This window comes from Vanacampus margaritifer, chromosome 8 (assembly GCF_051991255.1).
Source record: "Vanacampus margaritifer isolate UIUO_Vmar chromosome 8, RoL_Vmar_1.0, whole genome shotgun sequence".
Lineage (NCBI taxonomy): Eukaryota > Metazoa > Chordata > Actinopteri > Syngnathiformes > Syngnathidae > Vanacampus > Vanacampus margaritifer.
The window spans coordinates 19,376,404-19,664,761 of record NC_135439.1 but is presented as its reverse complement, the minus strand read 5'-3'; the positions used below and the strand labels follow the sequence as shown (position 1 = coordinate 19,664,761).

General features: G+C 39.6%; 6 protein-coding genes across 12 annotated transcripts in view; 3 read left to right on the top strand and 3 right to left on the bottom strand.

Annotated features, from left to right (window-relative positions):
• The window catches only part of suclg2 (succinate-CoA ligase GDP-forming subunit beta), an 81,220-nt gene extending 41,908 nt beyond the window's left edge, over positions 1-39,312 (top strand). For both annotated transcript variants that reach the window (XM_077574166.1, XM_077574167.1), the window contains 2 exons: positions 27,034-27,154; positions 37,909-39,312. In XM_077574166.1, coding sequence (XP_077430292.1) covers positions 27,034-27,154; positions 37,909-38,021 — 234 coding nt within the window. In that variant the 3' untranslated portion in view covers positions 38,022-39,312. The remainder of the gene's footprint in view (positions 1-27,033; positions 27,155-37,908) is intronic.
• A 37,567-nt stretch (positions 39,313-76,879) lies between these two features.
• LOC144056464 (monocarboxylate transporter 2-like) lies at positions 76,880-90,054 on the bottom strand. Its single transcript, XM_077573310.1, has 5 exons — positions 89,935-90,054; positions 88,434-88,654; positions 86,304-86,447; positions 84,208-85,023; positions 76,880-78,686 (listed from the first exon to the last, which is right to left on the bottom strand). The coding sequence occupies exons 2-5, from the start codon at positions 88,648-88,650 to the stop codon at positions 78,433-78,435; spliced, it is 1,431 nt and encodes a 476-aa protein (XP_077429436.1). The 5' UTR covers positions 88,651-88,654; positions 89,935-90,054; the 3' UTR covers positions 76,880-78,432.
• A 2,253-nt stretch (positions 90,055-92,307) lies between these two features.
• On the bottom strand, positions 92,308-99,699 carry kbtbd8 (kelch repeat and BTB (POZ) domain containing 8). Its single transcript, XM_077574478.1, has 5 exons — positions 99,617-99,699; positions 97,037-97,244; positions 96,013-96,319; positions 94,875-95,694; positions 92,308-93,235 (listed from the first exon to the last, which is right to left on the bottom strand). Exons 1-5 carry the CDS (start codon positions 99,630-99,632, stop codon positions 92,772-92,774), a joined length of 1,815 nt encoding a protein of 604 aa, XP_077430604.1. The 5' UTR covers positions 99,633-99,699; the 3' UTR covers positions 92,308-92,771.
• Positions 99,700-160,163: 60,464 nt separating this feature from the next.
• Positions 160,164-202,396, top strand: lrig1 (leucine-rich repeats and immunoglobulin-like domains 1). The gene is made up of 18 exons (XM_077573898.1): positions 160,164-161,094; positions 173,735-173,806; positions 174,766-174,840; positions 179,166-179,303; positions 179,533-179,676; positions 181,653-181,796; positions 182,181-182,324; positions 184,726-184,869; positions 186,500-186,580; positions 187,814-187,885; positions 189,343-189,414; positions 189,498-189,661; positions 191,544-191,900; positions 193,089-193,370; positions 196,881-197,318; positions 197,421-197,555; positions 199,952-200,194; positions 200,445-202,396. The coding sequence occupies exons 1-18, from the start codon at positions 160,892-160,894 to the stop codon at positions 200,645-200,647; spliced, it is 3,111 nt and encodes a 1,036-aa protein (XP_077430024.1). The 5' UTR covers positions 160,164-160,891; the 3' UTR covers positions 200,648-202,396.
• A 1,453-nt stretch (positions 202,397-203,849) lies between these two features.
• On the bottom strand, positions 203,850-255,480 carry slc25a26 (solute carrier family 25 member 26). Of its 2 annotated transcripts, XM_077574385.1 has the most exons (10): positions 255,324-255,480; positions 253,427-253,583; positions 251,828-251,946; positions 245,885-245,989; positions 244,988-245,035; positions 225,896-225,940; positions 220,483-220,552; positions 213,920-213,984; positions 210,692-210,765; positions 203,850-205,904 (listed from the first exon to the last, which is right to left on the bottom strand). In XM_077574385.1, exons 1-10 carry the CDS (start codon positions 255,354-255,356, stop codon positions 205,805-205,807), a joined length of 816 nt encoding a protein of 271 aa, XP_077430511.1. In that variant the 5' UTR covers positions 255,357-255,480; the 3' UTR covers positions 203,850-205,804. The 2 variants fall into 2 exon arrangements, with proteins under 2 accessions (XP_077430511.1, XP_077430512.1); XM_077574386.1 differs by lacking the exon at positions 255,324-255,480 and having other exon boundaries at positions 251,828-251,972; positions 253,427-253,573.
• An 11,891-nt stretch (positions 255,481-267,371) lies between these two features.
• Positions 267,372-287,818, top strand: LOC144056095 (uncharacterized). Of its 5 annotated transcripts, none has more exons than XM_077572512.1 (16): positions 267,372-267,509; positions 269,882-269,997; positions 270,248-271,262; positions 272,653-273,043; positions 273,336-273,695; positions 275,333-275,555; positions 277,744-278,287; positions 278,378-278,537; positions 278,627-278,743; positions 278,836-278,991; positions 279,236-279,392; positions 281,615-282,083; positions 282,341-282,488; positions 282,568-282,657; positions 282,736-282,931; positions 283,286-287,818. In XM_077572512.1, the coding sequence occupies exons 2-16, from the start codon at positions 269,916-269,918 to the stop codon at positions 287,362-287,364; spliced, it is 8,187 nt and encodes a 2,728-aa protein (XP_077428638.1). In that variant the 5' UTR covers positions 267,372-267,509; positions 269,882-269,915; the 3' UTR covers positions 287,365-287,818. The 5 variants fall into 5 exon arrangements, with proteins under 5 accessions (XP_077428638.1, XP_077428639.1, XP_077428636.1 ...); XM_077572513.1 differs by having other exon boundaries at positions 273,333-273,695; positions 278,836-278,943; XM_077572510.1 differs by having other exon boundaries at positions 273,333-273,695.
• Positions 287,819-288,358: the final 540 nt, after the last annotated feature.

Below are 288,358 nucleotides of genomic sequence, written 5' to 3'. Positions count from 1 at the left end.
TTAATCGCTTCCTCTGTTTCACACACGTCTTACCTCTTTTCAATCTCCCCCATTCTCCCCACTGTGTCACTGGCTTTGATGTCTCAAACTCATTGTGTTGAGAGGAATGGAAGTGACATAAGTGCACTGCTGGCACTGAATAGCAGGCATTGGGCCTGAGATGACAAAGGCCCTTTTCTGTCTCTGCACACTTCTATCTGCCATTAGCGCATTTATTGCCTTAACCATTATTTCTTCCTGAAAGAAAATGGAGGCAGAAATGCTGAGACAATTGCCTTGCTGTATAGGAAGGCAACCTGGGAAAACATGTTTAGAAGTATTGTGAGGAGAAAATATCATTTTGTGTGTGTGTGTTTTGCCAAGTAATCCTGTAACAGGTTTCTGTATCTTGGGTCAGCAACAGACCATTCAGCTTTGTGTTTGGGCCTCTAGTATGTTTAAAGCAGACAGATTTGTTTTCCAAACAACGATATATTGCACAACTCTCCCCATGGCCGCATATAGGAGGAATGTTTGTGGACAAAATTTCTGAATGCATAGAGGTTTACTTCACGTCACCTGTAGGCAAGATGCTGGTGAAGGCAGAAAATACCAAATAAGCCTTTTATTGCCTTGTGCCGTTGCAGTAAAGAAAGTGACAGATGGCTGTTTTGTCCAACTCAAGATCCATTTTGTTCTCAGGGCTGAAGGCTGTTTTCTGAAATGTTATAGGCTTGAGTAAATAATGACATTTCTCAAGAACAGCAAACATAGTCAGATCCTGAGATGTGGTTTAAAATTCCAACACGGAAAAGGGAACTTAACTAGGGATAGGGAGATTATCGGGTTGACTGATTGTCTGCGCCAATATTTGACATTTTGACAAATATTTGTATCGGCCTTAAAAAAATAATCTGATGACTGATAAAAGATCAATTTAAAGCTGTGTTATTCTCAGGGAACTAGTTCAGTTAACTTTATAAGAGATGCTGTTGACTAAATTTATTTACTGTAGAACAATATAGGGAGCTGTAGTATTTACTTACGTTATTATTTTTGTAAGGCATACTGGTGACTGTGGGAGCTCCCTGAACTTATTTTTTTTAAATTTAAAACAAAGATGTCTGTTGTCTAAAATAATTAAAATAATAATAAAGAAAAATCAATATTTTGAAAATCTCAAAAGTTGTTCAATAAACATTCATTCAGACATTTCAATGAAGTATAGAGTTGGAATTTGTATTCTTTCATTTTTTATTTTCTTATCTTTTTATTTTGACACCCCAAAAATATTTTCCCTTTTTCTGAAAATTAATATTATCTCAAAATAACGGTTATTTTCCTCCATGACTACTAATAATTGGTATTGGTCTGTATTTAAACCAAAACCAAGATGTGAAAATATAAAATGTGCAAGGATTGATAGATCTTCTTCATCAATTGATGTTAAATAGAATCAATGAAGCATTTAAGTATTAAGTTTTTATCCTGGAAAAAGATGTTTAAACATCACTTACGGGGGCTGCCATTTTTAAGTGTTTTTAACTACCGCAAGAGTGTGAATTTGCGAGTATGTGACTTGTTGGTGCACAAAAATGTGGAGTTTGGTATCTCAAGCAAGATGTTATTTTAAAGCTGTGAGAAATCCAGCTCACAGCGAAGATATGTAGCTTGTTGTTAAATATTTACTGAATCTGTATAGTTTTCTTAATAAACTGTGCAATTTCTGCAGAAATAGCATGGGAAGGCTGAAAGCTGAATGAAGGATAACTTATGTGAAAATTACAAAGTAATTAACTAGTAATTACTACTACTAGTATTAGTAATAGTAGTAGTAGTATTAACTAGTAATTGCTAGTAATAGTAGTAGTAGTAGTAGTAGTATTAACTAGTAAGTTACTAGGAATGCTACTAGTACTATTACTAGTAATTACTAGTATTAGTACTAGTAGTAGTACTGGTAACTACTAATTACTAGTAATAGTAGTGAATGTTACATTGAACATTAAATTGAATGCATTAAATATAACCTGTGTTAAACGAATGATAATGAAAGATAAATTGTGTGAAAATTACAAATGATCAATTGTAGATGAATTATAAATGAAAAAACAAAAGTTGTATTGAGCCAGTCTAAGGTTGGATTTGAACGGTCGCCTCCTGTTTACTGCTCACTGCTCCGCTTTAGTAGCCTACCCATTGAGCTACAGAGGACTTGCTGTCATCATTGAAGTGTTGTGAAATGTCATTGAGGGATGTCTTGCCGAACGCCAGAGTGAATGTGTCAATAAACATTAAATGGAATGCATTAAATATTTGTGTTAAACAAATGATAATGAAAGCTAAATTCTGTGAAAAATACAAATGTGTAATTGTAGATTAATTATAAATGAAAAGAGAAAAGTTTAAATGCAACCAGTCTAAGGTGGGATTTGAAACCTCACCTACTATTTACAGATCACAGGTCCACTTTAGTAGCCTACCCATTGAGCTACAGAGGATTTGCAGTTGTCACTGAAGTCATCAAAAGTATTGGATGTAAAATAATTTGACGAGTACTGAATATTGCATTTGTACTAAAGAGTTGTCCATCCAGGGGTTTGAATCCAGGTCCTCTGTATGGCAGGCAAATAGTGTAACCACTGACCTAACATGTCTGGTTCAAAGTCATGTCTTTTAATTTTTATATAAATATATATATATATACATTTTTATCAAAAAGTGACATCTGATGCTTAAAGCAATTGTGACACTTGTGTTTTAACCATTTCAGTGAAATTTTAATGCATTTCCTGATAAGATATCAGTTGGTTAGCATGTAATCACTTAGCATAATTGCCATGGATACATTTGCAAAGTACAGTCGGAGGTGGGATTTGAACCCCCGACCTCCTGGTTACTGAACAAAGCACTTAACCTAGTGCGCCACTGCGCAATGGTATGAAGTTGTATGTATGAAAGTGGGTGTGGAAAGTGGGACTTTGGAAAAAGTCCCATTGAAAGTGTATGGGGGAAAAGTTTAATATGTAATGATCTCTTAAATCACTAATTATGCTGTCGTTGATTACAATTATATATTATGTTGCTAGCTCATGATGGCCAGCCACTCACTGCTCACACGGCTGGTCAACTTTTTTTCATAGGCCTTAGAGCCATGGGTGATGCACTAAATAAAACGATAAGCAATTTTATATTTGGAAATAAAACTGGACACACTTACCATGGTCGCTGAGAACGTTTCCACTTCCCTACCTAAGCATCAAAGCTGTCCATTTTTTTTTAACAAAACTGGCTTGCTCAACTGTATCAAACCTAACTACTTTGACTCGTTATTGTCTTAAAAAAAACATCCAGACTCAATCGTGAGGTGAGATCATGCCTATGGTTCCTCGCAAAGTGAGGGAAGCGGCGGCATTTTCAAAAAGACTGTGGAGCGTTCAAGAGCTATAATAGATTTGTTCTCAAGCTATTCTCAACACTTTAAATTGGTTAATCATGTGTAAAAATAGCAGACGGCGTGGGAACAGACCAGTAGTATAGCACTTGCAAAATCTGTCACTCTCTGCAATTTGTCAGCCAACAGTTCAATGGAGCACTGAGATAGCAGGAAACTCTCCACTGGCTTTTTGTCGTCACTTCCCGTCTTCGTGTCTGCGGCTGATAATAATTTCGCCCAACATGGCGCCCCCACTTAAGTTGATTAATGATGCTGTTTAATGAAATATTAATCACAGTACTCTTTTTAGACTGTCTGTTCAGAATAATTATTTGCTCTGACGTTCACTGTCTTTCCACTTGTGTAGGATCATTAGGCATGTCTACCTAGCATTCCAGCTTCTATTCAATGACTGTCATTTTTTTTGCTCATCATACATCAGTACCTTTTCATCATCTCATATGCGATCCTTTTGGCTTTTTCCAGTGTTGGAGTGACTCTCTTGAACTTGAGCTCATATGTCTTATCTCGCCCCTCACATGGAGCGTAGTATGATTGCTGTCTTTCAAACCGATTTTCTCTCCAAGAGTGTTTTTTTTTTTTAGCATTTACATGGTAAATCATACTAGAGATTTAGAGATTATGCCTTACTGCGTCTTCCACCAACTATTTACCTTAATTTTCATTTCGCTCCATTGCTCCTTGTTCTTTCTTGGCCTCTCTGTGTTATTGTTTTTTTTTTCTTTTTTCATCGTAGCCTTTATTTACGTACCTGCTAGCTAAATCCTGCCTCAGCTTTCAACCTTAAGTAATAGCTGCACATAGAACCAGGTGAATTATGCTACGGTCAGACCAAACAGAAATTTAACTATTGTTGGAATGTGATGACATGTACTGTAAAGTCATTGCAGTTCACGATAGCTGACTATGAATCAGTGCCGGGTGGCACGATTGACATGTTTGAGGTGACGCGAGTGGAGGCTAGCACATTCGCTCCAGTCGGTAAATTTGAGGACACACATTGCGTCGCCTCAGCCTATCGCCGTCAAATGTACTTACTTTATAACATTACAAGGAAAAGCTTGCAATGGAAACCACGTACCTCAATCACACATGGAGCGTGAATGCTTATCTTGTCTGTCAGACCCCACACATATTATACAATGGGAACACGGCAACTTTTAATCACAAGCAGGCTTTTTTAGAAGTAGAAATCACCACTGCGCCTGAAGCGGAGGGCCTGTGGGAGATGCCTGGTCCCCTGTGTTGTAAACACAAGAAATGCCAGCCAACAAGAATCGAAGAAAAGAGGATAAAACAACATACCACAATAATTGAGTTCATTCCCTGGGTGCAGAATATTAGACAAGAACCAAATATGGGGCTGGCCATGGAGGGGGCATGTATTAAGTCTGGCCAACGATCTACCATAGTGACAGTGTGTGGGTTTGTGTGCGTAAAGGAGAATGAGCTGTCTTTGTGATTCATTTATTTTCTTATTTTCCACCTATTGCGACAAAGTCATTGCATTGGTTAGCCATTACAAGCGAGAAGTTCTACTTCATCCAATGTTTTTCTGCAGATTTGCTTACAGTGCATTAAAATGCTCCTCTTGTGACTGGTCAGGATTCTTTTTGTATTATGGGAAACATTTGGTACATTTGAATTCACATATATATGCAAAGTGTATGTTGCAGGCTAAAGCTAGATGGCCTTGTATTAAGGAGGCTATAATTCTTCACTACTGTATATGGCTACATATCAACACACACTCAATACATTGTATTACTGTATGTATCACAAACAAGGTAATAATTCAAATGCAGTTGTTTAGCCATAGTAAAGCAAACATAGCATGTTGGGTGGACATCAACTGCCCCCATTGTCAAGAAACAGTGCATAAGAAGGGCAAATCAGAGTAATAACTATTTAAAATCAAGTAAATTATAATCATCATTTTAAGTGACAATAGATGTATGCCAAATGTATTATTGGTTCAGACAGCGAGCGATTCCCAGAGCCAATGACCGTGTCTGAGGCTGATACATAAAAAGATATACAGTATGGTAAAAATACATGAATTGAATTGTACGGGTAGAGGTACATTATCCCTGCTTTGGTGCAGACAACGTGGGTTCAGTTTCCACTCAGCGATGGTGTAAATGCAAGCGAGGCCATGGACATTTATTTGCGCACCTTAGGAAGTAACTCACAACATGTGTTCTCTATCTTGCTGTGTTTTGCACAAGGGCTTCGGTCGATCTGTCACTATTTCACCCTGTTGCTTTAGCGTAGTTGTGGTTGCAGCTCTACAGTATTTCACTCCATTCTCTGTACTGGGTGGGCCATTTATGTGCCATAAATATAAATATAGCAGAGCTGTTTTCGCCATTGTTGTTTAATAGCATGTCTTGCTTAGTCGCACAAGTGACATCAAAGCAGTTTCCTTTTGTCTTTTCTGTAAATCTTTGTATAATGGTGTTGCATGATGATGTGTGATTCTTTTTTTCTAAAAAAAACAACAAACAAAAATGCTTGTAAATTTCGAGAAATGATCTGCACTAGCTGCCAATCACACTTTGGTAGTGTCAGGCCGGCTGTCGGGTGGTGACATCGCTGCTTGTAGCCCAAGCCGTAGCTAGTCATTTGTGAGTTATGTAATTTATGACACTTTGAGCTGCTTTTGTAACCAGTTAAAATAATCTGACATCTTAATTTAGCCTATTAATATTTACTGCACAATTTGTACAAACAACATATGGAACCCATCAACTGAAATAATTTGGAAAAAAATCCTTTCAAGCATTCATAGACCATGCAAGAAGCAATTAATAGGTTGTATGGTCCTTTGAAACCCACATTCTTTTGTGCTGGACCACTACTCTGTCAACAAGATTATACTACTTTAGTGTACTGTTTTACGCCTCGATCTATGAGGGACAGATACAGAGCGCTGCTGCAAGTGGCAAAAATCTGCTACTAAAACAACCCCCACCCCCAACACACACACACACACACACACACACACACACACACCCCACAAAAAAAGAGTTAAAATTTCCACAACAAACATGTTTTCAATCACTATATAAAATAAAGCCATTCTATTTGCCAATTTCTTGAACCCCCTTTTCAGAAAATACAGATAAATAATATGGTACACTTTGCTTCATATTCTGGAAGGATGGAGAAAAGTATTAACTCTTTGACTGCCAAAAATGTTAAATAACGTTTAGTAAAATCCTACGGAGGAGCGCCAAAGACGTTAAAAGACGTTCACCAAGTTTTTTTTTTTTGGGTGGGGGGAACGGGTGGAGGAAAGCCTTGGCCAGCTGTGCTGAAAATCAAGCAGATCTAGTTAGTATAATGCGTATTTTTGGCCCCTAGATGGCAGCGATGACTCTCTTTGGACAAGATTGGGTAGGCGTCAGTAGAAGACGTGAGGCGGAGCTAGAGTGTTGATGGGACAATGGCTGAGGAAGCCATAATGGCGACCGGTTGCAAGCAGCTCACGCTTGAGCATTTTTTTCAAAGACGAAAAGCATCGACCAATGCTAAAGAGCACATTGATAACGACGATGATGATGATGGTGACTCCGAGGTTGACGCCGAAGTTGGAAGCGTTGACGCGGCGGCTATGATCACGTCATAAAGCCTCACCGGCTAGCGATGCTAACGCCGGAAAACGCGGAGCACAACCGAGCACGCTCAGGCGGACGTTCAATCGGACGACGAGTCCAATGCATATTCATCGGAGGAGTGGGTACAGTCTGAACACAGAGAAGACACTGGTTCTGGACTACGATGCCACCATGAATGGAGTGGATACGATGGATCAGAACATCTCTTACCACCCGGTATAGGAACAGAAGGACATGAGGAAGCCAGACGTAACACCACCGTAACGTCACCGTATCATGATCTGAGAGTAGACTTGATGGCAACATGGCCAAACACACACTGCAGTATATACTTGCTATTCCCCGGAAAAAAAAGCCAGCAAGAAAGTGTAGCGTCTGCACGCTAAGGGGCCATTGCAGTGAAACTAATCTGTTGTGCAAATCCTGCTGCGTCGCCTTGCACGCAGGGGAGTGTTACAAAAAGAAAAACTGTATTTGAAACATCCACACAATTGTAAATAGTACCACGGTTGCACACATTTGTAAATAGTTTGCCAAATTGTTTTGTCAAATTGTTACACTGTTGAATGTAAATAAACGTATTTTGCTATCAAAAAAACACTTTTTCATTGTTGGTGGTAGTGTTTTACAGAAGTAAAGCACTGTTTAGGTGTTTGTGGCATCATTCATGGAAAAAAAGGTGTCAAATTCACTAGAGTGCATGAAATAATATCGTTTCACAAAAAGCTTGATTTCTCAGGGTTTTTTCAAAACAGAGCATTTGGGTGAAACTAACCATTTTCTATTGATGATTACTGAAAAACGGAATAAGGTAGAAACAAACTTTTGTTTCTGATGAAAGATGAGAGTCCAATCTTTCATTTGGTAGTATGTGTGTTTCCATAGTCCAAACACAAAACTTTCTGTGGACCTTGAAAGATCAGTCAAAATGCTTAAATCGGCTGGCACCCACGGCATCCCTTTTCTGAAAACGTCTGGCAGTCAAAGAGTTAATAGGGTTGCCACACATTCAGGCCCACATTTGTCTTTTGAAGGTTAATTTGAAGAAGTGAGGGGATTGCCTAGAAATGCACAAGGGAACTGAAGACTTGTCAGACTGATTTGCCCCTCAGAGAACCTTTGACTTTTCTGTCTCCGCCATAGCGTAAGGGTTAGTATAGTGCCTTTATGTTTCAAAACAGTTCTATCCGTTTCTATGCATCATTAGACAGCTGTATTACATACTCTTCAGTATGTATGAAGACAATGGGCTGCTAATACATTGTCTGCATCCTGTCACCTTGTGCAATTTGTCCCTGTGGATTCTCACACACCAACAGACAGGTCCCAACGGCATGTCTGATTGAGTGTTCCCCTGTCCGGCGTTCCTTATTTGTGGGAAATCGATACAGAATCCGGAATTGGAGCGGCAGCTAATTGAGCTCTGCACACTATTCTCTTATTGCTGCCAGGAGTGTTTTGTCATTGCAGCATCTGCTTCACAGTGCTCGGACAAGGGGCGCCACTCCGTTATCTAATTGGGCCTTCAGATCCACTGGGGGAGAGAGATGCTTGTGACTGAGTAACATTATGTAGTCGAGCAGCCAGAATGGCATTGGAAGTTGTGATTGATTTCCTATCAAATGGGGAAAAAAATAGTGTACTGCACAGTTTTAAGTACTTGATGGTTTGATTGCAAATATCATTTTGGATTTGATGTTACTTCTTAGGTTGTCAGTTGCTGCAATGAAGCAAGTTCTTGCATCTATTTGCATCCATTTTACATCCCACTGCTAACTATGAGATGCCAAGGGAACAAATTAAAATTCACTGCAGTCAATGTCTTTGCAATATCGCAAGATACTTACTTACCTCCAGATATTTTATGTATTCCGATAAAAGCCATGATTCTCTGTTCTGTTTTTTATAAAATTATTTTTATGGATGAACTTGTCTTCATAGAACAGGCGTATAAAGGGTCGGGGTTAGGCAGGGTTAGTTTTTTTTTTCTATTACATTATTATTGAAGTTATAGGTGTCAAAATTAATTGATTAATCTAATATATATAAATAAACGAATCAATTATCAAACTAATACTGTTTTACTAATCGTGTAATCATTTAGAGCAATTGTTTAACTTAAAATCATCATCATTTCAGCCTCTCAAAAGTAATCATTCTCTGATGTCTGTAATACTTCATGAAAGCAGAATTCTCATCTTTTTAAAAAAAATCTAAATCAATCATCTGCTTTACTTCTTTCTTTGGGGGGATGGCCAAATCAATATCTGAAACCATTTCAGAATGGTTGGTTAATACAACATGAATCCATCAGTTATATTGCTTAAATGATGTAGTTTTTTTTCTTGTTTTTTTCCCCACTCAACCATACCAGATAAACATTTTGTAAACAAGTACCGGTAATCGCAAAAAAAAGATGTATTTTTTTAAATAAACTTTTATGCAGACTAAAACATTAAATGTTTATTCGATTAATCGTTGGAATAATTGATAGAATAATTGATTCTAAAAGTATTTGATCGTGACAGCCCTATGTAAAGTACATATCGCTGGTGTCCTTAAATTGAGCGATAATTTGTAAAACACCCACGCGTGTGGACTAACCAACTGCAGCGTACGGCATGCCATTGACAAAACCATTAATTGTGAATGTAGTGAGGGGCCTGTTTGTAATTGACGCTTCACACTGACCAAGTGCAGTGTGAAAAGACCTTAAAGAGGTCAGAGGAAAGACTGTTTTAGAGAAACCAGATCTTGTGTATCATTTCACAGAGTTGCCAGTTTGTCACCAGAAACCAGATGTTGTGTATCATTTCACAGAGATGCCAGTTTGTCACATAAATCCCATCTCTGTTTCAACATTTCAACGGCAGTTTTATGTTTCGTGTGTAACCAAAACTATAAAACTGCTCTTCTGCACCCCATAGATGAGCTCTTCAATAATATGGCTTACGGGTATTGGACGACACATCGAGGAGGGTTTTAATTACACTTATTCCCACAGTAATTTCTGGACTATAAGGCGCTCCTGACTATAAGCCGTGCTAGCTAAATTCGGGGAATACTCGAGTTTGTTACACATATAAGCCGCACCTGACTGTAAGCCGCAGGTGTTCTAATGTTACCGCACCGGTGGTTCCCGCTACTTTCTTTTCCGTAATAAGGGCGCAAATTGTCTCACTCTCGTTCTGCCGCTCCTATTGTATTTGGGCTCACTTGGTTTGTTTAGCTCTGCCTGATGCTCTTGCGCTTTCTTTATAGTGCGCCCCCTTGTGATCTGATGGATAAGCCGCACCTTTGTATTAGCCGCAGGGTTAAATGCAAATGAAAAAAGTAGCGGCTTACAGTCCAGAATTTACTGTATCTAGAACTGAAAAACAATCCAGGAGTAGTGTGGCTCTTAGATCTCCCTCATTTCACGCCCCCCTGGCGCTTATGTGTTCACATGCAATGAGATTGTGAAGCCACTCAAATACCACCTTGATGAGATCATCCATGAGCCATCTACTAACACAGTTGACACTACTATATCCTTGTTTGTCTTCCTGAGCTATTATGTTATATTTTGAAGCCATTTGTTGAGGTTAGGTCTGCCTCAAGTTAATTACCATGAGAGCAATTAAATGGTGCTGCAAATTAATTAGCAGAGTAAAATATGAGCACCCTGTAAATTAACACAATGAAGTCTTAATTAAAAAAAACATATGCCTTTTTGGTTTGAGGTGGTTGAAGGGCACCTTGTTAACACAGTGTGAGTCATTCAATTCACAGAACACAGTCTTTAGAGTAAGAGAGTAATTTTCCAACAACCCATATTTCAGTAAGGCAAACAGTTGATGATTATATGCAACTTCACTTATGTTGCAGCCTTGTTCCAAAATGGAATAAATTCATCTTTTTCCTCAAAATTATGCATGCAACACGTATTAATAACAATGTGAAACATGTTTTTTGCTAGCTAATGTAAAAAAATTAACTAAGAACACACATTTACGTCTGTAAGCTATGTATACTGTATATAAGTATGCTTTTGCACATTACTTTGTTAATGCACCTTTAACACTAATTGATTACAACCTGAAGTCTTTTTTAATATACCGCCACAAGCATGGCACACATCTTTCAGATTTTCTGCTAATAATAAAGACAATAAAAATAATAGTACATTAAACTTTTAGTAAGCGTTGGAGCTTGTACCAGCATGCCAGACATGTTTTATGATGTTATTATACAGTATGACAGTACCAGATAAATTGAAGGTGATAGTCTGGCCTTCAATATTTGTATTTGTTAATGTTAAGTTGACTTAAAATGGAACCACAACCTACGTACTATGCAAAGTGTTTGGGGATGGCAAAAAACAAAATAGCAAGGATGCCTGCACATTTTGGTAAGAACTTTTTGGACTCTTCTTTCAAATGTTCTGTATAAATAGCACATGCTTTGATGTTTACAAAAAAACACATAATGAAAGTCAATTGAGAAATGAGCAAGTTCTAATTTATTTTCAATGTGCACTGCATGCATTGCCTTCGATGGGAGCATGAACTTGTCTTTAAATGCATGCTCATCACGGTCGTGCTACCTTGAAATGCAAGTTGTGCCTTGCAGGTTTTTGCATCATATTCTTATTTAGTATTTTGGGTAAATGCTCAAAAACGTTCTTGGTCCGTTTCTGACGGATAACCATGTTTATTCTGTTGATATCAGGGCTTACCCGTATTACTGCTATTGTGTATGTGTTAAAGGGCAAAAAGGCAGTTACAGAATCGAAGGTTCTGGAAAAATAAAGGATGATTTTGATCATTACATTAATTGCGGATTTTGATCATCAATGTAATTGTGAGTTGTCGACTAATCTTGGCAACAATATTGTTAACCAAAAAGGATTGTTCATTGTTTATGTACTTAATGCAGATGATAACTGCCAACTACTGTATATGCTTGGTGTACTTAAAATGAGTTTCCATGTCCCATTGACCTCACTTTCCCTCTGTCCATGTTGTAGGTGTTTGTTGCTTTGTAAGACATGACAGCCAAAGTAGAGCAAGAGATTATTGTCAGTGTAATTGAATTTTCCAGGCCTGATTCAATACTACTCTCATCTGTGATTCTCCTATGTCTATATTATCTAGCATAATGGCGAGATGATGAGCCTCACTTGCAACATTGGCCGCCTGATATCTGCAAAGAAATGTACCACTGCCTTTTTGTTTTTATGTTCTGGGTCTTAGATAGAAGGTAATATGAACTGCACAGACGCAACACTCAAGTTAATATAGCTCAGTAGCTCACTGCAGATTCTCAGGCCTGTATTGTATTATGATGTCTATGGAGAGCATCATGTTGCTAAACAGTTCCTTCATCCATACATTATTGTCCCTGCAGTCTGATAAGCGACAGCCAGAAGAAAGAATCAGTATCAGCCGGCGCGATCCTTGTTCGCTGTCTGGACTGATGTGACAATCTGATGCTAGAGCAATCTGCCATGTTCAGAAAGCAGGAGAGACAATGCAGAATGCCTTAGTTAAGTAGTTATCGCAGACAGTATCTACTCCTGCCAGATGAGGCTGCAGATAGTCAAGAGATTTGTACTGGATAAACCGAACATTGTCACATAGTTATGCACTGTAGTTTTTTTTTTTCTGACACCATTTTTGCACAATTTAAAATTAAAGGATTGTCAGAGGTGGGTGCGACAATGAATTATGAGTGTCCGTCATTTGGCAATCGTCAACATTAGGGACGCCCTTCTGTCATCTACATCTACAGTCTACAATATTTTAAGACAAACCAAACAGTAATCGTTAATCCGTCAACGTTATTTTAAGCACGCTTCTGTCGCGCTAAATAAAAAAAAATTAAAGTTTGTCCATCTATCCATTACCTACCGCTTAATCTGGGGTCGGGTCACGGGGGCAGCAGTTTTAGCAGGGAAGCCCAGACTTCCCTCTCCTCGGCCACTTTAGCCAGCTCCTCCGGCGGGATCCCAAGGCGTTCCCAGGCCAGCCAAGAGACATAGTCTCCCCAGCGTATCCTGGGTTTTCCCCGGGGCCTCTCGCCGGTGGGACATTCCCGGAACACTTCTCCAGGAGGCATCCGAAACAGATGCCCGAACCACCTCAACTGGTTCCTCTCAATGCGGAGGAGCAGCGGCTCGACTCTGAGTCCCTTCTCACCCTAATGTAAAGTAATGTAAAGCTTGTCAACCACTATTTTCCGCTTGACGTTGTTTGTTATGTTACTATTCTTTTCCTCACTAATGTCGCCACATATAGTATGTGCACACAGTCGTAACTACCGGGAATACTGCACGGCCAACGTACTCAATACTTTCTCTTTTTTAGGACCCCCTTAGCTGATCAATAACCTGTCTGACATCAAATGGTGTCCTGAAGGACTCCTTAGCTATCTAACAATGTGCCTGAATTAAAATAAACAAACTGAGCACTAAACTACTGCTTGCAAAAACGTAGCACTAAAGAGGAATTTACAAAAAGAGGAAAACATCATCACGGTTTGTAGACACCCGAGCGGCCAGCTATCAATATTGGGACAGAGCCAGATGAGAGAAGACTTGGAAAATGGTGTGCAAAGAAGTGTACATACCTGGTAAATATGCATTTATTTGTTTAGTGCAGCAGAAAAAGAGTGGGTCGGTGACTGCGGTGCGTCAGAAAAGTGGGCATCCATCAATGCTCCCGTCATTCGTCGAAACGGGCATCCGTAATTGACAGTCTGTGAAGGTCCATTGGTACTGACCCGGACGAAAACCCACTTCTGGGTCAATTCTTGGTTCGTTTTTTTTTTGTTTTTTGTTTTCTCTTTATTTTTTCAAGGTTTCTTATCATGCCTTATCGGCAAAAAAATGGATTGTATTGACGGAATGCCAACCTCTGAGGGTTATAGCCAAAACAGAAGTTGTAGGTTTAAATTACTAAACAACTCCATTGTGTCCATAGTGTGGGAGGGAGGCTGGCAGGTTGTTTTTGTACTTCCGATAGTATAGACAAAAATGGTTGTAGGAACTAGATTTTAAAATATAATCATATGTTCAGAAATACATTGTTTAGTTGTGTACAGAACATCTACTAATGCATTTAATCAAAACTACTTGCATATTAAGCAGCTCATTTTAATATCCAAAGTCCCCGTTAAGTGGCAAGATACCATCTGTGATCATCTTTCAGTGTGTAACCACAACAGCACTTTCCTGTTCTTTTCTCCCACACTTTCTTTCGTTGATTTGGGTTTCTGTGTTATTATGCAGTTTACTGTATCAGTTGAAGTATCAGAAATGGCAAACTTGTCAAGAATACAGATAAGGGTACCACTTACACAGAGCAAATATGTCTGGAATGGAACAATTCAGAATCAGAATCCTCTTTATTGGCCAAGTATGTAAAAACACAACAAATTGTAAGAGCTAAAATAGTAGTTACACTAGTCTAGTATTGCAATAACAAACAACTGTGACAAAGACATGAAACACAAGTACAATTCGGATATACATGACAGTAACAAAAAAGAGAGAAGATTATGCTCGAAATCCATTATAATCATCTTGTAATCAGGCCTCTTGGAAACGTAGATGAAAATCTGATGCATATCGGATATTTGTCAATGTGACAGCATCGTACACGTACAGATCGGATACACCTTGTTAATGCGAACGAGACAACATCGACATACTGTAGATCGCTGATCTATACACGGTCACATCTGCTCAGTCAATGCCAATAAACACTTTTAAAAGCACAAGCTGTAAATATTGCATAAACTACTACAGTGAAGATGTAGACCATTAACTATTGTCTAAGTATGTTTTAATAGAGCTGTGTTGAACATTAAACAACATAAATGCCAAAGGCAGCAAGTGGAATAATGTGGAGGTTGCCCTCATTTTAAATCAATGGCCCAGGTCAACTAAACGGTATTTAATATAATGATTTATTTATTCATTATTGTTTAGTTTTTGCTTGTCGGTCTTGTCTAGTATGTCACTTGTACAAGTACACGTAAACAAACAGCCAAAAAAGATCAGATATGGGAATTAAACTTGAACAAGGCACTTGGACGTACAGTGTAAATCCTGCCTAAGTGAGAGCTGACTAGAAAGATAAGGACAGAGATTAAAGATAGCCGCTATGTTCACAAGTCAGGAAAACTGGAGGAAAAGAGAGCTCAGTGTTGCGAGTCTGGGGTTCTCACAGTGATTACATTGTCCATCAGGGCACAGGATGGCCTGCATCAGCCCACAGGATTGATGGTTGACAGAATAATTAGAAAACTGTCTCAACCTGTAATCACTGGAGCTCATCTTGCAGGAGAAGACTTCCATTTGCTGTCACTGACACACATGCATAGTTGCACACTCACATACAAACAGCAAATCCAAGCCATCTGTTGTTGACTGGTATATGGGGCAGTGGCTTGATAGAGTGTTAAGATGGGAGTGTCTCTCTCTATTTCTAAGGAACTTAAAAAGACCATGAGCAGAGGTGAGTGGAGGGGAGGCAAGTGTGCCACCCTTTCATGGCTTACTGAAATCAGCAATGGGCAACACAGAGGAGCTTGGGGTTTATGGCCTGTGAAACTTATTTAATGGAAGTTTTACCACTTTGGCAGGCAGAATATAAAGGATGTGACTGATGTGCTCTGCATATGTTCCTAGTGTACATGCATTCAAGAGAAGTGAGGTAATTTTGAAAGCATTGCAATATGGAATACAAGTAAGGGCCACCTCGCCGCACACCAAGCGAGGCCGCCGGACATGACGGAACTGTAGCGCGCTGTGCGTGGTTCAATTAGTCAACCATGATCGAGTAATTTTGGTGCAATTTAAAATTCAGTCGCAGTTTAATTATTATTACTTGTGATGATTCATGTACACCCCTTATACAACCCAGTTACAGCAGTCGCATTCTTTTGTCCACATACATTAACTTCCACACTCAAGAACAATCAGGTGCTTGTATACTGCAACAAGGAAGTAGAAAGAGCGCTGTAGCAACCAGGCTAAGAAACGTGCCTGCGTATAGCCGACCCAAAACTAAATTTTAAGCACAACGGCTCACTCATTATTTTATATACTGACAATATCCAGACAGTTTTAATACCACAATATCATGACTACAGTGACATCTCATTATTATAGTTAGGGGTCTAACTAAAAAACAGTTCAGAAGGAATCTGTGTTTGTTATGATTAAAAAGATGTGAGGACATCGAATAGACAAATCTAATCATTCCACCTTTAAAATATATCAACACGTATCAAATTGTCTTGCATTGGAAAGATACATTTTTGAAAGAAATTTCCACATGTACGGTTGCCTACTGCTTATATTGTAAAATTACAAGAAACTCATTACATCAGACCCTCTCAAACTCAGCCATACCAAATCAAACTGAATAGTAATTCCATTGAATCAAATCAAATTGTTCCATTTTTAATGTTGCCAACAATCAGGTTAATTTAATTGTGGCTGCTAAAATCATGATCACGATTAAAAAATTATAATAATAAAGTATTTTTGCAGCCCTTGCTGCACCCCTCAACTAAGTCAAACTATGTGCACAAAATAAAATCAAAGTCATTAAAGACTTCGGCAATTACTCCCTGTTTTTTTGTTTAAGTCTTATTATTATTATTGTTGTTTTGGGGCGTCATTTTGCTGTTTTCTTTTGATGCCACAGAGTGTCAGTGATGGCAGTGATGAATGGTATCCGCTGAACTGGAAAATGAACTTTTGCGATCTACAAAAGCCGTGCACATGACACACACATGGGAAAAAACAAGTGGAAGAAGGGAATGTGCACTGCAAACAAAGTATGTTGTGTGTACTGTAAATGGGAATAGACTCCTGTCATAGACATGCACACTAATTCTGATTCCTTCCAAGTCAAGATTGTCACCGTGTCTTCCTTAGTTAAGCACAAATGCATAATTCATTGTTTTACTATACTGTGGTTAGCATATTTTTACATTTGTAAGACTGTGAAGAATATTAAAAAGCATGATGCATGAAGAACCTTTCCTTACTTCTGGGTCCCATACGCTCAATAGGTAGGAATGGAATGATCCATATCTCACTCACGAAGGTAATGTTATAGTTGGTGACGTGGCATGTGAAATGGATTTCTAGTCTGCCCTAGTCTAAGGATGAAAAATTTGCACAAGACACCAGGAGAAATGAAATTGCTGTTCTAAAATCTGGATAAAAACTTCAAGCTACACCTACAGTTCAAAGGTCACATTATTTTCCCATCTCGTATGCCATTTGTGACATGAACTAAGCTCCTCAATGAGACCTCCATCGATCTGAGATCTACTCAATGTCTTTCTCTCCCCTCCTGAGGCTTTTATTGGTCTCGCTGATCCTGCTAATACCTGAGCAAAACCTTAATGGGTAATTGAGATGCTGTTCTGTTCTTTCGAGCTCCATCAAATGTCTGCAGGGCAAAATGTCAGATTTGGAGCCATTTGTTACACTACTCCCATTAAAGACATCTAAAAATTCTCCTCATATACAAATGAGGGAAACCTATTCCTCAGTGTGTCAGGACTTAACGACATGGGGAATTTAACCCAACAGTATTGTGTAATTAAACAAGTGTGCCCAATATATCTACATACACATTTTTATTTTTGGGGGAAAGAAAGGAATTGTGCCTGTTTGCCTATACTAGATGTGACAATTTTGCCACCCAGAATTCACAGATTGAAAACAAGCAATAATATACAGGCTGGCAAGCATAATTTTAAGCAGGTCTATTCATCCAATTTTCAAACTACAAAACAAACTTCAAACATATTTTAATAACTGCTGTGGTTTAGTTATGATCAGGCGATGGATGACCAATGTTGTGTGTACGTCAAACGTACTTTTTGGAATACGGCCAAAAGGTTTAACCTTGGTTTCAAGATTTAGCAAAAGCACTTGAAATCTTTCAACGCATGTGTGAAAAATGTGTTATTGTCCGATGAACAAAAGGTCGAACTGTTCTGAATTGTCTTTCCAGGAAAATGGGTCGGGTGAGATACGTTGTATGTATTTTTAGTTTCACCATCTAGTATTATTTATTTGCTCTGCTTTCTGCACTGTATGTGAGTGATGACAAAATGTGGCATTAACACTAGGCTATTATCAGCAGCTTGAAAAGCTAGCACCTGAGACTTGTGTATCCTGTGAGACATGTTGTTCAGTTTGAGGTGAAAATGATGTTTGTTTTACATAGTACCTGTGAACAATCCTTGAAGTGAGGAATTAGTCACAATCCATCCATCCACTTTCCGAACCGCTTATGTCTTCTGTTAAGTATTCGTCAAATGTCATTTGTTCAATTTGATTAGACCTTACTGAATGCATGAGGTGACTATGTACTTGTCCGTTCGTCACAGTTAGTAAAACGGGTGGATAGCCTGCAAATCGATATGCAAATGCTGTGGGAGTGTCAAAAGAAAAAAGTTGGGGCAATAATTTGCCTTGCAAAGTACACCCATCTGCCCTTTCAGTGGCTCATTGGTTCCCGAGATCATGGTACAATCTGAACTGGAATTATTTGGTTAATTGACCTTCTGTGTGCATACATTACAATAAATTAATTTGGGTCAGGCATGCAACATTAGGAACAAAGCGGAGAATATTGGCTCCCTAAGTATGTGTGCCATTTTGTTATTACTATGCATCGCTTCAGTGTAGTATATGCTCAGGGTGAGGTACACAAAACCTCACTATTTGCTCTCTAAAGCAATTTTCTCACCTACCTTACCTACCACCTATCAGTTGTTCCAATCTCCATAAGTGACCTTGGTATTTCAGTGAAGGTGTCCATATTGCATGTGTCTACACCAGGCCCATGTGGCCCCTCACATGTCTCACGGCTGCCTGATGGACAACCATTAACCCGCAGTGAAGGGGTTGACGAATATTTATGTCTGCCTGTCAGCAGTGACATGACACCCTCTGGAGATGAATAATATGTCTGTCCTACCCCGACTCCCAATTGTTCTGTCCAGTCTGCCGCAAAGTAGTGTATATGTGTGCTCAATATGTGCATGTGTGTTTAGGCCAGGGACATCTTCATAGCCTGAGGTGAGCAGCAGCACTACATCCCTCACTGACATGGCAAACCTCCCGCTGCCTGCAAGAGTCTGTCGCTCCTCAGTTATGTTTGCCGCCTCTCAATTACTTTATGTCTGTAAGCAACACTAACAGTTGCAAGTCCATTATGTGCTCGCTCACAAATGTTATGACAATTGTGAATTATTATTGGTTAATAAATTGATGTCAAGACTGGTTGGGTGAATTTTTTATTGAGGCCACTTAAATAAGACAGCGGTGAAGTCAGCACTAATGTTAGATCCAAAGGAGAGCTTTTTTTTTTTTTTTTTTTAACAGATCATGTTTTAAACATTGTTTAATGTCAACCTCTGTTGGGTGAGCGATTGATGAAATTAAGTAGCCACCAGTTTGCCATTAATTTGTGATCAATCAGAATTTCTTTGTGAGCAGTGATGATTTTGTCGCAGAAAACTTTTCGGCATATTTTTCATCACATTTTTTTTCAGACAAAAATGAAACGAAAGCTAAAATACGAAGCATTCATTGAGACGATGATAAAAACTAAATTGACTGATAAATTTGTCAATGACTGAAACGAAAACAACACAGTGACGTAAATTCACAAAATCCAATCAGAAGGAGTGAAACGCAGATGGGAGAAAAGAACCACTCAGTAACTGTTCACTGCACTTTATTTATTGTTCAAATATGTTTTTATTTAATGTGCAGCTGTAAGATTAATCTCAGGCAAATAGCACTTTTTTACAAGTCTTAAAACGGCATATTATTGTCAGTTTAGCATGTTTCATTGAAACAAAGTTTAATAAAGACAGAGTTGAGTTAAATTTGTCTTACGTGTTAAACTAGTTAAGAATGGGTGTGTTAAAATTTTCTGCATAAAAGTTTAAATGGATGCTGAAGAAAAACATTGACTAAAATTGCTCTTTATTTTTGTAGACTAAAATTGGGTTAAAACTGAAATACAAACAGATTACTAAATTATGACTAAAACTTTAATTCATTTTACTCAAAATGCTATAACTAAAATTAAATAAAAAATTCTTGTTGAAATTAACACTCTTTGTGAGATAGTTCAAGTATGTCTACTTGTCATGTCATGATACAAAGAAAGATAGACTTATACAAAGATGCGTCATAGTAAAGTATATCCTAATGATTAGAACATATTATGCAGTGAGTTGGCTACAGTTAAGAAGAACATCCTGATTGTGTATTTTAAATATAAAAACAAAATATATTTTCAGTTTATTGTACAGACCTGTTGTCTTCTCACCAGGGACTACAGATGAAAATTAGCTTCTAACTTTTTCTGGTCTGTGCAGCACATTTGTTGTGCAATGTCCCTGTTAAATAAATAAAAAATAGTTCTTGCAAGTGCATTGGAGCATACATCATCATGGGCACAGCACATAGTGTAAATTGACTCAACTGACCAAACCTGAAGAGGTTCAAATCACATCAATACTGTGTCTGCAAAATGCACACCTCAATAAACCGATCACAACACGACATGCGTGAGAAGTAATACCCCTCCATACCATCAGTGGAGGTAGTCACTATTCTTCATTGTTAGGAAAGCACTTTACGGGGGCGTGATATAAAAATGTATACAAGGCGACTTTCCATCGCTGAAACCATTTAGAGGCCTTTAGATTATCTAACTTGTTGATGTTGTGAGGGCCTTTGATTGGGTTTGTGTAAAGAAATCTCATGTAGGAGACAGTAAAATAATTGAGCTTGCTGACACTATGGCAATAGCAAACTATTGCTTAACCTTAGCATCCCCAAAAGTGCAACCTATCTCTGCTGGGCCTTTTTCAAGGCGAGTAGCAGTCACCAGTTGCATTAGCTTTCCTACCGTCACGTAAAATTTAAGCCGCCGCTGTCTGTCAAGAGGTATCTTTGCTAGTGACATGGCCAATCTTTGACATAATGCTCAGTCTGTCTCTCCAGACCCGAGAAGAGCCTGTCATGCTTCAGCAAGCCGGATAATTATTTCCCTCTTATCCCTCCTTGCCAGGGCCGGTCTTAGTCTTCAATAGGAGTCAGGGACTGCACCACTTCCCATCACCTCTTTCCATCTTCTTTCTTCTCCATCTATCTTCTTCCATTGGTTTCAGTACGCTTCACTCCAAAAAGACACCAAGACACTCTTTTCATTCAGCCTCTGTTTGTTTGTTTAGTCTCTTTTTCTATATCAACCCTATGGAGAGATTTGCACGGGCATAATAGCTTTTCAGTTTTGTAGCAGTTCATGTTCAAAAGGTAAATGCTCCATAAAGAATGTGTGGAAGGAGCTTCTTTATTACATAGCCTGTATTGCTCGTTTTAATCTCCTTCACTTATGCAAAGGCATGAACATTTACACTTGATTTCATTCAAGCAATCTCATCACATTTTCCAATGCCTAAAGTCAGAAACCTGCATCAGGGCATGCTATTTATAGCACAGGCTTTGCATGTCCTACAATTGTGTGTTTAACTTTATTATAGAGATCTGGACATGTATGCAATTTATTTTAGTTATAAGGTACGGTATATTGGGCCAAACCTGTCTCGTTAAACCGCAACTACTAAATCGCTGGCATCAAGCTGAACCCTTGTACCTCCAAAATAGTCACTTTTCAGGAGACCCCACAAAACATTATGTTTGTTCAACCATAAACAATGAATCATCAAAGGGAGCAAGCCATTTTCAAGACTTCTAATTGGTCAATTATTTGGTAAAATAACACCCGCATGTGTGGGGTGACAAAGGGTATAGATTTTTGAAAAACGTTTACTAAATTGTGATTTATAAGGTTTCACCTTTCCAGTATGACAATGAGCCTAAGAATATACTGTATTATAATCTAAAACAATATGTCAAATTAAATTCAATCTTATATAGCAAATGATTGGCAATAGTGAGTGGTATTAGAGGGGATGCATGTTGGAGCGGGTCGTTCTTTCTGTGTTCCTTTTGTGCTGCTGCTTAACAAATGATGAGCTGCCATCACAGATGTTTACAACAATTTGTCTTATTTTAAGATTAGTGACAAAGCTGTTGAGATGCACATGCAGCTTCATTTACATTTGAATTCTAACTGTATGCTAGGTGTAGAAATGATCGCTTTTCTTTTTGTGTCTGCTACACGTGTCTTGTGGCCGGTATCACATTCTCAATAGTTTGCCTATCATTTCAGTATAGTGTGATGAGATTACACCCTTGCAGAAATTCAAGCATGCTAAAACTCAGTGGATTAAATGTATATTCTGTACAGCAGTAATCATTTAATAATGATAAAAATCATAGCCTTGTCATCCATTAACGTCTTGTTGCATTTGTTGCAGAATTTGTTAATGGCCTTTATAACAACATTTGTTCTAGCAAAGTTGGCATTTTCTTTCCATCCTTTCGCCCTTCCTCAGTAAACCCGGGTCTGCATCCGTGAAGTAAATTACTATTTGATAAAATTGTGGGTAAAATTTGCCTTGATCTTTAAAACTCACTAAGCGAATTTACTCCATAATGGACTGTAACACTCTAATCGCTGCTCAGTAACAACGGCAGTCCTGTTATTCCAAGAAGTGTGATTACAGACATCAGGCCTGCCTTAGTTTGGAAGTTGCGCATATTAATTAACCTGTGGTTGCAGGGCATAGAGTGGTGATCGAAAACAAATAAACAAGGCCTGCCAGAGCACGTGGTAACAGTACAGGCTGTCTGCTAAAGATAAGACTGAACAATGGCCCCCTAATAGGCCACTGAGGGACACATACCCATCTCAAGCCTGGTCTTTTTCTAACCCTATCTCCTTTCTGGTAACAAAGGAAACACGATGCTCTCCCTTTTCGTCCCTTCCTGAGGAGAGATTAAGAGTGCTTAACCAGGGATATGGGCATGAAAATGTGTATCTGACTGATAATTCAGCAACGCTTGCACAACTCTTGAAAGAAGCCTAGCAGAATGAGAAGGAACACAATGCTTCTCTTCCGCCCTTGGGTTGTATCTTGAGAGGGAGAAGTACACACACTTTCCCCCTCTATTAGTCTATGGATGTAATTTGTTGACTTTCACCAAAAAAGTATTCATGTTTCATTTGTAAAGGTCATACAGATGATCACAGATTATTAATACAAATACATTGCTTGACCTCGTACAAATTGTCTTTTTCCCATATTGGCTTGAATTGATATTATGTAGGAATGGAAGAGTAACGATGCCTGGCCTTATTTCAAGGTATCATTACTTGCAGTGGCGACTGATACCAGTATTGTTCAACCGGTTGTGACTGTTTTTCGATCAGGAACTAGGAATTAGAAAAATAGAAAATGTATTTTAATTTCACGTTGTTGTTTTTTAGTTTTTTTTTTTGGAAAAATGTATTGGCTATATAGGTCTTTCTTTAAAATTATCTGTCATTGTTTTTTGGGGGGAAACTTTATGTATCAAAAGTACTAATGGTCTCGGTGACTACTCAATAGATTTGTACTCAAGCTGGTATCGGTCTGACAAAAAGTAGTATTGAACATCCCTAACATTGTCTTTCTGGTGAGTTTGTTTAACTTGTAGTAACCCTTTTTATCCAGTTTGACTTAAATGTGCCTTGGCAGTTTTCAGAATGCCGACAGCAATGATCATATCTAGTAAAATTTGAATAATTTCACATGGCACCCAGGTAGGTAGCAAGCAATGTTCTCATGCTATATAACATTGCCTGAAAAAATGCACAAAGATTGCCTAAAAAGAGCGAGTTGGCACATTATATGTGATTCTTCACGTGCTGAGCTTTGATGACAAAAATCCTCCCCACTGCCAAATATGCTCACCAGTTTCTGTGACAAGAAGTAAAGTATTGCTCCTGAGTTTGATGTTTGATACAGATTGGCACTATTTCATATCTTAAGGTAAGAATTTTGAGAACTGGCATAGAGCAGGGCAAAACTTCTGATTGGAGTGGCTGTCACATTGTGAAGATTAGCCTTAAATTCCTATCAACGCTTGTCAGTTTCCACTGTGGCATTGTAACCCGGAAAGCCTTAGGCTTTTTCTGCAATACTTAAGTGGCCACTGGCGCACGATTTTCAATAGAAAATGTGTCAGTTATTTATTTATTTTACTTTCCAACATTCTACACCAAAAACCTTGCGCTCGTCACACACCAGTCACTTCCAATGACATTCAAATTATCATTCTTTCTTTGGGACTCTCTTACTAGTTTACTTTAAATGGTTCATTTACTATTCATTAAGAGAAAATTATCTCCCACAGACTGTGCTTGTGTACCACACGTAATAAGAAAACACAAACTTTGCAAAAAGTCTTTGGCACATACACATTGTTATAAACAGCACTTACCACTGTGCCAAGCAACATAAATCTTTTCTTATGTATCATTTATATACATGGATGTCAATAGGAGACACATGAATGGAAGAAATATTGTTCTTCCCAAACGAGACAGGGTTGAAAAATGGGTTGCAAACACCAAGAGAGCAGAATCTTGCCTAGTGAGGTAATCAAAAAGGCTTCTGAATCTATGCTGCCCCCTAGTGGGAGCCAGTTAGTTTATTGGGGTAGTATAATACATCTGGTATTAGTATTTTTTTTAAACTGGTGCTCATCATGGGATTGTGCATTACATACAGACTGTTATTTTCAAACACTGGCTGTGTAAAATGTAATTGTAATGGCAGCAGTATTGACCTTACACCCCTGCTATAAATTGTTTGCTCAGTACGGTTATGAAGTGCACATATGCAGACATACTTATAAATATGTTCACACACAGCTAACGGATTGTCAAAGGAACTGAAAATTAACCCTCATCATGTCACACATAATTATTGCATGAACTGTCCTTTTTCATCACTGTCTTCCACCAATTAAGTGTACGTTAACAGCAGACATCAAGCAAGTTTTTTTGTTTTTTGTTTGCACTTCCCATAGTGTTCCTGTGAAAGAGTGTAGCAAGCAAGACTTTTACATAAATCTGATGGTGATGAACAACATAAGAATAGAATAAAAAGGTACCCGGTATAGTTTGTATTTGTATGTTATTGTTCTTTTACATTTTCTATTCTTTAAATCATATATTATACTAAAATACATTCTGAACATATAGGCTCACATTTAATTTGACGATATGTTGTATGTTATATTGAAGCAGGCTTCCACAGCTCTATGGTCCATGTGCACAATATGTGCAGACATGACATGTTGCAGTATTCTCCCTACAAAGTAAAAACACATTAAATTATTTTTGAACCACCAGAATATTTTTTTTCTTTTTAGCCGTGTATATAGACACTTGCCTTTATTTCTTCCTTTTCTATTGCTGACATATTGATTGGTGCCATGTTGGCATCTGTCATATATTATGCAATATGCCTTATTGGCTTCCTTATTGTGTCTGTACCAGGCGAACTTGTCCAGCCACTTTGACTCTAAACCACTTGGCTGATGTTTTGAGGAACACATCATTTTTTTCTGATGTTACTAATGTTGGCTTTGCGTCAATATAACATTACTCCATCTAAGCTGAATGCCCTCCCTTCACCATGTCCTGCTCTGAACCCTTACATTATCTGATCCACTCCATTTTAGGAGGCTTACTTTCATACATAACACACACAAAAAACATATCTCATAGTTAGTGATATAATATTTACCTGTTTGAAATATTTACCTGTTTGAAAATCCACAAAATCGTCTGACACATTTGCAGTTGGAAAGGTCGTCATGAGGTTGTTGTTTGCCCATTTTCTCGACATGCTGCCGTCTCTCTCTCTCTCTCTCTCTCTCTCTCTCTCTCTCTCTCTCTCTCTCTCTCTCTCTCTGTGTAGAGCTCTGTCCTGATCCATGCTGTTTACAAGGAGATTCATTTGGACAGCATGTAAAGGACAATGCCTTGACTGTCACTCTATTAGCTATCCCAAGTCCTTGATCTTCTCTCCAGTAAACATCATTACCACACACTGAAAGCATACACATCGCATCAGGCAAACGCGTGCACACACACACACACACACACACACACACACACACACACGTATGAGAGACACTTACAAGCTATTCGTCCAAATCGGCACGAGCAGATTAGCAGTGATTATAAACAAGCATAGAGGATTAATCCTGTGTGTTCTGTCTACTTTTCTAGTCAGCTAGCCAGGTTAATTATCAAGTAGGAGATCGTTTGTGTAATCGCACACTTAGACACACAAACACAGGTGCTAAGCTTCCTTTCTTTGTTTGTTCAATATATCTCTTTTTGCTGGTTTTATTTTCCAAGCAAATGAACTCTACTGTTTTCTTGTCAAGACAGCGACATCAGAGGTTGGATGCCACATTGCAAAATGCATTTGTGTCCTCTTGATAGCTGTTGAGGAAATGTCGACACCAAGGTTACAATTGAAGTTGTACATTTCCGTCTTTGTTTAACTAGCATAGCTAGTAAAAGTACTCACACGTAGTGAAGGGATACTTGACTCATTTTCAGCAGTAAGAAGTTAATATTTTGTTTAGGGCTAGAAAACTTCTACTGTAGTTTGGATTTGAAAATGCAGTATATGTTTTGTGATGCTAGTGCTGAAACCAGCTCAGTGGTCTAGTGGTAGAGTGTCCGTCCTGATTCTGGGAGGTTGTGGGTTCAGAAGAAAATTGTGATGATGTATCCTGCACTGGTTTTACAGTAAAAAATAAAAATAGAACGCAAGATGGGTTTTATTATAAAAAATACTCAGGTGTTCACTGGCATGGTGACTTTAAACATAACACGTTGGGACGTACAATATTCAAGAAATGTGTACCTTTTTGTGAACCTTGTTTATATATATAATATTTTGTTCTAGCTAATTCTAGAAAGTATAGCGTACAAAGCCTCTGAGTTTTCATCTTTTACATCTCAGGTTGAGGCCATCCTCGTCAACATCTTTGGAGGGATCGTCAACTGTGCTATTATTGCCAACGGTATCACCAAGGCCTGTCGAGAGCTGGAACTCAAGGTGCCCCTGGTGGTCAGGCTTGAAGGTAGGAAAATGCTAACCTGGCAATAGCCAGATAGATAATGTGAATCACTCAAAGGAGTTCTCCACAATATCAATCTGGGACTGCTCCAATATGATCTGCTCGGTGAAGGGGACGTCGGGACGTTCAGTACAATACTTTGAGCTGATTGGGCGATGCGGCAACTTGTGCACGCCTACCAAACTTTTATTTTGACCAATCACGGCAAAGGATGAAAGTGTGGTATTTGTAGGTTTAAAAAAAATTACGAACATCTTTGCCAGCTAAAAATGCACAAAGCGCCTCTTGCTGTTCTTTTTTCAAATAGGTAGCAATAAGAGAATTAATTGCAGCATCCATGCCTTCGTCCACCGGTGTTGCCATGTTTGGTTTGTTTATTTCCCCTGGACTCTGCGCTTCTTATTTTCATCACAGTGGCATGTCCCACCTCCCAAACACAATATTGCTTTGTGATTGGTCTGAACCAGCAAGTGTTTCAAAGCAGTGGGTCCATAACCACCTCAATTGTATTGGAAGGCCCTTATTAAGTTTTTCAGATAATGATAACCTTGAAGTCACTCATGTTTCTAGGATCTTTCTCACACCCATTGGATGGCTTGATGGTCTTATTGTCGCTGTGATTTTCTACCAAGGAACACTTGTTAAATGACCTGTGTTTACATTATGTCCCCAGCAGTCACGGAAGCCCTGTTAGCGTGAAACATAATGTGCCATAGAATTTTCCCCACATACACACTGCACAATGCACTGGCATTCACTCCGGACCGTCTCCAAGTTTTCTTACACCCTATTACTGTACGTACAGAATGTGATCAGGTTTTCTTGTGTTTTACTGTGACCAACTAAGTTTCGCATTCCACACCATGCCTACTGTGGCATTTTTTGGGACAGTAAAAAAAAACACATTCCTGACACATTCATTCATTCAGTCCACGGTGCCTGAAACAGTGCTACTGTGACCGGCGAGAACATTCTGTAAAATGAGGCATAACACACCTTTGTATCTGTGTTTCTAGTAAAAAAATAATAATAAAAAGAAAGTCATTGCTATCAACAAGAGCATAAAACTAAAACTAAAACTTAAAGAGCACCCATTTTTCACCTTGATTTTACCTTTGAAACCTTTTGTTATTGCTGCTCTATGAGATTATTCATCTTCATTGCATCCCAGTGTCCCTATACGAACAGCAGCACATTTCTCAGATGTGTCACATTCTGCTGCACCAGTCATTAGGGGTGGCCAGAATAAGAGTAGAGACACCACTGATAAGATCACCTTTCAACCTGTGTATGCTAATGTAACCTGTACAGCTGTGTGCACGTGGAGAATGTGAGACAAATAGTGACTCTCAGAAGCTCACCAAACGTGTATAGCATCACTTCCCACTGTACGTCCTCACACTGTTTGTAGGTCAGGGCATGTAAACTGATTCTAGGAGCCGTCTGTGCATTAAGGTACTGAGGTGGGGTATTCACATGGCTGCTCAACAAAGAAATGAGAAGAGGACTAATGTGAACAATCACCATCTAAAAAATATGAACACCTTCCTCTGAGAAATCATGGAGGTGTTATAGTGTTGTGCTTCTATCCATAGTGGGCCTGTAACAAGGCCAGTTGTGTTGTGTAAAACTCAAATTAATTTGAGGATTTGTGGGTTGTGGGCCATAAGAGGGGAAGTACCCATCAAATATACATGTAATGCATACAGTATATAAGTAAAATTTTGGGAGCTAATTTATTTACAAAAACTGAAACCAAAAACAGTAGAGGTCGGACTTGCCCCCAAAATCCCCGTTCCCTAATCGTGGGTGCGTTGGAAAATGAGGTTCGAGTGTGCACTCCTGCACTCCGACCATTCGGAAACGCGTTGAAATGTGCCGTTCAGTTATTCAGAGTGCCCCAAAAAAAGGAGTGCCGGAGGCCAAAGTGTTAGACAATACAAGGAAAGGAAGCAGTTCAAACATGAGCTGCTGATTGCTTTATAACAGGCTACGTTAGGAAATTAATTGAAGGGTAACGGCTCTCTGCTTCTCCAAACACACAAACTCTTAGTGGTGTTAAGATGTCAGTGAATTTTGAACACACTCAATGTTGAAGGTACAAAACAAGTTTCTGGCTGTATGAACTTCAACTTCTAACTACTGGAAAGTTTTCCGTTCTAATTTAAAATGGCTTACCTTAATTAGTATCCCACTTTGCATTGTGGCTAAAGGTAGAATACCGGTCGGTTATTTCACCATTTACTGCCGTAAACGGTAATCCTTGCAGCGGATGCAGCATTCTAGCGGCGGGAACAGAGCTACGTTGCAAAATAGTTGCCATTACTCCAGTTCTTCTTCATCTTCGGGTTCTTTGTCTTCTACTTCCATTTCTTTTTCTACTTTCTTTTGCCAGTTGGCATTATTTTGTGGTGCATTACCACCACCTGCTTTAGTACGCTGCGGTAAATCATTGACTTCATCTTCTTCTGCTGCTGCTGCTGCTTCAAAGCTTCAGCTTCTTCTTCTTCAGGTTCTTCAGCTCCTTCGTCATCGTCTTCAGCTTCTTCTTATTATGCTTCTTCTACTGCTGCTTCTTTTGATGATTGTACTTTTTCAGTTTCTTCTTCAGCTTTTGCTTCTTCTTCTTCAGCTTCTTCTTCTTAAGCATCAGCTTCTTCAACTTATTCTGTTTCTTCTGCTGCTGTTCTTCTGCATCTTCTACTTCAGCTTCTTCAGTTTTTTCTTCTTCAGCTTCTTCTTCAGCTTATTCTTCTACTTCTTGAGTTCATTCTTCTTTTTCTACTTCTTCTGCTCACCGTTCACTCAGGGGATGGGTCGAATGCGGAGAACAAATGTTGCCCCACTTAGGTGGGTGTGAATCAGTAGTACTTTAACTTTTATCTTTATCTTTTTCTTCTTCGTCGTCTTCTTCTTCTTACTCTCAATATTAATATAGTCACACCTGAGTATAAATCGTAGGGCCAGCCAAACTATGCGGGGGTTGGGGGCTGACTCATTGTCCGAAAAATACAGTCAGCACTTCTACAAATAGTATTTTAGTGGGTAGCATAAATGGAAGATATTTAAGATTTTTTTTTTTACATTTCTATTGTACACTTCAAAAGAGAAAAACAGACACTTGTATTCAATTTTCTTCACTTTCTGTAAAGTGATAGCACATTTGATTAATGATTATTCCTGTTTTGACTATTTTTTGTGTTCCAAATGCATTTTCGTTATAAAGAAAAGTTTTGTTAAACTTAATTCACCTTTTTTTAAACACTCTACTATGATTCTGAATCCGAACACAATCGCGATGGTGTTAACATCTACAGTAGAAAACGCACTAAGTAGACCATTAAACACACACCTCTCAAGCCCTATTATCAAAGATGGCTCCCCTCACCTCAGAAGGTCACTGCCAACCATGTTGTTTTTGGGCCTGGGCCTTATTCACACTTAAGCTTTGGGTTATTACATCTTGGGTTTCAGTCTTGTGGAGAAGATTGGTTAGGAATCAATCAGCTGAGCTTGCTAGACTGGCTGCAAGGCAGTGGGCACAGCCCACAGAATGGATAAACTGGCACACTTTTAAATGAGAATTTGCTTTTAAATGGCTTGGCATGATTGTATTGGCCCAAGTGTTGTACATTTTCATTTGTGAAGAAGAAGAAGGGGCATGTGGTTATGATGCAGGCAAAGTTGAAGGAGGGAATTAAACGAGTTGCATGAGGCCATTTTGTAGGATGGAAGCATCGAATTAAACATCCTTTCATCACTTACTGCAGGAGAGGTCCGAGAATTTACATGTGCACACACTCATGCTTAAATGAATAGAACTCCGTGCCCTCTTTGGTTACACTTTGAAGAAAACCTAAAAACTTAAAATAGCCCTTAGGGCTCAGTAACAAAGGTAAAGGCTTGGCTTAGCTGCGGTCCTGGCCTATTAATTTCCCCCTTTGTCCCATAACCGCCTGTCAAACAAGAAAATTGCTTTCTCCTTGGAAAGTGATTTGGCTTTATTTGTCTTTTTTAAAGTTAGGGGTCCTTTTTTTCTATAAGTTTAAATCAATTCCGTCATATCTGCACCATTATTTGGTGCAGTACACGCACCTCCCTCGACTCACATGCAATGCAAAACAATTTAGGAAAAAATGCTTTAACATAAGGAATCACTGCCTTCTTCTGTTTAAGCTGCTATCAATTACTTGTCATTCTAATGTGCTTAACAGTGTTTATGTTATCAACAAATGTCCAAACAATATTAGCGACATAAAAACTGCTTACTGACTGGCAGCACATCAAAAGAAAAACTATGTGTGCTTCTCACAAGTACCGAGAGTGCATTTTGATGAGCACATTTGATGTTTGACTCACGGGATGGTGATAGGAGGAGCACATTTCAAACATTTTTGGATGCAAAGAGCAAACTCATGCTGCTTGCTACTGATAATTATGAGGATTAACACAAGTATGATGACATCGGGTGATGAAAGTGTTTGGAGAAGTAGATCTCAGTAATAGTATAGCAATATAGTCAGCTAATATTTTGACATGTCAAAACCAAGCAACACTTACCGTAAGTGAGAACCTCTAAAATTGAACGTGTGTTGAATACAATTCGAGATTCAACCATAGTTTTCAGGGAAATGTTTGCTTTTTGCAGCGCTTATTCCTCATACCTAAGTTTAGATTATCAATGTAATTCTGCACATTTTGCTTGTTCTTTTGGTGGCTAATTAATGCCACTTATTCAAAAGGAAGGACTTAATTCACCAAGGGGTGTTCAAAGAAGAGAAATATAAACAGTGATTTGTGTGAAAAGAGCAGATTAATTTGCAAAGTAGTCAGACTCATCAGCATCTGCAACATGAATCAGCTTCAGCATTGAACAGTCGTTAACTTATGTTTAACTTTTCACATAGTGTTAAATGGTACTTAAAACAGTATCAATGGTTTTATGATGGCAATAATTGGACATATTATTGTCCTCAACTCATTTGCTCCCAAAAACGTATAAAACGTTCTATTTTAAATATTGCCATTGTCCCAAAAACATTTATACGTTTTTTTATACATATGTATGTTTGTTTTAAATGCTAGAGCATACAGAAAGCTTTGATGCAACCTCTGACCTGAAGAGGTCGCTTGACGCAATGGTAGTTATTACAAAAAATGGCCAGCAGGTGGTAGCAGAGTATAAGAGATCAAGATATTTCCCCTAGTGTTTTCAACAGGTTTGTGAATAATGATGAAATTTTGCTATATTCTAATGCTAATTGCTGCAAAATGTAAACATTTATAAATATGTTGTTTTTCCCTGATGAAAGAAGAGACTCTAAAGGCTACATTCACACTTTGGGAGGCTCACACTTAATGCTCAATTCTGATTTTTGGGGTGAAATTCAATTTTCTTTTTAATTAGCATTCACATTACCTATTAATTGCAACCTCAGTGTGTCTGTTGTGTGGACTTGCGTCCACAAAGTGGCCTGCGTGCGCAGAAGAAGATACGTCATTCACAGCGCTGTGTTTGCGGAAGTAAATCCGTATGGTCCAGCATGTCAGGGCCACGGACTTTCATAAATTCGTCGTTGGGGCTCACATTTTTACCATCTCATATCTACAGAGGAGTGATGCAGGAGGAGGTAGAAATAATATTTTGTGAAAATGAGGCGAGCCTGTTCAAGCGCCTCATCTCAAGGAGACCTCTCCTGTTTTTTTTCTCCCTAACAATGACGTTACGTCATTGCTGCGCGTAATAAATGAGCCGTCTGTGTGGCTAAATTACTAATATCACCACCACAAATGTCATCTTTATACTTCATGTTTCAAGTGGGATTAAATTAAAGTCAAATATAAATTCACAACTGTTACTCGAAACAACTTTGCCGATTCACGTACGTCTCCCGTGCAGACTTCGCTGATTCGTCGAGCATAAATCAAGCTGAATGCCCCGCCCGCACAGAGTACATATTGGACTTTTGATGATGTCGAGGTCGGATATATGCGAACTGGCCGTTCAAACTGCGGTCGTGTTGCAAAAATTTGGATACGTATCCGATCTAGGACCACATATGAAAGTGACCCAGGTCGGATTTGAAAAAAACGGAATTGAGCCATTCAGACTGACATAAAAAAGTCAATACAGGTCGCATTTGGGCAAAAAAAATCTGATCTGGGTCGTATTTGCCTGCAATGTGAACGTAGCCTAATCTTTCTTTTGGTAGGTTCCATGTTTTTATAGCAATAGAACACAATATTCTGTGGACCTTGCAAAATCAGTCAAAATCCAGTAAAAGAGCCGGAGCAAAGGGGGTTGCTTCAGTGAAAATGGCTGGGAGTGAATAAGTTAATTTCACGAGACCATTCATTTTAAAATATAAACAAATGAAGATCAGCAAGCATCAAGGACTGTGTTCAACCTTAATGGGTCCATGCAAGTGTTTTTACTTGTAGTGACAGAATAATGAAATATCAGTAGTCATAATTAAAATATCATGAACTTACTGTCTCTGTTTAAGTCGTATATTTTGTACAAAACAATTAGTTGTCCAGTCTTGGCATATCAATACTTGGTTAGTTTTTTAGCATAAGGTTACTTTTTTTTCACAAGGCCTTTTCAGTACACTGAAAGTAAATCGCAAAGAGGACAAAACCTTGATTTAAATGGCAATCTAGTGATTGCTGCTTGCCATTCATGTTTAACGTTTTCTGAGAACTAAATGCTGCACTTTTTTTCTGTTCAAATTAAACACACATGAATACAACAAATTAATCATTAGTGCAATAACAAATCATCATCGCCTGCAATAAACTTAATCTTGTATAACAGTGGATGATATTGAGACAGTTAAAAAATAAAATAAAATACAACCCACCTGCAGACAATATAACCCTGACTACAATCCCACTCACCAATTAAAAATGAACATTTATTTTTTCTTAAATGCACATTTTAAATGCTATATTTGCATGAAATTTCTTCAAATATGCAGTAAACAGTGAATAACGAATGATCAAATGGGATTATATTACAAATCAGAAATAAATAAAAAGGAATATTAGGCTGCTCTAAAAAGCAGAAAAACAGACGACAATTTAGTTTTCAATTAACCTAACATGCAAGTTATTGGAATGTGGGTGAAAGGTCAGAGCCTGGAGACAAACCCCCAACCTCAAAACTCTAGCCACTCAAACATTGATTGTATAAACCGCAACATGCATGAGAATTTCGTATTCGCTCTCCATTGCATCATGAAACTACATTGTTTCCTCCTCATCAGTTCTAAGCCTTTGTAATTTCACCTCCTTACAGCAGAATACGGCACACAATTAAGAGCTTCCGCGTCAACAAAACTCTTCTGCACCATCTTTGGCACAGCCCCAAACCTTATTACCCCATTGAAAAATGGCGGCCTGTAATGGCCTCACACATTAAAGTGACATTCTCACAATAGTCTAGTAAGCTTGCTAATTACAGAGGAGACGCAACAGAAAACTGTTGTGAAGTGGCAATCCATCACAAGGCCAACTGCTCTGTCTTGTATTGTCGTGGCTCAAACGCTGGCTTTGTATAGACTTGAGATTCTTGAAGAAAAAAAAAAAAGCTGTATCATTGTATAATACTCATACAATGAGAAAAGAAGGGTATAGTAAGTCATTCATATATGTGTTCTGTAGTTGAGTCTATGAATGTGGGGGCCCCATCCAAGATGATAGTCGGTCTCCAGCAGCACCTAGTGGCTGCAGGTGAACACACACCCGTCTATTTTAGTCACGTAATACACACACACTCACACACACACAGAAGGGTTTCATCCAGTTCAGTTCCGTCCTTGCCTTTGCCTTTGCTGCTGTCAGCTCACTCTCAAACACACGTTTACAAAATAGCGGGTGTGTTCTGTTGTCACACAGATGTGGCTGTAACTAAACAATGCCGTACACACTTCATCAATATTTATTGGATAGAGAAATAGCAGTGCTGTGTTGATTTATTTTATCTCACTACTGTATGTACTTGTAGTAGACATTGGTCTATAATAAAATACAGTATGTAATGAATTATAGATTTATGTTTATTATTTATTGATATATGACTCACTTGTTTGTCTCGTGTTGTTTTTTAGAGTACAAAGTTGGTTTTAATGACCGACACGATTTGTGCCATCTGTGCAAAGTCAATCCCATTCATGTTAGCGACAATCTCCCTCAGTAAGAGTGACTACATATGCTGTTTCCTTATGTGGATGCAAAAAAAATTACCGTCTTCCTGTTTGTTTCCAAGGACTCTTCCTGCTTTTGTACTAATTAATTACAGTGCAGAATTGATTGTTTGCAGTGCACATTGTTTGGAATGACTTCTTATCCGGCTGGACAAAAGAGATGAAATATTAGGCGTTAAGTGGCACTGGTAATGTAATTCCTGACAAAAGCCCTATTGATCAGGCTGGCGGGGTCTCGCAAGCATTCTCACACACATGCGCACACACACACACACACACACACAGCTTTGGTTACATCATGTGAAACCTGTCACCTTACACATAGAAAGGAAGTTCAAATAAAATCTTTGCAAAGAGTTTTCCTGTTGTTCTAGATTAAAATAATCTCTTCCACTGTTCGACCAGCATGACAATTAAATATGCAGGCAATATTTTTGTGTCTTTTTTTTTATGTTCTTAGTTGTCATACTTACATACCATGAAATAATGTTTAAATAATAAAACACCCTTTACTTTAACGAAACTACAACGTCATGACAAACATCTGTTTGATGTTTTAACTTTATCTTATTCATCATCAAGTTAACCAATGTACACAACGAAACACTGCCTTAAATGTTGTAAATATGACTCACAAACACGTGTTCATTTTTCTCTTCTCACATTCTAACAACTTGTTAAATCTGGTCCATTTTTAGAATTTGTGTGGCAACAGGTCACCAATAGAGCTGTCAAAATTAACCGAGTAATTGATTCAATTTAATCGACAACTATTTTAATAATCGAGTAATTATTTGGAGCCTTTTTTTTTTTTTTTTAAATTGTCCAAATTCTCTGATTTCAGCATATCAACAGTAATTGTTCACTGATTTCTCTAGTCCTTCATGAAAGAAGACTCGATTATCGTCTGTGTTTAATCCAAATAAAACATTTGCAAACATATTTTTTACTTTGGAAAAGTGACCAAATGGGTAACATAGTGTACAACATCAATCCATCCCCATCCCCTTTTTTTTTATCACTATATGAACACAAAGTACGAAATAACACCAATCTCTGGTTAATAAACCGTAATCAGGGGGGAAAATGTTCTTTTTAAATACGCTTAAATGCAAAATTAAAAAAATCTGATTAATCGATTGAATAATCTATAGATTAATCGAGTCTAAAAATTTTCAATAGTGACAGCACTTGTCACCACATTCCCCCCAATTTTTCCGCAAATCCTTCAAGTCCTTATTTTTAAGTGATTCATTTTGATGGTAAATGATTAATAGACGTTTTTGTTCCTCTTAACTCATTTGCATTTTAAATGTTTTAAGTGTCCCAAAGATGTAAACTGCAAAGAACGGTTGAAGAGTGAATGAGTTAAGTGTTTGGATTATTTCATTAAATGCGTTATGTATTGATCTCAGGATTTTTTGCTTAGAGTATGTATTTAATTTGTACTATTTTTGTTCACTTGTAAAAATGAAATTCTTAAAGGCCTACAACATAATTCCAACAATGAATGTGTATTAATAGTTGAGTGAAGCACTATGATCAGATGACAAAACAACATATATTTTTTGTCATTGTGCTACATGAACGTCTCGGCTTAGCAGCATCAGTGCTGTTTTTTCTCGATTTAACCTTTGTGCAGTTTGGCCTCTATCATATTCGCTGATGCTCTGCGGGCTCCCTCGCCGGCTCGCCGTGTCCTTCCGTCCGCAGCGGCACCCCCTGCCAGTGTTGTGACAGCCTTGTCAGCTTTGCGTTTGCTTTCATAGAGAGCGGCGCTCAGAGGCAGCCGGTCGAGAGTCACTGGCTCATGCGTGTGGCTGGCTTTGTGTGTACGTGTGTGTCTTTCCCTGCTCGGGCGCTGCTCCACGACGGTCCCGGGCCACCATGTCAGGCAGCATCTGCTACCCTCTGCTCATGTTGCAGCCAGCGGAGCACACGCATACAAACAGCTGCAGTGTTTACAGACAAAGCAACTGAACTTGACCCATCTGTTGTTTGTTTGTTTGTGTGGGTTCCTCCGTTGTGTTCATTTGTTGACGGATGATCCGGTGCTACCTCGGGAAGCCATTTTTCTGTACGGTGAACGAGGAGACACATTCCAGAGACGCCTGCGATAAGGGGAAATCCGTGATGTAGTTAGGCTATATACCTTTCGATCGCTCCAAAAAATAATTGGTACCAATTGATAGTAGGCTTGCGAAGCGTGGTCTCTCTGAGGCACCGTAGTGCGCGGCGCGCTAGCAACAGTGTTGTTTGAGCAAGCATCATAAAGTCCATTTTTTATTTGAAATTGCACTTTGAAACTTTGCATTTTAAGCTCAACCAATCAGCAGGATAAACATAGCTGAGCCAGTCAGAGGACGGAAAATGCTGATGTCACTAAGCTAGACCTTGTTTGGTCAATTTGACATCTGATTGGTTGAGACACAAACAGTGACTTTACAATGTGTGTATCACATTCTGAAGGCTTGATAAATAAAAAATGTGAGTACGTATCAATCTAGTGGGGATTCATGTTTCTTTATGTTTCCCCCCTGTGCCTTTTAGGGACTAACGTGCACGAGGCCAAGAGGATCCTGAGCGAGAGCGGCCTGCCCATCACGGCTGCAGACAATCTGGACGACGCTGCCAAGAAAGCGGTGGCCGCCATCAAGAAGTAGAAACGTCCAATTTATCTTCCTCAGCAAACTCCAGGTGGCCTTACTTTCTGTTCCAGTCACTGAGCTGACCTCAGGCCAAGAGCTCCTTAGATGTGTTTTTTTTTTTTATAAACCTCAACTGTCCGCTGGTTTATGAGCTACTGAACCATAGAGCCAATCCTTTTCTTCTGCCTTGTTGCCAATGTTTTCTGTTGGCACGTTTTTTCTGTTCTCTACATTGACAATTCTTCACTTGCCATTTGACATCAGTGATATCAGCACGCAGTAAAGATATCAAAGCGCAGATTCGACAGAGCCCCGACACTTAACATTCCGTTTTCAAACACATATTGTGCTGCTCTGCTTTGTCATGCTGCAACACTTTTACGGGCATTTGATCAGATGCGTCGTTTTTATGAAAATGCATTGTCAAGCCGCATTGGAAGAAAATAGGAAACACCTTATCGGTCGTTGAGGTTAAAGGGAGCCAATAACACTGTGATAATTGAATGCTGCTTTACTTCAGCTAATCAGCTTATTTTTGTCTCCATCAATGCATCCATCCGATCCGCCTTATGTGTCTCACATGAAGTATACAAAACGAAAGTGCTGTGAATTTTCTACATCTTGTATTACTTGAGAATGTGATCCTCACGTAGTGATTTGAGAACATTGTAAATCCGTGTCATGTGGTTTCATGTATAGCCTTTATTTGGGTGTGTCGTCAGATCTTTTATATAAATATATACACAATGTATTATATATATATACTTTTTACTACCGTATAAATGGGTGTGAAAAGAGGCCAAGGTGAAATGTATGAATAGAATTTAAATATATGATTAGTGCCTAATTTCATTCAGTAAAATTCTTACTGCTGTCATTTGGGAGCTATATAACACAATCACAAAACCATTTTTACATCAATTTTTGGTCTGTTTGTGTCGTGCAGTCACAATAAAAATCAACATTGTTCAGACACAATGCTCAATGCTTCCCTTTTGGCTGTGTTGCTGTGTTTATGTGCAACACACATCACAGCAAAAATAACTATTTCATTTCACGATGATATGAGAGCCGAAAGAAAATACAATAATACCTTAACTCATTTACTGCCATTGACGGCTATAGACGTAAAAAATTCATTTAAACTATTTCTATCAGTTTAATATTTGTTTCCACTTTTGTTAACAAGAGTATGAAAACCTAGATTTTTTTTATTTTACGTTTGAAACAAATATACCATTTGTGATTAATCGTGCGTTAACTAATGAAGTCATGTGATTAATTACAATTAAAAATGTTAATCGCCTGTCGCCCCTAATTTTTAATAATTTTTTTTTTTAATGAATTTATGGCAATGAATAAGTTAATATGATTGTCATCCTTTTCAATGTCAGCTACATGTTGTACACAAAACCTCCCATGATTAAACATTAAGACAAAAAAAGTTTAGAGCAGTCATGTCACAATTCAATTAGCAAAAAATTGTAAGAATTTTGCAGCCGTGTTTAGTTAGCAATTCCTGTTATATTGGGGTTATTGACGGATGAGTTTGTCCGAGGATGCCCGTTTTATGAATTGCCATGTGGTGCGACCAAAAAGAAATAACCAATTTGAGACTTTTATTTTGAAATATGTTTAAAGACTGGAGTTTTTATCTTCCACAAGACAGCAGCTTGGTTTGTACAGACTCACAACTATATCCAAAAGTTACCCTTTTACCCACTGATATATAGTACTAGTCATATTTGCACATCATGTGGTATGACCTTTCATTATAATTTGACTTGTGTGGTGAGCTATCTTATTTCGTTAAGATTAATTGCTAACTTCATAACTTTCAATTTAATTTGAAAATATTACAGTATGTGGTGTGACCAACTATCATCTGTTGCGAGCATTGTAGAAAGCTTCCCATGATAGATGTATGTCCTAAATTATAGATGCCTTAAATCGTGCATTCTGTAATAGTAAAATTGTTGATAATAGTAAATAGTTATAAAGACTAAATATTTTATATGTTTTGAAATCCTTATCCGTCAATGACGAATATGCTTTTCTGCTTTGTGCAAATCATTTGGCATTTCTATATTTTCAAGAAAGGAAATATTATCTTCCACTTGAGTGACACACACAAGCTCCTGTAAAGTCCCACTTGTAATTTTCTGATACAACTCCCCGAGCAGACTTGAGCGCAGTGACTGTCCTTGGTGGACTTGATAGAGGGTTGACTGAGACTTCCTCCTGACAGAAGCGCTGACTGTGTGATGGATTATCTGTCAGTTTAATCTGAGAGGAAACACAGACAAAACGGGTTTGTTTGCCTGCCTGCCGTCTGCGTGAAAAACACGATAAGTTGTTTTTGTGCACAAAACAGCGGAGAAACAACAGACTCTCAAACTGAACTTTTGACAATTGTAAAAAATCACACAAGAAAACTCTACTGGTACTGGTTCTAGCAGTCTTCATTTGTTTTCTATACATATACAGTAAATGTGATACATTGACCTTTAACCTTCAAATCAAACAAAATCCAAGTCGAGAAACTACTTTGTAAGTCACATCAACACTTTATGGATGTGTGGGGAAGTGAAAGTACTTCTGTACCAAGAGTCTTAACTTATTTATCATGTTTTCTTTTCGTCAGCCGTGTCGAAGAGTCATCTGAAGAAGTCGGAGGTGTGTGGGGCTCATTGAGCTTCCCTCATGCCTGCCAGCCAAGCCGTAGAAATGGACTGAAGGGTTCAATAATTGCCTTATTTCATGCTCTTGGCTGCGTGTGTCAGAAACCTCTCCGCTGATGGATTGGACAGAGGAATTTAAGGCTTGTTAAAGCAGCCTTCTCGGGCCCTGATATTGTTTAATTCAGTGTCAGGCTGGAGGTCACAATGAAATGTGCACACTGATTTACTGGGCAAAATTAGTGCCGCTCCATCATATAAATATAGATGAGGGTAAAGAAGATTTGGAGGTCAGCCTAAAGACTTCTGTCAAGCAGGCGTTTAAGTGCACTAAATACAGTAGCTTTGTAGGTGGGGTTGCTTTCCATGGCCCTTGGAGCAAGAGGTGCTCAACTAATGAAGCTGTTTATTATGCCGGGGCACTTTTATTTCTTTTAGTGGCTCACTTTGTCTTTGCGATTTGTGAAAATGCGGACATTTATGTGCTTAAGAACTGAAAACAGTAAGTTGCTGTATTGGGCGGCATTATGTATGATTTTTAGAGGTGTGAACATTAATGCGTTCATTTTGAGTTACTTTAACGCCACAAATTTTTTTAAAGCACGATTAATGACGGCTTCTTACTTGGAATTAAAACCGGGGAAATTTTACTCACATCGCAGCAGACACGTCTACGTCATTATTTAGCAGTAACACATTTAATAATAATGCATATATCTGTGGATACTTGGGTCAAGTTGTATTTTACAATTTTAGTTATTTCATGCTAAAGATTAGATAGCTCTTAATATGAAAAGAAAAATGCACTGAGCTGTCACCAACGTCTTACAAATGCAACTATGCCATCTAGTGGCAGAAAAATTACCAACACAAATCTTTTTTCTTTTTTTTTTTACAGTACAGTGTTCACTCACTATAATGTGGTTCACTATTTGCGGTTTTGCATTCTTTTACAGTAATGTACCTATTTTATAAAATGTATTCAAATTTATGAAGGTTTGAACCTTGAGAATGTTTGAACGAGAGAAATGTAAGAAAATGTAAATGCCTCGATGAGAAAAGTGTATAAACTGTGTGGTGGTGGGTTTTACAGACTTAAAACATTTATAATAAATGTAAAACATTCACAAATTTGAGGGGAAAATTAGGGAACACTGCACAGCACATCTTAATTTGAACTACATTTATTGAATTATTATGAAACTATTGTATCAATAACTGATACAATGATGCAGCCATATTTCTATTTACTACTGTAGTTTAATGTTGTTTGCCACTTTTATGTTATTTTTGATTAATTGGCTGATTTATCAGTGATTAGTATTTTTTTCTGCCAAAAATCGGCGTCAGTATTTTCCTTTTTCTACCCTGCTGTTGAGTGAGCATATTCTGTGTGTGTGGTTGTTTTTCTGTTTTCATGGATGGGAAAGTCGCACAGTGCAGAAGGATAAAAACGGTCAAAATAAGGAATGTGCATGTCGTGCTGGCCTTGGCTCACAAATGAACAGAAAAATCAATGTCCTTCTATCCAAAACTGTTGTCGGCAGACGTCTGTAACTGGAGGAGTTGGAATCGATTTGAATTACTTTGACCGGCTGGAGAATTTAAGTGAGGCGCAGACAGGTTTAAAAAGGTAATCATCTTCATCGCATTCATTTTTGCCGTGACAATCTTCTTGTTTTCACCTTGTGTCCCAGCCTGTCATGGTCTGGCAGTATATTCACAGTCAATATTCATTTTTAGTATTGAACACTTGCATTTTTCAGCCAGAAATCTGAGAATTATCTTTTACTTGTTCTTATCTTTCCACTTAGCTTTTCTGAGTCACTGCAGCAAGCAATGTTTCCAACTCAAAACCTTTCTTTGCAAAAGTTGATTTAGTTTTTTAGGTTGTTGTGGTGTTGCTTAAAATGTTAATTGGTTTCGGTAGACTGAAATGGATTTCACTTTGTCTCATCTTTCTTTTCTTTGATCCTTCCTCTGGTCTCCTGACAACTTCATGACTGGCGAGAAGTATCCGGTTCAGGTGAAAGGGTCTGGGATTAAAACAAGTTTCAGGTGAATTAAAGAGCACAAACTCACACATACACACGCATGCAAAAAGAAAAAAAAATGTTAATTGAAGAGTCTAAATCCGTGGTTCAGGCTGATAGTGATCCAGGCCCGGACAGAAGCACATTGCGGAGAAAGTCCGTCCTGGATATCGCAGTACTTAAAAGCTCATTTAATGTGACCTGTGAAAGGCAAACGCCACTGATTAAAACAATGGCCCAGATGACAGAATCCGTTTTGATAATTATGCTCCCAAGTTGTCCTTGTGGAACTCATTGCAGGTGTTTGCTGTCACATAACACTTAACTCGAAGAACAAAAGCGCAGGTGTGATGAGCGGAGACGTTTTTTTTTTAAATGTTTTGTTTGTTACGTTGATGTGATGGTGCGTGCGAACTGTTGAATCCTCCGAGCCGTGTTTGTGTGTACACGGCGAAGGTGCCTTTGACGCTTAACAACGGTAACATTGCCTCGACCATCTCATATTCAAGTGGAATAAATTAAAGCAGCTTGTGCGTGCGTGTCGGGTGCAATTGCAGTCAATGAGTCGGCCGGCGGCACGAGCCCATCGGAAAAGTGGCCTGTCGCCTGTGATTTTGCCAGTGACAAGCGCAATACAGTATTGCGCTCTATTTCACACACAAGACACAGTAATACACAATACAACAATATACCTACACGCCATAAGATTAAGTACACAAGAACAGTAAAGAATCCTCATCACCAATCACGTGTCTGCAAATCTATATTCCTGTGCCCGGAAAGAAGTGACAAGAATCATTTCAGCTTCATCTGTAGTGGGGCGCGTTTCCTGGAAAGTCGAGCGGTGGCAATTTGTATCGCTGAAAGCAACAAGATGACTAATTGGGTGAACTTTGCCACATGTTCCTTGACCTCCTGCGGTGTGTTTAACTGCGCCACACACTCATTAAGCAAGGCCAGTCGTCCTCCAACAAAAACGTGTTCTTCCTCCTCTGCTATTTACTCTTGTGATTACAATGATGTGTTCTCATATTCCGATTCCTTCTTTTTACTTTTTGCCACTTAAGGTTGCACAATCGTCCTACTTTTGTACTCCAAAATAGGAAGAGGCAAGTACCTATGCAGAAAATCTGACCGAGTAAGTCCTCCACAGCAATAGTTGGCGCTATACTCTAGCAAATTGACACATCGGTGAATCTGTGTCAGAAAGGTTTTGTCATTATGATAAATGATTTTTTTGTTTTTGGTGAAGGGCGGGGGGTTGCTGCGTTAGGCTTCAGGGCCCGGGGGGTTGTGCCCTGGTGCTGCCTGGAGTCGACGGCTCCTCTAATTGGTGGAGGTTCTCATGTATGCCAGATCCACCACACCAGTATCTACTGAAATTCAAACAGAATTAGTTTCGCCCACTGGTCGCTGAATCAGTGGAGGTTGGCATTTGTGGATCTCACTCTGCTTCATCTATCCTTCCTTCCTTTAGTCTCTCCTCTGGTCTCTTGATGTCTCCTTAATCCTTTTGGAATTCATGGATTTGAAACTGTTGTTGGAGGTTGGTGTTTGGTTGGTGGTGGATCTCACTTTGCTTAATCTTTCCTTTCCTTGATCCTTCATCTGCTCTCCTGACAACTTGACGACTGACGGGACTCTGAAGTATCGGGTTAAGGTGAAGGGTCTTGGATTTATAAAGGTGCTATGTAAAATATTTGGAGAAAAAATACTAATTGAAAATTATTTAAAATATATACCGTAATCAACACCTTTATAGATAGATCCCTGTACTTCATATTGCACAGAATAAATACATTCAGAATATTACATTCAACTCCAAATGAGTTTAAATAAATCGACATGATCAGCCTAAAACATTGCAAAGTGCTGCTAATCTAGCCATATTTTGAAATGAATAGTTCTGTGACCTTGTCAATTTTACATCTTCTTATCTGGTAGAATATTTGTTGCAGCTTTTGCATAGGTGGTGCCTGATACCTGGTAAGGTAACTGATGTGTAGAATATTCATTTGAAAATAAGCTGTTACAATATATTTATTGCTCTGTGCCATTTCCACTGTTGAAAAGCAGATGCTTGATATTTCTGTCCGTGTGTGTAAGTGGGAGACGATGTATAATGTTTACAGGGCACACGCTCCTCCGATGAACACATTACGCACATCCAAAAGATATTTCAAACACTTCCTCTTGAGAAATTCTCCATTACATGGGTCAATAGAGGGCAATGGGAGAAGAATAAATACGTGCACGTTCTCCTTTGCCGCCACACGCACACACACGAGCTGACACTTGCTGTCAGCCCATCTGATTGCCTGTTAGCGACTTTCACCCACCACGACAAATGCCCTTTTTCGCCAACAGGCATTTTCCCCACCATGTCAGATGCGGGGATATTAATGAATGCACAATGACAGTACTTAGGGAAGCAGGCCGCCTTTCTGCCTCCGCAAATTTTCCCGCAGGTCACTTTTGTATGACAGCAAAGAAAGGGAGGTAGCAAAACAAACAGGTGTAGGTCCGAAACTCATCTCCTCTCCAAGATTAAAAACTCATCTTTCAAAGCGCCGCCGCGTTATTGAGGCTGATACTCGGGGCCCTCGCATGCAAATGGAGGTGGGACGAGACGGCGGAGGGCCACATTGGAGACTGGAGGATGACGCTGTGTGGCTGTGTGTCCAATTACCTCTGTGAGGATTACTGAGAGAAAAGGGCAAAAGGCTGCATTTGCATCCAAAACACTCCTTGGGACTTTTTGCGATGAAAAGGTCACGCACGCATGTACGCACTCTTGTTTGCTCACTGATAACTTTCAAGTAATTCACATTGTAAATTGTATTTGAACGACATAACGAGGATACATTTTGCTGTCCTTTAAATAGACTTGGATTCATTGTTATCTATGCACATAACATTACGTGGATGGTGGAGGAATGACAGGTTTGCTCTGCACCAATGCGGTTTAATGCGCCTCCTTGAAAAGGAAATGTACTCTTGCATCCGCATTTGATGTCGCAAAATAAAACGAGGTGAAAGCGGGATGAATTCGCACCTCATTAAAGCGCCGCTTCTGATGCCTTTTTAATGAAATGCGCCCCAGTAGAGCAAAGCCAGACGGCATAAAATGAGAGCGATTTTTATCTGCTGTTTTTCCTCATTAACCTTAAATTATGCAAACCAGTAGAGTTCACATTGGAGATTGCGCGGAGCTTTGGCTCACTGCTCCTTTCACCAGCCCTCCCTTTCTCCTTCCATCATCACGCTAAGTACCAACCGTTCGGCTTGTATGGCTCGCCTGTACAACAATGTACACACTCTTTAAGTGTGTTGCCACTGTGTAAATAGATTACCCTCATTTCTGACCGAGTGGGCTAATTGTTTCTTTGTTATGGCCAAAATTACTGAGTCGTATCTCTTATCTATTGGGTGGGGTCAGACACGACTCCAGCATATTTTTTCTCTCTAAAGGGGTGCTGGGAAAATAATGTATAAATATATTTTCGTAGAGATGTTTGATAGAACTTTTTTCAGACCAATACCGAGACCACTATAATTGTGATACATAATCTTTAAAAAAAACCTTGGCGCTGCCGTGGCCTGGGGGGCGCTGAGGTGTTGCGCTTGCTCTGTCCTGGCAGGGATCGACGGCTCCCCTCTTTGGTGGAGATTTTCATGCATGCCAGATCCACCACACCAGCATCTATCGAAACTCAGACACAATCTGCTTCTTCCTCTGGTCGTTGAATCGGTGGAGGCTGGTGTCTGTGGATCTCACTCTCGTCTGTCCTTCCTTCCTTTCCTCAGTCTCTCCTTTGGTCTCTTGAGGTCTCCCTGATTTGTTCGAATTTGGATGTTTCTGGGGTTGGTGAAGGACTCTGGTTGGTGGCCGGTGGGTGGTGTCTGGTCGGTGCTGGATTTCACTTTCCTTTCTTTTCTTTGGTCCTTCCTCGAGTCTCCTGAAGGCCTCACGGCTCTGGCTGGGTTCTGAAGTGTTCGGTTTAGGTGAACGGTATGGGATTTTTAATAGGTTTTAGGTGAACTAATGAATACGCACGCACATACACATACTCACCCACATACAAAATAAAAAATTATAAAAAATATATATATTAAAAAAATAATAATAATAAATTAATAAAATAAAAAAACAAAAACAAATATTCCAATATAGCATTTTCCTTTAAATTGTACCAAATTAATGGCAATTTTCTTTTAAAATAAGGCAAATAATTCACATTTAGTTGTGCATTCTTCTTGCATGTGCCTTTAAGAGGTGAGGTCGAGTGGCACTTTACAAACAGTTTACCCAAATTGGGTCAAAACGGTGCCCTGCAATTGGCTGGCAACCAGTTCGGGGTGTACCCGGCCTACTGCCCAAAGCCAACTGGGATAGGCTCCGCACCCCCACCCCCCACCCCTGGAGCAATAAGAAAAGGTGTTGACCACAATTTCTAATACAACAATTAGCAAGAAAATATTGCTGAATCATCAGTAGCCTGCTATTATTGTTTACATTATTGATTATATGATTATTGTTCAACTTATTTGTTAACACACACAAGTGACACTGTAGCATGTGGCAATTTGTTTTGATAACTTTTTTACATTTTCTTTTTAATCTGACCAGACTCACTTTGTGACAGTTTTCTTGCTTTAACGAAATACCAATTTGTTGTGTGAGCACTTGGCATAGCAGTTTTAAACTGAATTACCTGTTCTCGCCGCCATCAATCTTTTTCTTACTTGTCAAATAGCAAAGCAGCGGGAGATACATTCAAAGTATCTTTCAACCTTCATAAATCAAATTGTCAGGCATCATTTCTCAAGCGTCTTCTGCCTGCAAGATTGTTTGTTCCTGTATATTCTACTTGGTGTGTAATTGGACAACATATGTCACTTGTCTTTTGCTGCTAAGAGAATCAAATGATAGACATCAGACAAAATAACCGCAAGTGTAGTTCGGTGTAAAGTCCCTGTATCATAATTCAGATTCATGGGCATTTATTTTCACAAAATAATGTGCATTTTTATTTATTTATTTTTAACTCACACTCTCCACTTGTATGGTATGTTGTATCCCTTTAGGCTTTTGGTAGCCCGTAAGGACAGGCAGGTTGACCAATTTATTAATACCTCAAATATGAATCCCTCCACTACTTTTTTTCAAATACTTTGCTATGTTTCAGTATAGCACACGCAGGCAGTTCATTTCACCTGACTGTGGAACAAGATCTGATGATTATTATATTCTGTGATCAAGTTATGAAGTACTTTCTAATTACGTAAAGACTTATGCTCCATTAGGTACCTAATTTCCCCCACTGAACTGCAGTAGATGGACGTGACAGTAACGCAAACTAGTGTTCAGTACCTCAGCAAATTACAACCAGAATACAGCATCATGCATTCATTGTTACTGTTAAACCTTATGATAATGGTTCCCTTATCAAGTGCCTACAAATTCATTGTTTACTTATTTGATTGTTAATCCACTTTTAAAATGTCTATCAGCAGATAAGTCAAGTAAGTGAAATTTCAAGTTTGTGACTCAGTGAGGCTAAATTTTGCTCCACTACTTCACTTACCTTTTGATTTGCTACTATTACAGTAAATGTCATAGCAGTAACTTGTAAATGTTGATTTATACACTTTGCAATGATTTTCGTTGCAGCTCATGGTGACCAAGACAAGTATTGAGCTAGCCAAATAAAAAAAACACTACTGTAAATAGTTTTGACTGGGCAATTTAACAATATGTTCCCAAAAAATTTAATTCAATTATGTTCAGAAGGGAAAAATCCAGGTCCAGAAAATAAAAACCCTGCCTCAAATTGGCTTTAGCCCCTTGTGCTAGCTGGCTAGCTCCCTAGCTAGCTCCCCAAGTGCTTGGTTACCAGCTAGGGAGCTAGCCAGCTAGCATAAGGGGCTAAAGCCAATCTGTGGCAAGGTTTTTACCCTGACCTGGATTTGCCACCTCTAAATATGTTTGAATGTACAGTATTTGTAAAGTCATTCGAATGTATTGGTGAAGTCTTCAAACGTATTGGTAAAATGCAGGCTAAATGCTAACAACATTACACTTAGCCATAACCATAGCCCAGTCAAAATTGTTACTCCACTACTCCGCAGTTACATGCTTCCGTTGTTTACAAGCACAGTTTGATATTTTATTATGTCACTAATAACACATTATACAAGGGTACCATTATTATAAAAAGAGACCGGTGTGGGTAATTAGGGATCGTTTCATATTTATAAAAAAAAAAAAAAAAGGGGGGGGGGGGGAAGGCAGGTTTCCAATAGGCTTCATACCAAGAAACCCACAATGGTGTCTTTTACAATCTTATGTTTTATTTGTTATCCTCCATTTTATGAAGCTACACAATTATTTGTGGTTCATCTTAAAATGTAACTACCACAAATAAAACATTTACTATCTGTCAGCACAGCAAAGTAGATCAACAAAAGAACTGTGCATTAGTATTTTGTGTTTTATGGAGTTGTATACTACCTGCTTGCTGAATACATTAATTAGATGATGGCATCGGCTCTAAATGTCACACTTCCTCATGTTTCTGCGATGTTTTAAGTGAATGATGGATATTCAATTACGTCTTCCGCAAAGTACTGCCTCATATTATTTGTGTGTGCATGTGTGTGTGCTTGTGCATTTACACTTGATACCAAATAGGCGCCAAATGATTTGGACACATTTTAAAAGCCTAATGGGAACTCTCGCCCCTAATTAAGAGCCATGAATAATTCAAGTGGCGGCACGCTAATTAGCATTCCATCATTCCTCTGCGACCATGACGAGGCACACATTGGCTTGTTACGGCCTGTATATGTAGAAGATGAGTGCATGTACAGTAAATGTATGCACACTTGAATACAAATTTCAATACAATGTTTAGTTTGAAAATGGGACTTTGGAGCCATTTATTTATTAATTTTACTTCAATTTGAGAGAAGCAATGTTTTTGGGGGGGTTTCCCCACACATTCCTCAAAGCTCCTTGTAATATGGATTGTATTGCATGATTTACTGTAATAGCGTAACGGCCCCACAGTTATTGCCTCCCTTTCATCGGGACTCTTTAATGTTAGTGAAAGAAATAAATTGTTAAGATGGAAATTAATTGTGGATAAATTACAAGAGCTCCTTTCCGCGCTGGCTCATAATTACGCTAACATAACATTTATTATTATACTTAGAATGTGTTTAGCACTGAGTGGAAGTAGCTCATTTTCTTTAACGTTTTCACTTTGGAAGCCATATAACCAGCTTAATTGCAGCTACTTGTTTAAATGACACATATTAATGGGGACGCATAATATGTGAAAATGGCTTCAGCAACTGTTTCTTCCCAGTGGCAACGTATTTATCTTTAATGACACACACACACACACACACACGCGGCTAAGGGAGAAGAAAGCCCCCCGTGGGTCTTGGTGTGTGTGAGTGGATGTAGCCCCGGGGAGACAGGCTGAGGTTTGGTGGCGTCTTTGTGCCGGGGTTAACCTTGGCTGCGGGCTAAACACACAGGGAATGTTCTGAGGGGACCTTCAGCCATCAGCTGCAGCTTTTCATATACTGCTCCACTCCTGTGGGAGCGCTGCCACAAACACAACTATTGATCCATTGTCATACACTCGCACACTCCTCCCTTCAGCTTTTCTCTCCTACTGACTTCAGTGTGTGTGTCAGGTTAAAAAATATCCTCTAAAGTGGTCACAAATCACGTGATGGGGTCTGTGGAGGATCAATGTGTTATTGGTGTCCTGAGTATCCAGTGGACTTTGGCTTTTGCATTATATTTCTCTTGATTCTATGTGCGTCTATTCATAGATGGATATGTCATCAAGACGTTGCGTTCAAATATTTTTGCATATATATGTATGACAGTAACTCATCCTAACTGACTTCATTGGATGAGTAGCTTGCTGTACATGATAGACATCACACTGTTAAAAGGAATTATTTGATTTGGAATCATCCTGGCTGTTCCAGATACTGTCAAGATTAAGATTTAGATTGAGAATAATGGGGTGGGGGGAAATCCAGATTTATTTTGGTAACAAGCTTGTGTCCAAGGAAAATCAAAAAAAAAATGGCGTGTGCGCTCTTATCTGTTCTAAATATACAATAAAATCTTTTTTTAGTTAAACTAATAGAAATATATACTAATTCTAATAGAAAGCTGTATATTTTAGTCATTGATACATTAATTTCAGAATTCATAAAATGTATTTGAAATTAAAAAGATGTACGTACTGTAAAAAAAGAGGTGTGATATTGATTTGTGTTGGTCATTTTTCTGCCACTAGATGGCATAATTGCATTTGTAAGACGGTGAAAGCTCAGTGCATTATTCTTTTCATATTAAAAGCTATCACATCTTTAGCATGAAGTAACTTTTGAAATTCTGCGCATTTTAAATTGTAAAATACAACTTGACCCCAGTCTACACAAATATATGCATTATTATTATTGTTATAAAATGTATTACTGCTAAATTTTGACATGGGCCTGTCTGCTGCGTTTCGACTGGAATTCCCCCAGTATTGGCTTTCCAAGTAAGGGGCGGTCATTAATCGCCTGTTAAAAAAAATAAAAATTGTGCCGATAAAGGAACTAAAAAAATTAACGCACAAATTTTGACACCCCTCTTTTTTATTATTATTATTATTGAAAATGTATGCCGTAGTGTCACAGAGTATCATCTTGGACCTCCAGGCCTCAATCTTGTCTTTGTTCCTCACAAGCCTGGAGACACCAGAGTAACCCATTTGTGCTTATGCAGGTCATAAAGCTAATATGTACAGATGTTTACCTAAAGTGAGATAAAAAAAAAATAAAATAACTTTTTTTTTTTCTTGTGCCTATTGGCTTCTTTGACGCCTGGGCAACCCGTAAAAGCTTTCTGGAATCTGAGCTATATAATTGGCCTGTGTCTAACCCCAAGCCTGAAATAGTGCAGTGAGTTAAGACTCCAATTGAACCAATGGTCAACTCTTAACTTTCAGTTAAGTTAAATAAAGAATCCTACTAAAATGTTGAAGGGTCACAGTTAATCTGATGTTGATACTGGCATATTTTTGAGGGTGTGAGATTAACTTGAAAACTCTTAATAAAAAACACGCAAGTGTGAATAGTTCTTCATTTGTACACATGCGATTGGTTGATGACCGTCATGATCTGTGTTTTGACTTTTTATTTTCTACTTTAAATTGTTTCAGTTCTGTTTCATGTTATGTTGTGTTTTCTTGCTGGTTTTGGTGGTGGTTTGTGTTCTGATCATGCTTGTTAGGGTTTTTTGGGTTTCCATCTGTGCTCGTTAACCTGGTCCATTGTGTCGACCAATCAGCTCCCTCAGCCACTAGTAACTTGTCCAGGTGTTCCTTGTTCTCTGTCGGTTTGCCTGTGTTTAATTAGCTGATTTGATTCCGTCCTTGTTGGTTCCAATCATTGTTTGTCGCCTCCGCTCCTGTCACTTGTTCATCTTGAGTTTTATCTTAGTGTTTGTTGTTTTGATTTAGTTTATATATATATATATATATATATATATATATATATATATATATATATATATATATATATATTTTTTTTTTTTTTTTTTTTAATGATTTTCTTTTTTTCCTGTGGCATCATTTGAATCTTTTAATGTAACCTGACCTGAAGTATTGAAGTATTCATTGCTCGGCTTCATTCGGCCACCCGTTCAAGGTACGTTCGGCTTTGCTTGGGTGTTCAAACTCCGAGAGCGAGGTCAAACTCCGATGCATATTATTTTTTGCTTGAAGCCTGATTTGTACGAGTTCCGAGACGTTTAAACTATGAGGTTCCACTGTATATTTTGTGTTTCAGATACACTACACTGGAGGTGGTGCTGCATACATGAGAAAGGAAGGATGTAAAGGCCACTCTTAAAAAATAAAAAATGAAAAAATCATTTTATAAACACATGAAAATCAATCAAACAAGCAATTATAAATTGTTTTTATTTTCTAGGTATTATGAAAAACTACTATACATAATGTCTTTCTGTTGAATGCGATAAAGCAAATTGTTTTGGATTTTTTAAGATTTTGCGGTGGCCAACGGCCCTGTATGCCACAAAGTTGGACTGATTCACTATTTGGGTGAATTTGGCCCAACTTTCTGGGTTGTTAAGTACAAAGCAGTACAATTTTTGGGGGGGTTGCACAAAATGACCCAATTTGGGGTTGTTTTATACAACATGACCCAATTTGGGGGGCAAATTTAGTTCAAATTGACCTAGCTAGTGGATTAAACCCAGATTAGTTTTATTTATTTTTTTACCAAGAAAAGAAGAATCATAGGTTACAAATTACAAATCATATGTATGGAAGCCCACTATATAGTTAAATAGTTAAGAAATATGTAGTGTGAAAAAGGGTCTAACAGAAGGCAGGGCAGCGGAATTGTGAAAGACTGCAATGAATCTTCTCCACATCCTCTGTCGGCTGAATAAATAGCAGGTCATTTCCACATCATAAATACCATCCGTACTTGCAGTGCCGGAGCTCCAAGGTGGTCCCAAACCCTTGGGATTTAAAAGGGGGGTGGTCCCAAACCGTTGGGATTTAAAAGGGGGGTAGTCTGACTGCAGGTAAGGCTCTCTTTCCCTGCAGCCCCACGAGAGGGAAGGAAGGGCATCTTAATCCCTGAAGTGAGGCTCATATCTGTCCCGGTCCCGTTGAGGCGGATGCGCACAAGATGCCAGCTTGGACAAAAAGGGGCATTCATCATTTTCAGACTGATGAGTGTGGACGTGTCACTGAGACATGAGGCAGACTTTTGGGGGGGGGCTGAACGAGCGACAGGGACGGTACAGCTCTTCACGCAAGGAGGGATGTAGTCCTGTGAGGTCCGACTGTCAGAATGGAAGTAAAAATAGAAGAGGATACGATACAGTTACACGTTGTCTGTATCTTTTATCCTGTCTGAGTGGGGGCCTCTCAGGCTCGCCGAGTCGGTGACATTGGGCGCCTGACGCGTGGAGGTCTTGAGCTCATTTTTCTCAATGTCAGCCCCTGTCCCCTCTGATGGATCCCGGGGCTGGAGGGCGAGGAGGATCGGGCCCAGTGATTGATGACTGCAGCAATACTTCTTATCTTTGCTGTGATTTCTCCCAAATGGCCTTACATGACAGCACTTCCGCTGTCAGGTGGACATCTGAGTTTGGAGAAAAGCTCTTTGTGCCAAAACGGTGACAAATTAAAAACAAATCGAAAAAATTTTTGTATTTGTTTTTTTTTTATATATATACATACATATATATATATATATATATATATATATATATATATATATATATATATATATATAAGTCTTTCTTTAAAATTATCTGTCATTGGTTTATTTTGGGAAATACTAGTGGTATTGGTACTTGGTATCGGTATCAGTGATTACTCAAGAGTTGACTACTCGTATTGGTCTGAAAAAACATTATCGAACATTCTTAGCCAAAATGAAATAAAAACTATAATGGAAAATCCCCCAAAAAATTTAAAAACTGCCACACAGACAAGAAATAACAACAAGATGAGTGTTTTTCCACATTAAGACCAATTGTGTAGTGCTCCTTTTGAGTGGGGCTTCTCTCAGCATCCTTTTGGTGAGAAAAACGATAAGCCTCCATTGGCGGTGAGTTTAAAGGCCCTGCATCATCTTTTGAAAATGATACACACCTTGATGCACCTGCGGGCGGGTGGGACATCAACTCCTCAATTAACACCTTGTCCAAATCTCCACATGTTCAATTTCCTCTCTCAGCAGAGGCGTGAAATCTAAACTCCTCCATTGGTTTTCTTTCTTGGGCTTCATGCTGCTGAGGCGCTTTAACAATAGCGGGCTGTTTACAGTGTAACGCTCTTCTCGCCAAAACTCAGGCAGGTGCGAAGGCATAACAGTAAATTAACAATGAAATTAGGATTGTCGCACTGTGGCTCTCCGATGAGTCATCAAGTTTGCTCCGCCACGCTTCTCAGCACCAGTCGTGACCATCTGGACCCACAAAAAGCTCCCTCAATGCGTTGCGCTCTTTGCAGACTTGTCTCGCCCTCTCTGCGTCTGGTGGTCCCTTGCCAGGTGAGCAAAGCTGCACCTGCCCGTCCACCTGGGAGGAGGAGTAAGCGTCTTCTTGCTTGGGGAAGGGTGTGACTTGGCTGCACATGTCCATGCTGATTGATGACTGAATGGAATTTTGCATGCAAAACTGCCCATTGATTTGACTCCTGAAGACCTATCATGTCATGTCATGACCTCGTCTTATACATCACAATCACAAAATAAACAACAAAGTGTGTGGTAAATATAGTAAATAAAAAAAATACATAATAATAATAAATCAAAAAAATGTTTAAAAAAGTAAACAATAAATAATATATTAAAAAAATTAATCTAGTGTTTTTCCTCCCAAGGGCAGTCAATACAAAAAAAATAATATAAAAATGATTGCAAAACATACAAAATTCAATGTCAGTCAGCATGTATTTAAAGGCAATTTATAGAAGTGTACTTCATACACAATGTGCTTCGCATAATTGAAAGTACATCTAAAAACATTTACAAACAGAGATTTGAAGTAAGGAAATAAAAACTAGCTTTGTAAAATTACTCAAACAATGTACGCTAAAAGAACAACATTTTGGAAAACTTTTTTTTTTTAAAGGCTTTAAAAGACCTTAATAGGAATGGGAAAAGAGCATACATAGTTTTTTGAAAAGCATTTACACATGGTGCTGACTTCACTTCTGTTGGCAGCTTATGCCATTTGCATGCAGCATAACTCTTATGTGCTGCTTCACCATATTTGCTTTGAGAAGAAACAAAACTGTCTAAATCTCGGCTTGGTGTTAAGGGGCAAGGCAAAAAAGTTTTTGTGTAATGCAAAAAAAATGCACAAAATCGGGTAACATTCAATTTGATCAAATTGACTGGGAAAAAAATGTATATCTTCAAATAAATTTCATTTACAATTTTAAATGAAACGTTAAAATTTAAATAATTGTCTTGAAACTTTTTCACATAAAAAAAATTGTGATGTCTTATTGTTTTATTTAAGTTCACTAGTGCAACGAACAAGTCGTATGAAAAAATAACAATAAAAAGAAATTAAAAAACACAAAAATAATGTGTATCGTGGCGAGTGCTAAGAAGGTTGGCCCCACTGCCGTTGATTCTCAATTTTAATACTTAAGCTACGCAATGATTTTTCTGTCATACAGTTAGGTCCATAAATATTTGGACATTGACATAATTTTCTTCATCTTTTCTTCATCTTTTTGGCTCTAAATTTCACCACAATAGATTTCAACAACTTTTTAACGGTCGAGCTTTATGTTTTTAGGGTATTTACTTCCAAATTGGTGAAGAGTGAAGGAAGGAACATTTTGGATACTGTATGTTCCTCACACTTTTTTTTAAAAAAAAGGACCAAAAGCAATTAACAATCATGAATCAGACTTTCACTTTATAACTTTTGGTTGAAAATCCCTTGCAATCAATTACAGCCTGAAGTATGGAACACATAGACACCATTTTCCCTTCAGTTTTGTCGACAGCAAAAGAAATGCATGCTCAATTGTATTCTGATCAAGTGATTCACTCTGCTACTGCATAACATTCTTCTTATTTGCCTTTAAAAACAATAACTCTGGTTTCTTTTTCGCAGTATGCGTCGGTTCATTGTCCATCTGCACTGTGAAGCGCCTGCAGCGTTTGGCTGAATACGAGCAGATGCCAGATTGCCCGAAATACTACAGGATTTATCCTACTGCTTTTATCTGCATTACTTTTTTGGTGTGTGTATTTAAATGTGTCCTCTATATATTCTGTGTATTTCTAGAGTGGTGGTTGTTATTTGCATGAGCGAGCATTCCATGGGACTTGACTCTGAGGATCAATTTGATTGTGTCTGTTTTTTTCTATTATGCAAATTTCTCAAAATCCAAACGTGCAGTCTGACCAAATTGAGACAGATAGGACAGGGGGGGGGGTGTGGGGGTGGGGGCTGCTGGCCATTCAATTAGTCTACCATGGCAGTTTTCACGGTATCTTGCACATCAGAGCCCAATCAAATATTCTATTACTGTACATTATTCTCCGATTTCTGCCGCCATCAGCCTCGGGACCCAGGGGTCGTGCTAGCGCTGTCGGTCGAGGAAATGTTTCCTCTGCAGCCATCTGTGGTGATGGGAGGACATATTGGAAATCAAAGCGGCAACAGGAGGAGGGTGCAGAGGGCAGCTCCCTCGGCTCCGGACAGGCTCCTCTTTGACCACCAATCGCTACGCGGGAGAAGAGGGCAGGCGGGTCATGATTAAGAACACTGCCTGGCTCCAAACTGCTACTACGGACATTCTGCTGAGTGCTGAAACCGCCACTCCCACAATGCAATTGTCCCCCCAAAATCAACAAAATACAGTAAATGACAAAGTGGCAATCACATGGTTTGCTCATAGTCGTCATCCAAATTTTACGTCACTCCCACCCCGCCCAGTCATTGATTATCATCGACGTCAAAATTCTCCGTCAGCCAGACCCTGCTGTGGACAAATATTTTCAGGCCTTGGAGGGATACGCAAGGCAAATGCATCAAGGCTCCAATTTGGCTAAGAACGGCCCTGGCAATGTTTGATAGTTAACGACAAAAAATAATAATTTTATTATGGCGTTTTTGTTAAAAAATGAGAAAAAAATAAACTAACTGAAACTACATCGTATGTTTATAAAACTAAGATGCATTTAATTCTGTTTTATTGCTGTACGTCTGTCCAAAAGAAGGACATTTGAGAATTTTATTTATTAAACAATAATTATTGTAACTATTTTTTAAATATCTTGCACTCGACAAATACTCAACATTAAAAATAAGAAACTAATAATAAAACTAATACAAACTGAACTAAAATTGAAAAAAATTTAATGATTAAAACTAACTGAATTTAAAGAACAAAAGTCAAAATTAAAGAAAAAATAAATCATAACTACGATAACCCTGCTCTGTAGTTTAGGAAATACTATTACAACTTGGCTCTTCAATGACTACCATAAAGTTTGTTACTCTTAAAATGTGGTCACAATCAACACATAGTTAATACCATATACAGCAAAGAACACAATATAAAAACTCCAAAAGGGGTCTTTTTTTTTTTTAAGGAGAGCTCAGTATTGTTCATTCGATTTGACATCATCATTGTTCTACTTTTTTTTAAAAAATAAATAAATAAAAAAAATGTTTTCTTTTTTTCTTTTTTTTCCAAAAGGGATCTTAACCCCGATCGGATCCAGATTAGGTTTTGGATCCATTAAACAGCCACAGTAATCAATGACTGTAAGTAACACAAGAACAAAAATGAGTTAAAACCAGATAACAAACTAAATAAGGACACAGAGTGTTACCGTAAAAACACTTGAACCTCTTTATGAGAATTTGAGCTAATAAATCTGCTCCTCTCTCTACTTGAGCTGCTGACTACTGAAAAAAATCTTTCCCAAAAAAAAATCCTTCAGGGGACGTTTCCCAAGGCCTCCCGCTCATATCTGTGTAATACAGATGGTCTGTGCTGTGGTGCCAACATAGATACGCAGCTGCTGAGATTATGGATGAATAAAATCAAAAGTGCTATAATAAGAAATGTGGCATTATATAACGTTATTTTTTGCTTTTAAGATCTTACAAGAAAACGCAGCTCAAAAAAATGATGCGTTGGCTTTAAATAATTCTGTTCTTTTTAGCAGCTTCCACACAATTGTTTTATGTTAATTAAACAAAAAATATGAGCCGTTTTAAATTGTATTCGTTTACTTAAGACTTCTGCCTCACAGTTTCGATGTTAAAAGTTGAAATCGGGTCGTCTTGTGTTGCGTACTTGTGTGGGTTTTCTCGGGTTTTCTTCCGCCCACATTCCCAAATCGGTCAGGTTGGCTTTGTTCGAGAAATAAAGTCATTACATTCATGAAATGTTGTCGGAATAGAAACCCACAAGGGTTGTGAGGTCACCTGAGCCCGGAGTTCAAAGCAAACATGGTGCATCAGCATTTCGCTGTTATGCTGCAAGCAAATGGAATATGAATCCAAAATCATGTTCTTGCTCCGTATATTCTTTTACCAATCCTTTTAAACATTTTTTTCTTTTTCTACTTTGTTTTTACATGTCATGATGTTGATCATGTCGACATTTGGATGACATAATAAACATTTCATGCACTTAGCACTAAGGAGTGTGAAATGTATCAGCTTTTCTCACCTCTAGACTGAAATCTGGTCACATGACCTGCCTCATTGCTTAATCAACTTGCCAGTCTCAACAAATAAGTGACAATGTTACTTCTTCTTCTTCTTTGGTTTGTCTGCTGTTGATGGACTTGAAATAAAATGAAAGTGGCAGAATAGCCAGACATTAAATTGCCCATTACATTAATATCCATGAACACACACACATACACACATACATATCCCAGCTGGAAAGCCAGGGTGACACACCTTGCACCGTGGCAGGACAGCAGGGGCCCTGTAGTGAGGGAGGGGTCAGTAGGACGGCAGAGGTTAGTGAGCGGAAGGGCGTGTGTGTGTGTGTGTGTGCGTGTGTGTGTGTGTGTGTGTGGAGGGGATGTAGTGTGAATCTACTGTGACCATTAATAGAGGCCAGGCCTGAAGATCATGCCAAGGGCACCCTGGACAGCTATAGCCAGCCAGCATTTCCGTGTGTGTGTGTATTTAGCACACGGACCATTTAACTATACTGTATGTATCCATTTTGTGTGTGCGCGCGCGTGTGACTCACCTGCGACCGACTGTATTTGCTCGGAGGCAGCTCTTTGTCTTTGTGCTGACAGTATGAATATGATGGACTGCTTTGCTCCTCCACTTTGTCTCCACTGAGACCGGCAGCTTTTACAGCGATAAGTTGCAGTGCAATGGCAGATTCTTTTCAAAAATGCTCTAGATAAAGATAAATGTAAGAAAACAGGGTCAGTCGAACTCACATAACTCTGAAAGAGAACTCAGACAGAAATTATTACGTATCTATCAGTTCTATCAGGTCAACTTAAAAAATAAATTAAAAAATGACAATATTATGTTATATGTGATCTCACTAGTCTAAACATGACATTTTGATTAATGTTACATTTGTGGAATATGAGTTAACTCATTCACTGCCATTGACGCCTTTAAACGTCAAAAATTCATTTGAGCTATTTCTATTAGTTTTACATTTTTTTCCCACTTTTGTTAACAAGAGTATGAAAACCTAGACATTTTTTTAATAATCTTTTTTTTTTTTTAAAGATTATTAAAATTTAGTGGCGTCAGGCGATTAAAATTAATAGCATGACTTCAATAGTATATATCACAAATTTTATATCTGTTCTAAATGTACAAATGTACAAAAAAATCTAGGTTTTCATACTCTTGTTAACAAAAGTGGAAAAAAACACGTTAAACTAATAAAAATAGTTCAAATGAATTTTTTACGTCTATAGCCGTCAATGGCAGAGAATGAGTTAAGCAGCAAAATCCAACCATTTTCATCCATCTCAGGTGGTGCTGTCAACTTCAGATGACATCACAGCTGCTCAGGGCTCGGGCAAAGACCAATCAAAGCTCACCTGTTTTCTGAAGCTGAGCTGTGATTGGTTGTTACTTGAGTCTTTTTCACTTGTCAGCAAGTGGCAAAATGGCCGCCTTCTGATATTGATAAAAACTGCTGGATATTCCACTGACGCAACATTTACCAGATTATGATATTTAGACTAGCATAGAACATATTGTCAATAATTTTTTGGGGCGGTTGACTTCCCCTTTAAAGTACCATTCACTGTATTTTTAACAATGCCTTATGGAAGACATATGCGGGGGTTTTGACATTATGTATTTTGTACCTTAAAACAGTTCTAATGTGTCTTAATAACATTTGTGACGTGCTTTATTCAGAATGCCCCGAGGATCAGGAATTATAACACACCAGTAGGTCTGGACTGCTGGCAGGCCAGTCTAGGACTTGCACACTTTTACGAGGAAACTACGCTGCTGGGACACGTGCAGAATGTGTCTTGGAATTGTCTTGCTGAAATAATCAGCGACATCCCAGAAATAGTCTTTGCTTGGATGGCAGCATATGTTGCTCCAAAAGCCTGTTTGTAACTTTCAGCATTCTTGGTGCCTTCACAGATGTGCAATTAAGCTACCCGAGTCATGGGCACTGTCGCACCCCTAAACCATCACAGATGCTGGATTTTGGACTTTGTGCTAATAACAATCTAGAGGTCCAGTGGTTCCTCTCGAGCCCATTGGATACGACATCTACGATTTCCTAAAATGTTTCAAATGTGGACTCGTCAGACCATGATATCTTGGACAATAAATGATTAAATTCCTTGCAATTGTATGTTAAGAAACTGTTGGACTATTTGTTTATGAACAACTTTTTTAAGCTGTTCACCTGAGGAATGTTTGAAACAGGTGGGGGGGGGGGTTAGCCTCACTGCTGTGTGTGTTTTCAGTTCCTGGTGGTAAGTCTGTTTTTTGTTCAACTGAACAGGCCCAGATTTCACACAGAATACATTTAGTGAGTAATATTAGACGAGATCATCAATATTTCAGTATACAGTCCGATATTCCTGTTGACATTTTTGTTTAATGATATGCCATGAGAGTTTCCTCGTGTAAAATATGTGCCCCGGCGCGATAAAGGGTGGGAAAGACCATGCTAGGTATTGTAGCACAAATCCGCAATTGATCTATGCGGCATCAGCAAGATGAAAGCAGGCAGCCGGCTGCCGTGCTTGTCCTCCTCCCTTCATAATATCATCTTTCTCAGGCTGTTTATGCTATGATGTCGACGAGTGTGGACTGAAATATGGAGTTTGGCTCGAGTCCCAGGAGGGCACATGCTGTCGGAGTGATTTGCAAAGCATATAAGCAGCCTGTATCTTGTTGGGCTCCATAGACAAGGAACATATGTGCTTGTCAAGGCTCTTGTAATCGAACACACGGGCTGCAGGATGAACGGAGCTTCTGCTCACAGTTTATGCACGCAGCCTATAATCAGCAGATTGGTATTTAGCCTACATTTTCTGTTTTTGTAATTAAATGTATTAATTTGGGTGCAGTGATAATTTTGTCATAATTTTCGTCACAAAAACATTTTTTCAGACAAAAATGAAAGGAAAACTAAAATAGAAGCCATTCATTGAGATGATAACGATAACTAAAACTGACTGACAATTTCATTGATGCCTAAAACAAAAATGAAAACAACACAGTGATGAAAGTTCACACAATCCAATCAGAAGGAATGAACGCAGGTGGGAGAAAAGAACCACTCAGAAACTGTTCACTCCACTTTATTTAATGTTCCAACATGTTTACATTCATTGTGCAGCTGTAAGATGAATCTTAAATTATTTTTTATTTAGGTGAAAACTAAGTTATATTATTGCCAGCTCAACATGTTTCATTGAAACAATTAATAAAGACACCGTTGTACTATTAAACGTGTCTTGCGTGTTAAACTACAGTTACAAATTGGTGTGTTATAATTTTCTATATAAAGGTTGAAATGTATGCTGAAAAAAAAAATTGACTAAACTGTCAATTTAGTCAACTAAAATTGCTCTTTATTTTCGTCTATTTTATGACTAAAACTTTAATTAATTAATTAATTAACTAAAACTAAATCAAAATTTCTTGTCAAAATTAACCCTAATTGAGTGCCGTGTAGGAGGGTTTGGAATGGCTTAATAGAGGTGTTAATATTGACCGCCCTCTCCCAAAAATAAAATAAATTCTAAAAAAAATAATAATTTGGGCTTGGAACGTATCACCAGCAAAAAGTAAGGGAACACTGTGCATTGTGTAATTCATAGCTAACGTGCGCCTCTTACCTGGACCAAATGGTAACTATAGGGGTGTTAAAAAAAAAGAAGTGTGCACCGGAAAAAAAATTTGATTTAAAAGATGTGATTGCATTGAATCAAACCGAATCGAATCGTTCTACTTTGAACCATAGCCATCGATACGTATTAAATCGTCTTTTATTGGAGAGATACCCTGGAAGGGAATTGCAAGTTCATTCAGAAGTACGCCTCTGTGAAGAAAAGAAAAAAAAGTAGTTACATCATACCCTCTCGAACTGAGCCGTACCATAACAAATCGAATCCTGAATCGAACCGAATCAAGTCGTTCCACTTCTTGAGCGTTTCACCCCCCTTATGTATCAAAAACTGTATTGAATCATCTTTTGCAGAGAGATGCACATCCCTGGTAACTAGTTCATATTATTACAGTAGTAGTGATTTATTTTGTAAAAATATAACTATTTTTTTAAATAAATAAATAGCATATCCAAAAATCCTGTTTTATTCATCTTTGGATAATGTGTCTATGTTACTATGTATAAAATAGTCCATGACATTCAAACATTTCTGTCTTTCCTACTAAATTGACAGCCCAGTCAAGCGGTCCTCTTGTGAAGATATAATATAAAGTCACAGTGTGCAACATGAATGATCTTACATGAAGTGGAGGGAATCTTCGAAATGGGATTGCCAGATCTGAGCTTTAAGCAACGGGAGCGGTCGCATCACAGTGGAAGACGCTGGCTTTGACTTCCTGCAAATTCTCTCATCAGCGCACGGCATCGATTTCATTAGTACCGCCTCCTCCTGGATCAATGACTCCCCGCTGTCGTGAGTGCTGCTAAACACGCTGGATTTCACCGCGCACACCTCATCATCGACATGCTTTTAATCCGCTATTTGTCTCAATCATGGATGGATTGGACTCTGAATATGAGACAAGTGGAAGCACTGGCGACGGTTCCACTTCTGATCCACACTAAAAACACAATTGCTTGGCTGGTCCAAGGTTTACTCTGCCTCTCATCTGCAGTCAAATGGGATTGATTGGATGGATGGATGCCCCATAGACACCTTTCATAGAGTTGGGGATTGAAGTAAATAATTGATTAGATAGGTAAAAACACAAAGAAAGGAAAAAGTTCTGTCTACCTGTAAGATGTCTGGATATGACATTTGGCACCTACTGGCTGCAGGGATCATTTTCTGACCTTGATTTGCCCTTCATCTCCAAACGCAGCAACCTAATCACATCTTTTCTTATCCTCCCTTCTTTATCTGTCGACTTCCTGTCACTGTCCCGCTCACCTTCTGGCACTGCTGGCATGAGCGCTGAACCACCCCCTCCCCTCCAACTCCTACAAATTCATTAATACGATTTACATAAAGCCAACGTTCTCTCTCGCGCCAAGGAGGCCGCTCTAAAATAAGCAGCGTTGGTGACAGAGCCAATGCGTTATGTGTGGCAGAGAGCCGGGGGGGGCTGGCGGGGCTGCCGGGTGGGGAGCGCCGAGGGTCCCCGGGGGCCCGCTGGCCTGAAAATGACACGGAGTGAGGGAAGAGCCCCCGTGGCCCAGAATCACTCATCTCATCTGCCGGGGAAGGGGAGGAAGGACAAAGACGCGATGGCCCACCGCAGGGCACAAACACAACCTCACTAGAATAGAACATTTAGTGGGTGATTTTTAAATACTGTATAGCTTTAGAGGGATTATGCTGGGCTGATATAGGTTTAGTGCCGTTTCAGGACCTTGAGGCTGCTTGATCCCTTTAGGGGTGCGGTGCCTTTATTCTTAGCTATCGCTACTGTCCAATGACAAGCACTTTAAGCCATTTTAACTTATTCACTGCCATTGACGCCTATAGACGTCAAATATTCATTTTAACTATTTATATTAGTTTAATATTTTTTTTCCACTTTTGTTAACAAGAGTATGTAATCCTAGACATTTTTTAAATAATCCTTTTTTTTTTAAACCACAAGATTACTAAAAATTAGGGGCGTCAGGCGATTAAAAAATTGTATTGTAATTAATCGCATGACTCACGATTAATCACAAATTTTATATCTGTTCTAAATGTACAAAAAAAAATTCTAGGTTTCCATACTCTTGTTAACAAAAGTGGAAAAAAATTAAATAAATAAATAAACTAATATGAATAAAATTTTGGACGTTTATAGCCATCAGTGGCAGTGAATGAAACTATGATCGGATGCTGAATGGTGTTGAAAATACTCCTAAAACTGTTTACTTTTATGCTGACATTACATTTTATTTTGCTTGTTAAACCGCATGCTGGCCTTAGAACTGACAATATACAATAGTTGTGATTTCTCTGAGCCTCGTCTTGTTGAAGAAATAAGTTTGCTAAATTAGCCATAAGTCATTTAATTGTGCTTGTCTGTGTGAAAATATTCATGTTATTTCGACTTGATACATATTACACTGTCAAGTTTTAGGGAACCTACAAATATTTTTTTTCTTACTATACATTCTCTATTCAAGACCAAAAAGACTGCTGAGAAAAATGATTGGCTTTTCCAGCGTTAAAGTTCAAAACTAAGGCTGATCGAGCCTTTTCAGTTTTAAGGCTTCTAGACTCTCAAAAAGCCTCACAAACAATATTAGAAATGTGCAGTCTTTAACATCTTTTAAGTGGTTTTTAAAAACTCATTTTTTTTAACTTGCTTTTACAGATTTTCCATTCCATTCATTTTATTGTATTATATTTTCATGTCCAATTTCCTTATGACTGTTCGATTGCTGTTATGTGTATGTATTTTTTTTATAAACAAAACCAAAATTTGTGCTATATTGCTTGAAAGGTGCTATATAAATAAATGTATTGTTATTGTTATTCTTCTTCTTCTTCTTCTTATTATTATTATTATTATTAATATTATTATTATTATTATTGGGAGTACATCTATCCAGAAAGTTTCTATAACACTTGTCCTCAGTTGGGTCAAGGTGTATAGTCTATATACTCTTTATTAAATAAATGTAAACGTTAATGGGGGGGGGGGGGGGGTTAACCAATCGTGTCAAAGCTTTAAATCAAACATAGTGATCTAAATGAAAAGATCTAAAATTTTCACATTTATAAGAGACATTTTTCAATTGAAATTTAGTTTTGTTCATCTGTGAATAGTGCTTCAGTTGGGTTTTAATAGAATGCCAAGAAAAATAGTAGGGATGGGCGAGTACCTACTGTACCAGGCCTTAGAATCGGTCCGATTCCAAGGCCTTATTTCAAGGTATTGGTTCTCGCAGCTGATCTCGCAGTATCATTTTACAAGCACAGATATTAGAAAAATTGAAAATTGGCATTAATTTCATGCAGTTTTAAGGAAAAATACTATAAATGAGTATGAGGCTATGAGCAACTGAACATGTAAAAAAGCTGAGCATTGCTTAATGACAAAAATATATATATATCTATGAATCGTCACCAAAATTCACATGTTCATCTTGACTCATGTCCACTTCAAACCTCTGAAAATATTAATATAATTTCCACATTGTGTTGGATTTAATGGGCATTAATCATTTCTCTCACCATATACTTGTGCTCATAAATTTACATGCTCTAGGGGTGGGGGGGGGGTGGGATTTATGTATACAAAAGTGCTAGAGGTATTGATATTTGGTGATGGTATCGGTGACTACTCAAGAGTTCAGTACTATTACTGGTGGTGGTCAAAAAAAAATGGTATTGAATATTCTGAAAAATTACAAAGTGAAGCTGATAAATTGATGGGAATCAGATGGGAATCCTGCTATTAAATATATATATATATATATATATATATATATATATATATATATACTGTATATATATATATATATATATATATATGAATATTTAATAGCAGGATTCCCATCTGATTCCCATCTAGTGCAAATAAATCCCAATAATTATGATTTGTTTCCCAAGGAACGTTAGATCATTCTAATAATATTCTAAATATAGATGTAAAACTGTAATTGGCCTGATATGGTTGTCATCAAACATCAACAATATGTACAATATATTTTTTATTGTTGTTTCAGCATTTAAAAGATTAGCAATCAGAACGACAGAATGTCAAATTGCACACTAACTAATTATTGATTTTATTCCATCAGATCAAATTATTTTATCTTGCTGTATTTTGTACGTACACTATATAGGCACAAAGCATTGTAACCTGGCCTCTGCATATACAGGTGAACATTTACAGCCATAGAACATTTCACTTTTCTAGGAAGATTTTCTGTTGGTATGTTTTTCTAGAAATCACCATTAAAAGCCTTGCGATGTGGGCCAATAAGTACACGAAAAATACAATCCAGTGTCAGACTGGACAAGGAAGGTATAAAAAGAGTCAAGAGGCCCTCTGGATGGACAAAGTCAAATATTTATATATTATCATTTTTTGATGTTGAAGTTTGTGTCGTTTGTTACCGCCGGCCATTTGCCGAGCCGTGATATCACCCGCATCATGCGTACACTCCCAGCTTCAGAAATGCCAAAATGTCAACATTTAAACACCCTGTGAACGTTTAAGCAAAGTGTGACCAAACATGTCCACAGTGGGAGAATTAGCTTGAAACATGCATGTAACGCCGCCCTCCCAATGCTTCGTCCTAATTACCGCCATGCAAATCAGATTGGCCGTTTATGCCAGGAATTTCATAACCTTACAGCAAGCAGTATTAATGATTCCTGTAAGATTGGTGTTGTAGCCTATTTAATATGCAAAAGGCATCCGGGCCATTACCAGCCTTGTGTTTCAGCTTCAGCGGTAATCAAATCTAAACGTTGACAACAACGCATTCCCTAATCAATATGGCATGGGAAGGATGCTTTGATGGTGGAATTTTAAATTAATCTGTCCCCCCTCGTGTGTGTCTTAATCTGTGTCAATATCTTGTTAGTATCCCTCCCAAGCAACTCTATTAATTTTTTTTCTAATATGCTCATTGGCTCTCCTTTTTCAAAGCCCATCTTTTGTGTTGCACTTGTGGGATCAACAGTCATTATTAAAGGCCGCCCATTTCAAATTGTTGGCTTTATATTCTGTTTTTGTAATTATTACATACATGCTGCCAAATTTGTGTCGGGCATACAGGAAGTTGTGTTAATAGTTTTAGTGAGGATATACATAGAAAACTATGCAGGCAGGTCAAGGCAGCTCGGGGGTCCTAGTCAGACTTTCGTGTGGCACGGACTTTTTTCACGGTACTTTAAGCCCTTCCACACTTAACTATAGGTATGATTTGATCTTACCTTTGACACAGTTGCAATGTAGTTTCTTATAATATGAGTTATTTTTCTAACCCGGGAGTAAAATGCCTGGTTCAATCAAATCCCGCCTCTCCCTGTGGCAAGCTAGCAATAACTCTTTCATACCCATTTAGAACAGTTAAGGTCGGCCAAAACCACAACAACACACTAACGCTGCATAGTTTATGAAAAGTCTCTTGTTGCCTTCACGGCCCTTCCAGACCACGGGTAACCACTGAACCTGCGAACCACACGCAAGGATTGTGGGGCCTCATGTCCTCGAAACAGAGTCAAGTTTTTATACAACAAAATACATCTGACATATGACAATGAAGCTAACATTAGCTAAATCACCATTTAGCTAGCAGTTTGTATGACTTAAATCTTCTGCCTCTCACTTTGACAGTGTTTTTAGGGAAGCATTTTTATATGGCTGACAAAAGTTACTTTGCATGATATAGGCCCTATAATGTTTTAAAACAACAACTCCTAGTCAAAAAATGTCCTCAGTAGGATACGTGCACGTGACCCATTAAAGACAACAACATTTCCCTCTAAAGTGTCTTCATTCATTAGATTAAGTGGAGTCGAATCCAATTACAGCACAAGGTTGTTGAGTGAGTAAGTATGCACTACTTGAAGAGAGAATGTTGATGTTGCGTTACAAAGGAAGTCGGACTGCAACACCTCAAGTGTGATCCAAAGAGGCTGAAGAGTGAGAAAGAAGGACGTGAAGTGAGAGACAGCGGTGGGATGATCGACAGCGTTAAAAAAATAAAATAAAAAATTCACTTCATCAGTGGAGCAACACTGACCTCTTCTGGCGTTTCTGCGTCATTCTCCTGCTGGCGAGAGAAGTTCAACTCACTGCCAGTGGCTTTCAAATGGCTTTCTTAAATCACTGGCCATGTGAGTGAGGGGTAATATCAATCAAACACGCTGAGGACTAAAAATAATGAGAAAAAAGAAACACAAAGCGCCGTGCCAATTACTGGCTCTGGTTCTACATTGCTCCTGTAAAAATGTAATCAATCACTTGCTCCTACTTAGACCACCCGCAATGTAGTGTACAGTTTAACACCCCACTGCCGAGGCCACTGAGTAAGGTCAGCAAAGAAGAGGTCACACTGTTCTTAATGAAGTCGCTTCTGAGCACAATTTGGAAATGCAGAGAGAGATGACAGCAGGATTTTACTCATCCATATCCATAAAGACATTTGTCTTTCATTTCAGGACCCCCCTGGAGGAACTCCATTCTCCTCGAAAACCTTTCAGACAGGCACTGGGGATGCCACCCCACGCTAAGAAGTGTGCCCCAGGGATCCGAGCAGGCCGAGCCGAGCTTATTAATGCCTGCCGGCGGGCAGCAAACGCCTCAACAGCTAGTGCCAAAAAAGTGTGGGCATGTGTATGAGAATCATACATGCATGACAATTGCTGCAGGATGCAGTCAAATTGTGAATGTTTGCTTGCAAACATAAGCAAGTTAATGACTTGAAATGACAAAATGGTGACTCAAGCCTCTCAATTAGGGACCACAATACACAGAGGACTTGACTCTATTTGAGGTTGCCTGAATTCATTAAAAAAAATAACACCGTGCAGGTTTCCAAATGTTATGGAAGAATATTCAAATCATAATTAAAATTTGGCTCACAGCTGCTGTAATAATAAACAGCAGGAGGCCAAATGGACGTTGATGCTAATGAATCTTTAACAAGATGCGAGGCCAACGTTAGATTTTACACAGATCTGATTGGCGGGATCAGTATATATTTTGCATTTTATGCAAAATTGACGATTGGTTGTCATGTCATAATTTGCCAAACGATCAATGAGAAATTGATCGGATATGCAAAATTAGACATTACAGCAAACACAATCTCGTTCACTTCAGGGAAGTTCTGTGCTGCCATTTCTGGGGATACATTTGAATTTGTCTTTTCTCCCAAATTTTTTAAAAATCTTTTTGTTCAGGTGTGTCCAGGTATCTCACCCCCCATTTTTTGTGTTTTGAATGTTTATCAGTACTTTGAGGATAATTTTTATGGCTTAAGTGTTTTTTTCCCCCAATGCATTTCAGTGGATGATGTCATTTACAGTTTATCGTTGCTGCTATGTGGAAAAACTGTATGTTCATTTTTTTCCTCCATTTTTTTGGGGTTTTTTGGGATGTCTGCATTCAGTTTCACCCCAAAAACATAAAAAAGAAAAAAAAGAAAAAAAAGGACATAAGTGTTTTTCACATAGCAGCAACAATATGCACATTTTGGCTATTCATGGGCCAGGCCCAATCGTCAGCTGTACAGTAAATAAGCAAGTTCCTCAGATAGATTGATCCATCTCTCCTTAGATTTATGATTGTTTTTCTTTTAACCGGTTGATCGGCTCCAAAATCCTGATCATGTAAAGCCTAAACTACAACATTTGAAGTCAAGATGACTCCCTTCAGCAACATGGACTGAAACAATTGTTTTGACTCCGGATTGAATTTACCTAGAGGAGATGCCATGCGGATGATCCTCCCATGCCTTTGAACAATGCATTCTCTTGTTCAGTGTTTGTTGGCATAGATAAAACTTACTTCTTAATTCTTTGTTTTTTTTAACTAACCCCCTTGTTGTAGTGTGTCTTTGCATGGATAATGTGGCAGCGTGCATCACATATGACCACCAAGGGTAGCCTAAAAGGCAACAATGATTCGCAGTTTAATGTCGGTGACCCACAGTTTGTAACCGCAATCAAAAATGATGACAAATCCTAACAGGTACCCGAGACTATTCCATGTGCGTGTTTGTGTGTGTTGATGTCTCACAGTCATGCTCTGCTGTGGCTAAATGATGTCCTGGCATGCATGATGTTGCAGTGCAGTCATTCCTAGTTGCTGGCGTGAGTTAATGGCCTTGGCGCCCCATACACACGGTTAAGTGATACACCCAGCTGGCTTAATGGTGCCCGCAGACCGGATCCAACAGATGCCACTCACTTTTGTTGGCCAAAGTCACCCACCAATCAGCTGTCTAAGCACCTCCAAATCTCAACAAGCCAGCAAGGAGAGGAATGAACGCTCCTCTGGGTCAGACCGGCACCACAGTGGCCACCTTTTGCTGCTCTTCCCAAGTCAATCATCTTCCTACCCTGCCCTCGAACTGGGAAACACTGGTGTGGGTCTGTGAACATGGGCATGTGTGTGTGTGTGTGGTGCAGGCTGATGCACTCAATGACATATTGAGGTAATAAAAAGCCCCATCCGTAGGGACGGTTGTGGTCCATCTAATTAAACACCTCCGATGCGACCTTATTGCAGGCATTGCCATAGAGTTAGCTGCACGTGCCCTGCAACAACTTCTGCTTCTTTTTTTTTTTGCCTGCCAGAATCACAGAAACTAGAGAAAGGGGGAGAATATGGAAAGAGAGAAATTGCAAGGTCATTGTTTCAGATACCCAATTATATTGTTGTGTACAGAGAATAATTTACTTGCATGCAACAAGGAAGATTAAAATGCAGCACACAGTGTCGGTGATCTACAACAGTTACTATGACAATCAGAGAACAAAATAGTCTTGATGGGCTCATTTGAAAAGGAGGAGGTTGTTCTGGGTCGTTTCTCAATGTCACACTTAGCAAATGATCAATTCTCATTAAATGACGCTACAATTTCATATATATATATGTATATATATATATAGGGGTGTCGGGCTGACTTTAATAGTTTACTTATGATTAATCATAAAAATCTCATATCTGTTCTAAATGTACAATAAAATATTTTTTCCCAAGTTATCATACTCTCGTTAACATAAAGTGACAAAAATATTCAACTAATAGAAACATGGCTGCATCTTTTAGTCATTGATACAGTAATTTCATAATTCATAAAATGTAGTTAAAATAAAAAAGATGTACTGTACTGTAAAAAAACGAGTGTGATATTGATTTGTGTTGAGGTAATTTTTCTGCCACAAGATGGCATAATTGCATTTGTAAGACATTGGTTAAAACTCTTTTCAAATTAAGAGCGATCTAATCTTTAACATGAAGTAACTTGTGAAATTCTGCACATTTTTAAAATCATACAATACAATGTGACCCTGCAGTCTCCACAAATATATGCATTATTATTCAATTTATTAGTGCCCAGTACAGGTTTTCCAAGTAAGGGGCGCTCATTAATCGCACTTTTGTGGCATTAGAGGAACTATAAATTAACTCAAAATTGTCCGTTCTGTTGTGAGGGTCAGTAGGACACGCGAGTCAGCACCTGTCCCTCTCATCTGTCTCATCCTCCATATGCTGGCCATTAAAATGAGGCACATGGACAGCAGTCTGGCACACCTAAGTCACCCTCGCCACATCTGTTGACAAAACCTTAAAGAGGGCGAGTATGACACGGGCAAGATAGTCAATGGGGAGAAGAAAGAGAAGGAGCAGCTTCATTTACTTACACTGAAAGCTCACTTGTCTCATTTCCACGGAAACCACTCACTCACATCCAGTCCTTGAAAATGTTAATTTTGGTAGTGCAATAAAATATGGACAAGAAGCTGATTTAGGATGATTTGCTTTATATAGTGCGAGTGGCGATTGTATGTACATTTGTGATGAATGGGATCGAAACCTTTTTTTTAAGGGTGACATTTATTTCTGATATTTATCATTGTGGAATGCTCATATCACTGAGATGAAGACGAGACAAATATGCACTGACGGCATGCAAATTTAACGTGGGTGTGATTGCGCTGAATGAGTCTTTGACTGGAGTGTGACATCCGTATTTTCTCTACGGACGTCAGAAGTCTTTCCGTTCAAAAACATCGCTCATGTCAAATTGTAATTGTATTTAAGGTGCAGACATGAAATGTTGGAAAGTCATCACTTTTGATCTAGCAAGATGTAACGTCAGTCATGATTATGATAGCTGTCTAAAACTTGTTTCTAGTAAAGAAAACTGCCCACTTTTACCAACTGTATCTGCTCATGCAGGGGCTTGTCTTTCCATGACAGCCCATCTGGCTCCTTCTCCTTACTGAGCTTCTGTTACCTGAAGTGTACCTGTGGTGGTCAGGAGGCAAAATATATATAGTTTATCAAGAAAAACTGCATCCAAATGTGTTTTTTGTTATACAGGTTTTATTAATGCAAGTTTATAATAGCTCACGGAATTTATTTGTCGAGACGCCATGACAGCTAATGAGCGCAGCCATACTTGACTGCAAGAAGCGGAGCCGTGACGTAGCAGCATGGAAAGTTGTTTTGGCCAAACCGTCTTCCCAATTCAATTTTTTGGCCACATTCTGACAAATCTGTCAATCTCTCAATTTTCCAGAATTAACACTGATGAAAGCTCCATCAACCCGTCACTAACAACGCCCGTTTTGCTGACTCTGTGTCAGATAAGGCCGGTGCTGCAGCCCATAATAACTAGTTAGCCGCCGCATGCAAAGGTGGAAGCCTGTGTGTGAGTGAGTCAGGTTATATCGTTTTCGTTAGATGAATAAATAAATACATACATAAATAACCGAGTCTGGATGACAGATTTACATCCATAGGCGAGTTATCTGACATATTATTCAATAGCAACAGGTGGGTGCAAGGGACGTCACATCCGTCCTAACAGAAACCTCAGTGGAAGATGGCCACAGTATGGCCTGCTCTCACCTGTGTTCTGCAATAAACTAAATATTAACTAAAAAATATTCCAAAATACTGCTTTCGACAGCATATTTTTTAGATGTTCAAATAATAATTTGCGTGCAGGAGTATATAAATACAGTTTTAAATCTATATCAGATTTTCAAAAAACAAACAACAAAAACACAAAATTTATCTTATTCATGTTTGCTCTCTGGTTTGGCAAGAGAGCAGAGAGTGAAAAAAATGGTGGAGAAAAATAAAGGGATTACAAAAAGAAAAATGACAAAGGAGAGGACTCATACAGTGCAGCGAATGAACAGGCCCGAGGCGTCAAACCCACTGAGCCAGTGTCTCACCTTACTTCAGGACTCTTGGAGAGGAAGTAAATGATGAGAGGGGGCATAATATTGTACTGGCCCGATGGGAGCGTGGAGGCCTGCGGTGGCCCAGATTGCTGCAGAAATCTGACCTCAGCACGGCGGGAGTGAGACTCAGTGAATTACCATGTCAGCTGCCCGATGCCCCGTCATGCCAGACCCCACGCATACACATAATAAACACACTCCATCACCTCGCTCGGCCCACTCACACTGCCCAAAGATAGCATATTAATTATAGATGTATGTTAAATTACTTTCATTACCTCCACTGCTCAGTGGTTGGGACAGTGACAGCGATGATGGATGGACAAGGATTTGCTATGCCTCCCCCAAGTAGGAAACGTTCTCAATTACTTTCCCAAAACCTTTTGTTCTTTATTGTGTGTCTCATGTTAACTGTAGCAACACTCACACCATTTGATGAGCAAAAGATCAGCATGTACAAAATTGGTACTATTCGTGGAAGTTAGTCACAAAAACTGCACTCACACACTGTCATGCAAGACTTCAACATTAATAGGTGTGCTTTTTCTTTGGCTTGTGTCCTTTTTCAACGCAAAACCTTAACGCCTATGTGGTTAGTTACTAGCATTCCGAAGATATATGGCTCATTGATGGATAAGTTTGTCCGATGATGCCCATTTTCTGAATGATCATCTGGTGCAACCAAAAAGAAGAAGAAGAAAAAACGATTTGGGACTTTGATTTTGAAATACATTTAAAGTCAGAAGTTTGTATCATCCACAAGATAGTCAAGAACCAATGGGAGCAGCTAATCTGGTTTGTACTGTCTAACAACTATGTAAAATGTTTACCCTTTTAGCAACTGGTGGTCATACTTGGACATCATGTGGTATGACCTGATCTTCCCCCTACAAATCTTTCATTATAATTTCACTTGTGTGGCTAGCTAGCTTGTTTTGCTTAGATGGCTAATTGTTAGCCTCATAACTTTGATTTAAATTAACAATATGTCTTGCAAACAACCATTATCTGGTGTGACCATATATATTTCCTAAATTGTAGAGAACAGTGTGTGTAGTTTTTTATTTTTTTACATATTTGCCCAATAACGCTGATTTTGAACCCCCAAAATGAAAAACACCCACATAATGCTTGTATCACACATGTAGGCCTATAACATAGAGTAATGATCGTGCACTCTAAAAACAGTTGGGTCAAAAATAACCCAATTATGAGTCAAAAAATGGACAGATCCTCTACTTGGGTCAATTTGACCCAGCTTTGGGTCAAAAATTGGGTGACCCAATTTTCTGGGGTAATTTATACAAAAAAATTAAATAAGTTAATTTTGTATAAATAAACTGAGGAAGTTTGATCAGATCCTCTTCTTGTGTCGATTTGACCCAACTTTGGGTCCAAAATTGGGTCATTTTGTGTAGAACAACCCATAAAGTTTGGTCAGATCCTCTTTATGGGTCAATTTGGCCGAACTTTTTGGGTTGATTTGTACCATACCCCAAAAAAAAGGGATATTTTATACAACAACCCATAAAGTTGGGAGATCCTCTAATTGGGTTAATTTGACCCAACTTTGGGTTCAAAATTTGGGTCATTTTGTATAAAACAACCCATAGAATTGAGTCAATTTGACCCATAAAATGATTGGTCCATTTTTGATCCATAATTGCGTTAGATTTGTACTTGAAAGTTTACATATTATGTAAACTGATGGGTGCACTGTATGGCAATAGTCATAAAATACTGTGGCAATTGTTTTTGATATTCTCAGAGGTTGAAGTTGACATGTGTAGAGACGTACAACATGTACATTTTGGTGACGATTCATAGATTTTTTTGTGTGTCATTAAGCGACGTTAAGCTTTTGTACATTTACAGTTGTGCTCATTAGTTGACATACCACAAGCACTGTACTTTGGAGTGCGTCCAAAGTGAATTGTCAATTCCTGATGGAAAAAAAAAAGATTGGTCAATTGGGCAAAAATATATTTTGATGAAACCAATGTGACAATACACATACACGCTTCGAGTATTTTTGTGTGTTATCACTCGGTGTGCTCCACAAGCAAACAAAAACATCAAATCTTGACTTCAGCCCCAAAGGCCATGTGTCACCGTGTGCCTGTAAGTTTGATCTCATCCCATCGAGGGGAAGCATTACATCGGCCGGTGCGTCTCGTGCTTGCTCAACACTCGAGGCCTATCTAATCTCTGTTGCTCTCCGAATCCCATTCAATTTCTTCTCCTGATAGATGCCAGTGCACTTTGAGCCCTGCGGGAGCACATTCCTTCTCTCGCTGCTTGTCTCAGACTAGCCGCTCGTGTAAGACCGCTCCAGATTCATCAGGTCAGCCAGCAATTGTAAACAAGCCAGATTTGATTCTTGGAGATGCAAAGGTCAGGAGAAAGGCAGATGATCAACATCTCGATGTGGTCTCACATCTCGCAACACTGTTTGGCTTCAACAGGCTTGAGGCTTATTTTAAAGGGGAAGTCAATTCAAAAAATGATTTGCCGCCACGAGCTTAAACACAGCATTCTGATTAATATTCCCTTGAGAGGTGTCATGTAACAAAGTAAAAATATTTTGTTACCTTACTTAAGTAGAAATTCTGGGTATCTCGTAGTGGCGTAACTCCTTACATTTTTACACAAATACTGTACTTGTCCTGTGTAGACTTTATGCCCACTGTACATAATAGTAGTGGATAACGCTGTACTTTAGTGGGCCGCTAATATGCTGATGTGTGTGAGGCTCAACACAGCTTGGTGCACCAGCCCAAAACATCCAGGCCTTGCTTCATTAGCTGCTCATGCCCTTAAGCTGCTGACATTTTCAAACTTGTTCCCAAGCCTCATAATTATGAAAAATTGGGCAAAGTCACTTGCACTGCAAAACTGCCGTTGATTTGAAGGCATTTTCATATACTTTACCCTTTGAAGATATGAACGTGGCTTCGTCTAGCGCAATTATATAATGATGAATGATAAGGAAAAAAAACAAGGTCCGATATTTTTAGATGTTTCTTCAAGAAAATCGCTTACATGAACAAACCGTTTCAGAGGCAATCATTTGATACAGTATTTGAAACACTCAATGTCTGTAAAGACTCATTTTAATGTTGCCGCTTTGCAACATGCATTTAGTCAAATCCTTTTGGACGTACTGAAGGAATAATTCAGTCTGGTTGTGAACAGAAACAAAAACGACAGTTACAACGTAGTGATTGAATGGCTTGATAATACAGAAGAATGCATTTGGCCAAAGAAAAGTCATCTACAACAAACATAATCGCAAATGACATGACTACACAATACGCCACATCTCCTGCCAGGTTTAGGTAACCTCAGACAATTGTTGATCATTCATTGTGAGCCGCTCACACTTTTGTGCCACCAAAGCAGGACTAACACTATAAGACAGTTGTTCATGAATTAGTAAATATTTCAAATACTCGTCACTTTCTTGTCAAGTAAATGGAACTCAACCTGTAATAAATACATAGACATTTCTTATTAAAGGGTATGTCAACCTTAAACATTTCTTGACAATAATATGTTATACGTGAACTCACGAGTCAAAACATCACATTCTGATTAATACCACATTTGTGGAATATGAGTTATGTCCCAAAATCCAGCCGTTTTTATCCATCTCAGGGGACTTCCCCTTTAATGTACAGTATACGAAATTATGATCCAGTGTTGTTAAAAGCATTAAAACTAATAATCCAACATTCATTCATCAAAAAGACACGCTTCTAACAAAATAGCTTACTTAGCAAATACCGGCTAAGTTGTGCCAGTTGTTAGGAAGATTCTACACCAAAGGTTTTACATGTGTGTTGCTCAGGACCGTTAAAAACACATCATCAAGAGTGTGTGTGTTTTTTGGATTAGACTTGTGTGTTGTACCGATCACAACGTCCAGCAGTTACATTATATGACGAAGCACAGTACTTTTTAGCAGTATAAAGGAGGGCCACACATACAGTAGGTGAAAGGTAAAAACAAAAAAAGTTTGACCTATGAGCTGTTTCAAGTTATTCAACCGAAGCAGTGCATTGGTCCACAGACATTTTTTTTTCTAGGCTTACTGAGCATAGCACTGTAATAATGAGGTACAGCATTACATTTAAACAGAAAGTCGCAATTTACATCCCTGCTGTCTTTTACCTGTATTGGTACTTTAAAAAAACAAAACATTATTATTATGACTCTATTGGCGTTCATTGAAAATTCATTTTAAAAAAAATCAGGGAATGTAAACATAATAATGACAACATTATGGCTGCCTACCAATTGCACAAACAGTGCAGTGGTATCGGCAAACTTGTGTTACAAGTGTAAACATTTGACTTCAATGATGCTTCACAGAAGCACAAGCATGGCCAGGTACCTGCAGCTAATTAAAACAAGAGGTAAGATTCATAACATTTTCACTTGTCTGACTCAATGGCCAAATGGCTCAGTAGTTGTGACGCGCACATCCTCGTGTGCATCAGAGAGATGCAGACCAGAGAAATAAAAATGAATTGGAATTAATTGTATCCTTCAACACATCGTTGGCTCACTCCCATCTTTGCTCTCTTTTGTGCCAAAACTGCGATTGAGTGTATTTAGCATCTCAGCCTGGTCCTGCCCTACTACTTGTATGTTATTCGGGTTTGGTTGTGTACCCCTCTCTTTTTCCAGCATGTGATAGTTGTAAATGTTCATGATGAAAAGGAAAATCCCACCAGTGACAATCACGGCACCACACAGGAAGAAGAGGTACTTGTAGTCACCAAATTTATCCACCAGCGACCCTGTAAGGAGATAAGAAGGTGAGTTTTGAAATCATCATAACACACATTTTGAACAAACACACAAGCAGCACAACGCTAGATCTACCTGTATGAATTGATCAAAGTATGTGGCTGTACATATGCGTGTGTGTTTTTGAGAGAAAGAGAGAGAGAGACAGACAGAGAGAGAGACAGACAGGGGCCACATAGGAAAAAACCCGTGGCAAACCCTGTCTGAGAAGGCAATTTTGTCAGCTGCCAGCAAAACGAATCAGAAAAGAGGCCCTAACAGCCACTCAGATCAAGGCCAAGTCTACAGGAAAAAGGACAAATGTGCTTTGGATTAGATTGAAGCCTCCAGATGTCCACAACTCCCTCACCTTCACACACGGCTCGATCGGCAGGTGTTTATCGTACTCACTTTCAGTGTGGATGGTGGTCGATCACACTTTCCATGTCACCACATTGCAATCTTTCACTATCTCTAATAAATTATCGGTCGAAGACTTTTATCATTTAACTCATTTGCTCCCAAAAACATATAAATATCTTCCATTTTAAATATTACCATGCTTCCAGAGACGGATTTCTACATTTATGTTTTTTATGCTACAGCATACAGAAGGCTTTGATTCGGCCTCTGAACTGAAGAGAACGCATGAGGCAATGGTAGTGATTACAAAAACAGCCAGCAGGTGCAACAGAGTATAAGAAATCAACCAGGGCCATGATGCCATGAGCTGTTTCCCCCACCGTTTTAAACAGATTTGTGAAAAATGATGAAACTTATCTATATTCTAATGCTAATTGCTGCAAAACGGAAACAGATACAAATATACTTTTTTCCCTGATGAAAGGGAGCGAAGGGGGTTGCTTCAGTGAAAATGGCTGGGAGTGAATGAGTTAATTACAAAGTATATTGTGCGAGGGCATGTTTATGCTGCAAAAACTGTATACCTCTCAACCACAAACCTGTACAAAACCAGAAAAAAAAAAAGAATATATATTAGGGGTGTCCTAAAAATAAATTTAAACTTTTATTTTACAAAGATGCATTTTGTACATTATATTTTTCTATAAATAGAATAGTCATTATACAGTGTACAACGGGATTGGGGTAAGCTTCTTTTCAGTGCCATAAGTAGAAAAAAATATATAAAATTAAAAATAAGGAATTAGGTATTGCACAGGCCAGTAAATGGATTTAAAAGGGGAGTATCTTTCCAGGATAATAAATATGGGAATATACAGATACAGATATTGCACGAGGTAGAAAAGATTGACTATGTACAAGATATTGCACAGGCCAGTAAATACATTTGAAAGTATTTAACAAGTAACTCTACATTTGGAGCACCTTCAACCACCCGAAGGGAGGTTGTGCCATGTGATTGATAACTGTCATATGGTGGATGTACGCAAATGACCACCCTCATTAAAACGGGCTTTGTTTGGCAAAGCATTAATGGGGTCCATCTGGCATAGTCACCTTTTGTAATATACTCCAGTTTAAATATGGCATAGGTACACTGACTTACAAGAGACTGAATGGAGCATCATTAAACAGCTAAAGTTAATTAAACAGAATTACCTCACTTATACCTAATTGGATTGACCCAAAGATTTGGGGGAACTGTAACAAGAAGAATAGTTAGGGTAGCTGTAATGATTGTGCCCTCTGGAGGAGAAAAAAAGATCTGCAGCGAGGCACTTATTTACCCTTTTAAATGAACAGAACAGGGTCGCACCAGACAAACCCGGGGCCTGTAAATTTCCACCTCATTAAAACTCGCGTTGCCAGCAGAGTAGGTTTGTCAGCGGGCTGGCGTGTGCAGCTGATTAAGTTATGCAGCGTCAGTGCTTCTTCAAAGCCTTTTGTTTTGAATACCTCGCACAGAAATCTCTCATCAGTGGAGCCGACACCAACCAGTGCACTATGAGGGCATCAATTCATTATTAAGAGCTGTCAAAGGGAACAAAATGGCCTTATTTACATCAGTGACGTTGCAGTAACAACTCCTGGGTTACCATGCAAATATCCCCAATGGGTTGCGAGCAGGACAGTTGAAATTATGCATTTGTTTACTAATGGAACAAATAGTTGGCAGCTGAACTGTCCCAAATAAGAAGTCCATTGTATTGTTTGATTTACAAACCTAATTCCCAAAAAGTTGGGACACTATACAACTTGTGAATAAAAACTGAATGCAATTTTGTGGAAGTGCCAAATTTCAATATTTTGTTCAGGATAGAATATAGAGAACAGGCCAAAAGTTTAAACTGAGAAATGTATCATTTTAAGGGAAAACTATGTTGATTTTAAATTCCATGGTGTCAACAAATCTCAAAAAAGTTGGGACAAGGCCATTTTCATCATTGTGAGGCATCCCCTCTTCTTACAACAATCTGCAAATGTCTGGGGATCGAGGAGACAAATTTCTCAAGTTTAGAAATAGGAATGCTGTCCCATTCTTGTCTATCTGTTCAACTGTCTTGGGTTTTCTTTGTCGCACCTTCCCCTTTATGATGCGCCAAATGTGCTCTATAAGTGAAAGAAGTGGACTGCAGGCTGGCCATTTCAATACCCTGATCCTTTTCCTACGCAGCCATGATGTTGTAATTGATGCTGCATGTGGTTTGGCATTATCGTGTTGAGAAATGCAAGATCTTCTCTGAAAGTGATGATGCCTGGATGGGAGCATATGTTGTTCTCCAATCTGAATATACGTTTCTGCGTTGACGATGCCTTTCCAGATGTGGAAGCTGCCCATGCCACACGCACTCATGCGACCCTATACCATCACAGATGCAGGCTTATAAATTGAGTGCTGATAACAACTTGGGTTGTCCTTGTCCTCTTTAGTCAGTATGATAAAGCGCCCCAGTTTTCCACAAAGAATTTCTAATCGTGTTTCGTCTGACCACAAAACAGGTTTCCACTTTGCAACACACATTTAAAATAACTCCTGGCCCAGAGAAACGCCTGTGCTTCTTGGTCTGCTTTAGAAATGGCTTCTTCTTTGGACTGTCGAGTTTCATCTGGCAACGGCGGCTGGCACGGTGGATTGTGTTCACCCACAATGTTTTCTGGAAGTATTGCTGAGCCCTTTCTGTGATTTCTGTGGTAAGCATTCCTGTTTGTGGTGCAGTGCCGATTAAGGGCCCGAAGATCTTGGGCATCCAGTAGGATTTGTCGGCCTTGACCCTTACACAACAGAGATTGTTCCAGATTCTCTGAGTCTTTAGGTGATGTTATGCACTGTAGATGATGATTACTTCAACCTTTTTGCAATTTTTCGCTGGTAAACACCTTTCTGATATTTCTCCACTATCTTTCTGCGCAACATTGGAAGAATTGGTGATTTTCTACCCATCTTCGCTTCTGAGAGACACTGCCACTCCGAGAAGCTCTTGTTATACTCCAATCAAGTTGCCAATGGACCTCATTAGTGGTAACTGCTCTTCCAGCTGTTTTTTTTATTTTTATAAGTGCAACTGACTTTTCCAGCCTCTTGTTGCTACCTGTCCCAACTTTTTGAGATTTGTTGGCACCATGAAATTTACAATCACATATTTTTCCCTTAAAATTATATACATTTTCTCAGTTTAAACTTTTGACCTGTCATCTATGTTCTATTCTGAACAAAATATTGAAATTTGTCACTTCTACATAATTGCACTCAGTTTTTATTTACAATTTGTATAGTGTCCCAACTTTATGGGAATTGGGTTTGTAGTTTAAATTTGTAATTATGTCATTTAAATTTGTAATTATGTGTTTTTTCTCCAGAAAAAAAAGAAAAGAAAAATATTATGTCGAGGAGACATGTTATATATACATTCTGTAAGTCGGCCACTCAAGTTATTTCTTAACAGGATTGGAAAATATAGATTTTTTTTCCCATTCAACTTAGCTACTAAGAGAGGGGCGGCTTGTTAGCATAAACTCGCTAAGAGTCGCTATAACATACATATATCAGTCACTGCCAAGTTAATTTCCCTTGAATAACATAAATCCGAGCATAATACGGCCCAGCTCGTGGCAAATGCTGGAACAGGCGTCAAATTCCACACTGTCAGTGTGATTAATGTGTGTGTGTTTTAACATCCTTAATTAGCGATCGAACATGATGATGTTGGTGACAAGAGTTTGTGGTGGCAATTTAAACAAACTGGGCTCAAACTATCCAATTTGCAGTCGGAAAGACGAGTCAAGTCAGCTGCCATGATACCATGCGCTGCCACGAACAACTTCAAAATAAAAGCTTACCAAGGCACTGGTGTCTGTGGATTTCTGTATTTGGGAAGATTTTATTTTTATTCTTAAGTTGGCCTCATAATCAATGCACATGCAAGCTATTTTATTTTTTATTTATTTATTTTAAATCAAGGTATTACATAAATTTGTAACATCTGACATTAAATTGTAAATTGTTAGAATGAGTTACTTTTTCTTTTCTTTTTCACATATAGGTATTGTTAAACGTCTATAAAATGTTCATTATATGTGTAATGTTTATGAATCTATGTATACAGTACTGCGGGACAATTTTAGATTTTTTTAAATTTAAAATTACAGTATTCCACAGCACGTATGTTTTGAGAGATCACAGAGAGTGATACAACTAATAATAAAATTACAATTAGTTTTCTTTCTTTTTTTTTACTACAACTAATTGATCATTGTTCATCTATTTATGTTTTTGACGTATTCACCACATGACAGAAAGTATTTAATGGTACTTTTGTATTCAGCAGTTGCCATTCATATAGCACAATGAATAAGTCATGCCTTCTAAGGAGGAGATCAGCTTCGTGGTCAACTTAACAGACCCAGATTTCATACCAAGTATCGTATATTTGTCAGTAGAATGAGATGAGGTCATCATTGTTTTAGTACAGTTTAATACTGTATATGTTTTGTGATTTTTTTCTCTCTCTAATGGTTTGTCATGAGATTTAGAAGTGTAAAATGCAGTATGTGCCTTGATTCAATAAAGGTTGGGAAACACTGCAGGTTTATAAAACTGAGCCGTCTGAGGTTCTCAGGTCATCCAATTCCATGTTTGTTTGTTTGTTTGTTTGGGTTGTCGCATCACTCTCAAAGCACACATGAAACTGTGCCATCATGTGAGAGATATAAACAGTATTGTGTAACTTGAACCATGTAATTTATGTCAATCTTAACAGCAAGAGCCATGCGTATGTGCTTTGTTTTTTCTACACACCCGTATACAGAGGTGGCAACTCCAGGTCCAGAAAGTAAAAACCCTGCCACCGTTTGGCTTTAGCCCCATTTGTCAGCTAGCTAGCTCCCTAGCTAGCTAGCACAAGGGGCTAAAGCCAAACTTAGAGGTGGCAACTCCAGGTCCAAAAAGTAAAAACCCTGCCACCATTTGGCTTTAGCCCCAGTTGTTAGCTAGCCAAACGGTGGCAGGGTATTAACTTTCTGGACCTAGATTTGCCACCTCTGCCCGTTTACAAACACATACACCTGGCAATGTCAATAATTCTATCATGACTGTAAGCAGTATATCGTTACCTGCAATTGGTGGTCCCAGCAGCATGGGGACGCACTCAATGATGGTGACCAGTCCAACAGCACTCGGGAAGCGTTGATTTCCCATCAGATCCATCAGGCACTCAAAGATGAGGGCAAAAACCATGCCAAAGCCCACACCAAAAAATACAGCATAGACCACTAAGAAGGTGTAGTTTTGGATCAGTGGGCATAGTAAATGGCAGGTGCCGTTGAACACCATGGCAAAGCTGAAGAAGTACTGGACTCTCGGTCGGATCCACTTGCTGTTGGCAATCAGGCCGGTGCCAGGGCGAACAAACATGTCCACAAAACCCATAATGGAGAGCAGATACGCTGCTGAGTATTCGTCAACGCCGTGACTAACGGCGTAAGCTGAAAGGAACACAATGGGTGCGTAGGCACCAAAAATGAACATTATGTTCCCAACGAGGTAAATAAGAAAACCTCGATCTTTGAAAAAAGACCAATCTAAGATTTTCTTGACACGACTGCCAACGCTTTGCTTCAATTGCTTCACGTCACCATTATTTGTCTTCTCCTCCAAATGTTTCTGTGGTGCAGGAATTGAAGATTTACATGAAGCAATAGGTCTCATCAAGGCCCCAGCAACACAACAGTTGAGCATCAGAGCCCCAAGGATGAGAAGACTTCCTCTCCAGCCAAACTTGTCCAGTAGATATTGATTAAAAGGGGCCAAGAAGCACAAAAAAACGGGACTTCCTGCCATTGCTAGACCATTGGCTAAAGGACGCTTGGCCAGAAAATACTTGCTGATGATGGTAAGAGATGCATTCAGGTTGAAGGCGAGTCCACAGCCTGTGTGGAGACAAAGGGGGGAAATTCAACATTCTTCACCTGGAATCCAAAACATCATTCAAAACATTGTCATTGCTGCAACACCTAAGAAAGAATGTTTATAAATGTACTGGGTAAGTATGTAGAAACTACATTGATTCCGTAGGAAATTCAAGATTATTCTTAACCCCTTCAGACTCATAGATGGTTGCAGTGAACAATTGGACATGACATATTCGCGTGTCTAAGCCAATAAAACGCAAAATTTGGATGATGTCAACACTTCTGGTTCATGATTGGATCTTAACTAACCAATCACAATCGCAAGTTGATTTGCATGATCTTCATGTTAAAAATGTTACATATAAGCTTGGTAAATTTACAACACGTTACAGCCAAATTATCCTGGCGTCCACAATAACAACGAAAAACATTAGATACCCCACCACCCCCCACCCCCAAAAAAATTAATGTTGTTGTTAAGCGAGTAAAGAATTAAAATCAGCACACACAAAAAAATTGCCCAGCAGAAAAAAATGCGAGATTGAAGGGGCTTAAGAGAAAGTCAAAGTCAACTCAAAAATATTGTTTAAATAATATGTTATTTTGTCTAAACATGGCATTCTGATTAATATTGCATTTGTGGAGTATGAATTAAGCAGCAAAACTTCTCAGGGGACGGTCAATTTTGCCACTTGCTGTGGAGTGAAAATGACATCACAGTTGCTCAGGGCTCAGGTAACAACCAATTACGGCTCAGCTTCAGAGCTCTGAGCAACTGTGATGTCATTTTCAGTCTAACATATTATTGTAAACACAGTACACAGAGTTCCGCATATAGTTAAAAGTGCCCCATTGTGTTCGTGTATGAGTAGAGGACGCATGTGCCCACTGGTATTAAACGCGGGACCAATTGCTTACACAGTTGTCCTTGGCAGGCTAATGAGCCACTAAAGGTGGTGGGAAGCCCCATGTGACAATCTTGGTCTGAGGTTGATTAGCAGAACAGTGGGCCGCTATATGCCATGCTCTCCAGGACCTACGTGTAATTTTTTTGGGTGCTTATTTACCATTCTGGTCCTGCTCCACTTTGAGCACATAACTTCCCCCTTGGTAGCTGCAACGGGCACTCTGAAAACGCTCATAAACAAAAAGCTACCCAGTCAGAGGAAAATGATTAGGGAATGAGGTGAAACGATGTCAAGTATTTCAACAAACTTGAGAATGGCCATCATGAAAGTCCCTAATATGAATGAATATGAAAAAATAAATACAATTTAAAAAGGACCAGAATACTGCACCTGCAATGACGCCGATGAATAAGTAGAGGTAAATGATGGAGTTCCCAAAGGAAGCAGCTACCATGGAGGCCGCACACATCAGGCCCCCAAGTATGACTATTGGGCGGCTTCCATAGCGATTGACCAACGCACTGCTCACTGGTCCTGTGAAATTATGAGAAGACAAAATTCCACTCAATGTCAACATGATCAGCTTATTGATTAATGTAGCGCACTAGGTTAACAACAGAATATTTAACCATTAGAACAAATGGAATAGAAATTCGTCTTTGTTGTACAGTGCAGAATGATACAACAAAATGAGGTTGCTAGCTACTACAGGTTTGTTTCAAAAATAAAAAGAACACCCTCCAAATTTAGGAACTGTTTAAATTTGTGGAGAAATTGCATATGTCCTTCAAGATTCATTTCAGTGCAAAACCTCGCAATCAGTACAAAATTACTCTAAGGCTTAAAGGCTCAACTTCAAGATGTGAATTCCTATTGCCACTTGTATGAGAATATCACCATGCAGGTTTTGACGACTCCTGGAATAGATTCATTAATTTCCATTATGAATTCCTCTGTGAAAAAAAGTTTGTCAAATACAAACAAATTGGAGGCGGACCTGTGGATTTTAACTGCTAAATGTATGCGTTGTCAAACCAGAAAAACTGGAAAAATGCCATTTCCACAGTCACATTATAACTTCACCTATCATTTGACTCCCTGAGTCAGAGTTTTTCGGAAAAGGCTGTCAAGTTTCTCCCATGAGGGCGTTGATGAGAGACCGCAGTTTGCGGGACCTTCCGCTGATATATTTGCGCTGTCGCTTTCCGCCATTTGGTGACATTGTGAAGCCTTGCCAAGGACAATATGATGAAGCCCATTGCCTGAGCCTCAGATGAGGCAAATATTTCACCAGGTTGGCCTCTTTGAGTTGAGGTCGGGTGAGGCAGAGACCTTTTCATTGGCTCACCTTGAACAAAGCGCCATGAATTCATGAAAAAACAGCGGAGTGCACTTCAATTTTGACTTTAATTTTGCCATGTAATGAACTCCTATCAACACAAGGGGAGTATGAAAACAAAAAGTACTACTTTGCAAGTTTTTGCAGTTTGCCCATTTCACAACATCTTCTACATGCAAATGCATTGTTGTTTCAGTTGATTGTCAAAGAAAAATAGGGCCAAGAATAGTGAATGTGGATAGGTTCTGCGCTATACAATATTTAATTTGTATTATACTTATTTTTAAAACATATTTTCAGAGTTTCAGTAAAAAAAAAGCAGTAAAGAAAAAAAACAATGGATGGATGGATAAGAGAGTCTCATTATTTTAAAGCAAATGGATGCAGTCAGTCATGTGAAGTCACTTATTGTATCAATTTGCTATGTCCCGAGGAGTTCATTGTGGATAATTTTCACGTGACGAGTATGGCTAGTGGCCAGTTAAGGAAAGCAAAATAAATTATTTTACTCATTCACTTTATTTTTTTGCTTCAGATAGGATTTAATTTCCCTTTCAGGGCTAAAGGACTATTTTTACTTTTAGTGATTGACTCGTGCTTGTGGCAGTTTTGAGACACTAAGCAACAAATTGTTATGTTAAAAAATGAGAGGCATGAATTATGTGATGTGACTCATTACACTGTGCCTTTGTCATAAAAGTTAAAACTTGTTACTTACTCAGCATGTTTAACCTAGTGCAGTATGACTCTTAGCACAATGATAAAATGATAGCAATAGTTTTACTATGGCAACGGTTTTGACCGTGAAATAGATTTCTAGCTCTATTGTGAATTTTTTTTGCCAATGAAGGTCACTGAGCATCCTCAAATGGATCGTGTTACTGTGACATTAGAGTGTCCACTGTAAAGTAAACATCTTTTGGTTGACACTGAACAGCTCAGTGTCAGTCATTTCAGTGGACGCTTCGCTTTAGCACTCTCTTGTTCAAAAGGATCACCAAAACAAACTGTATGAGATCATTAAAATCTGTTCAGCATAAATGATGTGTATGTATAAATAATGATATCGGTAGGGAAAACCACAAGCATCAGAAGAGTACAGTTGAACCACAGTGTGGATTATATAATGCAATGGTTTGGTCATTCCTCTGGGAAAGCAAAGTCTGACAGGGTCAACTCACCTCCAGCATACATGGCTGCTAACATGATAGATGAGATCCATGCTATATCACTAGAGCTGGCTTCCAAGTCTGACTGGATATCCTTGAAGAAAATGGAGAGAGCTTTGGGCGTAGCGTAGGCAAAGCCGATGGAAATATGAGCCCCAATCACGACCATCCAACCCCAGCCACCGTCTGGCGGTTTGAAGCCCTGCTCATTGGTTGGTGCAGGGGACATGTTCCTAATGAGAGTGGGAAAGCGCATGTTGTTCATTTCTAAATGTATGACAACTATTATTGTTTACAGTTTGTAGACTGTTGTAGAACTTTGGCATACTAACAAGACAGCTACCTGTTACTACTGTGCTGATGCCAAACAGTTCACAAGTTGATAAATGTGTGGTACTAGGACTACTAGAGAGTAGAGACGCAAAAATACAAGTTAACATCTAGTGTTTCACTCGTACGGGCTGTGCAGACTCGTTGACTGACTCAGTTGATCTATCGACTTCACTACTTTGAAATGATGTTTAGAGCGTCACGCATCGACTAGTCGCAGAGGTGGGCAATCTCGGTCCTCGAGGGCCGGAGTCCTGCAGGTTTTGGAAGTTTCTCGCTTCCAACACAAGCTGATTCCAATCAACAGGATCGTTATCAGGTTTATGCAGAGCTTCCTGATGAGCTGATCATATATCAGCTGTGTTGGAGAAGGGCAACATGCAAAACCTGCAGGACTTCGGCCCTCGATGCCCACCTCTGGACTAGTGACTGATTACTACTGGTAGTTACTGTATGTGTATTTTGCTGCTATAATGGACCCAAGACGAGGACATGGCTAAGTTATGCAAACATTACCTGGCTGATGTTCCAGCAGCAATATCGCTAAGGAGAGGATTATATTATATTTATATTATATTATATATTATATTATATTTTTTATTTCCGTAGGATCATGGTCTTCGGGTCTACATGTTCAGTACATGAGCGAGATAAAGTTTTGCAAACGTTTTCTCCTCCTGTGACTTTTTTTTTATAACTTATTGTAGAACTGAAAAAAGACATCAGCGACTAGTCGACGTTGAATATCATCTTAGGTGACTTTTCATATGCCATATATAAATGGCTCTTATGTTCCACACCATTTACGTGTGAACATAACCCACTTTGTGTACAGAAGTATCTTTGACATAATTAGTCAGCATGTGACAGTGAAGTGACCAATCAATGGGAACTGTTACGTATCGTATTAATAGCATGCAGGGGAACGATCTTGTCAGACTGAGCCTAGTTTAAACCGTACCAATTGTATAATGTATTAGTACTGTCTGTAGCTTTTTAAAAGTGTTTCCCAAAGCCGAATTGATAATCAATGATTATCGCATCATCTCAGGAGAGTAAATATTTAACACTTAGTCTTATCGTAGTGGTAGAAAGCAAGGTAAAGAGAAATTTGCACTTTTAGACTGTTTTAGACAGCATTTTCGAGTAAAGAAAAAAAGACGTCGGTTCGTGAGAAGCTTACCTTATGTTAAGAGCCTTCACGACAGCCAAACCGAGTTAGCCAAACTTTCTTTATGCGGTTCTGCTCTGCTGGTCACGTGTCGCCCGGCGTGTAGTAGGCAGGCTTCGAGCTACCACGTGCTCCGCCTTTTTTTTTCAACCTCGGTGGATGACTACAGAACTGACTACTGTACACTGTAGTGTACACACACACGACGTAAACACATGTTAAGAGACGTGAGGTGCTTTTGCAGTCCAGAGTACAAAATTAATAGACTTCTCTTCACTTTTAATTGTTTTATTTTCAAGTTATGTGCAACGCGAATTTCACAGTTGAGCTCAACCACCACTATAAACCATAACCCCAAGAGACAAACCAGCAAAGTGGAGTGGAGAAAAGAAAAGTAAGAGGAATATAGTAAAGTAGCACCCGAATGCACACACACAGGTGATGAGATGAGCTTTGTATTGCAGCCCAGAGCCATGAACTCCAACATACAATAGCATTCTTAGCTTGTTGTACTGTATAACTCATGACTGGTGTTTAAAATGTAGTTTATTGACCTGTGACGCTTATATTTGGTGAGACTGTACTGTACTACAGTGTGGGGGAGATCAATTCAAACGTCTTACTCGTGCAGGCAATCTCAGAGCAGGATTAATCTACCATAACTAAATAGCAAATAACATAAACAGGGAAAAGCCACTGAAGACAACAAAAAACATCTACTTTTCAAGTTATAAAAGAAACTGAAGTTTAAAAACTGTGCAAGTACGGCAAACCTATAGTACAGTATATTACACATAACAAAAACAATTAAAAATACAGTACTGTTTCAGTAGAAATCCTGAGAGTTCCCCATTGCTCGCTTACCAACTGTAAATTGCATGAATGAAGCTTTAACATCAACTCTGAACTGAGCCGCAAAAGTCAGCGCCTCTGGTATTAATTACATGGTGTTGTCCAATTTATATATGAATGCTTATTTGCATGTAATTTTATTTAGGATGATTGTAATAATGTAAGCTTGAAGCTCTTTCAGAATATGGGCCACACTTGTGTAGTAGTGCAAAGATGACACAGAAACCAGCATGACAAAATTGACAGTAATGTACTGAACATGTCACACGGGCTGAGAAACGCCACTTAATTATCACTTCTGTAAAAGATTGTCAAAAAACAAAGACAAACTAAAGCAGCACCAACTGTCAGTCCACTGGTGGTGGCATGTAAAAGACAAGTTCATGGCCTTTTTCAGAATGAGTCTGCATTTCAGGTCTGTTGAAGTGAGAGCGATTCAGTGCAATGCTGAGTTAAGACTTTTCAGATATTGTTCATCAGGAGGGAACCCTTTGAGTCTGACGCCTTTCCTTGTGGCCACAGGCACGTCGGCATCTCGAGTGATCTGCACTAAATTACACGTCACTTCAAGCCTGCACCCATACTCCAGTGGACGTAATGTGATTTCAATACCAGACAAGCACACAAAAATAATCAACGCACTTTCAATTAAGTCATATAAAGACATGTAGCCTAATCACAGTTCCAAGAATTATTGCTACAACAAAACTCTTTCCAACATCCAGATCAGTTATTACAAGACCTCAAATGCATGTTAGCATTTTTGGGGAAGGCTGTTTTAACCTTTTAAAACTGGTTTGAATGACACTCCAGATTAACCCATACAGAGCTCAATGCTGTTGCTTCAATAACACAAAATGTCCAGAAATGTCCTTCTAGTTCTCCTCCTATTGGAATAGCTCTGAAGTCTCTGAGGTAAGTCTGGTAGTTGGTCTGAACTCCCCACTTAGTGTTGACACAAAGTTCACTCTTGTCATTTCTCCAATGTGGAGAGGGAATATTTCAACATTACACATCACAAGTTGTCTTCATGTGTGACATAAAATGGACACCAACTGAAAATGGGCGGGAGGCGCGAGCCCCCCGTGCAACTGGAATCAAACAACAAAACGTGAAAATTGCTCAGAAGTCACACAGTGCAATGTTTGACACACTGACGCTTGTGGAGGATAGAGCAGGGGGGACACAAATATCATACAAGTTTCAAAAACTACTACAAATCACAACTACACTTCAAAATAAGTCATCTATAAAAGGAGCGTCAGAGATTTGACTTGGAGGGAGGTGAGGGGGACGCACACAAACCTCAGAGCCAGCAAACTAATAATGAGCAATGCTATTCATATTACCCGTATGAATATATAGTTTATATATATATGTATATATATATACATATATACATATATATATATATATATATATATATACATATATATATACATATATATATATACATATATATATACATATATATATATACATATATATATACATATATATATATATACATATATATATATATATATATATATATATATATATATATATATATATATATATATATATATATATATATATATATATATATACATATATGTATATATAGATTTTTTACTTAATGCGGAGATGTAGCATTCATATCTCCAGAGTGCACACCATGTATTCATGCTTTTGTAGAACCTAACTTATGTTTCGAAAACAAGTAACAGCATGGCTCAACAATTAGCAAAACAAGTTGAATAATTGCACTTATGATTCATTGTACGGTTTCCTAGAGCAAGCATCAGTGTGGGTAGTGGGTGGGGGGGAAAAAATACTGCAATCTTTTAAAAGCACCCCGGTCTTGATCTTGTCAAACCAAAAAGTTCAACGGCTTTAAGACGTATCAAAAATTGTCTTTGTGGTGCAAACCCGAGGTAACACCAGGCACAAGGCAGGCAGGACCACACCACTCCTTCTGCCTCACAGATTCGGTTCATACAACAAGCCAAGCTGCATCAGAGGACCCTCTGGAGACACTGTGGATAGAGTTTGGCCACCACGCATTCAAAATGGCGACCCAAATCCCAGAGGCGGTCGGGCGTCTCGTAGACTTTGGTCCATGCGTCAGCCTCGTCGTCATACTGGTAAAGGGAGTTCTTGCGGCTGGTGCGAAACACGTGCTCTTCCACCATGACCTGCGTGGCCCGTACAAACAGGTGCAGTTTGCCTTGCAGCAACATGGCCTTGATGTACGGGCTTGTGGCTTGGTCAAAGGGCAGATCCTTCTTACGGCTCCAGCTGTTCCTTTCTATGTCGTAGACTTCCACGGTGAATGTGCGCTGGTGATTCTTGCAGATGCCGGCGATGTAGTAAATGCAGTTCTTATAGAGGGCGGCCAGACCTTGGCTCCGAGGGACGCTCATCGGGGAAAGATGACTCCAGTAGTCCTTGCGAGGGTCAAAGCAGAAGAAATATTCACCTGTGGACAAGCAAAGGCAATTTTGAGTCTTTAGTTGTTTTGGTGGTCCCCGATTGTTAACCCACATTTGTTCAGTCCCACCTTATGACAACGTGTAATTTGTAAGATGTTTCATGTTCTGTTCATGTCTTATCATTAGCAAAAAAATATCTACAGTATACTTATTCTTTAACGCTTCAAATTCTTGTTTGCACTTCAAAAAATGAAATGTTATCGTCAGTACCACCTAGTGTTCTTTTGTTGTTCATATTATAATCACTCTACAGCCATAAGCGAGATATTCAAATTCTGAAATTAAAATGTAATTATTCTGTAGGGTCAGCAGAGGGGATCTGTACTTCATAAATTCAAATTTGCATTATTCATCTGCTCCATAAGAGTGCAGTAAGCCACTAAACACGTCTTTCAGAAACTAAGATTACATGAAATTGCTACCTTTGTCCAGAAAAAATGAGAAAGTAGAAAACGTACCCCAAAAAAAAAAGATATTTCAAGCCAATACTCATTTGCAGTAAAAGAGCCACTTTGGTGAAATGCTACTAAGCATGTTTATTAAAACAACTTTTCAAATGGTCAACACTTTGAGGGTTTTTCTTTTAATTTTAAATATAAAGAATAGACAGCTTTGTTTAAAAATGAAAAAAATTGCAGGGCGCTTCCCGGGTCATCACTATGTGTTGAAGTAAATTAAAAACTAAGCAAGTAACTAACGTCCTTTTTTTTTTTTTACTGCAAATAATAAAAATAAAAAAATTAAATAAAAAGTGCAGAGTTCCCAGTGTCAGCATCATCTTTTATAAAGTGGACATTTAAATAAATACATAAATAAAAAGCTCCCTGTATCTGACTGAGTGACAAATGCATGCGAAATTGCGACGGTAGTGAATTTAGGGTTTTCGTCAGGGTTCGCAGACAGTGAAAAATTGTCTGAACATGTTCAAAATTTCTTTGCAACAAGTAAAAACTCAACTTCTTACAAACCCTAATGAAAACCCGAAATTCGCTATGCTCGCAAGCATTCACCGCTCAGTGAGATGCCAGATTTTTTGCCCTTCAGATTTGTAAAAAGACAGATGCAAATATTTGTAAAAATGCCAAATATTGGCGCCGATAATCGGTCTATCCCTGACATTTGACAAGCTGAATAAGGAAGTTACTAATCAGACAAAATCTCCACCCTTACAGTTTCCTAACATTTGCATTGATACAGCTATAAAGGTTAAGAAAAACAGAAGTAGTAGTAGTAGTAGTGAGGTGGCCAGCACAGAGTCGAAGGCTAATGGTTTTGATTTGCTTCCCTTACATTAGCTGTTTGTGACTCTTCTTTACAGCAATGTTATATAAATAAAATGTACTTAATAATTTCTAATACCCATAATCCATTAAGAAATGCATGACAATTGTCAGAATGTAATTACTTTGAAACTTTTTTTTATGTATTAAACTTCACTTGCATATCAATTCTAGAAAAAAATGTAGCAATAAGAAGTGTAAAGTTACATTTTCCCCACCCTCTCTTACATCGGAAGTGTGTTATTTAAAAGCAAGTCCAGGCAAGAGCAAATGTAAAATGTGACCAATGCTGCATTTTGAGTGTTGTGTACACAAAAAGGCCTTCCACTAAAACGGATTAACATACCTTGGAGGACATAAATTCGATCTCTGTACTCCACAGCGCTATGGAACTCCATGGCCATTGGCATTGGACTCACAGCCGACCAGCAGTTGTCCCTGGCATCATAGCACTCCACAGACTTTAATGCATTTCGACCATCGCCTTCATACACTCTGCCACCCAATGCATAGAGCTTCCCACAGCAGTGTACCAGCCGACAGCCGATTCTGGCTCGCAAAAGAGGTGCATGTGGTAGCCATCGATTTCCCGCATGTTCGTACTGCCAGAAGTCGCTTTCTGCACGATGGTCTATGGACACCTCACTGTTGCTTGGTCGGTAGCCCCCCGCGATGTAGATGTCATTTTCTGAGGACACCAGGATACCAACCTCTCGGAGATCGTTGGGTGGTTTGCACAGCTTGAACACTCTCCCTGTGGCTGTGTCTAGGCAAGGTACCGTCTGCTTCTTCCCTGAGTGTTTGTGAGCGGCATCGAAGCAGATGACCATCTCGGAAGCGGTCATTCCCAGGCGCTGGGGGCAACCATTGGTGCCAGTGAGGCGGGCTTTGGCCTCGACGGGGTCTTTAGACAGGGACAGGGCGCAAGCAAAGGGTGCAGGTATGCGACTGATGAAGGTATCATCCAGCAAAGGCAGACGAATGCACTGGGAAAACACCTCCGCCAGATGGGCCTCGCGGCCACTCAGATCGTGCTCCAGCCAGCGGATTATGCTCTCATAGACATGCTCTTCTTTCTCCACATTGAGGTCATCATTGTTCAAAATGCTGACCAGCTGCTCCTCGGTCATCTGGAGAAACTCTTGCTCTCTTGATACACACAGGAACTACCACAAACAAACAAAAAGAACACATTTCAAAGCAGTTAACACTTGTCAGTTTCTAAATTTGTGATGGCGGACATGGTGGAACGGGATGGTGCAGGAACAACAAAAGAGATTACCTTTAAGTTTTATTACAAGTGTATAAAATAAAATGACACCATAGTCATGTTAAAAAATTAACATAGATACAGACGATGAGCAAACATTTTTCAAGCTACGACAAAAATGCATACAGTGAGAGCCAAATGCAGCATTGGCATAGGGAATAAATAGCAGCACTACATCTATAATTCAGAGGCCAATCAGCGAGGTTAAACTGACCTTTTTGCGGATGTAGTCTTGTGAACGTTCCTTCAGCTCCTGGTGCCCGTAGGCATCTGCAAACATGAAAACCCCTATACAGTTCTGGGGGTCCAGCCTGCTGATCATAAACTGGGCACACTGGTCCTGCAGGGCAGGTATCTGGAAAATGCTGGCGGCGGTGAACAGGGCCTGGACATTGGACTCGGAGAGCGTGACCCTGGACGTGTAGGCATAGTCTAAGACAAGGTGCATAGATTCCGATTCCACCCCAACAATTCGGACTTCCCGTTGGCTGCTCTCTGTAAGGCCACTCGTGAACATGGACCTAGTAAGCATGCGATGGGCAAGAGAGAAAAATCATCAATTTTCATATGCAAAGAGAACACCTAAATTCAAGCGCAACCTCGACTTTTATTGCTGCATGCGTTACACTGGTCTGCATCAAAAGAAAATTAAGATTGTGGATACAAAGTAGCCGACATTTTAGCACAGTTTCGGACATAGAATTGAAACAGGATGATTTTTGCAAGACTTTGGAATCCTATGTTGATCTGCAACAGCAAATACCTGATTGCTATTTTGATTAAATAAAGCTGAAAAAAATGTTCAGGTTAGTGGCCGCATTTTTAACCAAGAATGCTTGACCACTACTAATATGTCTTAAACTAGCAACTTAAGCTAGGATGCATTTAACAGATTGTACACTGAGGCTACAACCCATAGATGATAAATTTACCTTTAGCTGGTCCTCAAAAGCTCCTGATAAATGTTCAACTGTTTCAAATCCACTGGCTGAGGAGAGAAGCAATTAAAAATATATATCCTTGCCGCAAAGTGAGGTGAAATCGCCTCTTAGAGCGGTCTAACAGAAAAAAGGATGTTATATGAAACCTTTGGAGGTTCAGGTATTGTTTTTGGAACCTAGCTTAAGTTAGTAGTGTGCCGTGTTCCATTTAAGTTGCAGGGCTGAGCCAGTGCGCTACCTAGTAGCCTACTTGGTTGTTAATTTTTTTATGCAGACCAGTGTTATCGATTACCTTACCTAAAATAGGGGCTAATTGCGGCAAGAACATTCCGGTGACATGAGAAGGTCTTGCCATGGTCCACTTCTACGACAATGTCTGTGAGCTGAGCTTCATCATACAAAGCTTTGAGCTGCTGAAGGATATTGCAGGCATGTATGGCATCTACCCCATTGTAGTTGGTGCTTGGAGGTGTCCCATTCTGAACTTGTAACAGCTTCCCCACCTCTAAACACAGAAGAAGAAACGTGAAAGATCAGCAGAACATCTTGTTGGAAATAAAATTTTAAATGATTCAATAGGTCAAATATGAACTTCCAAAGCCAAGGATTGACAAAAGTTTATTTCAACTCACAAGATCGGGACCCAAACATCCTCATCATGTAAATCCTAGTTATAAACCTCGGTTTTAAACGATGGAAATATTAACATAAAGAGTACAGCAACACATATAGTCAACTAAAACCCTCACAGGCATACATTCTTTATGAAAAACAACAAATGACTAAGAGTCAGTTGTGAAACTCTTCTTCGTGTGTCTGCCTGTCTGTGATATAGAGCCATCTGGTGGCCAACGTACGCACACCAGAGAAAATGTCATGTTGGGCTAGTATAAATCAATGATTTCTTCAAATGACGAAAAACAAAGTTTTATTTTGTATACATATCTTTATATGTATACATATGGTTGTCTTGGAGAACATTTTGCATTACTATTGCAATGCAATTACATATTTGTCATTCACTCTTAGTTTGTCCAAACATACTTGTAGATTTCATAGCCAAAAGTAATAACTCCTGCACCCCCCTACATGACATGACAATGTCGTCTGTTCAATTTTCGAGGGCATCCTTCTCTATAGCGAGTTTTTTGATAGGTGACTTGTCCAAATATGACAGTGATTCATTTTCTGTGTGCACTCACATACTAACATTAAAATTAAATATATCAATATCATAGAAAATCAACACCAATCAAGTCAGCATGCCTCGAATCAAACCAAGTCACGAGTTGTTAACTCCTAATTTATGTGTCGTGAAGTCACAAGTGATCAACTAAGTCTTATGATAGTGGCATTTTTAAACAAACAAATGTACATTATTTCCTCAGGGATTGGGAAGAATTACTTTGAAATTAACATGATGGAAGAGACTACACTCAACTTTAATCCATTATAGAGATTAACGTGTGTAACATATTTACTAATGCTCATTATCAAACTTCTGGGTCATGTAAGCCCAACCAATTAAGTATTAACTTAAATACAGTCCTTCCACCCATTTTCTATTGTGTAGTTTTGATCATATCCTAAATTTGAAAAGTGAAAAATATTGCATATTTTATTGTTAGATTAAAAACAAAACAGATAAAATGTAACTTTGTTTTTTGTTTGCCAATTGAAAATGGGGGGAAAGGAAAGGATACATGGATCAACTTTGGAAGTCCCATAAAACAAATCACTTAGAACACTAACACATTCAAGTAAGCAATGTTAGAGTCTGCCTTATTGATTAAAACAGTGACTGCAGAATTACAGGAACTTTAATATATATATATCCTGAAAAACAATCTCCGCGTGTTTTGTAAAAGTAACCTTGATCTATGTAGGTTCTTATAGAAAACACATTTTTAAATTCATAAGGAAAAAAATATTTTTGTATATATGTTTTTTTGTGAAACGTTTCCAGATTGAAGACCACTAATTCGATGTATCAGCCAATAAACTATGGTTGGAGAGTTTTCCCTGCGGTTAGTCCCTCTGTAAACAAATTTGTTTCTTGTCACACGTGTAAAGGCACGTTGTCAAAATCCAAAGGGAAACCACTCTTATGATCTTTATGGAGGGGAATAAAACTTTCACAACAAACACCTCGTGTTGAGCAACGCTAGCTACTTGACAGGACAAAGAAAGAGTTGAAATGAGGGGATTGCAAAACACACCGCCGCAGACCGTAGCTAGCTCGCTAACTGAATTCACCGATGCCCTCAGCCGGTAGGAAGGAGGCTACCTAGGCTCAACTACAACTTTTCACATTGCCAACACACGTCACGTTGCAGGTGGTCTCAACCGCAAAGCTGTTGATTAAAAGGCATGCAAACGTTACCTGCTAAACTTTTAGCAGACGGCTACTCACGAAGCTAATGTTTAGCAAGCCATCCCCTTAAGCACTACAAGATCAAATTCGGTGATAAAAAAAAACTTAAGGGGCTTTTAGCCCTAACCTAACTTTGTCTTCTACATAACAACATACGAAATGGTGTATCTGTCATTAGTAGTGATAAACCACACGACGGCCTAAACTTGCAAACCTTTGTCTGTGGTCACGAACAAGTGTTTACACAATCAGCTGTAGGTAGCAAGCTAACCGGCCGAAAGTTAGCCTCTGCTAACGTTAGCCGCAAAGCCAAGCTAGCGACAGCCAAACACTTTTGAGCAGTCATTTAGAGCTCGGCTTCCTTCAACAAGCACACAACATGTCACGTATAGCTACAATGTCAATGACAATGTGGCATACAAACATAAAACCACACAATCCATCACTTCAACCGTGTTATTTACGTCTAGTTAGTACACAAAACGATGAAGATTTTTGCTAACCTGCACTGGCAGCCATTCTCTCCAGTCTGTCTCAGGGCAGACCGAAAAAACGTCAGAGTGCAGAGTGGAGCCACGGAAACAAGAAGGAGCCAATCAGAGGACGAAGCACCAATCTAACAGCCAATCATAATCTTTCTATCTAAAATAGGGCAAAAAAGTTTATTGGCTTAATGAGAACATGATATACATTCGCCGGTGACAGTAAATTATTTATTATAAATCAAGAAGGTCAGTGCAACAGGGATTTAATTTGAAATTAATGAAACTAGTAACAAACAAAAGTCATTTCATTCACTGTATTGGAAATTATGTATAAAAAAAAAAACTTAAAAATGTACAGTCATTGTGCATTCACTAAATTGTATAAGATGCTAAAAATGAAGTGCATTTACTGCATTGTAATATTGTTAAATAATCCACCCTATCCATCTTCTTTGTCTCTTATTCCTATTCCGGTCGCACCCTATGCCACCCCGCTGACTTTGGGCGAGGTACAGTCTTGACTGGTTTGTTTGATTTCGGGGTTGTCTTGAGATGGCGGTTTGACAAAAAATGTGTCATGACTATTTCCTTTGGGAGGCATGTTCATCAAAAAAAGCAACAAGCTTAGAGATTTCCGTGCTGTGCCATGTCCATAAGATTTGTTTCTATTTCAACGGCAATCATTTAAATTGGCTTGTGTGTAGGATTTGTTTATTTTTGCGCAGATTATTTGATAACACTGACAGTTTGAAACAATTGATCTCATTTTCAATTTACTTCAACGGCCAAGGAAATTACAAATACTGATAGTACAGGCCTAAACAGTAAATAATATTCCAAAATATACATACAGCCTCTAAATCTATATCTGTATCTATAGATGAACAAGACAAATAGTATATAGTTTAGATGATGATGAGTAAAGTTGTGTCATTGATCTCTGTTTTCTGTTTCAGTGATGTAACATTCGCTCTGGGGCACAGACATTCTTACCCAAAATGACTTGAATATTTGCAGTAGATCCTCTGCAATACAAGATAGGACCAAAGTGGGGTGTGACATTCCAACGCCCTAACTCCAGGACGTCAACTGTCCACAAGTTGTTTCCTTTAAATGTCTATGCACTGTGTCACTGAATATATATGTTTTTAGTATGTACTGTCTCTCTATGCATGGAGCACTTCCACATTCTGTTCTGAATTCCTAGTTCATTTGCTGTCTGCTGTAAATGCTATTTATTTATTTCAAATTTAAAAATAAAGTATCTTAAAAGTATGGGAGTGGTTGGATAGAGGACAGATTAGGAACATGGAAAACCAGACAAACGAATGGAAATTTGGTAATTGTTGGTTGACAGGGCAGTTCTCAGTTATCTTGACATGACACTAGCTTCACCGGTAACACCCTTTTGGTTACACCTCTTTGACAACACCCCTTCTTCTTCTTTGTCGTCGTTGTCACAGATTCCTTCATTATCACAAACACAATATCTTAATTATGAAATTATTTAAATAACGTAGATTATTAATTTACTAACATTTAACAAATGAGAGTGTCAATGATAATCACAGTTGAAGTATATTGTATTTTTATACTATTATCATATTAATGCAAGATGAATTTTCCTTAATCTGATCATCATAAATTTGGTTGTAATAGGACAACTACAATATTTCAGGTGAGAAGAGTGTGAACCTGCAGATAGCACCCTACACAAGTGTCCTTATCTGTGCTGTGCAGACTGAAAATGCAATAACGTCAAATGACAAAGAGAGAGACAAATAAAACTACAACTGCAATGTAAGCAAGCAATTTCACATTTTCCCCCTCCCTGATTTCTTCTCATTCCGCCACAGTGTAGCCTGTGAAATTGGGACCAACCTCTGCTGAATGAGACAGAGGGGCATCCTTTGCTCGCATTTATTTGATGATAGATCTGCTTTCTGTCGCTCGGTGATACATCGAAACTGATCACCTGATACATTCTACCTGTCTGGCACAGAATTTTCTGGTCACAGCAATATGAGCAAGAGATTTATTGTTACAGTGTGCAATCCCAATGTACTGTTCAGTCTGCAATAGTACAGGAATGGCGAACGCAAGTGGAATTAAGATGAGGTGTCTCTTGAGAACATACACCCACTGAGCAAGTAATAATGGGCATACGTAGAAAAGACGTCACATTTGGGTGCAGATTGCAATATCAGATTACGTAATTTCGCCAACGTCATTTCAACGTAGATTAGTGACATACAGTATATATGTATATACCACATGCAGGATACTAACTAATTTCCACATGTGCGTCGAAACGTAAACTTTCCAGTCCAAAAAAATAACAATGAAATACAAAATCGAATTTTTTTGTATTAACTAAAAAATATATAAATAAAAACACACAAATAATGCAGCGTATGTGATACTTTTTGTGCTCATTACAAAGTACAAACATGGTGCGTATGGGACGTCATATCAACGTCCATATTAAGGCCATGGTTAGACGTCACATGTCAACCTATTTTGGCGGTCATATGGACGTAGAAATACGGTCCACGACCGGCCGACACGATACGGACATGATGTGGCGGTCCATTGGACATCGGACATTTAATGGGTATGAGTTGGTGAGTCTGTTTTTGCTTACACCAGGTTTGAGAGAGAAAACAGCTGCTCTGTTTTCCCCAAGGAAAATCTGCCATCATTCAGTTGGACCAAAAGTTATTGTGTCTATTTTGAAAAAAAAAAAGCCTTTGTACCCAATTTAATTGTATTGTTTCATGTTTGATAAACAAAAGGGACAACATTCCTAATGTTTGTTTTACAAAACTTTTGTCCCACTTTACCTGGACCCTCTTTTACAGTCTGAGAGTGAGACAATGGCAGAGGTTAAATGGGTTGTCCCATCTTAGCAATGATGCAACGTATTGCAGAACCGAAGAAGACAAGACACCAAGATGAGATGCATGAAGAAGAGGAAGAAGGTGGTTTAATTGGAGTTTAAATGTGTGTTTTTGTCAGAGATGGAGGTAATGGGCTATTATATACCTCAAGGGACTTGGACAAGTATTCCTGCAGATGTTATAAAAAGCCATTGGTTTCCCCATCCCGCCACTCGCAAGGGGACAAATATGAGCATTACAGGAGGCTGCTTGTAATTACAGACTTGGAGGCCATCCCAATGTTTTATCCTAATCTTTAGCTCCGATGTTCTCTCTCCATGGCCTTGCCTAAGGAGCTCATGAGCAGATTGTATGAGTCCTCCCCACAGGAAACGTAATTTCCACACATTTCAGCATGGGAATTCAAAAGTGGCTAGCCTGAGCAACACACCTGTACTTGCGGATGGTTTCTGGTTTTGGATTGGAAGAAGAAATGGGAGCAGAAGAAGAACTAGAAAAAATAAGAACTGTAGTCATGACAACTATTGCGTGACGTAACGCTGCTGCCGCTGCTAGCATGAGACATCTGTCACAACAAGGATTTACTATATAAAGCACTGAAACGCGCATTGACTGTCCAGGATTCTACTTTTGACCACAATGTGATGTGGAATTCTAGTTAAGGGAAGACATTTTAAACTAAAAAGGAAGACATTTCCATAGTTAGAGATGGATGTTGCATCCAACCAAAATCGTTAGCTGCTGTCAACAGGAACATTAGGATCTGATGTCTGAGAGTGTGTGCTTTTGAGGAGCCAAAACGCAGTGCATTAATTTCCAAACACACCCTGTTTTAAAGCAATAGCACTATAGCAGCTTGTGTTTGAACTGTTTCCTTACCTGATTGACTGAGCTCTAGCACTCCATTTTTGGGCCACTCAACCGAACGGCGCATTTGAGCAACACTCCTAGTTATCGAACATTGTGTGAGTGAAGCCATGCGTGCTAGGAGTGTATTTCCGAACACACCCATGATGAGGGAACGAGTCCAAGCTCTACTGTTCTTTATCTTGTTTTTGGTTAAAAAAATATATAAATAAAAAATAAAATAAAATAAAAAACATTTCCCTCAAAATTGTGACTTATCCTTTTTTTTTGTTCTTCATAATGTTGTTTTTTAAACTGGTACGTCTTATACTCCGGAGCAATGTGTAGTCCAAAAAATACGGTAGTCCTTATGATCAGTTAGTCAACCATGTCTTGACACCACATGTTATATGTGACCTCACTAGTCTAAACATGACATTCTAATTAATATTACATTTGTGAAATGTGAGTTATGCAGCAAAATCCAGCCGTTTTTATCCATCTCAGGGGGCGGCCATTTTGCCACTTACTCTTGACTGAAGATGACATCACAATTGCTCAGGGCTCAGGCAAAATGGCCGCCTTCTGATATTGATAAAAACGGCTGTATTTTTCTGCTTAACTCGAATTTCACTCAAGCAATATTAACCAAAATACTGTATTAGTATTAGTGGGGCTGCATAGAACATATTATTGTCAATATTTTTGGTGGTTGGGTTGACTTCCCCTTTAAAATTGGTAGTAAGGAAACTGTTAACATAACTATTCGGGAGAAATGCTAGAAGTTTTATGTTTCTCCTGCCCTTCAAATTACAAAATCAAACAAACAAACAAGCAAGGTTGTACACCACCCGCTGTGTGCATTACTCATTTGCTCCCCATGTCCAGCTGATGGATTTTGTTGAATAAAATCTGCCCTTTTTTTAGGCTCCCACTAATTACTTAAGAGAGACAAAAATGTGCACGTACAGAGTTTTTCAATATCAAATCAACCTTCCGGATGTTTGCGCGCATGGATGAGCTTCTCGCTGCAGCAGGGTGATCCAAGGAGATCGGGGGTATGAGCTGGGGAGGGGTCACAGCAGGAAGGTATTGGTTGCTAATGGTAAAACTGGATTAGAAGACTCCCCTGTTGTGTGCTAGCATGCAGCCATGTATGAATCCTCTCCGCCTGTCATCACTATTGAGGCAGTGGCGCAGGGAGGAGATCTATCAGCAAATCTGAGTGCATGCAGAGAATTCTGGGGTCTCACCAAAAAGCACTGGGGTGGACTTCTTTTCCCCCCTCCTAGCCACTTTCCTTTTACATTATGTCATGCCCCAGGAGAGTATGCTCCATCTTGCCGATGCAATGTAACACACAGAGGCAATCATGCAGCCTCTTTGGCCTCGAGGGCTGCCTGCTAGGAGGAGCAAATGCAACTTTAGCACTTAATCAGCTCAGTCATACAGTCGATGCCACACCAGTCTACGGGTAGGACTTCTCACAAAATGAAACAAGATATTTCACGGTATATATGCAGTCGTGTGCACATGTGCTCGGTTGAGGCCTTTTGCTCCATTTCTGCCCCATTTCATACCTTTCTGATTGAAGCCCATTAAATACGCTGCCTGTGCTTGCACGGCTATTCATCGCAGACAGGGAAAGAAAGATCCCAGTTGGACGCAGTGCTGCCCGCTGCCACCTGCTGAAACGATCGGATTCATGAATCCTATCTCCTTGCTGAGGAGTGTGCCACAATCAGAGGCATTGTCTTGCAAACAGCGCTCAGAGGGAGATCATCCTGGATTTTGTGGATGCTTATTGATATTGTGTAGAAGACATTAATGTTTCATGTTACACAGGCAAAGAGTTCGTGGTTGATAGAAAGCAGATACAATACAGGCTTAATGTGTGCCCAAGGTAAGATGAATAAGGGAGAAAAAACTGCGTGTGTGTGTGTGCATTATCAGGAGATCGATTGGCTGCGTGCATAGCCTCAGGGGAAGACATAGGAAGAGGACAAACAAGACCGTTCCCAATGGACCTGTCAGAATCAGCCTCAGGGAGGCCAAACTGCTTGGACGAGAGTAAAACTCTTTTCGACTGCAAGTGCCCTCACTTTACTGTGCTCGGACTCGACAAGCACATGTATTATTCATGGGTCCCACTGGGTGATTAATGGGTGGCCTCATTGGAAAAGTGTTGGAATATTCACTAGTGCTTATCTCTCTTAATCCGATGACCGCTGGCCAAGTCACTCAATAAGTGGGCAGGCTATAATAGCGCTCCTCAAACCGTAGGAGCAAGGTTGTTCAACCAATTTACAATCAATAAGGTACTTGATTTGATATTGGTGGTGAGAGATGATGGCCTTTGAAATCACATTATTATCCCAAGTATTAAAATCAGTTTTTGTTTGGACACATTCAGAATTGAGTTTGGCAATGTGCATGTGTATGACGTGTAGTAGTGTACATGCTTTCATCAAGTTTTCACTGGTGTTCGGGTTTTTTCCCTACTCTGGGCCAAGATTATAATAATAAATTATAATTCAGTTAGTTTTAATTCGTTTTCAGAGCAGTTTTTTTTTTGTTTAGCTTTGGTTAGTTTTAGTTTTGGGATTTTTTATGTTTTTTTATATATATATATATAAATAGAGTAGTGGTCCACTGTAAGAAAAAAAAATAGGACACAAAATATTGTGTGATAAAGTAAACTATAATTTTCAAACAATTGACCTTCCTTCTTCCGTAGCTGATGTACAGCAATATATATATATATATATATATATATATATATATATATATATATATATATATATATATATATATATATATATATATATATATATATATATATATATATATATATACACAGTATATATATATATATTTATATATATTTATATAAATATATATATATATTAAATTCCAAGCTAGTTTTATTAACAGTATTTGACCATGAGTCAATTTCCCAACCATTCTTTCAATTTTATTTGAAGAGGTTGAATCCTGTACAACCACATGACCAGCCTTCAGTTTACCCTGCACAGAAACTGGATGTCTGCCACAAAGCTTTCTGGAATACTAATGAGTACAGTTAGTGAGTCAAAGTTACTGACCTGAGGTGTCAAGGTGGAGCACAGAGCAAGAAATGGGGGCTTGGGGCGAGTGGTGGGGTTAATGCAAGCAGACAGTGGGAGAATAAGGCTAGAAAATTTTTGCTGACTAGTTTCACAAATGCCAGGGTAACCTTTTTTGTATCAGTGCAAATGGTATTTGGCAAGAGTGACAATATGGTGGCAGAAAGTCGGTCTAAACTGAATTTGATCGGTGCACAGGCAGATAGATTCTGCGCTCTGTGGTGAATGTCAGATGTATTTCATTTAAAAGTATGCGAACAGCGGGCACATACTCTATGAATCTCATTAAATTATATTTTTTAAATCCTCCCACAGCTATGTTATCACAGAAATGATCGGGGGTGGAGAGACGGTCTCCAAATGCTTCCGCCATGTCAAGACTCTGGTGTGTGACTAGCGCAGTGCATTAGAAGTGGAAGTCAAATCAAAAAATTGTCTTTGCAATATGTTTTATGGGCACCTACTAGTTAAACACGGTATTCTGATTAATATTGTGTTTGTGGAACATGAATTAAACAGAGAAATCTACCTGTTTTTAATATATCTCAAGGGCGGCTTTTTTGTCTCGTGCATGCTGGCAACTGAAAATGACATCACAGTGCCAAAGGGCTCAACTTGCAAATATCACATGAACAGATGAGCCTTGGTGGCCGTTACCTTACATCTTAGGCTGTACAAGCAAAAATGTCTGCCTACTGAGATGAATTAAAAAAAAAAGTGGATTTTTTTCCCCCTTCCTATTTCACATTCTAATCATCAGAATACTGTGTTTAGACTAGGGGTGCATAAAACACTTTTTTTTTTACTTGACTTGCCCTTTAAAGTAAATGCTACTTCGACTGGGCATGATTGAAATTGGCTGTGACCACTCCCACAGCGGCGCAGCCTCTTCCTCTTGCTGAAAATTTTAAATATCTATTTATTTCTGTCTATGGTGTTGCGTGTGAAAGAACTAAATAGAGTGTCCTGAAGTCCACATCTCCCAGCCTGTTATCGCCACCCTCGCTCATCTTCTCCTCTACACGACACTTGTCTCCTATCTTCTTGTTTCATTTTGATCCTGATTATGTGTCATGTGTGCCCAACTCTCATTTTCTCTGCCCATCGTCTCAAAGGCTCCCAACTTTTCCAACAACAGTACATTTTAATTCTCACCCTCCACACCATCTCCCCCTGTCTGACAGCAAGTGGCAAGGCCAAGATTGAAAACATACGCACACTCTCTCTCACACACACAAAGAATCATCTTACTTCTATGCTGGTCATGCCCATGTGTGTAGAAGTGGTTAAGCTTGTCAGGCAATTAATGTAGCTCCTTGTGGCGATGAGGAGCCTCTCTATTATAAACAAAGCCTATTCATGAGCTGGGAGATAACCCCTGTGCCTTCATTTGTATCAGGGGAAGAATAATTACCCCCGTGCAACTCATTTATCTCTGCAACTACTGTGTGGTCGTGTGCTCTATCTGTTAAGGAGCTAGCACTGCAATAGTTGCCATTCGCTAATACACGTTTCATTTCACTGCAAGCGCATAGATTGCAGTGAGAATTCCTCCATTTCCAAGAATATATTGTTGAGAGATGCAATATGGAAATTTATTTTGTTCATGTAGCAGGCATAATCATACATTAGCAGTGCTAATACGCTAATACACCCTAGATGTTTTGGATGTGTTCTCTCATTCAAATCTATCTGTAATAGGATATTAGTTAACAAGTCACGTGTTTAAATAGAACAAGTCAGTGGTAACGCAGTAGCAGCAGAGCTTCTTGGGAAGAGCAGCATTGCCATCTACCATCTGGAAAAAGAAATGCATGCATCCACAGGGGGAAACATATAAATCTCTAAAACAATGGAAAAACTGAGGGTAAATAAAAGATTAAAAATATGTTTCTGTGTGTTAGCTACTTAATGGAAAGTGATAAACAGAAGCGCATTAAGGTATCCTAAATCCAGGTGGGATTCTTGTGACTATTTGTCACACTCCCAAGATAATTGTTATGGCAATTACTTGTCACACACGCTAACATATTAGTGGGGTTTGTGTCACATTTCTGGACACACCCCAACTTTTCCCTGAATCGTCCATATTCTTGTTGGTTAGTGATATTCCGCTACAAATTGTTTGCTTAATTTGTTCAAATTGATGCTTCATTTTTAACCTCCACTCTTCTCCTCCTATATTTGAGGAAAATATGAGGTTACAGAACAAAAGGCAGAATATATGCCCACTGTGTGTTTTGAAAGGATACATACATTGTACAGTTTATGTTCACTATAATCCTTTTTCCAAGTCCCAAGCTGTTGATTTTCCTTTTTTTTCTAGTCCTGACTCGTTCTCCTGCTCTCACTTCCCTCCCTCCATCCTTTACTCTTCAGGGCTAACAGCCCTTGACAGCTGAAGATGAAATAGAAATTTTGATATCAAACACCTACAGAAAGGAGGTTTGACCTTTGATCAATGCGCCGTTTGATGTCGTGACATGAAATTTGCATTACAGGAGCCCGAGCGGCGGAAGCTACCACAATGGACTAATGTCAGAAGGCTGTCAGGGAGCTGCGAAGGTCAAGGATCTATTAGAAAGGAACAAGCCCTCCAATCCCACACAAGAGCCCGCTACAGCATTTGATGTCCAGTACACAGGAATAAAATAGAAATTTGATCTCCACTTACAAAGCAGTCACACTAGAGCAATTGTTCAATATTAGTCAATGTATGGCGGTGGATGGTGGAAGACAGGAGTGTTAGCACAGTATACATTAGGTCTAATATTGAACGGTTAACAGAAAGGAATTCACTCTAATGCTGTTGTTTGTACTGCAAATGTTTTTATTGCACTTAATAGAAGCACACTAAGGCCAAATTACTACTTAAATACAATCGAACCTCTATGGTCAAACATGAACGGTTCACAGAGACAGTCTTTGGCAAGCTAGTTGGAACAAGTAGTGAGCTAATCTACTAGTTACGGTATTCTACACTAAATGAAACTTCACTACATTGAAGATACTCACCAGAGAGACCCTTACGAAAAAGTAGTATACTTTAAGTACATATTATAGAATATACTTAAGTATTGACCTTTTGCAAGTGTGGTCACAGCCCTCATGGGAACGCGTAAAAACAGCAGGCAACAGAAGGTAAGGGGCTGTTTTCAAACTAGCGATCTCCAACTAAAGTAAATATCGCGCTCTATGAGTCCCGACGAAATGTGCAACTTCGAATACAGGCGAACTTAGGTTGAAGTAGTAGATTCCATGGCTCTATGGGCAATTATAACTTTTAATTTGTAAGATAGCAGTCGCTAAGTCACTAAGTCGCTCCGGGTCACGTCCTCTTCCATTCAACAATCATTTCCTTCCGCCGTCCGTCATAGGGCAGTCACGTGGTCACGTGACGTCGGTGCAAATGGTCAATACCTACTTTTATTTTTTGAGTGTACTTATTCTTGTATACTATAAGTAAACTCCTTGGGACTAAATTAGTCCTTTTTAGTACACTTAAAGGTATACTTAACTTAAGTATATTATAAAGTACATTAATATTTATACTTAAGTATACTTTGTAGTATACTTATGTCCACAGTTTAGTTTACAGTAAAAAGTGCAGTGGTGAATTAACAGGGATCAAAACGGCAAACTCTAATACCAAATGTAGCAACCTAACCGCTAGGCTATCTAACCACATGGTGGTATGGGTTTTATAAATAAATTTAACCTATAATTTCGGTCCGTTACTCAAACAACGAGTGACTTCTAAGTGAATACTACAGTATGTAAACTTTTAGTATATGTTTCAGTATACTTACAAGTACACTTAACATTTACTTGGTACTTAAATATACTTCTTTTTGGTAAGGGGATGTAACATGCAAAGCTACAATGAAATGTAATGAAGTAGCTAAACTACTTCAACACTACTTCAGTTGGGTTGGAACTTTTTTCAAATGAAAATCAAATAATTAGGACATTTGGATACTTCCCCTTCTTTCCTGGAACTGCGGCTTAGCCACTCTTTTTCTCTGGCAGTAAAAAAGGAAATCTAAACTCACCACCAGGTATGCTAACTTCCTCGCACACTATTCTCCAAGCCTTCTCTCTTCTGGCTCTCTCCCAATACGGATAGCTCGCTCTATCTGTATTTTGTCCATTGATCTGTAGACAGATGGATCAGTGGGTCGCTGAAGCTGTTTAATTATTCACACCGACACATCATTTTTCATACGACCAAAATAAACCAGTCACTCTGAGTGTCCATCTCTCATTCGGTCATCAGCTTGCAGCCTCATTACCTCCACAGAGTAGGAGAGGTGGGTTGGGGGAGAACAAATTGACAAAATGGGGGTGTGCATATTGGAATGCAAATGATCTCTATTAACCATTGTGATGTGCATAAAATTATTTGAAATCATTTCAGCCAATATCATCATGTATTCAGTTCAAACATGTAAGACAGGCTCAACAGACAAGACAGTGGCTCTCGAGGACCAGGGTTCCCTACCCCTGGACTAAGCACTGTTGGAAGCGGTTTTTCATCCATCACTAACCGGTAATGTCAAGCGTAATGGTCACTAACCGGGTCAAGTACCGACGGACCTCTCACTCCGTCACACTGCAAAAGGACAGAAAATTTAAGAAAAAAGTGAAGTAGTAAAGTAGTAAAATAAGAAAAGTATTACTTCAACTAACCAAATTATTTGCCAACAGAACAAGAACATTCTCATTGAAACCATAACAAAGTGTATCTAAACATTTGACTTGTGGGTCTACTCATATTTTGTTCACATTTTTCTGATTGCAGACAATAAAGATTCAAAACCGAGATGTCATTTTCTCTCACATTTCTGATTCAAGGCATATTAATGTATTCCAAACAATCTCCTGGGATGGAGAGTGGGGAAAAAAGAAAATATGTATCATATTACCTCACTCGCCATATTTTCTGACAACTTAACGAGGCAAGGCTTAACAGGTCAGACGGTTTTAAGACTTTGCTGCCCTGATCGATAATTTTGTTCCCTGTAATTATCTCACCATTGCACTCATTAATTACACTTTCAAGGCTCATTTCTTGGCCACAGATGTCCATTCTGTGGGAGCGTCCAGCGGGTGAGAAGGTGGAGGGGGCTGATTAATACTCTGTCTCTCTGTCTAAAGTTGGCCACCATTCACAGAGGCTAAAATGCAAGAGTTTTGTCATATGAGACTACACCAAGCGAAATGAGCTGTTTGGTGGCCAAATCGATAAATTCCTCTGATGAGACAAGTTTGCGGAATGTGGAATAATTCACCAGAATGCAGGAGATCATGAACTCTACACAGGACTCAAAACCAAAATTTCAGAACTTTGAGGGAGATGTGCTCACCACATGTCTACCATATTTCATTATTTACAGTGGTAGGTCGTGATTATTAGGTGCAGATCTGCAACAAATGAAATATCCTGAAACAACCTAAAAGGCAATGGAAGAAGGTACACGACAAAGAAAGTGTAGTCTGATGCCATCTGCTGCCTAGAAAAGAATGGCAGACCATATAGTATTTGTTAAAGCTCTTCTCTGAGTAATTGAGGCAAACATTGCTGCATTTTGTAAACAACTCATGAGAGAAAATGAAGAAGGTGATATCAAACTATCACATGACAAATACGTCATTGTGGAAGGCTTAGAGATGCAGCTGCAATCTGTGATACAAACACAAAGGTTAAGGCCAGGGAGACTGCTGATAAAAGGATTAGAGCTAATAAATTTAATTTAGGCAGATCATTTTCTGATTTTGTAGTGCTTGTTTTCATTATTATCCTTGTCGATGAATGCAGGTGTACATATTATAACATTAGTAAATTGTAAGTAATCTAAAATATGTGCCTGCTTGATCATTACAAAAAAAAAGGGCCTGCTTGAGATGTTCATTGTAATTTAAAAATATATATATTGTTATTAATTTGTGTGTGTGCGTGTGTGTGTTCGGATGGGGAGGAACAGGGTGATAAGCTTCTGCATTCCTCAAGTATTTATATCACTTTTCAACAGCATTCTGTGGATTGTCTTGCTGAAGTACCATTTCTCTCCACAGGGGGGCAAACACTAACCATTATTTGCATACACGGTAAACTCGCTTGGAAGTACCGAACGATTTAATGTCAAATAAAAAAATATATATTAATAATAATAATAATAATAATAATAATAATAATAATAATAATAATAATAATAATAATAATAATAATAAAAATAATAATAATAATAATAAAAGGCTACAATAGACACTGTAGTATGAGGATTATGTGAAAGTGTAGTATACAAAATGTACGTTTAGGACGAGCAGTTTGAATATAATGCAGGCAAAAAAATAAATACTGTGATATCTGAGTGCAGCATTGTGAGTTCCACTAAAGAATTCATTGAATAACAATTGTGGTAGATTTATTTGTATGGCTTGAGTAAATTAATATTGTGGTCAGCTGAGGCTTTAACTCATTTTCCCTCTCAAAAGCTTTTGCCTTGGAAATTAATTTTCCAGCCCAATAGACAAACTTGGACGTTTCATCCCCCTTTCAGCCCTTTTTTCTTGCTTGAGGCAGGAAGCAAACACAGGAGGTTTTGTCCTTCACTGTGGTGCCCCCCCCCCCCACCCTTCCCTCCACTTCTCCCAGCAAGTCAACTTGATGTTGGGAGATGAGACGGGAAACAGGTGTCACCCATGACCTTCAGTGTTCAAACGCCGCAGGCCTCACAGTGTGGGGTGCTCCAAAGAGGGTTGGCGGGCTGACCCCTCGCAAGCTACATTACCAGGGTTTTCTCTGCTCACCTTATCGCCATAGCAACATTGACAAATATTAAATAACCTCACACTCCCATTTTTGTCACTAGAGATTATTTCTGTCACAGCTGATTGTGTGTTTCACAGCAGTACAGCGCAAGTTAGACTGCATTTCTCTTGAGGTCACACCTCCACCTTACATAATGACCCCAGGGACAAAGAAAGCAACACATAGTAATACTCTCTAAATCCCAGCCGGTGGCTTATGTGAAGCCGGAGACATTATGGAAGTCGGCTGCCGAGAGGGATAAACGTGTCGGCGTCCTCAGAATGTCTCTCAGCACCTCTGATGTCCTCATAAGAAAAAGATTAATTCCACAGATTATCAAGGTTGAATAGGCTAAAGTACTTACTGTTAGTGATCGGAAGAAGTTGATGCCTTGTTCAAACGTGTTCAACGGGTGGTCAAATCGAGTTGAAGGACATGATGCACCTTTGAAAGATTAGGTGGAACAGAGAACACTCTGCCAAAGTCAAACAACCAAATGCCAAGGTTAGAGTTACCTGACCTTCCGTGCAGCATGAGACATACCGGAGTGTATCTTGCATATCAGATTGGATTTTGCAAAGTTTGTCAGTTTTATGTAAAAAACAAACACAAAAGTATCACTTTAAATGTCAATATATATAGGTCCATTATTGTATAATTGTATTTTAATTCAGGGATGCGCAACTGAATGCGGCCCATTACCACACTCTGAGTGGCCCATTATTAATAATATATATATTTTTTTTAAGTTTCAGAAAAAGTCCTTTTTTTCTTCTTCTTTTTTCAAACCCAATGACCTGGGAAATTCATATCTGGGGAAAAAAAAATGAAATTATGTTGAAAGAAAAGAAAACGATCTGCATATTGTCACTGTCCTGTGAAAAACACTTATGTCCATTGAAAAAAAAAAGTTGTAGATGTCTGCATTCAGTTTCATCCCATAAACGTAAAAAAAAAAAAGAAGAAATATTTAAAAATTTAGAATTTAAAAAATAAAAATAATTAATTAATTAATTAATTAATACAAAAATAAATAACAAAAAGGACATAAGTGACGGCGACGATCTATGCAAATCTGCGGGTTCCGAACCTCGAGTATGCAGCGGTCGATTGTAGGTTTAAGTTGTAATATCACCAAATACCACTGACATGTCTTGATTGCACTTACACTGGGTCTTATACTGCCTTAATTATACTACAACGTGAATCGGCCTAATATATATATATATATATATATATATATATATATATATATATATATATATATATATATATTTCCCGCGGATTTGGAATGACCTGCAGGACAAACAAATTGCACATTATTAGAATTTTGAATGTGTTGATTTTTGTGGGGGAAAAATTGCACAAAAATTTATTGTCCAGCAGTTTTGTGCCATCCTTGAATGGTAATCTTTAACTCTTTGTTGTTGGGTTAAAATAGTAGATCTTTTCTACATACATTTAAAAATGTATTATCAAATATGAAATATATTAAGAGCATGTATTTTGTCCATATTTAAAATAGCATTTTTGTCATGAATCTGGTCGTATATGGTCCTATGCGGGGGCCCCAGTAGCACTGCAACCTCACAAGCCAGACTGATAATTGTGATTCACTCAGGGGAGTTCTTCACATTATCAATCTGGAACTTCACTCGGCAGATGTGTTCGGGAAAGGCGGGGCATGCTGTACAATACTTCGAGCTGATTGGACGATTCGGCATCTTGTGCAGGTTTCTTTTGACCAATCACGTCAATTCAATTGAGTAATTCTGTGAGAACAGAATTCATTGCAGCACCACTGCCTGGTTTCATTCCGCCCTAAACAACACCTGATTGGTGCGACCTAAGAAAGGTTGGTTGCCAACGTATCAGTGGGAGCAGTACAAGATGTATTCTCGTAGTATTTGTGAACAACTACCGCGAGAATTCAGCTTGCTGGCAAGGTTAGCAGCACTGATGAAAAATTGTTGCACACTCTAGAATTTATTTTAATTTCTTCCGCAACTGTTTTTTATTTGCTATGTTTTAATATAGTGGGCCTTAAAATTCCTGTATGCCTTATTTATATAATATTGTTTTGGCCATAAAACTAACTCTAACTTTGTTTAGTGTTACAATTAAATTTGATATTTATTACTTCCCTAAAACAAAAGAAGACGTTCAAGAAAATTTGGTGACTCAGCCCTAATACTTCTAAAGGTAGTTAGTGATAACTGTGTTAGTGATTCCAAGTTATCCATTGTAAACAAGTGTAGGTCACAGCTCTGTAGTTTTAACTCTGCACATACTTTGCCCATACATCTCTTCAAGCATTTGTCTGGAAGTGTGCCTGTTTATGGACTAATGGTTATTTGGGTTGTGTGTCCACGGCATGACACTGAGAACCAACTGTTTGACACAGGGAGGCCACAAAGACAGATGGTAACCAAATGCCTTTTATTGGTTGCCGTTACCACATGTGCGTCCCCATCACATCAGCTATCAATGTGCAAAGTCTCTCTCATTCTCTTTCGTGATCAGCTCTTGACCATTAACTTATCAGATCTAAATTGATGCTGTGATTCTTTCCAAGTGATGCATGACTTTTGTCATCTCTGTCAATACTGTATGCCCACACATATACTCTCTACTGTATGTGTGCATGTATATACAGTCCAGCATTTCCGTGCATACATGCTGCGTGCACATACTGAAGATGGTTGCATGTGTGCGACCAAGTGTCATATTGCCTTACTATAAGCTGATACAGAGCCTGGAGCTACAAGTCACACCTGGTGTGTGAGAGCAGTTCACCAGCTGCTCATGATTGAGTGTCAGATACACACGCACACACACACACACACACGCACGTGCTCGCACGCACGCTCACAACTGTATGTTTGTTCAGTTCATTCCTGACACATTTGCATGCACACTTAGGAGTTGTGCATTCACATTTGCCTGAGGGTGCCACGCGCAGCCTACAGTGCAGGAATGCATATTTGCAACACGGACAGAGGCACTGAATGTAGACAACTTGAGGAAATAAAGGACAAGAAGAGCCATTAATACATTAGGCGAACGTTTAAAGAACGTTCAACCAACCCTGCCGAGAAATCAACATTCGCTAGCATTGCAAATGTTCGCTAGGGATGTAACAAGAACAGCAATATTGTGATATTGCGATATTAAAACCGTCATTTCATCATATTAAAAGTAGCACATCTATTTTGGCTCTTTTATATTTTAAATCCTAGCTAATGGTCAGATGAAGGGGAATGTAATATGCTTGTGAATCAAGTCAATATGTGGAGGAACTCAATGTGTGCATGCATGCCTTAGCAAGTAAGTGCCTCAATATTAAGTGTTGGATATTTTATGTTGTTTATGTGCATTGCTGTTATGTATAAAAGCACAGTATTGTGTTTGTTTTTTTTGTAAGAGCTCTTTTTTCTTTTACAATATTGTGAGCTTTTTTAATATCGCCATCCTCTCCACAATATCGTGATAAGTATCGTACCGTGAGGTTCATATCGTGATAATATTGTATTGCGCCATTTGGATATTGTTACATCCCTAATGTTCGCCCCGAAATGGGATACAGGCTTAAGCAACATATCTAACAACATGGTGAACTGCATTTTACATATCACAACTCGCACTTGCACACCTTGCACACATACCAACTCGCTGCCTAGCTTTTTAGCCATACGTAGATATGAAATTACAACTATAGCTACCGGTAATTATTATTGTAAGACAATACATTTCTACCGACATTAGCCACCAAATGACCAAGTCAACTCGAATGGGTTAATGTATCCAGTTTGTGCCAAATGGTAAATGGACTGCAATTATATAGCACGATATTTTATCTCGATACTATGTTTAACAAGGCCATTCAGTCAAACGTATCAGAATGTAGCCTACATTGGCGAATTAACACAAGGAAAGGTCCACCTTTCTTTTTAGTTTAAAATAAGTTACTTTAACTTCCAAAATGCCACAACATACTCTGGCCAATGGCAGAACAAAGGATGTTTTTGCCTCTTTGGTCCAGTTTTAAATCCATCTACGTTGCTAGTGCTACTAGCCTCATCCTAGCTAGGCTAAGCTAGCTCATCTCTCCCTGACATCCCAAGTTTTCGTTTGTTGCTATCACGGCATTAGTCCGCCAAATATTCCCGTTCCTAGGACAGCGCGCGATGGATTTGATGTATTTTCCTGATTGTCTCAACCAAAACGTACTGAACTGAGACCACTATGGAGAATTGAGTCACCAGCAAGAGTGACCAGCAAATTCTCCCAACACTGGCTAATCTAATCATTTGTATTACAGTAAAGACAGGCAAGAGGTGAAGCTTAATGGATGCTAGAAGACTAACACTCAACAGATTAATTTGCCTTCAAACATGACAGCAGGCTTTCTCATTTCATATAAATGTAAGTAATAATGAGATTAAGACACTGTATACCAGGGGTCATCTTAGGTAGCCCCCCAAGGACCACATGAGTTGCCCGTATGCTTTTTCTAAAAATAGCTCATTGTGATTTTCACATAAATATCTTAATAATCACATATAAAATGTGATTTGTGAAAGACGTCTGTATCAAACTGGTAGCCCTTTACATTATCAGTACCCAAGAAGTAGCTCTCAGTTTCAAAAAGGCTGGTGACCACTGCTGTATACTATCAAGATGTTGTAGCAAATTACTGTAACATTATTAATCTTTCCAGATGTTGCAACAACCTTGACATGTGAAATGTCCTCCACACTCTTACATAGTGACAAGTTTTTGGTAGGAGGGTGAGGTAAAGGCAAGGAAACCATCAGGCCTCCCTTCGGAGATGCACAAGACCCCATTATCCACCATCCTCCTTGTCTGGGTGGGGGCTCATAATTGGACCTTTGTGCTGTGTGTGAATTCTTCGCCTGCACACTTTCCCAGAGTGCGTCCAGCTAGCAAACAGATGGGGTTTGTATGCAGAAAACGCACGCAGGCACATACAAACAAGTGCGTCCACGGGACATGTCACACACAACCTCCAGAAAAATTGCAGCACAATAACAAGAGAAGGACTTTCAAAGGGCCTTGCACTCATGAATGTGTTGGTCCAAAACTCACAGACTCTTGTGGTCAATTTGAATTGTGGGAAAAACATGACGCGAAAAGGAGAGAACAACATTTGTTGTTTGGTTTTCTTCCAGCATTATTCAGATTATTCCTTAACATTGTGGCGAGTTGCATGGCAGGGAGGAAAGAACCGCATCTCCAAGGCAACCACAGGGCCTACAATTGTCTGATAGTCCTTTAGAGCTTGCAGCTGCAATGGCACTCGTCTGAAAGAGCCCTGTTTTGGCCATTGGCAATAATAGTGAAAAGTAGGGGCAAGAGGAGTGAGGAGCGGGCCTCCCTTTTCAAGCTTTTAAAAATAACAAAAGCATTTCTCCCCTTTTTGTCGTCTTCTCATCTCTGTTAAATTGGCAATCTTCCTGTGTCATTCACTCCTGTGTTTCTCATCTCTTTCTTTCACTTGCTCTCTCTAACTTGGTATGTTTGGGACATGTTAACAGACGAGTAAAACTCACCTGCTTATTTGCTTCATAATACATGTCTTGTCTATTTTTTTTTTTTTAACTTTTCAGCTTTGTAAGCCATATAAAACCAAAGACACATTGAGAAAGAGGCATGTATTTTCTCATTTTGCTATTTGAGTCACAATAACAATGTTCTCCCTGACCCAGAATACAAATAGAAAAGTCTCATTCATCATTCTAGCATCTTATCTCATTCTCTACAAACCAGGAAGTAGCCTGCTTCTAAATAACATACAGACAACAAAACAATTCAGAATGAATGCCATTCATTCCTATCTAATACCCCCACAACTTTAAAGTAAGACCGATTGCGCAATCAAACTTGAAACTTTCAAGCTCTACAACAAACACATTTCCCTCACTAAAAAGGATATGCCTCCTTTTTAGGCAGTACAAACTGGAGTGGAACAGGGCACTTTTGTAATTCAAAGCATACAAGTATGATGGGCTCTGGAAGGGGTTCCTTCCAAATCAATAGTCATGCTTTTTGGATGGAATGTAGCTGGAACATCTGCTGCCTGAGGTTGGACTAACAGGTGCCACAGAGCACCAAAGTGGCGTGAGAAAACGAAATCTTCCGGGGGCATGGCAGAGCCAGCTGCTCTTTGGCCATCTACGTGGGGGTGGTGGGTCGGTTGCACATTATTAAACCACCCAACAACAAAAAAATGCATCAGAATTTTAAGCCTTTTTTCTCTTAGCAGTTCACTTCAGCCCTGCAGAGTTGAGTTTTTGAAACCCTGATCTGGTTCGGGTTTCCACTGCGCAGTTGATAGCAAAGAGCATGATCATACAAATATTACCCAAACTCAACAAAGAAAACAAGGACTACAATGGACAACATCCCTCATTTTATGCTCTATCTTCTCGGCATGTGTATGTTTCTGACAAGAAGAAGAGAAAAGTGTGCTTTGTTTACCTCCGATTTTGTTCCTTTTTATCACACAGAAGTGACAATTCTATCAAGTAATTGACAAACACAAACAAACACAAAGCCTCAAAAAGCGATGTGGGATTAAATTTGAGCCATATTCCGTTATTTAAACCTTCAAATGGCTGAAGGAGGTGCGAAAGGAGGTGTATGGGGTTCCAAACCTCCTTATACGGGCTGTTCCGTCCTTGTACAACCGTTTATGGACAGAACTTCTGTAGGTGCAGCCGTGGCCTTAAGGGTGTCGGGTTTTGTGACATCAATTAATCTCTGCTTTTTGCTCATCAAACTGCAATTGTCAAACTCTAATTGGAGCAATTCCCAGTCAAGTGTGAAGCGGTTAAGATGAGAATCAGCACCTCTAAATCTGAGGCAATGGTCCTCAGTGAAAAAAAGGTGGAGTGCTATTTGCAGATTGGGGATGAGATCCTACCCCAAGTGGAGGAGTTCAAACATCATGGGTTGTAGAGCTCATCCGCCTCTAGTTAGGATGTCTGCTGGAGGCCTCTCTGGTGAAGGCACGTGCTACCTGAAGGAAGCCCAGTGGACGACCCTGGACACGCTGGAGGGACTACATTAGGTTTGGCCTGGGAATGCCTCCGGATCTTTCCCATAAGAGCTGGATGAAGTGGCTGGTAAAAGGGAAGTCTGAACTTCCTTGCTAAAGCTGATGCCCCCCAAAAAAACAAACCTTTTTGTTGTTGTTGAGAGAGAGAGCTCAGTATTGTTTATTCGGTAATGTCATCATCATTGCTCTCTCTCTTTTCTTTTTCTTTTTCTTTTTTTCTTTTTTTGTATGGGCGTGAGTATATGCGTGAGTATGTGCACGTGCGGGTGTGTGTGTGCATATGTGCGTGTGTGTGAGTGTGTACTCATTAATTCACCTAAAACCTATTAAATATCCCATACCGTTGACCTACACCGAATACTTCAGAATCCAGCTAGAGTTATAAAGTTGTCAGGAGACCTGAGGAAGGATCAAAGAAAAGAAAGGAAAGTGAAATCCACCGGGTTACCAATCAGAATCTTTCACCAACCCCAGAAACATCTAAATTCCAACAAATTAGGGAGACCTCAAGAGAGCAAAGGAAAGACTGAGGAAAGGAAGGAAGGATAGATGAAGCAGAGTGAGATCCACAGACATCAGCCTCCACCGATTCAACGCCCAGAGGAAGAAGCAGATTGTGTTTGAATTTCGGTAGATGCTAGTGTGGTGGATCTGGCATGCATGAAAACCTCCACCAAAGAGGGGAGACGTCGACCCCGGCCAGGACAGAGCAAGGCACAGGCCCCGGGCCCACAGGGGCCACCGGCCGGAGAGCAAACCCAGGAGCCAGGAGCGCCCCCCCCCCCCCCCACCCCAAGCCCAGCCCAGCAGAACAGGGCATGGCAGGCCCGCCTGGAACCCCATCGGCCCACAGCCCCCACTTCTCCCACAAGCCCCCGACCCCCACCCACCACCAACCGCAACCCAGCCCCAGCCGCCCCCAACTAACTAACTTTTTGAAGATTACAGATATTTTTCAAGGGGAACAAGTAATCAAAATTACACTTGACCCAGAATTGTTTGTTTCCAATCGGACTGTATTGACTGTCTGTTTAATTCTGCTGGTCCTGTCTATACGCAACTGCATGTTGAGAGTGCAACAGCTAGCGAACCTTATCATTTCAAGCCCTCGCCACAGAAACCAGCCCTAAGAAATTAACGAATTTCCACACTTCACTTAAAGTGGGAAGATTATCAAATCAAGAGACTGTGAGGTGTCTCTGAAATTAGACAGATTACAAAAATATAAAGTTCATATCAAGTTCTTAATAGCTGGATTTTCACATAATACTTCAGCAAGCTTGATTTTGATCAAGTTTAGATGTTTAAAAGGTGGTGTGATGTTTCACAGAGAGGGAATTGTAAAGTCCAGTTGTTGGCTTTGACAGCTTTAGGTAACAGCTGGTCTGTGCTCATGAATGAATATGAGTGAGTGAGTGAGTGAGTGAGTGAGTGAGTGAGTGAGTGAGTGAGTGAGTGAGTGAGTGAGTGAGAGTATGGCTGATGCATACTTGTGTCCTACTATGTCATACTAAGTCCTACCTGTCATACTAAGTGTCCAAATCCCCTTTATTTTATTTCTACCAACCTGCTACATTCAAAAGTTGTGGAGATCTCTGTCCATCAATCATCTTTCCCAAGACACAGTACAACACATTTGTCTTGTGTCTCAGAGATTGCAATAATGAGACACCACATTGACAGTTTTTTCCTCCATGTTGAGCTAAAATTACTTACTGTTGTCACTCTGAAATCACTCCGCCACATCACTCCCACTGGATGTGCGAAGATATTGTCACATTGCTAATTGAAGATGAGCTGTGTTAAGTGCAGTGTGAAAGGGCCTTTAAGAAGCACATTGTGAAAATTGCTGCATTCTCCCTTCTACCAACATGCCAAAAAGGTTTTCTTATTACAGTACTTCACATTTGATCGGTTATCCAGTCACAACAATTAGCAAGGCTAATCAAAAATCAGACTCTATCCCTGCTGACCTTTTCCCTTTTCTGGTTATTCTGGCCCCCACAACAAGAAGAAATAATCAGTGAATTGAAAGGAGATTGTTAAAGCCTCTCCCAGAGTTGGGATATTATGTTACTGGCACATTTGGTTGTGAGTGGCCCATCTATGGAGAGAAAAAAGTGTTCTCTTTTATTGTGCGCTGCCAAGACAGATGACTTCTCACATTGAAAGTATCATGACCTGATGCCAGCACACTATCAGTACAGGCTGGCGACCTAAATACGCCTGTGGGAGGTCAATCAGTGTTATCGTGTTTTCTGTCAACTCCTAGGTTAAAGAAGCAGTGAAAGCCTAAAATTTGATGATGCTATGTCCACCCAGATTATATTGCATTTAAAACTGATAGATATCAGCAAGATGACTAAGGGGTGCTTTTCAGTATGGCTCCGAGTGTCACATCAATTGTTGACTTTGTAGCTTTATTTGTGTGCTGTAATCACCAAATCACTTGGAGTGAATGTTGACCATATAGTGTTACTGAATGTAGGCAGTGTTCACTTTGAAGAGGAGACCACTGTGTATCCTCCCTATTACCTTACCTCATCTATCACAGCACATAATCTGGACCTCTCCCGGGTGCTCACTTGCTGATAGCCAAAGGTTAAGACCATCAGCAACCTTAAATGGGGTCCTTAACAGCCAGGAGTCTATAGGGAGAAAAGACACAGTTGAGGAAGGAGAGACATTGGCACAATGCAATCAGTCCATTTCAGACCCCTGAGAAAACAGACTCCCTCTCTCCCATTGAATCTGTCCTAGTTGTAGACAATAATGCTACAGACTTCCCATATAGACACCTGGAGACACTGAGACCTTACTCATTCACACAATGTTTTGCTTTCTTTTAAGCTTACATTTCCTTACATAAAAAAAACTGATATGTTTAAGGGAGACCACCCTACTAGTTAGGCTGCATGAGTAGTTTGCATATGGGTGGGTGAAAGCCAGAAGACAGCTGGGGGGGAAAAAATGCCACACCTGTTTCTCACAGTCCCGCCATCAACCTTTGAGTAACAACCAGCGTGAGTTTTTTTTTCTGTAGTGGTCCTTGGTCCTGAAGGGCGTGGACAGTGGTATTGTCACCCATTTAGAGGATGACAAGGACACGTGGCTCACCCTTTGGAATGCTTGTAGGGCTGAGTGTGAATGATGGCACTGGGTTGGGTTGGGGTGGCAGGTGCTTTGACGGATGTGCTGCAGAGTGCCAAAGGAAAGAGTGAGGCAAGATGCCGTCAGTGTGTGGCAGTCACAAGAATGAAATTGATCAGTGCTAAATCTGATGCTATTAATGCATACTAGTTGTTTTTTCTAGGCATAGGCAAAAAAATAAATATAGATGAATTGATATCAAATCAATTTTCCTTTTCATAGCCCGATATGTGTTCATAAATCCATAAATCAATTATTTGAGGAAATTATATTTTAAGTGTTTTTTTTTATCTTGCTGTTTTCTTAAAATTTACTGTTTACGATATTTTAAAGTATTTTATTACATTTACGAAAGATATGACTTACTTTAAGAACATTCACAACATTTTTAAATTTATAGTTATAATTATTTAATTATGAAAACAATATTTTCGTCTCATCCTTGCTGATGTCATAGTTTGTGTAACACATGCTACTTTAAAAAAAAAAAAAAAAAACTAAATCATTTGACCAGTTACTCCCTTCGCATAATTTAAGTTTGCAATTTGATGTTTGTTATGTTTTTATCATGTCCTTATACTATAAAATATATATATTTAAGAAGAATTGTTGTTTCATAAATATATGTATGTCAATTGATAATGGATTGAATCGAATCATATTGAACTCTTGTGAATTGAATTTGAATCGATTCAGGGAATTTGTATCAATAGCCAGACCTATTATCGATGCCGCTACCAGCCTTATTTTAAGGTATCGGTACTTGCGACGGTGGCCAACACCAGAATTGGCCACCCTCTTGTGGCAGTTTTATGATCAGGAACAAGAAATTAGAATAACAGAAAATTGCCATTAATTACAGGCCATTTTAAATGCTATATTGGGACATATAAAGGTCTTTCTTTAAATTGATCTGTTACTTTTTTCTATATTATGTGGCAAAAGCACTAGTGGTATCAGTACTTGGTATTGTATTGGTGACTACTCTAGAGTTGTGTACTCGTGTTTGTATTGGTCTATCTCTATTTGTTTCCATCTTACAAGACAATAAAATCTCAATCAATCAAGCTCTAAACCATCGGTGGCTTTGTCTCTCTCGAGTGTTTTTATATTGTTTTCACCACCTTAGGTTAAAAAAGTAACAAAACAATTTTGACAAAGTAAGTAATGTAGTGAGTAAAAACAAGACGTCATCAGAAAAATAATTAAGTACAGATAACTTCAGAATTAACTCACAGTTACAAAATATTTGTACTTAATTACTTCCCACCACTGAATGTGAGGGACGTCCAAGCAAAGACACAAAAACTGTCAAACTGTCTTTCGAGTGGCTGGTGACCAGTCCAGGGTGGACCCCATCTCTCACCCAATGTCAGTTGGGATAGGATTGCACTCTTCAACAACGTCAAAGTGCTGTCACTACTGCAGCAACTATCATAAATATGACTGAGGTAGAATTTCACTTATTGCATATCATTTAATGGCCCACCCAATCACTAGGATAGGAACCCTGTAGGTATTGCTGTTACACAGGAGAAACAAGATATTTTCTTGATTGATAACATTGGGTTGGGTCCATGTCCTGCACTCTGTAGCTTACATTTACTTAAACCTCCAACATTGCTTTGTGACTGCAAACGTACGTGTTATGTAAACGTTTTATCAAAACGTACTAAGTGTATCCGGGTCTTGTCAGCGTTTATTCGCAAAACCTGTTTCCTTAGCCAAAATGTGCATTTTCCTTTTTTCCATACGCTTCAAAATCCGCCCCCTCAAAGCGTAAAAACTATTTTGCAAATTTTGGGCCTTTTTTCAGATTTCTAGCGTTTCCATTCAGTTTTATTTTTGCATTTCTTGAAAATTCGAATAAAAATGGGTGGATGGAAACCCCACTAGTGTCGGTCTTGTCAAGTTTGATCACATCCACCTGTGCTTTTTGACTCTGTCCCTTGTATCATCCAATCAGCTTCCTCAGCCACGTGTGTCTTGTCCAGGTGTCCCTCGTCCCGTCAGTTGGCGTCTATTCATGTTGCATTCGAGGAAAGTGGGAAGTCGGACTTTGCCGACATGGAACACCCCTTTGAACTTGTAGCTACAAGTAAATGGAAAAAGGACTCCCGACTTCATGACCAGCTTCAATCTGATGTCACTCGACAATGGCAAGCCCCGTGGAGTAATAATACATTATTTACAAGATTTTAAACAGATATTTATTTATATTCATGTATTGTTACTTTCATGTAGTTGTTTTAAATAGGTTCACATAACTCAATGTGATTTGGACTGACTGTGTTAACCAGAACAACAAAAAATTCATCAGAAGCAGCCATCTTTGTTTATATTTGCCTCGAACGGTTTAAGGTCAGAAATGGGAGAATCCAAGTGGGATACTGTGTATCCGACTTCCCACCGTCTTTGAATGCAGCATCAGTTCCCTGCTTTCGTTCTGTCTTTGTCATTTGTGTAAACAACCAATCACAGCTGATCTTAAGAAAACAGTTGAGTTGTGATTGATTGTTACCTTAGCCCTGGCCTATAAAAAAAAAAAAAGAAACACTGGCAAAATTACATTCACTAACACCTTTGCACAGATTTATATGGTGCGACGTGCCGGATTTATACCAGTCACGAAGGCGGAGCCCCACAACTCTACTCTGGTCGCACAGCGTGTTCCAAAACTAGAGCTGAGGTGAAGCAAGCACGACACAAGCAGTAAACATGAGCTGGGGAATGTCTGATAGAAGTTCAGAGGTTAGGAAGAAGCATGCCTTGGCAGGGACAGAGGGACATAGCCACCTGGTCATCTGGGTTAATTATAAATGAGGCGAGCCACAAGGGGGGAAGATGAGCTGGACAGCTGCCTCTTCAGACCCACATGTTAAAACACACACACGCACACACGCACGCACACGCACACACACACCAGACTACAAACCATGTGCATTGTCCACTCCACTGAGCACCGGATCCCAGGGGCCCAACATGGCTGAAAAGTCCTTCAAAGCAGCCAGGTGGAACTAGGGAAAAGTTCAACAGAACAGATGCAAAACTCCTTTAAAATATTTTTCTTAGAACTTCCAACAGAAACAGAATATAATGTTTCTTCCTTGGGTTAGTCTGCCGTAATTCTTCAGGAATTTTTTCTGTCGATGAGGAAAAAAGCTTTGGTAAAAATGTGCACAGGACATACAGTACGTAACAAATTCCATTTCTTACTAGTCCCAACACATTGCAGTGATTATTTTGCAATGCACGTAGGACAGTGTTTCTGAACCTGGGTTCGATTGAACCCCCGGGGGTTAGGTGAGTCAATCTCAGGGGTTCGGCAAAGGTCAAGACACACACCGACTGATGCGCCCCGCTTCACCATTATTGGCTGCAGGTGATCACACTGTGGGCTACTGCAGGAATTTTCGAAGTCGTCTTTTGACTGTTGTGATTATACATCATTTGACTTCTTTATTATCGTGATTCCTTTATAGCCTAACTATGTCAAGCAAAAAAAGAAAATGGTCGGATGAATATGTGCAAAATTAATTCACATGAACAACGGAATATATTGGTGTTCCACAGGGTTCAATTCTGGGGACTCTGCTGTTTTTGTTGTATCTACTGCCACTGGGTTCCATCTTGAAAACAGCGGTGGTTGTTTTAAAGTGCTCTATAAATATATATATTGAGTTGAGTGACGGGAGTCAGCATCCTAACTGCATGATATGCCAAGTTGAACAATTCTAGTCCAGCACATCTAGCAAAACAAAAGAAACACTTCCTTAAGTTGCATAGAGATGGACAAGAACACAAAACTTTTTGCATTCAAGGTAAAGAAATCCAGATTCGTTGAAAAAGCTGCTCTTCCTGTTCATGTTGTTCACCAGTAAACCCTATACCAATGTCTTGAATTTGAAATTAATTAATCAAAATCACATTTGGGTTTTGTGAATGCATATAGGAAACTGGTGGGGTTCAGTACCTCCAACAAGATTAAGAACCATTGATGTAGCGGAAGGACCGTTAACATTAATTAACAGTTTGTGTTCACTGCAGTACAGTCAAAATTAAATGTACAAATGTTCACAATTGGTTGTCCTTAACTCAAACAGCAATTTGTCATCACCTCCTTAGCAATGCCCTTGGGACTCTGACCTGAAAGATAGCGCTCTGTCTAATTGTGACATAAGCGTTTTTCCATGCACATGCAGAAATCTGAAACCCCACAGGTGGAACTGACAGAAAACCCCCCTCACCCTTCCACACACATATTATATCATGATATGATGACATACCGCACAGAAATTGTAGTCAAATTGGCCCTAGCACATCCATAGAGAGTAAAAAGCAAAGCGACAGGAGTTTACAAATGGTAAATGGAGGTAAATGTCATGTTAAGCAACATGTTGAATTAAATTAAATTAGATTCCCAGAAAGTGAGATGGCAAGAAATTTGATCAACTTGATCTGATACCACCAACTCTATGCCTCCCTCACTGGTTTTGGAATGCGACATTGCACTGTTACACGCGTATCAGTCATAATCAGCACTCCCATTTAGACTTGATAATATTTCACTGGCTGAGTGGTGATGGGTGTAAAATGATGATGCAGGCTGATTATTTTGTGCTGATCCTGTCTAAAACTCAGCAGACTGTAGAATCACAGCAGCAAGCGACGTAAAATACTTCTCAGGTTTCCCTTCCAGATACAAGAGATCAGAACAGAACACATTTGACCTTTTGCAGAAGCATAATCCAGAAGACAATGCTGACAAAAGGAAAACAGTTTCATGAAAGAACGTCCTTGTAGGTACTATAAGTGTCCTGTCACTGGAAAAGACATTGTAGAAAAGACGATATTTAATACTGCTAGAGATTATTTTCGATTAGAAGAGCAATAAAGTTCTATATATTGTAGTCAAGGTTTCAAAAACTGTAGGATCAACAGAAAATCTTCCCGAGGGACGAGGGGTGTGCATCTCTGTAAAGTCACGTGAGGTATGGAATTTGGTAACAAATGCAGACACGACACGGGAGTTGGGAAACTAGTTGAGTCTTTATATACAAAAATACAAAGTAACAACAGTAAGCAGGGCTGGATTCAGATGGCCTCGAAGAAAATACTTGACCAAAAAACCTTGACTAAGAAATCTTGAGCTGGCTACATGCAGAGAAAAACTCAGTTTAAACGCCACGACCTACTGACGAAAGCATCACCCAGTATCGCTCACTAGGGTAATGCACAATTGTTTATGACAGAATAAATGCCTCTAGGATAAAATTAGAGACTAAGATAGTAACTGCATCGCAACTGACCACACTATTATCATAAGGAGAAAAGTAACTGCATAAAACCTGGCAAACTACAAGTGGCTAATAGGGCTAAACACCATCATCACATTATCATCACAAGGGACATAATAACTGCATAAGCATAATGCACTAACATCGTAACACAGTGACCCCATGACCCATCCCAAAACACAGTCACCTATGACCCTGTGAGTCTGACAACCCAAAACACAATCATTATATTTTCACATTTCCTCATTATATTCTCACATTTCCACAAAAGACACTTTTATATGGTTTTCAATACATGATGTGCGAAACGAATCAAAGACGGTTCGATTTGAAAGTGGAACATTTTGATTCAGTTTGATCCAGTGGGATTATGATTTAATTCGATATGGTAAAGCTCAGTTCGAGAGGGTATGACACAATGACTTTTTTTTTTTTCATTTCAAGGCCTACATATATCAATCCGACGTCGGGAGTCGTACAGCGTTGGGCTGACGGCATGCGCCGTCTGATCAGTGTATAAATTACTGCCGTAAAGTCGGATCGACTGTGATTGGCTGTTAGCTAGCGATTCAGTGTACAGGGCAAGAAAAGGAAGTAACGAACCCGAATAAACAGTACCATTTTTTCACTCATTTTGCACATCATCACCCTGCTGTACCCTCCGCATTTAAACGTACGTCTGTCTGGACAGAAGATCGGGAAGATGACTTTGTCTCTTTGATTAAAGAGGGACCGGCATTGTATATTACCGTTAGAGGGTATGCCAACAAAGGTATGAAAGCCAAACTATGGCATGACATGGGGACGCGACTGGATATAGCAGGTAGGATTTACTTTCTACTTGAGAAGTATAGCAACTGTTTGTAATTAGTAAATATAATTACTTTTTCACATTTGTTTACGCATTGTTTTTCGTATTTATATCCCGCCCCCGTAAAGGGGTTTCCGGTTGCCTTAGGAATTGACTACCGCCGCCAATGTTATGGAGGGGAATTATTTCTCGTGCATGCGCTAAAGGTACGAAATAGTCAAGGTCCGTGCGGTGTGTATTTACGTCATTTTTCTTCGCGACGTGCTGACGTCTGGGGCGACGCCACAGGGGATAGGCGTCGGTCACGTTTGACCGACGTCGGATTGGTGTATCTAGTTCCTTTTTTTTTCATTTGAATGAACCTGTCAATTTTCCATTTACTTCTCTCCAATAAAAGACGAATCAATACATATGTCAATATATTTCAAAATGGAACGATGATTCAAATTATTTTTTGTTACACCCTGCTTGGCATACATGTAGATGTTTGTTTCCTAAAATTATTAATATATTTTTTTTGCTCCTAATTTTGTATCAATTAGAATTCAACAATGACATTTTTTAAAGAACAAGAAAATGAAGCAAAAGGATACACACCTAAATATCCAGACTTTGCCCAACTCCAAGGCTTTATGACGGCAGCAATTTTGAATATCCGTACCAAGTTGTGTGTGTTTTTGGCACTGGTTTTCATTTTATGTTTTACACAAGTTAGTTTGATTGTCAACGATCAGCTTTCGTGGGAGTTCTATCCACAAAAAAGAGCACACTACACTCTGACACTTGTCATATCCCTTACATTTCATTTCTAAACACACAATGACAGCTGCGAAAGAGCTGTCGTGAATCAGCCAGACAGCCATTTCCTCTCACAGGTATATCTGCCTTTGAGATATAGCAATGTCTCCACCTGTCACTCAAGGAAGTCATTAGCCCTCCCTCAAGCACAAGACATTTGATTAGGAGAGTGTAGCATTTAAGCTCACAGAGAAAATTAAATGCTCTGCAGTTTCCCTGTCTTATTGTGGTTGTCACCCGCTGTCAGCAGCACACAGAAGCTGCCTTCACGTACAAGATGGATGCCAAATGTAAAAAGGAGGTCTTGAGAAATCTAGAAAAAAAAAATAATCGATCGAGCAAATTTATATATATATATATATATATATATATATATATATATATATATATATATATATATATATATATATATATATATATATATATGTGGCGGCACGGTGGCTGACTGGTTAGCGAGATCGAGTCCGGGCTTCGGCCTTCCTGGGTGGAGTTTGCATGTTCTCCCCGTGCCTGTGTGGGTTTTCTCCGGGTACTACGGTTTCCTCCCACATTCCAAAGACATGCATGGCAGGTTAATTGAACACTCTAAAATTGTCCCTAGGTGTGATTGTGACTGAGGTTGTTCGTCTCTGTGTGCCCTGTGATTGTTTGGCAACCAGTTCAGGGTGTACCCCGCCTACTGCCCGAAGCTGGGATAGGCTGCAGCACCCCGCGACCCTAGTGAGGAATAAGCGGTAAAAGATGATGGATGGCCCCTCCGTGAGTCATCACCTTATCGTGGTGGAGGGGTTTGCGTGTCCCAATGAGCCTGGGAGCTATGTTGTCCGGGGCTTCATGCCCCTGGTAGGGCCACCCAAGGCAAACAGGTCCTAGGTGAGGGACCAGACAAAGCATGGCTCAAACGACCCCAATGACGAACACAAACCTTGGATTTTCGTTTCCCTTGCCCGGACGCGGGTCACCGGGGCCCCCCTCTGGAGCTAGGCCTGGAGGTGGGGCTCGAAGGCGAGCGTCTGGTGGCCGGGCCTATACCCATGGGGACCGGCCGGGTACAGCCCGAAAAGGCAACGTGGGTCCCCCTTCCCATGGGCTCACCACCGGTGGAAGGGGCCAAAGGGGTCGGGTGCGCAGTGAGTTGGGTGGCAGCCAAAGGCGGGGGCCTTGGCGGTCTGACCCCCGGCTACTGAAGCTAGCTCTGGGGACATGGAATGTCACCTCTCTGACAGGGAAGGAGCTCGAGCTGGTGTGCGAGGCTGAGAAGTTCCGACTAGATGTAGTCGGACTCACCTCCACACACGGCTTGGGTTCTGGTACCAATCCTCTCGAGAGGGGCTGGACCCTCTTCCACTCTGGAGTTGCCCACGGTGAGAGGCGCAGAGCAGGTGTGGGCATACTCATTGCCCCCCAGCTAGCCGCCTGTACGTTGGGGTTTACCCCGGTGAATGAGAGGGTAGCCTCCCTCCGTATTCGGGTGGGGGGACGGGTCATGACTGTTGTTTGTGCTTATGCACCGAACAGCAGCTCAGAGTACCCACCCTTTCTGGAGTCCTTGGAGGGTGTGCTGGAGAGCGCACCCCCTGGAGACTCCCTCGTTCTACTGGGGGACTTCAACGCTCACGAGGGTAATGACAGTGAGACCTGGAGGGGCGTGATTGGGAGGAATGGCCCCCCCGATCGAAACCCAAGTGGTGTTTTGTTATTAGACTTCTGTGCTCGCCACGAACTGTCCATAACAAACACCATGTTCAAGCAATAGAGTGTCCATATGTGCACCTGGCACCAGGACACCCTAGGCCGTAGTTCGATGATCGACTTTGTAGTCGTGTCATCGGACTTGCGGCCGTATGTGTTGGACACTCGGGTTAAGAGAGGGGCGGAGCTGTCAACTGATCACCACCTGGTGGTGTGTTGGCTCCGATGGCGGGGTAAGATGCCGGTCCGACCAGGCAGGCCCAAACGTACTGTGAGGGTCTGCTGGGAACGTCTGGCAAAATCCCCTGTCAGAAAGAGTTTCAACGCCCATCTCCGGCAGAGCTTCTCCATTGTCCCGGGGGAGGCGGGGGACATTGAGTCCGAGTGGACCATGTTCCGCGCTTCAATTGTTGAGGCGGCCGATCGGAGCTGTGGCCGTAAGGTGGTTGGTGCCTGTCGTGGCGGCAATCCTCGAACCCGCTGGTGGACACCAGCGGTAAGGGATGCCGTCAAGCTGAAGAAGGAGTCCTATCGGGCCTTTTTGGCCTGTGGGACTCCGGAGGCTGCTGACGGCTACCGAGGAAATTCTGGTCCACCATCCGGCGTCTCAGGAGAGGAAAGCAGTGCACCGTTAACACTGTGTATAGTGGAGACGGAGTGCTGTTGACCTCGACTCGGGACGTCGTGAACCGGTGGGGAGAGTACTTCGAAGACCTCCTCAATTCCACCAACACGCCTTCCTTTGAGGAAGCAGGGTCTGGGGACTCTGAGGTGGGCTCCCCTATCTCTGGGGTCGAAGTCGCCGAGGTGGTTGGAAAGCTTCTCGGTGGCAGGGCCTCGGGGGTGGATGAGATCCGCCCGGAGTTCCTGAAGGCTCTGGATGTTGTGGGGCTGTCGTGGTTGATACATCTCTGCAGCATCGCGTGGACATCGGGGACGGTGCCTCTGGATTGGCAGACCGGGGTGGTGGTTCCCCTTTTTAAGAAGGGGGACCGGAGGGTGTGTTCCAACTTTAGAGGGATCACACTCCTCAGCCTCCCAGGTAAGGTCTATTCAGGGGTGCTGGAGAGGAGGGTCCGTCGGCAGGTCGAATCTCGGATCCAGGAAGAGCAGTGTGGTTTTCGTCCCGGCCGTGGAACAGTGGACCATCTCTACACCCTCAGCAGGATCCTCGAGGGTGCGTGGGAATTCGCCCAACCAGTCCACATGTGCTTTGTGGACTTGGAGAAGGCGCTTGACCGTGTACCTCGGGGAGTTCTGTGGGGGGTGCTTCGGGAGTATGGGTTACCGAGCCCCCTGATACGGGCCATTCGGTCCCTGTACGACCGAGTCTGGTCCGCATTGCCGGCAGTAAGTCGAATTTGTTTCCGGTGAGGGTTGGACTCCGCCAAGGTTGCCCTTTGTCACCGATTCTGTTCATAACTTTTATGGACAGAATTTCTAGGCGTAGCCGAGGCGTTGAGGGGGTCCGGTTTGGTGGCCTCAGCATTGCATCTCTGCTTTTTGCAGATGATGTGGTGCTGTTGGCTTCTTCAAGCCGTGACCTCCAGCTCTCACTGGAGCGGTTCGCAGCCGAGTGTGAAGCGGTTGGGATGAGGATCAGCACCTCCAAATCCGAGACCATGGTCCTCAGTCGGAAAAGGGTGGAGTGCCCTCTCCGGGTCGGGGAGGAGGTCCTGCCCCAAGTGGAGGAGTTCAAGTATCTTGGGGTCTTGTTCAAGAGTGAGGGTAGGTTAGTGCGGGAGATCGACAGGCGGATCGGTGCAGCGTCTGCAGTGATGCGGATGCTGTATCGGTCCGTTGTGGTGAAGAAGGAGCTGAGCTGAAAGGCAAAGCTCTCGATTTACCGGTCGATCTACGTTCCTACCCTCGCCTATGGTCACGAGCTGTGGGTCGTGACCGAAAGAACAAGATCCCGGATACAAGCGGCCGAAATGAGTTTCCTCCGCAGGGTAGCCGGGCTCTCCCTTAGAGATAGGGTGAGAAGCTCGGTCATCCGAGAGGGACTCAGCGTCGAGTCGCTGCTCCTCCACGTTGAGAGGAACCAGTTGAGGTGGCTCGGGCATCTGGTTCGGATGCCTCCTGGACGCCTCCCTGGGGAGGTGTTCCGGGCATGTCCTACCGGCAGGAGGCCCCGGGGACGACCCAGGACACGCTGGAGAGACTATGTCTCTCGGCTGTCCTGGGAACGCCTTGGGGTCCCGTCGGATGAGCTGGCTGAAGTGGCTGGGGAGAGGGAAGTCTGGGCTTCCCTGCTAAAGCTGCTGCCCCCGCGACCCGACCCCGGATAAGCGGAAGAAGACGGACGGACGGACGGAGATGATGGATGGATGGATGGATATGTGTGTGTGTGTGTATATATATATATATATATATATATATATATTCATATATATACGTATATAAAGCATATAAATGGTTTTAGTTGTGCAGCATACAAAGTACTGCAAGGTGAACTCGTGTCGAATGAATGCCCTTTGACTCAGTTTATGCCCAAACCTTTGAATAGCCTCCATCTTTGCAGCGCTCTTGCATAACTGACCCTGAACTTTAAAGACCCTGAGTACCAGTTTTGTTCTACTCACAGTACATAGTATTTAATCATTCTATCATCAAACACCACAAAGATTTACTGCATTTCTGTGTGAGACAAAGCCAACTGCTCTAAACTTGCCGTTTACAGCAGGTGGCTTCAGGCCCGTGTTGCCATCAGCATCCAGCCAAAGATAAATAAAGAAAAAGTGCCAATCAGCTGCAAGTTGAGACCAGCTGTTGCTAGCAGCAATGGAGCAGAAACCAGGGTGGGTGACAACTACAAGTCCAGAGCAACGACATGGCCGGAGGTGAAGTGGCAGCCGTGGGAGTGTTGAAGGAAGCACAGGGGATGAAATGGATCAGCACAATGTTGGATGCGGGATCACATGGTGTTTGGCCAAGGCCTGAGGAAGTATCATATGTGACATATTCATATGTGACTTACTTGCGGGTGAATCAGTGTGAGGCAATACTGACAGACACACAAAAGCAGGCCCGCAAAGGGTCAAAAACACACATACCTAGGCTATGCTTGTTAAAAAAAATAATAACAACACATTTCAAGTATTATTGCCTCATTATTGCACCCTCAAAGGTATTGATTGTGTACCCTCAACCTGTAGGAAAATATTAGTGGGCTACTAACCATTTGCAAACTACACTAAGGGCCCTATTTTTGGAGACATAAAAATGACACATCTTCATTTTTGCACTGTGGCAAGTCTAGTCTCCCTAAACTAATGATGGTAGCAGTGAAGTCTAACAAACCATTTTGTCCTCTGTAAAGAGCCTGATGCTACATTCACACCAAAACCGAAAAGACGATCTGGAACGCTTCCTTCGCTAGCATTTCACTGCGGAGAGTTTTGTTTGAACGATTGCCGCTCATTCATGCATTTGCGCACACCGGAGAGGAGGAGGCATGTCCCTTGGTGAACGACAGTAGAGCACTTTACGAGTCAACAAAAAGAGCACTGAAGACTACTTCCACTTCTTTCCTGGGCGCTATTTTCTCCAGCAGCGAGAAGTTTTTGAGGTACGTGATAGCACTTCTGCTTTTTTAGTGGCAGTCGGCAGTTGCGCTAAATAACTTTGGCATGGATGATAAACAGTGCTGCAACATCGGTACTGTTCAACAGAAAGTAAATACGCTTACCAGCACTTGGTTGTCCGTGTTGTTGCGTTCGGGGTGACAACAGAAAGGACGCTGTGTGTGACGTTGCCGGTACTCGAAGCCGATTGGATACCGTGAGGCGAAATGTGCAAAAAAAAGTTTTTAAAAAATTCTACTTTGGCGAGTATGCGAGTGTGCAGATTTTCGTCACGAATGTGAGGATTTCGCTGTGCCTCACCGCGTCCCAGCGCTCCAAACACGTCCTCCACACCGCCACACCCACTTTCGTTCTGGTCCGCGCGAAGTACATTGAATACAATGCAAACGCGCCACCATCTCCCTGGTTTTGGTGCGAATGCAGCATGAGGGTGTGCTTCTGGTGGGAATTGTGGAATACATCGTGAGTATGCATTGTTTACGTTTTTATACCCCGCCCCCGTAAGAGCGTTCCGGATGCCTTTTTCTAAAAATGAGAAATAGTGACTGCCGCCGCTGATGATATGGAGGGGGATTAGTTCTCACTCAGCACACGAGGTACTTAATAATTGACCTTACCATGACACGCCCCTCCCCGCCCACTAACGACGACAAGAAGTCCCATTTGACATTTACTGGTCAAGAGGAGCTTAAGTGCATACACAGTAATGGCAAAGTTATCAGATATTCCTTGTGATTTCTCGGTCAGGTATTTTCAGGACGCCAATATTTTTCTTCGAAGCAAGCAGAGGGGGCTTTAATTTCTTTAGGGAAAGGTATCTTCACTCCCTCACCATGCAATTTTGCCCCAAAACAAAGGAAATACACATCGCTGTCTGCTACTACATAAGTCAGAAAAAAACAGTCGCCTCACTCACTTCGACTGATTGTCAGCAAATCCTAAGTTTTTAATAAATGTATATTACCTCATAATTTCAATGTTTTGTTGGCATTAATGGTAAACAGTAAGTCAACAAACGCGTGGACGGTTAGCTACTCGGAGCTATCGTTAGCCTTAGGCTAAAAACAATGGAGAACATTACCTTAGTGCAGACGTAATAGTTTCTGGTAATATTAGAGGGATTCAACTGGTCGTGTGCTCGTCCACAAAGTTTGATCCAGCGCAGACATTCTTCGTAATTGTTTGAGGGTTTAGGGAACGAAATAAACCGGACACGGTTATCTCTCTCACACAAGCTGTGACTACAGCAGGACAACGATTAATCGATCGGGAAAACAGTTATCACTCTTACACAAACTGCGACTACAGTGTTTAACCATTTTTATTAATTTTTTTCTTGCTTTTGGAAAACCACGCAATGCATCACCGGGTGCTAGATTGCTATGTTTGTCCACAGCAAAACTCACGTGCCGACGCAGACATGACCTCTTGCGTCTTGGTTAATTGGTCATGCAGGCATGGTTTACAATAAAGTCAATTGCCGTCGGTGCCTGTCTGTTGCAGTGTTTACCAAATATTAAATGTTATCTGCTTGAAATTAATTTAATAATGTGCATGTATTGAGTTGTTTAATACAATACCATGAAATAAAAGCAGGAATTCTGAACTCTTGTCTTATATTCATCCTTCGATCTGAGACCCAAATATCTTCAGTATACAACAAAAACAAAGGAAGTGACTTTGCCATTCCAACACTTTTGGAGAGCACTGCAAGTTTTTTTTTTTTTGGGGGGGGGGGGTTCATCATCGACGAATGTGTATGGGCTAACACAAACAGCAAACATTTGAGTGTTAAAACTGTAATGCTCCACCCAAATAGACCAAAGCATGTTAACTAATCTGCTGTCCCCATGCATGGATTTGGGACCTCATAGTGTGCAAAACACTGTTTAATCCTATTATCAAAAACAAACCCATGTGTTGGAAAGCGCAAGAGTTTAAAGCAAACTGATGATATGAAACAGACATCTTTTCGAAGACAACAAAAGCATTTGTCATAGAGTATTTTTCATTCTACACAGATAAAAGGATTTAATTAATCCCAAATGTCACGCCATATGAATAAATCACCATCCAACTTCAGAAGAGATAAAAAGGCACCTTCTATTTTGCTGATATTTCTGTTCTTCCATCCTTCCATTATTCTTTCAGAGCCCGTTCTTCATATTAGCGCAATTAGCATGTGATACTATCACGGCTGACCTAAGTGAGATTTGCTCATGGCTCGTCGTTCTCCATTCCACTTTGAGCTGGCCCAACACTCATGACTGACAGCTCGGCTCTCAATAATTCATCTGGCCTGGGCTGTGTGAAGGTCAGGAGATCATCTGTGAGGGGTGTGGAGAAGAGGTGGAACTGTCATCAAATATTCATTAACAGGCTGTACTGTCAATACGTTCTCAAAATACCCAATCTCTTCCGCTAAACAACACATATTTGCTCTCAGGTTCTTCAGCGGGATAGCAATGCAATGTGGTAGAAGAAATGGATGGATGGGTTCAAAATCAGTGCAAATTGTTGTTATGAAATTTTATGGGAAGGTGTCTTGACTCTTTACCAACCCGGCCAAGCAGCTGGAGAGACTTTGCAATACCAATGACCTAATGCAAGTACACAGACACGCACACACACGCGTGCGCACGCACACACCCGCCCACACGTACACACAGAGTAAATACACACGTCTTAATCCACAAAGTATTATGCTCTACTTACTGCTAGATATTAGCCAGGTGCTGCTGTTGTCTGCCGCAGCATTAGTAATCGTAAACTGTAGCCTTTGGAAGCATCTGTATCAGCTTGATATGAGCAATGACTTATTGCCGTTGGTATGCCACAGACTCGACACAAATGGCCCAGCTGCTCCAATATAAAGCTTCTACGTGTAAATAAGGAATCTATTGATCTGTCAGATTGGTCAATTGGCTGTTCACAGCGCAGCGTTTCGTGTAATTGTGTGTTCATGTGTTGAATTAGTACTTTATCGCCGACAAAAATTGCGAAAGTCAGCAAAAAAAGTGATGATGTGTGGTTTAGCGACAATAAATAAAAGTCCCCAACAAATGAATTTGCTGTCATAATGGGAGCTCAGGTGCACCACATAGGGGCTCCCATTAACTCCCATAGAACTTGAACCCTAAAAATACACTGAGAGAGAGAGAGAGAGAGAGAGAGAGAGAGTCAGACAGAGACAGAGAGAGAGAGACAGTGAGAGAGAGAGAGAGAGAGTTTGTAAATTCAAAGCATGTGTTTTTAACAATACAAAAGCAGTTGTAATATATTCATAATCGTCGTAATCGTCAGTGTTATCAAAACCGTACAGCATCGTACAGAGATATTGTGCATATGTTCAGCTAATCTTGCAAGTTTGATCTTTGTTAAGGTATTTAGGTAATTGCTTGTGACAATTCTCACAGATTTTGTCCTGTATTTGATGAATATTTTACTTCTAAAAATGCTTACAGTGACTATGTTCATAAAAATGTTATGTAATTTTAAAAGATTTGTTAATGCAACAAAGTTTGTCAGCTGACCCGTCAGACCAATTGTTTTGCACTTTCATGTAGGGTAGACAGCAGATGGGTTTTCCATTATAGACATTACAACATTACAAACATTAATCTGCAAAAATGTCCAGTGATGGCTTAACTTGACATGCTGAACATTTGAGTCCATTTATGCATCTAGGAGAGACGAAATAGTCAATTTAACTAATCTGCAGCAGAATACAGCTTTGTTGTTTCATGTAACTACTGCGAGTAAAAACAAATGAGCTACTTTGACAGTGAAATTCTTACCAGGAACAGAATTCAACACCTGCTATGTTCAACCACTGACGTATCTCCAAGCAGAGGAGCTACAGTACATTTTGTTGATTGCAGACTCTTTGCACCAGCTAAAATAAATACAATAGGAAGGTGATTTAAAGTATAGAACGTGCTTTGTAACATACTGTAAGTGATCCTGTACAAAAACTCTGAGCTTTTTCAAATAACGCTCTAAAGCACAGGTGTCAAACTCAAGGCCGCAGAAGCAAATATTGTGCTTACATGGTTCTTGGTAAACTCTGCACCAACATTTCTAAATGTTATATGGAGAAATAATAACTTTTGTTAGCAAGTCCTTTTTTCACAAAAACTGGAATAATAGTTGAACAAAGTAGGCCTATCAGTCGTATCATCCTTGGTTTCTGATTTCAAAACTAGTCATCCATCTGTTGTTGTGTATATAATAATATGAGATTATGGTTTCACAGTCATAATGGCCCTCTGCGGGAGACTATAACTAGAATGTTGCCCGCGACAAAAATGACTTTGACACCATGACTGCTCTAAAGATTTGAGTGTATTTTTCCACAAGGCCATGAAAATCAATATTTTAAAAGTATTAAAAGAATATTAAGGTATATTATGATAGCAGCGGTTAACATTTTGAAATGTCAGGTTCAATTTAAAGTCACCAGTTCAGGTTTTATGCTCATATGCTGAAAATGTATTCAATGTGTGTCTTTTCACTATTAAAATCCTACTGTGGATTGGAGGCTTGGTTATTACTTTAGTTAGTAGTACATTTAGTTTGCAAAATATGTGATCTTAAGAGTTTATTATCTCATGAAATCTTGAAGCTCCATTCATGTGTCTAAAAGACGAGGCATGACAAATGACTGTGGGTTGTCTGAGGATATATGGAATATGTGAGCAGTTGTGTTGGAACTCAGGACGGAGCCACAGGTGTTAAACAGCTAAGCTCAAGCGGGGGACGATGTTATTGAACCAAGAAGGCTTCTCATACAACCCCCTCTGCAGAGCAACTCAAAGCTAAGAGGTCAAAGGCCACGGTGGGCGCAGTGGGAGGCAATGGAAGCCATTTGTATGGTTGTCCTGGCTCAACAGGTGAGCACTGGCTGGGGGGACCGCGCTTCTCAAAACATCTTAGCCGACAAAAATAAAACAACACCAACCATAGACTGAATACCAGGAATGTCCGCCACACACGGCCACTCACTCACCATACACGTCACAACAAGCCGTGTTTGCTGCTGTTCACACTACAATGTTTGTTTTGTAGCTTTGTGAGGGAAGATCGTCCAGTAAAAATGCTGCAGCAGTGAGGAAAAGAAAGAGTGAAAAGCTTAATGTTTGTTTTCATTTGAATATCACAAGGTCAAAGTACCACCCCCCCCCCTCCTTTGTCTCTTCCAGAGCTGCACCTGTGGAGCAATGGCCCACGACTGGTAGCATTGTGTTGAGTAGGATCCCGCCTGAGACTTCTCGTCACCTTCAACATGTTGCTGCACACATTCCTGCTCAATACAGACTTTTTGGATGTATTGCACGGTCACTAAAACTTTTTCTATAGATGCTCCACAGCTCATTCATATCATTTGAGTGAGCTCTTCAGTAAACTATTACTATTATGAAATGATACTACTACAATGTAGCATTTTTCCTTAAAAGTACATGAAATTAATGGCAATTTTCTATTCTTCTAATTTTTCGTTTCTAGCTCCTGATTATATCCGATACTGATACCTGGTTTTGGTGCTCGCCCATCCCTAGATTTGATAATAGCACCAGGAGTGTATAGATCACCACTCCTAACCAAATAAATACCACTGGTTACTGTAATATTTGAAAAGCGACCCACAATGCTCTAAATAGCAGGTGCATGGTCAAGTGGGAATTTGTCACGTGTGGTGCCACTCCTTAGTAGGGCTTGACCAATATTAAAAAAATAAATAAATAGGCCAAATGGCAGAAAAAAATACAATTCATCAGATCAAAATTTTAAATATATATATCGAATAAAATAACTACTTTTAATGAATTTTTTAATGAACAATGACAAAAATGACAGCTTCTATAGAGCTTGCTGATGAGCTGATAATATGAGTCAGCTGTGTTGGAGGAGGGAGACATGGAAAACAGGCGGGACAGAGGCTCTCGAGGACCAGGGTTCCCTACCCCTGCTGTAAAGAAACAACTCAAAAGTGCTTTACACATGGGGGAAAAAAAAACAAAAATCTACCTACTCTTTCCACCACCCACCCGACCTCTAGACACACAACTCAATAACATCATACTCCCACACAGTGTGTAAGTATAACAAACGGACTAATTGCCACACAAGTAAGGATACGCCATCCTTGGGGGACGTCCACACCAGGAGCTATGCCCAGCCCCCAGCCGCAAGGACGCCACCCCAGGGAGGACTCCAACCCAGGCAGAGGAAACCATCACCCTCCAAATATGGTGTCAACCCCACAGCCGAACACAGCCCCCAGTGTGAACAGTCCCCAGTGACGAACATTGGAGTTAAAACAGAATAGAATCAAAAATAAATAACTGAGTAAAATAAAATTAACAAGTAAGAAATACATTAAAAAAAGTTAAATTAGAATGAAAATAAAAATAAAACAATAAATGAGTGAAGTAAAATTAACAGGTAAAAAACATGAAATATATATGTTAAAAACATGTGCCTGATTCAGATCCTGAAATGTCATTTAAGAAGCAATCATTTATAATGTTTCCCTTTCAAAGGAAAAATAAAAGCGTTTGGTCAAGGTATTTTTGTGATCCTATGCTATTGTAATAGTATTTTACATACAACAATTATCTCCATCGATATCTATATTTTACTCTATCATTGTGGTAAGGAAATTTATGATACTATTCATCACTACTGTACAGCTCAGCCAAGAAATATGGTGGCCTTTAAGGGTCTTGGCACAAAAAAAAAGTCTATAATTACAATGATTAGACGGTATTCTGACAAACTGGGATGAGTATGTTAAACAACATATTCTCTTATGACTCTTTCTCAAAAAAGTGTTGTTGATCTTAAGCGCATTGTACTGAATGTACTTTATAAACATCGCTAAATTTCACATTGGACCCACAGTGTCTACCTAGCAGTGGCTTATTTATCTGTTTTGTGTGTGAGAGAGAGCAAGTAAGAATCTAATACAGCTAATTGATTGGAAAGTTTTATATCGCACACATTTTCCAGGCTTAATGATACATGCATGTGAACCTGTATAAGCACATGTGCCATGGCCCCCATCCTGATGGGCCTGGTAAACAAGATAATTGATTCATTTAAAGATAAATGAGCAGCAGAAAGCAATGATGTCGTATTGAATGAACGGAGACATGGGATTCCACTGCTTTTCAGATATTTTCTGGTGGGTCTTGACCACCCCAAAATCGTGTAAAATCTTAAACTATTTGCCTTATAGAAAACTGTCCAGGTAGCATTTTTTTTTAATCCACTGTAATAAATAAACACAATGCAATTGCTTGATTGACTGATTTTGGAAATCTTGATGAATTAAAGTTAAAAATAAATAAATAAATCCAAATGGCCCTTGCATCCTTTGGTGTTTCTGCTTCCGCAGGAAAAAGTTTGGGCACCCTTGGTGTACAGTCTCAAAATTAAGGTAATGAAAATTACCAACAATTATTGATTGGCCTTTGCATGGTTTAAATGGAAAATGTGACGTAACATGTTCAGGTACTTTTATCTAACATCATTATCTGAGAGGGTTAACCAGATAAAATTATTATTTTTTTAAAGTTATTTTTATTTATTTATTTTTAAATAGTTTTGTTCAGCTGCTAGGGAATGCAGAATGGATGATCTGTATCCCTTTGCTGTTTTGTATATTGCCGTTGTGGTCATTTGCATTATGATGGATATCTATTAAAACTTGCAGTCAGACAGAATACGGTTTAAGAGTGGAGCTACATAAAAGAAGGCAAGAGAGGATAGGGAGTAGAAGTAAGTGAAGACAAGACACTAAAGTATACAAAAAAAAAAAAGTTTTTTATGAATACTGCAATCAATGTCACATTGCATTGGAATTCTGTACGGGAAAGTAGTGCCAGACCCTGTGAGGGAAGGACAGGGCAATGTTTATGTGTCTTAACAACTACATTTCTCCTGATCCAGAAATTCTTATGAATTTTTACATTGGCAATAAAATGTTTTAAAAATTCCAATGCCACTATAGACAACACAGACTTTCAAATCTTCTGCTTATTAATCCCAACTAATCACGCAAACACAAGCATCCACACTCACAGAAATCAGATTGAGGGTGTGAGGGTTGTCCAAACAACTTAACCCTGACACAAATCAAATGTGCTGCTGACGAAGTGCTGCTTTGCATTTCCACATTCCAGTCCAGCTGTAGGCCTACACTCTGTTTCATTGTGATTGTTTAAAAGTCATGTTGAAAGAAATATCTGAACATTTGATACATGATATGGAGACGCTGGGTTCTTGACAGGGTTAACATGTCTGTACAAGTTGTTTGGAAAATGTGGATTTTTTTTTTTAACTGGATTACATTACATGGATAATGCTTTTGTGAGATTTGCCTTTGTAAAACAGCTTACATGTATGTATAACAGGATTTTGTCTACTTAGTGCGGACTACAATAATGAAAGAAATCCACAGTGAGTAGTATAATCTTCTTCAGGGCAATTAGATATATGACACAAAGTTGGCTATGTCACACTGACTCGTATTTGATGCCTCATATTACTGTCACCATAAAGTGAGTTTTTATTTAACTCCGTAGAGTTATGAAATGGAAACAATATGTCTTATATAACGGTGGTCTTCCCGCACAGACCAATCCTGTCCTCAAATATGTGTCAACCAGGACTGCTTGAGTGAGAGTTGACAAGCTGAGGCCTCAACCACCGAGTGCAGCTCTGTAAAGGTGAATTTGCACCAATTAGCTTCACTTCACTAATTAAACCGTCCACCACCCCTCAAGTCTGACCAAACCTGCGCTTCTCACTGACACGCACAAGTGTGATCCTCAAACATTGCAGAAAACACAGGCCAGATTCCATAAAATAGCCGTGCTCAAATTGACAATTCCGAGCTTACATCACAAGTCAAAATGACAGTTTTAATCGGTGAACTGATGCTCTTCGCCCATTGAAAAACATTGGAATTTGGATCGTTGTAATTTGATTTGTGAGGGTTATTTTTGATTTCAAAATGTGATTAAATATAATTTGACTTCTATAACAATCTGCCCTTGTTTGTATGCTAGTCACAGGCAAAAGCAATACAATACGCCATTTGTTTTCACCGTGTAAATGGAGCAAATGTCAAAACTAAACTAGCATTAGCACTGTTTAGCTACGTTGGTAGCATGACTTCATTCATAATTGAGTGTAACAATAGCACTAAATTTATTGGTTTGAAGTTTTATTTTTTGGGGAAATAACATTTCAAAGTAAAAAAAGAAGTGATAAACGTACCTGTACAACAGAAATTTTGCCATTTCCGCATCGCTTCTGAATCTTAACATGTCTCAGTTAGGTTTTTTCTCTCTGCTTCTGTTTGCTAATATTATGCGCAGTTGTTAGCATATGAGGGATGGGCTTCTTTTTTTTTCAGAGAAGGAAATTCCAAAAATAGTAAAAAATAAAAATAAAAAAAGCTTTAAATTGTCAAGGAGTGAGGTTTACTTACTAGTTGGCATGCATTAAATATAAACTGAAGATAAGAGTCATATCACCCTACAGTAAATGTCCCATTAAAATCCATCCATACAGTCTATGAATGATCCTCTTACATAATAAAACGGATAAAAAAGGTAAAGGGAAAAGTTCAGTAGCACAACATTCCAGTGTATTTCATGCCTGTGGGTATACTATGGCTACTGTAGGTTTAAGAGACAGTATATTATAATCAGGCCATGGACCAGAGAAACCTGCGAAACTAATACATTGCGCTCTTCACCGGGATACTCTAATGGTCCTTTATGAGCTGAAGTTTGATTAAATCCAAATCTGTTTAATTCTGCAAAATTAAGTATGAAGTCTGACGTGCAAGAGTGCTTTGTACTGAAGTGGCACAAGACAAAATGTGAGATGATTAAGTTTTAGCCAAGGCAATCAATCTTCTCCCCTCACGAGTAGCCAGAATTTTGCACTCGACATCTCACTTCAACCCAGAGGTTAATTTCCTGCAATGCTCACCATTGAATCAACCTTGGTGTTTGACTTGGAACCTCTACACAGATGTTCAGACGCTAATCAGTGACACAAGTCTGATTTATTTTTTTTTTTTAATAAAGAGATACGTGCAGCACATTCAAGGGTTTTATGTATTATTTTGTTGATATGTTTATGAGAGGTTTATTTTGCTAAATGACAAAGTCTGTTGTCTGTGTGGGATTAAAAAATGCCACTAAGAGAGAATTCTACTGTAGTTGCCTACCAAATTGTCATTACAATTTTTTTATGTAAAACTCTTACTGTCACATAAAAAGATGACGAGAAAGACAAATACAAATTCAGAAATGTGATACGCTGTCACGCCCCAGGCCTTCCTGATGTACCTGCAGGTAAAAAAAAAAGCACAACAAATTGAGCACAGGTGTGAGTCTGTGTGCGTGTGTATGGAGACGATCGAGCAGGTTTGACACGCAGAAGCACCCAACGGCAAAACTAATTGCCTTATGCTGTCTGTGGTGCAAAAGGTTAAAGTGATCTGTCGGAATGAAACCATGACGGAGACGTACGACGTGAATGACAGTCTATCTCTGTCAGTGGCTGTCATGACCTGAAATACATAACTTGGTGATGTTTACGACTAAGCTATCAGATCTAAAAATGGAGATCCGTACATCTGTGCTTTGTTTATGCAAACAGTAAGTCACCTCAAAACCAGCAAGAAAGTTCACATTTCTGAGGGTTCTGTGACTTTTGCCAAATGCTACCAGATATATCATATGGAAGACATTGGCAATGTCTTGTGCAATACCAGATGTCAGAAATTTTGACGGCATGGCGAATGCCTGTCTAAATATGTTCTGTGTTGCTTTAAACATTTGTCAGGGTGCAGGAGAATGTTAATACAGCACACATGGTGGATTAATCTTTTGGGTGATAATTTTAGTTTTAGTTTTAGTTTTATAGTGATGATGTGCCACTTCCTGCCTCTGATCAATTAATGCATGCTTCTAGTCATGGGTCAAGACATGATTTTGACATTAAATACTGTACAGACTATGTGTTAAAGGCGAAGGTGCAATTTGACAAGTATATGTCTAATTGTTTTGTCTTAAATAAACATAGCGATCAATGGACTTTCAAAACGGAGTGATCCAACCATAGCTATTTGGAAATTACCGCTAAACAAATCGAGAAAAGCAGACAGAAGCTGGGGGGAAAAAAGCTGCCTTTTAAGACAGACAGAAGCATTCTCGCCGTGTGTCTTGCTAATCGAGCTAAGTTAGAATACACGGGAAACACGCATGTTTCCTTTAGTCATTATATATATATCATTATGCACAGTTTGTAAGGCACACACTATGCCACATTTTTGAAATACTAAATAATTAGTCATACACTACAGAAGCGTGGAACTGTCAATATGGATTTGATAAGAAGAACGCTGCAGACTGCCAGTCAACAATACGAAAGAAGGTTCAGTTATGTCAGCGAAGAGTGGCCCTGCAACATGAGCGAATGATACTCAACACTGTGGGATTGACACAGGGAAAGTAAGAAGCCAACTGGCTGATATCTACCCATCCAAAAAAGTCTCGCTCCAATATCCTAATATTGAGTAAGAGGAAACAGCCGATGAAAATACTTTTACTCGTCAACTACATTTCAGAGCCTGTATTTTTTACTTGAGTAATTATTTGCGTGAATACTTTTAGCAAAGTTATTTTTTCCACAAGTAATTCTACTTTTATTCAAGTAACCTCAGTCAGTACTTTTCCCATCTCTGCCATCTCTGCCATAACGTGAAACGACATTACAAATACGTTCTTACGACTTTATAAATATGTTCAAATTACTTCATCAATATGCTTGAACATCTTTGCAGTATGTTTGCACAATATAGCCAATTCAAAACTGTTTACTCCACATTGGCAGTTCCACCGTTGTGTAATATACAGATATATCTTTGACTTATATTACTAGGATCTAGGGGTGTGAATTGCGTAGTAACTGGCGATTCAATCCATATCACGATTCATAGGTCACGATTCGATTCGATGCCGATTAATCCCGATACAAATCTATAAATTGATTATTGCTATTTTTTTCTTTTTCTTTTTACTCAAATTTAGAAAATACTCATCAGTAAACTTGTTCATGTACACTCTATGATTTGTATGAAAATGTATTTATTTATCTGAAACTTCAGGCTTATAACTGAGCTACTGTATTTAACAAACAGGTTGCAGTCTGTTTCATGTTTGAACAGCCCTGAAATAAAATATTAAGGCTTAATATTCCATTGATAGAACATTCTTCCATGTTTAAAGTGTGAACCCTAACCCTAAGTAAGACGTTTTGTTGAATATTTCCATCAAAAATGTATGTTTAAAAATCGATTAGGCCGCATTTCGAATCGATTTGAGAATTGTGCTTTGTAAGATTGCGATATAGTGCCGAATCAATTTTTTTAACACCCCTACTAGGATCATTATAAAAACAGGATTAATATTACCGTACATCATTAACATCTAACAAGAAGAAATTAATGTACACTTATGGAAGCGATTGAGCGGAAGTGATCTGACAATTTCTTTGATAACTTCAGTGATGGTAGCGGGACTGAATTCCTGTGCAATTGTAGCAAAGAATTTCACTTGTACTTTTAAACACATCCGGCATTCCAAGCAGTCCCTTGGGAAAAGGTACACATATTCATACATCCACTCAGACCCCTCAGCACTCTTCTGTGGGTCTTAAGTGCGCATAACATGGCAGCCATTATCCTATTAGCAGCAGTAAAGGCCTGAGGACAAGAAGGGTGGGGGGTTAGAGGGGTGAAAAAGGAAACAAGGCATAAATACAAATGAAAAAAGGAACACTTCAGCACATCATATATTTAAGCGAAGATATAAAGTTTAGAGAAAATGATGTAGTCGAAAATGCTTTTGAAAAAAATATATCAGCAATTTATGAGCTTTTGCATTTGGACCTGCCACATGTATTTCAAGACTATTGTACAAAGTGACACGTCTGTTATCGTTACAGAATAAGCAGCGTAAGTATTAAAAACACAGAACATTGTGTTCTATTTGAGAATGGGTGTCGAAGTCCCATGCAAAACAACAATGCACTTGTAACGCTTGCGGGCCGATCGGCCATGGATAGCGCAGCGGGTCAGCAAAAAAAAAAAAACGGGAGAGCAACAAAAGGATTGGCAGTCCAAGAATTCACTTTATTAAGCCGAAAGAAAAACAATGGGCTCGGCGCCACCTCGCGTTACAATGACCGTAGTTTCCACGGCATCAAAAGAAAACATTCACCACCCCAAAAAAAAGAAGAAGTGCTACACATGCACACAAAAAAACAAATAAGCGCCACCCTGTGGAGCGGTGCCACACTGCCGATTGTTACTAGTCAGTTTATCCGAAATTTTGTTTCAGATTAAAGCAGTTGTGTTATTGCTAGCTCTATTCACAGTGTTAGGATCACTGTACCAAAAAAAAAAAAAAGGAGAGCAATGATGATGACATGTCAAATCGGTAAAATTACCGAATGAACAATACTGAGCTCTCCAGAAAAAAAAAAAATATATATATATATTTTTTTAAAAAGGATCACTGTACCATTTTACAAACACCTGAAAAGTTGTTTTTTTTGTTGGTATGTAAATGAACCATAAAAAAACTTTCACTTTGAGCTTCAGCATGGCCTCATTGGCCCAAGGCTGCAGTTCCCAGCTCCAGAGTCAATCTCGCCTTTGAACTGACCCAAACAATGGGCTCACCAACAGCTTCATTATAACATGCTAATTTCCATGATGATTGATTAAAGTAAGTTCTTTCTGTTCTCTGCCCCGCACCAACCCGTAAAGATGAATGCACAGTGAGGACATGACAATATGTAATACTCTGGCTCCTTTGCTTCCCAGTACCTTGCCCATGCCCCACATTTGTTTTTCTAACATTCCCTAAGTTCCAATCTTTGCTTACGCCCTCCTTATTCAGCTTTCCTGTTCAGGCTCTTTTCACAAGGTCTCTATTGAAGCCAGGGAAAAGGCTTAGCAGAAGCAGGTGGTCGCTCTTTTCTCCAAGGCAGGTATAGAGGGGGCCGGGATCTCTCTGCATGAGCGAGCCCCGCTCCTCCGTCCCTCATTCAGCTCGGCTATAGCGTCCGCTATTCACAGATGCCCTATTTTGTCAGGAGCAAAGCAACACAGGGAAAAAGGAGGGATCGTCCTTTCCCCCCCTCCCAGCCCTTTGTATTGCACATCGCCATACAAGTGCTCCCAAAGCCTCTACTAACGAGCAAGCTTCAGTGAAGAGAGAAGCAGGTTTCTGGAAAAGAAGAGGTTTGATTAATATGGGCTCTTTTTTTCCCCACTGATGGAATGTCAGTCTTAGCCTGCTGTGTAGTTTTTTTTGTACCTCCTTTAGACTATATAGCGGAGGAAATCCATGATTAAATAAAGCTTCCATTGAATGTGCCAGTGTGCATGCATCAAACTATGGTCTTATTCAATCATTGTAGTTATGAAAGTAAGTAAGGAAAGTAAGTGAATTAAACCTTTATTTCTTTCTTTTTTGTAATGTCTCAAATTTATAGTGTCTGGACTCACGGCCATGTTCAGAACTCGCTATTTTCCTCACGTTAACGAGTGAGTCCCGAATCAAGTCGAATCAGTTCCCTGGTTAGATTTACATTGCAGACCTTCATGTTCAATTCGTTTTTTGTGTGTAATCGTTCACATTACATATTAATTGCGACCTCAGTCTATCTGCTGTGTGAACCATGTGCATCTGCAAAGTGACCCACATGCGCAGAAGAAGAGACGATGTCACTCACAACATTGTAATACGGAAGTAAATACGTATGGTCCAGCATGTCAGGGCCACGGACTTTTATAAGTCTGTCGTTGGGGCTCATCTTTTAATCATCTCATAGACATGTGGTGTGATACGGAAGGCGGAAGAAGTAATATTTTGGGAGAATGAAGTGAGTCTTTTCAATCTCCTCATTTCATGGAGACGTCTTCCAAAGATGACATCACGTGATTGCCGTGAGTAATAAATGAACCGTCTGCGAGGCTAAATTACTAATATCACCACAAATGTCAACTTCATGTTTCATATTTCAAGTGGGATTATTAAAAAACAAATATAAAGTCACAACTTGTTACTCAAAACAGCTTTGCAGAATCACGTAGGTCTCCCGAGTCCTCCCCCCGTCCGCACGGAGTACATTTTTGACTTTTGATTACATATATGTCGGATATGTGCAACCTATATTGTCGCATTACAAAAATCCGTATACATATACGATGTAGGACTACATAGTATATGAAAGTGACCCAGGTCGGATTTGGAAAAAAAAATCGGAATCGAGCCGTTAAAAAAAAACCCTGATACATTGCATTTGGGTAAAAAAAACAAAAAAAACAGGGGTTGTATTTGCCTGCAGTGTCAACGTAGCTTTAGCGTATTTTTCCCCCCAAAAATGCTTCATAGTCCAACAAATGAAAAATTGCATTTGATCCAAAATATTAAATGGTAATTCTAGTGCATTTTTATAGCACTTTATCTTCTTTATACGTTTACAAAGCTATATGCACTCACCTCATTCAAAAATAGCATGTAGCCTACACAAACCGCTGTTTCCATAGTTTTCCAAGGTTTTCCTTTTCAGTTTAAAATAACTGACTTTACTCCAGGATCTCATGCCATACCCTGGCAAACCCAGGATGTTGTTTTCTCTTTGGTCCCATTTTTAATCCATCCCCCTTATGTAATCCTAGCCTGTATCTTCATCCTAGCTAATGCTAAGCTAGTTCATCTCTCAGGTCCAGCCAGCCTTCCATGTTTGCGAAACTTGCTTTTGCTTGTTGCTAGGACGTCATGAGAGGCAAACAGCAAGGCGTTAGCTCTAGCAGGCCAACAGCGAGGCATTAATCAGCCAAATATTCCTGTTGCTAGGACGGCATTAGCCGGCCAAATATTCCCATGCACACACACAACTATTCCCGGGTGTCCGCTCAAATGTGGCGCATATGTAGCTGCCGCACATGTGCAATCCCCACAAAGCAGGGAGACGGGACATCCCATCCAAACATTCTTTTCTTACGACAATATGCTAGCTTCTGACGCATTCTAACTCGAATGGGAACATTCTGAGTCAGATCTCGTTTCCAACAGCCAATGGGCTCTTTGCACAAATCCACTACTTCCTGAACTCGATACCACTCATTCATTTCCTGTCTTTCGTGATTGGACAAACTGATTAATCCAGGTGTGTCTGGCCATTGTTGTCGTGGTTACACGAGTCACCGCCGATTTTTGCGCAGCCCGAGGAAACAGACATGCACGTGTGCCATCAGTGAAGACAGTGATGTCTATGTAATATAGATAAAATTGCATATAATAAGTAATGATGCTAAGAAAAATTCACAACACACTCCAGAATATGGCCCTCTGTGTGGTAAAAGGGTATCCAGTTACTTAAATTAAATGGAATTTTCCACCTGTGGCCTGTGGTGTGCTTTGAAGGTCTTAATTGAATTTGGACTAGCAAGCCACTCTGATTTAGCGGGGTAATAAAACCACACAGCAGATGTCTAAATGTCCTGTGACTTTGTGTAAACCAGGGGTCTACAACCTACCTGAAAGTGTTTGTTTTTTCTTTACAAAAAATACCTAAAAATTTTCAAAAATTTACCATATAATGTCCAAAAAGAAACAGGAAAAGCAGAAAATTACCATAAAATTGCCAAAAATAGCAGAATGAAAATTTAAAAAGTAGCTCTAAGTTGTCGAAAAAAACAAAAAAAGCAATTCTGAAAATTACCCTAAAATGTCAGAAAACTTATTTTTTTAAAAAGAAAGAAAACAAAAGCAGAAAAGAAAATGTTTTAAAAGTAACTTTAAAATATCTAAAAACAAAAGACGAAATTCCCCAAATTACCATAAAGTGTCCACAAAATTGCCCAAAAAACAATGATAAAAAAATCAGCAAATTGATTTAAGAAAAGGCCGGAAATAAAATGTACAAAAAGTAGCCAAGAAATGTCCAAAAACTAAAGAAGAAATCTTGAAAATTACCATAAAATGTCCACATCTCCCCAAATTTCAGAAAATTAATACAAAAAAAAAACAAATAAAATGACCAAAAAAAAGAGAGGCAGAAAGATAACCATAAAATGTCCATAAAATTGCCCCAAAATGCCGGAAATTTGACAGAAAGGCAGAAGTCTATAAATGTATGAAAAGCAAAGTATGAAAAATGACAACAACAAAAATTCAAAAATGGAAGATACAAGGTAGAAGAAAATGAATCTCGACGTATTGGATGTTGCATATTTTTCTGTTATGGTGCCAGAAAATGAATCTCAACGTATTGGATGTTGCATATTTTTCTGTTATGGTGCCGCTCTAATCAGCTTTGGGACCTCAGTACATTAGACTAACACATCCACACTGTTTTGCTCATCACAATGTTCAAATGTTTTGCTGCTCCAGAAAGATTTTTTTGTTTTATTTATTTGCCCTAAAATTCCTCTTTTGACAGTCGAGGCTGACCCCTGGTGTAAACCAACCATGTAATTTGAGGTCATAGGAACATCTAATTTTATTCAAGTTCAATGTGAAACATTTGGAAATATAGTAGTTTGTTAATTGTAAGCATTCAGAATAAAACATCATGCTTGACTGGAATAATGAGAACTTGGGTGAGCGATTAGTCATTCATTTTATTATCAACATAAGTCCTACGTGAGCAAGTGAGAGAGACAAAGGCAGTGTGAGATCCCTTGGTAGTTCAAATGCATTTGCAGTAAAAACAGAGAAACAAAGCGTGCTGGCAGACAAAACGGTGTTTGGCTGCCACAGATGTACAACACAGAGGTCACCTTTCAAAGAGTGAAACAAGCACATTCCTCTCCTTACATGGAACAAAAACAGTTCCAGGCCATCGCTTCTTTTATGAAATATTCTATTGACAGGTCTTATTAAAACAAACACAGCCAAATACACAAAAGTTGCCCGTCTGTGTACAGCTTCACTGCTTCAACTTTCTTCAGCACAGTGTTGTTACAAGTAAACACCTGCTGAAAAGACATGGAAATTAACTGCCATTTTGGTCATACTTTCAACAATGCATACCTTCATTGCGGATGACACTGTGGCTTAAACTGTTAGCATAACAGACTGGGTGAACACCTCTACCCACACCCAACACGTGATAGAACAGGTCAGGTTAGGGATGTGGAATGGCGTGTCTCTCATCACTTGCCACCGGGCCACCGAGATACGAGTCTAACTTATGACAGAAACTTGGCACAGGGAAGCTTTCCTCATTAGACAAACACTGAGACGAAGGGCGCATCTGAGCTCACACTTCCAGTTTTGAAAGACGTAAAATAATGACACTGTGAGAAGTCAAGCGAAAATGCGATGTTTGGACACCTGCGAATGCTACTGAGGTGTCAAACAACCACAAGAACAATCATTTGTTGTAACTTCAGGTTCAAGCTAGTCAAAGACCATTTCTTGAAGTAAATCTGATGTGTTCAGTGATCAGGAATCAATGGCTAGTTACGTTGTTTGCCACAATGTACTTGCTTATGTGTGAAAAAGTGGTTTTACGCTGTATTATGATCTCAATGTTAAATTCACCTTAGACCAGTGGTTCTTAACCTGGGTTCCATTGAACCTCTGTGGTTTGGTGAGTCAGTCTCAGGGGTTTGGCGGAGGTCAACTTGGTCAAGACGCACACCCGACTCAAATGGTTTATGAAGATACGCCCTCTTGTCCATCATTGGCCGCAGCTGATCACGCTACATTACTTGGCCTACCTATCCTGCATTTGCAATTTGATACACTCAGTAGTTGACTTATGGTTGTTGTGATGGTGCATCGTGTGATTTCTTTATTATTGTAATCCCTTCATACTAACTATGTCGATCAAAAAAATAAAGTGGTCGGACAAATATGTGCAATATGAATTCACATGTACAATGGAACGTGTGATGTTCCACAGGGTTCAATTCTGGGGCCTCTGCTCTTTCCATTGTATATGGCAGCCATGGGTTCCATCTTAAGAAAACAGCAGTGGTTGTTTTAAAGTGCTCTATAAATATAGAGTTGAGTAACGGGAGTCAGTTTGAGCAGTTGAGCAATCTAGTCCAGCACAACTAGCTATCTAGCAAAATTAAAGAAACACTTGCTGTGTGAAGATGGGGAATCCAAGAACACAAAACTTTCTGAGTTCAAGGTGAAGAGAGCCAAATTGGATGAAAAGGCCACTTGCCCTGTTCATTTTATATATCGGTATATATATTTCAATAAAGAAGGGTTTGGTAAATGTGCATAGGAAACTGGTGGGGTTCCGTACCTCCAACAAGATTAAGATCAACTGCCTTGGACCTATAATAGTGCAACCTCAGAGGTCTAACAGAACCTATTTTGGGGCATTACCCCAGATGTTTTCTGGGAAGAAATTGATATAGAAATAATAATAATGAGAATATGACATAGGTGCAATATGCATGGGTATCCCATACTTTTAATTTGTTTTGTACAGTTTTGGATAGACTGCAGAGGCATATTTTCTGCTAGAATTTAGGTCCAACACCACATTCTACAACTTCATGAGTTATAGGTTCCGCTGTATAATTTCCCTCTTCCACCAAGTGACTGACTTCTAGTAATTATTGACATACTACGATTATTATTATTATTATCCATCCATCCATCTATTTTCTTAACAGCTTGTCCTCACAAGGGTCGCGGGGGGCTGGAGCCTATCCCAGCTGGCTTCGGGCAGTAGGCAGGGTACACCCTGAACTGGTTGCCAGCCAATCGCAGGACACACAGAGACAAACAACCATCCAGACTCACAATCACACCTATGGACAATTTAGAGTGTTCAATTAACCTGCCATGCATGTCTTTAGAATGTGGGAGGAAACCAGAGTACCCGGTGAAAACCCACGCAAGCAAACTCCATCCAGGAAGGCCAAAGCCCGGACTCGATCTCATGTCCTCTGCACTGGGTGGCGGACGTGCTAACCAGTCAGCCACCGTGCCGCCTATTATTATTATTATTATTATTATTATTATTATTATTATTATTATTATTATTATTATTATTAGTAGTATTATCATCATCATTATTAGTATTATTATTATTATCATTATCATTATTATTTGTGTATGAAATGAGAAAAAGAAGAAGGAGAAGAAAGAAAGAAAGAAAGAAAGAAAAAAGGAGAATACATTCTACACATGGAGGACCGGAGCGGAGATTCAAACCAGAATGTCGGAGCTGTGTGGCAGACATCCTCACCAGTTAGCACAAGTCACTGTGCTGTTTTGCATTGTATCCCAAAATATTTTTTAGAAATGACATGGATACACTGTATGCGCTCTATACATTGTCCTTTTCGCTACATCTGCATTGCAGCTTAGCAGGGAGCGTGGTATTGCCTTTCTGCTTCCTATTAGCAAAGCATCTCCACGCTCCTGCAACACCCGTTAGCCATGCAGGCCCAGTATGGCCAGTTGGCGGGCTTTCACGCCTCTCCATTTTATAGTTGATGAATCGCTGAAGCAGATGGTTTGTTATCTTTGAAGATTCCAGAAAGACAAGCATGATGAATCCCCCATAGGCCCCCGCGCACATCCATCAACCATCTACTCGACAGTGTGCACCTGAGTCGCATACACCCTTTTATGCCAGCTTTCCACTGGAGACTCGCCTGTGTTTAAGAATAGCATGTCTATTCCAGCTGTGAAAACACCAATATGGTTGGTGTCAAAAACTTCCAGAAAGAAAATGGACAAGTGCTCATCTGGTGCAGTCATTAACTCTTTTGCAGGGCACTGTCATGGAAGACTCACATCCACTCGACTCATCAGTCACAATTTCACACAGCAACACAAAAGCCAGCGGAGTCCATGAGTGGAGAGGAACAAGTTATGGTAGCAGATGTTGTTAATGCATTCCTTTCCATGTAAATTCTTTGCAGGGCTCATGAAGGGTATAAATCTGTAACAATCACTTCAAGACGGTGTCGTGTGAAATGTCTGAACTTTAAGGCAAATAAGTCACAATGTTGTATAATGCTACTAAATTATGTAATGATTTTAAACTCAAAATTACTAAATGAGCATGTTTTGTGGCACAGTTTACATGGTCTATTTATGTATTTGTAGTACGTCGGCGAGCAGAGCTCTACAGTTGAAATGCTGGTCAAATTTTTAACCTAGTGGCCTGCTAGATTAGTTTAGTTATTTGTGCGCTAAGATATTAAAAGCAGGTCACCCACCAAATAAATCACACTAACAGTTTCCTTAAAATAGGCCGCAAAGCACCTGATCCATCTGTTGTAAGCGCGTCAAAATATTGTGTCAAGCATATTTGGGACAACTGGGGTGGAGAGCTCATTGCGTGTACCTTGTAAATATGGAGGCAGTAGACAAGATATGTGTAAAAAACAAACAAAAAAAAACACCTTTGGTGTATTTATTTTGACATTAGAAACACATGAATGCATCATCACTTGGTTTCACAGTGCCTTTTATCACAAGCAATTTAGTTAAATGCACTGCAATTTGTTTTAGCTGCAGGGTTTTACACACTGTGTGAAAACGCTACATCCTTTAACTGTGTTAGACTGACAGTATGTTGGAGTCAAGTTCATTGTTTTAAGTTGTGAGTTTCAAAATTGGGCAGAAAATATCCAGACAATAAAGTTTCCAATTAATATAACTCATGAAAAACTGATGAACTCACATCGTACAGGACCCAATTGGTGAAATAGTTTCCTCACTCTGCAATGTGGAATCTTGTCTTATTCTTTGGAAAAGGAACAAGGAACCATACCACTGAAGTGCCTGCAGTGCTACAGGTGTCAATATCTGTGTGCCTGGCCTGCAAGAATGATTAATAGCAATGAAATGTGGGACTTCTACCAATACAAAACAATCACCCCGTCATTTATACAGTCAACCAACATAACATGTCAATGCCTGGTAAGAAGTTATGAAAAATATTTGTCGGAAAAGAGTCTAATAGGAAAATTGATTTATTGCAGATGTGCATTTCTGAGATGACATGATGGGGACAATTTGAAAATTAAAAATATGATTCTTGCTCAAATAGGAATTTGAATCCACTTTACTCACAAATACTTTCTTCATATTAAAAAAAGACATCTTGCTATATGTTAGTATCACAATACATAAGGACTGCCCCCCGCCCCCCCAAAAAAACGGATGGTAAAAATAAGTGAGGGAGAAAAAAAGTTGAATTAGGTGGACTGTGAACGGTGAAGCTAAAAAGTAAAGAAAAACCTGAATAATAGTCCAACATTATAATGGTGGCTCTGTTTTGTAGGTTTCTATAGAAAGTTTGTATGGAACTTCTTGATTTGTCAGAAGCATTTTTTCCCCCTCCACTTTCTTTACAGAAGGTTCCTCTTTTGTGGCAATGCCGAACCATAATGAATGATCACAGAAGTGATGTAGAACTGGATGTAGGGCTCCTTTGGCAGACCTTGATTTCTTGGTTGTTTCTTCTTTTCTTCAAATCTGTGGCATTATCTTTGTTAGCGCTCCCTGGTTCATGTTCCTCCATGTCTACAAGACCTCTTTCTTTGTCTTTTTTTTCTCACCTGCAGAGGTCCAAAAAATGAATACCCTTCTTATATACCTGTATCTGTGTTTAAATGTGAATAATTGCAAAGGGTCCTCAGGAAAAAAAACAAAAACAAAAAAGTGCAGTTGACAAAAAATCTACAGCAAATTGAAGCGACAATGTGAAGAATTTAGTGCCAACTAATAGTAAATTAATAGAATGCAACGACCTAAGTGCGAAGCGTATGGATTTGGAAGCATGCGCACCATGCTGTTTCAGAGAGACCGCACATTGCAAGCCTACCACACCAATGGATAATTCCGAGTTTATATCACAAGTCAATGGCGGTCAATTCGGTGAAATTATACTCTCCACTCAATGAAAAGCTTTGGATTTTGGATCCTTGTAATTTGATTTGTGAGGATTATTTTGGTTTCAAAATGTGATGAAATTTCGTTTTACCACTATAACAATCCACCTGGTTTGTATGATAGTCACAGGCCAATCAATACAATACGATGTTTGTTTTCAAAATATAGAGGAAGCATTTGCATTGGGGAAATATCAGAAATGCCTGGATGTTTGGAATAGTCAATTATGTTTGTAAAGTTCTTCTCCTTCGGGTACCTGTAGTAGAAAGATGGCAGTGAAACATTTCAGTCTCCTGTAAGGCGCGGCGCAACCAATGTAATATACTTAGCGATTACTCGACCTGTGATTATATAAAAATTAGAGCAGTCAAACGATTATTTTTTTAATCAGATTAATCAAATCTTAGATTAATCATGATTATTAAAAAGGCTTTTTTTAATCAATATTTTTAGCCCATCAACTTTGAAGAGCACCTGTTATGTGTTAATTATTTTTACATTTAACGTTATGAGGACGTCTTCAACATTTTTTGATCTACTGCACATGCTCATCCGCCTCTTTTTCTAATCAGTTAATTACTTGCATAATTTAAGATGAATAAAATGGCCCCAATATTTTCATATGAACAAATATTCTGAATGTCATATGCAAACATTGATAATGCTTTAACATATAACGCATGCAATTATGTTTATTGCTAAAACCCAACCAGTGCTATATTTAAGGCAACCATCTAATGTCAAGATAAAGGTTAATCTGCGGTCAAAATTAATTGTGGGATTAATCTGCGTTGATACATGATTAATGCGATAATTTTCTGTGATTAATCAATGAGGTAATGCTTTAACTTTCACAGCACTAATTAAAATGTATGTTGATGTGATAGAACATATCTCTTTTTGTATATTATTGAAATTAGTAGTTTTTCAAAATTATTGAATTATTAGTTCAAAACTAGGTGTTGCTAAATAATAATATACACTGTCCCTTTAAGTACTTATATAGGATTGTTGTACCACCAAAGTGACATGATAAAACCACAGCTAACGTCCTCGTTTTAAGCACTTCGTTTACGTTTGAGGATTTATTTCTTTTACGGTCGCCTTAAATAAAAAATATAATGACATTTTAAACCGGTTTTGTGATTATGGCTTGTTGTAAACCGATTAGCTGGGCTGCGTTCGGCGCTGGCGGCCCCTTTAAGAAAGAGCGAGAGTGAGTGCGAGGAGGCGGTATTTGAGGTTTCACACCCCGGGGTGGGAAACATGGGCGGGCCTTGACACCGCTGACTGACAGCGGCTCCAAACGCTGCAACTCGGCCGTGCTTGGAGAACCGAAACTAACCAATGAGGGAAAGGTATTGCGCGTTCGTCATTTACACACAGCCAATCGCAACGAGCCAAAGGAGGCTCTTGGAATCACTGTTGTGCTTCCAACGTGGGACTACACTAACCTACCAGAAAAAAAAGGAAAAGTAAGCCAGAGGACAAAACTCATGGTGGCGGTACACGGTCAAAAGGAGGGGGACTTTTTTTATACGATTACTTGACTTGTTAAGGTTTTGTGACTACAGCCTGCAAATGATGTACTGCTAAAAAAGTTTCAAAGTTGGATTTAAACAGTCGAGACTGAGATTGGAACGCTATGCTTCGCTCGGCTTGAAACCAACGCTGGAGTCATTTTACGGTGGAAAAAGTTTTTGGCTCACCTTTTACTCTGCGGTGGACATTAAACCACTTGGGGTGTAGGTCATTGCTAAAGCGACGTTAACTTTGCAACCCGTGTGGTTGCTTGTCATGTTTAGTGAACCGGGCGTACTGTGCCCTTTAAACGTCTTTTTGTTGTTGAACGTTTGCAAACATGTTGGAAAAATTGGTGGGCATGCAGAGAATGTAGCGTGAAATGTTACATCAACGCTCAACAATTGTTAAATTGCGTCGAAAGTGCAATACTGTGACTTTTTTTTCTGACTGTGAATCACCTTTGATTCGAAGCGCGCGTCGAACACCGAGGAGAAAGTTGGACCTGTGTCCTAAATGACTCCCCCCCCCCCCATCTCACTACTTGTGGTTTTGGTGTCGAGTGGAATTTAAATGAAACTTATACTATGCTTTAAAGTGCATCTGATTTTTCGGGGCTGCACTAATATTCCAGTTTGCGGGTTCTAGGGGAGAACTCAGCAGCGGCGCTTTTTAAATCTGGATACAAAATGGCGGCGCCCCCAGGACGTTTTGGATATACTTCTCGTTGTGTTTTCTATTTATTTTTTACATTCGAACTTTTTATCAGTCATGGATTGAGTTCCGAGTTGCAGTGTGCCCAGAACTGTACCTGCAGTGAAGATTCAGTGGACTGCAGTAATCTGGAGCAGACTGCACCGCCTGTAGATCTGCCTGTCAGGACGGTTTCCTTGTAAGTTAATCACTTAATTCATCTTTTAGTGACTTAATTCCTCTCCAAATGTTTGATTATAACTTCTGTCTGATACTTGAAAAGCTTCCATTATTTTTAAAACCCTGTTTTATGCTTTCTGAGTGACTTTTATATGATGTTTCATGGTAAATTGAGGTTTCACCTGTGGCAAAGCACCTGTCACCCAAAACAAATTTATTATACATCAGTACAACTTTGCAAATTCTGCTGTAAACTTTTATTATGTGAAGATGAATACAGTACACTAGTTTATTTCGTGTTTCATTAGAGGCAAAGGCAGTTAGGCCCATTGTCAGACCATATTTAGCACTGCTTGTTCATTGCATCATCTCTAGATGCTGTTTTACATAGATTTTAAAGTGAACACGTCTGATAATGGCTGCAAATATCAGGGCATATACTGTAGTTTTTATATTGCATGGTCCACTCCTAACTACATACTTCACTGAGCAACCAGAGTAGCACTGTGCTCACGGGCTCTCATATATTTTTTTTGTATAACTTTTACTTATTAAATGTAACAGTACCCATTCCTGTTTAACATTGGCGGTTATCACTCACAAGTTATTTTTTAACATGAAGCAGAATAACATAAGGCATATTTACCTTGTTGCTGTTGTAATTTACTCGTCAATTACCGTGATCATCAGGTGATAGATCCAAGACCTTATCCAGTGTTAGACACTTTGGGCTGGTGCAGCTGCGCTTGAGAGTTTATACTGGTGCGTTGTGATTTTTTTTGTCCATAGAAGCATCATTTTGCCTGTTTGGGAATTTGGCAGACTACTCTGCAATAGGTTGGGCATTCTGGCATACCAAAGGCACTTTCAAAATTGGTGCAGGTATTTTAAGATGATTTTGGTGAATTTGATCGGGGCACAGACAAACTGATTGTGCGCTATGCGGACATGTGTGTTGGATGTCATTGTATTTCGTTTATAAATATGACAATGGTGTGCATCAAACATTACTGTTATTATCATTATCATCTCACCCCCCTGGCCGCGGTACAGCTTTGGGGGTGGCGGTCCGGTTGTGGGTCACACACAGACGTGAACGATCAGGGTGCAAGGCGATCTCCAAGTGTCCACTTAACAGATCAGTGATCTCCCTGGCCAACTTTACATCATCCGCCCGTGGAGGTCTGACAGCAACTTATAATTGTCTTTGACCTCTTGCATGGACTCCGGCAAATTAGTTTCCTCTTCCACCAGGCCAAGGACTGCACCTCTCACACTGCGATTTGATAGGGAATGGGAGGAGCCACTGCGATTAGTGGCAAATTAAGTCGTCTGTGTTCACGCCCACAACGCTGCGCCAAGCTGCGTGCGTCTGTGAAAATACTAAAACCAAGTCAAGGCATATTTAGACTGCATCTCGAACTAGACTTCCATTAGGCATGAAAATAGAGCCCTATGCCCTCTTCACACAAATGACAAATGCAACTTTTTAAAAGTCCCCTTGAAAACATACTTTGGCCACTTCTACGCTCACACAGCCACTGCCACTAAAGAGCAATACTGCATGTGTTTATTGGTCATGTATGCAAACACTATCATGGTTGTCTTGGCAGAAGGTGTGCACTTTCTGTTGGGCAAGTGTCGCATCATAACAGCTGCGTTTGATTTGTGTAAAACTATGGTACTGATCCAGTTTAGGTGGTCTAACTTTTGCTAAATTAATGCAAAATTAGTGTTTTAAAGCAGTAACTAAGCTGCATAATTTGCCACTTGAGAGTTAATCAGTTGTTGGCAGGCAACTCGGAGAACAACTTTGTTCCTGTAAGTCGTTGAACGAGGCCTCATTACACTAACTAACCAGAAAAGGGTAATTTCAGGATTACAAGGAAGCATTTTTTATTTCCCAGAACATAGTCTCGGCAAATTACTGCAGTTTTTTTGTAGCATTGTAAAACGGGGGTATTACCATTATTACAATAATTATAGAGCCACATGTCACAATATCTGCAAAGTGCAAGACAAATTACTGTACCGGTTGATGTTTTAGTAATGAAACGTGTAAGCTCAAACACTGTAAAAAGAGTTGTTCTTTTACATATAGGTGGCTGATTAGACTAAAAATATTGCTAACATGTATATTTGTTACACAAACAAGCTCATCAAATGTTTGCAAGTAACATGAAATAAACCAGCTGACTTCTTATAATAAATCAGTTTAGTTTAGTTACAGTAAACCCTACGAGACAAGTTTGATTCACCTTTGAATTGAATGCGCTAACCGTCATTGTACTTTTTTGTGTTGTGAGTTGATTCTTTTGTGGGTGCTATCATATGACCTAATTTGTTATATATTGGACTATTTAACATTGTTATAGGATGATGGTAGATTAAGTAGAAACCAATCATCTTAAATATAGATTTCACAGTCTTTAGTGAGCAGAGTGAGTGAGTGTACGGTCCTGGAGATGTTGTGATTATGTTGATGCAGTCTCGTAAATTGGGACTACAGCAATTGTGGTGCAACAAAAGTTAGCTAAATGTTAATGGCTGTAAATTCAGAGGATCTGTGGTTATGTGGTGTGTGTGTACATGTCCACTTTTACAAGTGTGCATGGCTTCTAATGAACCAATATGTGGAGAAAAGGAGTCTTAATGCTGTGCAGTAGTCCAGATAATCTTGTTCTTTACAAAAAAGTGCATATCAAAAGAATGAAGGACACCCTCTCTCTTAAAATTCATCCATTCTTCTTTGTCACTTGTACTCTTTTTTGCCATCTTGAGGACTGCTCCCGGACATCTAACAAATGGCACAACCACTCTTGGTTGTTTGTTCGTTGCATCCAGTTGATGCTGTAATGACATTCAAAGCAGGTTTCCTCTCACAGAGTCACATATTGTCTCTCAGGAGTGGTGCCTCATCTTATTTTCAGCCACAGTAATGTGCATAAAAAGCACTTTACCCACAACGCCACCAACATAATGGGATTTTTCAAATAAAAAAAAAAGCATAAGGATGATTAATTTTGACTGTGATTTCTGTGATGGGCTAGCGATAAAGCAGATATGCAGTGTCTGTCTGACTCGCCAGCATTTCAGGTCAGAAAGTACAGTCTTTTGTAGCATTTAATTGTACTTTTCAGTATTCACTACTACAGTATAGCAACAGCAGCTCAGAGAAAAGCTGGTCTAAAGCCAGCGGAAGCCGACCACTGAATGATCCTCTTTGTAAACCAGCATTTCCCAAGTGGTTTCCCAAGTTCCCTAATGTGCTTGGCATGCTATGCTGCTACTTGTCCCCTAACCATATCCCCAAACCTTACAGACTTATTGGTAAACAACGTCCTTAACAGTTTGATTTGGCCTCTGGCCTCAGGAAATGGATTTGTGTTGGTGGTTTCCGGAGAGTGACTGGTTGATGACTGTACGGCAGAGGGTGGAGCTCCAGATCACCTGCATGGTCTCTGGGAAAATGAGGTGATAGTGGGGAGGACCGTGGGGGCAGCTTTTTCAGCCTCCTGCATGCAAGTGTTTTGTCAACGTTGCGGTTCGCCACCAATCATGCCTTCAAGCTGGTCTCACTTGTAGGTGAAAGTCCTGCCAGTGGTCAGAAACCTCAGGTGATCTCATACATGTTGTGCTATTTGAATGCCACTTTGTCAGAAACGGCTTTGAACCCATCCCATCACATGCTTATTGGTTAACTTGGAACATTTGCTGTCAAGATCGGCAGACTAGACAACAGCTAAATGCAGACGTGCTTGATGAACATTTCAGCAGACACATAGCAACAACGGCAGCTCTCAGCAGGCACATAACCCTTGTGGTTTCACGGCAATTTCACACTACGCCGCGTTGTAATCCTGTGGTATTGAGAGTGATTATATACCAAGTTTGTTTATTGCCATAGTTTCCCTTGCTGTGTGCCTTGCGTGTTCCCTGGCAGATATTTTAAAGTCACAGTTTGAGCATCACGGAGGGTTCTGGGTGATGTTATACTTGGCATTGACTTTTATCAGCTGTTCTTCACTTTTTGTTTCCGTAGAAGTTATTTTGTGTGACGTTGCACTGTCAATCTGGTGGGCATTGCAATTATACTTATATGTAGAACATCAGCTTGGCGAAGGGTGGGGGCGGGCCTGTTAAGAGCAGCTATGGTACCGCTTGAGCGATACAGATAATGGCTAAAGCAAATATGAGGAAATGAATTGGACTCATCTGCAATGCACTTGTAAGGACAGTCAGACAGCTGCTGCCGCAAGTCATTCTACAAGAATCTTGTCCCTGGAATACACAGGCATTTTGTGAAGACACTTTTTTTCTTCTTTCCCTCGAGCCTAAAGTCTGTGTCTACATGGTAGATTGGTCACTGAATGATCTGTGGATTTCCTACATCTGCTAGTGAGATGTTAGAAAAAAAATGTGACCTTGATTGACAGAGTTAGAGGTAATGTCAGAAATGTGCCTTCCTTTAGCCCAGAAATGTAAAAATGATATTGTCCAATGCCTTGGACATTGAACACAAACTGAATATGAATGTAGTATGGCTAGCTTCAGTGTTATTCTCATCTAGATCTCGGATCGTTGAGGCCAGGCCACAAGGTCATGCTGTGCCTCTGGCTACTGCAGACCCTTTCACCCAAATTTCTCTGTTTGGACAGCATTGTCTATGTGCCAAAGCACCAGTGCACATGGCCCCAAGATGTGGCTCAACATCATGCCTGGGAAAACTTAAGAAACTAACTCGCTCTCCCAGTCTGAGTGATCTCAAAGGCTTGAGCAACTCATTTGCTGCGTTGTGTGGGGGCGAGGAGCATGTGTATTGCAAGTGGCTAACTATGCGCACCGTTTTAATACCATGTGTCTCAAAACAGAAAACTAATTTCTTACTACCCCGCACTGGACGGCTTATTCTGAAGAGGTACAATTAACGTCTTAGTCATCTTAAAAAACTTCAGAGGAAAAGTAGTTCTTCACCCCTTCCAAAGTTGTATGGAAGTAGAAGGCCAATTAATTTCTTTAGTTTTTGTTGCACGCTGAAAACATTTAGATTTGATATCAAAAAGTGAACATGAGACAAAAAAGATCAATATTTTCATGAATTTAAATCTTCATCTATTGTTAAGTGAGGAAGAAGTATTGGAAAAGACTTAAATTAGCTTAAAGCTAATGCGCCCGAATCATTTGCTTGCAAAAACTTCCATCAAGCCTGTGAGCCCCTGACATCACCAAATCTTTGCGTCCTTTTTTTGTGCTTTTCCAGGGTTTAACACAGCCTCTTTCCGTTGTTGTTAGTTAAGGGGAGGGCTACTCCACTTGTCTGCTTATCTGGACATTGTGTTCGTCAATCTAAAAGCTTATACTTCCTTTTTACCCTGATGAAATCTTTTGTTTTTGCATTTTCTTAAGGATCAGTATTTTTGTTCACGATGAAGGATTTCCTAATCACTTTTGCTGTCACCATAATATGTTACATCAATAAGGATTAATGAGCCTCGGCTCAAGCATCTATTTAAGACCAAGCTGTGACATTACCTCCACTGTGTTTCACAGATGGGCTTGTAGGTTAAGAATCTTCAGCAGATCGTTTTTATGGTGTAGCCTCTTCTACTGGTGTGGCCTTTTCTTTTCTTTTTTTCTTTTTTTTTACAGCTCTCGTAATGTTTCTCTCGTCAACTGCAGCTGTTTTCTTTCACTACTCATTTAACATCTGTTACTTACAGTACAGGGCATTACAAATGGTTGTATTTGCTTTGGGCAATGTCTCTGATTGATTTTCCATCTTCTCTTAGCTTCACAACTGCTAGTTCTTCTATCCATAGACAACTCACCGATTTTCATGTGGGGTACACCTCTGAGTACAGTACTTTTTTTTTTTCTTTAAAAAAAATTAGTACAGTACTAATGCGGTCTTCATAGGTTCAACCCAAATCTTAAACTATTTATTGACATTCAGCATCATATCTTGTTAAAATAATCAATGTAATGCGCCACACCTGGGCAACTAAACACCTGCCATTTACATTTCCAACATCTTGCATAAAAAGTGTTGATTGAAACAAAACCTATTTTATCAGTTTTTTCAATTGTCTATCAGAGTCAAATCTATATACAATACAAATATTGACTGTTCTTGCATGTTTTGGCCTTTTAGGGGCAGTGTGGTGCCGCACATCTATTGTGTATACACTAAAGAAGAGCAGAAGAGTTGTGATTGAATTCTATTAAAATAAATCATTTTTCTCAGATTAGGAAGAATTTGTGCCTTTGTGTAGTATTTATCTTACCTGTGGGTATGTGTTCCCACAGCATTTATGTGTGAATATTAGTTATTTCAAGGAAACACACAGGAAGTCGATGTAAACTTCCCGTTAGCATTTGAATGGGATCCTCAATTAACTATAGCATTACCGCTAGGATAGCGATGTTTTAAAAACAAAGCATGTTTTGTATTTAAATATACAGTGGATGCAATTATTATTGCTGCGTGTTTAGTTTTACAGATAGCTCAAACTGGGGTGTTTGACACTTAAGGACAACAGAATAACATACACTACACACTTGCTCATTGCTAATGCTACGCAAGCAAAACATTCAGGGTACTTTCACAGCGTCGGAAACTTTGGTTTTCTTCGATTACAATGTTTTAAAGGGAAAATAATCGGCCATTTGGCCCAATTGGCTGATTGTTTTGAACGATGTATGAAGGGCAATAATCGGCTCATTATAATCGTTGGCCAATTAATCAGTCGGGCCCTAGTTTTGATTATACAAGTCGAAATCAAAGAGACTGTAATGCTGTCAGTGATGTTAAATCTCTAAATACGGTAGTTATAGCAGTTGAGCAGCTTTTCCAAAATGGTTCCCAAAATCCATGAGGGTGCCTACGTTATTTGAACGCGTTTTATTATGCTATACTCTGGTGGATATATTCATTTTAAGGTATGAATTTTCCCATGTGTCGTTGGGACCCTACCATCCTGTCATGGTACTGTAATTGATTACGTCTTTTTATCCCCTTCCGTGAACACTGCTCAGTGTTTCAGAAATTCCCTAAATAATATTAAATATTGAATTTAATATTTAAAATGTAAGAACCTTTATTAGTCCAGTTGGAGGAATTTGCATGGTTTGAGCAGCAACAGTTGATACCGTAAATATTGCACAAAATAGTAACCCGAAATATTGTCTGTGCAATGTGTCCTATCCAACCAGCAATGTTATTTGTTATTTTTGCTACTTGTTAATTTTGACGTTTGAAACCTGTTAAATTGAATAGACTTGCTTGCTTTACTACAGATTCAGTGAAGGGCACAGTACTGTAATTTGTATGAATTATAGAAAACTAAATTGAAAGCCAGTTGTACTGATTTCATTTAAAATAGCAGCAGTTTTATTTTTTGTTTGCACTATTTTGCACCAGGGAGTGCATACATTTAATTTTGACTTGAGTCGCACAATAAATGTCATCCTAATTAATATTTTTTCATCACTATTTTAGCAATTTGAGCTTCTCTAATGGAGTACATAATAAACCTATTTAGAGATGATTTTTTAATTAAATTATTGTTAATAAAAACATTTTCACTCTTGATTTTGTGATATGAAATTTTTCTTCAAATCTTGCTTGTCAACTCACTTTTTACTTGCGAATTACTTTTGACTTGTCCAAGTAGATAAGATGGTGGCTTTTACTCCATTGCGTCCCTTTCTTTTGAACTGGCACGTAAAATGGTATCTAGGAGCTGCTGCTACTTTTTGTGTACAACCTCACTGCAGTTGCCTGGCTATAAACCCGACCCAGATGACGGAGAGATTTGTGTGTGTTTGCTTGCTTTTGTAAGTATGGCTGTCTGACGCGCAGATTATTATTTGATGAGTTTTATGATGCTATGAAATTGACCACATTTAAGGGCTTTTCTCTCCCTGTGGGGCTGAAAGAGGCTCATCACTGACATCACTTAACACTCTGGATGAGCAAAGTTAAGACAGCATCTATGTATAATAGGAACAGGAAAAATAATGATGATGGATCGTTGTATGTCAAAAGCCTGTGCTCTTTTGCGTTGCCCCTCCCATACGCTGTCTGTGCTGACTTAACAAGCATCATGTCATGTTATGACATCATCCCTACACTCCCAGCTTTCCTCTAGTCCCTCAGCACCTATACATAGCACAGTTATATAAAAAAAAGAAGCTTTTAAATGTGTTTTATATCTCAAATACAAATAAGCTACAAGGGGCAGCCGCTGAGCTCCATTTTTCTTTATTTTTGCTTTATCAGACTGGCCTTCACTTCTTTTATCATTTTACTCTTGAAAAGATTTCTCAGTGGGCAAGTTTGACACTAATGTATTCGATTAGCCACATATCCTTCCAGCCATTGGGCCACTTAAAATGACAAATTGTGACCTACACTGTGAGATGAACTTGACTATAACTAACCGTCTGCACAAGTTATGAGTCACAAGTAATAACTTCAAGTTGTCTTCTGGCAGACTTATAGACATTAACTCCAAAGGTAGTCATAATCAATAAGCAGTTTTATTATTTTTTTTCTTTCATGTCCTTACAAGCTGCTGGAGTTTGTTGATGTGATTGTAATCACAAGATAAAGTTGCTACAGTTTAAAGTTTAAAATTGAAATGAAACGGTTGTATGTAAAATATAAAAGACTTGAACGTATACATCTGATGTGTCAAAACTTGGTCATTTGACAAAAATGCTGAAATCTCTCAACAAATGGGACACTCTCCTATCTGCCTGTTTGTACAGGTAGTCCTCTAGTTACGAACATCCGAAGATACGAACAAAGGCTCACTGATGTGCATAAAAGCTGTAGTTTGCGTGCAAGTTCATATTTAAGTGCGCGCCATATCATACATTATGGTACAGTATTGTAATGTAGTGCCTCTCTCTGCCACAACCCCGCCGAGGAGCACCGCGCCATTTGCGCTTTTCAACTACCTCTATGTCCGGCGATGAACGGCACAGCCTGCCTGGAGCCACGGCCAGTGGCCGGCCACGGCGCACGCACTCTTCATGTACTCGATATTGGCGCCACACTGCGAGTACATTTTAGAGGCTCTCCTGGAGGATATTCATGAAAAGCAGCCCTCAGTCGTTTTCTTTATCGGCGTAGTAGCAAAACGAACAATATCTCTTCAGCGTCGAAATCAATTGAATCTGACTCGGCGGTCGCTCGTCATACGCACCAATCACAATTCATGTGAACTTCAGGGACAGTCGGAAATCAGAATTTCCTGAGACTGTTACATCCAATACGTAATGTATTCCACTTTTAGCCTCACATGAACTCAACTCAATAGCTCCTCCAGCATTTATGTACAGTTAAGCATATTTATTTTGTTTGTATTGCATTGTACCGTGTAAAAATTTTTTATGTCCTGTGAGGAAAAGTGGTTCAGATGATGGATGGATGATATCATTAAATGTATGTTTTTTTTCAAATTTATGTACTGTATAGAAAGTTTTGTTTAATTTTTATTTTATTTTTTGCATTTTTTTGATTTTATTTAAACAAATTGATAAAATATAATTTTGAAACAAAATTTAATGTGATTCGATTTACAAACAAATTTTACAAACAACCTCTTGGAACCCATTGTGTTCGTAAGTTGAGGACTACCTGTATAAACTAGTCGTACCAAAGAATTGAACAGTATTTGACGCACTCGAGAACCAAATTACTTCACAGTGTGTGCTAATCGCAGTGTCTACTCCAGTCACAAATATGCATCCATTCCCAGCTGGTTGTATTGTATGGAACGACATGGAATCTCGTTTTCTCTCCTGTAAATTAGTCAGAAAGGACTTCTAGGTATCTGAGTTCTGCACTGCAAATTCCTTAAGAAGCAATTGCTGGGCCACTATCTGGAAAGCATTAACCACGCTTAGTGCTGGATTCTCCCTTTTCACTCCTCAGTGGAGGAGGGAAAGAGGGAGGTAAACTACTGTTATCGCCATATCCTCATACAGTAGGTGTTAAATTGCCACAAACCTTATCTGATAGGCAAAATAATAAATCAGGCTGTATGAAGCAGAGATGAATACGCCTTGCTGAGTGAGTGTATGCCACAGTTGGCTGAGAAAAGGGTGCATGCTGGCATGCACACAAACAATGTGATGATTTTGTTTGTTTGTTACGGCCTTTAGCACGCGTGAAGCCACATTTTGTGTGTACGTGTGTTTTCTAAATATTTACCTCGGAGGCAGTGGAAACCCCAAGCAAAGTTGGTGATTGTTTTTTTTATTTTTTATTTTTTTACACTTAGCTTCACCATAATGAGGTAATTGCCTTCTGTTGCAAGGGACGACAATTTCGAGATCTAAACCACAAAGGGAGCTGCCCCATTAAATGATCATAATAAAGACACACATGCACACCTCCCTGTCAGGCCTGTACCTCGAGGGTAGACACATGCTCAGCTATTACCTCGTCACCCTCTTAAACAAGGAGAAAGACACGTGGAGGGAAGTGGTCATTATCTGTAAACAAGCACAGGAGACATGAAAAAAAAATCTGTCAGACAGAAAATAAATACTTGATTTGTAATAAACGATTGTTAAAAATCAAGTGCACTGTATTGTATAAGTCTTTTTTGGGGGGGAATATTCAGGTTAAGATGAAAATTACCGTTTCTGAAACATTCAGGATAACACGTATACATGCATGAGCGGACAGAGTTACTCCCGTATGGTATTTGTTATCAATTGGAATTTTCCCAATCGGAACCGCGATGCATGACAAATCATTACGCATATGCAGGGTGGCACAAAAAAATAGGAACTTTTTAACAATCTAATCAAACCAAGAATGATGGAATAAAAATATTGCAGTCAAAGTAATTGAAACCTTACAACATGCCATTTAAGAAACAATGGTGGAATTTTCATTAAAAAGAAAGTCCTGTACATGGTGTCCTTCTACAAATGCATTCTTGGAATCTGCTGTTGAGATTCCACCATTGTTTCTTAAGTAGCATGTTTTAAGGTTTCAATTGCTATGAATAAAATATTTTCCTTCCATCACTCTTGGTTTTATTGGATTGTTTTTTTTTTTTTTTGGTGTCAACCTGTAGATTTCCGCTTCCTATTTCTTTCTTACTACCATCTATTAAAAACAAACAGTGGGATGAAAAAAAATAGGTGAGAGTAGTATCACATCTGTGAAATTATTTTAATTATTCTTTTAATTATTAAATTAGATTAGATTAATATATTTTTTCTAAAGCACAATGAGTATTGCACACTTTTTTAAATTTTTTTATTACTACCTTCTTTTGCACCACCTCTATTAATGTCACAGACTCACCACACTACTAAATTAGTCTGCTTCCTCCACACTCCAAAAGTGTGCTGCTCAGCTGCGTTTAAGTTTCTCCATGTTTGTTTACGTCTGCTTGTGTATTTCCGGTGGGTTGCGTGCGTGTATATAGTATGTACACACTGACATTTTCGCCATAGAGACAAGAAATAACAAAACGCAGCGGAGAAATCAATGTATGCAAATTTGGCTTGTTTAGTGAGTGGTAAGGTAAAAGGGCTGCTACACATACAAGTAGTGCATGTACTCAAAAGACCAAGATTCCTTGGGAAGAGAATACGTGCAGAACACAAAAACAAGTTTCCATTCAAAGGAGGTACATCAGTACACCTTTATATGACCAAATATTCACATTAGAAAAGGGGTAACCTAAGGGTCTAAGTCATTGTTTGTGAATTTACATGGCCTTTCAAAACCTGAATATTGTAAATATTTGGGTTGTAAAAGTGTTATTGACTGTACTGGTATTTTCTATAAGAATTTAGTCACATGCATTTAGTCTAATCCCAAATAACAGTAGAACATGTTTCCTATTTACCTCGTGGGACACGGTAAGGAATGTTGTGCATCAGGTAAAAGTGTCCCTGAATAAGAAGTCATCTCTCAGCAAGCCTGCAAAACATTCTTGGTCAGTCTCTCACGTCTGGACAGAGGGATGGAGGTGGTGGGGGCTTGGGGAGTAGGCCGGGATCTGTGGATTCCCTTTGTCTCACCCAGCCTAACCCAACCAGCAAACACAAACATTGCTCTCACTCTCACTGCAGCCATCCCTCTGCCAACAGGCGGTGGGCCAGCAAAGCAGAAAGTGTGTGTGTGTGTGTGTATGTGTGTGTGGCATACAGTATAAGTATAAGTTGGACTTGCTTATGCGTGAAATTAATTTGATGAATTTGGCATGGGAAGCTTACTGTGAAATGCAGATGTTTGCCAGTAAATGCTCACATGACAGCTCCTCCTCCCCTTCTCATGTTGTCTGAGGTAACTATATTGCTGAACAAGTCATTCATCCACTGTATATCGAGTGCCACCTATTAAAAAAAATGTTTGACTCAAGTGCAAATTGATTGTGCATATAAGTGGCCTGATCGTTTTGTTGGCAGAGTGATCAAGGAGAGAGAGTTCCTCTATTGATAGTATTGATTTTGACCTGCCGGATGATTTTACGCTTTGTTTTCAGTTTGAATTAACCATCGTAGCACATGGGGGTAGACTGAAAATGCCCTTGAATGAACCAAATGAAAATGCATCACTTATTCGCCCTGGAAATGTAATTAAGCTTATTCTGCAAATTCATTATCACCTCCTGTTTTTCCAGAAATCTTGGCCACAGCAAGTTGACTGCCATCGGCGTAGAAGTGTTTGCCAACCTACCAAATTTACGAGAGTTGTAAGTATCCATACACATCAGAAATTTGCAGTGTATATATGGAGAGCTGCTTCAGCACAACTTATTTCTTGTGTTCACCTCAATGCTGCTGAGTGCCTTGAAGACATTTTCATGCCAAAAGTTTATTTGTTCCATACCTACTATAAGCACTGTAGCTGCTTTTGTCTCATTAACTTGTAACGTTTGTGGTTAGCACTTGGTAGCAGCTTCCTCGTAGGTGTTACCTTGAACTAAGTCCGATTGAGAATAAGTGGTGGTTTTTCTATATTAAGCCTCCCCTCTACCACCTGATACTGTAGCCAACGCTGGCCTTGTAAATATTTTATATGGCGAGAAGAGGACTTGGCTCAGTTTCACTCAGCGCCACAACACAAGACAAGTACACACTCATAGAAAATGGAAAGGCTTATACACATTCATGAGTGTGAGCCGATCACACTCTCCTCAACATATGCTGCTTCTGTTTTATTTTTAACTTCCCACATTTGAAATATTTTGATGATTTGATAGAATTTAATAAAAAAAATCTACAGTAATTTCTGGACCATAAAGCACACTTGACTATAAGCCGCGCTAGCTAAATTTGGGGACTACTCGTGTTTATTACAGATAAGCCGCACCCGACTGTAAGACGCAGGTGTTTTAATGTTACCAAACCGGGTTCCCACTGCTTTATTTTCCATAATGAGGGCGCAAATTGTCTTGCTCTCATTCTGTCTCTCGTACTGTATTTGAGCTCACTTGGTTTGTTTTGCTCTGCCTGACGCTCTTGCGCTTCTTTTATAGTGCGTCCCCTTGTGATCTGATGGCTAAGCCGCACCTTTGTAATTGCAGCAGGGTCGAATGCAAGTGAAAAAAGAAGCGGCTTTATAGTTCAGAAATTACTGTTATGACAATTAGAATTTGGTTTTTCAAGTATTCTTCTCAATAACCTATTATTGTTATTTGTCATTTTTCAGGCGGCTGGACCACAATCAGCTGACCTCGATACCAGATTTAGGACAGGCAGCTTCCAAGATTGTAGCACTCTACCTGTGAGTATGGCCCCTCTTAAAACCTGTTGCCAGAATGATCTGCCTCTTCGTTACTGTATTCTTAGGCCTCTGGCCTCTTTGAAATGCTCTTGAAATAGTGTCATGACATCTGTCAAGGATGCAAATGCTTTTACATGTCCGTTTTAGAACAGTGTCAGTATCGGACAATCTGCAAAAGTAGAATGTTACAGGATCACAAAAAAATCAGTATGGTAATAGATTTCCATTTGAGGTCTTTGGGTATCATGCTAAGATTTGAAAAATATTAGCCAGACATTTGTGTCACGTGAGCAGACCCCTTGCTTGGAGCAACTGTTGTGTAAAGTTCTAACTTGGTTCCCCCGAGTCGTGAATCTGTGCCTGTGGGGACGGCCTGCTTTGGCATCTCACTGGAGATTTGCTACCTTAAAAGGGAGGGGGAGAGTATGTGCTAATGCCTCACAGTCAATATGCAATTGAAATCGCGATTGTAAAAAGGTTTTACTTTATATTTTACATTATGGGTTTTGACAGTAGTTATTGCAAAATTCAGCCAGAATGCTTTGAAATGTAAAACTCACAGTCATGTTACAAAGTCTAGAAGCATTGCGTAATAGTCTAATAACAGACATACTTTGCTAACTTAAGCCAGATTTGACTCAACTCTTACTGTAATATGTTATTTAAATACACTTTCTTGAGTTTCTACTTTTCAAGAATGCCCAATTGGTAAGGTTCGATTGAGGTTGCAACTAAACTGTTAACAGCCTTGTTGCTGATATGATTAGCAGTAGTTCTAGCTGGATAGCAGACATAATCCATTTAGATTCACGGCAAGCTTGCACTCTGAAACTAGTGATTGTTTTTCATTTGATGGGTTATCTGTATTATCTGACCATCGAACATTCTTATACTGTAACTCATTCATCCTGAAACAAAACCAATCCTTCTAGCTTGTCCTTTGCTAACAATGAGCCACACTTTTAATTTTCTTTACACCTTGCTAGAGTACGGGCCGCCTGTCTGATAGCCTGCAGCTGCTGGTTCCTGTAACACTGGTGATTTGATCATCATATCGTTTTAATGCTTAGCATTGCAAGAGTCACACCTTAGACTCTGTCTCTACGCTTGCTTCTCAGAACTGATCCTGACACATTTTTGTGGTCAGTACTCTTGCAGAGATTTGAGGTTTGATCAAGCCCTCACAAGCAACAATTTGACGTTTTGTCAAAACTATTTTAAATGACATTTTTACACTTGTGCAGTTCCCCTCACAGATTTTGACGAGTTATTGATGCACTTTATTTTTTTTGATGATACAAAATATCTATCCATCCATCCCTCCATTCTCTGCACCACTTATCCTCTCTACAGAAAAACTTTATTTGCTCCAACCATTGAGTAACGCCCCTCCAAATAATCAGGGGGTCTTTTTTTGGCCTGCCTTGAAGCCTGTTGCCAGGGAAGGGCCCATGGGTCTGACAGGAGAAGAGCCTAGAGGGAGGGTTGAATATTTACAAAGCCACACAGCTGAATTGAAGGCCCACTGAAGCACTTGCAGCTGCAGCTGTCCGTCATATAGCTTACAGTAAAATGGGTAACAGTGAGCCGGAGAGGAGGAGGAGGAGGAGGATGATGAGGAAAGAATGGGATGTGTCAGATCAGGATGACATCACTGTTAGGTGAAAAAGAAATAGTGTACCAATAGAGGACTTTGTGAGAGGGTTGTGTTGGAAAATGGAAGTTTAAAAGAGAAATGAAAGTTGGAGTCTTCAGTTGCATCAAAGAGCCTTTGTACCGCTGTGCTATGTACATTAACCTGTGGCGGACAGTGAGTTTCAGACCTGGGCCTTCAATTGGTAGTTAAGCGACTGAATCAAATCTTAATAACACTATTACATTGCTAAATAATGTACAAAAAAATTATATAACTAGGCTTGGCATTAAAGAGGAGACAGGCATTTCACGTATTTTTACTTAAGCATATTTACCTTCTAATCCATCATCCCTAAACCTCTACACCAGGGATAGACAACTGGCAGCCCCTGACAGGTCTCTCGATTTAATAAAAAAAATACATGTGGCCCTCTAGTAACGCTGATGAAAAATTGTACCCCCTTCTATGATTTAAGTTGCCCATCCCCGCTGCATTTTAAAATATAGCAGTCTCTAATGTAATAGTCATTAATTGTAGGCTACATATGGCTCTGCAGAGGCCAAACTTGACATTTGAATCTCTCTTCTAGCAGTGAAGGTGTCATTGACTTTGTAGCAACTGACCTTCTCCACTGTACACATCGTCTGCCATGTCAACCTCAAAAGGAGATTCTAATACAACTTGGGTGGGGAGATCATAATGGGCTGGTGGATGATAAGATTTTCAAATAATTCTCCTTTTGTTGTGATGGCCAGCGTCCATCGTGAAAAGACTTACTAATTGCCCTCAAAGATGGCCCTGGAAACTAGAGAATGGTCTTGTTAGTGTAAACTGCTGATGCGTTGCATGCATCAAAAGGAGTGTCAAAGAGACCTGGGCTCATGCTAATCAGATGGTTGATGGGCCATGTTGATGAGATTTGAAATTAAGAAGAATCAAGAGTGAATAAAGCTCCTCAACATCAAAGGCTACAAGAGAGAACCAAGCACCTCTTTATCAGCCTTGTCACTGGCTGTATGATAATTATGGCCGCCAGTGTCGGCCAGTAAAGTTTTCATAAACGCTGCTATTGTATGTCCCTACTTCAAACACGCAGAGCGCTCTCTCACGCACAGCTGGATTCTCGACCGTGGGAGGGAGCAAGCTTGGGTGGGGGCTTGAGTTGTGGAACTGGAACGAGCGAGAGAGGTCAATCTCTTCCACCAGTCTGAGGCTGATCTGTTTTTCCCAGTAGAGGTCACCAGCTGTTGACCCTCCCTCACTTCTTAACTATCCCCTATTTTTCTCCTCCCCCATTCCTTCCCCCATGCTCTGTGCTCAAAGTAGCCACTGTTTGTTACCCTGTCCTGTCCCATGTGTGTGTTGTGTTATTTGTGTTTGTGCGCTTGCACGGTTCATCCTTAACCATTTCTGCCTGTGTTTGTTCAGGTGGGCACTGTGGTGTGACCCCCTTATGCCCCCACCCCCATTCACCAATAAATGACTGTGTGTGTCCATCTGCTAGCTAAAGGCTAGAAAGGAAGGAGGGACTGACCTTGTTTTGACAGAGTTAGACTGGTGGAACACCTGCTCTCTTTTGCTTTCTTTGGCTCTTTCAACACGTACAACCCTGGGAATATAACTAGTTGCAGAATATTGCTGAGCGTCGATCAAGTATGAAGATGGGTTGAATTAATGTCTCTGGCCTTCCTGTGTGGAGTGTGCGGAGTCTCCCACGTTAGAAAATAAGTGCGTTAGGTTAATAAGAGACAGTAGTTGTGACTGTGAATGGGTGCTATTTTATATGTGCCCTGCGATTGACTGGCGAACAGTCCAGGATGTACCTTGCCTCTCGCCTGAAGTCATCTGTTACTGTGACCATAAAAAGGCTAAAGATCTTAATTGAGTTTATTTCTATAGTCCACGTGTCCTGGGTTTGAATACCAGATTATAGGTGCCAAATTGGTCAACTCAACATAACAGATTTGGAGTTCTCCGAAACAGTCCTTTTAAGGGGTGTAAATCTCTCCAATCAAGATGATTTGATACGCATCTCGATACATGGGGTGCGATGCGAATCGATTTTAAAATGTAACGGTTCGGTTCGATTTAGTAGGATTATGTTTCAGTTCACTTCGATTCGGTGTAGCGGTGCAACGATTATTTGATTACTCAACAATTAGTCAATTGTCAAATTAATTTACAATTATTTTGTTAATCCATTAATTGTTTGAATCCCTGTTTAATTTAAAATGATCTAAATCTCGTAATTTGCACATTTGCTAACATCTGCTATTATTTTGGAAAACAGTGAGCGGCATTTTTGTATATGTAATGTTCCGACATGTTACAGACCAAATTAGTAACTATCTGTCTGTCATTTATAATGCTGTTTAACATGCTAATAAAATACTCAACTCGTAAGTTATAACTACTAATGAATAGCTTTTTCAAAGTGCCATATGTTGTACTAAATGTAAACTAATTATCTTTACATCTCAGTTACTTTTCATATATATTACGTTTACTCTTGTGAGACCGTGTCAGTTCCTGTATACTACCCATACATGCAGTGAGTAAGTTGATGTATGCTTATTTTATAACTAAACATTTGCGCAGTGATTTCCATGAAAGCAAAATCATCTTGCATGGTTCAATTGGTGCAGTTAAAGTTTCAGTTAACTAAGATATCTGTTTTTGCATTTCCCAGACATCATAACAAAATCCGCAGTATTGAAGGCATACAAATCAGAAACTTTGTTTCCTTGGAAACCTTGGACCTGAGTAATAATGACATCACTGAACTCCGAGGACACTCCTTTCCTGCAGGCCTCCAAATTAGAGATTTGTAAGTATTTGTTGGATGTCGAAATACTCATTAAAATGCAGTTGTACAAGTAACATGTCGAGTTTCATTTTGTGGTATGATAGCAGTTATTGTTTTTCAAGCTATACAATGAAAATTCATAGTTCCTCCATTTGCAAGCAAAATGGCAGTGCGCAATCTCACCAAAAAAAAAAAAATGTGGCCACTCTCGTATGTGTAGTGAGTGTGCAGCTGTGTTGGTCGTCCTCAGGTACCTAAGCAACAACAGGATCAGCACATTAGAGCTGGGAGCACTGGACCATCTCGGCTCCACTCTCCAGGTCCTGAGATTGAGCAGAAACCGTGTCAGTCAGATTCCTGTGAGGGCCTTCCAGCTCCCGAGGCTCACCCAGCTGTGAGTACCTTTGGATTTACGTCAGTTTAAAAACACAGTGTGTTTGTGCTCTGACATGGCTCTGTTTGGATCAGTCAGAACTAGGGATGTCTCGGTTTGGACGTCATGGTTCGGCGAATACACTCAAGTGACAACCGATAGTAAACAAAAAAAAAACATGTTGCCGTCATGGCGTTCTATGACATCAAATGGAGACGATAGTTTTTTCAGACTCAATAAATGTTCATTTGCATACACGTTTGTTTCCACAAGTATTTAACATTCACACGCATTGCTTCTTGCCTCTCCTCTCAGCCAACTAGTTTGAGTCGACACTACGAGTCGAACAGCTTTTGAAAAACAGTTCAGTTCTACTGTTCCAGTTTGGTTAACCTTGTCGATTCATAGGCACGCACAAGTCTGTATCTCATGTTTTAGTGAGGTGGTGATGATAATAACGAACTTGCGATAAAGCTAATAACCACATAGTTGAGCTAACAGCTATTTCTACGGTGCTTTTTTTGTACTATTTCATTGTTTTTGGGTGAATGGATGGATGCTTACGCAATATCGGTATCATTGCCAGGAATTTCAATAGACTGGCAACCGGCACCAGATACTCATGCTGAGCTCGACCAGCGTACTGAGTCTCTCAAGATCTCTTACTGCTCGTACATCAAATGCGATTTAATAAATAACATGAGCTCTTGTTTAGGAGAGTATTGATGAGAATCACTTGGAAAACAGCCTTTGTTTAGTACAGCTATCTCTTTTACATGAGAAAATCTCCAACAAAAATATACGAAAATAAAAGTAGGAAAAAATATAAAAATATGAATAATAAAACTATCATCTTGTCCGATGCAGTTTGCAGTCTCAAAATGTAAATAGTGTGAAATCTGAACTTGTTTAAAGGAACACAAAGCTGCTTATATATATATATTTTTGCCTGTCACTATACACTGCTGGCATATATAAAAAGCAATATTTCTGATGATTCAATTTAATATATAATAATAAAAAAACTCAGTAACAATAATAATGATGATGACAATGAGATGGGTGAACTTCTACTGAAAGCTATCTCTGACGATGTAGACAAGCTTTTTTTTTTCCTTAGGAAAAACTTGAGTACTTTTAAGTGATGATCTACAAACTATTATTTGCATTGCTGTCTGCTAAAAATAAACGGAAATAAACTGCAAATTCTGCTTTTTGTACTTTTTGTTGTTGCTTTTTTCTGTTATACCGAACCATGACCCCAAAACCGAGGTACGTACCGAACTGTGACTTCTGTAAACTGTTACACAGCCCTAGTCAGAATCAATGTCCAATATATTTTCTTTTTTTTTTTTTTTTTAATACAGTTTTTGTAACTTTGAATTAATGTCTGATTTATGGGGTTTGGAGACATTCCAAAATGTTAGCCAATCTTCCTTTTTTTTGTCTCACTGAGGTTAAAGTATTGATCGTTAACGCCTCTAACCTGGACAGTAAAGGTGTTCTTGGAATTGAAGTCTAACCTGTTTTTGCTCAATCAGGTTCTACAGGTGCCTTTCGCAGGCAAGGAAATTGTGACAAAAAATATACACAAATAAATAGGCCAGGTTGTTTATAAATCCTTCTTTGTACACCGTATGCAAAGAGAGCCCAGCCATACAGAAAACTGAAGGGGTGCTTCAGATATTGCATCCATTAAAGAGTGCAGAGCAATAAATGTTTGTTTGTTTGTTTGTTTTTTCTTCATAGAGCACTTTGCTTTTTTCCTGCTGAAGCCTAATGGTGGTTTTAGTGATTTAGTTATTTTGTTATTATTAAATTATTGTTAGTATAGTTAAAGGAATTCACTGGATGTGTTATGGTGTTTTTTTCTTAATGGATGACATAGTCCATCTTTACATGCAGATGTGATTAAACGATCTCTCTGTTTGGGGGATTTAAATAATATAAATTTGTTTCCCATACTTTCTGTTTGTGTGTGTCTGTCCAACCTGCAGTGAACTCAACAGGAATCGTATCCGTCAAGTTGAGGGTTTGACTTTCCAGGGTCTTTCCAGCCTGGAGGTGCTTAAGCTACAAAGGAATGGCATCAGCAAGTTGACTGATGGTGCTTTCTGGGATCTTGCAAAGATGAAAGTCCTGTACGTATGTGTGGGAAGACTTGAAACATAATCAATGCTTGAGTACCTAGCACAATCTGAAATTTGTCCTGTATGTAACCCAGAGTGACTTTTTCATACAAACACACGGGTAAACCTATCTCTCACTACTGTGAAAGTAAACATCTGATTTATAGATTTTGGAGCATTCCTTAATGTCTTTTGCAGGATATTCAGGCTCACAATTGTGTCTTACCTATCATATTCTTTAGAATTGCAACCATATACAGGAGTTCACACTGCAACAGACATAACTGTCTTTTTACTCTTGAAATTTATAGTTAGATATTTGCTGGCAGGATTCTGTTGTCATCAATCCACTTTGTCAAGATTGTTGAAATATCTGATTGATTGTTTCTAATCCAGACACCTGGACTACAACAGCCTGACTGAGGTGAACAGTGGCTCCTTGTATGGGCTGACTTCTCTTCAGCAGCTTTTCCTCAGTAACAACTCAATAACCCGCATCAATCCTGACGGGTGGAAGTTCTGCCAGAAGCTGAGGGAATTGTAAGTGCCAGCACTAAAATCAGTGTGAAGTGCAGAATTAGAAAATACAATGATCAAATAATATTAATTAAAAAAAAAAACTTATTGCTTAGTTTGTTTTTCTAATAATAATATTTGATTATTGTATTTTCCTATTCTGGCAGAAATTATTGCTTGAAATTATAGCTTGTATCTGACCCAAAATTAAGCAATTATTTATTATCAATACCACACAGTTACCTTCCAACAGAGCATATCTTTTTCTGCAAAGTGAATTTCTTCTACTTCTTTTTTTCTTTTCATTTTTAGAGACCTTTATATTAGCCACACTCCACCAATATTATCTTCGTATTTTTACAAGTGTTAAATGACATTGGGCTTTTATTCTCAACATGCTATACTATACCACGGATAATCCTGTTGATCCCATAATTAGACGTGAGCTCAACGGCTTTGAAACGGTCTCATACAAGTTTTCTTGCTGTATTGTGCAGTGTGGGGGTGTTTGTTTTTTTCATTGCGTGTGTGTATGAGATTTGCTTGCTGTGTTGTGGTAATTACACTGAAGGATCACATTTGCCCCCATTGTCAACTGAAGGACAAGGTATTAGCTGAGAGCCTTCCCTTTTCTGTTGACATGACAGTCATTTCACTGTTGTAAAGTGCTTGGCTCAACTGAGGCGTTCCTAACTGCGAGGTAGCCCGGGGTTTCCGTGTTTGTTGATGTGTAACAGTTAGACAAGATTACGAGTTTAGATGGCTTGGATGTAAGTTTGCTGTTCATATCATAGGGCCATATCCTGTAAACATGTCTATGAATGATAGATTGCAACCTGGCTGTCCTCTTGGCGTGACACAAAACAGAAGTAACATAAGGTTTATTTGAGTTCTAGTCATCCTGTTGCTTGTTCTTTATCAGATATCTGTTTTTGCATCCCTGATGGGGCATGCGGTGATTTCAACAACAAGGCTCTCTGTAAGGGCCATAGGAAGGACAATAAAATGCCCAAACTTCCTTTGACAGCTATCAATACTAGGATGAGGTATATTTGTCTTTTATGTATTCTGCAATGTTTCCTTATGAAAGCTTTACAGATTCTACTTGAAACTTTTGCTTTACACTTTACATGTGTGGCTAAAATAGGGGAAACATAGTGGACATGGTTTATTTAGGTTTAGGTTTTTAGGTGAAAGACCATATAAACACCCTAAAAAATATATGCTCATTCGGATTTTTTAAAAATCTGAATAATACCCTGTGGGTTGTCCCTTTTCAAGCTTGAATATTTGGTCATACAAATGTTTATTGGGGTACCTTTAATTAAAGGGAAGATTTGTTTGTGTTTGACGGATGCTCTATTCAAGGAATCTTGGTCTTTTGACAACAGGAACTACTTAAATGAGCGGCAGCCATCTTATATCACCACTCGCTAAGAAAGCTCTTGAAGACATTGCTTTCTCCATGTCTTTCACGTTATTTTCTGTCTATGGCGAAAATGCCACAGTGTGTGTTTATATACACACACGTATGCGTGTAGTGTACAGTATATAAGTCGGTGCGTCAAGCGCGCAACCCACCGGAAATACAAAGCAGAGGCAAGCACAGCAGCACACTTTTGAAGCAAGGACGAACTTGACTACTGTGCTTTATTACTGTGATGACGGACTTGAATGTAATGTCTTTTATTGATCGAAGAAAGTAAGAAACGGAAATGTCTATACGTTTGATGACTTTGTCCCTACATCGTGGTTTAGATGCGGTATTCAAATACATGTATGCGGGGATAGCTGTATGCTGCTCACGCATGTTTGTAAACGGGTTGTCCCGAATGTTTCAGAAACCGTAATTTTGGCCCAGATATTGATGGGAAAAGTTTCACAATGGAAGAACATAGGGTCAAGTAAGGGCTGTGCAATGAATAGAAATTCGATTTCAATTATTACACTCCACAATTACAAAATAAGCGTAATCTTAAAAAAAAGAATATTAATACTAATTTTGAGTTGTTTAAATTTATACATGTGCACCTTTAAAAAAAAAAGAAATAAAAAAATTAAAAATTAAATTACAAATTTAATACAATTTGTTTCATCCAAAGGGAACTGAACTTGCATGATAGTGTTGCCAAGAATGTATTATTTAATAATGTTGTGTTTTTTGTTTTGTCCAAAAAAAATATCAAGATTTCAATTATTACCAAAATAATCGGTATTAATATTTTATTCATAATCGAGCAGCCCGAGGGTCAAGTAGCCAATAGACTGTCAGCGGGCCATGGAGTTTGAGTACAATAGTTGCCTTGCTACATGCTTTCTATCAGCTCCTTCCATACTTTAAACAGAACATGTTTGGACTCCCTCCCCCAACCTTTCCTTTTGTAACTCGTCTGTCCTTGTTGTGCCTCACTCTTTCCCTCTCCAGGAATCTGTCGTATAACAACCTGACTCGTCTGGATGAAGGCAGTCTGGCTGTACTGGGGGATCTGCACACCCTCCGTCTGGGGCACAACTCAATAAGCCACATCGCTGAGGGAGCCTTCAGAGGCCTCAGGGCTGTACGCATCCTGTAAGTCTACCCCCCTCATCTGCCATTAGCAAGTTGAAATCACTCTCAACAACCCCCACATAATTGTGGTGCCCTCACGGATAATAAGGCTGTGATGTGCCGCAGGGGAGCAGTGAAAGCTGAGATGTTTTCATATTTGTTTAGCTCTGTGATTATGTGATGTTTAAGTTTGCACTCCTCTACAGGTGATTTTAGGTGTTTGCATAATCGAAGTTTGCATTCAAGCCTTTTGTCTTTTCTTCTTTTTTTTTTTTATACAAGGGTTTCCGGACTCACCATTTATCATGGTTTCCGCGGCAACTTTCTGGTCTTTCTTTCTTGGTTTCATTTGTCTGCTTTTGTTTTGGTTCTAAAGGACTCTTTGTCATTCACTTCCCTGCCTTTGGAACCCATGCAACAAGGTAGTTTTCCCCTCGGATCCTTCTTTTGCCGAACACATTACAAATACAAAACAACACCTTACAGTGGTGATTAAGCACAGTCTGGGCTTTAGAGCCAGGTATTGTTGTGCCCGTACATTCTCACTCTGCGGAATGGCATTTCTCCTTTTTATTTTCATGCACACACATTTGATCTGTTCTTTCATCCTCCCTGTTCATCCCAGCACTCTACTGTCTTTGAGGCAGACCTAATCTAATCAGTGGAGGGGAGAACGGCCATAGACTGAGCCCGAAAGTTAGCTGGGGGAGCTTTAATTGGGCCTGCTTTACTGGCTGAGCTGGCATTGCACCGGAGCCTGCAGTAGGGTGTGAAAGCTCCAAACAAGTCTGCATGTCCCCTTTTTTGGCCACGGGGGTTGTTGGCCCATCGTACAGCCTTCACCCGTCAACGCTCTACTCCCTCCTATCGTGGTCCCTTGCTCTTGAGCCCCCACCACCGGCCTTGCTTTAACAAGCCAACAACCATTTATATCCAGCCAGCCAGAAAGAGTAGGAAATTGGCAGCTCTAGTTTGACGGCCAGTGGGGGATGAAAAGAACAAGGTGGGTGGAGTCTCAAAGCATGGGAAGGAGCAGTATTATGTTATTGTGAAGACGGTGATGGGTGGGTGTGGTTGTCCAGCAACCTCAAAGGGTCTTTCACCAGTTTGAAAGATGATTTAGTATAGAGGTGTTTGTTCCCTTGCCCTGACTGTATTGTGAGAGAAAGCAACTGAAAAACACTCAACAAGTGTTAAGGAACTCCCCAAATCTCCCCAAAAGAAGCTATTCTTTCACTAGATCTATTTTGCCTTTGCCCAGCCATTGCTAAGCTTGGTCTATAACTCCATCAAGACATTTGGCTGGGGTGTACCTGCCGCTGACAGACAAACAGACCCAGTTGTCATGCCCAGTACAAAACACTCTGGTCTGGTTTCCAGACCCTGCGCACTGCCATGAATTATGCTTTACAAACGCTAACATGCACGCTCCTCTGCCTCGCTAAAGAAAGAATGCACTTGTTTGGCAGAGTAGAGCAGCAGAGGGGCTCTTTAGGCCAGGTGTGTGGGGGTGAGGCGGCAACCCATGACTTCAAAACTCGGCTTTGCCAAGGCTCTGAAAGGCTTCAGTGCTGGTGGACTCTGAACTTGTTCTCATCCTCCCTTATTCCAATGTTTTCATCCTAACCCTCTTTTCTCTCATTCTCTGCAGGGAGCTGGACCATAACGACATCTCAGGCACAATAGAGGATACCAACGGGGCCTTCTCCGGATTGGATAGCCTCAGCAAGCTGTGAGTGTCACTCATTTTTAATCCTCATTCTTCTCACTTATTTTTGTTAACAGTCCCCCTTGCCCTGGTACTCCCCAAAAAGTTGATAACAGCATTTACATATTGCAATGCTTTCATCGCACACTTAAAATTGACACGTTTGACGTGGCACCCTGTCAGGACCTTACTTTTCAACTATTGAGTCGGGCTTTTCTTTTTTCAAATAAAATTGGCAAGAAGTTCAATGCGAAAAGTTGGGAAATTTGTTGAGAACTCTCTTGGGATTTAGAGTAGGTGGTGGCTTTAAGCAGTAATACCCAGTAATCAACCGACAGAATGAAAAGATGGTGTCCAGCCAAGATGGTTCCCAGTGTGTGAGCTGCTAAAGGAGAAAGAGCAAGAGAAAGGGCTTTTCTTCACACTGGCAGGGGTTCGCTCCCCAATAGGCTTAGTTCTATTTCTTCCCCATGCTTGCGCTCTACTTGCCCCTGCTTTCACGCTCTCTGTTGTTGGGAGCCGAGAGAGGGTGAAATTGTGGGCCGCATTCAGTCATCAAAATCAAGCGCCTCACACGCCCCACACTCTGACCCCTACGTCTTTTGTCAAGTGTTGGCGTAAGTGGCTCACTGCATCCAAAGGCTGGTTGGTTAGCTGAGCCGTGGGAGGGAAAGGATGCAAAAAAAAAGAGAAAGGCTTGGCGGCACATCAAAGTGTACGCACAGTCACAGCCCAAACTTGCTGCATTATTTTACAATTTGACTGCATTATTTTATAATGCACCGCTAATTATGACTATACGTCCCTTCAAAATAATAGTTGACTTAATCTGGAGACAAGATGAGCTGTTTGTTTGTGTAGTGTGATTCTCTTCCTGCAAATTGAAGGCTGAGGAGTCAGAAGTAAAGGAAAGGTAAAGGAGGTGAAACTGCGGATTAGAACGCCAAATAAGAACAGCAACTGGCTCAGGCTCTCGCCTGGTAGCTTGAATATACCCATGAACTCTGTCGGCTCACTGCTAATATAATTCCAATAAAGATAAAAGTGAGCCTTTGAAGAGTAGGACAACACACTTTGACACACTCCCTCGCTCACCTTTCCTTTTGGCTAATCTCTAGACGGCTCACATTTCCAAATTTTCAATCCCCTGCCTCTTATCAGATTTAGCCTTGCTAATTGTGCTTCACTCTTCTTCACAATCTCTCCCCAACCCTGCGCTCTTCATCTATTGACATCCTTCTTGTTCGGAATTGGCAGAACTCTATTTGGAAACAAGATCAAATCCGTGGCAAAGAAAGCCTTCGCTGGTTTAGACACCCTGGAACACCTGTGAGTATTCAACAATGCTTTGTCTTCTTCACAATGAGGGGAGGTCATATAGTTTGGGAAGGGGGTGATTTTGCCTGCTGACTTCAATAGTTAAATGTATAGCAAGGATGTCTAACTCATTTTTGATGCTGGTCACATCGTAGTTATGGCTTCATCTTAGAGGACTATGATGACTGTGCAACATTCAGAATTTCATAATTCAATTAATTGGATGAATTTGAAGTGGAATTAATTCCACCGCACAGTATATTGAATTGAATTTGAATCACAGGAAGTGGAATTGAATTCATGCAATCACATATGTGACAAATGGGACTTTAACATAATTTTTTCTTCCAAAAGGCAGTACAAAGCCTAAAATTAAGTTTACATTTTGTTAATAATGGTAAGCTTAGCAGCATATCTTTAATTCAAAGTAATAAAATGAGACAATGTTTTTTGTAGTAATGATTTATTAAAGCATCTAATGTTCAACAGTTCCTCAAATGTTTGTTTTTAAGGCAGCATCATTCTGTTCTAATGTCATGTCAACCAATTTCAACATTTTAATGATGTATTTTATCTGAATAAACTTTAAATGTTAATAAAAGCAATTACTACTGTACACTTAATTACTTACCGGTACTAATGCTTACTATTTACTATAATTTATTGTGTACATTAAATCCTTAAAATAGTATTTGTATGAAATTCATGTTGTAAAAAGGCTTTTATATTGAAAAGCTTCATTGTTAAATATGCTTTAATTTTGCCACATGAATGTCTTGGATTTCAATTCTACTTCCTGCAATTTGAATTTAAATTGCAATACTGCTTCATGTTTGCCACCCCAATTCAAATTCAATCATTTATTTTGAATTTATTTTCTCAAGTCATTTCTGAATTTCGTACAGCCCTGCTGTGAAATAAATGTATTGCCTAACCATATTATAAATACATAACAAATTGATAGTTTTGAATTCAGAAGACATTGAAAATAGATTCTTCAACTTCTGTTCAATTTAAGAGGAGATTGGTAACAAAAAAAATGCTTGCAGTATCTCCACATTTTCCAATATGTTGCCATTTTGGTGCAGTCTTAGCAAGACACATGAAGTAGATGCACAAAATTTGCTTTGGCTGGCCCCTTAGAATGAGTGGTGGGCCAGATCCGGCCACCGGGCCATGGGTTTGACACATGTGATGTTAAAGGGAAAAGCCATTGCAAGTACCTAGCTGCTTCTTTCTCGTTACACAACTTCAACTGTGACCTTTGGTTTCCTGCCGCTAAATAGGAACAAAGTTCTAGAACATATGGCACGTTCAACAAGAGGAGAGAGAATTCCCATAAGCTTTTTTCACAGCCATCTTCAGGCATGCACACCTGGATTTGGTTGGATGGATCTTTTATGATGTGCTTGATGACGATGAAAAATGTGTCTGAGAATTATTGTTGACTTGCTGCTGTATCCCCACAGGAACTTGGGTGCGAATGCTATCCGCTCCATCCAGCCTGATGCCTTAAGCAAGATGAAGAACCTTAAAACTCTGTGAGCACTTTGTCCACAAAAGATTTGAATACATTTTACTTGCACACGCAATCAAATATCCCGTTCTTGCCGCTTCCCCACAGTCTCATCCAGAGTGACAGCTTCTTGTGCGACTGCCAGCTCCGCTGGCTGCCCGAGTGGTTGGTGAGCCGTGGTGTACAGACTGATGTTAATGCCACATGTGCCCACCCTGACAGTCTTAAGGGTACAAGTGTTTTTCAGGCTCCATCCAGCAGTTTTGTGTGCGGTGAGTAATATGTCTGTGTGCGTTCGTGCGTGTTTGTTAGCTCTGCAATAGCAGACATGCTCGAGGCTGTTTAACTTGTCTTTTTGAATTTGATATTACTGTTTGCCCCGTGGCATTTCCTCCCAACCCTTAAAAATATGTTTTTAGTTATCATTTGAAAATGAAGAAGCTAAACTGTGTACCATATTTTCCGTACTATAACGCACACTTAAAATCCTTTTAATTTTCTCATTAGTCGACTGTGCCTATTATAACCCTGTGTGCCTTATGTATTCTGGTTGTGCTTACTGACCTTGAACCGATTTTTTATTTTTTTTTGGTACAGTACTCCTAAAAAAATCTGTCAAAAATGTTTTCGTATGTAGAAAATCCACATTTGTTCACGAAGAAAGTTAGGATGTTGGCTTTTCAGTTTGTCGTCTTTCACCCATTAAGGCCTGACGCGCCTGGCAAAACGAGCCACTAAAATCTATGGGTGACTTTACAATCACCCCAGTCAATGCCTATTTAATAATTGATGTCTCAGTCCCTGTAGCAGATAGAAACATAATTCCAAAAACATTTGAGAGCTTACAGCTGTGGCTTTCACACTAAGCTTATTATTAGAAACCTTCAATATATATATATTTTTTTAATGAACAAACTTCACATAAAGAAATATCAATAAAACAAACAAAATAAAGTGTGAATAATACGGATTTTTCACACATTGTTTTGTTTGAATTATTGTATATAGTTTATTTTATTTCCTTGTGTGAAGTTTGATGGTTTAAAAAAATATATAATGATGTGTGAGCCTCCATACCGACATACCTACATATCCCTATAATAGTTTTCATCTCTTGTGCAGTCGCGTGAGACCACTGACATTTTTGTACGAGCCGGAGTGTGTTGGCTCGGGCCACGGTAATTATTGGTTTCAATAGGTGCGCCCAGCGTTCTTTAGTAAAAATGTAACAACAGTGTAGCATCTCCGGGTATATTTACCTTCAACACTGGAGCGCCGTTGTAATAAGCCTGGGGGAATCGAGTGGTTATTCGTCCTCTGTTCCGTTTCAAAGCTGTCAAAATCTTCAACATCATCATTGTCTACAAATATATATTTTAACAATATATCACTGTCGACTGGTTCCACTGGTTTGAAGTCCTCCAGTGCCGTCATCTATCTCCGTCATTTTATTTTATAATTCCCGCAAATCTGCGTCAGCCATGAATGCTTGAATAAAATCCCAGGAAGTGCTATGAGCCCCACGTCACCCTCACGTGTATATTCTGATGCATTTCATTGGCTAAGAGACAGAGAATTGATCAAAACACAACAAAATGAGGTGGCTCAACTTAATAGATTAAAAAAAATTAAAAGAGCATTGTGGACTTGGTCACTTTTTTACTCGTGACTTCCACCTCTGGCCTAAAGTGTAACTGCAGGCTCTGTGTAGGGCTCTTGTGCATGCCTTCCCTCACCTCCAAGAAAATTTGGCATATTTTTTGGGGCGAGCGAATGAAGCGAAATACAAGCTGATAGGTGCAGTCTTTGTTAAAAAAGTCATGGCTCTTTGTACTCATCTGGGCATTAATGAATCATGCATGATGTAGAAAAAACTTGAATATGACCTTTTTGAACTGCACAAGGCACCTTTTAACATGAAATGTTTCACAAAGGTGTAGCACACCTTATAACCCAGTGTGCATTATAGACGGAAACATACGGTAATGAATTTGAGCAAAAAAGTTTCCACACCTTGCCAAACATGATCTCCCCTGCCCTACATTAATATTTTTGCCTACATTTAACCTTGTTATATTCATTCATTTGTAAACTCACTGTCCATTTTGTCTTCACTCTTCTGCCATCCTTCCTTCCGTTTCTCTCCATCTTTAGATGACTTTCCCAAACCCCAAATCACTGTTCAGCCAGAAACCAGTGTGGCGGTCCTTGGCAGCAACGTGCGTCTCACCTGCACGGCCGCCAGCAGCAGCTCCTCTCCCGTGACCTTCACGTGGCGTAAGGATCAGGAACTGCTCCGGCACGCCGAGACGGAGAACTACGCCCACGTGCGCGCTCACCACCAAGACGCCACGTCCGATAGGACGAGTGGAGGCGGCAGCGGCGTGATGGAGTACACGACCATCCTGCACCTGCGGCATGTCACCTTTGCGCATGAGGGCCGTTACCAGTGCATCATCACCAACCACTTTGGCTCCACCTACTCCAGCAAGGCCCGACTCATTGTCAATGGTAAGGTTTTATTAGCGTGTTTGATAATATGGATGGAATTGTTTAGGGATGGACCAATTATCAATGGTGATATTTGTCATTTTGACCAATATTGGCATCTGCCTTTTTATGAATCTGAAAGCCGATAAATCTAGTATTTCACTGAGCGGTGAGGTGAATGTTTGCGAACCTAGCGAATTTAAGATTTTCATTAGGATTTCTAAAATGTTCACAGACAGTTTTTACTCGTTGCAAAGTCATTTTGAACATATTCAGAGAGTTTTTCACTGTAGAAAATTTATTTTTTATTCTATTGTGTTTCACACAAGATATTTTGAAACCTTTTCCGAACCCTGATGAAAACCCCAAATTAGCTACATTTGCATGCAATTGTCACACATTGAGATACAAGGAAATTTATGGATTTATTTAAATTTCTACTTTATGATGCAGACACTGGGATCTCCCTACACTTTTCTATTTTTAAAAATAAAATAAAGAAATTATGTTGAAATTTTAGAAAACTTTATTTACAGTAGAAAACTTCAGGCCACTATTTACTTGCTTAGTTTTTAATTGAGCATAACACATGCTGATGACCCTGGAAGCTCCCTGCAATTTTTGTTATAATTTTTTAAACAAAGTTGTCAATTCTTTATATGTTTAAAATTAAAAGAAAGTTTATTTTTTTACGCTAATATTTTCTCTTTTACTGCAAATGAATATTGGCTTGAAATATCGCCTATCAATCTCCTTGACTGCTAATAATCGATATCGGCCTTGAAAAAAAACATATCGGTCTATCACTAGAATTATTGTTATTCTAATAGGATTTTTTAAAAACACATCAAGGCGGTGTAGCAAAAACATAGCCATTAGTTATCTGTTAATATGTGTGTGATCACATCACTTCCAGCAAATAAAACGCCTGTTGGCGTTGCTCTTATCTTCTTTTCAATTGTTCCGCTTGACAGAGGCGCAATTGAGTTCAGTAGCCATGCTGAGTTTTTTTCTCTTTCACCCAAACAAAAGCTTTCCCTCTCTTGGCTATTCATAACAAATTGATTTGACTCCATGATAGAAGCCATTTCTCTAACACTCCGCCACACCGTCTTCTAATAGAGAAGCGCCTTTTGGTGTCATGCGTTTGAAAGCTTCCATGAGTACGATGCCGCCTCCATCCATTTTGATGGTCTGCTTTGTCCACAGTACTGCCATCTTTTGTGAAGACTCCCAGGGACAGCACCATCAGAACGGGCCACACCGCCAGGCTGGAGTGCGCCGCCGAGGGCCACCCGGCCCCGCAGATTGCCTGGCAGAAGGACGGCGGCACAGATTTCCCCGCCGCCCGCGAGCGCCGGATGCACGTCATGCCTGACGACGACGTGTTCTTCATCATGGACGTCAAGCCGGAAGACATGGGCGTGTACAGCTGCACGGCCAAAAACACGGCGGGGACCGTGTCTGCCAACGCTACACTCACTGTACTAGGTACTGCAATTATCTCGACATTTGCTTCCGCTCATATATGCACCGCTAGGCTGTGAATGAGTGTAAACCGACGTTGATCATTTTCCCCACATCTCCAAAGGCAAGCGCTTGTAAATAACGCCGTTCTCTTGTGGAAGCTGTAGAATGGCCAGCTTTATATTTTTCTTTTCCTCAGCAGCTGTGGCCTTGCTGCGGGTCAGGGGCCAAAGGCCAGCGTTTGGGGTCAAAGGGGATTGTTGGGGGAGCAATAGCAACTCACAGAGGGATGTTTGTTAGACATTCCCAAACAACCCCCACCACTACACCTCCACGCTCTGTGGGAGCGAGCAGTCATGGCTGCTTCACTGCAGGCCTGATTGCTCGCACTTTATTGGCCGCTTTGCCTTGTGGCTTCAAACCAAACTCATCTTTGTCCTTAGTCTTCTCTTGTCGGGAACGAAACGAGTAAATGCGGAGCTGTTTTCATCAGGTTAAAAGAGGTCCGGGGTGTGCTTTGCCGTTTGGAATGTACTTAAGGCTATCGACTGAGGACTAAGCCGCACAACAAAGCGAAATATACAAGCGAGTGGCCAAGAAGCGGTGGGGGTCGGTGCTGAGGGGGTTCGGGCGGCCTTCCAGGGGCCCCTGTCTGGAAAGTTGTATCGGCGAGAAAAATGTGAGCCTGATATGAGCCTGGAAAGGAAAGGAGGAGCATGTGGGGCGGAGGAGGGAAGGACAGTGGAGAAAATGAGCTGAGGTGGAGAGAGTGAGAGAAGATTGATAGTAGAGAGACGGACCACTGAAGTGGGTTAAGTGAGATCTCTTAATCCGTGTATGGCCCGCTGTGAGTGGAAGTTCTCAGTATGCGAACACACACACGCACACACACACAAGTCAATGTGCTCCATTGACTGGTACGTATAGTTGCTGGGGAAACACTCAAATTATTGTTCTCTGGAGGCTTTTGTCCCTGGAGGGAATCCTCTTAGTGCCAAATGAAAACGTATCCTTAACTAGGGATAATCGATACCACATTTTTTCAGACCGATACCGGTGCAAGTACTTCATTCTTGAGTAATCACTGATACTGAGTACCGATATATCAAATATGCAATTGCAAAACGGGACAGAGGACTGAGTTTATTTTCAATATTTAACTGCCTTACATGACCCAACCGAATGTTAAAATATGTCCGCTTGTTAGCCACCACAATCAGTCAGAACCATGACCAGGAGATTTAGGGCAAATCATGTTTACAACACTGTTCTTTCCGTTCCTCTTTCAACCAGTGCACAACGGCACTCGAGGAACTGTGTGTTTTTATCTCAGTGAAGGGGTGTGACCCCAGGTAGTCTGTACAGTGTCATGTCAATAGAACGAGTGGAAGGAAAACATTCGCAAACTGGTTCTGGCTGCAGCAAATGAATATCTTCCATTTTAGATGTAATGCATGCAGCGGATTACAATGCATTTCAAACATGTGTGAAATAAGCTCGCTGTCAGGGTTACGGATGAGGGAGTAGTTAAATATAGTATTTATTTAGGGTGACCATATTCCCATTTCCAAAAAAAAGGACACTTGCCCCAGCCTTGAAATTGTGGTACCAGTCGCTTCTTCACCTCCTTTAGTCACGCAATGCCAACCGGACGTTTTCATGAATTTTATAAAACCCCCGGACACCCGAACGTAAAAATGGTCTGTACTCCCAAAAGAGAACACTTGGTCACCCTTATACACCTAATAGAGGTTAGAGAGTTTCTTTTGAGGAGAGAGGGGTTTGTGGTGTGATGGGAAGCGGATTCCGGATAGCAGGGCGTGAACACAAGCAAGGTGGCACAGGCCAGATGACAAAATGCAAGTCAGGAAAAAAATCTCTATCAAAAAAAGACTAGAGAGTGGCCAAATGTACAAACTGGTAGAGAAGCAGTGACAATCTGGCGGCGTGCTGGAGTCTGAGGCTGGCTTAAGTAGGGCTGTTGATTGAGATGGAAAACACCTGCCGGCCGAGAGACTCCACACCTGGAGGGACTCAGAAGTACACACGCACACACTCGGGGGCCCGAGGCCATAGGCCTGACACTGTAAAATCCTGTGCGTAACACGCACCTGTGTAAAATAAGCCTCCCTCCCAACAATCAACCTTAAACAGCCCTTTTGTTCCTCCTCTGTACTTGTGTATAATATGGTATATAAATATCTGATTTGCTTTATTATCAGAGAGAATAATATAAATGAATTAAAAAAAAGTCTAAATGCTATTAAAACCAGGTTTAACCTATGCTCTTTTCGCATACCTATGAATCTCACAGTATTTGTAGTCATGCTATCAAAAATCTTGTTCCTGTTTTTAGTAATTGTAGCAATTTTTTATTTTTATTTTTTTAAACTTTCCGTTAAAATCCCTTTAACTCTGTTTGTAACAGCTTTTAAATGTTGTACTTTTAATTTCAGCAGGAGCTCGGGGCCATTTGCGACCCGCCGTCCCTTTTTTCAGCGGCCCCCGACATGTCCAAAAAATAAATAAATAGATTGACATACCTTACAAGGCAATAATTTGGTTTGAGGTTTTCTAAATATGCAAAGATGCAAATAAAATATTAAACACAATTACTCTTCAAAACAATGTAGTGGATAAAAAATATTCAAGTTTTAGAAGAAAATAGTTTCTCCCACTTTCTGACTGATTTATGACAATATCACATTGTGAAATAAATGTTTCAAAATATTTCCAATATGTTTCAAAAATACTCAGCTTACTTTATTATGCTTTTTTTTTGTTTGTTTGTTGATTTTTGGTCTGAATATGGAGATGTGCTTCGACTGCTGTTCATTGCAGTGGTCAAGTTGGGGACAGGGCTTCAAATTGCGTATTTAATTAATCAGAGTTGAAGAATTTTAAAAGTGTCTCTAATTCTTCCATTTTTCTGCATGCGGCCTGCAAACAGAAACGTTTGGTTGAGTTATGTAAAGTCGGGCTGTAATCGAAATACAAAATTGACATAATTGTAAACAAAAAATTTTGAGTTGTTTAAATGTATATATTTGCACCTTTTTTATTTTGAAATGACTTATTTAATAAATCTTGTTTGGACCAAAAGGAACTTGCATAATTATAGTGTTTCAAAGAAATGTATGTGTCTTAATATTTTTTACATGTTTAAACATTTTCTTCTTTCTGTACCAAAAAACAAATGATTGTTCTAATCGTGATTTTAATTATTATCAAATTAATCGTGATTAATATTTTCTTCATAATCGAACAGCCGTATGTAAAGTATGAAATGCGCTACAAATCACTTTCTCATTAAGCCCCATGTTTACCTGTATGTTACCCCCAAACTTACAATTTGGGATTAGTGGACTTTACAGTAAATATTAAAGTCAAACTCAGTCCCATAGACTTTTTTCCCCCAAAAATGGATTGATACACAGATTTCATCTGTCAAAATGTGACTACTAGACAGTTTGCAAAATGTGTTGGTGAACAAGTTAAGCATTTGCACGATATTCCTTCCATCTTGCCTTGCAGAGACCCCCCACCTGGCGCAGGACCTTGAGGATCGCAACGTGGTCGTGGGCGACACGGTGGCCCTGCAGTGCAAAGCGCTGGGCAGCCCCCCGCCCCGCATCACGTGGCTGCACGACGACCAGCCGCTGCGGCCGTCCGAGCGCCATCACTTCACCCCCGGCAACCAGCTGCTGGTCATCGGCGCCGCCACGCTGGAGGACGCCGGCCGCTACACCTGCGTCATGTCCAACACGCTGGGCACGGAGCGCGCCCACAGCCAGCTGCTGGTCACGCAGCGCCGCGGCCCCTGCGCCGCCGCCGCCGCCGGCCTGAGCACGGTCACCGTGGGGATCGTCGTCATCGCCGTGGTGACGAGTATCGTCGTCACCTCTCTGGTGTGGGTGTGCATCATCTACCAGACCAGGAAAAAGAGCGAGGATTGCAGTGTCACCAACACGGGTGAGTTGGCGTCAACGTTTCAAACGACATGAATGTGGTTCGACCCCCAGCCGTGTCTTTGTTGAGACCCCGCTGTGATGCTCGTGACTCGTTTTCCACCAGATGAGACGATTGTTCCGCCCGACGTGCCGAGCTACCTCTCCTCTCAGGGAACTTTGTCAGAGCGCCAGGATGTGTGCATCCGCGTAGAGGCCGCCAGTGGACCTCAGCCCAACGGACACATCGTCGACTCGACAGGTAGATGACTCGTCAGACCGCCATCTGACATTGTGGTGTGCAGTACTTACCATTAATAAGCCATGAAATGGATTTTTGACTAATATAGCTGTGAGTGGCATTAAATGAGTGAAGCAATTCACTGCTATTACATTTTATTAGGGAGGTCAGGTAATTATTTTTTTTTAATCGTAATTAATCGCATTACTTCCATCATTAACTCACAATTAATCGCAAATTTGTTCTAAATGTACAATAACATATTTTTTTTCTGTTTTCATACTAATGTTAACATAAAAGTGGGAAATTAATAGAAATATGGCAGCATCTTTTAGTCATATTGATACAGTGGTTTTCTAATAATTCATAAAATTGAGTTAAAATTACAAAAATGTACAATACTGTAAAAATTGAGTGTGATATTGATTTGTGTTGAGGTCATTTTCTGCCACTAGATGGCATAATTGCATTTGTAAGATATTGGTGACAGATCGGTGCATTTTTCTTTTCATATTAAGAGCTATCTAATCTTTAGCATGAAGTAACTTGTGAAATTCTGCACATTGTTTAAATTGTAAAATACAACTTGACTCTGCAGTCTCCACAAATATATGCATTATTATTCAATTTATTACGGCTAAACGTCGACATGGACATGTCTGCTGCGTTGTGACTGGAATTCCCCCAGGACCGGCTTTCCAAGTAAGAGGCGGTCATTAAAAATTAGCGGCGTTAAAGGAACTTTAAATGATCTCAAAATGAACGCCCTAATTTTGACACCTTAACATTTTATATTAATTTATTTTTATATTCATATTTTCCATTGTACATATTACATGTATTTCATATTACACACCTTTAATTGAATCAAATTTATGTAAAAAGGTGTGCAGTTATTTTTGAATGGGAACGTTTATTGCAGTGCCTCAGTCTTTGCATGCCTCGTTTCTGTCGTCTAAACAAGGTATTGTTTAGTTTGACCGTAGAAAACACACTTTGTAGAATGTTGTCAGTGGAAACATTAGCTGGCCTCCTCGATATCGTCACATCACAATTCTCTCAGTACTGAAAGGGCAACAAACCCACACTTTAGATCAGGAATAAAAAAACAACAACACTGATTTTGGAGTTGTTTTTTTCAGTGATTGATTAAAGGAGATTTTTCACTGTTAAAAACAATTACAAAGTCTCTTTAATAACATGGTTGCGACAAAATATGCCAAACAACCGGTCTCCCACCCATTAGGACAATATTACTCAATATTAGGGATGCACCATATTTATCAACCTGACATTGGGAGAAGACGACGCCACTTGTAATGGTCCGATATTGGAAAATTAGGCCGACATTTAAAGCTGCCTCAACTGCACAAACGTTTGTCTGGTTACGATCACTTTAATCCAAGCCGCCTGCTGCTGTGTGACCAAGGTTGGGGAATCCGCAAAGTAAAAACCCTGAAACCGTTTGGCTTCAGGTGGAGATGAGCTCGTTTGCCTGCCACTTGAGTAGGATGGGGCTCACCAACTCCGGTCTAGCATGTTATGCGTGTTTCCTAAAATGCGCCTGATTCAAACGATCAGGATCATTATCAGGTTTTTGCAGAGTTTGCTGCTGAGCTGATCATATCAGTCAGGATACTGTGTCCTTTCATATTTAACTTTAAAACAGAGAGGAATTTTTAAGTACAAAAATGGGAAAAGAGCATGAACGGATTAATTTCACTTTAGATTTTGGCCTACATAAGCAACTTAAAGAGTGAAGTTCCTGGCAAAACATGATTTACGCGTGATGTCCTTTAATGTTAAGTCACATTTCTAGATTTCCATTTTTTTCCTTTGCCATGAAGAGATGAACATTTCTCACATGAAAACATCTTTGACAGACTTGCATTTGAAATATATGATGTAAAGAGACATAATTCAACTGAAGCGGGAGTCAATTTTTAACACTAATAATGAACATTAAGCACAAATATAAAGTTTAGCAATATAAAACTTGCAGCCATTCTGGCTGTTTCTCAATAGAAAGCATTGGTGTCCAAACTACGGCCTGGGGGCCATTTGTGGCCTGCCATCCATTTGTCAGTGGCCTGCGACATTGACTAAAAATGGCATTTGACACAGTTAAGATAAAATAAACGAAAGCAAAAATATTTGGCGGTGGTCAAAGTAAGAAGGGGGGGTGGCATATACCACTATTACAAATAAATTGCTTTGTGCCGTAGCATTTTTCTAGATATGCAAAAGCACAAATCAATTATTTGTACAATTCTTTAGGACTAAACACAATTTCTCTTCTTAACATTATGCGGCCCTCGCGTCCTTCTGCTTTTCTGTATGTGGCCCTCAAACGGCAAAGTTTGCAAAGTGGTACGATCTTCCGCGTGACATTTGATTCCCTCTCCAATTTCCTGCAGGTTTCGACGGTCCCGTCATGTGCACGGACTGCATGGAGAGCAGCGATCACTACTCCAAAGACCCCGACTACCAGGTGCACGCCTTTGCCCCGGGTGGGCTGACCGAGTACCATCAGCAGCACCCGGCTCCTCCGCCTTACTCGCACTGCCACCCGGGAGATGGCACGGCACCCGTCTGCAACGGGATTGGACAACTTTGCCACACGCGTGACGTGCTGCAAGCCAATCCGTGCGATCGAGAAGGTAAAGAAAGAGCACGCGTGTTCTTCCATCCAGCCCGCTGGAATTTGACATGCATGTGGAGGCAAATACTGTATCTTGGGTAGTCACTGTTGATTGATCGGCGCTGCCAAACTCTTTATTACTCGCCTCAACTTGTCCTGCTTGCTACTCAACCGCTCCAGCAGCGGTTGCGGATCACTACCGGACAAGCACACAATCAAATCTCTTATTTGTTTTGCTGACGCGTTCCTTTTTGTGGTCTCCCTTCAAGTGAGCAGAGCGGGAGGAACGCCGGCCACGTACACGCCACTTGAGGATTGTTTTCATCCTCCGGTGAAGCTGGCGAGCCGAGGACATCTGGTCGGGGACTGTGAGCCTGAGCTCAGGCAGACTCTGCTGTCCAACGGGCACGCCGTAAGAGACGAGAGCGCCCCCTCCGAGGAGAGCCATCGACTGGTGGTGGACTCGCTGTAGCTGCATGGACCTTTTCATTTTTTAGTTGTCTTTCTTTGCACTGGGAAATAAACTGCTACCTCATATCGAGGCCAAGCGCTCCCGAGCCTCGAGGGGGGAATCCGGAGTTTGAAGGCGGAGCTTGTGTGGGTGGCGTCCCATCTGAGCGTATGTGCTGTACATAGTTTAAAAACCTTCTGTGGGGAGGTGACCAGTAAGAATTCTAGCTCCAAAAAATGTGACTTGCATTTGAAGCAAATACAGTGCAGTGAAAAAATATCTACACTCTTCCCAAATGTCTACCTTTTTTTGGGGGGGCAGTTTCCCCACAATTTAATGTTTAAGATCATCGAATGCAATACCAAGTAAATATACAATGCAGTTTTTAAATGGGGATTTGATTTACTAAGGGAAAAAAACTATTTGTAATTGCACATCCACTGCAGTAGGTGGCAGTGGTGTTCTCATTGTCAGAGAATGCGCAGGATGAGCTCCTCCACTTTTAATAATTTTATAGACAAATCATACTATTTATTAGGGATGTTCGACACCACGTTTAAAAAAAAACAAAAAAAAACAAATAGCAGTATGAGTACTCATAAAATACATTAAAAAAAAATCCCCAAAATAATTGGGAAGCACTGTCTTAAGGTCATGAACTGATGGCCGAACATTCTCCCCTCAGATTTTCTGACAAAATGCAGACTTCATGGTTCCGTCAATCGCTGCAAGTCATCCAGGTCCTGAAGTCGTTAAGCAGCCCCAGATTGTATGTTTCTGTAATGCTATGCAAAAAAGTACAAATTTGAGAAGAGGGCAAATACTTTTTGACGGCACTGTAAATGTAGGGAACCATGTACAGTACGTGAACGTGCAGGGACATCAGACTGTACATAAGAGTTTTCTTATATATCTTTTACAAGAGTATTTGGATTTATGTGCATGACAAAGGAGTGATAGTATTTTTATTTTTTATTCAAAAGACAAACAAACAAAAAAAAACTGCCTTTTTCCAGCTTTTACCAACAGTCAGCTGTGGTGCCTTATTGCATGGTCAAAGAAAACAAGGTGTAATAATAATAATAATAGCATATATGAGCTTTTACTGAGACACTGGTACACTATTGCAAACAAAACACTTGATTGCACTTGAATGTTTTCTTTCCTCTGAAGCGATACCGCCCGTCACAGCCAAATGATTATTACTACTTTCATAATTTGTGGATGTTGTATGAAGGACAAGCTATGAAATGATGTCACTGTGTCTGCTCGGTGGAGGGGGGCTGCCAACGAAAGCACTTGTTTGCTCCCTTCGCAGGCAGCAGGAATGCAGTTTATTCTCAAACAAGAAGCTCGGTATCTTGAATTTAGGTCATCAGCGCCTCCAAAGGCTGAAGTGATGTCATCCGAACCGACGCTCAGCTCCGCAGCCCAAAATAAGTGGCCACTGTTGTATTGTTACTGCTGTAAAGTGAATCCACAAGCAACAGTCAAGATCTCAGCATCACTGCAGCTTTAAGGCAAATGCAAGTTGCACCCTTTATCTGAACTATGAGCCGACCAGGGCGAGTGGACACGCACGGCCCTGCACGAATGGCAGCGATAACCTGTTGCCATTGCAGTCAGTACAGTATAGCAGGTGAAAGGGACGAACAACTAGAGGTGTAGTTTGTTAATTTATTAAAACACATTGAATGTCAGCATAAAAAAAAATGGTAATGCGTTTGCCATGGTATTGAAGTGTCTAATAAAATCCCATTTGGCTTTACAGACCTGATTCCTGCTTGTTTTTCTAAACACACTCAATCCCCGTGTTCAAATTCACAAGGCTGAGTCCTTCCAAGGCCGAATTTGTCGGCTGCATGTGGCGTCAAAATGATGGTAGATACGTGTCGAGTAGAAAATTGCACGTGAACACCCCTTGTCATATTTTCAACTGGACAACGGAATTAATCTTGATACCCGAGTTTCTGAGTTGAGAGAACGTTTCAAGTTTCAACATGGCGGAGAGTGCCGCAGGATTTGTGAATGGCAAGGAATATAAGGGTGTTGAATGTCCGCTAGCAGGTTGTTTTAGAATCTACACAATTTGCCACAGAGGAGGCGGGACTTCCGGGATTTCACTTATCAACTTTGTTTCCGTTTCCGGTTTGCGACGTGTGGGTCCCAGTACTCGAGCTTCCGCCTTTTTGCACCTCGGTTGCACGTTCTCGTCGACGGGTGCGAGTGTGTAGTGTCTGTCTCCGTGTTTGAAGCATTTCAGATAGCCGAGACGTCCTCCCGCCGATGAGCGGGAGCGCGCGGTTGGGGGGCACAGGGGTGGGGATGCGAGTGTTGGAACGTGGCCACTGGCCGGAAAACGGCGCTGATGTGTAAAACCCGGAAGTCCGTGGCATCTACCCCATTACATAGCATACACAATTCAATGTCCTGTCCTTTACAACTCATTATTTGCAGTAATTGTTCGGTTTTAGGAGTAAAGAGTACAACAGCTGCTGTGTGTATTTTTATTTTGCTATAACAACAAACGCACATGTACAGAACTTGGTCGTAATTAGGAGTTTCCGAGTGGTAAGGTCCATCTTTCCCATAGCACGTGAAGGCAGGGTTACACATGAATGGACCATGTTAAGTCCGTGCCGTGGAGTCGCGCTGGAGTGACGTCACGCAGCCGACAAATTCGGCCTTCGGAGGACAAGCCTTTGGACACAGACAAGGTGTGTTTTGTTTTGAGTCACACGGCCGGCAGCCGAGTTGGCGTTTCGCACAGATCACATGTCCTGCTGGTTATGGAGGAGTCATCAATTCAAATGGAGCGTGCACAGCAGACGTGGAACCAAAGACCTTCATCTTCAAAGCGCACACATGCATACGTAGCTGATTTTCCCAACAGGAATGTCTCCTGAAGCTCCAAAGACAGCAGACATTTTTGCCCTTATGCGTGCTGTTTAAAATATTAGTGGTGGAGTCGGAGCTGACTGGGGCTCAGTCAACACTTATTTCTGACTGACGTTTGCCAGTGGAGGATGGAAGCGCCGCCGCCGCCGGCCTCTACCAATCACAGGCCGACCATTGTTGTCCAACAACCTGGTGACAAGCAGCAATGATGACAAACAAACCCACTTATGTGGCATTTGTCTCCCGTATGCGCCCCACAACTGGATTTATTGTGTTTTCAACATACTGTTTAATGGAGAGCACAACACAGACAAGTCAAATACCATACACTTCTGTATTACCCGTTCTTTATTTATAATTGATAAAAGCAGATGTAGTAGTAGTAGAAAAGTAGATATAAAACACGATACATTAAAGACGGACTACAATAGCGAGAATAAACCATGATTCACACACCCATTGCATCTTACTGCATCATAATTTACACACCACCCAAATGACTAAAATGTTTACGACTGACTAACTTTAGCTACATGTCAGTAGTTATCGGAAGCGCTAGAATCATCAGTGTTTCCCATCACTTATTGGACCAAGGCCCATATTTTACAGGAAACTCTCACGTCATCAAAAGTATAAATGAAATGTAATGTAATGATCTTGACACAATTTACTCAGAGTGAAATCTGTGTAACACAAAGCTGGCAAAAAATAAATAAATCCAATTTAGTTAAAGTGGTTAATTACCTGGCTGTGGCACACCTTTGCTAGTTGGAAAGCATTGCCTAAGTTGATGAACTGTCTTAACCCCAAAATTTTCTTTATGATATGCTCTAGTCTAAATACGGTTTTCTGGTTAACATTGCATTTATGGAATATGAATCAAGCATCAAAATCCACCTGTTTTTATCCATCTCAGGGAGCAGCCATTTTGCCACATGCTGCCGACTGGAAATCACAGTTGTGCAGGTAACGTCCAATCACGGCTCACTTGTTTTCGGAAGCTGAGCTGTGATTGGTTGTTGTTACTAATCAAAACAAAGCTAGTGGTGGCCCAAGACTTTTCTACAGGAAAGTGGCTGGAATTAAATTTTTGTTCTTCTATTCCAAGTCAAACCAAAAAAAAAATTAAAAAAAAATTAAAATTGTGCATAATTAGATATAACTTTGGCAGCCAATCTGCACCACAGCTCTGACAATTCATATTTGGCACACAGTAAATACATTCAGCATAACTGGAATACAAATTCCAGTTTAAATTGGAATCAGACTAAATGTGATGTGTTTTTTTTTTAAATCCATTTGTTTAAATGTAAAACTTGATTACATCACAAGATAAACAAACCTAACATCACTAGAATTTGGTTTAAAAATGTGTTTTTGCAAAACATAAAAACCCTCAAGTCTCAATAAATACAGGCACATGCTAATGACCAAACGTTTGGACATACTGGGCTGTTAGGTGAACTCACCCGATGATCCTAAAATGAAAATAAACTTTTACAGGGGAACTTGATTTGATCTTCTCTAAATGTTTGATGTTTCAGACCATTTTCGATGTCGTCGTGAACTGTTCCTTTATGTATGCATTAAAAAATGTGAAGAAAATCAAATTAACTCATTCACTGCCATTGACGGCTAAAGACGTCAAACATTCATTTGAACTATTTCTATTAGTTTAACATTTTTTATATAGTATGAAAACCTAGACAAAATATTGTATATTTAGAGCAGATATAAAATGTGTGATTAATCATGAGTTAACTATTGAAGTCATGCGATTAATTACAATACGCGACTTAAAGATTATTACAAATTCGGGGAGTCAGGCGAATACATTTTTTATTCATAATTAATCGCATGACTTTACTAGTTAACTCACAATTAATCACAAATTTTTATATCTGTTCTAAATGTAAAAAATCTAGGTTTTCATACACTTGTGAACAAAAGTGGAAACAAATATTAAACTAATAGAAATAGTTAAAAAAAAAAATTTACGTCTATAGCCGTCAATGGCAGTGAATGAATTAAGCAGACCAAGTAAAATATTTGCTTCTTAAAAAGAGCAAAAAACAATTTGCCAAGATTGTCATGTACATTTGTTGTTGTTAAAAAAAAACCTCAAAACAAAACTCATTCATGATGTAGAGGAAGCGTCTGGTTGGGCGTAACACACGATTCTTGCTGACAGCGGTTCTTTGGAAGCTCTTGGCTGCGACGTGACGCAATTTGACGGCTTATTGGGCTGGCTGACGGGGACGCTCACGCACCAAGTGGTGCTTACGACAGGACTGTCCGGCGGACCTTCTCGTACGCTCCCAGGAAAATGAACCCGCCCATGCTGATGAAGGTCATCCTCGGTATGCTGCCTGCAAACAGCCTGTGGACAAAAGCAATGTTTGACTATACAGTACTACTATTAACATTTTATATATATATATATATATATATATTAGGGGTGTAAAATGACGGTGTTAATATAAAAATGTGTGTGTGTGTGTGTGTGTGTGTGTGTGGTATTGCTGAAACCCATCGCAGTTACCCACAGCTGTTTTAGGGATTAGGCTTCAACTTCCCCAACAAACTCATGACCACCCTCCCCCTCCTCCTTTGCGTCTTTCTGTGCCGTTCCGATGGTGAGAGGCAGATTCACACATGTCTTTACACTACTGACCCCCCCCCCAACCCCAGCCAAACCCCCCTCCGACCCCAGCTGGCTTCAACTTTTAGGGGATTTCTCCTTCTCTCCATTCTCCTATTCTTGCTGTGTCGAGCATGTGCTTCCTCACTCACTCTTTTTTGCACTGCATTGAGTTTTGTCGGATGCACAGATCACTTGTTGCAGGGTTATAATAGGTTTTTTTTGGGTGTGGGGGGGTCGTGATAGTGTAAGCAAAGATAGAAAAAGCTAATCAAACGAACATCTTTACCATCTTAAAAATGCAAGAAATTCCGCAAGAACCGAATTAATTGCAGCATCCATTCATCCAAGATAGCTTTGGCGCTTCCTGGTTTCATCCCAGCTGCATGTCCCGCCCACAAACACAATACTGCTTTGTGATTGGTCCGTACAAAACGCGTATGGATAGGTCACTGATCTGTATGTAACTGGATAGCCGATAGGCCAAGACTTTTCAAGCCGCGAGGCTGCCATATTACCACTCTCAAGAAACGTTTCTCAGCGCACAATCTGATACATTTACAGTATCGAAATTAGAGAACATTTGAGACAGTACTTAACAGAAACAACATGATTTATGATGTTTTAGATTTGTTAAACATAAACAAGAGGACTTCAGACATTTTACAACTTGCCTTAAATACATGTATAAATGATATGCTTAACTCATTCACTCCCAGCCATTTTCACTGAGGCAAGCCCCTTTGCTCCCGGCTGTTTTACTGGATTTTGACTGATTTTGCAAGGTCCTATTGCTATAAAAACATGCAACCTACCAAAAGACCGATTAGAGTTTCTTCTTTCACCAGGAAAAAAAGTATATTTGTATCTGTTTCCGTTTTGCAGTAATTAGCATTATAGTATAGCAAAGTTTCATCATTATTCACATTCCTTTTGAAAACACTAGCAAAAAGAGCTTTTTCCAACATGGCCCTGGTTGATCTCTTATAATCTGCTGCCACCTGCTGGCTATTTTCTTTATTTTCAATAAAAAACAATTCTTTAAGCGACCTCTTCAGCTGTTATCAAAGCCTTCTGTATGCTCTAGCATAATTTTTTAAAAACACATTAAAAAAACGTATAAATATGTTTTTGGGAGTGAAGGACAAAGTATTAAAAAAACTTATTTAAAAACGCATTTATACATTTTTGGGGTTGAATGAGTTAATGATGGTTACAGGAGGACATGTGTATACTGTATATATATTTTTTATTAAAGATTTATACCTGTAATTCAACAAAAGATGCCCCTTCCAAATCAAATTTTGGTGTTTAAGGAACTGAGTGCTAAAAGAAAAAGGAGGTCTTGAAAGCAGCACATACCATCCACTTGTTAAAAAATAATGACCACCCTGCCAAAAAAACAAAAACAAAGTCCAAAACAGAAAAATCACGTATCAGACAGTCGATAATGATCGATTACAATCGACAATTTCCACCCCAAACGTATCTCCATTTACTTTTCAATTGTTTACAGAAAGATGTGTAGTCCAATAAGCTTGTTAGTGCGGTTGCAGAGAGCTGCGTGACGCTGCTCCCTCCTCGCCTGAAGTCTCCGGGGCACGCCGCACACATGGAAGCACTTTGGAGCTTCGCTGCACTGCAATTGCTCCCATTAACATAATTATGGCTTTAAAGCCTCAGCAATTTGTATCAGCCATGCCCGAGCGCAACCGCCAGCCCTTTGGCCCCGCGCTACAACGGCACCCCCTTCAGACTATGACACACTCGCCTTTGTCTCTTCTCATTCGCTTACTCTCACTTGACGTCTTTATTTGAATTCTGTGTTGTATAAAAAAAAAAAAAAGGAAAAAAAGTGTGCATCAAGGGGTTCGTCACCTCCACATGACTGTTTGTTTACGAGTGCCGTTCTGGGATTGAGGTTTCTCTGTAGGGGCCGGCCAACCCTCAGCCCAATCCCGCTGGTTTCAAACATGAATGAATGTATGTAACGAAACACTCCGGGCTACTGTCAAACATAAAGCTGTAGAGGGACTTCAATTTGTGTCCATTAGATTCACACATTGAAGCCAACATAAACAATGGTACATTTGCTACATGTGCTTTTGACACAGCAAGTGGAAGAAGGGCACTTGCGCTAAAACCAAACGTGCAGTAAGATGACATACAGTTGAAGCCTTTTACTTGCATAATTGTTGATAATGTTCACTTGTTAAACATCATTTGAGGGATGGGTTAATTAAGCTATATGTAGCTTCTTCATATTATCAGTTTCAGTAGTGCGCATGCACAAATTTGTGCTCAACTAAAATTGATGTGTATTCTACAAACAAGTTTGGATCTTCTCAGCCATGCGGTTAAAAAACAACAACCAAAAAAATGTCAAACATGTACACAAAATACACATTACAAAACATTTCCAGAAATGTACAGTTGACAACCAAATCAAAACTTCAAAGTAAACTTACGCCGATCTGATTGGCTGGATTGGGATCAGACGATATTTAGCATTATGACTGTGATGTCTTAATTTGCCCGATCGATCAATGACGTCATTGATCGGCTCCACGAAAAATTAGACATGTTATATTCAAAGATTTTAAAATAGATATATTGCGCCATCTTCTGATCGGTTGATCATTTTTTTTAAAAACTCAATCGCTAATCGGATTTTAAAAAATCCTGTGTGTAAAGCCTATTTCAAAGGAAGATGTAACATATATTTGACCGGAATGGAATGGCTTATACGATATGTTGTGCTACTTCCGAAAATAATTTGCTGATTTTTTTTATCGTCTACAAATTAATGTATTTTTGCTGTGCTACATTCATTTCTTATGATCTATTTTAACTCATTCACTGCCATTGACGGCTATAGACGTCAAAAAATCATTTGAACTATTTCTATTAGTTTCACATTTTCCCCCCACTTTTGTTAACAAGAGTATGAAAACCTAAAACTATTTATTATTGTACATTTAGAACAGATATAACATTTGTAATTAATCGTGAGTTAAATATTGAAGTCATGCGATTAATTAATATTAAAACATTTAATCGTCTGACACCTCAAATTTTTAATAATCCTTTCATTTTTTTTTAATTAGGGGCATCAGGCGATTAAAATTTTAAATTGTAATTAATCACATGACTGCACTAGTTAACTCAAGATTAATCACAAATTTTATATGCTCTAAATGTACAATACATTTTTTTTTAGGTTTTAATACTCTTGTTAACAAAAGTGGGAAAAAAATGCGAAACTAATAGAAATAGTTCAAATGAATTTTTGACGTCTATAGCTGTCAATGGCAGTGAATGAGTTAAACGTGTGCAGTGTTTGCTCATTCTCGGTTGGAGGCGTTTATTTGACATCTGTTAGAGTAGAGGCCAACATCTGAGGAAATGCAGCATGCAGACAGTATAGTAAAACAGTTCAATATAAATAATACGGGTCAAATATGTGTTCTTCAATGTTAAAAAAAAAAAGTTAAAGGATACCAGAATAACCGATCAGTACCGTGTCATATTAACTCATTCACTGCTATTGACGCCTATAAACGTCAAAAATTCATTTGAACTATTTCTATTAGTTTTACATTTTTTCCCCACTTTTGTTAACAAGAGTATGAAAACCTAGACATTTCTTTTAATAATCTTTTTTTAATTTTATTTTTAAAGATTATAAAAAATTAGGGGCGTCAGGCGATTAAATGTTTTAATTGTAATTAATCGCATGACTTCAATAGTTAACTCACAATTAATCACAACTTTTATATGTTCTAAATGTGCAATAATTTTTTCTAGGTTTTCATACTCTGGTTAACAAAAGTGGGAAAAAAATTTAAACTAATAGAAATAGTTCAAATGATTTTTGACATCTTTAGCCGTCAATGGCAGTGAATGAGTTAAAGGGACAGGAATGTGCAAAATCAACTTTTGGGAGCTTTAAGCCATGTTAAAATGTGACCGAAGTGGTGTTTTATTCCATTTGCCACTCTATGAGAAATTCTAGGTCATTCTGCTTTTCAACCACCAGAACCTCCCAACCCGAGAAAACGAGCGGGTGCTCACTCCAAGACGTCATTACGTGAGGACCCGCCTTACACTCGTTTTTTCTTTTCCAACAAACTTGACTTTTGACAGACGTTTTCCACTGTTTACTTTGCCACATTTCTCTTGGTTGACTTTCGACTATGCTCCAAAGTGGAAACACAAACTAGATCTGGTTTTACTAAATCAGACTCGGTCCTTTTGTTCAACTGGCAAAAGAAACACATCACAAAGCTTTCCAGTTGGCCTGCGTAATACCGTCATCAATAAGAGGACTTGGCAGAAAAAGCTTTTACACATCTCAATTTTCAGCTGCGGTTGAATATTCGCCCCCTTTTCATAGCAAAGCCTCAATTCGACTTGAAACTTTCTTCCATGAGGGATGTCAAGTGAGATCAAGTCATGTCAGAGAGGATACTTGAAAGCTGTTTTGGACGCTATTTGCTCTTACAGACCCGTCTTCGCACACTCACCCGGTAAGCCCTCGACTCTTCCACACGTCACAAAGCACCAGCGGGATGTTGCCGCTCGCCGTGCTTGACCCGGCCTGCAGAGAATGAGACAGACAATAGAGGTGTGATGATGGATAAAAAGGTCTGCTTCACTTCCTGCTTCGTGTTTAGTCTTTCTCAGCTGAGCTTCCTTCATCCCCCCCTCCCCCTTCTGCTCCTGGACAGCTGTGTCAGCAGGTGACAACTCCCAACACACGAACAGGCAAGCATTGAGAATCCCAGGCAGCCATTTGGCCAGACAAACTCTCGTGCACACAAACTCAAAACACCTACAGTCTGGTGCTTCTTATTTACACAATAAAGCTTAGCCGGCCGGAGAGTTTTGGGATCCATCACTGTAGGCTGGCAGAGAACCCGCAGCACGGGGCCGGTGGGGTGAAGTCAGCACACATGGCAGAGAGACAGAAAGTCAGTCTGTGTGGCTCACCGAGCATGAAAGAAACAGTGGGAAGCATCTGCTGTGAATCTTGACAAGCAGATCTGCTCCAACGAAAAGGTAAATTCCCACATTTCATCCATGTGAGAGGATACAAATACAAATACAAAAAAAAAAAAAAGTCTACTGCTTATGGATGTGGCAGCACGTCATTTTGGATGCTACAGCCAAGGCTCGTGTGGCAGGCGTTCCCAAACATTTATTGAAAGTTACCAACAGCATGTGCTCTTCTTCTAAATGGGCCTGTTGTGAATTTGGTCATTGCAAAAAGAACCGACACAATGGACAGTTTGACATTTAAAGGTTTACAGAAAGTCTAAATAAGATGGCAGTCATAGTGCATTAGTTCTGACATTTAACCCCAAATCAGAAAATTACTGTTTGTGTGTATAAGAACTACCAAGACATCCCAATGATTTTTGCTGGCCTGGCGTCACCAACCTACCACAGGTAGTCCGAGTTCGAGGGAAGCTCTGTGCTACGAATGCCGAAGCAGGTAGCTAGCAACACTGCGACTAAACATGTTGTGGAGTCACTCCTAAATAAGTCATCATCACCTGCGTGGCATCAAATAAACTACATTTCTGACATACTTTCGAAGAGAATGATGACGAGAAAAAACAGGGAGAAGCCATGCTAATTGTTAAGCTAACATAAGCGTGACACGGGCTTGTGCGTTTAACACGCCAATTATGCGCTTGATTGATTACAGTTTTCACAGATGTTTGGCTGGAACTGCGTCAAAGCGGAGAATATCCAACTTTGAACAGCGAAGTTGGAGGAAAATTAACGAGTGATGGACCCTGGAGCAAAACTAAACTGAACTGGAACTGGAAATGAATCAGCCAGGAGGAGTGGCCTATAATGTTCAAGGTGTACAGAACCATAAAAAAAAACCCACATATCTTGGAAACCTTGATTAATTCCCATTAATTTCATCCAAAAAGTTTAACTTTCATCAATTACAGATTCAGGGCACACAACTGGTGAATTCTTCACAGTTTTCTAATTTTGTGAAACCCTGGTTTTGTGGGTTTTACAAGCTTTTGAGGTTAATGTTCTCAAAAATACATTACAGCAGAGCTTATTTATTTATTTTTAAATCAATTAAAGATCACATTGTGTATAGCAACAAACTGTATTTCCTTAAAAGCAATTTAAGGAAATAAAGTTTGTTGCTATACACAATGTGATTTTAAGATTTTTAAGAATTAAGCATTTAATATTAGCCTACACACTACCAGAAAGGTGCAATGCTATTAACTCATTCACTCCCAGTCATTTTCACTGGAGCAACCCCTTTTGCTCCTGGCTGTTTTACTGGATTTTGACTGATTTTGCAAGGCCAACAGAATATTGTGTTCTGTTGCTATAAAACATTGAACCTACCAAAAGAAAGATTTGAGTCTCTTCTTTTATCAGGAAAAAAGGTATATTCGTATCTGTTTCCGTTTTGCAGCAATTAGCATTAGAATAAAGCTAAAATGTATCATTATTCACGAATCTGTTTAGAGCTGTGGATAGATGAACTTTTTTGCAACATTGCCTTGGTTGATCTCTTATACTCTGCTGCCACTTGCTGGCCGTTTTTGTAGTTACTACTATTGCTTCATCCGTTCTTTGCAGTTCAGAGGCTGCATCAAAGCCTTCTGTATGCTCTAGCATTAAAAAAAACACGCATAAATACGCCTTTGGGACACTTAAAACATTTTTAATTTAATTTTTGGGGAGCCACATTCCAAAGACATGCATGGCAGGTTAATTGAACACTCCAAATTGTCCATAGGTGTGATTGTGAGTATGGTTGTTTGTCTCTGTGTGCCCTGCGATTGGCTGGCAACCAGTTCAGGGTGTACCCCGCCTACTGCCCGAAGCCAGCTGGGATAGGCTCCAGCACCCCCGCGACCCTTGTGAGGAAGAAGCGGTCAAGAAAATGGATGGATGGATGGATGGGAGCAAATGAGTTAAATGTGGCTTCTAACATGCTGGATTAGTGATAGCAAAATAGTTGGAGTGTGACAGCACGAGTTGCTTATGTGTGGGAAATCTAAAACACGACTAACAATTGTGATGAAGTGCGATGCTGATGTGAAATTACTGCAGCTGCTATTCACATATTGTTTACAGAACCGTCCATACTGATCCATTCCATTAAATCCTTTTTGAAAAAAATCAAGACTTTGTTTCCTTAATTCCAGTATCTCAATAGCTAGAACTGGGGGCGGAGGGCCTGGAACGCCATGTTTGATCCAAGCAGCATCTGCAAATGTGTGAGTGTGTGCGTGGGCTCATGATAGTCTGAACGCACTACTTTAAATATACACAAGACACAGGGAGGGTCGCCAGACAGTCGGAGGAAGCCAAGGACCAAAGAGGAGGAGAAAAGTCCGAAAGAGGGGGCTGAGTGAGGGAAGCTATACTAGTCAACGTGCGTCCAGGGGGAGACGATGTCCTGCGAGGAGTTAACGCGTGGAACCTTCTGGTTCACCTCTCAGAGACAAGCGGCCTTGAGATGGAAATTTTTCTGACACAGTCCACTCTGGTCCACCCCTCTAACACAAACCATGCACTCACAAACATGTCTTCCCAGCATGGGATGACGGATGCGTGTGTGTTTCTTCTGTGTCCTGGTTCTACCTCATTCAGTTTGCAGCCTGCGAGCCATCACCTGACAGGATTGTTTGAAAAGGGCCTGCGAGGGAGTGAGAGAGAGAAAGAGAGAGAGAGAGAAAGAGCGAGAGAGCTTTGCATACCTTTGCAAGCATAATCCTAGTCTTGGCCACATCGAGAGGAGTAGTTACAAGTGCTGCCACCGCACCTACAATGATACACAAATATTACTCAAGAGCCACATTAAAAGTGCAGCAGTGTTAAATACAAAATAAGCATGGAAGGAGCCACCGCAGTTCCAGCAATATATTAAAGCAGCCATAAACAGTGAAACGTCGTCATGGTGTTCTTCAGGTGACAATATTATCCATTTGGGAGCACCATTATTAGGCCACAAAAAAAAAAACAGACACACTTTTAATCCAACTGACTCATTCCTCCCTTGAGCAACACATGCTGGCACATAATCAGGTGATGAGAAGTGGGAGTGTGTGTGTGTGTGTGTGTGTGATTGGAGTTGAGGTGGTAGTGGTAGCAGTAATATTATTATTTTTATTGTTAGTAGTAGTAGTAGTAGAGATGTGGGGTTGATGTGACACATGCTGATTATAATTAGGGATGTTTGATACCACTTTTTTTCCAGACGATACCAGTACGAGTAAATAATACATAGAATTTTCTGTTAAGCCAACGTTTTAAAGAAAGAGCTTTTGTTTAGTTCTGACAAAAACTAGGGTTGTCTTGCCACAGCTTTTTCATTTCCGATACAATACCGATACTGCAGCCAAGAGAACTCTAATACAATTTCGATCCGATATTTGTCGGAATTAGTGATGGACAAATGAAGCTTCATGAAGCACTTCACTTGTGATATTTTTTTTACTCCTCTAGATGGCACTCTTTGAAATTGAATACATTTTCATTGTACTAGCCTTTATATTTAAACCAAGAGCACCATCTAGACCAGTGGTTGTCAACTGCTTGAGTACCCCTATCCAGCCTGTTTTCCATGTCCCCCACAGCCAACAAAGGTGTTCAACTGATCAGCTAATCAGCCAGCTCTGCATGAAGCCTGATAACAATCCTCAGCTGTGTTGGCTGAAGGAGACATGGAAAAATGATAGGGGTACTTGAGGACCAGGGTTGAGAAACAGCAGTGATCTAGATGAGTAAAAAAAATATCACAATTTTCCCATAGTGATGCATGCTTTAATTTATTTTTTAATGTTTAATGTTTGTCACGTGATACTATTCAAACAAAGAACAATAAGTTAGCAACAGTAGGTATGAGAAACTATGACCCATTTATTCCAAACATTTAGGTACATAAATTCAATCTCAAACATGAGAATGTACTGCAATTGAATAAAATAAATACAAAATAAAGTAATAAGTCAATAAAAACAAATTATATTCAAATTTTCTATCATCTAAGATTTTGGATGTAGACTGATATCATCCGATATGGTTTTGTTGGTTGATATTGGATCAGGACACCCCTAACACAGATCACAACATTCAATCTGCAATAGAGAATTGAAGTCCACAATAAAATACAAACAAGTAGCTCTGAAATTTGGATTAATAGAAAAGTGCAAAAATAAATCTGACAACTCTTGAGTTTTAGTCTCTATTCACAATAAATGGAAGTGCACAATAATAATAAGCAAAAGCTCTGTTGCCTGCACTGCATTCAGCAGAAAAAATACAACATAATAATGCACTGGATAATAACAGTTTATTTATATCAGTCGATGAAAGTAGGTATATATCTATATATGTTTAATCCCCCGCTAACTTCCTTCACTTTCACCTCCCTACCTGTTTTTTCACTGTTATATTTACTTACTCATCACCTCATATTACATAAACCACCTAACCACTTTGATTCTATCCTATAACATACTAATATTGACAAATGGCCTATGCAGATATATACACAGGACTGAGTCTATATTGTTTGTATGCATAAATTAGTTCTGGTTTCCTGGAATGTTTGTGGCGCTCGCTCAGAAGCAAAAAGAATAGAAACTTTAGACCATCTCTTAAAATTAAAAGCAGATATTTGCCTCCTACAAGAAACCCACCTACAAAAATCTGAAGAAAAATTACTTATTGATAAGAATTTTAGCCAAGCGTACTCTGCCCCTTATAACAGTAGAAAAAGAGGAGTCTGTATACTCATACATAAGAATTTACTCTTTCCTTTAAATAATACAATAACAGATCCAGAGGGCCGATACATTATTATTCAGGTGACTATATTTAATAAAATATATACACTTGGTAATTTATATGCCCCTAATAAGGATGATCCGGCCTTTTTCCATGAATTTTTCTCTCAGCTGTTTGATTTGGCAGCGAACTCTACTATTATTATTGGAGGAGACTTTAACACAGTCTTAAATCCATTAATTGACCGTTCTAATAATACAACATGTAGACGATTACAATCTACTAAAGTAATAGGGGAATATATGGATGACTTTGGCCTCGTCGACAGCTGGAGACTTAAAAACCCAAATAAGAAGGAATTTACCTTCTTTTCCGCTGTGCACCGGTCTTTTTCAAGAATTGATTATTTTCTTACAAATAACTCTATTGCTGATAAAACTGTTACAAAAATACATCCTATTATTATTAGCGACCATGCACCAGTCTCCCTTTCCCTACAAGTTGATTATACCTTTAAACCACCACCGACATGGCGGTTTAACATCTCACTGCTAAACGACGCAGAGTTTTTTCAAAATTATAAGAAAAGACTGGGCAGACTTTTTGGAAATAAATGACTCTCCAGACCTATCGCCATCTCTTCTCTGGGAAACTGGGAAAGCAGTAATTAGAGGTAAAATTATATCATATTCATCTTATAAAAAGAAACAGGATCAAAAATCAGAAAAAGACTTGGAAGATAAAATTAAACAACTGACGGATGAGTACGCAATAAACCCAAATAACCAAATATGGACTGACTTACAAAATACAAAAATACAGTTAGACGATATGCTAGCTAAAAAGACAGAATTTATAATACAACAATTGAGATACAACAACTTTGAATATAATAACAAATCAGGTAAATTTCTTGCAAACCAACTTCAACGCAATCGGGAAAAGTCTCTTATAACGGCTATTAAAGGGACAACTGGTGAATGCACACAATCACCAGAAGAAATGAATCACATTTTTTATAACTATTATCGTAACCTATGCTTAGAAACTAACAAGCCTAACCCTGAGCATATTGAGGCATTCCTCAGTAGCTTAAATATACCTCAGTTAACTACTGAATATAAATTTAATGAAAATTATTTGCGATATTTATTGAGGCACTTGCATTAGCCATACGCCAGGAAAGAAGGATTCAAGGAATTCACTCTGGGGTAACAGAACATAAAATTAATCTATATGCCGATGACATCTTACTTTATTTAGAAAAGCCGGCTACTTCGCTAGGGGAAGTATTTAACTTAATAACTAAATTATCACAGTTATCAGATTATTCTATTAACTGGACAAAATCAACACTTCTACCTATTACAGAAAATTCATGGAACCCTGCAAGCCAGGACCCACACTACTCATTTCCTATAGGTAATTTAAAATACTTAGGCATAAAAATCTCACCTAAATTAACTGATTTAATTCATTTAAACTTTTCTCCACTTCTGGATAACATTTATAGTGACTTGGAGCGCTGGAATAATCTTCCTATTTCTCTAATAGGACGAATAGCCACCATTAAAATGAAAGTTTTACCCAAAATAAACTATTTTTTCTCAATGATTCCATTTAAACCTACGGCTAAATGGTTCCAGTTGTTGGACTCTGCCGTTACAAAATTTTACTGGAATAAAAAAAAAGCAAAGATTAGTCTATCTACTCTTCAGAAAAGTAAATCCAAAGGTGGTCTAGAGGCACCAACTTTTATGTACTACTATATAGCTAACCAGCTACAATATATCGTTCTATGGGCACAACCCAACAGAGACACTAACTGTTGGCTGGAACTAGAACAGAAGGATTGTAATAACCTCAGACTTTGAGATTTACTCTTTATTACAACATTGATTAAGCGACATAATTGTTTTAAAAACCCAATGATTTCCGCCACCGTGACTGCCTGGTGGAAGGCACTAGAATTGACAAAAGCCCAAGTGGAGCCCTGTGGGCTTTCTCCCCTATGGCATAACCCCGACTTTCAACTTAACAACCAACCGTTTTATTTAGGTGTGTGGGAGCAGAAAGGAATTACACATCTCCACCATCTCTTCTCAGATAATATGTTTATATCATATACATCCTTGCTCCAAAAATTCAATATAAAAAACTGAAATTTTTTACATTATCTACAAGTTAAAAATATGATAAAGAAAAAAATTCCAACACTTCGGGGTACGCTCCAACCGCCTGTTTTAGCTAAAGATATTAACAAGCTTTCTCCGACAACAACAAAAAAACTTTGTCTATAAAAACTTGTCTATAGCACCGGAATCTGACTTTTGGATTCAAGTTTGTGAAAACACATTTAAAATGACAAAACACACAAATTTACAACTTATCCAATATAAAATTATTCACAGAACATACATTACTCAATATATGATGAAGAAAATGGGACTCTCAGACGCCGACATTTGTCTCCAATGTTTACAAAACACTACAGACACTTATGTTCATGCTTTATGGTTATGTACTCCGGTTATGTATTTCTGGACTAAAGTCTTATAAAAACTTTCCGCTATTTTGGACTGTAGGATACCTTTATCTCCAAACTTGTGTTTGCTAGGTGACCTAACAACAACTGACTTACCACATAAACAATTTCAATCTACACTTGTAGCCCTTACTATCGCAAAAAAAACAATTCTTGTTAACTGGAAAAATAAACAAACTCTGAATATCGACCAATGGTCTAACCTCCTCATAAATCACATTTGAATGGAAAAAATATCTGCCTCAAATAAAAACCAAATATCAAAATTTATAGAAACATGGTCTACGTATATAGAATTTTTTAACTTAATTCTGGTTACTTAATTCTGTCTGTTAGCGAGAGCCACCACATCGTGATAACTTACATTGATGTTTCTGCATTTGGCAATTTATTATTATATTATATTATATTATTAGTATGGGATTTTTTTTTAATAGGCTTTAAGTGAACTGATAAATACACACATGCTCGCACGCACGCACATACACATATTCACCCACATACAAAAAAAAATATATATGTATAAAAAAAAATATATATATATATATATTTTTTTTATTATTATTATTAAAAAAAAAAAAAAGGAGAGCAATGTTGATGTCAAATCGAATGAACAATACTGAGCTTTCCTGAAAAAAAAAAGTAGGTATATCTGTAAAATACGTACATGCATGAAATACTGTCATAGAGAAAGTTATCATACCACCTAAATTGAGTTAGCAAATAATCGTATAATGTTGGTAAATGCACACTAATAATGCCCTTTAAGAATGAATATAAACATTATAAACATAAATAAACTTTGAAATTGCTTCTTAATGGACAAATGAGAGGATGCCCCATGCATCTGATATGGTTCATCACTTTGAAAAGTGCTTTCTCAGTTATTGGTATCAGCCACCGTCAAAGAACCGATACCTTAAAATAGTGCTGCTATCTGCCTGATACCGATATGCCTGGTATCGGTACTTGTCCATCCCAAATTGTAATTTTATTTTCACATATCCTTCTCCAGTGGATTAAACTTCAGCCTGCCTCTTGGAATCTTTTTAGGAGTATTCAAAATGTTGGCTTTAACTGAAAAAAGGTGCACATTAGACCCAAATCTGCTAATTGTGTAATCCCATCTTGTCCTCTGGTGGGGTCAGCACGACGATTTTGGATGATAAAACACGCCTGTGTGAGCATTTCCAAAAGGCAAGAGTTTGAGTGAATGAGAGAGTGAAGTTCAATGCAAGGGGAGGCGTTTGAAACTGGAGGATCCCTGGTGGGAATGCTAGTTCTGCTGCAGGAAAGTATGTTTGTAACTTCTCCTTGATTCCTTCTTGTGATAAATTTTAGGAACGGCAAATAAATATATTGTTATTGAATATTTTCCCATTATCCTGCTCTTATGTCAACAGGATGACGATTTATAACAAAAAGCAAGACACCGTAATTTGGGGGTTACTGGAAAAAGCTATGGATTAGGCATATATAATGCTTGTTGAAAATGTACTTTTCTGTCTTATTTCCTATTCCCTTGTTCATGTCGTTTTGAAGCAAACCCTCCCCTTAGTCTGTCTTTTGGAAACCACTTCAGACCCTAGAGCTCAGGAGGTCGCACAGCTGCAGGGAGCCATTCCCCGGAACCAGCACCTCTCATCTCCCCTGATACTCATCCAAGCTCAGACAGCACCATAAAGTCTGACGTGGTATGCTGTTCATCGGCTGACATTTTCCCTCCTGACAACAATGCAAATTCACCGTAGTGCACATTTCCAATTCAATGCTGTTTGGTCTGGAATTGTTTTCTTGTATTTTTCCTCCATTTGTCTCTCCGCCAAGATCTTCAGCGGATTTGCTGTCTGAGTGAGGGTGAGTTTTACCAGTAGAACTCAGCTCGCACAAGGCTTGTCCACATTGGCCTTCGAGCCACCTTTTCACCTATTCAACCATCCCTCCCCTTCCACCTTTTCCCAAAGCAGCACCCATAATCCTCTGCACCTGCAAAAGCTCCGCACAGTGCAGCCTGCCAAGAGTGGAGCGTGTGACCTCGTCTCTGTGACCACTGAGTCTGCAAGAGAGAGCAAAGTGGAGAGACAGGAGAGTTGATGAGAAAAAAAAGATGATAACATGGGATAAATGGAAGAAGTAGGGAAGGGGCAAAGAGAGAAGTAGTTACTTGTGGGCAAAATGGCAGCCCCGAGATAGATAAAAATGGGTGTGTGTTTTTTCCTGCTTTTCTGCTACAAAACATTTTAGCAAGGCACGTCAGCTCTTTGTTCACAGGCGCAACAATTAACCATACCAAAAAAAAGAACACTGTCCCTACTGTGAACTAAGGTGGAGGATCTGCTATGTTCTGGGGCTGCTTTGCTACATCCGGCACAGCTAAGAACCTCAAAGAATGACTAATGCCGAGCTCAAACTACACGACTTATTTTTCTTTCGCGACAGTCGCGATGTCTGATCACCTGATAAATTCGCTCCATGTCGTGGGCCGGAAGATGAGCGCAGTAATGTTCAAAATAGGATTTCGTACAATTAATTAGTACTGTATTTTAATTGATTTCCATGTTTCGGGGTAATATAGGCAATTTTGTGAATTAATTTGGAGATGACATAGGCTATTGTTTTATTATTTAATCAAACACTGAAATATTAGGCCTATTGTATATTGTGTTGAGTACATAGTTTTCTATACTGCTTAAATATGTATCCCTATTTGAATTGTTTTTGTACGGTGCATTTGATACGCGCGTTCACGCTGAACAGTCAGGTTTGGTTCCTCCTTTAAGGCAGGGGGCAAGAAAATAAAGACAAATAGAGGCACGACTGTCAAGGCGGTAGTGCCTGGCCTGACTTCTAGGCTGTGCATGTCTGGCCCAAAGACGTGATCAATCCTCACTAAATGGAAGTGCACATGTCTACGTATGCCCAAAATAAACAACAAAAATATTTGAACGACAGTCACCATATTTGTTTGTACAATTCACGTTGCCGTTGCCTATGATGGTGGCAATGGGAGGTGCGGCTCACCATAAAATAAAAAAATATTCACCAAAAGTGCACACTTGGTGAAGATTGATCACGGTTTTGGGACGGAGCAGTTGTACTCGCTGGCGTTACACCGCCCCCTGAATGGCGATGACATTTGATGACGCTCAGGGCCTTAAACTCATTAGCTCCCAAAAACGAATATACGTTCTATTTAAACGTATATACGTTCTATTTTAAATGTTTTAAGTGTCCCAAAGACGTATTTATACGTTGTTGTTTTTGAGTACACAGAAGGTTTTGATGCAACCTCTAAACTGCAGAGAATGGTTGAATCAATGGTAGTTATTACAAAAAAAAAGGCCAACAGGTAGCAGCAAAGTATAAGAGATCACCCAGGCTATGTTGCAAACAAGCTCTTTTCCGCACAGTTTAAAACAGATTTGTGAATAACGATGAAACTTAGCTATATTCTAATGCTAATTGCTGCAAAATGGAAACAGATAAAAATTTACTTTTTTTTCCTGATGAAAGAAGAGACTAATCTTTTGGTATGTTCCATATTTTTATAGCAATAGAACACAATATTTTGTGGGCCTTGCAACATCATTAAAAATCCAGTAAAACAGCTGGGAGTAAAGGGGGTTGCTTCAGTAAAAATGGCTGGTAGTGAATGAGTTAAATGAAAGTAAATGTCGCACAATACCTGTGCTGCCTTTCACTATTGTGTGAGCTCTATTGGCAGCGGGATTTTTTTTCTCTTTTTTTCTGTTGCACCTGTCTGGACCCGTCTCATGAGCTATCCAGGGCAAAAAAAACAAAAAACAAAAAAACAAAAGGGAGCCAGCGTGCTATGACTCACGTTTCGCTCCCTCAGAACCAAAAGGATGACGACATGCTAGACTTTGGTCGTGGTGGTCGTGAAGCGTCCCAGACACTAGGCGACCAATCGTTGAATGGGTCACACTATATGGGCGACGCTACGTCAAGATGACTCAAAATCGTTCAGGACCTGGGACAACAGCTTGCTCATTAAGAGTGGCCAAAAACACCTGTTGAGAGGTGCACAAGTCTCAATGAAAGTTGTAAAATTGTTTGATTGCAGTGATTGCCGCAAGAAAGTTGAACAACAAAATATTAAGTTATCGTATCATCAATTTTGTCCAGACCTGTTTCAAGTGTGACTTTTTCATAAAATGTGTATTTATTATTGTCAAACTCGTTACTTCTGTGACCAATGTGGGTTTTCCATTAACAAGGGTGTACCAACAATTCTGCGCATGTATATGGTTAGACTTGGACGTGTACAGGGCGGGATCCACGAGGGGCCCATGTGCTAACTAATCAAGGGAAAATGTCCTACAGTTGTAGGTAGGTCAGTTTTTTTCCTGTTGCTGTACGCCATTTTCAGTTTTTGTGCATATTGCCACTTCCCTGTGTTATCTCAATTAAAAAAAAAACAACATTTTTTTCTTTTTTACATTTTTGGGATGTCTGCATTCAGTTTCATCCCATAAATGTAAAAAATGACAAAAAAAGGACATAAGTGTTTTTCACAGGACAGCGACGATATGTACACTTTTAGTAAGAATCCTCCCTTTGAAAAAAAAGTGAGTCCCTATGATTGTGTGAGGTCAACCTTTGTGCAAAATGCATGTGGACAGCTGTGCTACCTTGGGCACTGTGAGGTATGATTATGTGTCAGGGTGAGCAATGGAGCAATTACTGCTATTTTCTTTCGATATCCCGCCTCACCCTCTTCCTTCTGCAACGTTAATCTGTTGCATGTTATCTCCTCCTATTTCACACATGAGGCCATCTCAAAGACCATGCATTCCCCCAAGTTTGTGTGTAACACAAACAGGTAACCACAAGTCTTACTGTGTTAAAGTAAAGGATTTGGCGTGTATTCTGTCAGATGGCAGCGTAAAAAGAATAGCTTTTCCACATCAAAAGGCCTCATGCTGGTGTGGACTCCTTGCTCGTGGAGTCTCTCTGCCTCCACTTGGGTTCAAGAATAAATCAGTGTAAAAACTGGGAAACAGACTCTTTGACCTTTGAACCTTTGTGTGAGGGTCAGTCTTCCCGCACAAAAACGGCTAGGTTTGTGTGCAAATCACCAACACATTTGCACATTTCTATTAGTGGACCCACACATATTAGCAGTTTAGCTCTTGCGGAACCACCTATTCGCAGATGTTTTTGAGAACCTATCCCTCTTTATTTGTCGAACCCCCATCTTATCTATGTGTTATTAACTTATGAATATGCCAATGATGGCCATAGACGTCAAAGATCGATTTTAACTGGGGTGGCAGTGAATAAGGTATTGCCTATTCCCATCACCGTCTTATTTCTGACCCTCCCTTTAGTCTCTCTCTCCGAACCCACTTCAGGCCCCAGGGCTCAGGAGGTCGCACAGCTGCAGGGAGCAATTCCCCGGAAACCAGCTCATTTCCCTTGATAGTCATCCAGGCTGAGACAGCACCATAAAGTTTGATCTGGTTTGCTGTTCATTGGCTGACATTCTCCCTCCTGACAACAATGCAAAATTGCTGTGGTGCAGATTTCCAATTTAATGTCTGGAATTGCTATCTTGCATTTTCTCTCCATTTGTGTCTCTGCCAACCTCTTCAGCAGATTTGCTGCGTGAGTCTATCTAGCCGTCTTCCTGCGGTGTACCAATACTTTTGTCCTTTGTCCTACTTACAAAGTTCACTGTTGCTTTTTTGTTCTCCTGTGATTAGTCAAAGTGAGGCGCACCTGTGACATGAATCGCCTTCACATCACGCCACTGGTTACTTACGGTAACATGGTAAGGTTTAAACATTTAAATGGCACGGTAAATGGCACTTCATTTATATAGCGCTTTTCCACCATACAAGGCCCTTAAAGCGCTTTACATTTGACTACTCATTCCCCTACTGATGACGCAGCATCAAGAGTAACTAGGGGTTCAGTATCTTGCTCAAGGATACTTCGACATGGTCACAATGGCATAGGATCAGACCCACAACCTTTGGATTGGGAGACAACTACTCGGGCCACGCCGGCCCAAATGAATATTTAGTATGCTTAAAGCTGCTCAACATAGAAATATTTTTACAATAGCCTTTTTATTTGACCATTTATGACTCAGACAGCTTCTAATAAATACATTAACAACTTAGCTGTAGCGGTACTCCTGCAAGCTTCTGGCCAATAGTTTTCAGACTAGATTCGGGTTCGAATGTCCCACCCTCTGTCTGCTGATGTGACGTCATGCACGCATTGTGTACGTGCAGAAGGGAGTGCACAGTTTCATTCTTCGGCCAAACATGGCAATAACAATTCTCAATGTTGCCGGCATGGTGACCGAGTGGCTATTACATTTGTTTGGGTTTTGGGGGTTCGAATCCTGGCTCTGGCCTTTACATGTTCTCCCCTTCCTTGTGTGGGTTTTTCTTGAGATACTCGGACTTCTTCTCAAATTCCAATTGCCTGTAGTTGTGAATGATTGTTTGAGCCTCACGATTGGTTGGTGACCAGTTCTGGGTGTACGCCGCCAAAATCCTCTAAAATCCAGCTCACCCAAGAAGGTGAGCTGGTACAGAAGACGGATAGGATACTTTAATCATTTGGATGGCAGTTAAGAATCACTTTTTTTTAAAGTTTGAGGGAAATTCTTCGATTTCAGAGACTGCAAGCATTTTGTTCTGGTTGCAGTGTACTTACTGATAATATGATTTGCTTTCATCAAATACAAAGTCATAAATTCAAGGTCCATGAGGAGAAAATAAAAGGATAGTAGAAGTACAAGAGATTGCAGTCATGGGTCCAGACGCCCCCAGAAAGAGAAGCCCATTACTGAGGGACAAAGACACACTTGTGGATACCAAAATCTAACTGTCAGAAATGAAGACACACACACACACAGATGTGCAGGATATTGCGCATATTAGCTGAGCCATTAGCGCCTAACATTGATGGAATGTTTGACTGTCCGCCTCCCGTGTCCCTTGAGACATGATGTCACCCCAACAAAACGCCGCCGTTTCAAAGAGAAACAGCTTTTAATGTGTCCAGAGCCATGCAATTAAAGGGGAGAGGGGCCAAGACATGGGTGAGAGAACGCATTAAAAAATTGAATTTAAAAAGAAAAGCCAAGGAGAGATAGACATGAGTGGATTCGCACAACACTTGAGTTGATTTGTGAGTGATGATGATGGCGGCGAAGAAGCCATTAAACCAAGACGAAACAATTCATCTTTGACCTGCTACTAAGGGTTTCTTTGCCGTAAATGTGTCAACTTTAACGTCACTACCGCGTATTAATCACTGGACATCATTAAATTAAATGGTGATTGTGACTGGTCTTGCATTAGATGGATAAAATAATGAGCAACATACTGTATGAGCAAAGTGAGGATGATGTACATACCTTTAAATATTCCCAAAGTGGAAACTGCACCAGAGAGAACGGAATCTGAAAAACACAACATTGGAATCTTGAACATCTGCAGTAGTATTCAAAATCCGAGAGGTTCATCTTTAATGTGTAAATATGCAGCTGCCTGTGCCATTCTTTCCACCATTTTTTGTAGCTTTGCCCTCTCAACATGTTTGCATGCCTTTTCACTGCTGATGATTAATGAATGAGACGGCCTGTGGTCTGGAAAGGTTGGACTGCGTATCGAAAGAGCCAACTTCAAATGAAGGATAGAAAGAGACCAGATTGATGTCTTGGGATTGAGTTTTGCCACAGGAAACAATTCATCAGTGCATACAGGAAATGTTCTATCTTTGGAGATGCCAAAGCTATGGGCATATCCCACATGAACACACGGCAGACGCACGTGTGTGCAACCTGCCATCATGCAGTAGACGGGTGGGCAAGTGAGACCGAAAAGAAAAAAAAATCAGAGGGAGAGAAAAAAATTACATTGATTTGCTGCTATTAGTGTTTGATCACAGCAACAAGGGTATCATTCAACCATCTGCGCCTCTCATCCCAATCTGTTTCATCACACTACAACTACACAAAGGTGTTTATGCCATTTAATGAGCTAATTAAACACTTGGTCCAAAGCGAGTTGACCTCATATAAACAGTCAATCTGGACATAGTCAAACTAAACTCAAAGTGTATCTACAACATCTGCTCTCCAAGCGCACTGAGAAAAACTGCCAAGAGATTTGCAAATCATTTACAACTAATTGGAACTTTATTTGTAGTTGACAAAGTTTGTAGCAGAATTGGGATTTTACAGGCATAACAATCCTTAGTCATTAGTTACTCCTAATAGGGCTGTTTCAGTACGACGCTTGCGATGAGAGTCAGACTGTTGCAAGTTCAGGAGCAGGTCAGTAAGTTTAGTGCGTTTGCTAAGTTAAACAAGAATGTCCCCACTCTAATCAGTAAAACAAATGTCTGTCTAGAGGAATAGTTATTGCCTTCAGTTTAGGGAGTTTTGTGTTGTCTGTGTGCGTTTCTCGATAGGATTACGCTAAGTAACCAAACGTCCTCTTTTACATCCTGCCTGGAAGGTGGGGGTTATAAATTCCTGAAAATGTCCAAGTTGTCATTGTTTTTCAAGTGAGCAATTAGCATGTGTCAAATTTGACTGATGCTTTGCGGGACAAATGGGAAGCGTAGTGCACCGTGTTGTTATCGAAACTGGTAGAACGTGGACTGCCCCCAACTTGAACGCGAGGAGTGTAGTGGAAGTAGTGCTGTCACTTTTGAATATTTTTAGAATCGATTAATCTATCGATTATACAATCGACTAATCGGATTCATTTTAATTTTGCATTAAAGTGGTTTACAAAAGCATTTTTTTCTCTGATTACTGTTTATTAACCAGTGATTGGTGTTTATGTCGTATCGTACTTCGTATTCGTGCAGTGATTAAAAAAATGGGGGGATTGATGTTGTACTTACTGGTTCGGTTATTGTTTTCCAAAGTAAAAACAGATGTTTGCAAAGGTCTTGTTGTATTATTATTATTAAACACATAAGATAATCAGTCTTCTTTCATAAAGGACTACAGAAATCAGTCAACAATTACTGTTAATATGCTGAAATCAGAAGATTTAGACAATTTTTAATTAAAAATGGCTCCAAACAATAACTCAATTATTAAAATAGTTGTAGATGAATTTGATAATGATTAATTGTCGATTAATTTTGACAGCTCTAAGACGAAGAGAAAAAAATTGGGGGTTTCCATGTGTGTGTTATACATTAATTAAAAAATATATATATACAGTATATAAAGGAAAAAAGTAGCTCTGCGCTCCCAAACCGGAGAAATGGTCGCAGCGTGGGTTTGATCCCCGAGTTGGATCGACGCCGCGGAATGTTTGCTTGAAAAAAAAGCTATTGGAGCAAAAAAGTTTGGGCTTAGGGCATTATGTTATTATTTATTCATTTGTCAAGACTTCAAAAGAGAGTTATGTTTTTCATTTTATTTTGTACTCATACTGAAAATTTATAAGCAAAATATGATCACCCTAGTTAAAGCTATGCCACTCATTTCCATGAACTTTGTGGCTAGGTGTTGCATAAATGTTAATGCACATTAAAATTAAAATGTGGATTCCTCTTAAATACAGTACACTTATGTCTTACATTAGAGATTTTTTTCTGTACATAAAGCGTAGCTGGCCCTGCTACAATAAGCACTAGAATCAGGCAGGCAGAAGAAAATTCTCTGCAGTCTTATTAGACGTCGGTCCGTTGGTGTCCAGCCAGCACAATATGAGGAATGAGAACTCCCCCCATTTTCCAGCTGTGAGCAGATGAGAGTAATCTTCTCAAAAGAATAAAAGTGCACCTGTCTTTTATTACCACCCCAAAGAGTTTTGCGACATTCCAAGCCAAAGAGACAGACTAGAGAAACGGTTGCAATGATACACACAGAAAGTGGAATTTGAATTCAGTATTATGAAATAAATTGTGATATAGAAGCCTAATACTACTAATTATAATGGCAAAAATAACTATAATAATACTGAATATTAAAAAAATAAATAACAATGGACAGTTTGGTTCTGCAATGGATTTGAAAAGACTGATCCACACTTTGAATGCTGTGCAGATTATTCCTATTTTTTCAAAGAGTGGAAACCAACACACAAATGAAGGTGATGTTGAAACTGCAGGACTTTATACCAATGCCATGACACATTAACTTAAAACAAAAGTTTAGAACAATGCATAACACCCACTTTTTTCTTTGGCTCAAATATATTTTCCTAGAAATTATTCAAAATTTGATTGATTGATTTTTTCCCGTGATATCTGTCAATTATTATATAAACAGATTTTTCCTTAGACCTCAACTACTATTGTCATCTTGTGTTAGCAAGGAAAATTCTTGTTTTGACAAAAACTAATATTTTACAGTTTGACGATCAGACCCCCCTGAACCTCAACAGACACGGCTAAAATACTGAACTGGGTCCAAATCCTACGTAGTCGCTTGGCATGCACTACAACAAAAACAGATCATCTCTAAAAGTAGAGCAATTATATAGAGCTGCGTATATTCTGGCAAAAATCCTGTCAAAATAAGGCTCTGCATCTTGGCTACATAGTGAGAACTTTGTTCCAGGAGCTCAGCAGCATCTGCTCCCAAAGCCCTCAAACATCTGTGTTATCCGGCTGGCCTGCAGGGAGACGATTCCACGGCTGGGAAATAGAAGAAGGGCTCGCCCACAAACCTGCCCTCCTTCATCTGGGTATCTTACATTTTTGCATGCAAATGTTGTCTTTGCACTTGATCATACGTATTTCATGTGATGCATGTGTGTCTGAAATGAAGCATTCTACGTGCTTGCTGACACATTTTGCAGCTGATCTGACGTGACAGCGCCACTTGCCCTTACTGTCATGTTCAATATCATATTCATAGAGATGTGGGCTGTGTCACTCTGCTGACACGGCTCCGGGTTGCATGTTTGTGTGTACAAAGCGTAGTCGCCAACTGTATTAGTGGGGACTTTATTAGTATTCTGCGAGGCTTCGGCCTGTCACAGGTCCTTAAGCACTCAGCGGAGGGCAGAAAAACACATGTCAAAATATATTCCGCATGAGCCTGATTGGAGGACAAGCCAGTTGGCTGCAATTTGACAAACGACTTTTAATAGGTCATACTGCTGCGTGTGCATACTGATGAGGTTTTAAGAGAGCGAGGCAAGATGATGGATGTTGAGACAGAAACAAGTTGACAAATGTATAAGAATGGGCAACCGTGCCAAAAGAGAGATGATATTCAACCTTTTTCTTTCCACAAACATCTCATCCTTAATTATTTTAAACTAGTTGCTACCAGTGAAAATGCCTCAAAATTAAGAATGAAATGTTGTAACAAAGTCTCTCACTGTGTCTGATGCTCAGCAATAACAGTATGAAGACATTTTAACATTATAAATCGGCTTTACACGATAGAATATTTCAGCCAATGACGATCAGCAAGTTTGAAAAACCGATAACTGATTACCGATTTGATCAAAAAATGTAGTAAAATATCTATTTAAACAACTTTTATATTGGACTGCCGCCATTCGCAGGGTATAGTGAGTGGCCTGGAACCACGAATAGCGAACGTATAATTAATACAAATTGAAATGGATTGGGGGAAAATAAATAAAAATAAATAAACTCCCCCAAATAATATACAAAAAAGACAGATATACATTTCATATAACTTATTATGTATTATTCCACAGAACCGATCGATTACTTCATTGATTGATCATGCAAATTAAGACATTGTCGCCAATTACCGATTTTGCATAAAATATCGGCCGATCCTAATCCAGTCGATCAGATAGATCGACGTAAAGTCTAATTTTAAGGATGGGAAAATAAACTCGACAGCCACAACATTAGGTACACCTGAAAAAAATATTTAAAACAATTATCACATAACATAAAAAGTTAGCATAATGGTTAGTTTGGTGTAAGTTTACATTCACGCGGAGCTGCACTGAATTGGACTGAGAGTTGTTTCCTCAAAATTTCATAAAACAAATGAACATCTTAAAATAAATGAACAAATTGTAAAAGTATCATTACAACTGTATCATATTAGGAAATCTTTTTTTGTTTTTGTTTTGTTTTTGTCAAACAGTACCAACCAAGCCAAACAGCAGCATTACTATCATAGAAGAGAAGTATAATTTGTGATACACAGCCCTTGAATTGGATGTCATTTTGTTCTGCGGGTAAATAAATATGTTGGTGTGACACTGACGATCACCAGTCACACTGTACCTAAGTGAAGAAAGTCAAACCTTGAAAACAGATCATGAACAAGTATGTGCTGAGTCTGTTCTACACTCGCCACCAGATGTGGAGCAAATGATTCATGAGCTGGAGAATGCAGCTGGATCCCATGTTAGTACTTGATACCCAATGACCACTGCAAATCCATCTGTCAAAATGTCCTAAAGCCCTTGGATTTGGAATCCACCACATGAATTATATAGCATGAAGAATTTCAAATTCAATTTATAAAATGAGCAAACACCACTTGATTTGAAACAATCTTGGATTGATTGAGAATTAAGATAACAGCTCTGCTGGTGCAGCACATTAAGGTGCATTAAGTCGTTTTCAAATTGCATCATGCTCTACCTTCTCCAAATTGGAGCTCTGACTTTATCCAATCCAACCTTTTCACAGAGGGATAAAATATGTCTGAGCACTCAGATAAAGCAGCTGTAAAACAATGTATGATGTTGTGTAATGTCAAAAAGATTGCTGGTGATTAATATGAATTGAGTACAATAACAACATGCAAATTCTCAAATATTGATAACTATGAAAATTCCACTGACGTGTAGAAGACACATTGCACGAGGATAAATGTTTTCTAAAAAAATCCAGATGGCAGTCACATGGGGAAGCCATTAGTGGCGGCCATTGTCAGAAAGTCGAATGAATGTAGGTCATGAGAAGCACGATTCACATTAAAATCTGCATTTATTAATTGCTAATGCATGCATTTTGCAAAAACCATTAAGCACACATACACAAAATGGATATTTAAAGGCCTACACACCCTAACTTCTAATACCAGGTTTTTGTAATTCTTAAATAAGAAATAATTATTTAAAAATATATATATATTAATGATGATGATGATGATATATATATATATATATATATACACTCATTTGCTCCAAAAACATATAAATGTGTTCTATGTTCTAAATATTACCATGCCCCCAAAGACGTATTTATATGTTTAAAAAACACAAAAAAAACTTCTTTTTTTTCCCCTAGAGCATACAGAAGGCTTTGATGCAGCCTCTGAACTGAAGAGAATGCTTGAAGCAATGGTAGTTATTACAAAAACGGCCAGCAGGTGGCAGCAGAGTAAAATAGATCAACCAGGGCCATGTTGCAAAAAGCTCTCTCCCCCACTGTTTTGAACAGATTTGTGAATAATTATTAAACTTAACTTTATTCTAATGCTCATTGGTGCAAAACGGAAGCTGATAGAAATATACTTTTTGATGAAAGAAGAGACTCTAATCTTTCATTTTGTAGGTTCCATGTCTTTCTAGCAATAGAACACAATATTCTGTGGGCCTTGCAAAATCAGTCAAAATCCAGTAAAACAGCCGGGAGCGAAGGGGGTTGATTTAGTGAAAATGGCTGAGAATTAGAGTTAAGGAAGTATGACATCCATGAAACATTTTCCTCAAGCACCAAATGTGGCAAAAATCCAGCAGAAAACCAATATTGAAGCCATTAAAAAAGATTTCTCAATGCATCCATTGTTAAAGAGTGGTCTCCCTCAGGTTAACAGCTGAGCTGCAGCCTATATAAGGTGACTTTAGCTAAGAGGAATGTGCAACTTTAGTGACAGGAACTTCAAGTTGTTTAGAGACAGCCTTTACACCTTGAACATAACGATACCTTTCTTTAAATAATCGCCTAAACCATTTTTTCCCGATTTTTCAGGAAACACAAAAAATTTAACCATTTGCATCATGAGGAGATCATTTAGGCAAAAAAAAAAAATACTTAAAAGGGTGACGATAAGTGTCGTTAATGTTCTCTCTGATCTCCTGAAACAACTCTCATTTTGCTTCCGCTGGTCTATATTTTTTCACATCATGTCACCAAATGAGCAGTGACTACTTTAAATTAGCTGACTGACTGATTACAAGTTTGAAGACCCCTGGAATGCTAATTAGAAGAGACACTTTGGTTGAACATGTCTCTATGGTCATATTGTTTTTTATTATGGATTTTTCTACAAGTACTATTGTTTTTATTCAGGTTTGTTTCATGAGATTGTTTTTTTAATATATGTATAATTCTGTTGAACCACAATTCAAAAGCTTAATTAATTATTACTTTTGTCAATGGTTATTTCTGTGCCTTGTGTAAGTTTTTCTTTCATTAACAACAATTTTGTCTATGGGTGTATACTGTGTTTTCAAATTCATAATGCATATAAAGCAAATAGCTTTGACTAGTGTTTTCTCTAAAACCAAATTTGTCATAGATAAATTAGAGGTCATCCCTCCTAAAGCATGAGCAAGGGGCCCTTTTATAACTTTTACAGTATCACTGTGAGGAGTGTTCAGCCTTAAGCAATTGGCAATCACTCATCTTTCCAACTCCCTTGCGCTGTACAAACTAGAATGTGTATGAATGCACTTGCTGAAAAATTCCACCTGACAGTTTTGAATGCCAAGGGCTGCACTCTGTGTGTGTGTGTGTGTGTGTGTGTGTGTGCGCGCCTGCGTTTAAACAAGCCAAACTGGAGAAGTCTTTTAAGCAATGCATTCTCCCACAAGCCAATGAAACCACTGTCCCCAGTCGCCCCAAGCTGCTTCATCCTCGCAAATGTCAGTGAGGCAGCATTATTCACAACAAATTAGGACTTGTTTTAGGGTAAACGAGGAGACAAGGGAGCTAATTAAAAGGTGAGGCGGCGGTGGGAGTGTTAGAAACAATGTGCTGGCAAATAATAAAAAAGGTAACTACATAAAATTGAGAGAAATACTTCCCTAAAACAGTATATAATGCAACCTTGTAGGTCAAGCAAGAGAGAAAATTCATATTCAGCAAAACACTTATTTTTATTGCAAATAAACCACCTGAAGTTCTTGTATATGAGCCCAGGTGGCATCTAAACATTATTTGGTGGTATATTTCACTTATGCTCATAAATCAACTAAATCAAATGTACAAACCCAATTCCCAAAAAGTTGGGACACTATACAAATTGTGAATAAAAACTGAATGCAATTATGTGGAAGTGCCAAATATTAATATTTTATTCAGAATAGAAAGTTTAAACTGAGAAAATGTATCATTTTAAGGGAAAACTATGTTGATTTTAAATTCCATGGTGTCAATAAATCGTTTCCACTTTGCCACACTCCATTTGAAATAACCCCTGGCCCAGAGTAACGCCTGTGCTTCTTAGTCTGCGTTAGAAATGGCTTCTTCTTTGTACTGTCGAGTTGCATCTGGCAACGGCGGCTGGCACGGCGGATTGTGTTCACCCACAATGTTTTCTGGAAGTATTGCTGAGCCCTTTCTGTGATTTCTGTGGTAAGCATTCCTGTTTGCGTGCAGTGCCGATTAAGGGCCCGAAGATCTTGGGCATTCAGTATGATTTTTCGGCCTTGACCCTTACACAACAGAGATTGTTCCAGATTCTCTGAATCTTTGGATGATGTTGTGCACTGTAGATGATGATGACTTTTTCACTGGTAAACACCTTTCTGATATTTCTCCACTATCTTTCTGCGCAACATTGGAAGAATTGGTGATTCTCTACCCATATTCGCTTCTGAGAGACACTGCCACTCCGAGAAGCTCTTGTTATACTCCTATCAAGTTGCCAATGGACCTCATTATTGGTAACTGGTCTTCCAGCTGTTTTTTTTATTTTTAGAAGTGCAATTGACTTTTCCAGCCTCTTATTGCTACCTGTCCCAACTTTTTTTAGATTTGGTGGCACCATAAAATTTACAATGACCATCTTTTTCCCTTAAAATGATAAATTTTCTCAGTTTAAACTTTTGACCTGTCATCTATGTTCTATTCTGAACAAAATTTTGAAATTTGGCACTTCCACATAAATGCATTCAGTTTTTATTTGCAATTTGTATAGTGTCCCAACTTTTTGGGAATTGGGTTTGTATGTACTGTGTCAAGATTTGACACCAAGATAGTATCAGTGGTCGCATGCGTAGTGAATGCAAGTCGGATGTGACACAGTAAGCCCGCAAGGTCAACCAATTAAGCTGCTGACAGGACGAGTGATATGAACATGTCTGAGGGTCTAGCAAAAATTTGTCCGAAAAGAGTAAATGAGCTATCAGTACGGCTGATTGAGAGTTACCGGATAAAATAGAAATGCACCATTTACTGGAATAAAAAAAAAGCAAAGATTAGTCTATCTACTCTTCAGAAAAGTAAATCCAAAGGTGGTCTAGAGGCACCAAATTTTATGCACTACTATATAGCTAACCAGCTACAATATATCGTTCTATGGCCACAACCCAACAGAGACACAAACTGTTGGCTGGAACTAGAACAGAAGGATTGTAATAACCTCAGACTTCGAGATTTACTCTTTATTACAACATCGATTAAGCGACATAATTATTTTAAAAACCCAATGATTTCCGCCACCCTGACTGCCTGGTGGAAGGCACTAGAAATGACAAAAGCCCAAGTGGAGCCCTGTGGGCTTTCTCCCCTATGGCATAACCCCGACTTTCAACTTAACAACCAACGGCTTTATTTAGGTGTGTGGGAGCAGAAAGGAATTACACATCTCCACCATCTCTTCTCAGATAATATGTTTATATCATATACATCCTTGCTCCAAAAATACAATATGAAAAACGGAATTTTTTTACATTATCTACAAGTTAAAAATATGATAAAGAAAAAAATTCCAACACTTCGGGGTACGCTCCAACCGCCTGTTTTAGCTAAAGATATTAACAAGCTTTCTCCGACAACAACAAAAAAACTTTCAAAAATATATAAGTTACTTTCATATACTGATAAAATGTCTTTACCCATCTCGAAATGGGAGACAGACTTGTCTATAGCACCGGAATCGGACTTTTGGATTCAAGTTTGTGAAAACGCATTTAAAATGACAAAACACACAAATTTACAACTTATCCAATATAAAATTATTCAGAGAACATATATTACTCAATATATGATGAAGAAAATGGGACTCTCAGACTCCGACATTTGTCTCCAAAGGTTACAAAACACTACAGACACTTATGTTCATGCTTTATGGTTATGTACTCCGGTTATGTATTTCTGGACTAAAGTCTTAGAAAAACTTTCCGCTATTTTGGACTGTAGGATACCTTTATCTCCAAACTTGTGTTTGCTAGGTGACCTAACAACAACTGACTTACCACATAAACAATTTCAATCTACACTTGTAGCCCTTACTATCCAATGGTCTAACCTCCTCATAAATCACATTTTAATGGAAAAAATATCTGCCTCAAATAAAAACCAAATATCAAAATTTATAGAAACATGGTCTACGTATATAGAATTTTTTAACCTAATTCTGGTTACTTAATTCTGTCTGTTAGCGAGAGCCACTATATCGTGATAACTTACATTGATGTTTCTGCATTTGGCAATTTATTATTATATTATATTATTAGTACGGGATTTTTTTTAATGGGCTTTAGGTGAACTGATGAATACACACACGCACGCACGCACGCACGCACACACACACGCACATACACATTCTCACCCACATACAAAAAAATATATATATATATGTGTATATATATATATGTATATATTTAAAAATAATAATAATAATAATAATAAAAAAGAGAAAAAAACCTTTTTATTTATTTATTTATTTTTTTTAAAAAGGAGAGCAATGATGATGTCAAATCGAATGAACAATACTGAGCTCTCCTTAAAAAAAAAGAAAAGAAATGCACCATTTCCACTAGCAATCTCACATGGTCTCAGAGGTGGGCGATTAATTCTCAAAGCTGCCTTGTGGAATAACTCCAAACGGGCACATCAACGTGCTAACACTGTTAAATCTGAATTTAATGTCTTCCTTTTTATAAAGCAGTATATTGTACTGCACTTGTGTAGCCCAGGTATAGCTTGTTAAATAAATTACATATAATTATAGAATTAAAATTGTGACTTTCTCCCAAATCATTACCAGTGCAAAAAAATAAGAAATAATAATACGATTTTTGGCGTAGCAGTTGGCGTTGGCACTATTATTTAAAAAGAAAAGGTTACTAGAATTGTCTGATAAATCATTGAATATATCTATTTTAGTTGGCAACACTGAAGGCAAGTAGCTGCTCTTGTTCGCTTGCACTGCTGACACACATGCATATCAAAATAAAAGCAGCGCATACTTGACGTTTTAGGTTGACTTCCTAATGGCTGCAGAGATGGGCCATATGTGGCCCACTGGCCCTACTTTTCCCATGTGTGCTTTAAGCCAAACAACAAAAAATGAACAACAAACAGCAGACTTTGGTGCTCGTTTGAGAACCACACCAAGATTTTTATGTGCACGACTGAACTTAATAGTGTATTACAACAACACTCGTATTTACGATTTTATATGTACTAATGGATGAAACAATGGAGCTTGGGACAAAAATTAAGGTCTTCAACGTCAATCCATCGATATTACTCCTTAAATGGCTTATCCCTTTTAACAATAGAGACAAGAGGGAAATTTACAAAGAAAAAGTTCCCATTCCCAACAGTCCAAAACCAGTAAAACCAGCTGTAGAAACTGTTGTTGACTGCACTTCTAGTGTTTATCCTTTTAAAGATTTATAATATTTTGAATTTTAACTGTAGATGCAAAACTGTGTCGGTGTATCTGAGCGTATTTGCATACAAGTTGGGTGGTGTATTTCACAAGGTATTTCATGGACACGTGACAAAAGCACGGCACTACCTAAAAACGACAACTGTGTAAGCTAAAAAAAAAAATCTAATGCAATTAACAAATGCCAATGAACAACATACATATATGGATGCTCTACATGCCATATTATCTCTGGGAGCAACGCTCACAGCAATGAAACAATCGTTTCAGCTAACCAATCACTGCCTGAGGGCCAACAGAAAAGTTGTTTTTGCGTGTGTGTGCGTGTGGTTTCATCACTCACGCACATCAAATCAAATGGGAATTGGATAAGCAATAAGCATATTCTGGAAACCACCGAACCTGGTGGGAGAAGGTAGCAGTGCAGTTTGAAATTTCTCTCTCTCTCTCTCTCTCCCTCTCTCTCTCTCGCTCTCACACACACACACACACACACACACACACACACACGCACACACACACACACACACACACACACACACACGCACACACACACACACAAACTCACACAGGACCAGCGTCAGTCAAACAAAACCATGTATGGGCCTGATCAATCCGTTGCATGCCTAAACAAAGGCAATGCACAATGTAAGGCTGAATTATAGCTATAAAAAAATTTTTTTTAAAGAAACATGAAAAATAACAGAATCAGTAAGGGAAAAAAAGCAATGAGGAAAGGTCTTGGCAAAGTACTTGACAATTGTGCACTATTTCGCTCAAAACCCAAAACCTCAACTTGTCAGTGCTTGAAGAAGTAGTGGAAGTTGACTAAAGTCAAGGGAAATGAATTGGTTTGAACTGCTAACCTTTGCTGGGGTTGAGACAGATAATGTTCTTGCTGCGACTGACACATTATACTTCTTTCTTCCATTGGACATTAAGCAGTGACATCACAGCATGCCCCTTGACTTTCAGGAGTTTTGTTCCAGATGCTGCAGGGTCGTTAGCGCCCCTGCGAGCAGGATGATGGTTGAAGCAGGGGTAAAAGGGGCAGGCCTATGGCTAGCGGAGGCGGGGTCAAGACAGAAGGATACGTCGGGTTGGTAGGGCAGGTGCTGCTTCTGAGGAGCCTCAGATGACTGCCTGGGAATAACACAATACCACAAAAACAGGACAACCTTTTCCTCACAAATTCATGTGCTGGTGGAAAGCGCCATTAAAGTTGTACAGTGAACATATTAGAAAAATAGAGACAAGCAGCCCTGTTTGGGTGCAATTAAAAAAATATACAGGGTGTCCATAAAGTCTCTTTAAGATTTCAAAAATTTATTAAAAATGCAATTGATTAGATATTTTATTTAGATTTATTCTATTGTATTCAGCGTTTATTAAATTTTTTTTTACCTCTTTTAATACACTTCTACATGGGCACCATTAGTTGCACGAAGCACATCAAGACGGTACTTGATTTCTTGCTAATGTTCGCTGTAGCATAGCCTCATCAATTGTGGCAATGGCATCAGTAATCCTTTGCTTAAGGTCAGTAATGATAAACACTGTATGTTTTTTTAAACACTGAATACAATAGAAAAAATCTGAATAAAATATCTAATCAATTGCATTTTTAATATTTTTTTTAAATGGTAAAGGGACTTTATGGACACCCTGTATATTGAAAGGCAATTGGAATATTGAGCCTATTATTTCAAAAAAGTGGATACAGCATTATTTAAGGTGTCTGGCTTGTTTGTAGTGTTAGTGGTACTACTGGACTGCACATTGTCCTACATGTCTACTAGGGGTGGGAATCTTTGAATGTCTCATGATTACATTCGATTCCGATTTTTAGGTCTGCGATTCGATTTAGAATCGATTTTCGATTGAGAGCAACTTTTGATTCAAAATTATTTGATTGCCAATGATTTTTGCTTCAATCTATAGATGTGCAAGGAATTGTAATGATCTACTCCAGTCTGACACGCTAATGCTAATTAGCGCGCTACTCGCGGCACTTTTATCACTCAAAAGAACCGCTCCACGCTGAAAAAAAAACTTATATTGGAATAACGTGATCGTGACTTTTTCCTTCTACTCTCTAATGTGGCTACAACTTAACAGCATATTAGACCGCGTGGACCTACACTGCCCCTCAGTGGCCAAAACGGGTACAACATGAACAGCGCTACAAATAAAGGCACACACAGACAAAGGCAAGACAGTATAAAATAATTTAAATAAAATCGATTTTCGGACATTTAAAATAGATTCTGAATCGTGCTAAATGAGAATCGCGATTCTTATAAGAATAGATTTTTTGGCACACCACTAATGTCTACTAAACTTAAGTAGAGCAGGCGTACTGTTCAAACATTATTTTTGCATATTGCTGTCGAGGGGATTATGGATCAACTTCAATCTGGTCTGCTGGCACTAAATTCAAAACGATAAGGGCATATACTAATCTCCTTTGACATGACATCCAATCCACTCCTGGTCCTCCATTCTAAACCGACTTCCCACCAGTGAACACCCTCCACCGATCACAACTCTTTTGCTAGACATGATTAAAAACACATGCAGGGCGCCTGAGGTTTTCCGCATGGATTGACGCAACGAAAGTTGCGGGAAGAAAATATAGCCTCAAGATTCTAAACGAAAACATTGCCTGAATGTTAATATACCCAACAATCACGTGAACAAGTGGGAGGTTTGGTGCAAAAACAACAACAGAAGTATATATGCACCCCCCGCAAACCTAAATAGGACAGATAGTAGCATGTCTGCTTTGCAAATGATATCCATAAATGATGAAGTGTGCTTTACATAATTGTGTCTGTAAGTGTGATCCATAGGTCTCAGGGGCAAAGCTTTCAAATGCATTATACAGAACAGTCATGCACTCATCCAGAGCAAAATCTGCACCATGCAGAGCGCACATGTGCGGGCCTGACACCACAGCAGCAAACTGCTGCACATCTGCCAACAAAACTCACCAGTAACACTGCTGTCCATCATTTGGTGGTTAAATAGCTTCTAAATGCAACCAAGGCAACCAAAAGGAACTGGATACATTATAATATTTACCTTATAATGTGTACTGTGGTCAAGTATCAGTGAAGGGGGAAATGTGGGACTAACATTCTAAACTCAGCAACACTAATATGACAAGCGGCCCATCTTTCATTTATCCAGTGTTAAAATTTGTTAAAAATTAATTTTGCGAGTGGTGTAAGCAACATACATGACAAAGGTACCATTTTTCAAACTAAGCAAATCAACAATGATACTGATGTATGCTAAGGCTCAGGGATGGGAAGGCAGTGACATTGGAGTCAGATTTACAAATTGAGTATATGACCCTAACAGAGTGTATTTGCCATTAAATTAGCAGTAGACTAACATTAAAGGGATACTTGACTCATTAAACTATTTTTAGCAGTAAAAAGTTAATATTTTGTCCAGAATTAATTTGATAACTTCATTATTTTTCTTGTACCGTACAATTAATACTTTTAAAAACAATATTGTCCACTTGCTGTCAACTGAAGATGACATCACCTGTGCTGAGGAAGTAGGTGACGACCAATCATGGCTCATCTGTTTTCTGGGTTTGGTCAGTAAACTGAGCCATGATTGGTCATTACCTATTTCCTCAGCATAGGTGATGTCATCTTCAGTCGACAGCAAGTGGCAAAATTAGATTTAAAGGTATTAATTATTCATGAAAAATAATGACATAATCACATTAATTATAGACAAAATATTATCCTCTTACTTTTGAAAATGGCTCAATGAGTATCCTCTGAAACAGGTCAGGGCCGGCAAGCTTTAACATTAAACCTGTTCAATATTTCCGACCAAAGATCTTTAAATGCAGTGGGAAATCTGACATCTCCAACGTTAATGAAACTGTGAGATGTGACACGAACGGAATGTAGTCAAACAGTCCGCTGACTGATGAACAAGGAAGCGGTGGTAAATAAAACAAAATATGTCCTACCCATTCTTATTTCTGTATAGAAGTTAAAGCTAACAACGACCTAGCAACGGGAATATTTGGCCGGCTAACAGTGCGCTAGCAACAGACAAGATCTGAGAGCCAAACTATCTTAGCGCTAGCAAGGATGGGGCTAGTAGCAATGTAGATTGATTTTAAATGGGATGGACGAGAAAAAAAACATCCTTTGCTCAACAGTTGACCAGGAGGAGGATTTGGGATACGTTTGAATTAGTTAGGTGACGAATATGGCTTTGGAAACATGATGAAGATAACGCGCTTCATCATTTAGAACCAAATTGGATTTTTCATTTGTTAGACTATGACGTGTTTTTCGGCCAAAGTACATTGTGTCACCCATTCGAGTTGATTCGATCATGCGGTGGTCACCCATCACAATCAAGCCTCATATATAGTTTCTTGAGTTTGAATACATTTTATTCATTTATTGTTAGTTCTGGCCAACACCACATGTAACGCTACTCTCGGCCTAGAAGTCCATTTAATGCACACAACAGTTTCATTCAAGCCATATTCTGCCACTTTTTGGCTTCTCTCAGGCCCAACTGGCCAAAGCAGACTTTAAAACCTACATTAAGGTGAGGATGAATACTCTTTCCTGTTGAATCTCATTTGATGAACAAGAATTGTGACTCAAAAAACAAGACATATGATCATCAGTCACACTCGAAATAACAAAACTGGATGTGTGTAGACATTCAAACATCTAATTTAGTGTGTGCAAAGAATGGCAGACACACCTTTATCAACATCGCAGATCACACAAAGGCACCCAACCACACTTTGTCAGGTCAAGTCATGTCAAGGGCCTTATCTCCAAAAGTCAACAGGTCATCTCACCGCTGAAAGTGCAAATAGATGAGGTAACACAGTAGCAGACAATATGTTTTAACCAACAATGCATGACATCCCTCCCTCCCCACTTCTTTGAAGCTCAATTTTCCATTACTGTCAGTCTTTGGTAAACTTTTATGGCTTCAAAGCCATTTTATCAAATAATCAAAAAAGGGAGGCGTAAACACATTAACAAGGTAGAGAATACAGGAAGACATGTTTATTAGTTAGCTGAATTGTCTTGCTGTGTCTAATATTCCAAGAACTTTATAGTGTGGAGTGACTGACTCACTAGTCAATCAACTGGGGCTCAAGGTGCCTCAGACTGTCAGTTTCACTTACAGCCACAGTCATTGTAACCACTACACCAATAAAACATCTAATAGCTCATCTCCAACTCATTACGCCATTTCAAATTGGTGCAGTTTATGTCAAATTGAACGTCACCTTACAGAGCTTTAGATGAGAAACTGAGGGCACGTATTCATTGCAATGCTGATATTACATACTCAAGTGTGATGGGGTAATGGAGAGATGAGAGAGGGAAAAAGCAGAGCAAAGAGAAGAGTGAAGTGAGCTAAAATCAAACATACATATTTCTGGATAAAACTGAGCTTAGCCTGCCACCTACTGGTACAGCAAGGTGATACCTCCAAAAAAATCTCATTTTTAATCACTCATCTTGCCAAATGAGTGCAATTTCAGTGAGGATGTTTTTATATTTTTTTGTTTGTTTGCTAGCAGTACTATACAAAATCTAGTTAACCATTTTTCACAAAACTGTGGTAAAATAAAGCATAGGATGACATGATTTTTTTTAATGATAACAATAACAACGTGTGCATCTGTGTAGGAAAATTTGGTACCAGCAGCGACGATATAATTGTTGGTATACTCACTGTCATTTATTACTTGCTGTTGTTTCAATGATCTACTTTCTTTTAGCTTTTGTTCTTGCACTCTCTCCTCTCCACCTTTTCTGCTCCCTCTTAGACTATAATTGTGAGGTGGCATTGTAAATAAATGTCAATAAATAATTGCAATAAAAAAAAATAAAAATAAATAAATAAATATATAGAGAGAGAGAGAGAGAGAGAGAGAGAGAGAGAGAGAGAGAGAGAGAGAGAGAGATTTTTCCTTTAATCTTTATAAATTATGAAAAATAAGCTAGTGGCACAACTACAATCTTAGCAAACTTTTTTTTTTGGTCACAACCCAAATGCTTTTCAACTCAACACACAAGTGGCAGTTTGTCACAAGTGACATATTGTGGTAAATTGAGTAACGTCTTGTTTACAAATAGCTCTTTCTTTTTAACAACCACATAAATCTTTAGTCAACTGCCTATTTCTGAAAAAGTGTCTGTGAACAAGATGCGCTGTATAATTGACATAGGTAACAAAAACTGCCGGACAGTTTCTCTGCCGACGAATTGACAACCAGTTTAAACGACTTTGCAGAGTAAAAGAACCACTTTGACGCAGCGCTGAAGCATTATCATTTCATAGCTAAAAGGTAAGCAGAGCTGCAGTTTTAGCACAGATGAGCATTGCCAACATTAGCTTCTGGTAATTATGGTTTAATAATGTTCCGCTAAGTTGTCAGTAGGGTATTTATGTTTAGTGATGTCATGCACTCAAGCGCATAATTAATACTGATACCTGCTATCGGTGCTCGCCCATCCCTGATTTTGTATTGAAAAGACATCATGGACCAATAGTTTAAACTTGTTTGTGTGTACCATGATCTAAACGTGAGTTGTTGCTGTTTTGCGGACCAAATAGGACAACACATTCCAACTTTTGTAGCGCCATTCCCGTGCTCGATTCGATTGCATCATCCCCTAATGTGGTATCGTGCCCATCAAGAATGTCTTCTGAAGTAATGAATATATATCACAGGTAGGACCCCAATTAGTTGGCGGGCAAGAGAGGAAGGCGGCACGCCATAGCACATAAACAAACTTATCTTGACAGAGTCGCTTGGCCAAAAGCGGGAGATGGTGGTTTGCGAAGGGGGCAGAAAGAAAACGGATTACCTTCCCGACAAACGTCAAAGCCAATCACGGCACGGGACCCTTTGCTGTTGCTGCGCCACATATCCCTCCTGCCACCGCTGCGATTCATCTGCCGGTGTTAGTATGCACGCAGGTCGTGCGCCAGGCTACAAATGTATTCATTTATTCTGAGTCCCTCCGAGAAATCACAGTGTCTTGTTGTCCTTTTTTCCCCCCAGCTGTCCAGATGGAATTTGCGTGAATAACATCAGTTTAGTGAGGCAGAAAATAAGTACAGGCTAGCACAGCGGAGAGGACTAGATTACGCCCTCTCCCACCTCCACACCAAAAAAGAAAGAAAGACAAGTGTCACCTTCATATACTTCTTTGTATCTCAGACTTCACCCTTATTTTTAGTCATTCATAGCTTGAGGGGAAATCAACTTAAATATTTTACTGTACCATTTTTAGACTCAAGAAAATCATGAATCATCATCGTGAATTTGTTGGATCAAATTATGTTTCATTAGTTTGCATTTATAGTGCAATACATGAGTTAATGTACTCCCAATGTAGGTTTAATGTCAAAGTAATCAGATAAATCATTTTCATCGAAAATAAGAGCCATCCAGATAAAACATTTCAAAAAAGTTTTGACAATTTAACAAACACGTTTTTGGTAATATTATTACAAAAGTTAAAATCTCCTAATTAAAAAGCAATTCGAACATTTTAAAACAAAATAATAGCAGAGAAAGGAGTCCTTATAGAGTGACAAATATTTGACTTCAATGTAAAAATAAGAAATAAATTAAATAAGAAATAATCCTACCTCTCTGAGAACTGTACTACCAAATCCTCTGTACAAGCCTCTGACACCCTGTTTGATTAGACAGAGAACATAAAAACATGACAAACATGATGGTGGTTGGACAATGGCATTCTGAATGAACCAACAATAAAATTTTACAGGTTGATCTAAACTAGGGGTGCACCGATCAATCGCCTGGGATCGATATCGGCCCAGATTTCCTTAATTTTGGTGTATTTGTGATTGGCCAATCCCTTACAATAAAACCAATCTTGTTCACTTATCTCATCTCCCTCTGCAGAAGTCTAAAAAAGTCAGCCACTTTATTTTGATTTGAGAGAACTGCTTCACGTGCAGTTAAAACAAACTGTATTGTTTGACAGGTATTTTTCAATGTTTAAAAAAAACAAGAGTCGAACATCAAAAGTGTATGCTGCTATGAAAAAAATCAGGATCTGCAAAAATTGGGATCTGCAGGTCAGATTTTTTGAAGATCGGGGATCAGTGATTGACCAGAAAATTGTGATCGGTACACTCCTACTTTGAACAGGATTTTTGGATTTAAAAAAACAACACACAATAACCAAAAAATTAGCTATATCATTTAGTTCATTATTTTAAATAATAGAACATTTCCCAAAAATAATATTTTCAATGCATGCTCAGGGCTAATTATCTGCCTAAATATCTGTTTACAAATACTGCTAGAGGGAAGTAAAAAGGCAATGAGCAAGAAGTGTTGTTTCTGTCAGTCAAAAAACTTTGACTGCATAAATGTTGAAAATCATTTTTAAAAATGTTATGGAACAATTAACTTTTTCTTTTTTTTTTTAGGTATGCGGGTCAGTTTTTAAAATATTGTTGTAATGGAGCAGAAACAGACAAAAAGACACAAATAAAATTTCTCCACAGTTGTACCTCTTCCCTGAGTGCAACCACAAGCATGCGGTATGTGCTGGATGAAGGTGACGCTTGTGTCCTTTGCTTCACCACTTCTGTGGGCACCCGGATCAGACATGCCACCTACAAGATGGAAGAACAAATTATTGTCAAACTCCTGTTTACTCAAAAATTATCTCAATTTATAAGCTTTGTAGAATGAAAGAAACACAAAGAATGATACATGAACAGATTTATGCTTCTTGTTGATCTCAAACTGTATTTAAAGGCTCTTTAAATTGTACGCATTTACATTTAAATGAACTACATTTAACTTGGAGGACATGGCAATTGTTTGTGGATGTTTCCCCCAGTTTGCTCCAGTCAAAGGAGCAGTTACAAGCAAACTGGTGATTTCTCTGCCATATTTTAGCCAATTAACACGGCAGAACAAGCAGCAGACATGGCACCTGAGCAACAGGTGAAAAGGTCACCAGGCGTACTGTGTCTGTATCGAAATAACATGCTCTACCATCAAGCACGCAGCTAAATTGGGACGACCACACTTCACGGCCCATGGTTCAACGCCTCCATCATATGCCAGAAGCAAAGATAGGCAAGAATATTCCAGCTTCATACTGTAAGTCACATCAGCCCAAAGGCTGGCAAAGCTGCCCACCTGGCGACTAGATTTCCCACTTATCTCGCATCTAAGAGAGACCCATTGATGGGCAGCCTCCCTGCTGTGGCTCCAGTCCGTCGAACAGATGCCAGACTGACAATGTCACTTTTGTCACTCCCACCGCTACACAGAGGAAAGAGTGTGCAAGAAGATGCAATAACAATGAATTGTCACCCTTTTCACTTCATCTCCTCACTTAGCTTCAAGCCCTAACAAAAGTTTGAGGAGATGGTCCCTTGAGGATATTGCTCTTAAACCCTATGTGGGGGTAAAGGCTATAACAACAGCTGTTAGAAGACACCGTCAGCCAGACAAAAAGGTGACTTGAGAACAAGTCAGTGATTATAAGGGAAGAACTGACGTGATGAGCGTGCGACCGTAAACAACACTTAACAGCTGTTGCGTGACAACTGTCTCAAATCCAAATGTAATTCATTCATTGTTTGGTTAATGTGTCTTTGCATACAATCAGGTGAGCTTGACCATACTGGCAGTCAGGTCAGGTGTTGTCTAATTTCACCACGGAGCAACAGCACCACCAAGTGGATAAATATCCACACGCCAGCCGTTCTGATGTCAACTGCATTCATCTTAAAGCTCTCATTTACACTCCTCACTTTGGTCAACTAACCATTCATAATACATTGCATGCCGTGTTTTCCCGAAACCAATTCTCCCTAGAATCAAAGTAAGGAGGCTTAATAGGAATAAAGTGTCCATGACAAGCAATTGCTGATCAAATTGGACGGGGTTGCCTGCGGTTGAGATGCCTTTTCTTCTCCTGTTACTGCAGAGGTGAAGTCAAAAATTGCCAAGAATTAGATCAAATACATTTGGGACACATTTTATTTGGGGGTTGTTTGGGGGCACCTAGGGGAGTCTAGGGTAGATTACGCAATTTACTAAAGACTATCTTAGATCACTGAAAACTAATGCAAATGGAGGAAACACTGTTACAGTGACAAACCAGGCAAGAATAAGGCTGACAGTTCACTTATTAGAGATGAGGAAGAAGGTCACAGTTTTGTGGATACTAAAACACTGATTCCCACTAGTGTGCCAGGGCAATGTGGCAAATTGTCCAATTTCACTTTGTTGGTCCCAAAATTATTATTCATTAACTACAAATAATATGTCATTGTTCAGTGACAGGTTGAATGGTCATTCTCTTGGAAGAAAGTACATATTGACTTTTTTTTCCAGATTGTCCTGATCCGTTCGACATGATCGAAAATTGAGGCTGTTCATATGATTTTCAGATGATCATACAGGCTGAAAAAGATTCGATTTTTACGTTTTCATAGTCAAAAATATAATATTTGTGTTCCTTACTTGAATACAACCACTGCTGATTCACAGCCATATAAAAAGATATCATCTTGGGATAATTTTATTTTAAAATCTAAATACATAATGAGATAATTGGGACCATTAGACATGGTCTCCTTTTTCTTCTTCACTGCATTTCATTGCAGAGGTATTGATCGGTATTGGCAATCAGATGAATTGGACTCGGACTTACAGCCCTACATTTTTTGTTTTACTTTTTCTTTGGTGGTGTAATGTGATATATTTCTAATGTAAAATATGTGTCCATAAGTTAATAAAAGTTGTGAAACAAACAACGACCTTAAAATACCAAATTGTTACGCTATATCAATAAGTAGCTCAACCTGCATGTGATTGTATACCTTTCGCTTACAGTCTGCTGAGGTTTTGCACAAATTTAATTTCCAATGCAGGGCACAAAGAAGGTAAAGTGACAGTCAATCTGGGGCAAACAACTGTATGACATGGGAAACTGAAATAATGTAGACTTGGAACATTATCAATATCAACATTATCGACCATTTTGACACAGAGAAACCGGGGAAAAGGTAACCATGTCTTAAAGCAAATTACTGTACAGTATATATAGTGACTTAAGGTAAAAAAATAAATAAATAAATAAAGCAGAATATAGACTTTAAAGGGCAACATATGTTCATTTATGGGGAAAATTGACTGCTTTCTGAAAAAAAACACTCCATTTGGACATTAATTCTCTTGACCTTTCTGAGCCTCATACATTAAATCCATAAGGTATACAGTCACAAAAAAAATGGACAAATAAGATGGGAGGATGAGCAGAAACAAAACAGGCCATGAAGAAAAAGCCAAGGTATAAGGACACACAACGTCTCCCAACTTTGAAACAACAACCAATAAATCACAGAGCGCAGTGCTGCTCCGAGGCAGGCATGGACTATTTCTCAGTGCCAACTTCAAGTAGCTGCCAGTTTTACCACCGACGACTCCGGACTATATTTTCCTGTACACCCTTCCCACAGATGTGAGGTAAAAGAAAGGGTTATGGTGGGGTGTGTGGAGGGGCGTAAGAATGCCAGAGAAGGCCGCCGCCTGCCTTTGACAAATGAGCTTTCACACCAAACGTCGAGCGAATGGGAATGAAGATAAATCTGATCTAATGGCTGGATAACAGCCTGCTAGAGCCTGACAGCCACCATCATCTTACACATTCTTTATGGGAGTGTCCCACCGTCCCCGTCGCACAAACACCCACACAATGCAGGTTGGTGAAGGGGGGGATTTCTGTCACTGTTTACTGTTTTAATCCCTGAAAGATTCTTTCAATGACTTCTTCTGAGAGAGCCTACACAAATACAGTACACGTACACGCTTTGGTTTACATGTTAGACCAACAAACAGGTTACTATGGAAATAGTTATTACAGTTATTAGACAGAATTAATGAATGGTATCAAAGTGTAACAATAACCAGTCAAATGGTTGAACTTGCTGAAGTAAGAAATTAAAACTGTTACTGATCTTATATTAAAATAACTCACAACCCGTGTGCCATCTGCCATGAGAGACCATCAAGGGTGCCGCTGAAAATTATCAGTTTTGTTAAATGAATATTTGTCGGGCAAATATTATTTATTAATAACATACACTATATGTCTTAGTTTATCTGTGTATGCCAGACAGAGTGAAAGACAAAACAATTAAATGTTACAATAAACCTATATATCCACCTGGTGCTACAAGCTGGGTTTAAAAAAAAATGTTAATAGTTGATATTGAATTAAAAAAAAAATTGAGCCTGATATCGATTCATATTACCATTAATCGATTATTTTTAATCTATTTTTCCCATAAATTTATAAGAAAATAGAATTTTAAAGGCCAAGTGTTTTTTGTATTTGTTTTTCTGCTTTCTTGACATTTACTGTTCACATGAATTTAAAAGTATTTTCTTACTTTTATGAAAGACCTGACTAATTGTACTTAAAGACAATTCAGAATCTTTTTACTTTATATTTACAATTATTATTAAGTTATTATAACACTAAATCATTTAACCAGTTACTTCCACTACTGCAAAATTTTATTTGGAATTTGTTGTTTGTGGAGTTTTCATCATGTCCGTGATATTTAAGAAAACTTGATGTTCTATAATTAATCAATATCGGATTGAAGTGAAGTGAATCGTATCAAGGGAAACAATGAAATTGAATCAAACTGAATGCTTGTGAATCAAAATTGAATCGTTTGAGGAAATTAGAATCCATACCCAGCCCTAGTATTTATACTAGGGATGGGCAAGTACTGATACCAGGTATCGGTATCAGGCTGGTCTTATTTCAAGGTATTGGTACTTGTGACGGCGGACGAGCTTGAGTTTTACAATTAGGAACTAGAAATTAGGAGAATAGAATTGCTATTAATTTCATGCAATTTTCAGGAAAAGCATTTTGGGATATACAGTAGTCATTGTTGAGTCATTGTTGAGACCATCATTATTTCATTTTTGATTGATGGTGTGCCGTGAGATTTGTTTTTGGAAAAATGGTAGTCTTGGCTCAATAAAGGTTGGGAAAAACTGAATCATCAAGGATCATCTTGAGAATATACACACCCAGCAAAGGCGGACTGTTTTTTTTTTAAATAATTGCTTCTTTATAAAAATCTATTTAACAGAAATCAAATAGCGACTCTGTATTATTATTATTAAAGGAAAGATTTTGCATTTGTGACTTTTTAAATGCACTAATGTCAGAGTTCATCTGTCTACTACTGTACATCCTATATTGGGTGGTCATATAGCTTGACAAAATCTGTTTTGTTTGTAATGAAATCAACGTGCATCATATAATTGGCAGGAGCAACATGTTTCAACCTCAGGAAGAAATATAGAATATTTACTAACTATGTCATTATAATGACATTTTTTAAATATAATTTACTTACCGTAAAAAAAAGAGAAGTGGTACACAAAACTTTCATAAGCATTTTACATTTGGATTTTCTTCAACCACTAACACTTTAATGACTGCTTTCATCACATCCACACCAGCTCAAGCTCATCGAGCCATCACACTTATAACAGACGTTCAGTGCAATAACTTTAAAAAACAGGCCAATAATGAAGACTCTAGAGACAATATGTGGCTGTGATTACATCATAGGGCCAACATTTAGTTAGACCTTGGATTCAACTAAGCGGTAAGGTAGTCTTTTCACTGCCAAGCCCGAAGATTACTCTCTTTGAAGAGAACGCGTGCAAAAGCCAGACTCTAGTGGGATACAGAAACTGCTCTGCTCCACATTGAGGAGTTAAATCTTTGATGTGCTCAAATCCAGAACAGCGGGAAATGGGTTAACGCTAGGAACAAACTCGGCCTCACCCTTCACACTTATCTGGCTTTAGCCACGAACAAAAAAGTTGAAACCAAGTGCAATTTTTTTTTTAAGTGATCCTCCACTCCTGCAATGATGACTCTATTATAATGACACTTCTGCCTGAATTTGCACTAATGTGAGAGTCAACAGTGTGAGAGTCTCACCACAGGGAAGCAGACCCACAGAGAATAGCCGCATTTCATAAACATGCAAAACTTGGGTAAATCACATCAATCTAAAACCCATGAATACAGAAAACCCCGTACTGTGGTATAGCAGGGGGGCATCCCCTTTTCTGTACCACCTATCCCTCTACATCTACGCTTCATGCCAATATGAATACCAGTGGCCCACTGAGTATGACTGGGAGAGGATGGGCGGAGGAAATTACACTGCTCCACGGTTTCAGTCACCGGAGAGTCTGGGAGTCTCTGAACTGGCACAGTAAAATGAGTCAATGAGATCTTTTTTACCCAGCAGGGGACGTAAATACATGGCCCAGATAGAGCCTGTTCAACGCACCCAGTTGGACCCTATGGCCTATAGCCACACAAATACAAAGTAAAGGACAAATACATCAGTGGGGGAGACAAAAGGCGGCAGAGTCACACTTACCATTTCACCCAAGGAGGCCGCGAGCATGTGTGTGACTGTAGCCATTGACCGTTCTTTTAGCACACCAGCAGAAGCAAGGAGGGACTTTGCAGAGTCATAGGTGACAAAAAAGGCAGCCGCTGAAGGCAAGAAAAGCAATGCAGACCTTTGAGACAAATGGTCAAAATCAATAACGTTATTCAGTTTGTCCCACTAGTACAGGGGTGGGCAAGTTCGGTCCTCGAGAGCCACTATCCAGCGTGTTTTCCATGTTTCTCTCCACTAACACACCTGTTTCACGATCAGGACCGTTATCAGGCTTCTGTAAAACTTGCTGATGAGGGAGACATGGAAAACAGGCTGGATAGTGACTCTCGGGGACCAAACTTGGCCACCTCTGCACTAGTACTACCTGTGAATGAGATAGGATTGTGTTTGTGTGATTTGCAATTGCAGAAAAAACTGAACTGCTTGTCGCATCAGGCTACGTTACCTGTACAGTATTAAGTAATATTGTTCAGTTTAACTCCTGAAAATCATCATCTATTACAGGTTGAGTGGACACCGGCATATTGACAACCGCAGATTGTGTGATTTTTGTTTTAAAAAAAATTTTCAGCATTCCTTTAAAATATTTGTTTTAATATTTGTTGATTTTATTTTATTTTTTGCCCACCCACAAAAACGGACAACACATATTGATTGTTTATCAGTGTTTTATGAAAACATTTTTAGTTAAAAAAATGAATACATAAAATGAAAATTTTATATTCACGTGCTGGCCACTGTAATGTATATTTTTTTCCTCAACAAGTCCTCCAACAATAAACGATCATATTGGTCGTTTTACCATGCACCCTAATACAACTAAGTGTTACATATTGTAGTTTAGCGACCTCTATCTGCCATGTTAAATAGCGAAAAATTTGTTAAACAAAGACACGAACCAGGGTCGTCTAGTACGAAGACGAACGTTTATCTTACTGAGATAACGGCGCTGTTATTACTTTACTGGTTTTTAGCGTTAACATGACTGTCAATTCATCGTCACCGGGACTAATGGTTGAGGTTAGGAAGAGGCTAAGGTTGTAGTATGTTTGAAGTTACAAAACATGTAGTCAACACTGAAACAATTACTGCCTAGTTAGCTCAGTCAGATAGACGTTTGCCTTCCGACAAGACGACCCTTAATTTGGTACATTTCAAAACAACCTATATGGTTGTATTGTGTTGGAGGACTGTCCCCTTTTCTTATGTGGCTGATGCATTCAGTGGGTTAATTTCTTATTTTTTCACCCTTTGTGGATGATGACATGATGTTAAAAATATGTCTTCATTGTCTTTGAAAGGCAGTTTAAAAACACAAGGCACACACATAAAATTGACATTTGGATACTAACAATATATATAATATCACACATTGAAAATGAAATGACATATTTGATTACTACAATAACAATTTGCAGGCTGCAAAGTTGACTGCAGATCCTGAGTTATTAAATGAATAGGAAAACAATTCATCGCATGGTCAAGTTTTAGTAAATGCCCAGAAGCAAGAGTGATCTCTCACTTGTCAACAGAACAAAACAGTACTTGCTGTAATCATCATGACTGTCTTACCACTAGGAAACGAGCCGATTGCAGCAGAAGGGACCCCTGCATAGATGCTCCTGAAGCCCCCGGCCCTGAAGAAGCCTTGCTGGCTCTGCAGTCTGGTCTTAATGGTGTCCAGCGGGAAAAGGGTAAGATCCACGCACATGCCTGCACACCCTCCAGCCTGTGTAACATAAGCACTGTTAAGGCTACGTTTACGTGATGTTGCCGGCGGCCACAGCAGCCTCATTTTCCCAAACTGCACTGTGGGATTTTGCCCATATTTTCACTATATTCGAGTCTTGCTAAGTTTCTGCATGGTCTATCACAGTGTTCGTAACAGGCAGTGGCAGGAATAGGCTGCCTGAACAGTCACATTCTAATGTGGTCCCTCATATTTCTTTTGTTTCGTCAAGGTCTTTCTACAGCTGAAACATGGATGTGGAATGAAACATTGAGTCAGTATCAGCACTGGGCACCACAATACTGCCGCTCAAAAATGGTTGATAATGTTAAATTTTATGTCAACAACTAATCCACTAAGTTCTAAATTTTAATACACCCTACTGACAAGGTCTCTCATCCGCACTGTGACTGCTGTGGTAAATTTATGGACAGTTTCGAAATAACCTCGCCAGGCATCCAAGGCAATCACAGCCTGTCACATTTGCCCATCCCCCCACGTTGTCTCACGGCCATTCAGTTTTGTCAAAGGTAGCCTGAAACAGGGCAGCTGTGGCCGCCTGAAACATGGTATGAATGAATGAAGCTTAAGATATAACACTGCAACAGACACACTAACAAAAGTCACACAGGAATTCAGCAATCATGTTTTCTGGATTGGGTCACGCAGCGCTCTGCTTATAGCGGATTAATGATTGATTGAATAATTAATTAATTGACTGGTAAATGGCACTTTGTTTATATAGCGCTAAAATGAACTGCTGTGTCTTATTTACCTTTCTAATATTTTAGCAGGATATGCTTGTCACTTGTCACTTTTCCAAAAAGAGTCGCTAGTCTACTTTTTCATGAAACTTAGCATAATAGCGTGAGAGCATACACCCACGTTGCACTTGCAGTGCAGGGCTTCAGGGCGGGAATTGTCTTTTTGGCATGAAAATGGATCGCGCCCTCAAAAGACAAAAAAAACTGGATTCTCAGCATACTGTACTCTATTTAAATGGTGTCCCTCTTCCTTCAAGTAAAAAATATTTGAGAGAAAACAGAAAACGTACTAAGATGATGACGATGATAATCCTTTTAATAATAATAATAATAAAAACAATAATAATAAATTAGTAGTAGTAGTAGTACCTTTAAGACATGTTTTATTGATAGGTAAGTATTATTTGACAATCATAACAATATCACAAATAGTAAACAACAAAATAATACAATTAAATTAAAAGCCTGTACCTGTACATATGTCAAATTGTGTGCAATCGCAGTAGCTGCATAACGTCAAACCAAATTTAATATAATTGTTATCCAGTTTATGGTTTAATTTTACCATGAAAAATCCTAAATCCATGTTACACGTCTCTCTTAGTTTTTTTATTTTACATTGTAGTGATTTTTTTTTTATCCCAAATTATTATTGGTCGTTCTTATCGTGTATCCTGTAATTAACAATACATAAAATGTAAGAGTTTATCATTTATGGTAAATTTGATCCTACAATTGTGGTATTGTTAATCCCGAAAATGTTCTTAAAATTATTATTTATGCAGTTGACGCCAGTACTAAGAGCGTCCAAAGATACCTGGACTTTAAACCACTCTAAAACAATAATTTACGTGTTGTTTGAGTCAAATTCTTCCAGTCAGTCTGCAGTAAGACTCGGTTAAATGACGATAGGCGGGTAAAGTAATTACAGTTTAAATGAATACTGTCAAAATTAAAAGTCCAGTGCAATTCATACCACAAGGGATGCGATGAACTCTCGTCTCTCCATTATCCGCTTTCAATGCTTCCTTTCGTCCGCCTCACAAACAAGAAGTTTATTAACATAAATAATATCATGTTTGACAGAGCACCGGGGAACTAAACACGCCCGTGAAGGGCGCCGCCATGTTGAGGAAAAGTCTTCCGTGTTAGATGATGACGTAGTAATCACATGACAACAAAAAACAAGAACTCCAGGAAGTGAGTCTCCTCGGATACAATCACTATGGTGGAAGAACATATTTCAAATCGTTACTTTACCCCCCCCCCCCCCAAAAAAAAAAATAAATAAAATAAATTAAAAATAAATTAAAACATATATATATATATATATATATATATATATATATATATATTTTTTTTTTTTTTAATATATATATATATATATATATATATATATATATTTTTATATATATATATATATATATATATATATATATATATATATATATATAGATAGATAGATATATAGATAGATAGATAGATAGATAGATAGATAGATGGATAGATAGATAGATAGATAGATAGATAGATAGATAGATAGATAGATAGATAGATAGATAGATAGATAGATAGCTAGATAGATATAGGCGGCACGGTGGCTGACTGGTTAGCACGTGAATATGAGATCGAGTCCGGGCTTTGGCCTTCCTGGGTGGAGTTTGCATGTTCTCCCCATCCTTGCGTGAGTTTTCTCCGGTACTCTGGTTTCCTCCCACATTCCAAAGACATGCATGGCAGGTTAATTGAGCACTCTAAATTTTCCATAGGTGTGAATGTGAGTGAATGGTTGTTTGTCTCTGTGTGCCTTGCGGTCATGTGCACTAAAATGTTGTACATAATATTACCAGTCATAAAAGAAGTTGCCAAGTTATTGTCTTACAAGGTAGTAGTGTAATAGAAAGATTGTTCAAACCTTGTGAGGTGGACCAAGTTGATATTCAAGGTTTCTGGATAGAGTCTAGCAGCCTGACGCGTGAAGGGGCTTAGATGCTAGTGGCTTTATCTCTTCTAGACCTCATTATCATCGGGTTGACAAATTGGCCGAAAATTATGAATTATCATTCTTTTCTCTATTGAAATGACTTAAAAACTTTTTAATTTCAATGTCCAGGCTACAGCTGGAAATGTTAATATTTATGTTTATACTTTAGATTTCTGAGAATAAATATAATAGAGTCCTATGATAAATAATGTTATAAAGTGCTTCTTTGACCTAGTTTAGCTCAAGTCACTTACCAGTCCACAGATTCCTGTTTCTTATTTATTCGTGATGCTGTTGCATAAATGTGTATAAGTAAATGTGTTCTTTTCCAATGACATGCCGACTCTGTTATTTATGGGCTACTGTCAGCCTGGCAGTGTCTCCTATTAGGCAAGAGCAGGCAAGGGGCCGCCACCTCCTTATTCAGCCCGGACCCAATGATGTCTGGGCTGAGTGCACCCAGTTTGAAGCTCCATGCCCTTCATCCATCTTGTTCAAGTAGGTCTCGGAGGGAATCCCTTCGAATGTGAGCCTCAGCTGGATTTGGACTTGGATGCTGCCTCATTCTCCTGACGTATAATAAGCCTGAGGAAGGCGAGACAGCATCACTTACAATCTCCTCCTCACAATTTTGTTGTCTTTATGATGGTGTGTGGACTAGTTTCTTTATCATCAAGATTATGTTACTGGGCATTGATTTTTAGAATATTTTATGTTTTAAAAATTCAGTACAGAGGGCACCCAAAGGGGTAGCCATGCCACTGAATAGGACAGTTGTGAAAGGGCTGCTTTTTCACAGCCGCACACAAAAACAACAATTGTCAATGTCCTCCGCTAAAGAATGTCATGACTGAAACATTGCAAATAGTTCAAAACGGGTTAACACGACACAAAATGAACACTAAATGATAAAAAAAAGTGTGGGAAAGTACATTATGTAGTTAGCAGAGCTTTCATTAAATCAAAATACAGCTATTCAGTGGCGTAAAATGAAAAAAAAAAAAGAAAAAGAAAGAAAAAAAAGTTTTTATTAAAGGTGCATTGTGCCGTTTAATAAGGTAATGTGAAAGCTTTTTCTACATCATGCATGCTCCACCAATGCCCAGATGAGTACAAAGAGCCCTGACTGTTTAAGTCTGACTGCACCAATCAGCTTTTATCTTCCGTTTATAGTACTGTGTGCGGACCCCGCACATTCCACAGTTTCTCTTGGAAGGGGAGTGGTGAAGTGGTGGAGGGTGGAATCATGCGCATCCCCGCGGAGTAGCGGACATGTGTCGTTGTGCTAGCATTACCCTGTTAGCAACACTGCACGCATGACCTGCTAACTTTCCACAGCTGGGATGATGCAGTTACGCTTTGGGCCAGAGGTGGCAGTCGCGAGTAAAAAAGTGACAAACTGCACAAATATCCTTTAAGAATCACATGAACAAAATCAGACTAGTTCAGGGTGTACCCCACCTACTGTCCGGAGCCAGCTGGGATAGGCTCCAGCACCTCCCGTGACCCTTGTGAGGACAAGCGGTTAAGAAGATGGATGGATGGATGTTTACATACAGTGCTGCATGAATAATGCCAATAATGTTAAAAAAAGAAGAAGAGTGAGAGGGAGAGATTGAAATTATGTGGCATGCATTTTTGCAACAAATTTTCATAAAGTAAGTTTGGTGACCTACGCCTGACCTCTCAACATTAATAAAGTACATATAGATAAACATCTACACACAAAAGACCTTTATTTTCCATTATTTGAAAACACTCACACAAAAGAGAATTGTTCAACCATCTTTCATCCATCCATCTTCCACCACTTATCTGAGGTCGGATCGCGGGAGCAGCAGGTTTTAGGAGGGAAGCCCAGACTTCCCTCTCCCCAGCCACTTCAACCAGTTCCACCAGCAGGATCCCAAGGCGTTCCCAGGCCAGCCTTGGCCAGCATGTCCTGGGTCATCCCCGGAGCCTACCGCCGGTGGGACATGCCTGAAACACCTCTCCAGGGAGGCATCCAGGAGGCATCCGAACCAAATACTCGAGCCATCTCAGCTGGCTCCCCTCAACGCAGAGTTTGACCGGGTCCCTCGCAGAGTCCTGTGGGGGGTGCTTCAGGAGTACGGGGTACAGAGTACGGGGTACAGAGCTCCCAGTACGACCGGTGTCAGAATTTGGTCTGCATTGCCGGCAGCAAATAAGTAAATCCATTTAAGATTAAAATTGAAAAAAAAGAAAAAGATTACAAATTGAATTGTTGATCAACTTTTAAAAAATCGCTTCAAGTGTTATCTTAAATTGGTTCAACAATTCTCTTTTACAGTTTTTACGAGAAGGTAATTTTTTGTTATTTCACAGTATTTTCTGCCGCCCCAGCTGCCGGAAAATTACCGTTTTGTTTTTTTTTACGAGAAAGTAATTTTCTGTTATTTCACAGTATTTTTTTGGCGCCCCAGCTGCCGGAAATTTACCGGGGTTTTTGTTAATACATTTTTTTTACAGTGTATTATGGGCAAAACAAAGTGCATTATGGGTAAAAGTACTGTACAGTAATTTGCTATGTAATTGCCGGTCAAATACTGTAAATTTTACAGCAATTATGTTTTGGCATGTGAGTTACAGGTAAATACTGTAAAGATTGTCAGATTTGGGCAGGTACTCTCTAGAGGAGAAGAAGCTAATAGCGGACCCTGTATTGTCACCGCAGCAAGAACAAGAATTCAGCAAATTGGTGAGTAATATTTTAGCATTGCATCTGCATCTCTTCACATCGCATTCCTGCGATACAGCCAACATTCATTTATGCACAATGAGGACGACACAGTGGCTGACTGGTTAGCACGTCCGCCTCCCAGTGCCAAGGGTGTAAGATCGAGTCCGGGCGTTGGCCTACCGGAGTGGACTTTGCATGTTCTCCCCGTATCTGTGTGGGTTTTCTCTGGGTGCTCCGGTCTCCTCCCACATTGCAAATACATGCACGGCCGGTTAATATAGCACTCTGAATTGTCCCTGGGTGTGATTGTGAGTCCGGATGGTTGTCCGCCTCTGTGTGCCCTGTGATTGGCTAGCAACCAATTCAGGGTATACCCCGCCTACTGCCGAAAGCCAGCTGGGTAGGCTCCAGCAATCCTCTTGAGGAATAAGCAGTTAAGAAAATGAATGGATGGATTTTACAACGACATACTGTATTATTCATCTACAGGAATGTACTGTCAACTTTACTTGCCAGGCTTGTAAATTAGAATACAAGAAACTGTTGTAAACTAGATTACATGAATTGCTATAAAAGTAAATACAGTATGTAACAAATTTTACAAGAATTAGCTGGCAGCTTTTTTGCCCGTTATTTCTTGTAAATTTTACAGTCAATTTGTTACAGTGTGTTTTACCCAAAGACCAATTAATATTAAGTCTTTTAGAAGTATTTTTTCCTTTTGTGACCCGTTTCACGTCATGCAAGTTAAGAATTCTTATTTGCAGGTATTTTGAAGCTCTTTTGTGAAAGAAATGGCTCACATTGGGCAATGCTTGTTGTGAATAGAAAACTCAAAACCGGTGTGTGATTATGTTGGTGTAGGCCAGCTTTAACCAATACGCCCAATCTTGTTACATTGATTAGACTCTAGGCTGACTCATGAATCACATTAGCTCTCAGAGAATTCATTCCACTTACACATTACACATTTTTCCCACCCCACACGTGTCCAATAAAATCATGACAACAAATAACTTGGTATTGCTTTAAGCAGTCTGTTGGTTTAGCCTATTTGTAACAAAGTTGAAGATCAGATCACAATTTATGACCAATGTAGATTTATGACCGATCAGTTCACATACTTTTATTTGCAGCTGTATCTCCAAAATTAAATAAAAAGATTGCCTGCACAAGAGAAGGTGTGGTCCGTTACCGCTGTGTAAGGTTAATGAGAAGCACCCGGTGTCTGTGCAGATTTGCAGAAAGCACCATTGATCTTGACCCAGTCAAAGAACGATCTCAGAGATAAAAAGGAGTGAACGAGAGGGGAACTGATTCACTGTCAGCCACAAGTCAGCAAAGGGCAATTCTAGCCCTCAGGCCGTCTTTGAAAAACTGAAGGGCAAAGCATGGTGGATTAAGCCACAACGTGGGGAGGGAGAAAGCCTAGCAGCCAAACCGCAAGTGTTATTGTGGTAACACCAAGCGCACGGGTTGACAGCTTGCCCTTTATTTTTTATTGGCAAGCATGGCAGTGTCTGTGAGGATAAACTATTGAGTCAAAAGTTCATATGGCTTGCATGGCAAAGTGTTTGATTCTCTAGTCTTTACACCCATGGGTGTGGAACTGAAGAAATACTTGTGAATTCAGTGATTAAAAGGTCAAAAAAAAAAGTCAACCCCTAAAAAATCTTTACAATAAGATGTTGTATTTGCCCCCACTAGTGCGCATATGGCATTGGGATTAATGTTGTTTGTGGAATATGAGTTAAAAAAAGCAGCAAAATCCACCTGTTTTTATCCAACCCAGTGCTCGGCCATTTTGCCACTTGCTATTGACTGGAAACGACATTACAGTGCCTAAGGGTGCGGGTAACGACCAGAGCTGGGCTCTTCCGTTAATCGTCAATTCCCCGTCAATGATGACGCTCACCGCACAATGATATAAAGTCTCGTAAAAATACACGGACTGAGCAACAAATGAAGCAGGTTAAGTGCAAACGGTTCCTCTCATTACGTGAATTTTTGCAAGGCTCTGTGTCATGAAGCATTCATGGAAAATACAGAAGCACTCGGCGAAAGGGTAGGCATCGTTATCGACGGGAATTGACGATAAACGTAAGTGCCTAACTGTGTCAACAACCAATCATGGATCACCTGTTTTTTGGGTTTGGTCAAGTAACATTTACAAGTTGAGCTGTGATTGGTTGTAACCTGAGCCCTGAGCAACTGTGATGTAATTTTCGGTCGACAACAAGTGGCAAAATGGCCGCCTTCTGAGATTGATCAAAACGTCCGGACTTTGCTGCTTAACTCATATTCCACGATTGCAATATTAAGCAGAATACCATATTTAGAGTACTGGGTACTACATAGAAGAACATATGATCGTCAAGAAATGTATTGTGGCAAAATGGCCGCAAAATGGCCGCCGCCTGATATAGCTAAAAACATGTAGATTTGCTGCTTAATTTTTATTCCACAAACACAATATTAATCAGAATACTGTGTTAAAATTAGTGGGCCTGCATAGAACTTGTAATTGTTAAGAACATTTTGGGGTTAATATCCACTTTAAGAGCCACAGTATTTTTGCCCTTACAATGTACTGTAGTTCTAAATGAAATCTGGCTCTGCCCTTGAGTATGTGCCATTTCAAACATTGCAGATTGCTTATAAATATACATATTAAAATTAGGTAGCTGAGTTGCCTTTTTAGACAACCATGTGGATCAATGATAAAAAAAAAATAATAATTTTTTTACATATACCGGCAAGCACCATCTGTAATGGCAGTTATGTGTGGTTTCTCATCTTGATTCTGACACAGTGATATTATTCATGAGACAGTGTGGCCGAGCAGTGTGGCAGACTTGGGTCGAACGAAACTGCTGCTCATTAGGCAGTCTACATTTGCATCATTAGGCCGCCACAACAGCAGGAGCAGGCACAGATGCAACTAAGCGCCTTTCAAATAAATCTTTGTTTTTGCTCTCAGGATGATGGGCTACAAGGGTCTGTGACAGGGAGGGAGACCAGAAGGGAGTGGCGAGAAGATTCTCAAAAAGAAGAGAGGAAGGTGACAACTTGAAAGGAGAAAGGGAAAAGAGGCAAGGAGGTAAAGGAGAAGAGGAAGGTTAGAAAGAAAGATTAGAATAAAAGAACATTCATTATAAATTCACTGAATCGACAAGCTGTCAGGCTGCCATGCTGTCTATGGAGCACACAAACACAATTGGAAAAATTATTGTGCCTCCATCATGCCACCCAAAACTTGCATTGTTCACCTGTGGTTGCATTTAACATCATTGTGCTCCATAGTATATGAACAATCCATAAAAACCTAAAATCATGTCATAATCCTTTCATCCCATTCTCCCTCTCGCTTCCCCCACCAGTTCAACACTTTTGGGCCATCAGTGAAATATGAGCTGCCTGTAGCATATTGATCCTACGCTCCGAAGATGGATTGATCACAGACAAGACAAAGCAATCGTGATGCATCCTTGTTCTGCTGGAGAAGCTGTTCCAATGGTTTCAATGCTTGTTATTGATTTCTGAGATGGATTCGGCCATGATGCAAACAGTGGGATTTTGTGCTCTGTGCTATTGCGTTTTCACATCCACCAGGTGAGCTGAGGGAATGCCTGTCAGCCGCACCTTTGTCTTCCCATCCATTCATTCTCTGTACTGCTTATCATCATTAGACTCATCTGGAGCCTATCCCAGGTGAAATGGTCGTCAGCCAATTGCAAGCATGGGTAGCTTTTAACTGACTGGGAAGTGTGTAATAAAACCCATGTCTATGTTGCATTGTGTCCCGCCCCAAAGAGAATAGTCATTCTGCTTTTGTTTCCTTGAAATTTATTTAAAATAAATTGTCACACGGACATACAATCAGGAATGCAAGGTGGTCTCCAATTGTACACGTCACGTGCATGGCCAACTATATCATCTTGTTAGTGCTAATAAAATGTGTAATTTACACATATGTGAAGGCACCATTAATGTTGAAAGGTACATACAGGTTTTGGAGAAACATGCTGCTATCCAAGCAACGTCTTTTTCATGAACGCGCTTGGCCAAACCACATTCTGAACGTGTTACAAAGGCGTGGCTTTGTAGTAAAAGGGTGTGAGTACTATACTGGCATGCCTGCAGTCCAGACCTGTCCCCCATGTTAAATGGAAAACGGAGACCCCGGACTATTGAACAGCCGAAGGTGTACATCAAGCAAGAATGGGAAAGAATTCCACCTACAAAGCTTCAACAATTAGTGTCCTCGTGCAGTTCCCGAATGTTTATTGACTGTTGTTAAAAGAAACGGTAATGTAACACAGTGGTAAACATGACCCTGTCACAGCTTTTTGGGAACGTGCTGCAATCATAAAATTCTAAGTGATTATGTGTTTAAAAACAATAAAGTTTATCAGTTTGAACATTAAATAGCTTCTCTTTGTAGTGTATTCAATTAAATATAGGTTGAACATGATTTGCAAATCGTTGAATTCTGTTTTTATAACTGATCATAACACAAATGTGGCAAAACTATAATGGAATATTGAAATGTTCTGATGAAGGAGCATCATAGTCAAAGTTTCGCAGGCAAGTCTTTCTTTTTAGGGCAACACTCCAAAACCTCAGTCTGTGGTGAGTAATTAAAAAATAATAATTTTACGAGGTCAGTGAACAAGTAGTTTCATCTTTGCTGGCAGCCACTTTTAAGCCATTCAATAACACTGGGACCCTGTCTCTGTCAAATTGAGAACTCTTAAGTGGCTTTTCTGACAAAAACAGATTCACAGCGGGGATCGATTTAAGCCATGAACATTTAATAGAAAAGGAGGAGCAGGGTAGAATTCCCATGTATGCGTGTTTTTTAGCATGCGTGTCCATATATGAACTAACCCCTTGGAGGCATCTCCCCCAACCAACATTTCTCTCTGGTTCAATGAAGACCGAGGAGCTCCATCACAGTAAAATATGCACAAACATGCTCGGCAATCTTGTCCTATCTGGTCTGAACGTGTCGTCTAATAGAATTATGGATCTGTTCTTGTATGGTCTGTGGCACAGTGACATTTGATTTCATGAGCTGATACAGTGGCCCCAATCCAACGTCTGTGTGACACATTGTGACACTTTCAGTCACAAGAGAACTCTTGACAAATTGTCAACATGTAAGTGAGAAATGTTTTAACACTGCTGGGAATAACTTACCGATGAGACAAACCACAGCAGGACAAAAGAGCGCTCTTCCCTCCATGTTCCCCTTTGGTGTCAGAAAACTTTGAGTGTGAGCCAAACTGTGATAGTGAATAGCTCTACACCTTACAATAGACAATGAATATGATTCTGAAACATAAATGTTACATCAGATTGTCCTCTGCTTGCGACTGATGACCTTTCAAATAGCAAAGAGTGAGCACTGAGGGAGAAGCTAACCTTTCAAATTTAAATAACATCTGGATAACTAAGCCTGTTTTGCTGCAGTGTCACAGTGTCACCCAGTGGTTGAATGGTGCATCACACTAGTACGTTACAGACTTGCAGTGGCTCCCAAACTTTTAATTGGCTTTGCGTATCCTCGGAACTATTTTTTCATGGCATGGCTACGCCCTCACTCATACTTGCTGATGATTCTCCAAAAGAAGAATGTAACACCTGATTATAAAATTAACATTATTTTGTTTCCTCCATTTGAATTTGGGCAGTCTTCTTGTCAAGTAAAATTAAATATCAAATAAATGTTTCCTTGAAAATATTAAAATAACATAAAAGGGAAAAAAATCAATATAAAGAATAAACCTGTCTTTGTTGTATGTCACTCTTAAAACAAATACCACAAGGAGCGCTTTGAATAAGTCCCCTTTAAACAGGCATGTTTGTGATTTTGATGTGGCTGTGCCACATATGATTGATCTGGGAAATAAATTATCACATGTTTGCATCTACCTCCTGCAATGTGCTTGCATACTCCTACCCTAATTGGGACACACTCCTATAGAAGACTGCAGTTATGCTACTTAAATGATTGTGTTGAAGATAATTCAGTGTAATAATGACCAGCCAGTTTACTTGAGCTGAATGCGAATGAGACAGCTTTCTAAAGTCAGAATGTACAATTCCATTTGCCTTGCATGCATAATTGATATGTTTCACATTTATCAGCTGTCATGTCACACGTATAGTCCAATTCTTTTTCAGCATATGGGACTGTTTCCATCAAGCACCTGGTCAGAAGAAAGCCTTATGGGGCTAGCATATTTGATTGTGTGATAATAACCAATTAATGTGCTAATTTCACAATTCATCTCTCCAATAATTGCTGCCATCAATATCAAGTGAATTGAGAGTGTGTCACCCTCATTTGCAGAAGCATAGCTCAGGATTTTCTTAATGCCTTGCATAGTTATGATTAATACAGGATGAACAGAAAACAAGAAAACAAAAAGGACAATGCAACAGCATGAAGGGGAGTAAATATAGTATCTAGACATTGGACTGCACTTTGTTTGACAATAAAGTGTTTTAATTTTAAATACAGCTATTTGATTTTCATTGTAACAATGGAAAACAAGAACGTGCATGTTAAGATGTCATTATTAAAAACTAAAACGATGTGTATTGTTTAACATAATCTTTGTTTCGAAACAGTCTTCACATCATTGGTTGAATAGGACCAGCTTTCTATATCACAGAAGGGGGAGTGGACCCCAGTTCAAGACCATCAACCCCAGACACACAGCTGCAGTATCCTTTAGCAAGATACAGATACTCCAAAGTACTCTTGCAGTAACCCTGCTCCAGTGGGTGCCACTGACAGTGCGTATTTGTTGTGATGGGTCAAATTCAGAGGTCAAATTTCATGCGTACATCACAAAAAAGAGGATCTTCATTAAATGTATGTAATTAAATATAAATGTTACTCTCGAATGTCAGCATCTTATATACTTACGAGCATCAGGCGCCCTCTTGTTTTAGGATATTTAGGATGTATTATAATATTAGCAATAGAAAATTGCCATTAATTTCATGCACATCCTTATATAATATATGCTAAGAATGATGGTTAAAAAGTTGACACAGTTCAGAATTGACCATTCTGAGCCTATATGCAACACGTCTTACTCTGTGAAATGACCCTCTCCGTTCATTAAAAAGCATCGCAATTTGGGTCATTGTAATTTGATTTGTGAGGATTATTTTGATTTCAAAATGTGATGAAATGTAATTTGTCTACTATAACAATCTGCCTGGTTTATATGCTAGTCTAAGGCAAAGGCAATACAACACTCCATTTGTTTTCACCGTGTAAAGGAAGCGTTTGCATTGCGCTGCATTGCGGAAATATCAGAAATGCCCAGATGGTTGGAATTGTCAATAGTTGCAGGGTGATACTTTTGCTAAAACATTGACTTTGCCTAATAGCTAGAGTCAAGTCATTTATAAGCCTATATCACTTAATCACAAAAGAGTCTCAAAGGGCTTCACACACCCAGTTGACTAATATTATCGACATTCCCTGATCTTAACCACAAGAGGGCAAGGGAAAACTCCAAAAACCACATCTGGGGAAAAATAAGAAATCTTGAGAAAGGACCGCGTGTGGGAATCTCCACTGCCGACCAGGATGACCAGACTGCAATAGATGCAATCAAGAGCATTAAAAACTGCATTAAGGCTCAAGCCTCAAGGCTGGCTAGCGATTAGATTAGGAATGATGGAAGTAAGATGCCATTCCGGTGTCAAAGAGGGGGAAATCATGACAAAGGCAGCCCAATTGTCTTTATGTGTGTACTTGGCTCATGTTGCATTTGCCTTGGTTTTCATTGAAAAAAAAAAGTATATTAAGCAACAAGAGAAAAATCTTATACATCCAAAAATGTAATTGGTATCTTCAAAAAAACATTTTGCAAGACATTTTGGCATGAAAAGTTTGAAAAAATATTACTTTACAATGTTTTTCTCATTATTAACTTTTTGATAATGATAACGCTCAATAATTCAAATATCCCTATCAGTAACATTAATTTTCAAAAATAGAAATTCAGTTGGATATGTACGACGGCGTATTATACCCACGTATAATTTTGTTTTAGTCGGCGGGGGCAATATTCCGAGAAAAAACTCGCAAATTTGCCACTTTATAAAGTGGCACATTTGCGAGTTTATAAAGTGGCAAATTCATTTTTTCTCGGAATATTGTCCCCGTCCTCTAAACATATATATATTTATACGTGGCCCTAATACGCCGTCGTAAATATGTCTACACTGCTACTGACTAAATTATTACAACAACCCATTTGTATTTTTTTATTACAAGCCCTAGCATATTGAAACACTCCAGGCCCATTGGGGGCGATAGTGAGTCGCGTGTCATGTCGATGGTCAGGTCAGCCATCTGGCGCAGTCAGCTAGCTTCAGCAGGATTTGGGAAAATGGAGGCACGACCGAAGAATGAGCGAGGGCACATCCCTATCTCTGCAGTGTAGGTGGGTAAAATATCGTGGGTTTTACTTTAATCGCCTTCGTGAATATCTGTTGCATGCATTCTATTCATCAACAACATCACTAGTTGCACGATTTTCCCCCAGTCGACGCCTACTGCGGTAACGTCATGCAAGGTTGTACGTGCTTACTTGTTCTCGACAAACAACTCACGATTTAATCACTGAGTAGGTTTTAATATTGCTAGTAAACGAGCTTTGTTCCCAAATGTATCTCTAGTGAGGCGTATATGCTCATCGAAATGGCTCGTACGGTACCATATTAGCTAGCTAGCTGATGCTCGTGTTTGGCGGTCGTCTTCGAAAGCTAGCATTTCTTTAACAGCACTGCCATTTTAACGGCAATCAAGTGCAACTTTAAAAATAAACAAATAAAACAAACAAAAAATGTAGCGATTGAAGTTATGTTATTAGAACGGCGATTTACAGCATGTTCAGTTCGGTTCGTTTTTTTGCATTAAACAACTCGGTGTCGTGTTAGCTAACGCGATTAGCAAATGAGGCTTTGCGGCCATTACATGGTGATGTGTGTAGCCAACGCATGACCCTGTTGCGCCAATATCTGTTTAGAGTGAATTGCATTCGAAAGTGTTTGACATTTTACGTGATCCTTCTTGCTGTGGTGCGACATTACAGGCCCCTGGATTGTGTTTGTTCAGGGCCGCGTATAGCCCCGCTAAAGTAATGACGTAACGACATCAGCTAGTATACTACCGCTGCTAATGACTTTCTTGACATGTTTACACATTAAAAGGTCGTCATTACCACTTTCCCCCTAGCTTGTCAGTAGTAATGATGCTCATATTGTGCGGTACTGTATCGCCATTTTGGCCCGTCCTCCCATTTTGTGAACATTACACCCAGTCACGTGGCACGGTGAGGCGGCACAGGCGCGGATTCGGTGGAGTTTTAGCAACATCGCCATGCACAAGATACTATATGCTTCTAAAGGACCTTTCCGTGCTATGATGCTCTTTAATTGCTTCTCGATTACCAAAATCATCACGACTTTGTTGGAATCAAAATAGCACATTGAATTCAACTGCTGTAATTGGAAAAGGTTGGAAATGCCTTACTATTATTTCAGTCTGACATGGATTGGCATATTGTTGCATATACATTTTAGTTGAGGCCTTTTGACCCTTGAAACCATTAAAAAAAAAACACCCCCACTTATATGTTAATGAGTTGCAGAGTGCTCTTATCCTAAGTTAGTTTTTTTCCCTTTCTGGCAGATCATCAAATCCTGATGATTGTAGTTGAGAAGCCGTTTGTTTTATTGAGGAATTGAAGGTAGTTTTCATAAAAACAGTCAATTTTATTATTATTTTTAGACTTAAAACCTTAATTTCAGTAGGGTGACTGTAAATGTATAATTATATAGTATTCTATTTAGAGTTGAAGCATATTAAAATGAATCAAAATGTTAAATTTTAAACATATTCCAGTGTGGGCAGTATTTTTAAACACCTTATCTGATTTAAATTGACACATTCTTGTATATCTTTTTAATTGTTGCATTAGGCAGAATAAAATACTTTGAATACAAAAATCTTGCCCCTTGCATAATACTCAGGTGGCAGGCTTTTCCCCCCAAGACTTATGACATGATTTGTCTAGATTGCAGCAATGAAATAAATAGATTGAAACTTAACTTCTCCCTTTTACCAGTTTCTTTAAATTTCCAATTTTTAACTAAATAGAAATGTGCTTTTTTTAAATACTGCATTATCCAGGGTTCCTGTGCATCCTTAAATGGCCTTGAGTGCAGGAATCTAAAAACAAGGCCTCAATTGGCATAGAAATGTCTTACATCAATCTTTCAAAAGTCTTACAAATTATAACACATGATAAGTAGGATTTTATTGTAAATAGTCTAAACTCTCTAAATTAATATTTATAAAAAATATTTAAATGATTGACTCTTGTGATAACATCATGCAATCAATCAGTATAGCGGAACCCAAAAATTAAGTGCAGATGCGCATCATTTATGGGTCTCGAGCAAGTTTTGACAACATGCAACATTGGGAAGTTGGTCTTAAATTTAGTTTCAAATGGAATATCTTAAAGTCTTGAATTTAACTTGGCCTTAACCTTTAGGAATCAAGTTATCCGTTTGTGAATTTTGAAGGCTTGCAGTGATTTGCAAGATGATGAAGAATTGCTGAAACTGGCCCTCTTTTTACAACATTTTCCTCTTATTAGCCCCCGCGTATTAGTGTTTGATGTTTCAAATTTTCATAAGTTTGGCAAGCATAAAGTAAATTTTCAAATTTCTCGATTTCCTTAGTGGGCATCTGCTATACCTCTTTTGCACTTCTTTAGTGACTCTGTTGTGCTCTTCTCCTAACTAGCGATTCAGTTTCAAAGTAGTGATTGACTCCACCCATGGAGGAGAATGTGAGCCCTGAGCTCTCTCTGGCTCATGAGCCTGAAAAAAGCCAAGACCATATGGATGGCTGCTCTCAAGGTACCTTGAATGAGCTTGTTTTTCCCCTTAATGAAGGCTGGGGCTATGGTGTGATGCTATATCAAATTCACCTAAGACCGCTTTAGTTTGGGTGAAAATTAAAGGCACACAAGAAAGAAACCCAGTTGAGCACATCTGTAGTTTATGAAAATTAGATTTATTTATTTTTTATTCTGGTTGCTTCTTTAAACTGTAGTTAGTCCTGTGATTAATTTTACCTTTAGCTTTCTGTGACGTGTCTACTCTACAGGTGATGGAGAAGAGCGGTCCAGTGAGGAAAATCAAACTTTATCACCCGAAAGTGAAAAGGTGGCAAAGGAGACAAAAGAGAAACCAGACCAATCTTTCAAAGCCAACAGCGAATTGAAGAAAACGTGGGCATTCCGTCGGTCCACCGTTGCTCAAAGAGAGATGCCAGTGGAAGCAGCGACAGACAACCAAGAGAGCCGCTATCCTGTACGCCGTAGTGGCAGACAGTCAAAGCGTACTGACAAATTGGAGGAATTCCTCTCCACAACGAAAAGAGTGCTGAGAAAGAGCGCGCCCCCAACCCTGGAAAGTGGAGATCCTCCTTCACAAACCCCAACTGATGCAGAAACTGCCTCAGAAGCCAGCTTTGATGGTAACGCAGACACAAAGACAGTGGAGGACAAGCCTGAGCCGCCTGACAGGAAAACTAGAAGTAGCACGAGGCAGCAAACTCGAAGGTCAACTAAGCTTGGCAGGTGGACAAGGCAAAGCGAAAGCGCCACACTCAAAGATGAAGGAAGTTCTGAGAATGAGGACAGCGGAGATGGTGCTGAGCTGCCGAGCAAAGATATAGAGAAATCAGGCAAAGGGACTGTTGTCTCGAAGATGGATGACGAAAATGCTAATAAGGAACAACACCAGCCCGAGCTGGATCTAGAGAAAAAAGATGAGGAAAAGAAGCAAAATATTAAAGGGGAAGCTCGGGAGGAGGAGGAGGAGGAAGAGGAGGACGACGACGACGACGATGATGATGATGAGACCACTGAAGAACATGCTTTGTTGGCAAAGCGTGGTCCAATTAGAACATACATCAATAAAAAAAGAGCCACAAATGTCAACAGTACCCCTGCCAAGGCACCGACTCCTGTGCAAGCTGTTGCCAAGACGAGCAAGCCTCAGGAAGAGGACGACAGTGATGACGACGGTTCTTCCTCATCTTCGTCAAGCAGTGATTCTGATGGAGGATATGACCCCAATGCACTTTATTGCATCTGTCGTCAGAAACACAACAAAAGGTTTGTTTTGAATGCTTTATTGGGTGGCAATTCTAGCATTGTTTTAACTATTCCAAATGTAAATATATTAAATAAGTGGTTCTGCAGAAATGAATAAAATCCAGATGTTGTAATATATATATATATATATATATATATATATATATATATATATATATATATATATATATATATATATATATATATATATATATATATATATAGCTGTGTGAAAGAATTCTAAGTTGAACAGCAGTTGTTCCCTTGACAACTTGAAATCTCTGGGTTTGTTATTGATGACAAAATATGAAGAATACACAATCCTAGCTAGGTATGGAAAATTTCAAATGAATTGCATCTGCATTTCAGTTCACAGGTTTGTATTTACTTTTTGTAGCCTTTCCCGTTATTCACAGACACGCCTGCTTATTTGTGTTATCTTAGTTTTTCCCCAGATTTTTTTTTTTTAATGGCAGTTATAAGGGGGCGTCAATTACATGAATTTTTGCTGTTGGCAGTTGGGCTTGATCCCTGTCCCATGGGAATAGCGGTGGTCCACTGTACACTCATTTACACCCCGTCTAAAATTCTGCATTCTTTCATCATCACCCCCCCCCCCCCAAACCAAACATTAATAGTTAATAAAATAATAGGTGATGAGTCTGAGGACACATCTTTTCATGTTAAATTTAAAATAACTGGCCTAAGCCTCCTATATCCAAATTTGGCCAATGAATTAATATTTATAACATTAGCAGCCAGGTCCATTATTTTGGTGAGTTTTTCATCTGTTTTATATTTATCATCCATTCATTTTCTTCGACTTAGCGGGTTTGGTTTGCAAGGCAGCAGCCTAAGCAGGGAAGCTCAGACTTCCATCACCCCAGCCGTTCTGTCCAGCTCGAGGGTATTCTTGATTTGTTCCCAGGTGAGCCGGTCAGCATGCCTTGGGTTGGCATGCTCATGCATTTTCTGAAGTATAATTTTTGTATTTGTAGAACTCATAACGACAAAACATTAGTGACTCAAGGATTTGAATTTAGGTTGATTTTCCAGCAACAAGCTGCAAACCCACACAAATGAAACGACACATTTGCAGAAGTTTCAATGAGAAGCTTCCACCTTGCAGCACTTTCAGAGGAGGCAGAACATGAGCGGAGAGCTGGGGTGTGGGCCAGAGGCACTTTAATTTGACATATGACACTGGTTGAGCACATTTCCAAACTGTTTATCCCAGACCATTAGCATTTCTGAGCATAAGCTTGAATGAAACAAATCATACAAGAAGTACTATAACTTAATGATATTTTATGACAGCCGGATATGAACATACACAATCATTGATGTTAAGAAGCAGGACTAATAAGGGAATTCCGACTAGTTTATCATTACAAATGTCCTTGCTCACTAGGTTCATGATCTGCTGTGACCGCTGCGAGGAATGGTTCCATGGAGACTGTGTGGGCATAACAGAGGCTCGTGGGCGTCTGATGGAGAGAAATGGCGAGGATTACATCTGCCCTAACTGCACAGCCAAAAAAAGCCAGGTGATCAGGCCTGCCACCTCCATGCTGTCTCTGGGCATAGACATCGCGAAGACCAAAGCTGCCATTGACCTTCCACTTCGTGCTTCTGCCACTATTCCTGACCTGAGTCCCGCAGCAACTTTAGTGGCGGCACCACAGCTACCCTCAACATCTGCCGGGACAGACGAGAAAGGAGTGGATGACTTCGGGATAAAAGGCAGGATCGAGAAAGCCACAAATCCTACAGGAAAAAAGAAGATAAAAATCTTTCAGCCGGTAGGTCCTTACAAGTAAACCAAATGTTTTTTTTTGTTTTGTTTTTAAACGATTATTTAAGGCTTTAAAATGTGACATGTTTAACAAAATGTCCTGGTATCGATATAAAGTGCATAAATCTATATTGTGTTATGCATGTTGCATGCTTTCAAAAGATTTAAAATTGATGTGAATAATGGTGGGAATGAGAATACTCTGCAATTATAAATTAGATTTTTAACATGGCTTCTAACACATGTCACTTCTAAAATACCCTGCTCATTAGTAGCTATTGTGTACTGGTTTGAAGCAGACTGTACAGCAGGCAACACCACCAAATGATGACCAGAAGGGGGCGCCTGTGCCAGTAAAGCCAGCAAAGCCAGCGTGCCCAACACCAGAGCCAAAAGCAGCACCAGAGATGGAGCAGGAGAAGGTGGCTTCGAACGTGGAGGTGAAAACAACGGAGGCGGAAGAAGCTGAAAAGTCATTAGAACAGGAGGATGTGTCTCTTCCTAAATGCATCGGTCCCGGCTGCGAGAACAACGCCCAGCCAGACTCCGTGTACTGTGGGAATGACTGCATCCTGAGACATGCTGCTGCTACTATGAAGTCATTCACTGACGTCAAAGAGCCTAAGAGCAAATCTCAGAAATCTACATCTGCATCAAAGGTAATTTGGACTACCTTAAATCGTGAAAAGACGTGCAGGTCAGCTTGTCGAAGTGAATAGATTTATAATCAAGGTGTCTTTGTTGACTATCACCCTGCGTCACCCTGTTGCTCAACAGTTAACTTGTGTTCAATGATGTCATCACCAAGATGGCTGCTCCACTCCTAAGTTTATTTTATTTAATGACACATTTTCTTATTTTTGTGTACATGAATTATAAAGTCATATCCACACATATCTTTAGCATGAATATGACTTGTACTGGTGCAACTTTCTTTATCTAGTCTTTGTTGTATGTTTTGGTATTGTTTCATATTGTCAGTATATGACTAAATGCCTTAAACAGAAACACTTTGTGATGAAGAATGTGCTTTGATCGTAAGAATTATGATTACTAGTGTGAGTACGGAACATACACTGCCCTTTTGTTCATTTTGGGTCACCGGTAATCTGTTAGTAAAACTTCACACCTTGAATTGTGATTTAGCGTGTGTGTTGTGCACACACTGTGTGCCTTTTTGAACCACCTCCTACTAAAAGTATCCATACTGTTGGTATTTATATCAAGTGGTTCTGTTCCTCGGTTCAATTGTGAGGCTAATGAACATATCATGTGCATATGCAGCATTTCATAAACAGAACAAACGGATGGCTGTTTAATTGTCTTTTGCTGTTCATCTAGTACAGTTAATTTGACAATGTGAACAAAATAATTACATACAATATGTATAACATATTAATTCATACAAGGATTTATGACCATTCTTCCCTAGAAGCTTTAAAGTTTAATCTATTTGTATTTAAAAATACCTACTCAATTTATTGAGCACTTAAAAATATGCTCAAACAATATAAAGTAGGAGCGTTCAAAACCACCCTTTTTTTAGACAGCAAGTACTCAAATCTTAGTCACTGATAACAAGTACCGATACCACTAGTGCTTTTGATACATAACATTTACCCCTAAAAACAATGACAGATAATTTTAAAGAAAGACTTAGATATCCCATATCATTAAAATTGCATGAAATAAATGGCCATTTTCTGTTCTAATTTCTAGTTTGGATTCAAATAACGGCCACAAGAGGGCAGCTGATATTGCAATCGGCCACCGTCGCAAGTACCAAGACCTTAAAATTAGGCTGATATCGCCATTGGCACGATACCTATATCTGGTATCGGTACTCCCCCATCCCTATTATAAACTGCGATTGGTTGCCGACAAGTTCAGGTTGTAACCTGCCTTTCTGCCAAAGTCAAATGTGATGGGATGCAGCTCACTCGCAATTTTAAATGAGGGTGAACAGTATAGCAGACAGGTGGTTAAATATACTAATATCACTGTGCATAATTGGGAGACTGAGTCACGTACAAATGCACACTTAATGTTTGTGCATGGCCTTGCAATTATACCTAAAAATGCTGTTTTGGCAAACTGCCTTGCATTGGCCTTATGTAATTACACCGTGGTGAATGAGACTGCTGATTCACCAGAGAATACATTAGATTGACTTGAGTAAAGGATGATTACGTGAAAGGATTGTCCTGTTACCTGTTTTAGCAAGTACCTTTTTTTTTCCCCCTTTCAAGGTGCTGTCACTAAACTGCCTTAATGTGCATCTCTTTGATCCGTTCAGAGGGGAGCTGCGCGCCGGACGAGGTCCCAGAAGGACAGCAGGTCGGACTCGGAGAGCGATGAAGGAGATGACGACTACGTTCCTGATGAGGATGATGAAGACGCACACGCTGTGGAGCAGCCACCCCTGCCTGCCACTGCGTCCTGGTGCAGCGACCATAATTACATTGCAGTACCACCAGAAAAGACTACATCCATATCAACCACAGTGTTAAACAAAAAGTGTATGTATCTCTTTGAGGGTCTTCTTGGTAAAATAGTTGATTTTATTCCTAACAGTGGTTTCTTTCATGCTAGCATAACCTAAAACAGGACATTTAGGAGGTTTTCTGTGTTAGATGAAATCATGACTTGTTAAGTGTGATTTTGATGTCGGGCCTCTGGATGGAATAGTGGCAGCTGCTGAAAAGGTAAGTGTGTGATCGGACTTTTCAACAAGCACTGGAAAGATGCTGGACATTAGAATAATTGAAAAGCTATAGAGGTCATATCAATAGCGCATCAGGAATGGACAAGTTTACAAAAAAAAAAAATCCCTGGTAGTATGGTTAGTGGCATCCTTAAATGGGCTGATGCGTGAAAGCATCAGGCAGTGAACATAATTGTCTTGCTAAATTGCCCTTTGGGATTTGAAGGATCTGTCAATTTGGTTGTTAGCCAAATAAGGACGCTTTGGCCTCTAATGCGCCATTTTGGTATCCCTGTTTCAGAAAAAAAAAGGATACTGGGATATCTGTTGCAAGTTCAGACACTGGGGGCAGCGTGGCTTAGTGGTACAGTGGTTGTCTCACAACCCAGAGGTTGTGGGTTCGATCCCATTCCATTGTGACCATGTCGAAGTATCCTTGAGCATGATACTGACCCCCCCTCCTGATGCTACCTCATTAGTAGCTGAATGAGTAGTCAAATGTAAAGCGCTTTGAGGGCCTTACAAGGTGGAAAAGCGCCATATAATCGAAGTACCATTCACCATTACTAAATTTTACAGTTTATGGTTAGGTTTTGGATAAGATCGGTGTGTATGTGTAGGGTGATTTGAAATGACCACTCAATTTGTAAGTCTGCTCCATGGGGGCCATCACTTAAGCAGGTAATTTCTCCTGCAGGTCTGTCTTGTAACTTTTAGTTACCACTACCTCTGCCCACCGACCTGTTATGTAATGCATTAACCTGTCCCTTAGGTTAACAAGGTGACTTTTTTTTCTTTCAACGCAAAATCATTATGCATTTTTTACAGTAGGAAACTTGTCTTAAAATAAAAGATGATGTTACAGATTTTTGGATCCCTTCATTGATTGAGTTTCTGAGCAGTGTTGGCTTGCTATTGGAAATCTTCAAGGTCAACAACGTAACATAAGCATTTACCGGTACGTCTGGTACAAAGAAAAGGCTCTGGCGGAGATTGTGCAGACGATGTCCCAGATGGCAAGCAGGCGAAACAAATATCTACCAGGTGTTTCTATCCCGAGTGGCGAAAAGAAAGAAGAGAGGCTGGAAAGAAGTTCTCAGCTGAGACTGGAAGAATGAAGCTGTGATTTACCTGCACAACAGGTTTCAACCGAGGCTCCCTACAGGAGTGCGTTACAACATGAGTGAGAGTGTTTTACACCTCAGTGTTTTATGTTCTCTTTGATGTCAGTGAGGACGTGACAGGCTATGTTACTGCATGATCATTTGGGGCTCTTTGAAGTCATTTTGCCCCACTGTCACAGTTTTGGACAAATGTTGCATGTGTGTCTGGGGGAAAAATGTGATCACTGGTTTACTTGGCTTTCAGTTAAAAGTTTTCTTGTAGTGCAAACTTAACCATGTTGCTCAATATCACTGGACACTTGTGACATATAGTCTATAAAAAAAAAAGTGAGGAAAAATTGTAAGTTTGTTTTTGCTTGTCATCATAGGCATAATAGGATGGTTTTAGATTTCACCTGAGCCCCCCCCCCCCTTATTATTATTTTTTTTTTAAACTTTGGTAGTCTTTATTTTATGCCAGTTCAAACTTCAGCTCCTCTGTATGGTGTAATGTAGGTTGAGTATATTTTACATGGTGAATTCAGAGTCATATTTGCTTACTATTCACAAGTTTACTTAAAACTCAGTTTGGATAATCTGGTCATGCGCTAACCAATGCTGCTCAGTCACTGAAAATGAAATCTACATGTCAGGCAAGATGTACAGCATGACTGCTGTGACCACTAATCTGACCCCTAAAATCCTATGTGGTGATAATTATTTAAATTATGCAATCAAAGTACTGATGATTATTCATAGTGGTACTAAATTACTAAAGGGTAAAATTGTACTTGTGGTTTGAGTGCGCTCACCTGTGCCAAATGATTGATGCCACAGTCATTTATCAATATTGTGATTGGTAGCACATTTTAAAGTGTTTTTCTTTTATTTTGTGTGCAGCCCCACCCAAAGAAGAGAAGGAGAAAAAGAAACAGGTCACAGCTCGTGTTCAACCTTCCTCCGATGCCAAGACCCCTGCCAAAGTGAAGAAGACCATCACCACCCGGGCATCCAAGGTGTCTCCAAAGGGCAAGAAGTCGTCCTCTCATTCCAGCAGCTCCAAGGCACCCAAGAGATCTTCCACCCCTCCCAGTAAATCTTCCGCAAAGTCCAAGAAACTGCGGACGACAACTCCCCCCCCCCCATCCCCTTACCCGCCAGGCCCGATCCATGTCACGGGAGCACTAAGAGTCACGAAGACCAGCTTCACTATTCCAAAGAAGCAACCTCAACAAAAAGAGTCTCCGTCCCAACATCAACCCTCGTCATCATCAAGAGTTCCATCATCGCCGGTGTCTTCAGCTCCCCCCAGTCACTCGTCATCCCCAAGGTCTCACCATCCAGCAGCATCCTCGGCAGCCTCTGCACCCCCTATGCCACCGCCCCCCAACCACCAGATGAGACAGAACATCCGACGCTCTCTGACAGATATCCTCTACAAGAGGTGAGAGTCCTTACAATATATATTTATTTTTTCATGCTTAGTGTAGCATTTATTGAAATAGAACATCTCTTTTGTACTTCTTGCTGCTAGGGTGAGTGACAGCGATGATCTGAAAATGACGGAGAGCGAGGTCGCGCGGCTAGCTTTCGGCATTGAAAAAGAGATGTTTAACCTCTGTCTCAGCACTGATAGCAAGTACAAAAACAAGTACCGGTCGCTTATGTTCAATCTCAAGGACCCGAAAAACAAAGTAAGTCATTAGATTATAATTTCCTCTCAAAAAATATTAGACTTTTCTGGTTTTGGATGGAGTAGATAATCGAGTGGGCTGTGTTTCAGGGCCTGTTCTACAGGGTGATTGGAGGCGAGGTTACGCCTTTCCGACTGGTAAGGCTGAGTGCTGAAGAAATGATTTCCAAGGAGATGTCTGAGTGGAAGAAACCTGATCCACACCAGGTAAATATTTCTTAACCTTCAAACTACAATATGTTAGTGAATTATGTTTTGACTTTTTGAAGAGATGTGTTAAATTACGTTATTGCTCATAGGCCCAGTCCTCAGGTGGAAGGACCCATTCGGGTCATTCCAAAACGAGCAATAGGTATGACTCTCATAGCATGGACGTGGAGGATGCCCCACCCCCATCAGATGCAGATGTATGTATCTCTGCCACAGCTTCATCTTCTCGCATGGCTTCTGCTGTAGTAAGTGCTGGCACACTGTCTTTCTACTGCTTTCCACGCTTTTTCTTCACTTATGCAAGTTAATACAGTAACCTAGGTAATAGTCCCCTTTATCTTTTTGGGTTTCCTCTTGACTTTATTATTCTTGCTTAAAAAAACAAAAAAACACTCACCCTACTTACGCCTACTGCATTGAATCGTGGCTGTCCAGAAAGTTGTTATGGTTCTTTGTAAGATTTGCCATCAACCTATTGTTTTCCCTCAGGACCAAGATGAGCCCAGCCTTACTGCTTCAGCTGCACCTCAGCCACCTGCTACTGAGGGGGCCAGTAGTATGCCAGATATTTTCAGTAGCATGCTCAAAGACACAACATTGGAACATAGGACTCACCTGTTTGACCTCAACTGTAAAATATGCACAGGTAAATAAGTCGGGTCAGAAAGGGGATGTTTATTTATCTGATTATCTATTACACTGTATTCTTGAACAAATCAAGTACGACTGTAAGGATAAGCAGTACAGAAAATAAATGAATGGATGGGTGGTTACATTTATGTCAACAAATTTTGTTGATTTCTAAATTTAGAATATTGTTGTCTGAATTTTCACTATTTCCACGTTATTGTTGAATTATACTAAAATAATTGGAATTCCAAAGTCCGGCATTTTGCTTGAATACATTAGTGGCCGTTAATGAAACAATGCTAAAACTAGAGATTACAAACGAGAATAATTTTAATAGGCCTACTAGCTAAAATGTGTGTTGTTTTACTCCTCTTGATATACTTGACCACAGCCAAATTCCAGAAGCTGCGTCTTGACATCTTTGTCTATTCAAAACCTAGTCAAAAACCATTTGTCTGACCTCGTGTACTAACAATGCAAGCATCAAAGCATGAGCATGTAATGATTAATATGTACCGTACACCCACTGAATGACATCACAACCAATTATGATGTACTGCACAACTAATCCCGTTAATAATGTTGATAGTTAGGACGGTCAGACTACAGTGATGGATATAATATTAATATAAATGTGTGAATGCTGAAACAGCTTTTACTCTTATGTTGTTTCTAACCTTTATTTTTATACTTATAGCATTTTATTCCTCTCACTTTTTTCATGTTCAAAAACTCCCACATCTGATTTACACTGTTCAAATATAAACTTGCTTCAAAAATTCACACCATTATGGGAATCTATCGTCTGATTCCACATTACTTACTGTTTTCTCACAGTTTAACATTTAAACTTTTCCCCATTCGTTTTCAATGAGCCAGACAGTAAACTTTTTCTAAGTGACACTTTCAACGCCCACTTCTATGCATACGACTTATCATTACCAGCTGTCTGATACTGCTTGGTGGCGCAGTTAGTAAAGTGTATTGTCCAGTAAGCAGGAGGTCATTGGTTTGAATCCCACCTCAGAATGTATATTGCAAATGTACCCATTGCCATTATGCTAAGTGCTTACCCAACTGACTCATATCAGGAAATGCATTATAATTTCACTGAAATGATTAAATGCATGTGTTAGCTTTCAGCATTTGATTACAATTTTCAATAGAAATAGGCCATAAGCCATGATTTTCAACAAGTCAGTTCACAGGTAAAACACCCAATTGGCATTGCGCAGGCATTCCAGTGCGTGGCTTCAAATCTCGGAATACATTTTTATTCCAACTTGAATTTCTGAACTAGTCATTGTCTAATATTTAACATCCATTTTATTAAATTTCATTTGGCATCGTTTTTTAAATATATTAATCCATATTTTCAACTATTACACTTGATTATTCAATACAATTACATACAATGTCACAGATACCTCCATATCCACAATAGTGCAGTGGTAAAAGCACATGACCGGCATGTGGAGGCAAAGGTCAGGGTTTGCTTTCTGCTTGGAGTGCATTTTCGTGTAACTTCTGTTTCACGTAATAATCATTGTCCAATTATTTAAACCTGCACTTTTGCCCCAAAATATATTTACAATAACCTTTTTATTTGACCATTTATGACAACATTATAAACCCACTAAACCTCCATTAGTTTTTAATGACACATTCACTAGCATTCAGCAAGACATTCTTCAATACCATTTCGCAACATTTCAGTGATGACAGCATTGTTGTGATGACAGCAACCACTGTGGCTTAGTGGTTAGTGCTGCAGAGCATGGACCAGTAAATATGGTTCGAATTCCACCTTAGACTGTAAGCAGTTCGTTTTCTTTTTTTCCCATTTATCAATCATCTACAATTGATATTTGCAACTATCACACAATTTATCTTTCAATTTATTTTGTAAGCATTCCACATGCATTCAAATATTAGCTTTCGGCAATCACGCGCACTTTCTCTAGAAATTGCACTTTGTCCTAGAGGGCTGCAGTCCTGCATGTTTTTGATGTCTCCCTCCTCGGACACAGCTGAGAGGCTCCTGCAGAACGTAATTATGAGCTGATGATTTGAAACACCTGGGTTGGAGGCAGGAGAAACCGAAAACATGCAGGAATGCGGCTCTCTAGGACCGAACGTGCCTATCCCTGGTCTAGTAGTACTAGCTTCCCCTACAGTATTACAACAACAACCACCGACACTGCTTCCATCTAATGTCTTTCTCACGTTTCCATTTAGGTCAGAAGACAGAAGATGAGCTCACGACAAAAAAAAACAAACACACAAAAAAATACGACCCATCCAAACAAGAGTTGCACTCAGCCAGTGCTGTCAGCCAACCACAAGTGGCCACAGCCTACCAGCAGCTCATCCCTCCACCATACCAGGCTGGCTTAGAAGCAGCTGTTCTAGAGTCACAGCCACAACTTTACCAAGAGGACCCTAACAGTCTGGCCTCACCGGTGCAAAACCCCCAGGGCATCATCCCGACTGTTTCCTCTGTCAGCATCACACGCAGAGACCCACGCATGGCCAGACACGGCTCCGGTGTTACCGTCACTTACACTGCTCCAGAAAAACCCATAAATGCCATGACAGAGTTACTCCCAGCTCCTATAATTGCTCCTTTGGATGTTGGAGCCAAGGCACCCCTTCCTATGCCCCCTGCTCCTCCATCATTGGCTTTGTCCAAACCATCTAAAACAAGGTACTTCGGCGAATTAAAATATATTTCAGATCAATTAATTTGACTAATTAACTTGTTTTACATGTGTGTCAAGAACTGATAAACTCAAACATATCGATACTTTGTTAGTTAATTTAAGAATGTTTAGCACCCTGTCCAGTGGTTTTAAAGCTGCCTGACCTGGTTTCTGTATCCTGGTTGATAATTTAGTATCTCATCTCAGAAAATAAAGGTTTGTTATTTTAAACTAACATTGTGAATTTCTTTTCTTTTTCCAGTACTTCTGAACCTCCTCCTGAGGGGGAGACGGCAATCTTCCTCCATGGGCAAGAGAGGATTTGGAAAGGGTTCATCAACATGCAGTCTGTGGCCAAGTTTGTAACTAAAGCTTACTTGGTTTCAGGCTCTTTTGAGTACTTAAAAGAGGTAAGTAAACTTGTGCGTTCTCGCACGCGCGCGTGTGTGTGTGTTAAGTTTTAAAAATTGCAACTCCTATTGTCTCCAGGATTTGCCAGACACTATTCATGTCGGAGGACGCATCTCTCCAAACACAGTGTGGGACTATGTTGGGAAGTTGAAAACCTCATTGTCCAAGGTTGGTTTGTGTAAATGTTTAATTGTAGCAATATTATTTTTTAATGTGGTTGATTGACCTTTTCACTCTTGACCACAGGAGCTGTGTCTGATCCGATTCCAGCCAGCCACAGAGGAAGAGGAAGTAGCTTACGTGTCTCTCTTCTGCTACTTCAGCAGCAGGAAAAGATTTGGTGTGGTAGCTAACAGCAACCGGCGTATCAAGGACCTTTATCTAATCCCTCTCAGTTCAAAGGACCCATTACCATCCAAACTCTTGCCATTTGATGGACCAGGTATGCTTTTACAGAGAGGCTCAACTGGAGTCTTGTTTGTGTGTCTCAACATGTTGACATGATTCATACAAATAATATGAATGGAATGGAATGACTGATTTTATTGAACTTGTCGTATAATTGCATGTTGCTTGAGAGACCTCAACTAATGGAACTTTGTCTCATTAAAACAATTATTTGTGGCCACAAACAACTTTAGTGTTTGTATTGTGTATTTGAGTAACCCTGCAAAGCATAGAAAAAAACATTTGATCTTGTGCAAAGAAATATGAATTATTTCATGCATCTCTTGCTGTTTTGGACACTGGAGGGCAATCTTAGGTTTGTTAATTCGCTTGTTCATTATTTTTGCAGGACTTGAGCCAGCCCGGCCGAACCTTCTGCTAGGGCTATTGATCTGCCAGAAGGATAGAAAGCGTCCTGGTGTTCCATTGGAAACTGATGAGAAACGTTCTAAGATGCAAATTAAAGATATTGATGACACTGGTCTTCCAAAACCACCTCTCTCAGTCAAAGTGGAGCGAAGCACACGCCAAAGTTTGGAAATTCCCTTCAGTACTACTCCTCCAGGGTCGCCTTCTGCCAGCTCCTCTGGGACACCAAATGTTGCTGTGACCACCTCATCTGCCTTTTCTCTTCTGTCATCTGCTAAAGCACCTGTTACGACCTCTGTCACAGATGTGGAATCCCCATCCTCATCCATCTCTGTCCCTGCTGCCACAGCAACTGCCACTCCTCTTCAGACCATCCTCAACACTCTTTTTGGGAAGAAGAAGCATGACTCTGAAGCTTCCAACTCGCCATCTGATCAGGGTGCGGAATCTTCCATCCCACACTCTACAATGCTAGATCCTATTGTGCAGCAATTTGCACAGATTTCAAAAGAGAAGCAGATAGAGGAAGATGAAGATGACCGGCCATATGACCCAGAGGAAGAGTATGACCCAAGTATGGGTTACAGTGTGCCTAATAAACCGGTTGAGGTAGTAAATAAACATGAAGTGGTACCAAATGAAGGTGATGATATTGCGTATGACCCTGAAGATGACTCAATATTTGATGAAGTCAAAACCACTGCATTAGATGAAAGTGGAAAGTCTTCTTGTGACGATGTAACAGATTCTGAAAAGTTCCTGACTAGCCTTAAACAGAAAGGAAATCAAACACTCCAAAAACAGGAAGGTGAGTGTATGCCATCCACTGCCTCAACTGAGGCTTCACAGTCTCCTCCAAACATTTTGGGCAGTAGTCAGTTACTGCAGCTCGGTAAAAAAGTGGAAGAGCTTGTGAAATCTTCATCGTCTACACCCACGATCAACCAGAGGAGAGATCCTCGGCAGGGCCGAGAATCTCGCCACGTGGCAGGTAGCACAACAAAAACAACAGATGAACCTCTTGATAAAGAAGAGTTGTCATCCGAATCCAATGGCTCTTCACCACCGCAGCAGTCAATACACGAGCTACAGTTGCCTTCTGTTGGTCACCTTCCGGACTCCTCACAAGAACCAGAAAGGCCATTACCCATGGAGGAAGAGAAATCTGAGACACTGCCTTTTATGGAGACTGAAAAGGAAGAAGTTTCAATTCCTTTATTAGGAGAGACTTTGGATCCTGATCCGGAGTACGACTATATTGAGGAAAAAGAAGTGAAAATGAGAGAAGAGCAAGCTGAGACGGTCCAGGCTGAAATAGAAAAAGACAAATACAGTGTTTGGCCAAATGCAAGTATTTTCAAAAGTAGTGAGGATTCCGAATATGATGACAATAGCCAAGACACAGCAATTTGTAGCTCCTACAATGAGCCACCAAACTCCTCAATAATTACTTCTACTATCCCTGTTCTCGGTGACACTCATTCGCATCATTCGCGACATCACATGGCAAAATTAGACTTTGACATTGACTATAGACAACGAAATGACATCCCCCCACAGTCTAATTTTCTCCCACCTCAACCAATGCACGGACAGAGTCCCATAATGAGGCCTCCACCAATGTCAGTTCCACGCCCCATTCAAGGTCTTTCTTCAATGTCTGTTCCACAGTCAATGCAAGGACCCCCGCCAGCTATCCATGGTCCTCCCTCAGTACTTGGTCCTCCAGTTCAAGCTGACAACACCCGACCATATGGCCTTCCCCCAACTCCATTCCCCCCCTATCAAAACCAATGGCCACGCACCCAAGTACCACCACCACCACCGCAGCAGCCACTCTCAAGACCGCCACCTCAGAACCTTATCCCACCCAGAGTACCACCACCACTTTTCCCACCAATTGGCCAGAGAGGTCCTCCACCTCAAATTTTTGATCCTATTATCCCCCCTCAGCATAGTAGCCAACAAGGCCCGCCTCCAGGTTTCCCCCTACCACCTACATTTGATGGACAAAATCAGCTGCCTCCTCCAAGATTTACCAGTCCACCTCCACCGTTTAATTTTCCTGGAAACAGAGGTCCTCCTCCACAGTTTACAGGACCACCACCAGGACATTATGATAACAGGCTTCCTCCTCCGTCCCACTTCTCAGGGCCAAGGGGTCCCCTACCGTCTCAGTATGGTGACCATACAAATCAATCGCCAATTCAAATCCAACCCCAAGTGATAGACCAAAATCGTGACTCTAGGGAGCAGTATAGCAAAGATAGTCGCTCATTCACACATGTGGACCAACATCAAAATCATCCTCAGAATATTTTCAAAGACAGCCCCGGGAGAGCTTACCGGGGTCTTCCACCTAGCCAGTATGATGAGTCAAGAGGCCGACCTTCTAATGTGGAGATTAGCGGACAACACATCAATCCACATAACAAGTTTGTGCTTCCTAGGCTACACTCACCACCACATCGAGGAGCTTTGAATGAGCACATAGCTCCTCTTCCTCTACAGGACAACAGAGACAAGTTTGTGGTTCCCAGGTTACACTCACCACCCCATCGAGGAGCTTTGAATGAGCACATAGCTCTTCTTCCTTTTCAGGAAAATAGAGACAAGTTTGGGGTTCCCAGGCTACACTCACCACCACATCGAGGAGCTTTGAATGAGCACATTGCTCTTCTTCAGGAGAATAGATCAATCAGAGATCAGACTCAGCCTTTTGGTGGCTCTGAACGTTACCGCTTTGATAGGTTTTCAGATGAGGCAAGACCTGTTCATCACACTGGCCCTCTACTACCGACCCCCACAGAGCCTCCTATTGGTCCTCCAAGTCGCATAGGAGCTCACAGTCCAGATATGCGACGAGATGACTACTGGCGCCGACATTCCCCTGAAGTCATGAGAAGAACCAGCACCAATCGAGGGGACTCAGAACCGCGAAGCACAGAACTCTTCAGTCACTTTGAAGTAGGGCTCAGAGAACCAGCTTCTGGTTCCTCTCAATTAGAAGAAAGACTCAAGGAGCTCTCTGGTGAATCCATAAGAGACAGAGACCTCCGGGACATCCCTGCCCATGTGAGATCATTGTGGGAGAGGAGTCAGGGCAAGCGATGGAGCAGCAGAGAACCAGAGTGGGACAGAAGCCGACAGCGGGACAGAAGCCGAGAGCGGGACAGAAGCCGAGAGCGGGACAGAAGCCGGGAGCGCGACAGAAGCCGGGAGCGCGACAGAAGCCGGGAGCGCGACAGAAGCCGGGAGCGCGACAGAAGCCGGGAGCGCGACAGAAGCCGAGAGCGCGATATTGATAAGGATTCTAGCAGAGAACGGGAGCGCAGCAAAGGGACAGAGAGCGAGAAACACAAGGAGGCAGAGGTGGCGCGACACAAGGATCAAGATACAGACAAGAGGAGAGACCGTGACAGAGAAAGGGAAAAGGACAGAGTCAGAGACAGGGAGTCGGACAGAAGGGATTATGATCGCGAAAGAGGAAGAAACCGTGATAAAGAGCGAGAACGGGACCGTGAGCGAGACAAGAGACGTGACAGGTCTCGAAGTAGAGACCGTGACCGGGATCGAGGTAAAGACAGAGACAAAGAAAAGGACAGTGACAAAGAAAGGGAGAGGGACAGAGACAAAGATGGGGATAGAGAGAGAGACCGGGAGAGGGACAGAGATAGAGACAGAGACCGTGACAGAGGTAGGGACAAAGATAGAGATGGAGAAAAAGATAGAAGCAGAGATAAAGACCAAGATAGAGAAAGAGACAGAGATGCAGAGAAAGATAAAGACCGAGAAAGAGAGAAAGATAGAGGTCGGGATAAAGACAGACCCAGAGACCGAGACCGGGACAAAGACCGAGACCGGGACAAAGACCGAGACCGGGACAAAGACAGAGATCGGGACAGAGGCAGAGAAAAAGACAGAGACAGAGAGAAAGAGCGTGAAAGAGACCGTGGCAGGGACCGCCAGGAGACAAGCAGAGTCAGGGAAAGAAGAGAAGATAAAAATAGCAAAAATGAAAAATCCAAGGAGAAAGAAAATGATAAAAAGTCGTCCTAGTGTGTTTCAACTACACTAGTTAACCTTGGAGAGACATATTTTATAACCACTGAAAATTCTTGTTGTGGATGACAATGGCAGTATTTCATTTCTCTTCCAGCGTTTGTCATTTCTGTTGTTGAAGTTAAAAACATTTACGAAACATAACTGAAGAACATTTAAGTTACTTTCTTTGGAGTGTGGAATATGTCTACTGAGTCAAACCCAATTTAAGAAAGAATTCTGTGTAAAATCACACAACAAATGTAAATATGAATGTATTAGTGTACATAATGTTTTTTTTTTTTTTAAATACTTTTCTAAGTAGGCAAAATAAAGCCATATACTCTGGATGGATTATCTGGGGGGGGATGCTTAGAACTGTGGCTATTGAACAGATAAAAGGTTCCATTTATCTACACTACAGTACCCAATCAATCATTTGTTTCAACTGAATTAAACATCTTTGATCACACACACAGATTTGGCTTTGTAATTTTTAACCAACTGTTACCAATTATCAGTAAATGTGTTCACGACCCATGTAGTAGGAAAGGCTGACTTTAATCATAGGCTACGACGTCCCAAGCATACATATTTGCCAACATGCTTCATCAATGATTGCAAATAAACATGGTGTAAGAATGAACCAACATAAAAGCAACCTTTAGGTCTAGGGTGACGGTATGTGATCGGTAGCTTGTCATGGTGTGCGGTTACTTCCCGCTCAAAAAATTGCATGGGAAGTCAGTGAATAAACCACATCTAATAAAAGTTATGCAAAGGAAAAAAGGACTTAAAATATAAATATCTCAACCCTAATTTCTTGAGGAGGATACTCTCACGGTACTTTTTAAAAAAAAATATTAAATACAACAGCTCCTCATCATATACATTGACAGTATGCATGTTTCAGGAGTAAACCAGCTCCCCAGTTCACAGTGGGAATTAACAAAAATCGACCTTGGACTTGTTTTTGAAATTTTCTTTTAAATGAAAGACACAAATAAAATGT

Coding starts and splice junctions, on each gene's coding strand:
- LOC144056464 (XM_077573310.1), bottom strand. CDS start 88,650: ATGTCCCCTGCACCAACCAATGAGCAGGGCTTCAAACCGCCAGACGGT. Junction 86,448..88,433: donor AGCAGCCATGTATGCTGGAG/GTGAGTTGACCC, acceptor ATAATTTCACAG/GACCAGTGAGCAGTGCGTTG. Junction 85,024..86,303: donor ATTCATCGGCGTCATTGCAG/GTGCAGTATTCT, acceptor GTCTCCACACAG/GCTGTGGACTCGCCTTCAAC.
- kbtbd8 (XM_077574478.1), bottom strand. Junction 96,320..97,036: donor GCAATTAGCCCCTATTTTAG/GTAAGGTAATCG, acceptor CATGCTTACTAG/GTCCATGTTCACGAGTGGCC. Junction 93,236..94,874: donor TCGAATTTATGTCCTCCAAG/GTATGTTAATCC, acceptor GCTTGTCCACAG/GTGAATATTTCTTCTGCTTT.
- lrig1 (XM_077573898.1), top strand. CDS start 160,892: ATGGCGGCGCCCCCAGGACGTTTTGGATATACTTCTCGTTGTGTTTTC. Junction 189,662..191,543: donor ATCCAGCAGTTTTGTGTGCG/GTGAGTAATATG, acceptor CTCCATCTTTAG/ATGACTTTCCCAAACCCCAA. Junction 193,371..196,880: donor CGCTACACTCACTGTACTAG/GTACTGCAATTA, acceptor CTTGCCTTGCAG/AGACCCCCCACCTGGCGCAG.
- slc25a26 (XM_077574385.1), bottom strand. CDS start 255,356: ATGGAGAGACGAGAGTTCATCGCATCCCTTGTG. Junction 225,941..244,987: donor GTAGTACAGTTCTCAGAGAG/GTAGGATTATTT, acceptor TGTGTTTTTCAG/ATTCCGTTCTCTCTGGTGCA. Junction 205,905..210,691: donor AAGAGTCGAGGGCTTACCGG/GTGAGTGTGCGA, acceptor TTTTGTCCACAG/GCTGTTTGCAGGCAGCATAC.
- LOC144056095 (XM_077572510.1), top strand. CDS start 269,916: ATGGAGGAGAATGTGAGCCCTGAGCTCTCTCTGGCTCATGAGCCTGAA. Junction 273,696..275,332: donor AATCTACATCTGCATCAAAG/GTAATTTGGACT, acceptor TGATCCGTTCAG/AGGGGAGCTGCGCGCCGGAC. Junction 278,992..279,235: donor CTCGCATGGCTTCTGCTGTA/GTAAGTGCTGGC, acceptor GTTTTCCCTCAG/GACCAAGATGAGCCCAGCCT.